This window comes from Chamaea fasciata, unplaced genomic scaffold, assembly GCF_029207755.1.
Source record: "Chamaea fasciata isolate MVZ Bird 193981 ecotype frontalis unplaced genomic scaffold, bChaFas1.0.hap1 SCAF_6, whole genome shotgun sequence".
Classification (NCBI taxonomy): Eukaryota; Metazoa; Chordata; class Aves; order Passeriformes; family Sylviidae; genus Chamaea; species Chamaea fasciata.
In genome coordinates, this window is record NW_027094091.1 from 79,099 (window position 1) to 304,602 (window position 225,504).

A 225,504-nucleotide genomic window follows, 5' to 3' on the forward strand; every position below is an offset into this window, starting at 1 on the left:
AGGCCTTCTGGCATTGTCCTGCATAAGGGCTCCTGCCTGTACCCGCACTCAGGGAAACGGGCATGTCTTTAGGGCTACTCCTTCGGGTCTGGGGTAGGGGTGGGGTCGGGCTGGTACACCTGTACTCTCAATTGGCACATCTTGGACATCCCTATCTCCACACCTGACTCAAAAACCCCTCCTGACAAGTCCTGACCCAGCACTCCACTTTCATCCCCTCTGTGGCTCTGAACCCTCCACTTATCTCTTGGACGTCTGGGGATGAGAATCCACGCCGGGTGCCACAGAATGCCGCCTCGCCCTCTGGGAATTTCCTGCTGTCACCAGGCTGCTGTCTCTTATTCGGCTACAAGAAATAAAACAAACATCGATGTATGATCTCAGCAGATCTGTTGGCCAATCGGTCAGGGCGTAAGACAAGTGGACCACCTAAAACACACAAACAATAACATATGCTGAAGAGTTACACCAGAAACACCACCACACTTAACTGCATAAACATATAAATTTTCAAACAGACAACTCCAAAAAAATTCCAGCAAAAAAAGCCAACTCTTATCACCCCCAGTCAAACTACTGAATATAATAAAAACAACCCCACGTCCAATCCCCTCAATAATACTCCAGAACATATACTCAGAGCCCCCCCAAAGTTAAAGACTTCCCCCTAGCCAAATAAAAAGGAAAAAGCCCATGTCTTGCGACCCATATTAATTCATTAACTTAAAACTTTAAAAATAAACATTAAAGTTTAAACCTTTAGACAACACTAGCACACCATAGACACCAATCCCATCACTACATGCCAAACCAAAACTTATTTCAACCTTTTGTGCTGCTGCTGCTCGGCACAAAGGTTTGTGCCTCAGCACCTCCTGAAGTAATGTTCCACGCCCAAGGCCTCCCCCAGCCCCTGTGAGATGAACTCACCATCCTTCCATGAGCCTCACCTGGGAGCCCAGCATAAACCCCTCTCCTCCCACAGCTCCGTGCCAAACTCAGCTCGGGCTCCCCTCTTAAAGCAGTGCTGGCAGGACCCGCCCCCTCGTTATCCTGTACAGCTTCCACCTGTCCCCTCATCAGTGTGACAGCTCTCACCTGGGGCTGCTCTGTCCCCTCAATCAGCCTGTGACAGCTCTCACCTGCAGCTGCTGCCAGTCCCAGCTGCTCATTTCCTGGACATTGCACTGTGTGCACTGACACGCTGGGGCACCGGGCTTTCCTTGCTGTGAATAAGGATCCCTCTGCTCCTGCACGTGCCCAAGGCTGAAACTGGGATTCCACCTCCTAAATTCCGTTTGTGTGAGGTTCACAATTCCTAAGGAAATTTCCCAGCAATCGTTACCCTTCATTTACATTTTCTCCTTTGGAATCATCACTACCTTGTCTTTCTGTGCAAGGGTTCCAAACGTTCATTGGGAGTTCAGTAGCCGGGTTGGCTTGTTTATAACTTAGCTGACAATCCCAGGCTAAATCCAAACACCCAGAATTACAGGCAAATACGGAGACAGTTTATAGATACTGCCCTCCCCTGGTAGGTAGCTCTTCCTTGCACTTCCCTGGAGCAGATTTACTCCATCCTTTCTTCCCAAAAGCACCTCTCCAGCACAAATCCCACTTTTTGGACACAAACCAAACAGAAATCTACTACAGCGCGGCCTGGGGGGGGGCCGGGGTGGAGCCCAAGGCCACTGTCCAACCAGTGCTGCCTCTGGCTCCTCGTTATTTACACTGAGAGCATATTGTAGGACGCTCTGCAGCCTTTCTTTGCCATTCTGTATTGGAAAGAGGATGGATATTAATGACACACACGTCCACAAACAGTCTTTACGGTTCTTCAAAAAGTTAATAATGCCTGTAATAAAAATGGTAAGTAATATTGTGTCTCAGATTGTTTAAGAAAGTGGAAGTTCGAGCTTTAATGTCCTCCTGAGAGACGCTGAATAAAATCTGTCCCCTGAGTTTGCACACAGAAATAAAATACCGATTTTTTTGATCAAACAAGTTAGGTCTGTATGAAAACAGCTGAGGAGGCTTTCATGGCTCAGTGTGATAATGGCAGAGCACAGAACATTAAAGATGGAATGTTAGTTCCCTGAATTAATGCCCTGATGGAGATAAATTCTTTTGCAAAGAGACACAATAGTTTCCTCTCCTTGTTTCTGAGTTCCCGAGCGATCCTGTAATTCCTAACCTGCACGAGTGCAGACCCATCTGACACGGGTAAGTGACATATCCGGCTCCTGGGCTCCAAGCCACGTGTCCCCGATGTCAACGGAAGTCAGGAACACAAAAACAGCTGTGGAAGAAAGTTGAGAGAAAAATCAGAACATATATTCTTCCCTTTCCACACAGTAATACCAAGCCAAGCTGTTCACCTCCAGGATTATGTTTTTAAATGGCTCCCTAACTACTTTTCCTAGATGGAAAATCTGGAGTGGCTTTGCCCATGCAAAACTAATGATCCTACTCACAAGAAGGAACAAACCAGTTTCCTGTTAAACAAAACAGTTCGAAATCTGACCTGTCAGCTGCTATCATTGACCAGCAATAGCAGTCAGCATCCAGGCCTAAGTGGACATTTTTTTGCAGACTATCTCCCCTCTTGAAATCATTTTGGGGTTTTTTTTTTTTACACCTTTTGTTTCATTTTAGTCCTTGTGTCCCAACACAAAATTTTGTGTCCTAACACGATCAACAACAAATACAGAATTAGCTCAATAAAACCGCACTTTTCTGATGGAAATGTCACCTCTAGAAACTGCAAGGTTTTTATAGGAATACTGTCTCAAGAATTCAGTAACTTCAGGTATTCCATACCACATGATCCTGAGATTGCTTGGGCATCCAGAGTTTATAGTATTGGCTGAACTGGTAGAGCTGAGGATACTTAACAACTTTCAGGGACTTGAGATCTTTATCATAGGGCTGGAACATCAAGCAGAGAGCAAGTGGTTCTCTCTGAGAGGGCAGGAGGTCAGTGAAAACAGCAACAAGGTACTCCACGATGCGTGCTCCTAGAAAAGTAAAAATAAATTAAACTATTAACATGAGCACAGACACTGGGGCAACCCTCATTCCTTTGGGCCTCGGCAGCAGCCCACAAAGCATCACTCAGAAAAGTATTGAATAAGATCAAGAAGTGTTTGTAGTGACCTAGACAAATGTTCCTGACCACTGAGATACCTGAAAAATCCTCCACACATCAGTACTTGCTGAAGTAAATAATCCACCCTCACTGTGTTGTGCTAAACATGCCTGTATTTCAACAGCAAAACACCCCTGCCAAGCCCCACCTCAGCGAAGAGCTGATTTGCACCGGGGGCACGCACCCCAGTGAACGTGTGCAAGTTAAATAGAATTTTCTTTCAGAATTGGGACTTCCAGTCCACCCCCGGTGCTACTCGATCGCCAAATACACCCAGAGAACGCAGTGAGGTGCTGTGGAGTTGGCAAGTCCTGCTCCAAGCCCGCCTGATGCCCCTGGGACTCCAGCGCTTTCTTCAAGGAGGTGGCAGAACTTTGCCACCAGAGCTTCATTTCTGAAATAGTTTTCTTTGGAAAATGCATCCATTTCCTATTTAACAGCGCAGTCCTCTCTCCCTGATCTCGGAAGAGCTGCCTACAGCCATGGAAACCACTTTCCTCTCCTGGTCTCCACACTCTGTCCTTTAAAACACTGTGTTACTGAAGCCAACTACCTCCAGACCCAGACTGTCCATGCAGGGACAGTGTCTCTTCTCTTCAAGGTCAGGGAAAAGTGGCAGAGGCACCTACAGAGCTTCAATGCCTCTCTTGAGCAAGAAACACCGTGGATTTGAATCTCCTTCTGCTTGCAGGGAAGATAATGTCATGTCTTAAGCTAAAAAAACGATAAATGGTAAAAAAATTATTAAAAATGGGTAAAAATGATGCCACTTCTCACTCCACTGGTAGAAATGACACATTAAACCAAAAAATCTGTACCTGTTCCAGTTTCAGACTGAAGCAACAGCATATTCCTGGCTTCTAACGCAGCAGGAACAACAGCACTGAAGGGAAATGTTTGGACATCACATCTTCATTTAAAGAGAGCCCAATTTCTTCATCTAAGCCATCACTGCCCTCGCTCAGGACATCCACCATATAATCAGGACATCTAATAAGTGAAGAAAAAAATCTAAGCAGAGGATCTAGACTAACTGGGAAAACAACAGAGGCAGAACGCAACACTCCAGGAATATAAGGCATTTTTTTTAAATTCAATCCCTCCAAAAAAAAAAAAAAAAAATCAAAGAAAGGATGAAAGCCCCATTTGTCACGCAATACATTGTTAAGTGCAACACAAAAATCACAGCTGAACTTCACTCTGCCTGTCAATGCTGCTGTCCAGCACAGGCTGCCCAGAGAAGCTGTCGCTGCCCCTGGATCCCCGGCAGTGCCCAAAGCCAGGCTGGATGGGGCTTGGAGCACCCTGGGCTACTGAAAGGTCTCCCTGTCCATAGCAGGGGGTGGAACTGACAAGCTTTAAGGGGCCTCCCCATCCAAACCATTCTGGGATTCCACAATTCTATGAACAGCCCCAGGCAGAAGGACTAAATTTCCATTTGAGTTCAAAAATGCTGCTGCAAGAGCATGAATAGAGACTTCAAATACTGTTAAAGTGGCACAACCACATCAGAAATTACTTTTGGGGGTTAAAGTGGTAACTGCAACTCCAACTTCTACTTCTGATACCAAGTTCACATGGAGGGCTGAGTCCTGGAGGTCCTTACTTAACAGGATTTCTATAGTTATCCATCCCCAGTTTGCTTACTGGGGATAGAAAATGTAGCCCCAAGTCGTGAAATTGTGTTTGAGGAGTCACCACATACCAGCAATGTGAGAGACGGGGATGCTGATGTTATCAGAGTCCTGTTTAATTAAACACGGCGACCTGGAGCATGCTGGCTTCCTGAACCAGGTCTGCTGCCTTGTCTGTGCAGGGGCAGGGCTCTGGCACCAGCTTCAGCAGGATCTGTCAGCAAAGGTGGAGAGGAAGGTAAGTGCGCTGGCTGTCAAGCGCAGGGGAAGCATATGCTGCTAAGAAAGACCGTGTGCAAAAAGGTGTTGGAAGATGGGCAGGTTTTAGAAGGACAACTTCCATATCACTTCTGCAGCATTCTGTCTACGGTTCCTTCTCTGCATGGGAGTGGAAAAAAGAAAGGTCCACTGCAATTTGGCATCCAGATTGCTACCACAGACTGAGTCCCTGGGGAGACCGCACTGGAAATGAAGCACTGGGCATTCAACATCCTGAAGAGTAACAGCAAGTGTCAGCTTTCCTTGTAAAAGACCACAATTCACTGAGGTCTGATAATTTTGGCACCTAAAGAGGAGATAAAAGGTACCACACATACGGCTCTCTACACTTATACCAACAATGCTGTAATAAGAACTGATCCTTTTGGATTGCATTTTCCTGCAAATAATTTTCCTGTCCTCCCATTTGAGACAAGAATGATGCCACCTCTGTATAAAGAACCCCAAACAATGCTTTTCTGAGAATCCATTCACTGGTCTTTGACAGGTTTCTCAACAACAGAACAAAATCTCTAGTTCCCACCAACATTATTCTTTGCATTGTTCATCCAGCTAATTTGAACACTGTTACCCTTTCCAAAAACTGAATCACTGCTTCCTTCTGGTCTTCTTTTGCATTATCCAAATGTTCCAGCCAAACTGAAAGTTCCCTTCCATGTGTACTCAAACACGCCACTGTCACGTAAAACCTGTCCAGGAAACAAAGGGGGAGGTGTGTAAATAAACCTCAAAACACCTCAAATACAAAACTCCAAGAGATGCAGATCTTTTTGTACAGTAACTTCATGATTCCTTCTTTTGGGAAAGGAAAGAGGAAGCGCAGGTCGATGAAAAGAAGTACCTGCCACTCTCCTCACCCCCTCAACTCAAGAGGCCTTTTCTTTCCACTCACTAGTGGGACTTGTCAACTGCATAGTGGACAATAAAAACCTTACCTCTATAATTTCTGGAAAGCAGGTTATACTGCTTTCAGAGGGTTGTACATCTTCATGTCATCACAGGCAGAAAAAAAGTGCGCCTTAACAACAGCCTGTAGGACAGTTTAGAAAACTACTGATCTAACAAAGAAAATCATCGCTAAATTAAACCTGAATCCGGTGTCGACCACACAATCATGCAGTAAAGGTATCTGCTGCTTCAAGAACAAATTTTACCATCCTGGCATTTCAGACCCGTGGGATATAGTGAATATCCCAATATTTCAATTCAAATACGTACCCTGAAGATTAATTGTTTGCTGGAAGTTTTCAGATGAGAGTGGGTACTTGTAACAAACATTTTCATCAGTAAATAGAAGACTGATTTTTCACCAGATAGCTTCTCTGTTTCAGAGATGTCCTACAAGAAAAATGTATTAGAATTCCTCTGCTACAGCAACACTGTATAGGACTATGTTGCACTGACAATGATACGCAAGGTAAGCGTGTTACTTTATAGACCTGCCCAAAAGTCCCAAGGCCAGAAACCAGTGGGATCATTTACACTACTTTGCAGTCAATGAGCCAGCATCGTTGCATTCATTTGCAAAATGTTTGCCTGAAAAGCGGAAGAAGACCGTAGTAACAGAAACCCCCAACTATTGAAAGGGCCCGAGACAAAGCAACTTCCCTCATCAATCATACTTCATTCCCTAATCATTCCACGTCTATCCCTGCTACCTCCTCAAAGCCAGGTCCACTCTTTTCTCCTGACGTGACAAGCCAAGTCTTGACAGAGTTCTTATTTGACAAGCCTGCAGTAAAATAGAGCTGGGGCCCTGATGGCTTCCACTAATTATGGAGAGCATTAAAAAATGTTGGAATCCTCCTTGGGAAGGGGTGGGACGGCTCCCATCAGTAGCTCATTTCCCTGGTCTGCAGCTCAGGCTTTCCAGACAAGTGGAATCCAGCACACTCTTTCTTGTGAGGGAACATCTCCAGAGACACAAAGAGCTACAGCAACATCCTCCTCCGTTCATCAGGGAGGCAAAAAATGTTTTCCCTGTAAAAAACCTTCCAGCTCAGAAGGGAGTTTTCACTACTGCTAAGACTGTAATTCCTGCTGCTTTACAAAAGGGTCACCCCTAAAATGTCTGGACTAATTTAAAACAAGGCGATGCCAGAGGAAAACATTTGAGGACAACAGAGCAAGCAAACATAACTTTGCACCAGCCTCTTACCTGTACTCTGAACCAGGCAAACTTGTTGGCAGGAAGTTCCAAAGCCACTTTCAGGATCTGGTGCTGCAGAAGAGGAGGGACCTCCTCCCGCAGGCCCTTTCCAGTGACGATACCTGAGGTGCGAACGCAAGAAACAAACTTCACTTCGGTCCATCTGCCTGAGACTTCAGAACATTCCTGTTTTAGGGTTTAGAACACAACTGTGAGACAAGCTGGCAATTCACAGATCTTCATGTCATGGGATCCCCAGACACACTGCAGCGAAGGCTGGCCAACCCAAGGCGGGAATCCAGCCCTCAGAGGGAGATTTCATCATCTAACCCCAGCACAAAGCACTGGTCGTGCATGGAAATATAAAATCTCTTCTATCAGTCTCAGCAACCTTGAAAAGCTGTGACCTACAGGCAGGACAAAGGACAAACTGGAGAGCAAAATACAGAATTTAACTTAACAAATGCTTATACCACGACAATACTTGCTCCAGACAATGGAACTTCACACTCATGTCTCTCCCTGCATCCCTGCTATCACCAGCTCATGAATAACCTCACTTATTCTTGTGACAGGTCAGGGAGCTCTCGCAGTGCAATCAGAACCTGAGCTGCCCCCATCTGACCTGACATCAGCAGCACAAAGCACTGGTGTCTGAGCCTCTCGGAGCCTGGGTAGGATCTTTGTGGCCCTCATCAGAGAAACAACAACACATTTTAAAAAGTCACCACCCAGGCAATCCAACAGTAAGACCAAACAACAAAAACTTAATAAATAATAAAAACAGAACAGAGAAACTAAAATGGGCTACTTTTAGAAAACAGTTCCTTTATCTCCACAGAAAAGCAAACCTTCCCTTCTGCTGTGGACTTTGTAGACAGCCAGAGAAAACACTGGAGGAAATACAAACCCCCATCACATACCTTTTAGCAGCTTGCTAAAATCAGAGTTGCTCTGTGCTACCAAGTGGGGCACAACCTTCTGATAAAGACATGACCTGAAGCAGTGCAGCTTTCAGAAGCAGCATCTCAGCATCATCTGAACCTAAACAAAATATTTCCATAATTGGCTTCTCCTTCCTTCACAGCAAGAGTGGAGTGTCGCACCTCCATTACCCAGCACAAGCATTACCAACTTTATTTCCAGCACGCTTGCCTAGGAAATGACCTGCCGTCTTCCCAACAGGAATGAGAAAAACACCCACGGAATCCCCAGTTTCCTTCCCCACACCTTCCTGTATGAATACTTTCAAAACTAAATCCACTTATTCGGTGCTTAGATCGAGAGCTGCCGTTTCTAATTTGACTCACAAGTGCTCACACATATAAAGCACAACCTGAGCATCTGAATACTCCCTGTAAGAACCCCACCAGTCCCACTGCTGTTCAGTGCAGGGCTGAACAACAGGAAAAAGCGAAGGAAAGGATATGGTCGTGCTGCCGATTTCTGGGCGCGCTACTTTTAGCTAATGTCAGGTAGGTTTGGCTGGGGAAGTGCATGAGACAGTACACTACAGTTTGTGAAAAATTTATTCTTTCAGTTAAAAATTTCTCTCTTTCCCTTTCCCCTTTCAAAATAAGACTTGTGAGCGTAAGCTTTTGGCAAGAGGCAGACAACAAATACCTGTCTGAGAGAAACAGCAGTAGCACTTAATGCAACTGTTCACTTCCTAGGAAAAGCCATCTCAGGTTTCAGTTGTAACAGGAGGAGGCATAAAAGCTACTTGTTATCCAGCCATTAATGAAAGCAAGCAAAGCACATGGACCAAAACAATCAGCACCTAACTCTTCCCTGTTAACTTCATCTCCCTCAGGGAGCTAGAAAGAACTGGATGAATGCCACAAATAAACTTTGTTTGCCTGAGTCTCAGCTCCCATTAGAAAGGAATTCTCTAGAGGCCACAATGCAAATAAAGCTGTTAAAGGTGAACTGGGAGTAAGTGACAGCATGATGACCACAGAATGCTGAGGAACTACAGCTGCAGTCCTACAGAACCTAGCTGCCCCACTGGTTTCCAAGCCTTGGACTGTCAGTGCTGACATTTTGCTGCCCCATTAGTGCTCTCTACCTGGTTTGCATTTTAATTAGGTCATGTAAATGACCGTGCCTTAGAAAACAAAAACCCAAATGCAATTATGAAGTACCTTTTAATTCCAGCACCTGTGCCAAGACTGCATTGCCACCAGCAATGAGAAAGGAGAGAGCAAACTGAATACAGGCCATGCGGGCATCTGTTCTCCCCTGGAAACATAAAAATGTAAATATAAAATTAAAAAAAAAGCTGTCAGCACACAGGCGGTACCCAACTGCAGAATCAATACTGCAACTGCTGATTACCTGTACCAGTGCCACAAATGGGTAAATGAAACAACTTCTGTAAACATGCTGCATGCAGCCACAGACCCACATTTACATGCAATACATCCACAGTGTATTCAGCTAAAATGCTTCTGGCATGAAGCAGATCACTTTTACCTAAAAAGGAAAATGTGCTAGTTCACGTGCTCTTCAATTCCAGAGATATGAGACCAGGCCACAGATCTAAAGAAAAAGGAAACATTAACAGCAGTTTCATGCCAAACCCTGCGTCACTGAACTTCCTCCCTTGTGCCCTGCTTGGTCAGGTCACAAAAATGCCCATTAAAAGGGGCAAGTATAAAACTACCAACTCAGGCACAGTGGAAGCAGCGACACCCTGACCTGTAACAGCACCACAGGATATGAACAACGGATCACGGAATGGTTCGAGTTGGAAAGGATCCTAAGGATCACCTCATTCACCTCCTGCCATGGGCAGAGATGGCTTCCACTATCCCAGGGTGCTCCAAGCCCTGTCCAACCTGACCTTGGACACTTCCAGGGACAGGGCAGTGACAGCTTCTCTGGGCAACCTGTGCTGGACAGCGTCTCACCACCCTCATGGCCAAGAATCTCCCCCCAATATCCTATGTAAATACACCCTCTTTTAAAAAAAACCTCATCCCTCATCCTATCACTACACTCCCTGACAGAGTCCCCCCATGGTTTACAATTTTTTATAAACCTGCTGTGCAAAATAATCTGCATGTAAAGATGATTCTGTGTATGCAAAAGATAAGGCAGCAGGGACTCATGAAAAGGCTGAAAGAAGAAATATAGAAACAAACAAAATTTTGCTGGAAGCTTTGGGCCTGGTATTTTTGTGTTAAAAACTCACCTCTGATAACCAGCTGTGACACAATTTCATGGAAAGCTGTACAAGAGTAAGACCTTTTGGATGCTTGTTTCCTTGTACCTTACTGGAGCACTTGAGCAGCTTGTGGTCAAAAGACTACACCCAAGCACTCAAAATTAAGGGTGGAGGTACTCCTGCAGACAACTCCTGCAGTGAGGTCAAAACTCGAGGAATCTGACAGTTCCAGAACTATAAAAGGTGGTTCCAGGGCAGCAGCAGCACCGGTGCCACGCACCCCCTGCGACGTGCCCCGGGACAGCCGCCTCAGCCCCGGGACGGCGCGGCCGCCTTTGTCCAGCGCGGCCGCCTCCGCCCGGGACGGCGCGGCCGCCTTTGTCCAGCGCGGCCGCCTCAGGGCGCGCCTCTCCCGCCACGCAGAGCCCCTCACCTTTGGCGGCGGCCGCGGGGTCCCGCAGCAGCGCCGTGAGGCGGGCGCCATCGAACTCCTCGTCCCGCGGGCCGCAGGCGCCCCGCTCCGCTTCCCGGCCATGCCCGGTTCGGAGCCGGCACGGCGGCACCCCGGAATCGCCGCTGCTCCCGCAGGCAGGGGCGGGCGGAGCGGGAGCGGCAGCGGCCCGGAGATATCGCGGCCCGGGCAGGGTGGTGCTCCCGCGGTCCCGCCCCGGCCGAGTTGTCGGGCCTGCCCAGCGACCGGTGCTCAGGTGAGCAAAAAGAGTTAAAAATAGTTACCATGGAACGGCACAGAGTCCCCCTCCGGTTCACAAATTCAGAGTGTGCAGAGCCCGTTTTTATACAGTTTTTGGGCTTGGGCAACCGATTACGTCATGGGTTCTTTGTGTGTATGATTCTTGATTCATATTCATCTAGGGTCTTTTACGGTTGCAAGTCAGGTGAATAGTTTTTTCCGGGGAGACAGAAGCTTTTGTCCGGGTTTGCTGGAACCGGGTATTGAGATGTATGTCCTTGACGACAGTCGGGATGATGGCTGTGGGGCGCTGAGCACTCGGCTGACGGTGGCTGATGGCGGTGCTCAGCTCCATCAGCCAGGGGTCACACCCTCCTTTCTCTCCGCGCTGGGTGATTATCGTCCCTCTCGGCAGAGGAATGTCTTCCAGGAACCCCGCATTCCTTTACGCTTAAGAAAGTGATGTTATCCAGTAAAACACAAACTAACTCTAAAATATCTACTACACAGGCTTATAAAGTATATTATTAAAAAACCCACGAATTAATCTCAAAACATTCACCTCAATCTCGTTCCACCATCCCTTCCCACCCCCTGCCGTGGGCAGGACACCCAGGCGGCTTTACCTCTAGTTCAGTCAGGCCACAGGGATCCGGGACAGCCACAGCTTCTCTGGGCCCTGTGCCAGGGCCTCAGCACCCTCACAGACGAGAATTCCTTCCCAGTATCCCATCTGCAGCGGTCTCTCTCTTTTGTTTCAGCCTTACAGTTTTCTTGAAACTTAAATTTATGCAGGTATCCAAATACATTGGCAATTCCAGAAATCGGTAAGCACATAATATGGAAAGTAAATAACATCCTCAAGAGGGAGTTGCTCTGTTTTTGAGGGGGTGAAAAGAAAGGCTAGTGCTAGCAGAACTAGGGGAAAAAAAAAATTGATTTAACTCTGTTTTAAAAGGCTTAAAGTACCCATACTGAGATCTTCAAGGTAAAAGTCCTAGTTACCAGGCTTACAAGCCTGATAGTTATCATCACACCATATTTCATGGTTCTAGTATTTTAAAAGTACTGCAAAATGCTTCTGAAAATTATTTTTATTTCAACTTGAAGTTCAATTATTCTCTCCCCTCACTGCCTGTGGAGCTGTTAGAGGCTTCCAGGAGGCTGGGGAAGCAGACTACGGGTTTCATTTCCAGCCAGGTCACTTCCATGTTCTGCTGGAGTGGACTTTGAAGCCTGTGTCCTTTTCTTTCTCTATTATATCTGACAACTTTCCTCCCCCGAGTCTGCTTTTTGGCAAGACGCATTTACGGAGGGTCAGTCGAAGACCTCAGGCTCAGAAAAAAATCATCTGTTCTGCTGTGCTTACGTGTGCAACAGATGGGAGCAGCAATGAGTCGAGTAGTAACTTCTGAGCTGCCCGGTTTTTCAGTAAATCAAAATATTCTGTGATTCTTGCCAGATGAACTTATCATCATATCCAAGTTACACACACCCCTCTGGCATTTTCAAGGCTAAAAAGCAATTCCTGGTCCCTTGCATGAACCTCAGCTCCCCCCCTTGTTCAAGGAACAGTTCTAGATACAAGACTAACTGAGCCAAGCGACCCTTTCCTGCCTCAGTTACGTCCTCTGAGGCCTTTACTGTCCTGAACAGAAGGTAAACAGCTAAGCCCCAGCCCCGCAGTCCTGCCCAACTTGCCTTTGCTCCCAAACCTGAACCTTTTTCTTTGCTCTGGGATTCCTTACTCGTGCAATCCTGAAGACAAATATCTGATTTGGCAGATGAGACCATTTCTAACACAAAATCTTCACCGAGGTTTCTCTTCTGATTTCAGCCTTAAGCACTCCCGTCCTTCTCAGGCAGCCCCTATCTCCAGCCGTTAGCCATGGATCCTTGCTGTTCTATAGCTGACATTGCCACCCCTCAAGTCTCTTGATACGCATTTACATCACTCCGTAACCGTGTCCTCCTGACCCTTCCCAAACTCAGCCTGATCTCCAGGCCTACAGCCTCTCCCTGCAGATGAGGGACTATGAGAAGGGCTGCAGACAGACCTTTGCATGACCCCAGCTATACAGCCCATGCTAATCCCAGCCCAAACCTGTCCTGCTGTTGGGATACCCCACTTACAGTTACAGTAACCCCTGTGGTGGTTTCACTTCACTTCATCTGTGAGTTGCAATCTCCCACCCTTCACTCCTTTGGTAAGAAATGCATTAGTGTCTTAAAATAAATGTTTCTTTTTATGTATAAATTAAGTATAGAAAGCATTCAGAGGGAATACATTTAATCCAAAATCGCACCTTAAAACTGTAGCTCTCAGTGTTCGCTCTCAGTTTACACAACTATTACACAGAAAAGTTTCCTTCAGTTTTTCCCCAAATTTCATGTGTGATATAGAGCTCTTTGTCAAATCTTCCTGCTTTCCAGCCTTTGGCACCCTGAGGTATGGGATGACAGAAGGAGAGAGGGTGACCCTGCCCAGGGATGGGCTGACAGGACCACCTCCTCGGCACAGCCTCCCAAGAAGGGAATGCTCCCAACACTATCTCTTCTTTGTCATCACATGTCCAAATGCCCTGTGCCCTGCACCTCCATGATCCTTGCTGGGATCAGCCCAGTGCCAGCTCACACACTTGGACACATTCATTGCAGAGCTTGAATTCCAGGAGTTCGGCATCGAGGAGTCCAGGGTATGTGCAAGGTCCGTGTATGGACCCAGGAGACGAGTGGGCTGGCAAGGCTGAGGTAAAACCACAACTTTTTTTACTCTAGATGCTGTAAAACAAAATCATCTCTCCTCCTCTTCTTCCTCCTCCTTCAATCCTGTAGTTATTTCAGCTGGAGTGCAAGGAGTGCATTTTAAGCCTGACTAATGGCAATTTATCTTCCTCCCACGAGGAATATTAGAGCCTGTCGATATGGGAGGATCTGCCGACCAGGCATTATGAGCATCAGGGGTTTGAGTCAGAGCATGGTGAGACTCTGGAACTGGGCTGCATGCCCAGGTGCTGAAGATGGGTGGAAAGATCAGAAAAAAAGGGAAGAGGACAGAAAAGTGTCAATGAGCAGGCTGTGCATAGCCAGAGGAGGCATTTGCTGAGAGCACCTCTGAGTATCTACTGCGATTCTCGGGTATTTCTGTGTACTGAAATCCTTCCCACCTTATACACATGGAACAATCTTCAAGCATCATCCAGTCTGAGTTTGACAAAGTCACTGAGTCACAGAATTTACCAGGGAGCCCTTACAGTCTTGATGGGAAAAGCAGGCACTTACAAGCACTGCAATATCATTTTAAATTTTTGTTATATGCTTCTAATTTCACTGTGCTCAGGTCGAATTAGCCTGAGGTCTGGATCTCAGAATTATTAACTCTCACTGATTAGATATTGATACGGGCTATTCTTTTCTGAAACACCATCAGTTTTGCATGCCTTTGCATACCTAACTTGAGACATCTGGAAGCCCGATTTTTTCAAGGCTCTTGGAAAAGCCACAGTTTTTTCAGTGTTTTGACATTGATTCTGTGGCTTTGAAAAGCTTCTGTCTTGAATTTCAAGTACGTAGTGATTGGTCATTTTGGAAAATCTTGTCTTAAATACTTACGGAAGGGGAACAGTGTCATGATAACGACCCATCAGAGGCAGGCTCATAAAACCGTAGTAAAGCACTTTGACAAAGAGGGTGATTTCCCTGACCGTGCTCCACCCAGTAACTGTGGCCTAATGTCCTTCCTAACTGAGGGGCAGGACACACAGTCTTTCCTAGTGTGTCTTTGAAACATCATGTCGGGAAGTGACCAGGGACAATTTGGGTGCTTTAACAGGGCAAGAGCAACAAAGCCAGGACTTTTTCCTTGGTGCATTTGTTCTGCCTCCACCTTAGGTCATGTTTTCTCTTGTTTGCAGCAGTAAGCTCTCTGAGATGGGCCATGCCTCTCATTTCATGTCTATACAAGTGCGAGGTGCACTGCTAGAAAAAACAATCTGCGTACAGGAGAAGTGCCAGCAAGACTGGCAGCATTCAGGGGGGTGGGGAGCGGGGACCTTCTGCTGCCTCTCCTGAGGAAATGGAGTGAGGTTTCATTCCAAATGAAACGTGAGGAGACTGGCTTTGCAAACTTCATGGGTCACATCTTCTGTCTCGTGAAGTGGTGGGGGTCTCTATGGTGTTTTGACTAGTTTGGCCAAGGAGCAGCTCATGATCACCAAACTCAGAACTTGCTTAGCTGAATTCGCTCTCTCTGAAGCAAGTCAAAAAATAGCAGAAAACAGCAAATCATTCCCCTCCTTCTAAACCTGCTGGGTGGAGTACTTCACTCAGTATTCATTCCAATTTCTATTTACACACACAAGAATGTTTCCTTACTCTGGCTCACAGAATTGGTCCTCTCCAGTTCAAATTACAGCACACTTGAAGTTCTTGTTAGATCGTATCATCCATAGCGCCTTGTGAGAACTTACAGCATCCAAAACACATTCAGAATTGGAAAAAACTATGGAACAGGCTTCTCTACAACGATTTTCAGTTTGTGTCCATAGAAATAGAGGTTGGATTGGGGAAAATGCGCTCTGTTATTTTAAATAATCAAAATGTAGTGATTACTGTAAAGTATGTGCTTTGTTTTAAGTGGTCTGACACTCATTTCCATAGAAACAGAGAGAGGATAACAGCCCCCTTGTTTGAACTGTCCTGTGGATTCTGTCTGTGTCAGAATGCAGGAATATAAAGCTTTTAAAAATGTGGGAAAGGCCTGGGGTTTTGCTCTTAATGTTTTGTTTTGTTTTGTTTTAATCCTCAAAAGCCAAAAAGAACATTAGGGAACTTCTTGGAAATTTTATTCTGGGCGAATAGAATGAAAATGACAAATACCAGCTCTTAAAAAATTACAGGGGAGAAAGCAGGAAGAAAAAGCAGTAGGATGGGGAGAAGTGTACACACACACAGACGAGTGAGAGTGTGTGTGAGTGTGTGTGTGTGTGTAAAAGTATTTCTGAGATATTTTTCTGACAACTCTTGTTATTCTACATTAAATCTAGTGATTTTTTTTCACTAATAGAAGATTTTAGGCCATCTAACTGAACTATTTTATTTCAAATTACTATTTTCACATTCACTTTCTTTATTTCACATTGTTTCCTTCTTAACTGACACACTAATTTTATCGGAATTTCCATACACTAAGCAATGATATGAGTTTTGAATTGGCAGTTTGGCTGAAATTCAGGGGAAAATGAATATCAAGGAGAAAAAGAAGTGAAGTGCTCAAATTTTGTCTTTGCTTTTTTAAAGCTTCCATGTAACAACACAATTCCTGCATTTCTGGCACAGTAAAATGATTCCAAGTTCAAAAGAGAGAAACTCACTGAAGCAGATGTGATATCTTTCTTGGATTCTAACCTCTGGACTTTCAAGTGATTTTTTTCTTTGGGGAAAAAATGAATCCAATTCCTGTTGCTCGTGAGGGAAGGACAAGGCTGAGATTCTGGAATTCTACATGCTGAACATGTCTGGATTAGTTATATTGTCTTCCAGCAACTGAATATTGCCAGCTTGTAGAAGCAGCTTTCAAGGCTGTAGCAGAGAGGTGCATTCTGCACATCGTGATAAACACTTACTCCCTTCCTGCCTTTGTGTTTTATGCTACTGTCTCCAAGTTTTCTATTCACACACTACCCATCACGGGGGATAGCAGAGATTCGCAAAAATACTTTTTATATTTTAGGGTACATGGTTTTTAGGTTAATGTTGAATAGCAAAGTAGCCCCCATTCAGCGGGAAAAGAAAAAGAAAGTGTATACATATATCTCAGTGCCATTCTACTGAAATCATGTCTTCAGTTCCTGTCAGCCACAGTGTCCGTGAGTTTTCCTTCTCCACAGGAAGGCTTCCCTGGAAGATGTGTACAAGCCGGAGCACCCAGCTGCCTCTTGCGCTGTGCTGTCCTTCAGCCCTCCCCGCTTCACCTCCCTGGAGGTTACCTGCATTTCAAACCTCTCCCAGTTCAGTCATTCCACTTGGAAACTGCCTTTGCCTTCGGGTTATACTTGCACACTGCCAAAAGAATGCCAGGCTCATTCCTGCGCTTTGGGATGGTCTTTTGCTTTCAGCATCACCAGGCTAGAAAAAGTTACGTTATCTCACTGGGAAGATTCACAAATACTCATCAGGCAACAGCCCTGGCAGACCTTCTGATTCAAAGCCTTTCAAGCACAAGAATGGGATACTTCCCAGTGATTTTGGATGCTGTCTATATTCTTCTGCATTGATTGCGCTTCAATGACCCCCAACAAAATTTGTTTGAATTTTAAAACCCCGCTGTGTTAAGAGAATCTTCCCCCACAAAACCGGGGGACAGACAGTAGAAAAGGTTTGACTGCAGCAATTTGCATTAAGTGTCCTTTGCAGGCTTTGACTATTTCCACCCACCCCTGAAAGAGCCTGGGAGACGGGCATTAACGGCCAATCATTAGGCAATGGCTTTTTGAGATAACAATCAGGCTTGCCTAGTATCAATGAGACCTGTTAAAATTAAGTCTTTGCCTTGCAGAGTCACTTTGTGTTGTCATGTGGGATGCTGAGATGTGACACAGCACGTCCTCTTCCCCTAGGCAGGTTTAATCCCATCTTCTCATAATCTCAAAATTCTGTTTGTCCCTGCCATGGCATCCTGGTTATCAAACCAGCTGTGCTAATTAGAGATGTCTTCCTCTCTGTCTTGCGTGTTCCCACACCCCGGCATTCATTTCTGTCTTTGGCGGGACTGACCTGAGACAGCAAGTGCAGGAAGTGTCCAACTGAATGATCACCCTGAAGGCAAGGTCCAGGGGAAAAAGAAGGAGAGTAGGGGGAGACAACCACAAGTCTCCTTCCAGTTCCCCAGGTGGAAGGCAGAGGGTAACTGGCTGAGTTCAAAGGCAAACACTGTCCTTACCTGAGGCAAGGGTTTCACCTGCAGACCTACTGTTTTCTCTGCCCATCTGTGTTTGCAGTTGCAGATGTTTCAGAGTGATTTTATACTGTTATTTGGGAATCTTTGATCCCATTTATCTGAGTTCAGTAACACTTGATTGAACGTCCCTGACCTCAGACAGGTTCATGTGAAACCTGTTTTGCTCTTCTCTGCCCAAGACTAAGGAGGCATAGTCTGATATATGTGATACCCCGTTGTTTTTCTGGGTGTGAAGAGGGACAAGGTGAGGAATAAAAGTGGGTTCAGATTCAAACATGATGACCAAGTTGGTCAAAGTTCAGTGTAACCTCTGAAAAGAAATTTGGAAATTCAAATCTGGATGCATTCCAACTTCAGTTGGAACAGGAGGAGAGGAATAGTTTTAACACAATTAGTTTGGTTCTGTTATAAATCTATATTATAGGGTTGGCTTTCCGCAAAATGTATGTTATATAAGTAATAATGTTGTAGTAAAAATATAAGTTTTTCTTTTATTTCTTCTATTAATAAAGAAAACTAAGCATATTAATATTAGCTAATATAGTATGCTTAAACTGTCTACTTAGCCAAAATAACATCCAATAAACATATAAAAAAGACTCTGCTATTTGCTTAAACTGTCTGTTTGGTCAAGACAACATCCAGTAAACATACAAAAAAACCCCTCTACTATTAATATACCAACTATCAAACATCTACCATCTAAAAAAAGCACAAACCAAAGCCCAAACTAAAAGTAATAACAAAAACACAAACAAAAAACACATACTCTAAAAAAGCAACCCCCCAAAAAAGCCATTCAAAACAATTCCTAAAATATAAAAACTAATTTATAAAAAAATGAATATTCAACAAACTACTGCAATAAAAAAGTATCTAAAGTATAACTTTAATATAGCAAAGTGTAGACTTAGCTGAGTGCCAAGTCACCCAACCAACCCTATTTTGCTTTTTTAATCTCCCTTATAACTTTATTAAATTTATTTTTAAATTTTACATTTTAAATAAATCTCGTTTTTCACAGTTCCATCATCTTTCACCTACTCACTCATGGTTTTTTTTTTTTTTTTTTTTTTTTTTTTTTTTTTTTTTTTCAGGAGAAAGATCAGTGTGAACATGCATGGCAGGATGTAAACAGTTGGATATTCATGTTTACCCACTTTACACCCCAGCACAGCCCCAGGAAGAAAAGATGCTTTCATTCCCCATTTCCAGAGTTGGTTCTAAGCTCTCTTTCCTGAGGACAGCTCTTAGAGGAACTGGGAAATGAGTGTCCTGATTTATTCCCTTGAGTCCCTCATACCTTAAAAGAAGCACCAAATGACATTTGAAGGTAGTTTAGCAGGTAGTAATGACAATTTGTTGGAACTTCTCACCGGTTCACTTTTCTGTATCACAAAAGATTACAGGGAACAACTTGGACTCTCTCAAAGTAACTTCAAGATGTTTCCCCACTTTGCAGAGAAGGTTTTAAGCCAAGCCTACACACTTCAAACTCAAGACCCGCTGGAGTCGGAACGCTGCGGGGATGAGGCAAGGAGGTGCCACCGGTGTGAGGAAAGAGAGAAGGTCCTTTTGCAGCCTGGAAGAGTCAGTGCTGTTTGCCCACTGAAATCCCTCACCCAGAGATCCTGCCAGGCGTAGGTCCCAGCTGGGTCCCCTCAGAGACCCGTGAGCCGAGGTGTAAGGGCTGCAGCGGCAGACTTGGCAGGGTCGGGCACGAGGGCCGAGGGCGCCTGGAGCAGGCAAGGCAGGGAAGTTGGGCTGCGGGGGACGGGGAGTGATGGGGAGCACCTGGCACCTGCCTCGGGAAAAACACAAGCGGGGAAACGCGGTCACGAGTCGCGGTGTGTGCAAGTCCGTGACAGTCCTCCAACCATTGCCAGGCGAGAACGATGGGGGAGACGGTGAGATGGAGCCTCTAGAGCAGAGGGAGGCGCGAACTGCTCGGAGAGGGGTGGGGAGAGCCGGGGAGGGCGGGCGAGGTGCAGCCGGCTCTGAGTCAGCCCGGCCGCGCGATGTGCGCGGAGGGCAGCGCCCGGCACGGCGCCGCCGGGAGCCCGCGTCCCTTCCCGTCCCCTCCCCGCCGCCCCCGCGTCCCGAGCGCCCGCGCCCGCCGGACCCGCTCCCGCCGCGGCCGCTGGCAGGGCTGCTCCGCCCTCGCCCTCCCTCTGCCCCTTCTCCTCCTCCGCCCGCGGGGCAAGGGCAGCCCCGAGGGCGCCAGCCGGGACCGGCCGCACCATGTGAGGCGGCGGGGCTGCCGCCCGCCCCGAGCCGCCCTCTCCCGCACCATGAGGGACGGGGATGCGGGGCAGCGCCCACGCCGCGCACAGGCAGAGCCCGGGCCGGTGCCGATGCTGGGGAACTGGGGCAGAGCCCGGGCCAGGGGAGTGGGGCCGGGCTGAATCCTACAGACCATACGTCAGCCCTAGAATTTCTCTGTCACGCTAAAAGTGATTTGAGCTCGAGCCCTGGAGCATCCCCTTCCCAGGCCCAGTGATTTCAGCTCTTGACCCACAAGCTTTATTTCACGGCCAGCTCGCTTCTTCCAGCTCCACGAGCGCATTTCTCCGACTCTGGCAGCTGAAAATTCTCCACCGTCCACGGGGCAGGGTCTTCATCTTGGCCCCAGCTGAGCAGCCATTGAGCCCTGACCCCACCGTTTCTATGCCCACCCCGCAGTCAACATCCCAGCCGCAGCCCTACAGTGGGTATCCCTGACACGGGCAATATCCCAGCAGCACCAGCATTTCAGGAGCAATCTTACAGCAATCCCTTTTCAGCTCTCCACCCTCTCTCCCATTTCTGGGCTCAGTACCCAGCTACAACATCAGTATCACAGGCCTACAGTCATTTCAGCGCACCAATCTCACAGTCAGTTCGTCAGCCCTAAAGTTCCTATGTTACTCTAAAAGTGATTTGAGCTCGAGCCCTGGAGAGTCCCCTTCCCTGCCCCAGTGATTTCAGCTCTTGACCCACAGGCTTTATTTCACTGCCAGCTCTTGTTTCACTTCTGTCTCCACGTCTTCCCAGCACTGGCACATAACGTTGCTTTTGGTTCTCAGAGTATGGTTGTTGTTTTAGGTCTAACTCTGTGTAGTTTCAGCACAGCTCTTGTACCCACATTCCAGCCCCAACCTACTAATCCTTACTGCAGCAACAGCTCTACCATCCCTATCCCCCCCTTACAGTGATTTCAGCTCCAGTCACGCAGTTCCCGTCCCGGCTCCATACTCCCTAGACCAGCCCCACAGGGGTTTCACCCCAAACCCTACCATCTTTGTGTCTCCTCCAGCTCTGCTGTCTCAGCTCCAGCTCCTCAGCGTCCCACTGCTTGCCGCTAAAAGCCGCTACTGCTTCTCCCTGCAGCCCGGGACTGTTGATAAGGCCACAAGACAGTTATTATCATCGCTTCAATGTCCTTAGGAGCTCTACCACCCACCCTCCTGGGTTCCCAGCCCTGGGAACACTTGGCACCTGAAGCCCAACATCTGTCTTCCCCCTCTCGCTGGGTCTCAGCCCAGCACTTGCCCAAAGGCTCCCCTCACCTCCCCCAGGCAGCACCGGGGGCTGGGAAGAGCCACCGGGCCCCTGCTCCCCCATCCCAAAAAGTGCCCTTGTGTTGGTTCTCGGGCCCTGGTGCCCTCCGAACCCCCACACCCTCAGCCTCTGCTTGGTACCACAGGGCAAGGGCTGGCAACCCCCCAGGCATCTCCTTGCAGGCCCTGAGCTGCAGCTCCATCCCCTTCTCCCGTGGCATTTATCCACTCCAGCCCCAGCATTCCCATTGCTCCTCATTGTTTTGGGCCGGCCTCTAGTGCCAAGATCCTTATTCCACACCCTGGGGGTTTATGTCTCCACTGGTCTCACAACCGGTGTTTCAGCCCTAGCCCTACAACCTTTACTGAAGTAACAACAACTATCTAGCAAAAGAAAACAAAAATAAACCAAAATAATGTAATAAAGCGACGAAATTAATGAAACGGAGTAATAAAGAAAAAAAAATCATAGTTATTTCGAATAAAACAAAATAAAACATTAAAACTGAAAAAAATGCAGCTTTATTTTTGATATCTTAAGCGTTACTTTGTATCCAGAAACCACGGAAGCACTTCTCCCCTGGTAGCCCCAGCCGGTCTCCCCGCGCCGCACCAAGCCCCGCACCAGCCTCCGGCCGTCCGAGTCACGCAGGGCGCGGCGGAAAGAACCGGGCACGGCCGGCAGCGCTGCCCCAGGACACCGCCAGTCCCCACACGCTAGCACAGACAGACGCGGGAGTCGCGTGCGGGCTCACCGACGCTCCCCTGACCGGAAGCCGCAAAGATCCCGTCCTGGCGCAGCCGCGCTCCTCCGGCGGCGCTCCTCCGACCGCCCAGTCCCACCCGTCGCTCTCCGCGCCGCCGCCGAACTAGCGCCGAGATCCCTCAGGGCACGCTATTTATCCCCCAGGGCCGGGCCACCCCAGCCAATCACAACCTGAGGCAGCGGCGGCCGGGCCAGCCCAACCTATCACAGCGCAGTGTCGGCCCGCCAATCCCGGCCCGCCCGTTCCCGCCCCCCTCGGCTCCGCGACCCCCCGCTGTCCCCTCACGCCCCGCTCCCGCCATTCCGCCCGCTCCCCGCCGTCTCCCCGTTTCCCTGGGAGAACTCCCGGCCGGGACCTCAACGGGGAGCTCCCGCCGCCCTTCCCGGGTCCCGGCAGCACCTGCCGAGGCTGCGGCAGCGGAGGCACGGCTCCGCTCGTTCCCAAAGCCGGGGCGGCGGGAGGGACGCCTCAGGCGAACGGGGGACCGGGGCCGGGCTGAGGGGCCGGGCCGCGACTGAGCGGGCTGATCTGGGCGGGACCGCGCCCGGATTGAAAGGGCGGCTGTGATTGGACGGGGCGGAGAAAGGCGGGGCGGCATTGGCGGGGCTTGGCAGCTGAGGCTGCAGCCAATGGGAGCGCGAGCGCTCAGGCGGGCGGAGCCAGGGGCGCTCGGGGGTCCGCGGTCGCCCGGGGTCCCGCTCCCGAGACCCCCGTCCCCTTCTCCCACCCTCCCTGTGCCCCGGTCCCGGCTGAAAGGCCCCTGCAGAGCCCCCACCGGAGCGCCCGTCGGCACTCGGGGCAGGGAGGGGCGTAGCCGGCAGCCCGGCCGGGGGCGGTTCCGAGTCGCCAAGGCGGACTCTGCGGTAGCAGCGCGGGCCAGGGAGCGGCGGCGACGTGGTGGGGAGGGGGGTCGGCGGCGGGGAGCGGGGGGGCGTGCAGAGCCCGCTGCCGGCTGTGGGCGCCTCTTTCCCCGCAGCGGTTCCGCTTCTGCGGGGACTTGGGCCGCCCCGACTGGGTGCTGGCCGAGATCAGCGCTGGGAGGATCAGCACCCTGGCCAAGATACTCAAGTGCCCGCCCCCCGCCTGCTGCGGGCCCGCTGCTCACCGCAGGGGGGGTCAAGCGCTTCAACACTACAATGGCATAATCAGCAACATTATTTAATCTCGTGTTCTTCATGCAAGCCTCAGCGTTAAGAACACTACCGGCCTCTTCTAGTAGTAATAATATGCGTATATTATGCATATGTTATTAATATTTAGGTAAGAATTGTTAGTGTTAACACTGATAGTGAGTGTGTTAGCTGGTGTTTACCGTGGTGCTCTGCTCTCCCACAGTATGACAAGATCCCGAAGCTGCCCTTAGATGCAAAGTTAGGTGAGCACGGCTGTCCTTACCACGATCCCCTGATGGAGCCATGCTCCAGGCATGGGCAGCAGTGTGTCTGGGGATGCCTTTCCAAGGTGACAGAGCTCACCCCCCCTCCCGTCTGCAGAGTCGGGGGATTTGAAGGCGACCATTGCTGTCCTCGGCTTCATCCTCTCCAGCGCGGCCAAGCACTGGGTAGATGGTGAGTCTCTGTCAGGTGACCTGCAGCAGCTGGGGCTGCCCAAAGGTTCCTCAGGCGTGCTGGGATGTTGCTGACAGTTCCCAGCCTTGCCTTCACATCCAGATGGAGGGCAGGCTGGCTGCTGTGCTGTCCTCTGTCACCTCCCTTCTGTCCATCAGTCCCTGGGGGCTCCTTAGGTGCTTTGGTGGAGTTTGGCAGCTTCAGGTCTGGTGTGAGCAGAGGGGTTCTTCTCTTGTCTCCCCTCAAGAGCAGAGCATGCCAGCGCCTTGTGCCATTCCTTTGAGGAGAAGCAGAGCCCCCTCCAGGACTGGCTCAGTGCCTGCAGCCTGAGGTGTGAGCGGGGTGTTGGGTCTTAACAGGAGTGTGGGGATCAGTGTAAATCACCATGCTGGAGTGAACCGGGGTGCTGACACCATCCCACTCCCCACCGTACTGACCCAGCTGGGCTCAGTGTGCTGGCACGTGGATTACACCCTCAGCTCCAGCGACTTGCAGGAGGTCAATGAGCCCGTGGTGCACCTGACCTTCAGTGTGCGGGACAGAGTGTGAGAAAATGACAGCTGTCCCTGCAATGCTCTCGGCCAACAAGTTCCGGGTGCTGCTGGCAGGTGAGGCGCCCAGAGGGGTGGCAGCAGGGAGGATTCTGCTGGGGAAGGTGCTGTGGGAGGCACGCTGGGAAGGGGATGCTGGAAGGGATGCTGCAATACCAGCAGCTCCCCCACATCTCCGTCCTCTCTCTGCAGTTCTGAAACAGCCCTGCCATTCCCTCCATCTGCCCCAGACCGCTCACCATTCATTTGCAGGCTTGGTTTGATAACCAGGATGCCATGGCAGGAACAAACAGAACTTTGAGATTACAGAAGATGGGATTAAACCTGCTTATGGGAAGAGGAGATTCAATCAAGCCCCTACGAAAAAGATGCTGTAAAATGCATGAGCTGTTTGTATGATCTTTTAACCTAATTATTGTAGTAGAAACTATTAACCTTCCTGAAATGGTATACAAGCTTTTGGAAAACCTCAGTGAAACCAAATTCTGATCACTGAATCAGTCTTCCTGTCTCTCCTTCAATCGCCAGTAGCTGAAGGGCCAAGGAAGGGACGTGCTCGTGGGAGGAGGAAAGTGACTGCTGCTCCAGCCTTGCCTGAGGTGCCTCCAAGTGTCAGAAGAAGCTGCTGGACATCTGCTCGCAGGGCCAAAGGTGAGACTGGCAGTCCCTGTGGGGGCTGCGGGGAGCTCTCCCACAGCCCATGGGGCAGAGCCAGATATGCCCTCTGACTCCTCATTTCCCTCTTCCTTCTCCAGGTGCAGCCCCTGCCATGTGAGTGTCACCTGCTGCCACCTCCTGAGGGACATTTAAGGGGCCAAGAGGAGCTCAGGCAGGGCCTGGCCACAGACGGAGCTGCCCTGTACCTGTGCTCACGCTTCTTTGCTACTGTTGCACCCTGCCAGTGTGGGAGGGAGAAGCTGAGCCTGGTGGTGGGGCTTTTTATGGCCGGCCACAGGCATTTCAGGGGAAAAGGGTGAAAACCACATGCTGTGCTGGACTCTGACTCTTTCCTCTCCCTCTTCCCTTTCCGGCTGCTGATCCACTGTTTTTAGTTGACTAATAAAGTATTTTGTGTAGAAATCACCGTGCGTGCCTTTTCATGGGAAGGATAAATCCCTGTGCCCAGTCTCTTCCCCACAGGGGCTGAAGCAGACTTCCGCTCCACCTCATCCCCAAAAAATAAAGGTAAGCTCAGCCTCCCCAGTCCCAGGAGTGAGATGCTGCTCAGAGGCAGACACTAAAAGAGCAACTACAACAAAGCCCCTGGGAGGAGGAAGGTCAGTGCAGTTACCTGGAAACAAGTTAAAAAAACAGGCTCCAGCTTGTTTTTACATAATCCTCTTGATTTTTTTGTGTTTCCTCTTCTGCAAGGGTGGTGCAAGGGACAGGCAGAGGGAGAAGGAAGGGAGTAGAGTGTGTCTCTACACTCACTGCTAGGCAAGATGAAGGCTGCAACACAGGAGTCACTGTGGAATCTGCTGCTCCCCAAACCTCTATGGCTGGAGCAGAACTTGTGCACACCAGCCTTTCTGCACCTTTGTCCACACTTAAAGAACCAGAACTCGCTCAAGACCACCTACCCTGGCTGGGCAGTGGGCAGCTGTCCTCCTTCCCTGAGGAGCGGGGTTGTGCAAGCGCTTCACTGCAACACTTGGGTGCAGGACATGGGGACACTGCTGTTCCCTGGAACTGCTGCCTTGCACAACGCTCGGGATGGGGAACAGCTCAGTCTGTGATTTGAGCTCACAGTGTTGGCCTGGGTGGTTGCAGGAGGACCAGGAGGTCAGAGAGCACACGAAGGCTGCAAAGGAAAGCCTCAGGCCCTGTGGCTCCAGCAGCAGGTGGCCCCACACAGCCAGATGCTCCAGGAGGTCACAGCTGGGGGACAAAGCACAGGGCTGAAGGGACTGATCTCCATCGCCACATGCCCCAGCCCTTCTGCAGGGACTCACAGCATCGCCTCCGTAACGGGGAGGGAGGCCTGGAGCCGGGCGGTGACTGTGCTGCCATGGGCCTCGTACAGCCAAACCACCAGAGCCTCAGCCCTGTCCTCGGCCTTTGGGGCAGCTCAGACAGACGAGACAGGCATCATCTCTCCAACACCAGTTGCTGTGCTCAGCTGAGCCTGGCCACCACTCGGTGTGGGTGAAAGAGCAAGCCCTGCCCAACAACAGCACCTCAGCCCCCTGCCCTCCCCTCGTCCACCCCAGCACCTGCCTGACAGTCTCCAGCACGATGGCGCGTGAGCTGACAGAAAAGGCACTCCAGGATGGGCACTGGGCACAGCTGGCTGGACCACATGGAGGGGGCAATTCAAACTGTGGGCTTGCTGAATCACACCAGCCTCCTGAACGGAACCTGCAGCACAAGAACCTCCCTCCAGTCAGCCTCTGTACACTGATGGGCCGCACGACGGAGAGGGATTACAAAAGAACAGGGACAGCAAACAGGACACAAGGATCCCATGGGAAACAGTGGCACGGGGAGCACCACAAAGCCACAGAGAATAAGCATGAACACGAGGCGTGGAGAAAGATGGAGAAAAAGAGAGAGTGCCAAACACATGGCAAGGACAGAGGGATACAGAGACAAAGAGGGAAACAAGGACCCAGAGAGGAAATGACCACAGCACACCAGTGGGGAAAGACAGGCAAGATGCTTCTCACTCCAGCCACTACACAAGTGCAGCTTCCCTGGAATTTCATGCTCAGCATCTCTTCCAAGCTCAACAGGTGAACAAACAGGTACCGCAAACACCTCCTTTCTTTGGACAAACCCATTGGGAGAACCTGGAATCCAAGGATGGATCTTAACATGGCAGTCCCACTTGCTACTCTCCACCTTTTCTCCAGCTTAGTCCTGGGCTGGAAAACAAAAAACAACAAACACTTAAAAACCAATCTAGAGGTGTCTTGAGGATGCCCAGGCCTGGGAGAAAGAGAGGTCCCACCACCACCCTGTTGGCCTTTTCCCACTCTGAGGAACTGTGGAAATGCCCATACAGTTCCTAGGTGGACAGCCTGGGATGTTTTCTGCACACCAAATGCCACAGCCCTAAGCACCAGAAACCGGAAGATGGTCGGGATTGCAATTCACAGCCTCAGTGAAACCTGTGTGGGACAGCCAAATCATCAGTGTGCAGAGGAATTAAAAGTCACCATTTTTAATAGTTAAAATATCCATGGAAGTTACTGGCTACTTAAAACAGTGTGCTTCATACAGCCTCCCATGCTTATGGATTTATCAAAAGAAGCAGCTTCAGGTTCCTTCCTTTTGGAGCCCAATTCCAAACAGGAAACTTCTCACATCTGCTCCTGAGAGAGACAAATGGAACTTCAGGAGCTCAGGAAAGCGACTCCCTCCCCTGAGTCACGTCTCACCTGTCCGAGCACCCACAGAGCTTTTATACTACCTCTCTCTCAGCTTTCCACGTTCATTTAAATGTAAGAAGCCTGCAAGCTCTGCCCCAGCCGCATCTTCCCTGCGCCCCAGCACTGCCCCACCCGCTCAGGTGCTGCTCCCTTCTGCTGCGCTGCCCCTCGCCACGGGGCCGAGGTGGGAGAAACCGCAGGTTTTGTTTCCCAGGAAAGGCTCCGCCGGCCGGCCCCAGCCGGCCCCGCTGCTCCTCCCCGGCTCCGTGCCCGCGTCGGGACCGCCTTCGCCCCACGCAGCCCCGGCCGCCCGCTCCCGGCCCGGCTCCGCTCGGGGCCGCCCCCCGCGGCTGCCACCGCCGTCCTCGGGGCTTCTCCCGGGACCGGCCGTTCTCCGCTCCGCTTCAACCGCGCTGCGGCAGCTCCCGCCCTCCTCCATTGTCACCACAGCCCTCACGGCCGCCACTGCCGCAGCCGGGACCCGCGCCCGGCGCTTCCGAGCCGCTGCCGGCGGCCCCGCGCAGCCGGGCCGGCCCCGCCGGGTGTTTGTTACCGCTGCCGGCAGCCCCGCCGGGTGTTTGTTACCGCTGCCGCCGGCCCCGCCGGGTGTTTGTTACCGCTGCCGGCAGCCCCGCCGAGTGTTTATTACCGCTGCCGCCGGCCCCGCCGGGTGTTTGTTACCGTTGTCGGCGGCCCCGCGCAGCCGGGCCGGCCCCGCCGGGTGTTTGTTACCGCTGCCGCCGGCCCCGCCGGGTGTTTGTTACCGCAGCCGCCGGCCCCGCCGGGTGTTTGTTACCGCTGCCGCCGGCCCCGCGCAGCCGGGCCGGCCCCACCGGGCGCTCCCCACAGAGCAACAGCACCGCGTATGTGAGAGCAGTGCGCATGCGCAACTGCCCGGCTCCGTCCCGCCCTGACACACCGCCTCAGGTACGTCCATGCGCAGGCGCCGCCTTTTCCCACCACCCTGCGCATGCTCACGGCGTTCCCGTTTCGCCCTTTGCCGGGTGACAGGCTTCCCCGGACAATGCGCATGCGCGCTGTCCCTCCCTCTGCAGTCCCGCCGCTCGCCAGCAGATGCCAGCGGCGAGTGACGGGGAGTGCCGCGGGCCGGGCCCCGCCAGCCCTCGCACGGGGAGCCGGAATGGACATTTGGCTCCAGAGTAAATCATCAACGAGTTGCAAGACTTCTTCCAAGTTTCTCTCCAGCCATTCGTAAATAGAAGTTCACGATTTTCCAGCTTCCTTCTGGAAAAATGAAATTATTCCTCAGCTGTGGGGTGGTCCCAGTCCAGGCCGAGCACTTGAGGAATAAAGATCCGCTCCCTGTTTGCTAGGAAGAGCTTTTCCAGGTGAAAGAACTAAAATATACTTGGCGTAGTGCATTTTTTCCTGGAATAAGAGCACAGGCAGATGCAGCCTGCCAGCACTCGCAGCACTCTCTTCTCCAAACACAATTCTGGGCTCCTTTGCAAACTGCCTCTGCCACGTGGTTTTCTCCAGGAGAAATTAAGGACTTGCTCCTGGCAGCTTGGAGATTATGTTATCACAAATAAAAGAAAGTAAAGAAGAAATATTCCTTGTAAGAGCCTTTGGGACCTTCTGGGCTGCATTGGGAAGGGGACATTCATTCCCTGCAGTGCAAATGCACAACCACCTCCAACACAAAGCACCGACTGTCAAGCGGCGTCTGGCAGCACCACCCTGACAAGTCTCTTTGTCATTCTTCCTCTCAGTGACTTTTGCCATCAAACTCCGAAGCTGACAAGCCCAAAGGGGAGGTGCAAGCTTAATTCTGCTCCCTGCGCTGCCACATCCCGGCAGGGGCGGGGACATAAACTCTTGTGATGCAACAAAATGCAGCATCTGTCACCCCGATCCTATTTAAACTCAGCGTCTGGGGCCAGAGCCCACACCTACAGACAAACACTGACCTCACCTGGATCAGTCTCAAACACAGACAGAATTCTGACCTCCAACACAATCCCAGAGGTTTCCTGCCCAGGGCTGAGGGAAATCTAACATAATGTTAATAAATAAACTTTGCTGAAGCAGTCACCACCCCAGTCCTTCAGGCTTTGCAAGATTCTGTAATGAACAGACCCAAGTCCTCATCTTTAATCTAAATGTCTAACAGGTTTTGCTAGAAAGATACTGGACAGAAAACCAGACAACAGAATTAAAAGTCTGCCCAAGGAGTAACAGAAGGTTTTCCATGAATAACAGAAGTTCTTTTTTTTTCCTCATCACAGTGGGACTGTAGGACCAAATCTTCAGAACCAAGAGACAAGAGAGCTGGCATTAACACTTAAGCCCCTCAAACATTGCTATTTCTCAGCGAACTGGGCCAGCACTGAGCTACTCCCATGCGCCTGCAGTGCTTTGGGGAGGGGTAAGACAATGTGCAACTTTGGTTTGAAAAATTTCAAGATAAGAAAAAGTAATTTCCCTTGTCTCTCTCTGACCCTAAACCAAAGCAGCTGCGTAGAACAACCAGAAGTATTCAAATCCCACCCCAAAATTCCAGCTGGAAACATGCTGCTTCCTCAGCAAGAGCACACAAAACTCATTTAGGCCAGAGAGGAAATGACAAACCAGAGAAAGAGCCAAAAGAAATGCTCTGCTTCAATACACTCTCTGATTGATAATTCCAAAGAAAATTTCCCTCTGATCATAAGCAACCACCAATAATTTTTCCTCTGGAATCATGACTGCCTTGCCTTTCTATGGAAGCATTTCAAACATTCATGGAGGGTTCAGGGGCTCCACTGGATGGTTTATGGCTCATCCTCACAGGCTCAGGTCAAACCCAAGCACCTCCAGCACTGCCGCACCCCCATTTTCAGGGAAATATTGATACAGTTTATAAATACTCCCCTTCCCTGCAACTCAGCCCTTCCCTCACATCCCTGGAGCAGATTTACTCCATCCTTTCTTCCCAAGAGCACCTCTCCAGCACAAATCCCACTTCCCAGACACAAACCAAACAGAAATCTACTACAGGTGTTGACTTTGAAAGTAATATTCCTAGTATATCTGGTTACATGATTAAAACCCACACATACATTAATGGTCACGGAGGGAAAGCTTGTCAGAGGAGAAAACAGCCATTTTGGTAACACACTTTCATACACCTGCAGAAAAAGCAGAATTAGCACAGGCAGGTCCCACAGCTGCCCCAGCTAGAATTGCTCCACATTGAAACAGCCCTGGTCCCTCAGACCCTGCTCTGTTGTGAACTCTGCTACCACAGTACAGACTGCTGGGCACAAGATTCATCCCTGAGAACCATCACACTGAGATCCTTGAACGTTCCAACTTCAATGTGAACATTGTAGGAACCTTCTTCATTCCATTCTGTAGTACAGCAAAAAGACAAATTGCTTACCTATCCTCTGTATTTACAAAAGAGTGAACAAAGTTTAAACAAGCCTTGTGGTTTGAGGTACACTGTCTGTTCCAAAAGTCTAACTTCAGATCCAGATGAAATGAACATCACAAACAGATCAATGAACAAGCGATGCACGGGGCACTGTGAGCTTGGACCTGCAATTAACGCAACCTCTGCTGCTGTATTGACAGAGATATTGGAAAACTTGGGCTTAAAGATCTCATGAGAGAGTGCAAAATCTATCTAATGCTGTTTGTAGAAGGTATCAATGCCATTACTTAAAGGTGTGGCTCAATAAGGAGCAAAATCAATAAAGCCCACAAAATGCTTGGGGTTTCCATGTTGAGTTTTTCTTTTAAAAAACTTTGGCTATGTAAAGTGTATTTCTGTAATTCAGGTGAGTTCAGCCTTGGCTTGAATGGCTTCATTTAGTCTGTGTAAATATTATCAGAAAGTGACCTTTAGCATCCATCAGCATGAGATTAAGTCCCCTGCTGCCCAAAAACTGGTTCCCAGTGCCTCTGAACCATATTTAACTTATGTTTAACTCACCCAGGAAGGAGGGTGAAGGGTTTCACTCTAAAAGAGCAAACTGGAAACTCTGAAATAACTCACAATGAAACATGATTTAATGGAGAGGCAGCTGTGCATCTCCTCCAGGATGGGTTTACGCCACGAAAGGATGAAACTAAAGAGCAGCTTAAGCCCCCATTTCATGACTTTATGGCACTTTCCAGTGCCTAAAGCTGCTCCAAGAGAGCTGGAGAGGGTCTTTGGACAAGGATGTGGAGGGACAAGGGGAAAGGGCTTCACGCTACCAGCAGGTGTAGATTAGCTGTTAGGGAGAAATTCTTCCCTGTAAGGATGGTGAGGCAAAGAAACGGTGGCTGGCCCTGGATCCATGGCAGTGTCCAAGGCCAGGGTGGATGCGGCTTGGGGGACCCTGGGCTAGGGTAAGGTGTCTCTGCCCATGGCAGGGGTTGTAACTGGGTGATCTTTAAGGTCTCTTTCAACACAAATCATTCTGTGATTCTATAATTCTATTTACTGAGGCAGATCAAAGAGTTGAGCTTCCTTGAGACTGAAGATTTAATTAAAGGACATCTTGAAAAAAAATCACAAGTATTTTAAAGGTATCAAACCAAAATATTTTAACATTTTAAGAGTGAGGCCTTTTCATTTTTCATTTTAGAAGGGCTTCTTACTTCAGTCTCTTATGTACTGAAAAAGAAAACAGTCAAAATAGAAACAGAACATTTTGATTGACCAGAAGTCTTGAGGGATTTTCAGTGGTTCTCTCCAGCAGAGGTTGTAATGTTTTCTCTGGCTCAGAACAAGGACCTGCTTTGGAATTGTGGCATTTCTCATGATGCTGTGCCCTCCCTGTAACCCACCAGTGATTAGAGATGATTTACGTACAGGGTGTGAGTGAAACATGGTGAGGAACAACATGCAGTCATTTAAGGCAGGAAATAGGATATTTTCTCTCATTTCTCTGCGACCAGTGACAGGACTTGAGAGAATGAATGGAGCTGTGTTAGGGCAGGTTTAGGTGGATATCAGGGAAAGGTTCTTTCCCCAGAGGGTGGTCAGACACCGAGCAGGCTGCTAGGGAATGGGCATGTCCCCACAGCTGCCAGAGCTCCAGGAGTATTTGGACAACGCTCTCAGACACAGGATGGGGTTTTTTGGGGTGTCCTGTGCAGAGCCAGGGGACTCAGTGATCCTGATGGATTCCTTCCAGCTCAGGACATTCTGTGCTTCTATGATTGATTTCATCTAATCAAGACAATAATAGTCCAGAACATTTGGCTTCTCATCTTCAGCTTTCAGAAACAACGTGGAGATCTGTCAACACTGTCAAGGCCTAGAGTAATTGAGGAATGGTTAGGGTTGGAACAGACCTGAAAGATCATCTCATTACACCCCCTGCCATGGGCAGAGACACCTTCCAGTAGACCAGGTTTCTCCAAGCCCCACTGTCCAGCCTGGCCTGGGACACTTTCAGAGATAGGGCAGCCACAGCTGCTCTGGGCAACCTGTGCCAGGGTCTCACCACCCTCACAGGGAACAATCTCTTCCCAATATTCAATCTAATCTTGCCCTCTCTCACTTTAAACCCAGCTTTAAACTGGAAGTTTAAACTGAGCCCTCAGCTTCAGGCAGAAGCAGTGCAGCCCACAATGTTCCCTAACAAAATGCTGAAGCAATGGACCTCTACAAGCTCAGGGGATACAGTTTAAGAAATTTGGTGTCCCAGACTTGGTTCATGGGGCAACAAATTTCCTCCCTTCTTTGTTCCAGTCACCTGCTTCTCAGGATCTTGGCCATGATGTGGTCCTCATGTATTTTCTTCCTGTTAGACTGAGCAAATAAGAAAAGCAATTCAACCGCCCTGATTTTTGATTTTTTTTTTCTTTCTTTTGAACAGTCTTGATGCTACCTGCATTGCAGTTCTGCAAGTTAATCTCGTGGATGTGTGTTCACACACAGGATCAGTATCATTACAATCTGCACAAGAAAACCAATTCAGTGCAGACAGGAGGGAGGCTCAGGGGGGAAACACAGCCAGAAATTGATTGACTCAAGTCTGTGTATCAAAAGCACTGGAGAGAATCCCATCAATAAGATATAAACCACAGAACACCTTTACCTCCCTCCCTTCTCAAGGATTTGATGTGTGAATATAAAACACATGAAGGTTACAAGAAAGGCAGTTGGTACCTCTGTGTTGCGGTATAAGGAGGAAAAGAGGCAGAGAAAACAGCAGTAGGAGAAGAAAACAGGGAGATCAAAGGAACTTTGGAGAGAATTACAGAATATTTTAGGTTGGAAAAGCCCTCTGAGATCAGCAAGTCCAGTTTCTATCCCAGCATTGCCAAGGCCACCACTAACTCACATCTCGAAGTGCCACGTGCACACAGCTTTTACATCTCTCCAGGGCAGGTGGTGGAGTTTGTGCCGGGGCTGGACAAACCTTTCCAGGAAGAAACTTTCCCTAATAACCAACCCAAACCTTCTCTGGAGCAATTTGATGCTGATTCCTCCAGAGTGGATAAAAGAGATAGCGAAGGATTGTGGCTCACTCTTGCAGGGACAAATACCTACGGATGTGAGAAGGCACCTTCATCACTCCTGCTCCAGCTTTGTGCCTCCTGCTCACCAGGAAAACTGTCTTTCCAAATTGTGGGGTGCCACAAAGAATCCACAAACCTGGGGGATGTGAAGTACAGGAAGGAAGGAAGGGAAAAGCTGAAGGACAGCAAGTGAGCGTTTTTCCAACCTCCTCTTCTTGATCACCCAAGAAAGAAAAGCTGGGTTGAAATCTCTCTGTGGAATTTGCTTATGGAGCTGGTTACAGCCAATGTGAATTAAGATTCACTTACTTTGATGAGCACAGCATTCAGCAGGGGCAGCAAAAAGACATGAGAATCTTTAAGCCTCTTGCCTCTTCATCAGTACTGCCAGGAGGATTCCAGCCATAGACATGACTTGGATTAGGTTTAATGTGGAGGAGAGCCCGTGAATGGCACAAACAATATTCACATCAATGAAGACGGGGATGGGATTGATCTGAGGAGTGACAGGTGGCAAAGAATGAGTGCTGAAAGTTTTGGTTGTGTAAGATGTGAAAGAAATATCAGGTAACAAAGAAACAAATAAACAGATAAGAAAGAAATATCAGATAAACAAAGAAGCAAAAAGCTGATGAACTGGATGCTACATTTGGGTGAAAACCACAGCAATAATCCCCACCCGTCCATCAGACCTTTCTAGGTGAGAAAAACCAGACTGAAAAGGAATCTGAACCAAGTAATTGCATGTTTTATCTCCTCTTTTCATTCTTCTTCATTAAAGAAAAAGGACCAAAAAGCAATAATAACCTCCTTTGTCTTATCCTGCAAAATACTTTGCCTTCCCAAATCCATGAAAATGAAATTCCTTTTTCTCCTAAAGCTCTCTACCAGCTTTTTTGTCTCCAGTGCAAGAGAGGGTTGAGTGCAATAACGTCCAGATGCACCTGATCAGTGCCTAAGCTGAGGACATGGAGCTTTCTCTGGAATAGGCTGCATGGAGCAATTACCACTTCACCAATCTCTAAGACAGTAAAATTTGTCTGGGGCATGAAAAAAGGAGATGGAAAAAAAGAGACTCATGTCTTCAATTCAGCAAAGTGATGGCTCTCAATTAGCATAGAATAAAAGTTTCTTGAGATTTCAGCTTTATCCTCCATATCTCCACAATGCTGAATGAGCAGAACGCAGAAATTCAAGACACATTAGTTGTCCACCTGGGTTTTGCTCCTCTTGGATACTTGGGACTGGGGTATTTTTTAACCCAGGTATTAAAACCTTTATGAATACAGCATATTATCTGTCTGTGCGCCTTCAGGCATTTTCTGTTCCTTTTTTTGCTTTTAAAGCAATTAATCTTGCAACTGCTCATCATTTTCAGAGCCAGTCTTACAACTCTGGAGAATGTGTGAAAATTGGAGAAACTGGAGTGAGGCAGTGGCAGAGGAGCTGAGGATTCACTCTTCCCACCAGTGGGGGTTGGCAGGATGGGACCATCCTCAGTGGGATGTTTTCTGGGGTATTCTATTGGAAATTGCAAGTTCCCGTGCTGGGACTCTCATCCCTCTCTTGGAGAGCTGCTCCTGGCTGTTAGAAAATGCATTTTCCATGTCAGTCTGTTCTTCCTAATATTAATGCCATTATTCTCATCTCTCTCATCTATGCCACCCCTGAATCATTCATTTCTTGCTTGCAGCCCTAGTCTGCGTCCTAAGTGCCAAACAGAAAATTGTGCTGCTTTCTTCTCTCTTGTCAAAATACTCTAAAAATCAAAATCTTAATTTACTTCTAGGCTTGTCAGCAATGTTTCACTTCACATAAAACCACTTGGGCCCCTATAGATCATAAAAAGAGCGCAGGCCTTCGTAGCCTTCCCACTTACATGTCTCCTAGCAGGAGTCATGGAGCAGGGTGCTGCCTTGGAGGCCTGTCCAGGGGGATCCAGACTCACAGACAGAGGCTGGAGATGGGGGAATGCTTTTCTCCGTCTCTCTGCCCACATCAGGGCAATTTTGTGTGAGTAACGAAAGAGAGAAAGAGAAGGGTTCTTCATTTTTTTCTCTGTTCTGAGTGAATGTTCTGTACTATCAGCTCGAGCTGTTCCCAGCGTCACCTGAGTGATTACTGAAGTGCTTCACACTCGGCTGAACAGCTCGATCAGGACACCACAGAGCCCTGAACCATGCCAAGATACCAGCCAGCCTTGTTGCTATGGCAGGGGAGAAGTGGTTCAAGTTTAAGCAGTGATGCATGGATTTTAAGGACTCTCAGACTGTCCCAATGGGCTAAAGCTTGGGCTTGAAGGTATCCTGTGGGTCTGCAGGCACAGGATGGTGAAGCCACTGACATTTCCAGTAAAACAGGGCTTCACCAGTTCCTCCAGCAATCCCTCTGCCCAGATTCTGCAGGATTTTTGCCTGGCAAAAATAATTTGGATTGAATTTGTAAATAGTCTGGGATCTTGATTTCGACAAATTCTCATTGCTGAGAAAGCTTCTCCTGGCTCCAGTACAGCTTGTGGAAGATGGGCTGCTCCAAATACCGTCATGGGGAGTTGCAAAGCCTCCTGAGCAGTGTGGAAGGAGAGCCCGTGGCTCAGATGGGACTTCACACCACAGGGAGGTCGGAGCCAATTCACTTGGAGAGCTGAAGATCTGCTCAGTTGGAAGGTGCTACAGATCCAGCCTGATGAGTGACATACATCCAGCTCTGACAGGAAGCTCAGAAGCGGATAATGTGGAACTGCCAAGAAGGCCAGTGGCCCCTGGGCTGTGCCAGCTCTGGGGTGGCAGCAGGGCCAGGGCAGTGTCCTTGTCCCCTGGGCTGGCCCTGCTGGGACGCCTCCAGTGCTGGGGCAGCTCTGGAGAGCCCTGGAGGGGCTGGAGCGTGTCCAGGGAAGGGAAGGGAGCTGGGAAAGGGCTGGAGGATTCCTGAGGGAGCTGGGAAAGGGGCTGGAGAATTCCTGAGGGAGCTGGGAAAGGGGCTGGAGAATTCCTGAGGGAGCTGGGAAAGGGGCTGGAGAATTCCTGAGGGAGCTGAGAAAAGGCTGGAGAATTCCTGAGGGAGCTGGGAAAGGGCTGGAGAATTCCTGAGGGAGCTGGGAAAAGGCTGGAGAATTCCTGAGGGAGCTGAGAAAAGGCTGGAGAATTCCTGAGGGAGCTGGGAAAGGGGCTGGAGAATTCCTGAGGGAGCTGAGAAAAGGCTGGAGAATTCCTGAGGGAGCTGGGAAAGGGCTGGAGAATTCCTGAGGGAGCTGGGAAAGGGGCTGGAGAATTCCTGAGGGAGCTGAGAAAAGGCTGGAGAATTCCTGAGGGAGCTGGGAAAGGGGCTGGAGAATTCCTGAGGGAGCTGGGAAAGGGGCTGGAGAATTCCTGAGGGAGCTGGGAAAGGGGCTGGAGAATTCCTGAGGGAGCTGGGAAAGGGCTGGAGAATTCCTGAGGGAGCTGGGAAAGGGGCTGAGCCTGGAGAAAAGGAGGCTCGGGGGGGACCTGGTGGCCCTGCACCAGTCCCTGCCAGGAGGGGACAGCCGGGGGGGATTTGGGATCTGCTCCCAGGGAACAGGGACAGGAGGAGAGGGAGCGGCCTCAGGCTGGCCAGGGGGGGTCAGGGTGGATTCTGGGGAAATTAGGGAAAGGGTTGTCCAGCCCTGGCACAGCTGCCCAGGGCAGTCGTCCCCATCCCTGGGGGGGATTTAAAAGCCATGTGCATGTGGCACTTGAGGATATGGCTTAGTGATGGTCCTGGCAGTGCTGGGGTAGCAGCTGGACTCAGTGGTCTTGGAGCGGTTTTCTGACCTGAATGAGTCTGTTGTTTTACTGTTTGTGATAGGAGTACATCCTGGGGAAACCCCTGGCAACTGAGATGTGATTCCACAGCTCTTCAGGAAAAGGACTTGCTGCATGGAGAGGTCTCTGGGAGGGAGCAGAGGTGGTGGTGGTAGCAGTGCGTGCACAGCAGCAGGGTGGTGGCCGCGGGGTTTGCAGAGCAGCCAGGAGATGGAGCCCACATACAAGACACCACAGAATCCAACCTCCTGCCATGGGCAGGGACACCTTCCACTGTCCCAAGGGAGCTCCAAATCCCATCCAACCTGGCCTTGAATACTGCCAGGGATGGGGCAGTCACAGCTTCTCTTGGCAACCTGTGTCAAGGCCTTCCCACCTTTGCAGGGAGGAATTCCTTCCCAGTATCCCGTCTAACCCTGCCCTCTGGCAGTGGGAAGCCAGTCTTCCTTGTCCTGTCCTTCCATCCCTTGTCCAAAGTCCCTCTCCAGCTTTCTTGTAAACCCCCTTTTAGGCCTGCACCCTGATCTCACCCCTGCCAGTCCATCCTCTGCCAACACCCCTGACTGTCACACGCACCCTGTGCTGGTTTTGCATTGATTGGGATTTGGTGAGGAGGGAAGAAACCAGTCACGGAAGAGATTTTTTTTAGAGAAGCTGTTAACAGCTTTTTCCGTGCCTGACAAAACCAATCCGTGACTAGTTTTGAATACTGGCACCTTGTTAAACCTCTAGAAAGCTGAACACGCCTCTGGGAACACACGTTAAAAATCAAACATACCCCAGGAAAGCTCTCTTTTCTTCCGCCTTGGGAACAGGCGACAGAGGCTGCTGAGGGGCCGAGCCCCTTCTCGGGAAACCCACAGGGCCCCATCCCGCCTGGGCCGGGGCCGGGCCCCAGCGCCTGCCGGGCATGGGGAGGGGAGGAGAAACAGCGCTGGCCTGGCCTGGCCTGGCCGGTCCTGTCCTGGCCTGGCCGGTCCTGGCCTGGCCTGGCCGGTCCTGTCCTGGCCTGGCCGGTCCTGGCCTGGCCTGGCCTGTTCTCTCCTGTCCTGTTCTCTCCTGGCCTGTTCTCTCCTGTCCTGTTCTCTCCTGTCCAGTCCAGTCCTGTCCTGTCCTGTCCTGTCCTGTCCTGTTCTGTCCTGTTCTCTCCTGTCCTGTTCTCTCCTGTCCTGTCCTGTCCTGTCCTGTCCTGTCCTGTCCCGCCCTGTCCTGTCCTGCCCGGTCCTGGCCAGGCCCCAGCGGCTGTTAACATCTTGTCACCGGCCGGTTCCCCCGCAGCGTGGCCGGGCCGGCCCCCAGCGCCTGCCGGGCAGAGGAAGGGTGGCCCCAGCCGTGCGGCTGTGATGAGATCGCGGCCGCTTTTCCCCACAGCGCGGCCTGGACCTACCACCGTGACCGCTTCGGCCACCCCCGGCAGAGACCATCATCACCTCTGCGGGCCCGGCCGAGATATTAATTCCTTCGTTGCACAGATGAAACTTGCAAAACATCAATCCTTCTCGAGTGAGAGAAAAGGACGGAGTGAAAACACAGAGAAACAACATGACATTAACGTCAGTGAAGAAGGAGTCAAGTCCCAGATGGGAGGAGAATGAGAAGATGCCTTAGTCTTAAGCTGAAATTCTTCTGCAAGCCCATGGTGATAGACTGTGATATAGAATATCCATTTAATTCGTGGAAGACATGTACGGGGTGATGAAGTGTTCAGAGTTGCGGACATGAGCAAAGGCATTTGTGCTGAATTAAGTAAATGTTGAAGTAGCTGTGATTTCATGAGAAACTTGAACAGAGAGAAGAGAGGTGAGATGAAGATTCTCTGCCCCCAAAGAAAAGGAGAAGGAGATCTCTGTTCCCAGAGATGAAGACGATCTTAGAGATGGATAAAGAAAACCTTTGCTGTTGAAGAGCTCATCCTTAAAATGATGAGTTTGACATGGCCCATAAATGCAGCTGTAGGAAGGCTGTGTGAAATGGGAGGGACTTCAAGAATGCAGATTCCCGGGCGGCTGCTTTTTGTGAGAATTGAAGCCATGAGAGAACGGTTTTCTTGTGGAGAAGTCTCCATGATGTAGCAAAAGAGACTCCTCTCCCTGAGAGAACGGATGAAAGACTATTTTAGAGGTGGTCAACTGACCTGAGTTCCAAGTTTTGTCTCTATACGTTGTCAGTGAGAAGGGAAAGAAGGTTGTGGGGGGTTGGGAAGTGTTTTGAAGGTTTTATTCTGATTCTTTTCCCCCCTCTCTTCTTGTGGATTTGTTTATAAAGTTTTCTTTATACCCTTTAAGTTTTGAGCCTGCTTCGCTCTTCTCCTAATCCTATCTCACAGCAGAAAAAGAGTAAATAATTCTAGTGGGCACTCAACCCACCACATTATTTGGTGCATCGGCCAGGAAACGAAAAATTGGCAAACCAAAACCGCTTCAATCCAATGACACAGATGCAGCCCCCTTGAACAGGGAGCACACGCTGGGTTGTGGGTGGGCTCAGCTCACCCATCTGGCCTGAGTGAAGGGACACATGTGCAGCTCCTGTGACAAACTGGAACGTCCTCTGCTGTGTGGTCACATCCTCCACTTGTGACAAGAGGGCTGGCTTTGGGGCAGACATTGTCACAAAACCAGTGGAAAAAGGAGGAAGAGCACCCTTCCCCATGGCCCACATGTGGTTTGTGGCCTCGGCCTGCAGAGTTTGTGTTTCAGCATGGCTGGAATGTTCCTTGCTGCTGTCACCTCCGTTAAATACACCCAGGGTTGCACTTGCCTGATTTTTCTCTGCTTCTGCTCTGTTTGTAGAAGCATAGTCCTGGCTGTGGCATTCACACAAACCAATTTCCTTCTCCTCCTGAAAGGCTGGCGTGCTCCCACCACAGACAAGGTGATGTGTCCTGCTGTGACAAGCACAGAGGAAGAATTTGGGAGCTTCCATCTCAGTACCTCCTGGCTCAACAAGACACCCCGAGACATGGAAACAGAAAACGATCCCTGACTTTGAGATCACCCTTCCTGAGGAAGGCTGTAGGTACCTCTTGCCGTGGCTGTGTGCTCAGCTGCCTTGTCTCAGCACCTCAAGGCAGGTGGTCCTTTGGCCACAGAACCAACAAAAGGCAGATCCCTCTACAAGAGTGACACCATGCTTATAAGCTTGAGATGAAGCCATCTCTGTTTCATCATCCATAACACACTCATGCCTCCCTCCAGAGAGCACTTTTCCTTGGCTGTTAGGTCTTCCTCATGATGCCAAGTGACCAAAGACAAGGAAAATCCTTTCCAGAACGCAAGAGCCTGACTTGGGCTTGGGGCCTGATCTCTAATATCCCATTAAGCAAAAAGGACTGGATTCCAGCAGTTGTCATTTTATATTTTCACAAGAAAACAGGATTTTCTTGGTCTGGAACATCTGCTGAATGCTATCATCAGACGCTCTGCAGCAGAGCAGCAAGACCAGGATCCAGGACCCAAACTCCTTAACCCCCATTCCAGCCGTAACTACGATGGGCGTCAGTGAAGTTTTTCAAGTCAGATCATCCACATCTCTTGCTCAGCTTCCCGAAGAGCTTTTCTCTTCACTATGAGGATGTTCTGCACAGGAGTGGGAGCAATGGGCCTATGCCCAGCACATGGGAGCCTGGTACACCAGCTCCAGTTCAAAACATCTCCTAGAGATGCCTGCTTCCCACAGCTCCCTCTGGGGAGGATGGCCCCAGCACATCCCGCCCGTGGGCCCCCTGCTCATAATGCCCCTTTATAAGGCTTCACAAAAGCCTTCTTGGTTCATCTCCAGGCCGCTCCGAAAGGTTGCCAAGGGTGTCTTTGCAAACAATAAGGGGCCTGTGTTTGTAAGGCGGCTGCAGTCACAAATGCTTTTTTTGTGACCTGCAAATGAAAATAGCTCCTTCTTTCCCTGCAGATCTTCTGCTCTGTCTTCAAGTCACCTCTGAGGGCTGCAGCAGTGTGGCGGCTGTGGGGCTGCTGGGGGGAGCAAGCTCCCTCCCTTTGCTGACATCCTTCCAGCTGAATCCTGTCATGAGGTTTTTCTTGCTTGTGCAGTCCAAGAGGCTCAAAGAACACTTGGCATCACCTGGAAATGCTCTCCATGATGTAATTTTGTCAAGTAATTCAGCAAGCTGGATGGAAATCCTGCTGAACTCCTTGGGATGTGCGTCTTCCCTAACCATGCCACCAAACCAGGGTCTTAGTGCTGGGAGACATCCCAGTGAAAGGCTCTCGGAGGGTGCTTGAATACATCTCCCAGCTGAGGCCAAAGCTGCACAGGCACATGGCACACTGCATTTCTGCTCCAAAAATCATAAATTCACTGAGCTGTGGAAAATCAGTGCCACCAAAAGAATTTGGGGTGTTCAAGGTTCTGCAGTACTGAGAGGTGTCAAAAGGCCTTGCAAGGAGTTGATTTACTGTGCAAATGAATTTTTGTTATACAAAATAAATGAAATATTAACTATGAAATTCTTCCCTGTGAGGGTGGTAAAGCCCTGGCACAGGCTGCCCAGAGAAGCTGTGGCTGCCCCATCCCTGGAATTGTGCAAGGCCAGGCTGGATGGGGCTTGGGGCACCCTGGGCTAGTGGAAGGTGTCCCTGCCCATGGCAGGGGAATTGGAACTGGATAACCTTTAAATTCCCTTCCAACACAAACCATTCTTGATTCTATGATTTCCTGGGCTCAGCCTCCCAGAGGCCAGAAGAAGAAAGGTCTCATGGAAGTCACATTTCTCCTTCCAACTTAAACAGTTGTATGTGTGGCAGATTTGGAAAGCTCAGCATTTAATTTTTTAAGCCCAAAGACACCTTTGGGGTGGCACAGGAGGGGACTTGGTGTTGAACTAGACTAAAAACCCTCACATCACAGTCAGGCCAGCTTAAGAGCACAGAGAGCCAGGGCAGAGTGTGCCCAGCCTCAGATTCTTCTCTAAACGTGGCCTGTTCAGAGACTTCCTTCTGTCCCAAATCACCGCCCTGTTTTGAAGGTGGCTGTTAAAAAATATTAAAAACCTTCCCAGAGGCAGGTGGCTGAGAACAGTGCTCAAAGCACCCAGGCATGTGTCTCTTGGAAGCGAAGGTCTACATGTGTCCACCAAGGAGGTGATACAAGTGGTCTGGGCAGGAGCAGGCAGAAAAATGAAGGTTACACGGCTCCATCGAGGAGCTGAAGGACATGGGAATAGTTTGTGTGACTCAACATGGTGTCAAGTGTAAGATAACGCCTGTTGAGTTGAACCCATCTCAGGCACCCTCAGGATGGAGGGAGGAGAACATAGAGCAGTCCAGGCAGAGAGTAAGCAGCTCATACACACAAAGCCTGCTCTGGCTTCCTAGACTTCCAGGAGCCCAAGCAAACCCCACAGCCTGAGATGTGGCCACACAGCGGAGAAGTGGGCCAAAATACTCAAAAAGAATTTAAAGAAAAGAGGTGCAAGATGGTTGCTACAGAACAAAACCCCATCAAAGATTGTACAGATGGATAGTTCTTCAGGACAAACCTGGTCCTGTATTGTGCTTCTTTGCAGGATCCGTCTGAGCTCTTCTAGTTACCCAGGATTCCTACATGGCCAGTCCATCAATTCCATATTTTCAGCTCTCCAGATTGTAGGTGGGCTTAGGAAGCTAGGAATATTTAAGAGAATTTGTCAAGAAGTGATTGTAGACAAATAAATTTTACAGTGGTCCTGTAAAACCTTCTACTGTCTTGGCAGTGGGAGGAAGACAGAGAGGACAGACAGGAGAGACAGACTTCCTACAGATTCACAGTGAATGGATAAGGTGCAATTTGCAGGAAAAAGAAATCCAACTGGATATAAGGAAGGAAAAATGCACCGTGAGGGCAACTGAACAGAGGAAGAGGAACAGGTATTTTAGGAATCTGTTGTTTCAAGGCAGGCGTATGAGGGCTTGACCAACCCTCATCAACACCCTGTCTTGAATTGCTATTTGTACTGCATAGGGTGAAGTGTTGGGTTAATGGGTGGACTCAATGATCTTAGAGCTCTTTTCCAACACAAATAATTCTATGATTCTGAACTTGACCGTATTATAACATATCTGATCACCAAAATTTCTTTTAGCAGAAAAAAGCCTGACCAAGAAGCTTTGCAGCTTCTTGAAGCCACCTACAGCTGGAGCAGCACTTTATGTTTATCATCTCTAGATAATTTCCTCCCTGGTTGCAGAGGACCTTCCCATCAGTGCCTCTCCTCCATGCTGCCTTTGCCCCATGGTCCATCAGAGGCCATTCCAGAGGACATCACCACAACCTCTGGTGCATGGGGAAATGCGGAGACATCAGACAGTCCTCCAGCCCTGGCAGATGAGTCATGCTGAGGGAATCCCAGCTCTGCAGCCAGAGTGGGTTTTCCTGGGAAAAAGGGAAGAATTTCACCCTTGGGCTTTGAGGGAACAGTACTGAGGCTGCTCAGACATGGAAGAGGCATTGCCTGGAGCCAGAAAATGTCCAGCTATCTGCATGGACTATCTGCTAGCACATGAACTCATGTGGTGGATTTGTGATCAACAAAGGAAACCAAAACTAAGTTCACCTGCTAAAGCCTGAGAGAGTGGAGAACTCCACTCTGAGGGCAGAGGGATCTGGGGATGTAAAATTCATGAGCACGTGTTGCTGCACGCTCCTCTGACCAACACTTCTCAACCCAGTATGTGTTTTCCCTGTCTTGCTCCCTGAAGAGCAACAGCATCTATTAATGATCCTGAATGGCTGAACACATGCTTGTCTCCTAGTGAATGACAAACAAAACCAGATGACCCATGAATGAAAAATAAGGTGGTGACATGCTCTGAGCAACATTGTTCAATGATAAAGAGATACTGTGGTGGTAGGATGGATTGTCCAACAATAAAAGAATCAGTCCCAGGAGTGATGGACTTGGCTTGCAGACTCAGCTCTTGAGCAACCCTGATATAGACTTAAATAAATCACTGCAAGAAATCATCAGGGCTGAGACTAGACCAGAACCCACAATGGCTGTGTGGTGACCGAGCACTGTTCCCACCATGTGTTTGTTAGCTTGGTGTGTTTAGTGGCCTCCCTAGACTAGACAAGCTACTTCAGCAAAGCTGTTGGGAGTAATTGCCTCCTTCCTTGGTGGTATCAGGAGGATTTGGAGATGGAGACCAAACCCCTCCCTCCCTATAAAGTGCATGGTAGGAAGACTGGGTGTGAGATGAACTGCCTGGACAGAGAATTGTTCTGCTGGCAAGTCATACAGGGCTTAATTTATAGACACTATAAACTCATTTACCTTGGGAATATTCCCTCCTGACTCACAGCAAGGGGTGAGCGGGTTTTGGCACAGAAAAAAGCACTGAGGCACAGCAGCCCCTGGCTCGCTGAGCTCAGATGTGCCATCAATTCATAACCATCTCTCTTGGACCAATCTGGCACAGAGAACTCAGAGAGAAATTGGAAACATTTATCTGCAGATTGTGCTGAATCCATAATTTTACTCCATTACTTTGTTAATTGCAGTACCTGAGGATTGTGGAAGAAAAAGGAGAATCAGTGCATTTACATTCCAGTCCTACTTGCAGGACTTTGTTTTCTCCAAGGTTAATGAGATAGGAATATTTTGCTCAGGATTCAGGATATGCCTTTGATGTACAGTCAGCAGGAGAGGGACTAGGGTGATACGACTCCTGGGCCTAAATTTTGAGCAACCTCAGACCCAAGCTGGGAGGTCACAGCGGATCACGGTGACCCAAAAAGTGCAGCTTGCCTTATCAGCCCCATGGTAGGGATGTCCTCTTCAGAGTGGCATGACCAGTGTGTCCCTTGTGGTTGTAACTTCAGATGCTGCTCCAAGACCAGATAATATTAATAATTGAATGGTTGGAAAGGACCTTAAAGACCATCTCATTCCAACTCATGTCACGGGCAGGAACACTTTCCACTATCTCAGGGTGCTCCAAGCCCCATCCAACCTGGCCTGAGACACTTCCAGGGATGGGGCAGCCACAGCCTCTCCAGGCAGCCTGTGTCAGGCCTCACCAACCTCACAGGGAAGAATTTCTTTCCCATATCCCATCTAACCCTCTGCCACTGTGAAGACATTCCCTTGTCCTAAGTCCCTCTGCAGCTCTCTTGGAGCCACTTTAGGCACTAGAAGGGGTAAAGGGGTAAAGTCTCCTTGAATCCCTCTCTTCTCCAAGCTGAACATCCCCAGCTCTCTCAGCCTGCTAATAATAACTTAGTCATTAGTTATTATAATTACTAATAACTAGTAAGAGAGATCAGGCTGTTCTCACAGAGAGAAATGCTTTCTTCCACAGTAAGTATTCTCCTCTCAGGGAACCTTACAAGCATTTCCTTTCAAGAAATCTCCTCCACCCAACTCTCTAATGGGGAAGGTTTCTATTAACGCCCTGAAAATCTCAGCCCCTGACTCACGAATGATTCTTTGCAGCTGTGTCCTAAATCTGGGCTCATCAAAGCCCTGACAGTCAGTGCAGCCCAGCTGGGAGATAGGATAAATATCCCATCATTTCTATCACATTTCATAGCTCCCACGGCTCAGACTGTGCTATTAGGAGATGCTGCTCAGAGAGGGGAAGCGTGAGGAAAAATTGCTGCCCTAGGGAGATACAGGGAATAATGAGGCAAAAATAGCAGCACAGGGTCCTGCTGGCATTGCCAGCCTGAACACAGGCACAGATAACAGCCCTACGCATGCTGGAGATTAATCCCATCTGTGGCTGCCTGGATGTGAGACTGGACGTAGAACACGGGTGTAAGGACAGGAGCCGGGAATTGTATCCTTTTAGCTCTGCTAGGACATTGGGCTAAGCACAGTGTGCAGGAACATTTCCAGTGAGATGCTATAGGAGGCTTCCCAGCATGTACCAGAAACAGTGTGGCCAGCAGGACTAGGGAAGTCATTCTTCCCCTGTACTCAGCCCTGGTGAGGCCATACCTTGAGTACCGTGCCCAGTTCCTGGCCCCTCAATTTAGGGAGGACCTTGAGATGTGCGAATGCATCCAGAGAAGGGCAACAAGGCTGGTGAAGGGCCTGGAGCACAAGCCCTAAGAAGAGCAGCTGAGGGAGCTGGGGGTATTTAGCCTGGAGAAGAGGAGGCTCAGGGGACACCTCATCACTCTCTGCAGTTGCCTGAAAGGAACCTGGTGAGGGTCAGTCTCTTCTTGCAGGCGACTAGTGACAGGATGAGAAGTCACAGCCTCAAGCTGGGCCAGGGGAAGTTTAGGCTAGGTATTGGATGATAAAAATTCTTCACAGAAAGAGTGGTGTGGCATTGGAATGGGCTGCCCAGGGAGGGGGTGGAGTCACCATCCCTGGAGGTGTTTATAAAAAGACTTGATGAGGCACACTCAGTGCCATGGTTTAGCTGATAAGGTAATGTTAGGTCACAGGTTGGGCTCCATGATTTCAAAGGTTTTTTCCAACCTAGTTTATTCTGTGATTCTACGATAATCCTTGATAACCTCCCTGGAAGTGTTCAAGACCAGGTTGTGCGGGGCTTGGTGCAACCTGGGATAGCGGAAGGTGTTCCTTCCCATGGCAGGGGGCCGGAACGAGATGGTCCCTTCCAACTCAACCCATTCTGTGATTGCCTGATCATTCTATGATTCTGGTGGCCAAGAATGCCAAGGGGGGTGTGGGAGCTGGAGGTGTGGAGAATGATGGATCGCCAGCACTTGCAGACAGTCAGGGCTGGGAGAAACACATCAAGAAGATCTCCAAGAAAAATAAATTAAAAAACCCAAATGCCAAAGTCTTGTATTAATTATAAATATTATAATTCCAAGCCTTGTATTAATCATGCATTGAGCTTCTGAAATTCCTGGCTCCAGGTTAGGAGAGGGTTAAGAGAAAGCTCTGAGCTCTCTGACTGCATGGGATGCTCCCAAGGATGAGGTGAAATCTCCCTGTAAGGCGTCCTACCCTTTTGACCAGACTCAAAACAGAATGTCTCTCATCATTAAGTCAATTCTTCCAGGATGGCAAGGAGGAGCATTTTCATGGCTGATTAGCTCTGCAGAGCTCAGGCTAATTCAGCTGTTATGGGCAGATATATTGTGCTCCTGCCTAGCAGTAGCCAGCCTGTTTGCTGGAGTGGGAAATCGCTCGGAGCAGAAGACACTGCACCAAAAATCCTGCACTGGGGATTGAAGAATGACAAAGCTGCAAAGTCAGATCTCAAAGCCTGACGTTCCTTGTTTGTTGTCCTGACAGTGTTTATGTGTCAGATCACAGAATCATACAATCACAGGATGGTTTGGGTTAGAAGCGACCTTAAAACTCAATCAGTTCCACCCCACTGCCATGGGCAGGGACACGTTCCACTAGCCCAGGATGCTCCAAGCCCCGTCCGACCTGGCCTTGGACACTTCCAGGGATGGGGCCGCCACAGCTTCTCTGGGCACCTGTGCCAGGGCTTTACCACTCTCACAGGAAAGAATCTGTCTGCATTCAACTGGAGCTGAGCTGGCTGAATGCTGGGAGTGGGGCAGGGAAGTGAGGCACTCGGATGCAGAAGTGAGGTACTCAGATGCTCTGCTCTGGAAAGCCAAGTCTGATTTCACTAAGCTTTTCCTTTTAATTCCCTTCTTCTCTTCCGACTATGCCAGAAAGAAACCAAATCCCATCCAATGAATTTTTACCTTGCCTCCCTAAAGCACGTCCCATTCAGAAGCAGCTGAGTGCATTTTGGGGAAGCCAAGGGCTGCCAGAAGCCGTGAGGCTGTGAATGAGGTGGGAGCTGATGCCTTCTCAAGGGCGTTTCCTGGTGGAAAAGGTTTTGTTCACAGTAGTTCATGCACTTGATTTAAATGTTGCACAAAAATCCTGCAAAGAGAAGCTGCTGGAACTTGTCTGTGGCTGGGGTCAGCTGGGGAAGGGTGAGTGCAAGGCACAGAAGGGATGGTGTCCTGTGTGCAGACCTGAGGTGTTGCAAGCTGGAAAGGAAAGAAGGTTGCTGGGGCTGTAGGCAGCTGGTGCTGGCTGGAGTGGACTGCAGTGTGTTCCTGCTAGCACCAGGGAGCTGGGATGTATTAGGGGTAATCGGGAGGAGATGGGAAAGTACAGGGCTTTATCCTGTGTCTACAAGACCTCTGTCATCTGAGAGTTGGACACCAAAAGTAGATTTATAAGATAAGTCATGGGACTGTGATGCATTGTGCCAAGAACTAGTGAGCTGCAACCTTCATAAAATCATGGAATGATCTGGGTTGGAAAGGACTTAAAGACCATCCAGTTCTGCTGCCCTGCCATGGGCAGGAACACCTTCCACTAGAACAGGTTGCTCCAAGCCTTGGACAGTCCCAGGGAGGGGACAGACACAGCTTCTCTAGACAACCTGTGCCAGGGCCTCACCATCTTTATAGTAAAGAACTTCTTCCTAATATTTAACCTGGAAAAGCTACCTGTGGCTTTGATCCAGGCATTTGGAGCAGAAACTAGTGATGCCAGTGGGATGGACAAGTCCTCTGCATAATTACAGAAGACGTGAGGGACAGAAGATGTCTGGGAGCATCTGTGAATTCTGGGTGCTGACAGAGCTCTGGGGATGCTCTCTGTGTATTTGCTCATATGTAGCTCGGTTTACCTCAGCAGTGAAGTAGCTGGAAAGCAGAGGACTTGACAGGCCAGTTTCTGTCCATCTGTAGGTTCTTAGTCCTGATTCTGTCACCCTGTAGTGGAGACAGGCCAAAGCGAGGGTGACCTGAACTGTTTGGGATGAACTATCCCAGCTTGGTGGCCTGTGGCTTAGGGCAGCATACACACGTGTCAGAGCACCCCAGGACTGAGGTTCTCAAGACTCACACACTACAAACAGGTCCTCTGATTTGCAGATCTACTGAGGAACACCACTAGCACCGTGAAGAAATTTTCCAGTTAATATCCTGAGCCTTCCCAACATGGTTTTGCATGGCCCCATCCCTTGAGGTCTTCCAGGGTAGGCTGGATGGGGCCCTGAGTAACCTGATCTATTGAGTGGTATCCCTGCCCACGGGAGGGGGTTAGACCATATATTCTTTAACTCCCTTGCAACACAAACCATCCTGTGAGTCTATGATTCTAAGTGGTTGTCACTTCTGCACCTGGTCATCTCCACTGACACTGGTTCAGTGGTTTCTCCACCCATCTGATGTCAAACTGATGTCAGTTTCCCTCTGGAGACAAGAGGTGGCCAATGATCCATGAAACCTCATGAGGTTTGAATCCCCTGTGAAGTGTCCACCACCATCTTCTAAGTGGAGTTTGAGCTTATGTAACATCTTAATCCTGGCTGACAGAGGCTTGAACAATTTAATTATCCCAATGTCTACAAAGAGAGTTCATTTCCCTGAGAGTGCCTTGCCCCTGAGTCACCCTTATCCACCTGCCTGCCCTGCCTGTTTATTACCCATCAGCACGCCGAGGTAGCCAGGTGACTCTTACAGGATCACCTCCCACAAGGCAAATCCTCTGAAAACAGAGAGTGGAACATTTAATCACCATCTTCACAGCGATTCTCATCCAAACACAAGACCAGTTACCCCCTCTAAGCCTTTTTTAATCTTTTTCCTCTGATAAGAGATACCAGGCTGAGAAGAGTAACAGCAGCAGTCCCAATTCTTGGAGGAGGTGTTCCTCAGAAGTGTCTGCAACTTCTCTAGGCATCAGCCAGGAGTTCGTTATGCTTTGTGAGATTGGGCAGAAGAAGGTGAAGACATTTTCACACCAGGAAAAAGAATATAGAAATGAGAATGATATATTAACATCCCTCACAAAACAGCTTTAGAAGAAATCAAGGGCCCTGAGCAACCTGATCAAGTGAGTGGCATGGCAGGGGTTTGGAACTAGGTGACCTTAAAGGCCCATACCATGATTTTATGAAATAACCCTTCTCCAGGACAGGGGACTTCCTAAAATGGTGTCAGAAAGCACAGATCGCAGCATAGAACCTGTAGGGAAATTAGGCAGCTTGGGGTGTTAAAGTTGTGGCAAATTTTGCAGAAAACAGGTTTCCCTCTGGATATTTGGTGTAAAATACTTCCTCTTCACCTTTATTCTGAGATTTTTATAAGACAATATAAAAGTGTTCATATTCAACAACCCTGTTCTGTTTATTTTAGTAACAACAATTGAGCTTGCAGGCACTTCCTGGAGAAAGCCTTCTGATGAGGAGCTTTCATGTTTTAACTGCTCATTAATCCTCCTGTGAATATCCTGTTTTGACACCATGGATATCGAGGCTGCTACACGATCAGTTGAGACTATAATGTGATCACTTAACGGCAGGTTGTTATTTCTTAGCACTTAATTATGGCAAGGTGCTTGTTGTGTGTCATTAAAATTACTCCAGCATGAAAATTCCCATTATTTACCCCCTGGTTCCCACTCATAATTCCTCTCATCACAAGGTGAATTATTTTTCCCTTGTGCTTCTCACTCTTTACCTTGAGTTCTGTGTGCAGGTGAATCACCTCTTTCTTGCTGTTTTGCCCCAAAGGTAATCCAGTCATTTCTAAGCAAAGGGAGAGTGAAAGAGTAATAAAAGCAAAATGGGACTCATTGTGAAGAAGAGACACTTCACGTGGTCACGAGGTTTCTGTGTGAGCCAAAGGTGGAAAGGTGATCTGAGGAGCTGGGTTATCTATGACACCTCTCTGAGAGCACGTTGGTGCTCCTCCAGTGCTGCGGGGATCATCTTCCCAGCTCACCTCTCAAACTCATTGCTCTTGTGACTCCATCCTTCCCCTGCCTCACAGCCTGAGCCTGCACCAAACAAAGCACCTTCTTTGCAGCTGTCACTCAGTTCTCCATGTAGCTGCAGCCTTTTGCAGCCCCCAGAATCTGACATTTTTGCCTGCTTTTTCTATATGTTGCTCCTCAGTCTTGGCCGTGCACTGCTCCCCAGAGTGCCTGGAAGGTTACCTCATGCTGAAGTCTGCAAAAATCACAACTCTTCAGTTCTATGAGCATCATTCCTCTCACCTTCTTTGCTTGGCTCCTCCATTGGCCAAGTCCTTCCTGCTGCTCAGTTCTGAGGTTCCTGCAGGAAACATCTGTTGCTTTGCCTGACATCCTGCACACCAAACCTCTGATCTGGGCTGAGGCCCTGCAAACACATCTGTTACGTGTATGAGGATGCCTAACACGCATGTTACAGGCTGGAGCCCCTCTACTCTGGAGACAGACTGGGAGAGCTGGGGATGTCCAGCCTGGAAAAGAGAAGGCTCTGGGGAGACCTTTCAGCACGTTTCAGCATCTAAAGGGGCTCCAGGAGAGCTGAAGAGGGACCTTGAACAAGGGTCTGAAGTGACAGGACAAGGGGGAATGGCTTCACACTGACAGAAGGCAGGGTTAGATGGGACACTGGGGAGAAATTGCGAAGAAATTCATCCCTGTGCGGGTGGTGAGGCCCTGGCACAGGTTGCCCAGAGATGGTGTCCACGTGCCCCTGGGTCCCTGGAGGCGTTCAAGACCAGGCTGGATGGGGCTTGGAGCACCCTGGTCTAGTGGAAGGTGTCTCTGCCCATGGCAGGGGATTGGAATGAGATGATTGTGGGATTCTATGAACTGCAGAAATCGAATGATTTTTTTTGAGCTGCTGTACATGGGTACCTGCATTGCAACCCTGTGGTGTGCACTCTGTCCTGGGTCTCTGAAGGCTTTCCAAACACAACAGATAATTGCATCTCACACTCATCTGCAGACCAAAGCGTGGCAGAGTTTTGATTTCCTGTTTCAAAGACAACATTTCCTTTGAAGGTGTGTACCCATCTTTCTTACAGACCCCCTTAGAAGTACTGAAAGGTTGCAATAAGGTCTCCTTGGAACCTCCTCTTCTCCCGGCTGAATAATCCCAAGTCCCTCAGCCTTTCCACATAGGAGAGGTACCCCGGATTTGTGATCAGTTCTCTACTGACTACAGAAGAAAATCTCTGGGACTGCCTCAGAAGAAAACATAATCACAGAATGGTCTGGAGTGAAAGTGCACTTAGAGACAATCTCATTCCAAGCCCCTGCCATGGGCAGGGACACCTTCCACTAGACCAGGTTGCTTCAACCTGGCCTTGAACACTCCACAAATGGGGCAGGCACAGCTTCCCTGGGCGACCGGTACTAGTGCCTTACCTCCCTCACAGGGAAGAATTTCTTACTGAAATCTCATCTAAGCATCTTCCAGTTGCTGCCAGTTGTACAGGCCTACTGAAGTGAGTCCCACCCTTTGGGACAGAGGCAATGCTATCCATAAAGTACCAAGTAACCTGTAGCCCATGCAGCACTTCTGGCCCGGAGCAAGGATGGCATTTGAGGCTCCAGAAAGGCCATCACCACTAACTCATTGCTGTAGCACAGTTCAGCCAAGGAATGCATTTCCTTGGCTCTCCCTGACTGTTCAAGACTTAACCACGACTTCCTAACGCCAATCTCTGCACACTGTGAGCAAACATGGCCAAATCAGCAGCTGAGGCTGTTCCTTCAAGGTGGGTATTATTCCACGTGCTTATTGGCATATTTGTCTGCCAGTACCAAACACTGGCTGACTCACAGATTCCCAGATAATGCTTCTGTCCAATGCTCTTTCTAAAACACACAATCCTGTTACAAAGACACCCCTGGGGTATGTCTTGTTGGGGAAGAGCCCTCTCTGTTTTCAGTCTGCACTCCCAAACACAGCAGCAGCCAGGTTTGTGTGCTCAGGGTAGATCCTTTCAGCAGAGTCTGCACAAGACAGTTTGCTCTTTTTAAACCAGCATTTCTTGTTTTGGCAGATATCTTGTCATCTCCCAATAGCTGTGAACCTGCATTTGCAGTTGTGCTGAATTGGGGGTGGGTTTTTTCCCATTCCTTTGCCTCCCACCTTTCCTCCTTGTCTGTCTTTGCTGAGACTGGACACTCACACGATCATGCTGAGGAGAGCTCAAAGCAGTGGAAGAAATGTCAAAAACTTTTCTATAATTATTTCACAGATCACAACATTTTACATTTAATCCACATTTATTTAAACTGAAAAAAAAATGAAATCCAGCCCCCAGACTTTTCTGGATTATAATGAAAAACTGATTCCTCCCAAGGGGTTCCACAGCAATCTCCCACTTGAGCCAAATGTTCTGCTGCCTTGAACAGCTGCACAGGGCTCAAATTGCAGTAGCCACCACCCCAAAATGTGCCACGGAGCCGAGCTCTTCCAGCACAGCCTGGGAGCCCAGAGATGTGAGACCCTCCGAGACTGTGAATGGGGTAGGAGGACACTCTGCACCCAAGGCAACAGGATGGAACCAAAACACAGGAAGTCAGCCTCCATGAGCTGATGGTCCCTCCTTGCCTCTGACTCCATGAACTGTCATAAATCCTACACAAAACAGTTGTTTGATAGCACCTGTTTCCTACTCTGTTCACTTCTCTCTCCCTTTCCTCACGACCCCTCTGCCCTTGCACCCAGATTCTGCAGTGACTCACCCAGTGGGGCAAAGGCTGCTGCAGGTCTGCTCCCAGCAGTTTATTCCTCCCTTCTGTGCCACCCAAAAACCATGTCCTGGTGGTACTGCTCCTGATGGAGTCACACGGTCTCTACCAAGGGAGGAACAAACATGCTTCCAAGGTTCTTTAACTCCTAAAAGGGGTTTAATCCCCAGTTAAGCCGTGTTAATATGTAGGCATCGGCAGCTGTACTGCAGCTAAGTGGCATGAAACTATTAAACTTGACTTAGTGCTCAGAGGTGCTGATTAATCATGTATCTTCAAGCCCCCAATATTTCTCCAAGGTGGTTTGAGCTGTTTGGTGGAAGGGGGGGGCGGTTAGAAAGGGAGATTTCTTCCAACTTCAATTTTTCTGTGATTCCACAGTTCTGCTTTTTTTATCCATAAGAATTCTCCCTTGTATTTTGTGTGTTCTCTGTATGTCCATTTCCCTCTTTTAGGCATTTCCTACTCTATAGTGCTATTCATGCAACCTCCAGCAAAATACCTGCTTCAACACTGTTATTATCCTGGGCTCTATTATCCCAATTATGCTTTGCCCAACTATTTTGGAGAGGTGTTTGGAGAACAGGTTTCAATGTAAAATCAGTAACTCTTTACTGGTTTGGGCTGTCACAATAGGAGGAAGCAAAATGTGTTAATATAATCCAACCCCCAAGTTCCTTGTGTGCTGTTTCAACAGGCCACAGGCCATGGGGAAGTTCACCTATTCTTCAGCTGCAAGCACCAGTTTAGCTACACATCCATTCCCTCCCACGGAACTCAGCCAGACCACTCATTCTCTCAATGATGAGTCCATGTATAAAAGTTTGGATAAAGTGTAGTTTCATAAACTTTCTTTAATTGTGAGGCTCTGTATCCCAGAGCTTCTATGGCTAAGGAAACTAATTTAGCCCGAGGGGGCTGAACAACAGCGTTTGCATATGTTCTGCCAACAGAGTCCCCAGCTAGTAATTAAGTTGATTTAAACCAGCATAACTTCAGCCAGGGAAGCCAGCAGCCTGCCCGGGTCACTCTTAGCGCTGAATGCTGCTGCTCCAGTACTGATTTTACTTATAGAATCATAGAATCACAGAGTGGTTTGAATTGGAAGGGCCCTCCAAGACCATCTCATTCCATCTCCTGCCATGGGCAGGGACACCTTCCGCTAGACCAGGCTGCTCCAGGCCCCATCCAGCCTGGCCTCAAACACTTCTAGGGATGAGGCAGCGAAAGTTTCTGTGGACAATTTCTTCCTAGTATCCCATCTAGCCTGCTCTATGGCAGTGGGAATCTGTTCCCCTTTTTCTGTCACTCCAGGCCATTTTTTAAAGTCCCACTCCAGCTCTCTTGGAGCTCCTTTATTCACAGAATATTTGGAATTGATCAGGTTGGAAGCGACCACAGTGGGTCACCTGGTCCAACTTCCCTGCTCAAAAAGAGTCATCCTAGAGTACATGGCACAGGATTGCATCCAGATGGTTCTTCAATACCTCCAGGCACTGGAGGTGCCTCAAAGGTCTCCCTGGAGCTTTCTCATCTCCAGGCTGAACAATCCCAACTCTCACAGCCTGTCTCCAGAGCAGAGGTGAAGTACTATACTGTAAAAAAGGAGCAGCTCTCCTATAGCTGATGGTATTCGACTGGTATGAAGCGGGAGCTCCCTTCGGCCAAAGCTCCTCCTGAGCTGAGCAGGCAATGCTCCAGATCCTGGAGCTTTATGGTACTGGTGTGCTGTGCAGTTTGCAAGACACCTCGAGGATGAGACGTATGAAATGCAAGACAACATGATGTAACACATGATTCCCATTCCTCAGCCAGAGATTCAGTGCATTTCTGCTGCAACAATCTCTAATGTAAGTCTGGCTGTGAGCAAGCGAGGTGCAAGAAACTTCAGGGGCATCACCACTGAGGGGTTGTATGAAAGACAGTTAGCTTTGAGAAGCAATGTGCTACTGATAGAGTAGACCCCAAATGCTCCATTCAGGCATTTCTCTACTTGTAAATGTCAGGATGAGGGTATTTGTGCTTTTCACATAAAGAATAACAGAGTCATTAGGATTGGAAAAGTGCTCCAAGACCATTGAGACCAACTGCTACCCCAGCAATGCCAGGGCCACCACTAACCCATGTCCCCAAGTGCCAAATCCACGTCTTTTAAATCCCTCCAGGGATGGACACAACCACTGCCCTGGGCAGCCAATATAGGGCTGGCAACCCTTTCCATGAAGAAATTTTCTCAAATATCCAACCTGAACTTCCCCTGGCACAATCTGAGGTAACTTTTTCTTGTCCTGTCACGTGTTATTTGGGAGAGGAGCCCAAACCCTACCTGGCTGCCCGCTCCTGTCAGGGAGTTGCAGAGAGCGAGAAGGTGCCCCCTGAGCCTCCTTTTGCCCAGGCTGAGCACCCCCAGCTCCCTCAGCTGCTCCACATCAGACATGCTCCAGACCCTTCCCCAGCCCTCTTCCCTTTTCTGGACATGCTTTCAGAGTCTGTAACTTTTTGATGGTTTCTCTTTTCTCCAGCATGAAGTCCTGTTTCCAGTAGCTCCTTGAGAGCAAACAGAGAGCTGGTAGACCAGCAGCACAGCAGAGCACTGAAAGGCCACCAGCCCGAGCTCTGTGGAGCTGGAGATGTGAGGTCCTGAGGCTTTTTTGTCAGGAACACTGAGGAGTCAGCCATAGAAAGGACTTTGCACTGACTGGCTTTTTAACAGCATGTTTTCATGTACAGCCACATCAGGTCTTTGCCAGGGGTGGCTCTCCTGAGACATGCTGTCTTGCTAGCTTCAGCCAAGAGGCAGGTGCCCAAGCAACCTCAGCCAGCCCTGCTTCATCCCCTGGCAAGAAGGAGGCATACATTCCAGCAGAGATTTTTGACAGGGAGTCACCAAAACAGCCCTGGAGCCCAAGGCTGGTGTCTTCTGCCACTGCTGTTTCCCTGGCTGTAGCCAGGGAAGGTGGTTAAGGCTTCAGACAGCTGAGAAAATGGAGCTCAGTATCTTCTCCCAGAGAGTTTATACCATTTTGACATTACTCGCAAGAGCTGGAAAGAAGCAACTTGATATGTGATCCAGAGGGGAGAGAGGGAGAATTGGTAGTGGAATTGCACCCAGCAGAGGTCGGGTGTTGTACAGAGTCTGTCTGTGCTGCAGCTGGAAACAAACCTGCATCCCTGGAGCGGTGCCTGAGCTCCCCATAGTCCCTCTGATGGGGCCATGCCTGTTCCCAGGAAGTAAAAAACGCCATGGGAACGGCGGTACCAGGGGCTGACTGGGGAAGGTGTTTCCACCCCAGATATGTGAGTCAGCTGGTGCTGGGCTGTATGTCAAGGGCAGCAGTCACGTTTCCTTGTAGCTGTGTCGGCGAGGGCTGGGCAGCCCCGCTCAACTCCCAACAGAAAGGGCTGAGGCAAGGAAGCTCTGCGCTTCTGGAGCCCCTGCAAATGAGCTGGGGAACAGGAGAGGATGGGGAGGCACGGATGCAGTAGCATGTCCTTCCCTTCCTCGCCAGTAAATCTCTCTAGGGGAGGTGAGACCTCCTCTAACCTAAGTGGCACCATCTGCCTGCCTGTCTGCATCCTCGGGATGGCGTTAGCAGGGTGAGCCTTGCGCCCATTGTGGGGCTGCCAGGGCTCTTGCTCCACCAAACCACCACGGGCACCAGCTGCTCCCCCAGCCCCGACATCGGAGCGGGGAGTCTCTGAGATCAGACACAGCAGAGATGCTTCTCCGTGAGAAACGCGGAACGTCTAGTGTGGCCCTGAACAATGTGCAGCCTGTCTTTGCTGTTTTGTTTGGGGTTTGGTTTCGAATATACAAAACTGTCTTGCGTCCCTTTTTTCCTCCCAAGAACACCCTGAATAATGCTGGCAGCTCCTCTCTTTTCAGCCCCTTTCCTGAGCTCAATGTGGGGAGGGTCACATCATCCCAGGCCATGGCGGTGACTCTGAATGCCTTTTGTTATCCTCTTGCTGGGCTCCTTGTTGGAAGGAAGGAGGGAGACAGAGCTGTTTATACAGCATCCAGGCTCTCCCCTGACTGCATCTAACTTGCTACTGTTGGTCAACGATCTTTCAATTACTTGCTACACTTGGGACTTTGCTCCCTGCTTGAAAAAAAAGGCTGATGTAGTTAACATGATCCTTCCAAAGAGCAGGCTGGAACTGCCGGATTCGTCTATGCAGAAGAGTTGCTTGCAAACACAGCCTTTATTTTTATAAATATCATGTTTTGAGCATGTAGTTGGCTTTTTCCCTGCAGCAAATTCACTATTCTGTGTTAGTTTTCAGAAAATATCTGTCAGAGATGGCTTGCTGAAATGATTTTTTCTGTTCCCAAGACAGGCAAGTTACTTTCTTTTGGCTTTTTTTTTCCTTTTCCCTCTTTGTTCTTTATACAATACTTTGATTTTCATTGTTAAGGTGCAGGTTATCTCAAAATATGCCAGGACTTTGGATGAGTGGTTTTACAGAGATTATGGCGCACTTCCCAAGTCTGGCCCTAACTTTGGTACCTGGGCTATAGAAATCAACATTTTCCCAAACAGATACCTTGGGTTTGTAGTTACCCAACTCGAGCCCATCAAATGCTGCTTTTCAGAGCCTACACATCTTCCCCTAAAATCAGATGGAGATAAATGGGTCAAATCTTTCCATGAATCTCTTTCAACACATGACCTCAAAATAGAAAATCTGTAAAGAAGAGACAGAGCAGAAGCACTGCAAGTAACTTGGCCACTGAGATACTTTTTGCTGAACCTGGATGGATCCAACAGCCTTCCTGATTCTGCATATGATCTTTAATGTCCCTTCCAACTTGACACATTCTGTGATCCTATGAAATACTGTTTATTTTGAATTACATGGAAAACAAAACCCCAAACTTCTGTAATCACCAGAGTTCTTCCAGGGCCCTGCACATAACCCAAGTCCACACGAGGTTTTCACAGTCTCACTAACCAGGGTGTCCTCAACAGCTTTGGAAGAGTGCACTGTTTTTCATTTTCTCTCCCAATTTCTGTGCTTCAATAAAGTTTTATTAATAGTTTTCCCCTGTCCTAAAAATCTAAATCAACTGTGCAGATGTAGTTATTATTCTGCTATTCATCATTTCTGTGCCTGCGAATCTCTCGGACCTTTGTTCCCGGCAGCACTTGAGTTACTGTATTTCTGCCCTTATTAAGCACTTTTTCAAAGGACCTTTAGCCATCCACGACTAAATAAAGGAAAAAGAGAGATCAAACTAGACCTTTGGCAAACTCTGAATTTATACTTAAATGTGCTTAATAATTGGATTTGTTTTGTCGAACATGCTCATAGCAGGATTTCCAGTTGGGTGGGTAGACAATAGAGTGTTTCTGTGCTTACGCCTGCCGTTCTGACATTTGTGTCAGCTTGGGAACTTGGGTGGAAAAGCTCTTTGGTATGACGGGGACTTGTGCCGGTGTGAGGTCTGGGACAGGATCAAAGGAACCGAAACAAAACAAGGGTGAGTTGTATGCAGGAAATCTGGTAGGAAAAAATAATGAAACAAGTCCTTCAAATGACCCAGTGAATATTTTGAAGGAATAGTTGGGGCCGTTCAGCCTGGAGGAAGCTCCAGGGAGACTTCTGAGCACCTTCCAGTGCCCAAAGGGGTTAGCAGAGAGCTGGAGAGAAACCTTGAACAAGAGCCTGGAATGACAGGACAAGGGGAAATGGCTTTCCACTGCCAGAGGGCAGGTTAGAGTGGATATTGGCAAAAATTCTTCCCTACGGGGGTGGTGAGGCCCTAGTACGTACAGGTTGCCCAGAAGAAGCTGTGACTGCCCCATCCCTGGGAGTGTTCATGGACAGGGCTTGGAGCAACCTGGAGAGTGGCCCCACCATGGCAGAGGGTGGAACAAGATGGTCTTTAAGGTCCCTTTGCAACCTAAGCCATTCTGGGATTTTACAGTAAGACCACTTGGCAGTTTCTATGTGTAGAGGTGCCTCACACACCTCCTCAGGCAGCAAACAAGCATCTTGGGTGAATACGTTCTAGTCTGGGCATGATCGTGCTCGGATTCAGACTTCACTGGTGCTGAGAGGTGAAGCACTCAGAGGTGAAGGAAAGAGGAGTTTTGGGGAAAATGGAAGGACCTTCAACAGAAGAGACTGGGTGCAAGGTGCTGAGGATTTGGGAATGTGGGCAGAGGTTGTAATGGGTGGAAACAGCAGGCTGGGTGAGGAGTAGAAAAACTGGTGATGCTGGGTTACAAGATAATTGGAAAGAGTTGATTCCAGGCCCTTGACTAGGGAGTTATTTCTGAAGTTTGAGACTCCTGTGAGCTCATCTCAACAGCAGATAAAAAGCCTGTACAATGCAGCATTATGCTTATGGTTTCATGTGATTTTTGACCTCTGACATCACCGTGACTTTATCCATTTTGATAAACGTACCACTGAACCAGCCTCCGAGGACAGATCCACTGTTTACATGTCTGTGGTACCCAGCTCAGCCATGACTCAGCCATCAGCAATGATGTTCTGACCTTATTAATATCAATGTAAATCTTCTTAATGCAGACATAATTTCACCCCAGAGGCCAATTCATTAATTAGCATGTCCGGCTATCCTGTCACTGGGCACATGAAGTGGGTAGTAACTTGGCTTATATACAGAGCAAATATGTGCTGAGTAAATATGGATTCAACTGCACACATAACGACAACAGATGGGGCCATAAACGCTTGGCAGCAGCAGTGGACAGAGGTGAGTGTAACTCCTCATTCCAGACCTAATTCAGTGCTGGTGGCACTTGCTTGTTGTACTTGCTTGTTCATGGTTGTCTAAAATCAATGGCCATGGAAACGGTTGTTGAATTGGTTGGTTATTTCACATACGGCATAAAGTTGTGCGAGTCATAGAATCTCATGGAGAGAGTAACCTGAGTGGGAAAGGATCCAGAAGGATCATCAAGTCTGTGGCTCTGCACAGACACCCCAACAATCCTACTCTGTGCCTGAGAGCATTGTCCAAATGCTCCTGGAGCTCTGGCAGCCCTGGGGCCACCACAAACCCTGGGGAGCCTGTTCTGTCTCTGACCACCCTCTGGGGGAACAATCTTTTCCTAATATTCACCTAAATCATCCATGACACAGCTTCAGCTGTTCCCTTTGGTCCTGCCCCTGGTCACCACGGAGCACAGATCAGTCACTGGAGTGTTGTTCTGATGAGATTATGTTTTTAGCTGTGGTACACAGGGCTCTTCCACCCCTCAAGGCAATCCCCTCCCCATGTGCAGTTTGCAAAACCACCATTGTCGTGCTGTGCCTGTTGCCAGGAAAGGGTGTTTTAACCATTCTAGTACACCTATTATGAAATATTTTTGGTTTTTGAAATAAAAATAGCCCAGTCAGAACTCTGGGCTAACCTAACTCCTCTCCTTCCAAATGATATTTCATGTCAGCAAGTTGCCTGTGAATAAAAACAAACAAACAACCCCCAAAACGAAAACAAAAAACCAACCAAACAACCAACAAACACCAAACAAAACCCCCAACCTCCAAAGCAAAAAACAAACCAAAACAAAACCCCAAACATTTTTGAACATTTTTTGCATGTTGAAATGAAACAGATAACAGTTAGTATAACAATAATTATCTCCTGCAGCTAATATGTGATGCAGACAGTGCCAGGGAGGGCAGTGTGATTGCTAACAAGGTTAGGAAAGGATTTCTTTTGTGCAGCACTCACAGATGTTGCTCTTCTCCCAAGCCTTGGAGATTGGCCACAGGCAGCTGATGAACGCTCTGTTAGCTGGGCTGTTGGTTTACTGTGATGTCAGAACTCTCCCTGTTCTCATTCACTGGATGATCCTTCTTAACTCTTTTTTAAAGTGATTTAAAGTTTGCTTGATAAAAAGCAACCTTCAACCACTCCACAGGTCGAATAACTCCAGGTATCTCATAGAAAACCTTTTGATTCCCCAACTGCAAAAACCTTTTGAATTGCTAATTTCCCAGGCTGCCCAGGGAAGTTGTGGCTATCCCTGGAAGCATTCAAGGCAAGGTTGGACAGGACTTGGAGGAATCTGCTCTATGGGATGGTGTCCCTGCCCATGGCAGGGGGGAAAAATGAGAAGAGCTTTGAGGTCCCTTCCAACCCAAACCATTCTGTGATTCTGGGATTCAATGACTTTTAAGGAACTGCTGTTGGGAAAAGGGTGGGGAGAGATCCAAGGATGGATGGCATCTTGTGCTTTGTCTTCCTAGGTAGATAAAAACCCACATAAACTGTTGAGCACAGATTAGTTCGCTAAATCTGACATCAATGAAGAGAAATTCAGTTGGTATCTATGGATAGGAACAATTTCTCCAAGTTTATTTGCACCCTTACCCAATGTTTTTACCTCCTGTCTTCTGTGCAACACTGAGCAATGTTTGGCAAGAAAGGGGGGAGCAAATGTTGTGAAAATGTAAGTGCTGTTATCACTGATAAGTGCAAGTGAACACAAACAGATGTGAGGAGAGACAAAGCAGAGGATGGGGGTAATATTTGGCAGTAGATGCCAAGCCCAGCCCTGAGCTGGCTGTACCTGGCTAATCCATGTGGTGTTGTAGAGCCATGCCAGAAACGCTTCCACTGGCTGGAACCTTATGGCATCATTTGGTGGGAGCAGCTTGTGCTGGCAGCACTTTGTGACTGTGCTGGGTTGGGTGACAAGGCTTTGACACAGGGGTGGCTCCTGTGAGGAAGTGCCAGAGCTTCCCTCCGTGTCTGATGGAGCCATGGAGGCCACGGGGATGCAGAGTCCACCGGCAGCTCCTGGACACCCCATGCCGGAGCATGGGATGCCTGAAAGAGGCTGTGACCCCATGGGAAGCCCACACCTGAGTAGGGGGAGATGTGGGAAGTGCAACCCTTGAGGAGGAAGGAGTGGCAGAGACAATGTGTGATGGGCTGAGCACAGCCCCATTCCCTGTTCCACTGCACCACCTGGAAGGAGCAGGTAGAGGATCATGAGGGAAAGGGAGTCTGAGAAGAAAGGAGGGCTGGGGGAAAAGTGATTTAAGATTTGGGTTTATTTCTCATTGCCCTACTCTGGTTTGATCAGTATTAAATTAAACTGATTTCCTCAATCTCTTTTGCCCGTGACAGTAACTGGTGACTGATCTCTCCCTGCCCTTATCCCAACAATGAGCCTTTCTTTGTATTTTTTTGCCCAGCCGAGCCGAGGAGGGGAGTGAGAGCAGTTTTAGGAGGCACCTGGTGCCCAGCCAGGGTCACCCCACCACAGTGACACTGCAGAGAGCAGTGCCATGCACTGCCTGTACCCTGAGCTGGCCGACTCTCCGAGCCAGACTGGCTTTTCTGGCAGCACCTTGGGCAGTGACTGGGTATCTGAATCCACACATTCAGGGCATGCTGGCAGTGGTCTGTGTCCCAGGAATATAGATGTATGTCGAAGTATCCTCTTTGTGCCTCCACTTCTGAATAGCTTACAAGGGATTTGCAACCTATTTCTCATCACTCGCACCTTTTTGGTTTTATGTTGCCTTTGAATACCAGGTCAGCCCAGCCCAGCAGTTTTAAACTAAACCAAACATTTCATCCTCCTTCTTGAGGCCTCAAGCAGAAAAGGCAAAATCTCTGATCAATGACAGAGCTAGAGATAATTGACTGACAAGGAGAAGACCAACCACTCTTTAGAATGTTTTCTTTCCTATCTACTCAACACCCTTCATTATACCAGTAACTCACGTAGAAATCACTAAGGTTCCCACTGAGAACCTCCCTCTAACAGGTAACTAACGTTTGAATTTCTAAACACGAATGAACTATTTAAATATGGTGAGTTGGCTATTTCCACCCAGTCTGCTCTGTGTCTATGCATTGCTGCACCTAAATCCTGGTCACCCTTTTGGAGAGAAAAATGTGAATAGTATCTTTCCCCCCCCTTTTTTTTTTTTTTTTTTACGTAACAAATTCTCAGCTGCTGACATCTTTCCTACCTCAAAAGGAATTTGTGTAAGTCCACAGTCATATTGCTGGAGACAGACCAGAGGTAACAGTAATCCAAGAACTGCAAACACTGTCAACTTTCACACATCTTTTTCACTCTGCTAAAAATTAGAAGTCTGAAATTTTCACCCTTCTTGCTGCACAGGACATCCTTGCTGTGTGTCCAACGGTTTGCTGCTTTGCCCACAGATTCAGAAGAGGATGACTTTTAACTTCTTTATTCTTCTTTGCACAGGTCTTTGCTTTTACAAATTAGGGCCCAGAAATCCTTGGAGATCATCAGCTTGTCTTCCAGGGTAGGAGAGTATCCTTTCCTTTAGATCCCCCTTTTCTTTTTGCTTACACAATTAGAATCATAAAATCTCAGAGTGGTTTGGGTTGGAAGGGACCTTAAAGCTCATCCCATTCCACCCTGTTCCACAGGCAGGGACCCTCCCAGTGTCCCAGGCTGCTCCCAGCCCTGTCCAGCCCGGCCTCGGGCACTGCCAGGGATCCAGGGGCAGCCACAGCTGCTCTGGGCACCTGTGCCGTGGCCTCACGCCCTCCCAGGGAATAATCTCTTCCCACATTGCTTGCTAGGTTGCTCAGAGTCCCATTGCCTGGAGCAATTCCTTCTCCCCCCCTGAGCCTCGAGGTCTCCGCTCGCCTCAGGCCCGCACTCGCAGCTGTGGGGCGGCTGGGGGCATTCCCGCGGCAGGGGGACGCAGCCCCATCTCGGAGGGGCCTTTCCGGCCTCACCCGGGGCACGGTGACGCTGGGGATGACGGCGGGACACACCCGCAGCCGAGCCCCCTCATCTCACGGCCCCTGAGGGGCGGCGGAGGCAGCGGGGCTGAGCCCTCCCGGGCCGGGCCGGGCCGGTCCCGCTGCCGGCGGCACAGGGCCGGGAGCCCCGACCCGCAATCCGGGACGGACACAGAGGGGCTGCGGCGTGCCCAGGGGAAGGAACGGAGCTGAGGAGGGCTCAGGAGCACCAAGAGCGGCTGAGGGGGCTGAGCCTGGAGAAGAGGAGGCTCGGGGGGGACCTGGTGGCTCTGCACCAGTCCCTGCCAGGAGGGGACAGCCGGGGGGCATTTGGGATCTGCTCCCAGGGAACAGGGACAGGAGGAGAGGGAGCGGCCTCAGGCTGGCCAGGGGAGGCTCAGGGTGGACAGCAGCAGGAATTTCCCCGTGGAAAGGGTGCTCAGGCCTTGGAAGGGGCTGCCCAGGGAGGTTTGGAGTGCCCATCCCTGGAGGCGTCCAGGGAACCCCCGGATGTGGCGCTCAGGGCTCTGGGCTGTTTGACAAGGAGTGGGGGGACACAGGCCGGGCTGGGTGATCCTGGAGGTCTTTTCCAACCCAGTGATTCTGTGATCCTGTCACTCCCATTAGCCTTCTTCCTTTAACTGGGGCAGTGCTCGTGCTGTGTCTGTGCCAGCTGCTGCCTCCTCACCTGTAATATTTAACTAATGGGGAGCTGTAAAGGGGCTTTAATTTTACAGCTCAATTTTAACTTGACTAATTTCCTGGGAAATGCCATTTCATGGTTTGGGAATTGCTGTGTGCCTTAAACCCTGCTTGTTAAACTTGCTGAGATGAGAAACTCACCCCCAGTGAAGAGCTCTGCAGCTGTAGGACCTGACCAGGCATCGCGGGTACTCTTCCCAAACTGAACTGTAATTAATGGGCCGATCCTGTGACTGCCATTCCGTGGCCCGCCCCCTGCCCGCCGCCATGGCCGTGGGGTGACGTCACTGGCCCCGCCCCCGCGGTTCCCCCCCCACTCGCGGCCACCGTAGCGGGCTCGGCGCAGGCCCCGCGCCGGCCGATGGTCCGCGTCGTGCCGCCGCCCCCCGCCCGCCCCGCTCCCACCCGGCAGCGGCCGCAGATGGCGCGGCGGGCACCGGGCAGGCGGGGCGGCAGGTCACCGGCTCCGCCGCCGCCGCCGCTGCTGGCGCTGCTGCTGCTGTTGGTGCTGGGCCCCGCCGCCGCCGCCGGCGAGGAGGTGGCGGTGTCCAAGGAATGCGACAAGCCGTGCGCCAACGGCGGGCGGTGCCAGCCGGGCACCGGGCAGTGCGAGTGCCAGCCCGGCTGGGTGGGTGACCAGTGCCAGCACTGCGGGGGCCGCTTCAGGTGAGACCCGGCGGGGCGGGGGCGGGGACGTGCCCTGGGGCGGCGGACGGGGCGTGGGGACGTGCGGGGTCGGTGCGGGGTCGGTGCGGGTCGGTGCGGGTCGGTGCGGGGTCGGTGCGGGGTCGGTGCGGGGTCGGTGCGGGGTCGGTGCGGGTCCGTGCGGGTCCGTGCGGGGTCCATGCGGGTCCGTGCTGGGTCCGTGTGGACGGGGATTGAGGGGCTGGTTCGGCGTCCGTTCGGGTTTCGGGACTGGCTTGGGGTTCGGGGCTGGTTCCGGACTGACGGGTTAGGTTTGGGGTACGGGGATGAAAGGCTGGTTCAGGGGTGAGGGGCTGCTTTGAGTGAGGAGTTAGCTTGGCCCGTGGGGCTCGGGCTGGTCTGCGGTACGGAGGGGAGCGTGTGGCGGCCACGTCGGGGCTGGGGCTGAGAGACAGGGCAGGGGACAAAGGAAGGGGACACAGCAGTGGCTCGGTGGCCCCGGTCAGGCTGCCCGGAGGAGCACTGGAGGGAAACAGGGAGGTGGCTACGAGAAGCAGGTTTGGGCACTCAGACGGGGTGGGAGGCTGAGGGGGGCCCAGGGATGAGTGAGGGCAGCGAGGGGAAGCGCTGCGTGACACTGGAGGTGAGGGGCGGGTCCAGGTGAGGTTAAAGGTGAGTGGCAGGTGGAAGTGACACGAAAGGTGAGTGACAGGTCAAAGGAATGGTGAGGGACACTCAGGTGATGAGAAAGACGAGAGGCAGGTCCAGGTGATGAGAAAGGCGAGTGGCAGGTCCAGGTGGCTGTAAGAAGGCAGGTGTTAGGGCAGGATTAGGAGCGTTTTGAGGAGACAGTAGGAGCTGGATCTCTGGGCGATGAGGGTGTGAGTGCGGGGCTGATTCAGGGGGATGTGGATGTAAAGGGGTGCGCAGGAGCCGTGCAGGGGGACAAAAGGGATTTGGATGCAGGAGGAGAGGTGGGTCTGCGGAAACAGGCTTGAGGGGCGACAGGAGCGTGGGTGCGATGGAGCGGCAGTGTGCAGGGCTAGCTCTGGAGGCCCACAGAGGAGGTGAGTGACTGCGGCGTCCTGAGGGAGGTCTGGGAGCAGTGGGGTGTGGGTGTTGGGTGCCCCGGTTGGTGAGTACAGGATATTTATAGTGCAGAGAGGCCCCTCTGAGGGGGCTCAATTTTGGTGTTGGTTAGCTGGGGTTGCAGAAGTGTAACTGGCAATCAGTTACGACTTTAAGGGGCTGTGTAAGAGCAGGGATGTGGTTGTGGGGCACTGGATGAGTGGGGGTCTGTGTGTGGTGGATTGCAGAGCCAGGAGAATGTTGGGTTTAAGTTTTAGTGGGTCTGGACAGAAAGTAAGGCTGGAGGGGCATGGGTAGGGGGATATTTCTTGGCAGCAGAGTTAGCTCTGGGGACTGTAGATGGAAGTCTAAGGATGGTGGGTGAATGGGGGTGGCTTTGGGTGTGGCTGGAGTTGGAGGCAGATGGGAGCAGTGGACAGGGGAGGACAGCGTGGGTGTGGGGCCAGGCCCTGGGCGGGGAGAAGGACTAATGCGGAGATGGAACTGGAGCAGACTGGGAGCAGTTTGGTGGGGAAGGGCGTGCAAGTGGGCGTTAGGGCTGGGTGGGGACTGTGGACGTGTTTGGGGGGCAGTAAAGGAAGCTCCTCTTGGCAGATCAGCGGGTGCTGGTTTTGGTTAAAGGGGAGGACAGGTATGTGCACGGGAGAGAAGCAATATCCTTGTGGGGGTAGCTGGCATTTGGGAGGCTTGTCTTCTGGAGCTGTCATGCTGCTAGCTCTTGGCGACGGACAGGGGCAACAGCAGCCCGGTGGAGGAAAGCTCCCAGGCTCCTGGGGAGACGAGACTGGGCAGTGGGAGGGGATTGAACAGGACAGGGGGAGAGTGCTGCTGCTTCAGAGTTGGGTTTTTTTGGGGGAAAAAAAAGGCTAAAGGAGGGCTCTGGGCAGGGGGATGGAATCCCCTGGCTCTGCACTGGTCCAGACCATGTGCAAATGGCTGTGTGTGGGAATGGGGGGTTTATTCACAGGCCAGTGATTTTTGGGCTATATGATGATGGAAAGTGCGTTTTTGTAGTGCTGGGGCCAGTTCTTTTAGTGTTGGGTTACTCAGTTGGGTTGTGTGTCTGAAGTGTATCCCACTGGATGAGAAAATGGAATTCTTCATGGGAAGAGGCATGGGATGCTCCCTGGCTCCTCTGTTGTGGCAGGGGTTTCTGTGAGATGGTTACCTGCCTTGGATTCCTCAGCTGTGGCAGTGAGAGAGCCAGTGTGTGTGTCTGCATGCGTTGGGTGAATTCCCTGTCAGGGCTGATTCCTGGAAAAGAAGGATGGTTATCCTAGGCAGTGACTGCTGTCTTGGGGAGCTGCTGAGAGTACCAAGCACCCTTCGATGATGTTCCGTATGGATTTGGGAGGAGGGTAACTGTCTATATAACCTGGACTCATGGATGAAAAAGAATTTAATTTTTTGTTCATATTTATTGACAGTCTGTAGATGAGTGTGTGTTGCAAACAGTTTGAAAGGGGTTTTGAATGGAAACAATTCCAGGCTAGGCAAGCCCTGGAAGTCCAAATCTGCCTTTTTAATGTCTTTTTGCCGCTGCCATGATTAGCGTTTTCTTTTAATTGGCAAGCTTTAAGGAATAGCCTCATACCTGTTAATTTCTTGGAGAAACTTAGGATATTTGTCATTTTAAGGGGACTGTATTTGAGGGGCTTCTTTTCTGAATAGTAATGCCAAGTAAAAAAAGGAATTGGTATATATTCTCTGCTAATAGAACCTCAGTTTTTTATCCTCTTACCTGTTTTGATAAAACTTATTTTTTCTTTCTTGCTTATAATTCTAGTCTAAAATTTTGCCAGAAAATATAGTGCATGTTTTTATCTGTAGGTGGTTTTGTCTGTTAATTCGTGTATTAAGGAGTTGAAATTTCTGGTCATGTTTTTGAACTTGGAGCTCTGAGAAGTGCAAACAAGCAATGTTCAGAGTTTTGCAGTCATGTGTCATCTTTCACATGCCTTGAGTTTGCTCTGTCTCCTGTCAGAATTGTCTCTGCATGAGGGTTTTTTTGGTTCACAGTTGTGAAGTGTTTGGCTTTAAAGGACTTACAGTGTTATTAGATGCTGTAGGTACAAATGGGGAGTAGAAGAGCAAGTGAAAATTATTTTCCAGGTGCAGCGTATTCCATGTGCTTATCTGTTGGACTGGGAGATGTAATTACATTTGGCATGTTGATCATCCTATCTTATCTGTATGTATATGATGACTATTTGTGGCCTTGACTGTTTTGATTTACATTGTAAAGATACACCTTGTGCTTCACTAACCTAATCTCTCACATCTTCTTGCCTTGGCAATGAAGGATGAACATCGTAGCATTGAGTTGCAGTCTGCTAATACTCCGTTTGCCTTTCTCCTTGGAAATCTCTTTTTCAGACTGCAGTTAGATGTATGAGTAACACAGTCTAGATCAGTGATGCTCTTTAGAGGTAGAAGGCTGATTTAGGAAGGACTTCAGGTGACTTTTAAGGTGTGGAACCAGCCACTGTAGTTGTTCAAAGATAAACATCTTGGTGTTAACGGAAGTTGAAGTAGAAAACACAGAATGTGCCCGATGTGTTTGTGTCTTCTATTTCCGTACAAACCTCCAGAGGCCTCTGGGCTGGCTGGAGGCTGCTGTGGGCTTTGAGCTGCTGTGATTGGGGCAGGAGAGGAGCTTCTGCTGGGAGGGATGAGAAACTCCCCAGTCACGGAGCTGCAGCAGCATCTGGAGATAACATTTGGAGCACTGGGAGCTTGGGAGCTCCAAACTTGAGAGTGAAATCGGCAGCATTGATTATTGTACAATCAAAAAGATGCTGCACACTTGGTTAACAGACTCCTCAAAGCACTATCTGCAGCTCAGTGACACAACCTCTTGTCCTGCCTAAACTGTCAGCCAGCTGCCTAATTAGCAGATGGAATTAAGGTTGGAAAAGCCCTCTAAGATCATCGAGTCCGACTGCTTCCAGCGCTGCCCAGACCGCCACTAAGCACATCCACATGTTTTTGAGCACTTCTGGGATGGGAACTCAGCCGCTTTCCTGGGCAGTCTGTTCCAGTGCCTGACCAGCCTTTCCATGAAGACTTTTCCCCCAGTATCCAGTCTAACCCCCACCACAAGTGCAGCTTGAGGCCATTTTCTCTTGGTGCTGTCCCTTGTTCCTGGGGGTAGAGCCCGACCCCCCTGGCTGCACCCTCCTGTCAGGAGTTTTAGAGAGGGAGTGCGAATGGGCTCCTCTCATTCTAACCACCTGAGTTTTTCCAGGCTGAGCCTCCCCAGCTCCCTCAGCCGCTCCTCACCAGACAAGGCAGGTAAAGCACAGGGCAAGAAATGACCTCTGGTTCACATAGATTTATTGTCCTGAGATTGTAAAGGGTTGGATTAACAAATTCAGGATAATGATTGACTCCTTAAACAGTCATTGTGTGTGGATTGTGTGTGTAGGCTCACTGATGGGCAGTTTGATGGATGATGGTGGCTGAAAATAGTATTTTGACTGTATAATGAAATACCAAATGATTCCAGGAGTATGGATTTTGTGTGTAAAGGCACTGGTGCTCCTTTCATGGTAATACTTTTTTTTTGTGGTGGGAGATGGCAAATGCTAAGCAGGACTTAACCATGAAACCTGCCAGGTGGAGAGTAAAAAAAAGATTAGCGTGTATCCTTTAAACTCCTTTTTATTAATATAGTGGGAGCAGTTACGTGTTGCTGATTAAATGTTATGAAGGACTTGGTGGTAATAGAGTGTCCTTGGCCAAAGAATATTACAGTGAAGAGGAATTTTATCTCTAGGTTTGTGTAAATCACAACCTGAGAGAGTTGTGAGCTGGAAAAGAACTATCACAATTCTCTTTGTTAAATAAATAGGAACTTTTGGTCAAAAGCTGAAATACAAACTATTGTCTTTAAAGAGCTACCTGAGGCAGTTTGTGCATTTAGGAAGGTCAGGAAGCTGCTTAATAGATCCAAGGATGTCGGCAATTTGAATCAAATCAGTTTAAGTGCTCAAATTAGATCTGGGGGCTGCATTTGTGCCTGATCCCCATTCTGTTTCTCCCTTTTCATTAGGATATTATTGTGCATTAAAATGATTTTCTCTTCCATGCTGCCTGATGAAAGCCTTGCTCAAACACTGTTCACTGGTAAAAAAAGAATAAGCTATTCAAGTAGGAAATACTTAAACATCGTCAATTTTAATGAATACACTGAGGAAAAAAAGAACAACTATATGCTTTTATTTAGTTTTTGGAGGTATGTGTGTATATCTTTATGCATGCATTTCTGTACTTCTCTCTATCCATACATGTGTATAATATATACATTTTATATATTTTGTGGCTTGGAGCAACCTGGTCCAGTGGAAGGTGCCCCTGCCCATGGCAGCAGCGTGGGACTAAATGGTCTTCAAGGTCCTTTCCCACCCAAACCATTCCATGGTTCTGTTTAAATGATCTGTTCATTGAGAAACTCATGGCTAATATTTAATCTGAAATCTGTGTTATTGCTCCTCTCACTGTTTTCTTGGACAATCTGATATTTTGCTGGGACTGTTTTAAGAACAGAACTTCACCTGTGAAGTAATTCAGTATTTTGGAAATATCTGAGTTGTTCTGCAGTTTTTGCTGTGCACTAAAGGAGTAGCATAAGTATTTGACTTGCGGGAGGTTTTGTTAATGTTTGCAATAAGCTCACTGCTTGTTTTCAGTCTGCTTTACAGTCAGTGGAAAACTCAGAGCAGTCAGACAAAACAGCTCGTGCTGGATCCTCCCCATCATCTCTCCTTCACACGCATCCAGTGCCTTCCCTATTGGAGCTTTAGTTGTTGGAATTATTGAACACCTGGTGTGTGAGAGAGAGGAGTAAGTTCTGTCCTGTTCCTGTCTTCCTGCTGAGCAGTCTGAGGTGAGACCTCCTGGAGCAGAGCAGATAAAGGATAACATTCTCTGCCTGCCATTTCCAGGGACATATCACAGACTTACAAACACCTCCTTATCTGCAGGCGTCACCATTTCTGTCCCATCTCTCTGTTTCTGTAAGGATCAGGGAACACCTGCCCGAGTTCCTTAGCAGTTGTCTGGCACTGCTCTAGATTTTTCCAGTATTTCAGTCTCAGTTGTTCCTTTTGTTTTGGATGCAGGAGGATCACAGAATGGTTTGGGTTGAAAGGAATCTTAAAGCTCTTCTCATTCTAACCCCCTGCCATGGGCAGGGACACCTTCCACCAGACCAGGTTGCTCCAAACCCTGTCCAACCTGATCCTGAAAACTTCCAGGAATGAGACAGCCACAGTCTCTCTTGGCAGCTAATAAAATAAGCTCGGGTCCAATCAGGTGTTTATTACTACCTTCATCAATTTGCATTTAACATTAATAACTTACATTGAAATACCAAAAAATGACAGATTAGCACTGTTTTCACAGAAAATAGTTGCTTTCTTTAATTAAAAAAATAAAAATCTAGGACCAGCAATCCCTTTATCCTGTGTCCTGATAAATTTAAATAATATTTGGAATGTATGTGATGGATTTGACTTTCCTGGCTTGCTCATCGGAAGCTTTTGTGAGCAATCAGTTTCAAACTCTGAGATTCCTGTGCCTAAAATGTCTATGAAATTCATGCTGAAAATCCTATATTTAGATAACGCTGCCGCTGACCAAGCGGTTCCTGTATTCATTTAGGATACCCTTGGGTCCTCTTTTCTCGAACAGTTTCCTTGAAGAAATTTTTTCTGATTTGAGGTTTTAAGCACAGCACTTGGAGTTACTTTCTTGACCAGGTAGAGCTTTGCTTTTTTTACCCTGCGCTCAAAATATTCCCAGCAAGTAGGAGCTTCTAAATCTCGTCTTCTAAAGCATAGTGAAGAAACAGAGTGGAACAGGCAGAAGGTGGGGTTGAGAATGATGTTATTTTGTAAGTGAAGTAGTTTTGGGGGAGGAGGGAGCTGCTCCAAACTGGAATTCACCGTAAGAAGGACCGCAGCAGTTTCATGCCAGTTCTTTGTTCTTGCACAGCCACGTGCTCACATCTGCCCATTAAACCGCTGCAGCATCTTGGAAGCAGGGCTGGAATATTGGGTAATCAATTTTACGGCAATGAACAGAGATGATAATTTGCTTTTGTGCACGGTTTTGAATGAAATGCTCATTTAATGACCGAAACACTGGAACAGTAATGATGTTTGCTTTTTTTTTTTCCTGCTTTTGTTCCCTTGCTTTGTTTATGGCTGATCCTTGCAGGAGTTCCTTTAGATCTACTTGAGACTGTCACTTTTCCTCTCTTTGCTTAAAATAAATATTTATTTGATGGAGAGGCAGGTTGCTTGCCAAGGTTTTGGTGGATGTGGGCTGCATACAGATGATTCCAGGCACGGTTTGGGTTTGAGGGATGTGAAATGCTTGGGATATTCAGAACTTAAGGGCTCTGTCCTTATGGCAGAGTTGTGACATCATTAGGGTTGTTGAGAGCCCTTAATTGCACACAGAACAAGCTTTATGTAGCAATCTGATAGCCTAAATTTGGGACATTGGCATAGTGGGGGATTCAGAGAATAATTTAAAGAAAATGGACTCTGTGTTTTGGGCTGATAATAGCATCTTAGTGCATCTTGCATGATGAAGAAGAATTGAAATGTTTTACTGATGAACTGTTTTACTGGCGAGTATTTTACTGAGCAATGTTCCTGCTAAAGAGGAGCAGCTGATCTCCAGAACAGATTGTGAGATTTACTTCTTGGACACCCCAGGGTCTGGGTGACATTCCTGGTCCTGGTTGTGGCTTCACTTGGTAAAACAAATTTCCTGCAGTATCGCCAGATTCAGAATTTTCAGTTCCCTGAAAAGGCAGAAGTGGAATTAGGCTGGTTTAGGGGGTATCGTGCTGACAGAGGTGGTCTGGGCATTCCAGCCAAGGTTTTTCCGATGTGTAAACTACCTTTTATTCCCTGCCGTGCCTGCTGGGCTCCCAGCTGCAGGAGCAAAAGCCCTGCTGTACACAAACTCATCTCGGGTGTGCTCGGTGCATGTTGCAAAAATTTAAATTGGGGGTTGTTGCTTCGTGTAGGTACAGGGTGTTAGACATCCTCTTCGGGGTGAAAGTTGCCAGTAATGACCTTTACCATTAGACAGTGCTGCTCAGCTTTACGTAGAGACTTGTGCAGGATGTAAAATACAGCTGTGAAAATCCCAATTCTTCTATTATTTCTGCCTTTGCCCTCAGTTTCCTGATTTTCAGAAACCTACTTTTTTTTTCTTTGCTAGTTTCTGTAAGCTGAAAGGAAACCAAATAAGGAAAGCTGTGCTAGAAAACACTCTTTGGAAGAGTTTCTTATTAGTGTTTGTGTTGACTGAAAATTTAATATCTGTCTCCAAGGTGGTGCTTGTCTACTCAGAGGATAAGAAGCTTGGCGCAGATGAATTAGCGTTTTTTGTAAACTCCTTTTATAAGCTCAAATACAGAAAGTAAGAGCTATTTTTCCATTCAGAAAATGTAGGGTGGGTTTAATATTATTTCATGGTAAAGGGAAGGAATAGCCATGTCTTCAATTACTTTGTGATTAAAAGCTGTTTAATTTTCAGTCATTGCAGTGAAAAAAAACTACTCCTGCTGTGGATTAGCTGTGTATTGAGTGGCTTTCGTGTGTTCTTTTTCTCCCCCCTCAGTTTCTTTGTGCTTGTGTCATTATCTCTTTGCTTCCACAGTTTGGTCATTTTCCATGTGTTGGTGTCATGGCACTGCTCCCAGATATTTTGAATGTAATTGCCCTATCTAGGGAAAACCTATGATTCAGATTTACCCTGAGCACAGCTTTCAGATTTCATTGCTTGTTACCATCAAGAATGTGTTTGAGTTCCTCTAAAATAAACTTTTCAAGGTGGTTTTATGAAGGTTTTTTGCAGCAAGGTGCGGCATGTTTCCTGCCAGAGTTGTGCACCTGCCTGTTTAATGATTAATTTACACAGTCAATCTGCCATTAATCCAGAGTGGAGAGTGTCACTTGAATTTTTTAGTGATTTCAGAGCTTATATCTCTAGTGTCTGCTTGCTACATACTTTGATCTTGTGTGGAATCATCAGAGGTGATGCCGCAAAGATGCCCAGCCTTTGCGAGACTTGAGTAGCAGAGTAGTGTGGAATTGAAGTCCTGACTGGACAGGCCAGTGCTACAAGAAAAAAAAACCAAACAGGGAAAACTCCAGCATTGTTTCCTATTAAGGGTTTTTGTGCTGCTGGAAAAGAGTGTACTACTGTGTCCAAATTGTGAGCATACATTGAAGTTGCTGGCTTGCTGGAAGCAAAGTATTGAATTCCAAATAGTATAGTGTGAAAGAATTAGTTTTGAGGTCACTAGTGATTTTAATTGTAATTTTTTTCAAGGGGAGAACAGGAACAGGCAGAATTGTAGGGTGAGTTGCCTTTAGTTTTGTCAAAAAAGTTGAAATTTATTGTTCAAGATACACTCTATTTGCATCTGCATTCATGTCTGGTTGCCTCCTTGTTTTTGACAGTGTGTTAGTGCACTTTTGTTAAGGGATTGATTTATTACATTGAAACACATAACAGGCAGCTCTGGAAATTTGGGTCAGTCAGTGTCTTTCTCACAAGCGCAGGTTGCAGTGACTCTTTAAAGTTGCTGGTTTTCATTTTGGGAATAGTAATGGGTGTTTAAGTATGCCCTCGTTCAACTTCTGGAGGATGAATCATTTTGAGGAGGTGTTGATGTGGTTCAGAGTCAAAACCGGGACTTGACTTCCCGCCTATGCACATTTTTTCTGAAACATCCATACTAATATTGCTGAAATTTACATCTCCTTGTGGATACTGCTGATAGTCTGTTAGCTTGTTTTATCTGAATTTATGTGATGAGCCCAAAGAAAACTCAGGGCTACTGAAAGCATGGTAAACCAGTAATTTGTGGATCATTTCCAGCTTTTCTCAGTACCTGGGCTGATGAGAATTTCTGGGACAGCAGGCAAATGTCAGTACCAGCAGAATTCCCTTATGTCAATGGTACAATAACAGTTTCTATGCAAGTGTGGTGTTTGAATGCGAGAGGATGAGGATTTGGATTTCTGATAGAAATGTGTGGTCCAGCTGGAAAAGCTGAAATGACTTTATAGCCTTTACTGTTCCCTTGAGAATAGATGGTCACAGACTTCAGGAGTCAGTACAGTTCATCCTCTAATCCCCTTGGCTGAGTTTCCTTATCAATTAATTAGGAGAAATTATTTATATGGTTTATAGATGTTGTGATGATGACGCTATTTACGTAGGAATTTGGAGGTTTGGAAGCGTATTTTAATGACAGTTTTGCATGGCAACTGGTATTCAGTTGTCTATTCTGAGAATAACACTGCCCTACAGAAGAAAAGTGGTTAATGTTACTATAAATATACCTAAACTATCTTTACTGAGGCTGATGAAAAAGGATATTGTGTGTTAAAAGTGATGGAGTTTAAATGTGATCTTAATTTCTCTGTTCAGCACTTATGGAAATCTGTCATGTGATAGGGAAAGACAAGAAATCACAGTGTGAAAATTGTGTTATCAGATCAAAGCTGTTAGAGTCATCAGAGCAGCTTCAGTGCCTGAGCTTTGCTTGCTTGCAGTGCATTGGATAGGACGTGGTGCTGGGGGAGACGTCCTTTGCTGTATTCCCAGTGTCTAAATTCCAGTGATTTTCCTGTATCCCAAGGCAGGTAGGACTGAACCATGAGTGCAGGCACGAAGGTGTGGTGACTCACCCTGTGTAATTCTAGGCCTGGGCTCCTCAAGCAGTGACCTGGGGTGAGACAGGTTCTGCATGAGGCTCACCAGTGCCAGTGAGATCAGGCACTGTGGTTGGGCTGGAGGTTCTCCCGGGGAACATGGAGGGAGCTCTTTCCTGTTTTCTTGTAGGTTGGTGGAACTTCCTTCATCTGGTTCATGGAAACACAGACTGGTTTGGGCTGGAAGGGACCTTGGAGCCCATCCTGTTCCACCCTTTGCCAAGGGCAGAGGCACCTTCCACTGTCCCAGGTTTCTCCAAGCCCCATCCAACCTGGCCTCGGACACTTCCAGGGATGGGGCAGCCACAGCTGCTCTGGGCAGCCTGTGCTGGAGGCTCCTCACCCTCACAGGGAAGAATTTCTTCCCAATATCCCATCTAACCCTGCCACAGTCAGTGGGACAGCATTCCCCCTTGTCCTGTCATTCCATGGCCTTGTCCAAAGTCTCTCTCCAGTTCTCGTGGAGCCCTTTTGGGTACTGCGAGGTGCTGGAATTTCTTCCTGGAGCTTTCTCCAGGCTGAATCAACCCCTGCTCTCACAGCCCGTGTCCATAGGGTTCCTTGCTTTTACCTGTGGATTTGAAGAGGTAACTCTGTAGGAGACAACTATGTGTGTGTCTATTGATTTTTGTTTGCACTTGAATTTTTCATACGTTTCGTATTGATTTAAAGCTCCAAATCTGCAGAAGCCTGAGCCCTTCGTGCCTGGGCTCTGCGGGGCTCTGGGCATCGAGGCTGTCTTGCTTTTCCGTGGTGAGTTCAATAAATAATAAGTCAACTTCTGTCATACGCTGAAGGAAATCCTTTTGTTCAGGTTTCGGGAGATCAACAGGATTCTATAGACACAACTGAAATTGATGTTTCCTTAATGTCGTGTGTCATAAGGATTTTTTGGCTGATGTGACCAGAAGGAGCAAATTCGCACTGAAAATATGAAAGTGGTGGACGAAGGCCACTAGCCATCGATGCTGGAGGACATAAGCCACTCCGGATGATCTCTGTGGTAACTGTCATATCTGAAGAAGAAAAAGCACCCATTTTGAGGTTGGAAAGCATTGTGGAAAGGTTTTACATTCTCCTCACTTAAACATGTGACAAGAGCAGTTAAAAGGTGCCGTTTCTGATGGTCAGACTGAGCATTGAGAGCCCTTTGTCAGGCTGGGCTGTTGATCTGCTGAAGATTAACGGCAGGTCAGGACTGTGACTTGTTGCAAGATGCTTTCCCTTTAATCTTTGATTTTAAAAAGTGTCAGCTATAATTTTAATGGGGTAAAATTTATACACATGCACACGTTTTTCTCTCTGCCATGACTGACTCACATTTCAACAGAGGTTGTCCGCTAATGACTTCATGTCCTTATAAGCTTTTTAAAATAAGTTGTACATGTTCATTATTAGGTCTTTAAAAACAAACTCTGGAAAAGTTTGGCCCCAGTGAGTTGTGTGTTGCTGTAACGTCTGTGAGGAGTGAAAATAGTAGGAATGGTAAGCTTCTAAATTTTCTTTCTGAGTTTTCTTTTGGCAGCTACTTCTGTACGTAGTATGTGTAAAACATTTGTAGTGTAGGTAAAGCTCCACGATTTCTCAGATGTGGAGTCAAAGTAATTATTGTGCGTGTCACTTATGTTCCTTAATTTATGATATTCTGTTTAAGTAATGGAGCTAAGGAGAAAAAAGGACAGGTCAGCAGAGTGAAATAGCTGCAGAAGGTTGTTTTGATCTATGTACTATGGGGTATATTATGTATCATCTCATCCTGATCTTGGTAACAATGGCCTTGCTCATTATGCAGTAAAATATCTTAAAACATTGCTGACGCTGATACTGTGTGAGATGTTCCCTGACATGGAGAGTAAACTGAACCCAAACTTTTCAGGTGTGGGACTTTGAAAATAAACCCCGCTTAGGATCTAAAAATGTAAATAAAATGTTGTTATGAGCTGCCTTTCGAGGAACCCTGTCCATAGACTGCACAGGACATGTCTGTTCTAAATGGGCACTGAGCTAAAGGTGGATGGTGGCAATATGCCACCAGGGCGTCTTCAGAAATATTCCTGCACGGGAGAAGGGCTCACCGTGAGCTGCGGTTCCTCCTGAGGGGTAGCTCTGCTCTCTGGGATGAGGGATAGGACCCAAGGTAATGGCTGGAGCTGTGTGAGGTGGATACCAGGGAAAGGTTCTTCCCCCAGGGGGTGGTCAGACACTGCCCGGGCTCCCCGGGGAAGGGTCATGGTCCCCAGGCTGCCAGAGCTCCAGGAGCGTTTGGGCGATGGGCTCAAACCCAGGGTGGGATTGTTGGGGTGTCCTGTGCAGAGCCAGGAGTTGGACTCCAGGATCCTTGTTGGTCCCTTCCAGCTCAGGATATTCTGTGATTCCATCTGGAAATAAAGCCAAGACGAGTACAGCAATCTTCCCTGCTGTCCTTGCTTCCTGGTGATATCCATAGCAAGCTAGTGGCAGCAAACTCCAACAGGATTGAAAATGGGGCAGGGGAGTTGCTGTGCATCACTTGGTCCGGTTTTTTTGGGGTTTTTTTTTTGGGTTTTGTCTTTTTCCAGTCATGGTTTATACCTCGACTTATTTGCTGTGTTTTCGTTGGAGTTTCAGTTCAGAAGGATTGTAGGACACTTCCCTCTCCAAGTGAGTGAATACTGGATAGAATGACGGGACTGATTCGTGAAGGGGGATAACAGCTGAGATGCTGAATTCATTGGGTACCAGGAGGTGCTTTGCAGCCCCTGCAGACAGAGGCTGGGCACCGTCAGACTGATGCCATCAGAATCTCACCTGCCAATCTGAATGTGCTGTTAGAGAACTGTTTCCACGCCAAGCCTTTGGAGAATGGTGGGTCCTTTCCCAAGGTGACTTTTAAACTGCGGAGCCATCCCGAGCGCTGGAAGTGAGAACCCAGGACACATGTATCCATGTCCTGTTACTTATGTGCACCAAGGGAGTATGTAAGACTCCTGGCCATAACATTTGCATTGTGTTGCCCCTAAAATAGTCCATGTTGTACTTTGTCTGGATTATTTGTATACTGGTGGCATTCACATTCACTGGTTCAAATGAGGTTTTCTTCCTTTTTCATTGCTATTCTTTCAATCTTAATGCTTTGATTAGATTTTCAGAAGTTTTATTGTATCCTCTATATCCTTGCTTTGCTTTTAAAACATTTTCTTCATCTACAAGTATTTGAATTTTGCCCTTGAGCAGATGTATGGATAATCTTTTAAGAGCAGTTTTAAAAATAGGGTGAAGAAGGTGAAGAGCTAGTCATAGAAAGTAATGTTAGTTGAGTCTTTGGTCTGTGAAATAGTGATTAAAAAAATGGAGGGAAAGATGGTCTGTTATCTTCAGACCCATCAGTCTGACCTTGAGATCAAAATTTAAGAATGTGTTCAAGGATAGAATGATACTACACAGACAGAAATGCTAGATAGATTTGCCATTTGTAAGCGATACTGTTTAAAATACAATATATATGTGTGTTGGATGTTTTAGAAGCATCATTTAGGATGAAGACACCTGTAAGAGATAGGTAACTGGAATCTGGGCTTTGAAAGCCTCTTTGATTCAATGGCACCACCCAGAGCTGGACTGCACTGTGTGACCTGTGAAGAACTTTCCACCTCAGGCATAGCAGTCAGGATATCTGGAGAGTTTATCTTCCATTCTGCCATTTCTATTGATACAGAATCAATCAGGCTCCTCCTCATCTGACAGTATGGAAGGGGAGCAGTTGGTGAGGTGTTAAACAGGAGGATATGGGTTAAAAAAAAGGCTGAGGGAGGAGATTCTGCCCCTCTCAGGTGAGACCTCAACTGCAGAGCTACCTGCAGCTCTGGGCCCCCAGCACAGGAAGGACCTGGAGCTGCTGGAGCGAGTCCAGAGGAGGCACCAGGGTGGTCTGAGGGATGGAGCAGCTCTGCTGTGAGGAAAGGCTGAAAGAATTGGAATTGTTCAGTCTGGAGAAGGCAAGGCTCCGGGGTGACCTGATTGTGGCCTTCTAGTAACAGGAAGGAGCTGAGAAGAAAGATGTAGAGAGACTTGGAGAGAGAGGACAAGGGGGTACGGCTTCAAACAGAGACAGTGTTGATTTAGATTAGATGTGAGGAAGAAGCCTTTTGTAATGAGGGTGGTGAGGTGGTACAGATTGCCCAGAGCAGCTGTGGCTGCCCCATCTCTGGAAGTGTCCAAGGTTGGGTTGGATGGAGATTGGAGCAGTCTGGAATAGTGGAAGGTGACCCTGCCCGTGGTGGGGGTTTGGAATGGGATGGGCTTTAAGATCCCTTCTAATCTGAACCATTTCATGATTCTGTTGTGAGAGATAAAATAATGTTGTGTTTCTGCCATGAGAATGTATACTTAGTCCTACAGGCAGAGATGTAGCTAGCACAGGCTGGACCTTGGGAGGCGTGTGGGAGGGAGGAAAAGGGCAATTAACTGATGTTTGTTGGGAGGGAGAGGAAGGGGAGAGCAAAGGAGGTGTTGGTTTGAGTGCAGTAGGTGGTCAGAAAGAATGTAAGTTCCTGAGTACCCAGGCAGTGAGAGAGGGGACAGGGACATCCCCCAGCTGGGGAAGGGCATAAAGGTTTGGACATTTTAGCGGGAGGTGTTCCTCCTCAGTGAGATGTACCTGACCAAGCTGCCGTATTTATATTGATAAATAGTTTTTGCTTCAAGGACTTTGTTCTCTTTCAGCTTTATTGGTGAGTGATCTCACACCGTGAAAGAAAGGGAGAGGGAAGGAAGTTGGAGCTGGAACCTGATCCGGTATTTTCATTCAGGACCTGGGTAAAGGGATGTGCACTTGTTCCATCACTGGTGGTGTCGTTGTGGAGACTGGGTGCAGAGATCACACCATTATCCAGGCAGAGCAGGGGGAATGAAGTGACAGAATGGTGCTGAGGTGGCATGGCACTCATGGGGGTTTACGCAGAAAGCCTGTTAAGATGAAGTTATATAAAAAAAAGACCCAGAAACAGTAATTGGTTCTTTGAATGGTTGTTGCTTGTCAGCATGATGCATTTGGGAAGGCAAAGGAAAAAGGCAGAGAGGAGAAGGAAAAATGATATTGTGGTTCAAAGCCCTGGTAGGAGTATCTGCTGGGTAATACCATCAGTCTCTGATCAGTTGTTTTTCTTTTAATCATGTGTTTGCAAAGAGGATTTTTATGGTTTTGTTTTTAGGAGCTCTGACTGTCATTTCTCTTAAAGTTTTTTATGTCTGTTGATCAGCAAATGCTTTTGGCCTGCAGCTGTTTCTTACCAGTCTGAGAACCTGGTGGTGTTCATTCCACAGTGCTTCGTGGGTGCTCAGCTGAAATTACGACTTCAATTACTGACGGTGATTTTTAAACGGAACAAGTCCTCATGGTCAGTCCAGAGACACTGATGATTCACTCCAGCACCAGTCTGTTCCACGATCCTCTGCATCTCTCCTTCTACAACCCAGTGACATCTGCTTAGATTAGAAACTAGAAGTCAGTAATTGTAGAACATTTTGTCATGCCATCTTCCCTTTAAAAACATATTAAGTTGTTTTAGAAATATTCTTTGTTATTATTTTTGGTTCTACATTGCTCTCCAGCTCACTGGGAGCAGGCAGATACTTTATTTCTTAATTGTCACCATGTCAATTTTTTCTCAAATGGAAAAAATACTTTTATATTAAAATTTAACTAGGTATGTAAAGGCTTGTCACACTCTTAATATAGAACATCAGCCTCAAATGGAATCAATTTGAGCAAAGCAATGTGTGTGTTATCACTTCTCGTGGAGAGCTGCTGACGGCAGAGCAGGCTGGGGGGTCTCCCCCTCTGCTTTCTGTCTGGAGCTGAAGTTCACCCCAAACCCACTGCCTGATGAATCCTGCAATCACGACCCTTTGGGAGTTGCACAAGGCTTCTCAGGTGTTCTTCTATATATAAAATTAACTTGCAGGAAGTAATTTTTTTTTCATTCCTTACAGTGTTGTGATTTTTCGTTTATTGTTTGTTTCTGTTTTTGAAGCACAAGGTTTCATGTTTCCAGCTTTCTGCTGGAAATTCTGTTCTCCCAGTTTTGGTGTCTTGTGTGATGTGCAGTCACTGTTCATGTGATAAAGGTTGTGCCTAGAGGATTGAATCACTAATTTCAATCATTTTATCTTTCAATGATTTCAAAAATTCAGATAAGCACCTCATGTGGGACTTGGATTTTTGGTGTGGAATGGTAGAACACGTGCAAAAGTGATGTTAAAGTTTCATGTAAACTTACAATATGGCATGTTTGCAAATTACTCTTCCCCCCCCCATTTATTTACATAAAATGATTTTTGATTTGTTTTGGGGGTTAAAAAGTGATTGCTTTTAATGCTGTGCTTGAGTGATTCTGCAAGTAACCTTGCAAAAGTTTTGCATTAACATGTAATTTTTATGTAATGCTTCATTACACTGAGTCTTTCATAAAGTCCTCCTCTTGCCAGTGCCCCTGTGTTAAGGGATTGTGGGAATGTGACTGGGATAGGCAGGATGCAAAGCGCTCTGCAAATTAGCGGCTGGGTGAGGTCTGGGAGTCTCCAGGCTTGTCTGGCAGAGCAGCCTGTGCTTATTGACAAGTCACAGCACTGCTCATGTAGAAATAATTTTGTCTCCAGAGAAAAGAGGATGGAAAGCCCTGGGAAAATGTCTGCTTTTTGGCTCAGTATGGAGCAGTGAGGGTCACAGGCAAGAGACAGCTCATAGCAAACTCCTAATAACGGCATCAACCGTGGCTTCTGTCCATGAGGGAATTTCTTATTGATCATTATGGAACCACCATTAGCACCGTGAAATCCTGTGTCTCACTGAGATGGCAAATGTGTCATAGTAACTAAATTTATTTGGGTTCCAAAGCAGCAGCAAATTTAGTGTGAGCTGTGCAAGACTCTCCTGCTTCCCTCTGATGTTAAAGGCGGTGTTGTGAAAGGTCCTGTGGATGAGTTTAATGATTGTCTTTGCCGGTAAAGCCCTGCTGGCTTTCAAGGTTTTTCTGTGTTTGCAGTCCATGAAACACTTTTGGATTCAGCCTTAAAGCTGTTGCCTACGCATAGAAAATGGTGACTGAGTTAAACTTTGAAATTTATGGTCCAGATCTTAAAAATGAGCATTCAATATTTATCAGTTCTTGCCTTTCTGTCTCTGAAATACCAGACAGTTATTTAGGAGAGGGAGAAACAAAAAAAAAAATCCCATAGTTTGTGATGGAGTTGATGGCAAAGGTCCAAATGCTGCTTGTCCACCTTGCTTTGGGGGGTTTGGGTCAGGATTACCTGGGCTGATACCAACAGGTATTAGCTCAGTCTTGGGCCAGTCCTGTTTAATATTTTATCGGTTATCTGGATGAGGGGAGAGAGTGCGCCCTTGGTAGGTTTGCAGGTGACACAGAGCTCTGTGGAAGTGTCGGTCTGCTGGAGGGCAGGAGGGTCTGCAGGGGGCCTGGGCAGCTGCACTGCTGGGCTGCGGCCACCCAGCTGAGGGTCAGCAAGGCCACGTGCTGAGTCCTGCGCTTGACTTGCAGCAACCGCACGGAGCCCCGCGGGTGGCAGAGGGGCTGGGAAAGGCACCGAGGGTGCTGGAGACAGCTGCTGGACAGTCAGCCCAGGCGGGCAGGGGGCCAGTGGCCCCTGGGCTGTGCCAGCTCTGGGGTGGCAGCAGGGCCAGGGCAGTGTCCTTGTCCCCTGGGCTGGCCCTGCTGGGACACCTCCAGTGCTGGGGCAGCTCTGGAGAGCCCTGGAGGGGCTGGAGCGTGTCCAGGGAAGGGAAGGGAGCTGGGAAAGGGCTGGAGGATTCCTGAGGGAGCTGGGAAAGGGCTGGAGAATTCCTGAGGAGCTGGGAAAGGGCTGGAGAATTCCTGAGGGAGCTGGGAAAGGGGCTGGAGAATTCCTGAGGGAGCTGGGAAAGGGCTGGAGAATTCCTGAGGGAGCTGGGAAAGGGCTGGAGAATTCCTGAGTGAGCTGGGAAAGGGCTGGAGAATTCCTGAGGGAGCTGGGAAAGGGGCTGGAGAATTCCTGAGGGAGCTGGGAAAGGGCTGGAGAATTCCTGAGGGAGCTGGGAAAGGGCTGGAGAATTCCTGAGGGAGCTGGGAAAGGGCTGGAGAATTCCTGAGTGAGCTGGGAAAGGGCTGGAGAATTCCTGAGGGAGCTGGGAAAGGGGCTGGAGAATTCCTGAGGGAGCTGGGAAAGGGCTGGAGAATTCCTGAGGGAGCTGGGAAAGGGCTGGAGAATTCCTGAGGGAGCTGGGAAAGGGGCTGAGCCTGGAGAAAAGGAGGCTCGGGGGGACCTGGTGGCTCTGCACCAGTCCCTGCCAGGAGGGGACAGCCGGGGGGCATTTGGGATCTGCTCCCAGGGAACAGGGACAGGAGGAGAGGGAGCGGCCTCAGGCTGGCCAGGGGAGGCTCAGGGTGGACAGCAGCAGGAATTTCCCCGTGGAAAGGGTGCTCAGGCCTTGGAAGGGGCTGCCCAGGGAGGTTTGGAGTGCCCATCCCTGGAGGTGTCCAGGGAACCCCCGGATGTGGCGCTCAGGGCTCTGGGCTGTTTGACAAGGAGTGGGGGGTCACAGGCCGGGCTGGGTGATCCTGGAGGTCTTTTCCAACCCAGTGATTCTGTGATCCTGTCACTCCCATTAGCCTTCTTCCTTTAACTGGGGCAGTGCTCGTGCTGTGTCTGTGCCAGCTGCTGCCTCCTCACCTGTAATATTTAACTAATGGGGAGCTGTAAAGGGGCTTTAATTTTACAGCTCAATTTTAACTTGACTAATTTCCTGGGAAATGCCATTTCATGGTTTGGGAATTGCTGTGTGCCTTAAACCCTGCTTGTTAAACTTGCTGAGATGAGAAACTCACCCCCAGTGAAGAGCTCTGCAGCTGTAGGACCTGACCAGGCATCGCTTGTACTCTTTCTGAACTAGGGATTGTAATTAGTGGAGCCATTTGAGCCAGTTTGAACAGCCTGTCTTAATCTAAATAAAACTCAAATGCTTTGAGCAAGTTTTGCCTCCCTTTTCCCCTATCAGGCTTTAATAAATAAATTAAATAATGAGATGCAAAAAGCTCGAAATAGTACTTCAGAGCTGTTGGCAGGCAGGAAAGCAGCTGTTCCCGCGGGTGGGATGAAGGGGAAAAACAAGTTAGGTCTCCAACCTGTTCTAGCTTTTCCCTGTCGCAGACTGCTGTGACAGCTCACCTTCTTCCCAGGGCTCATCTCAGCCGGTGACTCTTCTGGGAGCTGGGCACCCCTTTCCCTCTGCTTTGGGAATCACCTCTGCGTTTGGAAGTTTCAGCTCTGTGTGTTCGGGTGTAACGGGTTTGATATCACCTGGCCTGTGGGAACCTCCCCTGGTCAAGCACTTGTGGTCCGGATACTTGGGATACTCGGAGGGGCTCTGTAATTGGATGTGGGAGTTTTAAAGTTTCCTAGGAAACGTTGTGCAGACATATTTAAAATTATTTTTGTCATGAAACTATGAATTTTTATTTTTGCATTTGCATGGATAATTTTAGCATAAGAACAAAATGGAAAGCTGTTGTCCAGTGCCTGGTACCTTTGGATTTTTCATATGTCTGAGAGGAGTTTATGTCCGTGATTGCTTCGCTGCTTATTCCTTGTGCTATAAATTACCTCTGACAGATTAATTTAAAGCACTGGAGATGAGAGGAAGTACTGACCTTATGATGCATTGATGCATCTGTGGTTAGTTCTGGGAAACGTTCAGCTGGAATTTCCTCCTTTGACCTGAAGTTTGGTATTTATTGTGTTAAATATCCAGAATGAGGGCTGACACCAAGATTGCCCTTGGTGTTACACACGGCTCAGCTGTGTGCGCTCCTCAGCCCCACAGCAGGGCGGAGAATTGCTCTGGGCCTGGAACGAAAGTGTATCCAAGAGGAAAAGAGCCTGGTAGACACCCAGGTCACATCAACACTTGAAAGGCTTCTGAGCGTGACCAGTGGGGCGGTGTTGGAGCGAGCCGGAGGGAAGCGCTCCGTGGGAAGTGGCTTGTGGGTTCCTGCTCTGGAGGCCTCCACAGGAGTGGTTCTCCTGGTGCTCTGTCATCGGGCACGGTGAAGTATCATTTCTTTGCTTAAGCAGTTTTAAGGCAGGAATGAACTTTTCCTTACAGGCTTAAGAGCGGGGACTGGGGGTGGCCGGTCTTTCTCCTGTAGATAATGTTTTAAGCCATCTTGGTTCTGAATAGAGATAATGAAATGAAAGTATCGGAAGCTAAAGGGGAAAGTGGAAAAAGGCAAAGCCTTTTCCTTTCTTCTTTTTCTTAATAAACTCAGGGAAGCACAGCAGTATTTTGTGCACAATTCCTTGTTAGTGCAAACAGGCTTTTAGAACCATGGAATACTTTGGATTAGAAGGGACCTTAAAGATGGTGTTATTCCATTCCACTGCCATTAGTGGGAACACCTTGCAATATCCAGGCTGCTCCAAGCCCTGTCCGGCCTGATCTTGGGCACTACCAGGGATGGGGCTGCTCTGGGCAGCCCGTGCCAGGGCCTTATCTCTCCTGTAGAGAGTAATTTCTTCCTTATATCTAATCTAAACTGTCCTTCATCTTAGGGCCATTGCCTCTGGACGTTACCAGAGTGAGGAAAGATTGCTGATGACTGAAGCCTAAATAAGAAATTGTGACTTTTTCTAGAGTTCTTTAGGAGAGAGGTGGCCTGTCAGTCATGTTCAGCTTGGTGGCGAAGTGAGGGGTTATTTCAAAACTTTGCATAACTGGTGTTGAGCCGCTGTCTTTGTTTTTGTTGTCACAAATCTGTTGCGAGCAGATGGAATTTCATTTTTTCCCCACTACCATCCCAGAATAGCTCCTTTCAAAGTCATTTTGGAGGCAATAGGAGAGGTTCATGCATATGGCCGAGCTAGTGATGTAAGCAATGATTTTTGCAGCTACGTCTTCCCTCAGGGCTTTAGCTCTTTGCTGGCCACAATTGTGGTATTTTTCTAATTGGTCTGTTTGTCTATTGGAGTTGTTCTTTTGTGTTATTGATCTTTTTGAAGAAAGAGTTTCTTTGTAGTGATTATCAGGGATCTGCATGTTAGACACTGCCTTACTACAAGAAAGGATAAACCTGTCCCACCCCCCGATGCAGGAGCATCTTCCTCTGCAGCTGAGGAATCAGGGGGCTTCAGAGTGACCTTCCCTGCACCCAGAGTGTTTCACAGACAAACACTCCGGAGGAACTTATCCAAGACAGAAATGCTTACAGGTCTTGGATTGTAAAGATGCTGTAGCGAGACTGTTGCTAAGGCAGCATTGACACAAACCACAAATTCTGTGTAGTGTGCCACGAGTGCATTGTTTCTATATTTTCAAAGTTTGTTCCAAAAATAAAATGGTTTCATGTGGTCTTTGCTTGATTAAAGTGTGCTTGAAAAGTCATAGAATCCCAGGATGTTTTAGGTTGGAAGGGACCTTAAAAAAGCCCATCCAGTGCCACCCCTACCATGGCAGGGACACCTCCCACTGTCCCAGGGTGTTCCGAGCCCTGATGTCCCACCTGGCCTTGGACACTCCAGGGATCCAGGGGCAGCCACAGCTGCTCTGGGCACCTGTGCCAGGGTCCCAACCCTCTCAAAGGGAGTAATTTCTTCCCAGTGTCTCATCCATCCCTGCCCTCTGGCACTGGGAAGCCATTCCCTGTGTCCTGTCCCTCCATCCCTTGTCCCAAGTCCCTCTCCATCTCTCCTGGAGCCCCTTCAGGCTCTTGAAGGGGCTCTGAAGTCTCCCTGGAGCCTTCTCATCTCCAGGGGAACATTCCCAGCTCTCCCAGCCTGCTTTTTATTTTGTAGAAAGATTTTCTCTTTCCAGAAACAACATCAAATTTTCTTGCTGCATCTTCTGTCCTGGTAAGGAATCAAGGCTTGGTGTTCTAATAGCCAAGGATTTCTGTTGATGGGTTAGGAAATACTGATCTGGATTGTGAAATTTATTGTGCAGATGCATTTAATAAGGCACAGCAGTCTATAGTGCCTAAACCCACCCCATTCCCTAAGGGATTTAGACTGGTCACAGTGAGGCTGACAAATACACTCTGGAATTTGAAAGTCCCTTCAACTCTTCACCTCCTGGAGTTCGGAGCTGTTGAGTTACTGGATGACTTTCACATTTGGTTTATTTGCACAGGCTCTTAAATAAACACTCTGATGGTTTGAGCGCCGTGGGTTTATTTCATTCTTCCCAGGAGCTGCTGGAAAAGCTTAGGCTGGCTGGTGGAGTAATCCTGTGTGGTTAAAGTCACCTGTGCCAGCAGTAGAAAGTTTTCATTTAGGGGATTAAGATGATTTAATGAAAGCTACATCACGTCTGGTCTTTTCTCCATTTGCTAAGGCAGGATTTTGGCCGTGTGTTTGAGTACAAGGTGCTGCAGGTGACTTCCCGTCCCAGAGTGTGAGTGACAGCACACAGCTGGACCAGTGCTCGGTGTTCACTTTCTTGGTATGTCGAGGTAGTCCTGCCTAAATTCAAGTCGTCTGGATTATTCTTTATTTTTGAGTTTTGTTCTACTTTACAAAGGGGAACTTCTTGAGGAAGCCAACTGTGTACACCTATCTTCATTAGATACTCAAAATGTTTGGTATTTAACTCTTTTTTCCTTTTCTATGTTGTGTGAAATTGCTTTCATTAACATGAGTTGTTTGGGGAAAATGCCACTTGTGCTTTTCTGCAAGGGGTTGCAAATCATTCTTTTTCTTGCTGTGATAACAAATTTAGCACAACAGTCTGTGGGAGGGAGGAACAGCTGGCTTGAACTGGAAAAGGGAAGGGAGAAAAACTGATAATGTTTGTGGAAATGTTTACAATTCTGTACCAATATATATGTGGAAATGAGAAGTTTCTGTAAAACCAAAAATTAGGAGACAGCTTTTTTGTTCCCATCTTTCTTTCTGTGGATATTGGCAAACAGAAGTGTTGCTTTTTTATGTTGTGAAGTTGGGTGCTTATTTCCAATTGTTTCTGCAGGTGCTAAAAGATAGAATCCTAGAATGATTTGGGTTGAAGGGACCTTAAAGACATCTATTTCCAGTAGATGGGCAGGGAGCCCATCCACTATCCCAGGGGGGTCCAAGCCCCGTCATTCTGTCCTTGGACACTTCCAGGGATCCAGGGGCAGCCACAGCTGCTCTGGGCACCTGTGCCAGGGCCTGCTCACCCTCCCAGCCAGGAATTCCTGCCCAATGCCCCATCTGTTCCTGCCCTCTGGCACTGGGAAGCCATTCCCTGTGTCCTGTCCCTCCAGGCCTTGGCCCCAGCCCCTCTCCAGCTCTCCTGGAGCCCCTTTGGGGACTCTGAGCATTCCCTGGAGTTTTCCCTTCTCCAGGGGAACATTCCCAGCTCTCCCAGCCTGGCTCCAGAGCAGAGGGGCTCCAGATCCCTGGGAGCATTTCCATGGCCTCCTCTGGGCTCTGTCCAGCAGCTCCACGTCCTTGTGCTGCTGGCCGCAGGGCTGGGGCAGCTCTGCGGGTGGGGAATCTCCTCGGGGCCCGGGGCAGAGTCCCCTGCCCTGCTGCCCACGCTGGGCTCAGCCCAGGGCTCGGGGGGCTCTGGGCCGGGTCGTGTCCAGCTCTCACCCAGCAGCAGCCCCGGCTCCTTCTCCCCAGGGCTGCTCTCCAGCCGTTCCCTGCCCATGCTGTGTTGGTGCTCTGGCTTGCTCCAGACCGCTGCAGGACCTTGCACTTGGCCGTGTGGAACCTCATGAGGTTCACACAGTCCCATGTCTCCAAGCCTGTCCAGGTCCCCTTGGATGCCATTCCATCCCTCAGGTGTGTCACCCTCAGCCCTCAGCTCGGTGTCGTCAGCTGTCCACGGGAGGGAGCAGAGCTGGAACTCGGCTGGATTCTCGGGCAGCACTGGTGCTGCGCTGGGCTCTGCTCCCTGGGCCAGCCGTCACAGTCCTGCGTGAGTGCCTGTGCAGAACCCTCCAGGTGGGTGTGCTGGGAGAGAGACATCATATGGCTGAAGAGAGTATGGGAGCAGATTCACTGAAATGAGGTAGAAAACAGAATTATCCAAATAGATTTTAGGATATTGTAGTGATGAATTGTTGGTTTATTTTATTATTGGCGCTCTGTGGACTTCTCCTTCTCCCCTCAATGAAATTCTCTGTCCCCTCCTTCAAGACAAATATTTACACACCTTTCATTCTTTACAGTAATACATGTGGTGAGAAGGACATTTTGGGGACAGACAGAATATCCTTGTATCATATGAATGTACAGACTTTTTTTTTCTGGGGGACCACACTCCCTCGTTCTCTCAGATTTAGTATTTGATGCTTAAAAGGCTCCTTTGCTGTTGTATTATTTTTACTACTTGTAGCATCCTTGAGAACATCTTCCTTATTAGTTGACCATGATGTCATTAAATTATGATATTGGCTTAGAATTTGTTTCATTAATGAATACAGTATTTTCATTATCAATTCCCTGATCTTTGTATGTTCTTACGGTGTTGTTTCGGCCAATGCCCTGCTTTAAAAAGTCAAGGATTTGTCATTCTGTAGATTTACAGATGCCACTCTGGATTTTGGGATGTAGTATGACTATTTTAGGGATCTGTATCTGAGGATCTGTGTCAAAATCTGGTTTGGAGGTCTGGACCAAAGAGAAGTTAACAGCAGTCTTTTTCCTGACTACTTTTATCTTTTAAGGGATCAGTTTTCCCAGCAGGTAACACTGTTATGTAGTAGCTTAAAATTTTTGAATGTCAGGAAGAAAATAAAAGGAATTATTTCTATCCCCCTTGGGAAAGTGGGTCAGGCTGTGATGTTTATTTATAGAATGTCTCAATATTTTAATTTTTGTTGCAACACTGACTGATCTTTGGCTTGTGCTTTTCTGTAAATGTGGCTCCCAAATTCTGAGCTCTGCGTTTGGCCTGAAAATCAGCAGTGATGGAGGTGGCAAGTTTGGAGCTAAATCAGAGTCTAAATGGGCTTCTTGAGAGTTCAATGGATTATTCTGGGGTTTAGTGTTCAGGACAGCAGTTTCATATACAGCACTGGAAAGCAGAAGGGATTGCTGCTGCTGCCTTTACGTTTCTCATAGAAAGTTGGTGGGTTTGCATTTGAGAAAGTGCAGCAGGACCACGGTCCTCTGCTCCACGGGGTGGCCTTAAACTCCACTTCTTCTGACTCCTGCTGGCCTGAAGGTTAAGTCAGTTGCCTAACCTCTTTTCATTCACAACAGAGCACATGTTCTGCCAGTGAATGCTTCTCCTGGTCTTAAATGTAGGCCTGACAGCTTGAAAGCTTATCAAAGTGAAGGGCTCTCCAACTGGAGGAGAAGATTGATGTCTGTCGGTTCTGAGCATGTGGGCTTTAAAGACTTTGAATTCTGAGGCTTTATTTACGAGGGCCACAGGTGTGCTGTACTGAAACTTAAATGATTGTACAAGTGCTTGAGATCCATTGAATAATGAAATATTTCTCATTTTGAGAAAGGGATGAAAAATCATCTTAGAGACCTTGTGTGCGTGAGCCTTTGATGTTTCTCTTTGACCATTGCAATAATGTGGTCTCTTTGGCCTTTTGTCTTGCAGGGGGTTAAGTCTGGGGGTAAGACACTTGCAAGGGCTCTTGCCCCGAGGTTTTAGGGGTTCATTGTGTGCCAGGGAAAGAGAGGGATTGATATATTCTCTTAGGTCTGCACTGAGATGATGTATGATCTGTGAGATGCATTTGCTTCCACTGTGCTCTGTTGTCTCCTCCTGCCTGGTGTGAATAAGACAACCCTGTACCATAAACCCCAGGAGCATTTTAGGACCGTCAGCCAAGGATGAGACTCCTGTTTTTCTGGGCATTGCAACCACTTTCAGCTAAATGATCCTTATTTCAGAGAACCAGGCCAAGATCCAGTAAGTGGATTTGGGGACAGATGGGGAAAGCAGAGTGCAGCTGTTGGGTGAGATTAATGGCCAGCTGTTGTGGTGTCCACCATCTGCATGGCTGGTGTCTCAGGGACCAGTGGGCGTGTGGGTGGCCTTCAGGGGGACCTCATGAATTGGCCTCTAGTCATGGGGCCTCAACGTTTCTGCATGAAATACAGGCACTAGTGGTCAAAGAAATAGTGGTGCGAAGATTGGAGTTCCTGCAGTGTGAAAGCAGAGATCAAAGATAATACAGAGACAATAGAACAATGCCACGGAAAAATGTGCTGACGAACAGCACAAAGTGTGCTGCTTGTGTGAAGAACACATCCCTTCAGTGTAATAATAGTAATAATAATAATAATAGTATCTTTTATTTTTTGTTTTTAGCCAGTAAGTTTAAATGGGGGAAAAATCTGTAGGAAGGGATCTCAGTAATGTTGACATTTACAGTGCAGCTTGGCTGGTTGGTTCAGCAGAGATAAAGCTGAGGTTATGCAGTGAATAAATGCTGCTTTGTGGTCTCTGGGATGAGGCTGGGAATAGAGAAATAGGAGAATATGCAAGGACCTGCATCTGGGATGTTTTCAGTTTGAATTAAAAACTTAGAGGCACCAACAAGAGGAGCTCCAGCGCATTTCTGGTGTGGCAAACCAGGCAGGATGGCAAGGCAGTGTCTGTAAACGACGGCTTTGAAGCAGTGGGGAAGTGCTGGTGGCATTTGGGATCCAGCACAGTTCTGGGGTTTTTTTCAATACTTCTGATGTGGAGAAATAGAGTTGGAGGAGGGAAATCAGCTTTTCCTTCATAGTTTTTGTTGTCTTAGTCTTCAGGTTAGGTAATCTTAATTTTCTTTATAATTCAAATTTTTTAAAAAATTATGTATTTTAATTATTAGGATAAAAATCTGTACTGTGAGGAAAAATTTCTTCCCTGTGAGGGTGTGAGGCCATGGCACAGTTGCCCAGAGCAGCTGTGGCTGCCCCTGGGTCCCTGGAATCGTCCAAGGCCAGGCTGGACCCTGGAGCTTGGAGCAGCCTGGGGCAGTGGAAGGGGGGTGGAACGAGATGAACTTTAAGGTCCCTTCCTATTGCAAACATTTGTTTTTCCATGATCATGCTACAGCAGTGACTTCTGCATGAGGTTGCTCACCTTGAAGACTTCTATCTGAGGAGGCTGGGTGTGTGAAAGAGAGAGGAGGAGAGAATTCTCTGGACACCTGGAGTAGTTCTTTGTCTTTGTTTGAGGTGCCGGCTGCTGTGTAGGTAAAATCCCGATCAAAGCGGATTTTGCAGTAATGTCATTACCTTCATCTCTGAGACCTGGCCTGTAATTAATTCCATCTTCCCAGCTTTACCTGTGCCATGAAACCGAGGTGGCAGAAGAAGGGATTTAGATGTTCTGCATTAGAAATTCATGAAATAGCTGTGTGGATTTTTTATCTGCTTCTCTCATCCCCAGTGTGCCTGATCACTGTTCCGTGTTTATAAATGAAAGCAATTGCTTATAGGAAGTGTCCTTTAACCTCAGTGCTTTTAGTGAGAACATGAACAAAGTCAAATTATCAATCAATTTAAGATACAAAGCGTTTGTTCTGGTAAGAGGCTGTATGGCCCTTCTTTTGTTGAAGCCCTTCCTTCAATTCCAAATATACCCAAAACAATGACTTTTAATTATGAAGTGCTTGAGGACTTGAGAAGGAGGTGGAAGAAAGGAAGAAAGCTCACTGCTTGCATCAGTCTCTAGATTTAGCAACTTCAAAATTAGGATGGACAAAGGGCGTTTGGGTTTGCTTGGTGGTTTTGGTTGTTTGTTTTTGCGTGTTTGTTTAGTTTTTGGGTTTGTTTGGTTTGGTTTTGGAGTTGTTTGTTTATTATTATTATTACTATTATTTGTTTGGGGTTTTTTTAGGGAAAAGGCTGTGAAACTTCTCCAGACAAGATGCTGGTAAGCCTTCAAGTGTCACTGCAGTCTAAAGTAATACAGACCTGTTTTCAGATCCAGTGGTGACCACTTAGAGGTTAAATACCATTGTGTTTTATAAACCAAACCAGCCTGCTTACCTTTTCTGGTGAACAATGGAGGAAAGGCAAGCTGCATTTTCTCTTTATTAATCTGGTGAAAAGAAATATATTCAAACCCATGTTCCCAGCAAATAATGTACCTTTAATGTCACAATGCTTCGAAGTTCGTGCTGCAAAGTTATTTAATCCCTAAATTCTGAGGTATGTTTTGTGAGGTTTTTGCACTCACTAGCAAGAGGCTTGCTTTAGTTTTATTAGATGGTAATTAGTCAACAGCTTTGAGGCTTTGCCTTGTTGTGCAGTTCCTGTCCACGGAGGAATTTTCTTAGTGCATACTAATTGGTAGTTGAAAAATATACGCTTCTAGTATTACTCATATTATTAAAAAACCCACGGATTTGCCGGGTGATTTACAATATCAGATTTGGCCGTTTACCCAGAAGATACCATTGATTGCTGCCTGATTTTCTTGTGTTGGTTTTCTGCTTTTCAGGGACTCCTAGCATGATTGGAGGGTAATTAGAGATGCAGAATCTTTTTGCTTGAAATATTTCTCTTTGAAGTTCTTTTTTGTTAAATCTTCGTCCTTGTCATTGCTTCCCTTTTGTCTTTTTCTGTAAGAAAGCTGGAATAGGCGGCGCTCAGGGTTGGAGCTCTTGGAATATGTGGGCTGTGGGTTCATCTCCCTAACTCTCTTCTTTCCCTTTGGTTCTTATATATTGCAGTCCACTTGGAAATCAGTGAAAATTTTAGTGTACACAACACTGTTGTGAGGAGTGAAGTTTGAACAGGCTTTAAGGATTGTGTGTGTATGCATGTATACACGTGTATTTATGCAGTACACTTCCGGGGTTTTTAATCTGAGTTTCATGGATAGATCCTTGCAGTTGTTTCTTCTACCCTGGAGGTTTTAAAGTTGGTGTTGTAGTTTAGAGCCTTGTAAGTATTGTAGTACAGGACCGGACTTACTGTTTTCCTAGGGTGTAGCAGCTGCTCCGTGCAGAGCAGGAGATGTAACACTCAGGTCTACAGAAGCACTTCTTGTGTAGCAGCCAGATGTTTCACCGAGTTAGCCAAGACCAGTGGTGTTTGATGCCTTTCCATGTTTTCTGGTGTCTGATTTCTGCATCTGAGTCATAAAATTGCCATAGAGTCACAGAATCATTTATGTTGGGAAAGCCCTCTGAGACCATCGAGTCCAGCTGTTCCCCAGCACTGCCAGGGTCACCCCTGACCGTGTCCCCAAGAGCCGCATGCGCAGGGCCGTGAAATCCCTCCAGGGAGGGGTGCTCCATCACTGCCCTGGGCAGCTGTGCCAGGGCTGGACAACCCTTTCCCTAATTTCCCCAGAATCCACCCTGACCTCCCCTGGCCAGCCTGAGGCCGTTCCCAGCTCCTCAGGAATTCTCCAGCCCTTTCCCAGCTCCTCAGGAATTCTCCAGCCCCTTTCCCAGCTCCTCAGGAATTCTCCAGCCCCTTTCCCAGCTCCCTCAGGAATTCTCCAGCCCCTTTCCCAGCTCCTCAGGAATTCTCCAGCCCTTTCCCAGCTCCTCAGGAATTCTCCAGCCCTTTCTCAGCTCCTCAGGAATCCTCCAGCCCTTTCCCACCTCCCTTCCCTTCCCTGGACACGCTCCAGCCCCTCCAGGGCTCTCCAGAGCTGCCCCAGCACTGGAGGTGTCCCAGCAGGGCCAGCCCAGGGGACAAGGACACTGCCCTGGCCCTGCTGCCACCCCAGAGCTGGCACAGCCCAGGGGCCACTGGCCCCCTGCCCGCCTGGGCTCACCTGGGCTCACCTGGGCTCACCTGGGCTCACCTGGGCTCCTGCCCGGCCGCTGTCGCATCCCCCCAGGGCCTTTCCCAGCCCCTCTGCCCCAGCCGGGAGCTGCAGGGGTTGCTGTGAGCAGCTGCAGGACCTGGCCCTTGGCCTCGTTGACCCTCACATCACAGATCTGGCCAGGGACCCCTGAGCCCGGTGGTGTTGGTGACAGGCTACGTGGGGTGGGAGCCTTCTGTGTGAGAGTGGCCTGACGTGTGTCAGGAGAACTTTCCGTATCCGAGTCCCTCATCCCTGGAATGTTTTTCCTTCTGGGGTTACTCGTGTGTTGCAGACAAAGCCCGAACGCGGTGTGTGTATGTCGCAGTCATCCCAACCGCAGCCCCGTGTCTGGTGTGGCACAGGCAGCACTGGGCATGGGGAGCAGCGGGCTGTTTGCTTTTTACTGGAGCTTGGAGATCAGTTGAGCTTTCTGTATTGTATGAAAAGATGAAATTCTATTTTCAGTTTGCTTTTGTGCTGAAGATTTATTTCTGTCTGGGAGGATGCTTACACAAGAACATAGATGCTGCTGCTCTGCTCTAGCCAGGCAGTGCAGGCAGTGAGAACTTAATTCCTGTTTATTTTCCTTTCAGAGATGTCAACTCTGATTTATTACAGATTTTTAGTATCTTTCATTTGCCCATAATGGCAGGAAGTTTGGTAAGCAGTCTGAAAAACTTACAGGTATGTTTTTACTAATGGCATATCAAAGAAGTTTGACTTGTATTTTTAAAACTAAATCCAGTGCTGAAACTTCACTGGATTACATTGATGTTGAAATGCTCTTTTTTTTTTTTTTTTTTTTTTTTTTTTTTTTTTTTCCTTCCTGTGATGTGACATGCCTGGGACTACAGTATTAACAGGATTATTTTATTTTATTTTTTATATCACGCTTGGTAGCATTTCTGTGGTGAATGAATTGGTAATTGTTTCCAGAGGAAAGTGTTGCAAGAGTTCTGTGAGTAGAGGCTCCCTGAGAGCTTTGCACATGGCATGAGAGAGTTTTTTAGCTTGAGAGACTTGCTCAGCTTTTCAGAATCTCTGCTCTTGGGTACAGGCAAAGTTTTACCAGTGTTGATACTGTTTGATTCATGGCTTTTCCGTGGATATTATGTTCAAAAGGATGAATTTTTAGACAAAAAGACTAGATGTTACTGCCTCCGACTTGGAAGGTTCATTTGGTTTTGTGAATTCCTGGTTGCTAGGTAAGTGGTTTGAGTTTTAAAAGATGCTGAAGTTTTAAAAGAAGTACAAATCACAGACTCATTGAATGGTTTGGATTGGAAGGGATCTTAAAGCTCATCCAATTCCATCTCCTGCCATGGTCAGGGACACCTTCCACCATTCCAGGTGCTCCGAGCCCCAGTGTCCTGGGATCCAGGGGCAGCCCCAGCTGCTCTGTGCCAGGGCCTCACACCCTGCCAGGGAACAATTCCTGCCCAAGGTCCAGCCTAAATCTATACCTTCTGTGCGTGTATTCTTTTTAAATCTAATCTCTGTTTACACCTACATCTGTGTCTCCATAGAGGCCCAGATGCTTCTTGTGCTTCCAAAAATCTGAGTTTTTTCTGCACTTGCCTGAATGTCCATTTCCTGCAGAACTTCAGTAACTGGCGGTTAAAAATCTTCAGCTCAGTTTCTGAGGTTGAAAAGTATTACAGTAAATTCATTCATAGACGGAGGAAGGTGATTTTTAAAAATCTGTGGGTTTTGCCTTTTTAATTTGAATCAGAGATCAACCTTAAAAATGCTTGATGGAAAAGAGTTTGGAAAAATCATTTTTGACTCAGGCAAAATATTTTAGAAGTGAGACGTTAACATTAACGGATCACTGGGGGAAAGCACAGAGAAGGTTCTAAGATACCAGTTTGGGGAACTTCTGATCTTGCTTTCTTCTCTTTTTGCCCAGTTTAAATTTTGCGTGGTTTTGTTTCAAAGCTGTGTTCTAAGTAGGACAGCTGAATTTTGCCAGAGGGCTGTGATTTGCTCCAGCCGTGTGCCGATGATGGAGTTTATAACTTTTCTGGGAAGGAGTCCTGTTCTGGGTGCCAGTGTGTGCTCTACCAGAACGTGGTGTTTGGGCACCTTCTGGTGCTGCTGCCTTTTGCTGCCATCCTTCCCTGTCATTTATTTTCAGCAGCTTCTGCAGTACTTCAACAATTAGAACTCATCTCGCATATTTTGACTCATTCATGTGAGATAGGAACGTATATCCCGTGGTTTGGCTCTTGCTGGTGTAGAATTTGCACTGCGCGGCGTTTGCAGATGTTGATAACAACACAGAATCACAGAATGATTGGGGTGGAGGGGACCTTAAAGCCCGTGTCATTCTACCCTGTGCCATGGGCAGGGGCACCTTCCCTTAGACCAGGTTGCTCCAAGCCCCATCCAACCTGGCCTTGTTCAGGGCTGGGGCTTGGGGATCAGCGCTCCCTCCAGGGGGCTGTCAGGGAGTTCGTGGACAGTCAAATAATGAGAATGAGCGAGTGGTTGCACCATGGACTTCATCTGAGCTGCATGCAAGAGTGCTACAGTTTATGTAAATAAGTAATTCAGGAATAATTTTAGCTTCTGTTGGGGAATTCCTTTTGCTTGTTAGGTGGTTTATCCATGCATATAGGTTTGGAACCATGACATTAATCTGATAGAGAAACCACTGTTCTTGAAGTGATGTCCTTCAAGACGCCATTCTTAAAGAACAGTCATCTGAAGGGCTGCACAAAGTGTTCAACAGGAGACTCCCAGCTGGGTTTTGTTGTGCTGTAGTTGGTTTCTTTACAGTGGCTCTTAAGTAAGTAATAATCTAATGGTGATATTCAAAATTGAGGGAATCCTTTCTGAATGTTTACAACCACTGGACACTAATGCTTGTCCTTGTGTTTTTGTTTGCAGACTCACTGAGCCTTCTGGGTATGTCACAGATGGGCCTGGAAATTACAAATACAAGACAAAATGCACCTGGCTCATTGAAGGAAGGTGAGTATTGGAAGCAGCTTGGGATTTGTGTTCCTTATTGGGACTTACAGGGTGAGTTTTCTCTGCATTGAATATTTTTAGGTCTCACAATTCTTTCTGGCTATTCCAAAAGCTAGATAGGGCAACACTTAATTGTTCTTGGTAAATAAGTTTTTGTGCAACTGAGTCCTCCAAACTGACTTCTGATTAAGAGGTTTGTGTTGAAACAGCATGTGGTAAGTGAAAATCAGTGCACTTCTGTAAATAATGAAGGATTATGAGTTAACTGATACCATAGTGGGCCAGTCAGATGATGGGATTCGCTACGCATGGGATTTTTCGGTAGCATGAGAAACAAGAGAAATTTTATTCGTGGAGAATCAGTTTCTGTAGTGATGAACTATAGATATTTCTTTACTCACTGAGCCGTGAGGACTTCAGAGGAACCACTGACCTTTATTGCAAAGGTTTTCTAAACTGGGAGAAGTCCCTCAGATCTCTCCCCTCACTTTGCTGCCCTTTCTGTATTTGATCCTTACATTGCTTACAGCAATTTCTTGCACAGGTTTTTAGGAGTAGCATATGTAATTCTGTCCTGTCATCTGTTGGATGGTGCAGGAGTTCAGCGCATCTCACTTGTTGAAATGCATTTTTGATAGTACCAAGCTGGTGCCAGGACTGTAAGATGCATTTGTTTAGTCTCTGAAGCTTTTCCGTGGTCACATACGATGCTGTGTGATACCATCTGTGTGTTCAGTCTTGTTCCGTTTTGTTCCCTGAATCTGCAGGTAGAGAGGTCTGTGAATTGTGTGAGAGTGTGAACTTGTACCGGACACTGCAAACTGAGGCCTCTTGGCATCTTGGAGAGTCAGAATTTCCTACAGTCCCAGAGGACACTTAGCCTTCTCCCTGTTTCTAGCGTATCTGTTGCTGACATGCACAGTGGGATCAAGGCATCCTTAGCAAATTTGCCGACGAGCATCAGGCCGTATGGTGAGGTCAAGATGCTGAAGGAGAGGAATGGCATCAAAAGTGACCTGGACAGGCTTGGAGACATGGGACTGCGTGAACCTCATGAGGTTCCACACGGCCAAGTGCAAGGTCCTGCAGCGGGCTGGAGCAAGCCAGAGCACCAACACAGCATGGGCAGGGAACGGCTGGAGAGCAGCCCTGGGGAGAAGGAGCCGGGGCTGCTGCTGGGTGAGAGCTGGACACGACCCGGCCCAGAGCCCCCCGAGCCCTGGGCTGAGCCCAGCGTGGGCAGCAGGGCAGGGGACTCTGCCCCGGGCCCCGAGGAGATTCCCCACCCGCAGAGCTGCCCCAGCCCTGCGGCCAGCAGCACAAGGACGTGGAGCTGCTGGACAGAGCCCAGAGGAGGCCATGGAAATGCTCCCAGGGATCTGGAGCCCCTCTGCTCTGGAGCCAGGCTGGGAGAGCTGGGAATGTTCCCCTGGAGAAGGGAAAACTCCAGGGAATGCTCAGAGTCCCCAAAGGGGCTCCAGGAGAGCTGGAGAGGGGCTGGGGCCAAGGCCTGGAGGGACAGGACACAGGGAATGGCTTCCCAGTGCCAGAGGACAGGGCTGGATGGGATGTTGGGCAGGAATTCCTGGCTGAGAGGGTGGGGGGACCCTGGCACAGGATGCCCAGAGCAGCTGTGGCTGCCTCTGGATCCCTGGAAGTGTCTAGGGACACACTGATGGGGCTTGGACCAACCTGTCCATGGCAGGGGATGGAATGATTGTGAGGTCCTTTCCAACCCAGACCACTCTGGTTCTTTGTTTGGGAGGTCTGATGACTTAGGAGAAATTATTCATTGCATCTGCTTCAGTCATTTATTTGAGTTGAGGAAGTTTAATTCTTAAGCTCCTAAGGTACTCAAAACTGAGGTCTAAGCTGCTCCATAGAACCATCCAGAACAATGAAATTGAGAGGCAACCACTCACTATGAACTTTATAAGGAGCTAAGTTGTTTGAGCTGGTTAAGAGCACAAGTTGGATGCTCCAAGTGGCTGCAGCTTTTAATTCGTGTAGGTAATAGGAATACAGTTTGCAATTACAAATCATTTCAAAATGTTTCACAAGAGCGTTGTAGCAGAAAAACCAGCCTCAGCAATCCCAGCACAGCCAGCTTAACCCTCTTAACTTCTGTTTTTAAAGGATACTGTGACTCATATTTTTATCAGAAGCGAAGTGCTTCTCATGGATTCTCAATAATGTCACCAAAGGTGCTCCTCCAGCCTATAATTACTGCTACTGAGACGCTTCCTAGGGAGCCGTCACTTCGTGGGGTTTGAAGTGAGATCTTTCTTGCTGGAAGGACAGAAATGCTCCTCCCTATTCCGTAGCCAGGTGTTTACGTTGGAGTCCTTTTCCCCCCCTGTGAGTGTTCATACCCTGCTGTCAGGGCATGGTGATAAACAGAAAAGAGATAATCACGCTGATTAAACCGGCTGAAATATGCAGCTATGTGAAAACAGTCCCAGCTCTCAAAATTCCCAGAGACCTGGACTTGGAAAGCAGCGCCTGCAAAGCTGTTCAGTTCTGAGTGCCCTCACCTCGTTGCTGGCATTCCATTGTGCAGAGGGCTTTGGGGTCAGCAGGGCAGGGTACAATCAGACTGAGCCGCTGAAGACACTGGAGAAATTCAGATACAAAATGAGCCGTGTGTTCCTTAGTATTCTCATTTCCTTTCTGCACCGTTCCCGACTTTTCTTGGCTGGTGTCTGTGCTGTGTTCTCATCCCAGGGGAGTCCTTTTCATTTTTCCCAGGAGTGGAACAAGGCAGATGAGCTCCATGGAGCCTGAGGACCATGTGGTTGTGCAGATGAGGGCTGCTAATGGTTGTTGCCTGTTGCAAAGAGACTCTTCCTTTTTGTTTGTGGTCTGAACCTTTATTGATTGACAGTTTCTCTCTGCTCTGCAGCTGTCAGGCTCGTCAAGCAGAAGCAAATCCCCATGACTCCACAGGCTGCTCAGTTCTGAAGTCATAGGTACTCTTTGTGCCTTTTCTTAAGCAGGACATTATCCTTGAGTTCCACCTGCTGCTCTTTTCCAAAGGACTGTTGTACCTATGAAAAAATAGTCATTTGCAGAATAACTCCCTAAGGACTTCCCCTCCTGTGGGAAGGAAGGACTCTATGGCAAGCTGACATTTTAAAAATCTATTTGATTAAGATGAGCGGAGATTTCATCTGAGTTCTAGGGCAATGCTGTTGGGGTGATCCTAGACACTTGTGTCTGTCCTTTCAACAGCTCCAGCTGTGGGTGGGAACAAGCATTGCTCTAAATTGAATATCTGCTGTGGTTTCTCTGTGATTGTCTTTAGGTGTATCTTTTTATATTAGCCATGAAACAAGTGGTATATTATGTTGAAAACCTGGACCTGCCCCAGCCATGTATGCTGGCTCCCAGAAGTCCCCCCAGTTATGGGCTGGCCCCAGTGGGGACAGCAGGAAACTGTCCCTGTGCCCCGAGGAGATTCCCCACCCGCAGAGCTGCCCCAGCCCTGCGGCCAGCAGCACAAGGACGTGGAGCTGCTGGACAGAGTCCAGAGGAGGTCATGGAAATGCTTCCAGGGATCTGGAGCCCCTCTGCTCTGGAGCCAGGCTGGGAGAGCTGGGAATGTTCCCCTGGAGAAGGGAAAACTCCAGGGAATGCTCAGAGTCCCCGAAGGGGCTCCAGGAGAGCTGGAGAGGGGCTTTTGGCTTGTTTGGGCAGTGGCTGAGGTCGCTTGCTTTGTTCAGCCTGGAAGCGGAAACGGAGGGGAAACCTCATCACAGTCTGCAACTTCCTTGTGAGGCAAAGAGAAGGGGCAGACACTGCTCTCTCTGTGGCCAAGGACAGGACCCAAGGGAGTGGCTCGAAGTTGTGTCAGGGGAGGCTCAGTTTTGGTATCGGGGTGGTCAGACACTGCCCAGGCTCCCCGGGGAAGGGTCACGGTCTCAAGGCAGGCACAGAGTGGGATTGTTGGGGTGTCTGTGCAGAGGCAGGAGTTGGACTCAATGATCCTTGTCGGTCCCTTCCAACTCAGGATATTCTGTGATCTGTTCTGCACAACAGGACAGTTTTCTGACCGTGAAGAAATTTTCACTTTATACCAGGAGAGTTGCACACCAAGAAAACCCCTGAACTACACAGAGCATGTTTAATGCACCTACAGTTACCCCAGGTCACTCAGTTTTGTCTTGTCTAGACGAGAGCGTCACACCAGAGGAGTGCATTGAAGGGTTTTTGCCCTGCGTGCTGAGTGGCTAATTACAAATCTTTTATTAATTTATTTTTTCTTTACAGGCCAAACACAATCCTCAGGCTTCGATTCAATCACTTTGCCACAGAGTGCAGCTGGGACCACTTGTATGTGTATGATGGAGACTCAATTTATGCTCCCTTACTGGCAGCTTTTAGGTAAGTTCCCCTCGGTAAGACTCTTAACTGTAGCCAGTGCTTTTTCCTTAACTTAGAGCCTGACTTAAATGTGGCTTCTGACACTCGAAGTATGATCCAGTAATCCAGATGTATAACACTGCAAGTACAGCCAGGGTCCTTTTGTGCGCTCTTTGTCAGCATAAACAATTAAGGAGTTGTTTTTCACTTCCACAATGAACAAGTCGTGTCACTGCGCTCTAGCATGTAAGTATTACATTTTCATTTCCAAATCCTGATTCTTTGAGAGACAAAAAAATTTTTGTCATCTGTCTGGGCTGGAGATGATTTGGTGTGCAGTTTCCTTTGAGAGGAGAAAACCGCCCCATTGATGGATTTGAATGTGATTTATAAGTTAAACTGGTACTGTGTCAGTGCAGACAGAAGGGAAGACTCCAGCTAATGTTGTAGACATGGAGGTTTCATAGAATGATGTCAGTGATGTACCTTAAACTTCAAATTTTTTAGTTACTTGGAACATGTTCAGGAGCAGCAGTGATGGCTCAGCCTTGTAAAAACGGAGTCACAAGATCGTTTGGGTTGGGAAGGATCTTGCAGCTCATCCAGTGCCACCCCTGCCACAGCAGGGACACTCCCACTGTCCCAGGGACACTCCCACTGCCCCAGGCTGCTTCCAGCCCCAGTGTCCAGCCTGGCCTTGGGCACTGCCAGGGGTCCAGGGGCAGCCACAGCCAATCTGGGCACCCTGTGCCAGGGCCTGCCCACCGTCACAAGGAGGGATTCCTTCTCCACGTCCCATCCCTCTGGCAGTGGGAAGCCATTCCCTGTGTCCTGTCTCTCCATCCCATGTCAAATGTCCCTGTCCAGCTCTTGATGTGTGAAAGTATCCATTCTGCCAGCAGGTTACAGGTATTTGGCTTGTCCACTCTGTGTGGATGCTGAGACCTAAATGTAACTTGTGCTTTTCTGTATTCGAGTCACACGGTGACACCACTACCTTATGCTTTTTATTCTTTAAACTGGAATTAGGAAAATAATCCCAAGTTATCTATGGAAAAAACTAATGGCTCCCTTGACACTCTGCTTGTTCCAAGTGGCTGTATAACTATTTCCAGAATTAATCTTCTGCTAGGCTTCCTCTCATTTGTGAAATGAAAGTCTAAAAATACTTTGTGTTTGTTCTAGAAAATCCTTGTAATGTCTATGAGAGAAGATCAGCTGAGGAACAAAAGTTGGTGAAAATTTAAACCCCCACATGTGGTTGTTTTGGTCTTCAACTGCAAATGTAGAGTTGTTTTGGAGTGAAGGAATGTTTCCTTGTCAAGCTTCAGACTAACATGAGGTCAAAACAGGACACCTCATTTGAAGAGGAAGGAACTTTTCTCTTCTAAGAACCTCCAGAAATGTGGCAATGCCACCTGGAAATGTTCTCCTGGTATCATGCCCTGATTGATGTAAGGAAGAGGAGGAAATGTCATCTTGACCCACTGTCATTTTGTTCTAATCAAGCTGTTTTTTAATACACTGGTGAAAAGGTGAAATGATGACTTGTGCTTGCCCTTTCTTGTGTGTCTTCCAAAAATTAATAGGCTTATAAAATCAAAGTTTTAAGTAGTTCACAGCATTAACAGTTATCGTTCAGACTGGGAAATCTCCTGTAAATCAGGAAGCCTTGGCCTGAGGACACGCAAACGTGGGCTTAGTACAGTAATGTTTTTGAGGTAGGAGGAAGCCCCAGTTGTTCTAATTGCTTCTTTAGATGGCATTTGAACTTAACTCCGTTAAGCAGTGAGCCGTGGTCTTCAGTAATCCAGGTTCAGGAAGTGGCAGATGCTTCTCATTTTGGTGAAGTACCAGAAAGCATCTCTTGAAAAACACTTTTCTCTAATCCAGAATAAAAGCATTGGAGATTTAAAGAGCAGTGTTCACATTTTCTCGATTTACTCGGGTTATATTAAATTTATTATTATAACCATGTTTCCTTGTTCATTATTTTTGCACCATGCCAGGAGATTTGCAAGACTGAGCTTTGTACAGTTGGGCCCTGTAAGCTTTCAGAGTTTGTTGATAAACACTAGAAATTCCTTTCTCTCTGAACTCAGTTTTCGTTCCCTCCCTGGCTCTTTACAGTAGCTCCCTGAACCTTCACTTCCTTCACTGAACTCTTTTTGTTTTCTTGACCTTCTAATGCTCATTTATGTTTGTTCACAAGATTATATTTATCCCGAAATGTATGTATGTGTGTATATATACATATCTTGTATATATAGAAGATTGTCTTGGGAGTCCTTACCGCTGGACTGTAGAGAAGCTTTAAATTAGTTTTATCAATTTTTAACAGCAATAAATAGTTGCTTAATGCCAACATTTGCACAGTTCAAGTGTGTGCATGGACTAAACTCCTTGTAGTCTGAGAGCCCCCAGAGCTGTCTGGTCCTGCGCATGAAGCATTTTTTATTAAACAGTGTTAAAAGTATCTTTGCTGGTTTATATTTGTGACCACGGGTACAATGAGACTGTCTAAATGTGCTGCTTCAGAAATGCAGTAAAAGAGCATGTAAACAGATGCAGCATGTTTGTCAGCGCTGGCGAAGAAACCTGAATTAGATAAACTCCACTCAGGACCTGTGAACTTTGTTGGTTTTATTAACTTTATTCCACATTAAACGTTTATCGGAGCTGGTTTTGCACCTTTATTTTCCTTTTGCTCTGTAGGCAGGGGGTGTTTTCCTCATCAAACTCAGTTGTTCTTCTGCAAGGCTTTTGGCAGTGGCCCGGGAGCTCCTGGTGGTTGCTCGGGTGCCAGGTGGATGGTCGTGTGAGGCTGTATTCCCTCAGGCAGCAGGCTCAGCTCACCATCCTTGTGTTCTTGGCCAGTCACCATGGCACTTGAGCCCCCAGATCTGAGTGTAGGGGTGAGTTGGGTTGGAAGGGTCTGATCTCTCTCTCAAAGCAGGGTGACCATCGGAGCCCTCTGCCCAAGACTTTGTTCAGTCAAGGTGTGAGTTTGTCCTTAGGATGGAGATCTTGTTCATCCTCTGGGTGAGTGGTCCATTAAAATAATGATAAAAAGTTCATCTAATGCTAATGGCTAGCCACGGTCTCTGGCTGCGACCTGTGTGTGTTGCCTCCTGTCGTTTTCTTGTGACCCTCTGGTATTCCCTTCTCTCTAGTCTCTCCTGAGGTAGTTGAGGCCAAGAATTAGTTTTCAGCCTCGCCCTTCAGCAGTCTCTCCTTGAAGTTAAAGAAACCTCACGCCTTCCACCTCCCCTCATACATAGATCATGTGGTTGACCCTCCTCCTTTTGTCCTTCTATTCCCTCTGTTCTTTGTGAGAAATTGTAGCCGACCTTGCTGCCGTGGGAACGTGCATCCAGCTCAGGGGCTTCCAACAGCAGAAGCTCCTCTGGAGCTGCCAGAGCAAGGCCAGAGGAGGCCACAGGGATGCTCCGAGGGCTGGAGCTTCCCACTGAGCCAGGCTGGGAGGGCTGGGAATGTTCCCCTGGAGAAGGGGAAAATCCAGGGAATGCTCAGAGTCCCCGAAGGGGCTCCAGGAGAGCTGGAGAGGGGCTGGGGACAAGGCCTGGAGGGACAGGACACAGGGAATGGCTTCCCACTGCCAGAGGGCAGGGCTGGATGGGATTTGGGCAGAAATTGTTCCCTGGGAGGGTGTGAGGCCCTGGCACAGGTGCCCAGATTGGCTGTGGCTGCCCCTGGATCCCTGGCAGTGCCCGAGGCCAGGCTGCACACGGGGGCTGGGATCCACCTGGCATCCCTTCCATCTTACACTATTCCATGATTCTGTGACAACAGTCGTGTAAGAAGTGAGGAGGTTTTTTGGACAAAGCCCCTGGTCTGGAGGGTTCTGCAGACAGACAAGCTTCCCTGTGGTGGTGCTCCAGCAGCTGGGCCTGCCTGTACTGCAACAAGGGAAGAAGATTCCAAGAAAGATTGTACTTTGAGGTGCTGCCAGCTCTGTAATGAATCTGTCATTTAGTATTTTTTTGGTACGTGTTTCCTTAAAAGTCCATGTTTGGGAGTTACCTTGCTTCATTTAAGACAATAAGATTGAGATGTCTCCTTATATTCTCCTTCCTCCTTTTTTATTTTTCGCTATTGTTTTATTTTTTAGTCTTCTGTAACTTCTGGATTTAGTTTGTTTAGTTTTACTCTTGTAGTTTTGAGTATGAATGAGGTGCATGGACTGGTTTTTAGTAAGAGAGAAATCTTGCCATTTTGTGTACATGTGTCTCCAGATGGATCAAAGTATTTAAAAATCAGGATAATTTGTTTGCATTGGATTTTGATGGATTGCGAAGCTGATTTTTCAGTATCATCTTTATCCTTTTACTCCTCCATGAGCTCGACTCTGTATTTTCACCCTTTCCTTTTCTGACTCCCTATTTTGCCTGTTTTCTGCTCAGCAGAGCTTCTCATGCCTTGATCTCTAACAGGTTGTGTTTCAGGAGGAAATGAGGAATATGCCAGTGCTGTGATACTCACATAGCAACCCCAGGGAAAATAAGAGAGGAGGTGCTCTTTGTTTTAACTTATTCTGATTTTTCAATGGTCTAGGCGAAAGAACAGGGCAGTGTGAGCAGGGCAGTCGAGAAGTTGGGTCTCCTGGACATAATTCCAATACTTGAAGTGGGCCTCCATGATGGGTTGGAGTGAGACCTTGGACAAGAGCAGAGTGGCAGGACGAGGGGGCATGGCGTCTACTGTCAGAGGGTAGATCTGGATGGGATCTTGGGCTGGAATTGTTCCCTGTGAGGTGCTGAGGCCCTGGCACAGGGTGCCCAGAGCAGCTCTGGCTGCCCCTGGATCCCTGGAAATGTCCAAGGCCACTTCATTCCCCAGGGCTTGGAGCGTCCCGGGATAGTGGAAGTTGCCCCTGCCATGGCAGGGGGGTGTCACAAGATGATCTTCTGAAGTTTGTTTCATTGGTTCTCTGACACTGTTTCGCTTTCTGCCGCTGACTTTACCAATCCAGTTTACAGAAAATAGATGGTATTTCAATCAAAAGCAGAGGTTTGCCTTTCCCTGGGTGTCCCTGGGCAGCTGAGCTGAGTAGGAGTGTTTATTTGCTTTGGAGTAGAGATGGTTGCAAAATGTTTTGAAACCTTATGAAAGGCAGTAAAAGCGGTGTGTTGTGAAACATGCTAATCTTGGCCAGAGTTGAGTTGCTCAGAGATTCTGGATCATAATTTAAAGGAAGTTTTGCGTAATCCTTTATAATTTTGATTCTGCCTATTGGATTCTTTTTCATGGCAGATGTAAATTCTGTTTGTGCTTCTGTTTATTCCGCATGGTGCTGGGAGCAGGCTGTATTATTCACTGTCTTTGAGGTTCAACCTTTCAGGGATCTGGTTATTGCCACTGTGTTATGTTCTCTTCGTGACTTTCTCTGAAAGAAATAAAAATGCCCCATCCCTGGAAATGTTCAGGGCCAGGTTGGATGGGGCTTGGAGCAACCTGGACTGGTGGAGGGTGTCTCTGCCCATGGCAGGGGCGTTTGACTAGTTGACTTTAAAGGTCTCTTCCAACCCAGACAATTCTGTGATTAAGTTACCTTAGACTGTTTTAAATCTGTGTAGGTGGGATAACATCCTCTCAGTTATTTACACATGAATCACCAGAAAAAGATGGAAATAAGGAGTAAGTGGGATGCAGGCATTGTTATGGAAGTACCTGTGTTCTTGTCAAACAAATCCCGAATTTGAGATTTCAATGAGACAACAAAGAATTGTCTAGTAATAGTCCTTTTATTAGGAGGGATTATTGTAGGGAATTTTTGTCTTGCCTTCCACTTATTTTGCCCTGTAATATCAGGGATAAGTGCTGAAGAAGAAACTAGGACAAAGCAATTTTTCTCCTGTCCCTGAGCTGCAGTTTGCCTTACGCAAATTATTTTCAAATGTTTGTTTTCCTGTGGTGATGTACTGTCATACAGTGTCCATTTCTGAGGAATAGTATGAACCAAACAAGAAGTTTGTTAGGCTTTTTGTTCTTTGGTTTTGTGGGAGATGATCTTTTGGGAGAGATGAACTTCAGGAGTCTCAAATGTTGAGAATGAAACAAGGCGCCTCTTCCAGAGAGGTGAAAAGGGAATTAATTCTGCTGTTTAATCCCATATCCTTGAGAAGCAAATGAGCAGCGGGGGGAAATTTGGCTTTCACATGAGGAAATACTTCTTGAAATGTGTATCATCAGGTGTGCTGGAGTTGTTTAGCCAAAACATGGCATCAGGTTCCAGTGATTTTGTGGTGTGTTGATAAAATGAAGGATATCTTTTTATCCACTGTAAGACTTGTTGTGCAGGAAGGTCTGTTGAGCAGTTTGCAGTGTGATCCTGCTGTAGGTAGCTCGTTCATCTGCTGATTTCAGTGCAACTACCCCAAAATCTGCAGCAAAAAGGATCACCAGGTGTCTGTTCTGTTCTTGGAGCACACACTGTATTGTATCGTGGGGTCAGAAAAATGCAGGTGGAAAAATCCAGAAAAACTCAGCACCAAAAAGTGCCTTTCAGGTCATATTAATGGATGTTGTGGATATCTGGAGTGATTTCCTTGAGCAGATAAACGCATTTACTCTGTTCTAGGAAACTCTTCAATTGCATTTGCTTCCTATTCTAAACAGCTGTGAAAAGAGAAGTAAGTTCTTCTCGGGGGGAATTCTTTCCAGCATTGCTTTTGAGTTGATGGTGGCCTTGGGTACTTGCGGGTGCCAGGGCACGGGACAAGGCTGGGCTGTTTTCCCGGGGCAGCGCCTGGAGCTGCCTCTGGTTCCCTGCCCGACACTCTGCTCTGCGACCTGAAGTCTCTGCTTGTCACAAAGCTTTGGCTTTGCCTTTGGAAATGGGAGTGAGGTCGGGGAAAGATGGATCTGTTCAGGAAAATAGCGACTGACTGTGAACAGGGGGTGCTAGACAATGTGCTGCACAGGGATAAAGACTTTTAAAAACGTAAATTCAATAGACTTTGAATTTGTGCCCACTCTGACGCTTTTTGTATGAGGGAGGAATCAACTTTCTGTTTTTGTGTCGGACTTCTGTTAAATGAGGAGTAAACATTCCCTCTCAGATACCAAGTATTTAGTGCAATAGGTAAATAGGTAGTAGTTACTTTTTTCAAAACTCATTTTAGTTTGTCAGTTTATTCAAATTATTTTGACAAACCATTATATAAATCTTTAGTGTGTCCGGAATACTGTAGATAGTCTTGCCCACCATCTTTGCTTCTCTCTGCCAGTCCTGGAAAACTAAAAGGCTGGAGGATCTCAGAGAACCTGGAAGGGTGAGAGAAGCAACCGAAGGCATCCAGAGGTGTGAAGCAGAGAATGAGGTGGGAGTTGAGAGTGTGACAGGCTGCTGGGATAGCAAAGACAACAAAGGTGGATGTGATGAGTCAGGTGGAGCTTATAAAAGAAGGGATGATGGGAAGATGTTGAGGTGCCTGGGGGATGAGATGGCATTCAGAGGGACCTGGACAGGCCCAAGGAGTGGCACTGTAGGAACCTCATTGATTCAGCAAAATCAAGTGCAAGGTCCTGCATCAGATTGGAGCAATCCTGAGAATGAGAACAGCCTGGGGGATGGAGGAATTGAGAGCAGCCCTGGGGTGAAGGACTTGGTGATGCTTGTGGGTAAGAAACTGGACATGCCCTGGCCTTGTGAGCTGGGACCCAGCCCAGAGCCCCCCGAGCCCTGGGCTGAGCCCAGCGTGGGCAGCAGGGCAGGGGACTCTGCCCCGGGCCCCGAGGAGATTCCCCACCCGCAGAGCTGCCCCAGCCCTGCGGCCAGCAGCACAAGGACGTGGAGCTGCTGGACAGAGCCCAGAGGAGGCCATGGAAATGCTTCCAGGGGTCTGGAGCCCCTCTGCTCTGGAGCCAGGCTGGGAGAGCTGGGAATGTTCCCCTGGAGAAGGGAAAACTCCAGGGAATGCTCAGAGTCCCCAAAGGGGCTCCAGGAGAGCTGGAGAGGGGCTGGGGCCAAGGCCTGGAGGGACAGGACACAGGGAATGGCTCCCACTGCCAGAAGGCAGGGCTGGATGGGATGTTGGGCAGGAATTCCTGGCTGGGAGGGTGCCCAGGTTTGCTGTGGCTGCCCCTGGATCCCTGGCAGTGCCCAAGGCCAGGCTGGACACTGGGGCTTGGAGCGGCCTGGGGCAGTGGAAATTGTCCCTGCCGTGGCAGGGATGGAATGAGATGAGCTTTAAGTGTCTGGTTTAAGCTGTGAATGCAAACAGGTCTGCCATTCTACGGCTGACTATTTGTGTTTCTCATAGAAGAGGAACCCAAGAGGCAGCAAGTCAAAAATTAGTAAAATAATCCTTTCTCTGCTGTTATGGAGCTAAATTGTTAACCTCACTGCTGCAGATTTTTTCAGGTGAAATGGATATAAATGATTAAGAGAGGAATTGGATAGAAGCATGGGTGAATGGTTTATTTAGCTGTGCTGACTTGGGTGCATTCTCCAGGTCTGAGCCTCTGAACTGGGTGTCTGGAAGGTGGATTACACATCACCAAAACGCTCTGTACTTGCTTGATTTGTCACAGCCTTTCCCAATCATTTTTGTAGCCCACAGTCAAGAGGAGATCTGGGCTCAGCAGAGCTTTAGTTTGACTTCACAAAGCAGATTTTATTATTTTGGGACACAATAATTTCTCTTTCTAAACATGCCACCTTGTTTTATGAATGGGACCTGCTAAATTCATTGCTGAGTATCAAGGGAGGGAAAGGTTTTTGATAAGGATAACTAACATTCTAGATAGCTTCTGGTTTTCTCTGGTTAAATACTTTCAATATACATTTATTTATGATTCCACAAATTTGTTATACTTCAGATAATGCAAATACATTGAGTTTCAATTAATTTATTGAAATTCAGTTATTTTATTGAAAGTACTGGTGCACTTACTCTTGTTGCTTTGCTCCCTTTCATTTCACTTCTGACATTGTTCTTTTACTTTTCCAGTGGTCTTATTGTTCCTGAGAAAGACAGCAATGAAACAGTACCCGAAGTTGTAGCTACTTCTGGATATGCTCTTCTACATTTCTTCAGTGATGCTGCCTATAATCTCACAGGGTTTAACATCACCTATAAGTAAGTGGCACCACTCCACAGTGATGCTACAGACTGAGCAAAAGGAGTTTTCCTCTTTTCTCACTTGTGTCTTGAAACAAGCAGTTGCCGTTGAAGTGTGTAATTATGAGCAGACACATCGAATTAGATTTTTATCCTTATTATACCCTTGCAACAGCTAATAAGTGGCATGTGCTCAGTGTTGCAAGTTGTCGGTTACAAGCGTGGGGAAATGTTTGCTCCAAAAGTTATCTTATTACTCATGTTATTATATCAGTTTGATTATATCTAATCAAATGATATAATGGTATTGTAACAAATGATATGTTCTGTGCACATCTGTGCTCTTGAGTGTTCTGCAGTGATACTTCTGCACAAGCACACGTTTCCATCAGCCACACATTTCACTTGAGACACTGGGCTGTACCTGCTGTTGAGGATCCTCGTCCTTGGCATGTGCTTTCTTATTCAATCCCCAGACTGAATCCCTCAATCTGTCTTCTTTTTATTCTGGGCTGGTTTTATGTTCTTTCGTTCGTATTCTAGACAGGTGGGTGCTTTCTGTTCACTGACGTGTATTTGGTTCTCATTGATGGGCTTTTTAAACGTAATTCTGGTGTGCTCCCTCATTCATCAGCTGCTTTTGTACAGATGTTGTCTCGAGGTAAATGTGTGGACGTACTCACAGAGGTGGAAGGTTTGGCTTTTGCAGGCATCGTGAGCTTTGAATTTTTTTTGCTCCTACAGATGCAAGTAATGTTTATGCCACACTGGGAGATTTAATCTGGGAGTAACTTGCAGAAAGTCTCACTCCTTTCAGAAAAAAACAGCTGGAAAAACTTCAGTCACAACTGATTTCTTGCAAAAATTGAGTTTCTCTTAAAGTGAGGAGCTTAGTTTTTGCGTATCAAGTCTCAGTGCTTTCATCATTAGTAAGAACATAAATATGTGCTTAATAATCCACATAACAGTGAATTCATTAAAAACAGGGGCCATCCAGCACCCTTGAAAGCTCCAGAAGAATATGAGGAGCCTTTGCAAAGTTACTTGAATCAGAGGAGCTGAAGAGGCAGCGTTTTCCAAGTCTGACTGGTTGCAGAAACCAGGACTCCATCTACTGCCAGCTGTTGGATTTGCACCATTGCAATAAAATACTCTCTTCAAGAACAAGATTCTTTCAATTCTTCACTTTCTTCATACTTCAAAACAATTTTCAAGCACTCTGTTCTGTGTTCTGGTTCTTAGGTTTCCTCAAAACTTTTTTGCAGCAAGTAGCTTAAATGGTACATGACAGTCTTCATAGTTACTACTGAGTGTAGGGACTCAACAGACACTTGTGAAATTATGTCTTGGAGCCAGTTAGAGTGAGAACAATGGGTAGAAATTGCCATCTGTGAGTTATTCTGGTTGATACACAAGCAAAAACTGGAGTCTGGAAATTAATATAATCTCAAAGATGGGAACTTTACCAAGGAGGTATCTGGTTTTGCCTCAGCTACATTGCAGATATTGTAAAATCAGAAATTATTTAAACCAGGCACGTCTTTGGCTTGGGTTTCATCTCCAGTTGTTCTCTTGGTAAGCAAATCCCAGAATAGCGCCTAATTGTGAGCAGTTTGAGGATAAATTGCACAGACACCACAGCTGCCTTATACTCTGATTAAAGTCCTCACTGTTGGCTGTTTTAAGGCAAGTCATTTGCCTTCCACATGGCTACAAATCATATTGATAATTTTCTCAAAGGAGCTGAGAGTTCAGCTTGTGAAAGGAAGCAATTTTGTAGGATTAGAGTACAAATCTCTCCAGGTCCGTCACACCAGGTAGCAGGTGACTGTCTCTTGGTTTGTGATGATTTGTGTTCACATCACTCTTGCCTTTGTTAATAATTCCTGGGAATCTGCTTCCTTCCTGACGAGCTGCTCTGTGCTTGTCCCCAGTTTCAATATGTGTCCCAACAACTGCTCTGGGCAAGGGGAGTGCAGGCTCAACAGCAGCACCATGGCCCTGCAGTGTGAGTGCGCCGAGCGCTGGAAGGGAGAGGCCTGTGACATCCCCTACTGCCCGGGGAACTGTGGGGCACCCGAGAGAGGCCACTGCAACCTCAATGGCTCGAAGGCCTGCTCGTGCTCTGCAGGCTGGCAAGGTGAGTCTCCTGGTGGCTATACAGAACTCTGGGCACGCGTTTTCTGTGAATGGAACTGGCAGTTTATTTGGGAGGATGGGGGAATGTCCTGCATGACAAGCACTTTGACTAGGAACAGAGTATCTGCTTTTTGAATTTAAAAGATCACTTCATTTGGAAGGATGGAAATGCTGGAGAGGAGGCCACAGAGGGGCTCCAAGGGCTGGAGCCTCTCAGCTCTGGAGACAGTTTGGGAGAGCTGGGGGTGCTCACGTGGAGAAGAGAAGGCTCCAGGGGGACCTCAGAGCCACTTCCAGTGCCCAAAGGGCTTCCAGGGGAGCTGGAGAAGGACTTTGGACAAGGGCCTGGAGTGCCAGGATGAAGGGGAATGACTTTAAATTGAGACTGGATTGTTTTAGTTTAGATATAAGGAAGAAGTTTTTTACAGTGAGGATGACCCTGGCACAGGGTGCTCAGAGAAGCTGTGGCTGCCCCTGGATCCCTGGAAATGTCCAAGGCCAGGTTGGGCAGGGCTTGGAGCAAACTGGGATAGTGGAAGGTGTCCCTGCCCATGGCAGGGGGGTGGAAAGGGATCTTTCCAACCCATCCCAGTCTATGATTCTGTGTTTTGGTTTTTTTTACAATTCCTTTTAAAAGCAACTTTGTCACCATTCAAAGTGGGACCAACCTGCCGTGTGCAGGCATCCCTTCAAACCTCATTCCTCTGCACCTAAAGCAAATTGGAGCCTGGTTGCCATAGCTGACCTCTTTGAACATGTAAAGTGCCTAGTCCTCGTGTTCAGCTGAGCTGATCAGACACCCCAACTTGGCAGTGATTTGGCCTGAACATAAATTTTTTTCTTTGCGAAGACCCACTGACATGCAAGAATTAGTCTCAGATTAAATGCAACCAGCTGCAGCACTAGCAGGAGATTGACCTCCTGCATTTCCAAATGCAGGCTTTGGAAAAAAACTTCTTAAAACTTTTTAAACCTTCTTTTCCCAGGTCCTGGCTGTTCAATTCCTCTTCCTGCAAACCAGTCGTTTTGGACCCGGGAGGAATACACTCTTCCAAAACTTCCTAGAGCATCTCACAAAACCATCATCCATGACAATAAAATGTGGATTGTTGGAGGCTATGTCTTCAATCATTCTGACTCTCAGAAGGTTTTAGCGTGAGTATAAACCCAGAAAACAAAAACTAAAGAGAGGAACTGAGATCTGAGAGTTATTTTTAGGAAATGCCACCTGACGTGCTTTGCTTTGGTCTATGCATCATCTCCAAGGGAAAACAATCATTAAAAAAACTCAGGCTCACGTTTGAGATGGGGGAAGATCTTGTTAAAGTGTGCTAATTTTGGAAAAGAAAAGCGTAAGGTTCCTGATGTTCAGTGAATTTTTGATTCATCTGTGTCTGACAGCGTTTAACTATTCTCTGCGTATTTCTGGGCCAGCTCCTGAATTATATCTAGCCTCATATTCAAAGAGGATAGTTCTGCTTCAGTGTTTTTAGCCCTTCCCTATGTTGTGTCTGTGTGATTTGAGTTTTTGGCTGCTTAATTAACACATACTGTTTACTCTGGGTGGCTGTCCACAGTGGATGGGATATCAAATGGAGTGGCATTAGGGTAAGGACATTTATGCAATAGTTTGAGGAGATTTAACAGTAACAAAAATACCACGTAATAATCGTGTACTTCATGAAAATACTGCATTAAAAACCCCCAGCTTTTGTAATGTGTTAGGACAGATCTAGGCAAAAGCTGGATTTTTTTCCCAGGGGTATATACCCACATACCTCTCTTTGATGGACCTAACTGAGAACTGTGTATTCTGCACGCACATCCTGAGGTAATGGTTCTTGTAGGGGAAGAGGAGCTGAAAACACACATTTAAATGTAGAACAGTTGCTAGTTGCACCCACAATTTACTCCTCCAAATTCACACCTCGTTTTTTAATAGGATACCCTATGGCTTTGTTGAATGCTTTCTCAGAGATGATTTGATCTCACAAGGCCCTAAGCCTGGCAAATACAGTGCCTTATTTTAAATAAAAAGCCACAAGCCATTTTCAGGGCAGAGGGTTTGTGTTATTTTAAGCATGAATGGCAAAGACATAATTAAAAAGTGCTCTTTAAGCACTGGCAGAGTTTTTTTAATCAAGTAGTTGGAAATTACCTAAGTTTAGTGCAAAGTTTTCCTACTTCTTTGAGGGAGAGGTGGTGTAGGTTGTCACAGCTTAATAGGCAATGCATTAGCTATTGGGTTTATATGGAAAAGGAAACAGGGCAAAGGAAATCAATATGTGGATGTTGAGTAACAGAGCAGGCTCAGCTGGACTTTTTTAACCCATAAGTAGTTTGTGTGAACTTTGTGCAGGCTGAAAGCATGGCAGGATTTATTATTTCAGTCAATAATTATATCTAACATATTATACTGGTAAATAATTTTTCCCAATCTTAGAAAGGACAAGCAATCGTATTCTCAACTTTAATACCTATTCCTTGAAGATAATTGAGCTTTCATTGTACAGGTATGATCTTATTTCTGAAGAGTGGCTGCCACTGAACAACTCTGTGAACTCAGTAGAGATGAGATATGGTCACTCGTTGGCATTGCACAAGGTACGTTCAGTGTTCCAGACTCACTTCCCAGCTGATTTCCACTTCTTCTCTCCTGCTTCCCACTCCTTGTCCCAGATCAGTCTTGCTTTGGCAGAGGCGTTCCTTGTTCAGAGGCTTGTCCATGCTTAGCCCAGGCTGTACACTTGTCCTCCAGGGAATCCCTGCGGGGCGTCCTAGGGAGTCTGTGGTGTCTCTGCCTGTGTGTTTCTTCTTCCCCTTTTTCCAGAGATTCTGAGGGTGGCTGAGGTCAGTGAGTCCGTCATTTCCTTCTTGCTGTCTGTGCTGACCAGACATGCCTGAGGCTGAGTTTGCTGAACCTCAGCTGGTTCCCCAGATGCCTTTTATGTGGATCATGTGAATATTTTTATGAGCTCTGTTGTCCAAGACATCTAAGGGGGGGTTGGGGATTTTTGTTCCTTGCTCTGCAAGTAAACTTGTGAATCTGATCTTCCGCTATCTGACGCAGCAAGTGGATTTGACTGTTTTTACCTCCTTTCTCACCTGTGTGTCTTGCTGTGAGTGCAGGCCATGTGAGAGCAGGATGGCAAAGCCTTTGGAAAGGGAATGAGCTGATCCTTTATTGACCTTTGGGTTTTGGAGTGTTGTTTAGCTCAAACAGTGCAGGCCTGTGCAAAACTTAATTATAAATACTCAAAAAACACCACACAAACAGAGCACTTGAAGAATCCCAAAGCATGGAAGTTCATAATGGAATCACAGAATGGTTTGGGTTGGAAGGGACCTTAAAGATCATCTAGTCCCAATCCCCTGCTGTGGGCAGAGACCTTCCACTATCCCAGCTGGCTCCAAACCCCGTCCAACCCGGCCTTGGGCACTGTCAGGGATCCGGGGGCAGCCACATCTGCTCTGGGCACCTGTGCCGGGGCCTGCCCACTATCACAGGGAAGAATTTCTCTCCAGTATCCGATCCATCCCTGCCCTCTGGCAGTGGGAGCCATTCCCTGTGTCCTGTCCCTCCCTCCCTTGTCCGCGGCCCCTCTCCAGGGGACTTTATTGAGTAACTTCAGACCAGCAGCTTAGTTCCTCCCCACACAGCTGTTTCCTAAGTGCTGAACTCCTTGGCCTTATTTTATGTGACCTCTTTCAGGACAACATCTACATGTACGGCGGCAAGATCGATGCCACGGGGAACGTGAGCAGCCAGCTGTGGGTGTTCCACATCCCGCGGCAGAGCTGGGCGGCGCTGGCCCCGCAGGCCAAGGAGCAGTACGCCGTGGTGGGGCACTCGGCCCACATCGTCACCCTCAGGGACAACAGCACCGTCATGCTGGTGCTCTTCGGGCACTGCCCCCTCTACGGCTACATCAGCAACGTCCAGGAGTACAACCTGGGTGAGTGAGTGAGGGCGCCCTCCTGCCCGTCGCTCCAAGTGTAAGGCTTGGCTTGGAAGTTGTTGAAATTACTCATGTTCAGACAGCAAAACGCAGGCAGGTGTGTTTTCCTCCTCCCGTTTGTATTTACAAGAAGTTGAACCTAAGATATTTGTATAATCCCACGAGCAGGCAGCCCCGTGCCTCCAGCTCTATACGCAGTGTTAGGTCCCAAAGATGTAAAGCTGTAATTGAGAGGTAAAGCAGGGCAACTCTGAGACAATTTAGATTAATTTTCCTCTCTCCCTCTGACAAAAAAAAACGCTTCTGAAATTATTTTTTAATTCTGCAATTACATTAATGGCTGGAACAATTCAGACCAAGTATCTGCTTAATCTGACACCCTTGTCCCCAGCAGCAGATGCTATGGGAAAAAGGTGCTGAATTTCTGGATTCCCATATCCCTGATAGGATCTGACCCCTGTATCCTGGAGTAGTCCAGGCTCTGGTTTTAGGATCCAGAGATTTTTAGTATCACCAGTGGAGAAGCACAGGGAGCTTTCCAGGGAAACTGAACTTCTCCCTAACTCAGAATTGGAGGCACTTGCCTGGCTCCACGGACCGTGTAGAGATCGCAGTTAAGCGCAGGAGCTGCACGACAGGAATGTACTGGTTATTGTCTGGAACAGACGAGAATAGTGGTCCTGTCTGCACTTTGGACCTGTTATCCTTGTCCTCCAGTCATGCTGATCCAGAGGACCTGCTGGAGCCTGATTCTCTGGAGTCCACGTGAGCGAGATGTCTTCCTCTAGGAGAAATCCAGAGAGAACCAGGGTGTGTGGGGCGGGGCAGTGATTTGTTTTTGCCATGTGTGATCTTGCAGACTGCTCAGTTCCTTTGCCTTTTGTCTAGCTGCTCTGGTCTAGAGTGGGGAAGCTTGTACAGAGTTTCATGCAGCACTTGCCTCAGAGATTTGGTGTGTAATGTGGTATTTTTATTTCAGTTGCCATTATAATGTGTCTAAAGTGCTTCAGACCAATGTTATTTTAGTGAGTGAGATACAGGACCATGAATCACATATTAGTTTTTAACTGCAGTGTTCTTCACACCCAGACTTGGCTTTACTGCTGTCTAACTTTATATATATATTTATATATATATAAAAAGTAAAAGTGCTCTTGAGTCCCATTCCAAATCAAGTCACAGTGCTGGCATTTTCATGTCATTGAAATGTAATCTATTACTTGTCTACTTTTTATTTCCTATTTACTTAGCTTGTCTGCAAAATGTAGTAAATGGCTGTGGAAGAGCTATTTCTGCTCTAATTAAAAATACCTGGCAATGTTTCTTGACAACAGACGTCTTGAAGGAGAATATTTTTGGATATGAAGTGAAAGAGACAGTGTCTAGATCTGAGTCAGGGGAATCCCAATTGATTTCACCATGTTGTTGATGCGTTGTTAATGGAGATTGATTAACCATGTTTTGTCACTCATATTTTCAGTGACAAATACCTGGAGCATCTTACAGACGAGTGGAGCTTTGGTGCAAGGCGGATATGGCCACAGCAGTGTCTATGATCCCAATACGAGATCAATCTACATCCACGGGGGATACAAAGCCTTCAGCGCCAACAAGTACAGGCTGGCAGATGATTTGTACAAGTATGAGGTTGATTCCCGTATGTGGTAAGTGGTTCTTCTTTTTCCCGTTCACTACCCTGTCAGTTTGGTTTGCAGTGAACAAGAGGGTGGGTATTTGATAAGGGTTCAGTGGCTTCTATCTACCTGAATTCAGGATAGATGCTGTGCTCTTGGATCTCATGTTTTTATGTTTCCTTATGAGTAGAGAATGATATAATCAATATAATTCAAGTCCGTGAACAAGCTAAGAAATCCATTTTAATCTATTGTTTGATTCAAGCTGAAAAGTATTTGTTGCTTTTTTCTTGCTAGGCATAGAGCCTGTGCATATGAGTGTAGTTACTGCAGTCAAGCGAGTGATAGTCCATTCTGCAGTTAGGACTGTAAAAGAATTTCTATTATAACCCTGTTTTCTTCTGGCTCTGTAACTGCTTGAAATGTTCATTTAAGCTGAAATCTTCTGTGATTTTTTTTCTGCCCAAAGGTGAGTTATATTAAAAAGCTATAGCCACACTTCACAGCCTGGAGCAACAGAGCTGAAATACATTTTCCTTAATTCTTTGTTTTTCTTAACATTGATTCTAAAGTCTCCTGACAAAAAGGAGACTGTCTTTTGGGTTAACACATGTAAATTTGAGTCACATCATCTCTTACTGGATGTTAAAATAGCTTGTGTTTCTGCAACATCTGTTTGTGAGCCTGTACTGATGAGGAAGGTAATGAGTGACTAATTTCCAACCCCCTCCTTCCCACTCGGTTGTACACACAGAAATAACCCGAGTTCCTCTCCGGATTAATTTGATCTTCCACTTCAGCCACAGAGTGGACAAATCTGGCTGAGCAGGCAGAGACTTCACAAATGTGACAATGTTTTTTCGAACACCTGCGGCACCAGTTTTCTTTTGTCACATTTATTTTGTCAGTCTGGCAAGGCCTGTTGAACAAATGGAGAGTGTAGGACTGTCTGTTCATCTCTGTCTCTGCTTTTTTTGAGTCATTTACTCTTTGTTTGATTCTTCAGTGATTTAGGCCCTCTCTTCCTTGTTAAATCTCATGAGCTTCCACTGGGCCCTCTTCTTGAGCTCCTCCAGGTCCCTCTGGAACAAATCCTGTCCCTCAGGCATGTCAACCACACACTCAACTTGATGTCCCTTAGTGGAAGGGACCTTAAAACTCAACCCATCCCACCCCTGCTGTGGGCAGGGACACCTTCCAGGCTGCTCCCGGCCCCAGTGTCCAACCTGGCCTTGGGCACTGCCAGGGATCCAGGGGCAGCCACAGCCAACCTGGGCACCCTGTGCCAGGGCCTCACACCCTGCCAGGGTGGAATTTCTTCCCAAGATCCCATCCATCCCTGCCCTCTGGCTGTGGGAAGCCATTCCCTCTGTCCTGTCCCTCCAGGCCTTGTCCCCAGTCCCTCTCCAGCTCTCCTGGAGCCCCTTTGGGGACTCTGAGCATTCCCTGGAGTTTTCCCTTCTCCAGGGGAACATTCCCAGCTCTCCCAGCCTGGCTCCAGAGCAGAGGGGCTCCAGATCCCTGGAAGCATTTCCATGGCCTCCTCTGGACTCTGTCCAGCAGCTCCACGTCCTTGTGCTGCTGGCCGCAGGGCTGGGGCAGCTCTGCGGGTGGGGAATCTCCTCGGGGCCCACAGGGGCAGAATCCTCTTCTTCAACACAAATCCTCTCAGAAAAGCAGGAAAATCCTTCAAAAGATGGCCCTCTGTGTTCAGTGCCATCAATCCTACTGATTCAGGTTGAGATCAGTGATGAGTTTGATTAGTGCTTCCCATAATTTAGTCTCGGATGAGCCAGCGTGTGGTGCAGGTATTAACCTGCAGGGCTCCATTTGCAGGAGCTGTATAGATTTCCTTAAAATAGAATTTTTAGTTGTGAGCAACAGTGTGAAAGAATTCTTTGGGTTGCTGTGAAAGCAGAGTTACTACAAAATATTGGAGTCTTCCCAGGCTGACGTTGTTCAAAAGACAAGTTAGTGGGAAAACTTGAGAATCCCCAGGGAAAGAGCTGATGATTTGAAGATCCATGGCTTTGGAAAGAGGCCATCATAGGTACATTTCTCCTAGAAACTGGCAAAGCAAATGAAAAGATGAGAATGAAATTAGAGGTGGAATTGAACAGTGTGGAATGTAATTCTTAAGCACCTCATTAGGAAAAGTAGTTAGATACTCTCACCGTCCTCCCTGCACCCTCAAAATGTTCTTGAGCTTGGATTTATGGAGTGTTTTGCCTTTGCCAGGTACTGAGCAGTCTCACTAATACATATATTTTAATTTCTGCAGGACTATTTTGAAAGACAGCCGATTTTTCCGCTACTTGCACACAGCTGTGATAGTGAGTGGGACCATGCTGGTGTTTGGAGGAAACACTCACAACGACACCTCCATGAGCCACGGAGCCAAGTGCTTTTCTTCGGATTTTATGGCCTATGATATTGGTAAGTTCTTGCAGAAAGAATAACAAACCCCAAGTACTTGGCTGTTCCCAGGGAGCTGTGCTCAGTTTGTCTCCAGCGTGCCTGGTTTGAGTGTGGGTGTATTATCCCGAGAGGTGCTGGGCACAGGGCTGTGCCATCAGGAGAGGCTCGTTAGCTTGCAGTGATTTCCGGTTACAGACAGCAGCAGTTCCGTTGTCAACAGTTTATACGCAACCTTGGGCATTAAAAATTAGGTTTTAAACCTCGTGTTATTACAGAGTCATGAAATCGTGGAATCATTGAGGTTGGAAAAAGCCTTTAAGATCACCGAGTCCAACTGACCACCTGGCACCACCACCATTTTCACCACTAAACCGTGTCCTCAAGTGCTACATCCGCACGTGTTTTGACCCCTTCCAGAGATGGTGACTCCATCACTGCTCTCGGCAGCTTGTTCTAGTGTTTTCCTTGTCCAGGGAAAAAAATACATCCTAATATCTAATCTCTGTCTTCCCTGGCCCAACTTGAGGCTGTTTCCCATCCTGCTATCTCAGCCATAAATCTGTTCTGATATTCTGATCAATCTATGCTTGATCAAAAATTCAAGTTCTTAGGATAGTTGCAAGTACTGGACCCTGCTGAAACTCAACCTCTGCAGTGCCCTCTCTTGTTTTAACTGCTTTATTCAATAATAAAGCCAGATTTTCTGGTTGGATTTGCGGAGTTTCAGTGGCCAGGAGAGGGCAGCATTTGTCTGTGGATTTGGATGAAAGAGACTGCGTTTAAGAAGATCAAGGAAAGAAGTGGTGAAATTACATAAAAGAAGGTGCATACACACCCAGCTAATTCACACTGGGGAGAAACACCACTCTCTTCTCTGGCATTCACCTTTTGCTGTCGGAATGCCTTAAATGTGGCTTCCCTGAAATAATCCTGTAAATCTGAAATCTCAACGGGACTGTCTGCCGAGATCTCACTCCTGGTTTCTGAGAGGAAAATGCTAGTGAATACTTGTGTCATCAGGGTTTGGTATCCCCGAGCCCTTTTGCTCTCTGTTACAGCAATCATTCCATTCTGCCTCCTGTGATTTCTAGTCACATCCCTCTGGCATCTTTGTGTGCTCCTAGCTAGCTTTAGTTTGATTTTTTTAAATTGAAGAATTAAAATGAGGTGTTTGACTGGGTTGGAAGGGGCTTGGAGCAGTCTAGTCTAGTGGAAGGTGTTTCTGCCCATGGCTCAGAGCTGAAATGAGATTGTTTTAAGGTGCCATCCAGGCCAGAGTATTTTGTCATTCTGTGGCGGTCGTGAACAGTTTGATTTTTTTAAACTTTGGTAGCAACAGTGGTAGATTTTTCTTTCTGCATTCTGCTATCTGCCCTGACCTACTGAACTCTCTGTTAGGTGTAAAACACAGATTGCATTAATTGGACAAAATACACCAATAATGATGTTCATTTTGATTCACTTTAGGTAACAGGCCGGGTTCACATTCCGTGACATGGGGGACGTAGTCAACATCCCCAGTCTGTACCAGATATACACTGGTGTGTGGGACTTACATTGATTTTACCTCACATGGTGGGTGAGGGGTGTTCTTGAGTCCCCTCATTCCCTAGAGAAGAGACTCTCAGCCTGAAAAGAGCAGCTTTTTTTTTTTTTTCCAGAAATGAGACCACTTCTTCTGTCCTCTCTGTTGCAGGAGCCATTGTGCATGAATTTCCTTACCCCGTGTGACTAGGAATGCATTAGGGTGGAGGCTCAGCATTTGTGTCACAGCAGAAACACCTTTTCAGTGGTTCCTCATGCATGATCTCTGCAGTAATTAATTACCCTGGTCATGCTCATGTTGGTCTCCACGGGAATAAGCCCATATAACCCCCTGTTACCTATCCCTTGATGTTCCCAAGGCACAGGTTACCCAGGAGAAAACCAGGCAAGGTCAGTTGATACTGAGAGCCTTCAGTGGAGAGGCTTAATAATTCTCTTTATTCCCTACTTTTATGATGTGCTGTCTGGCTGGTTTACTCATTTTTTTACATCTTGTTGATTAGTGATCGTGATTGATTAACGATCACAGTGATGGCTGGGAGACTGGAGAGAAGTGAAGTTAAACCCAGTCTGAAACAAATGCCTCAAACCCAGGTCTTCTCCTTCAAACCCAGGTCTTCTCCTTAACCTTTGCCATTAAAACTTGCTTTGGTAGTAACTAATTTTATTTACATCATCAGATTTTTCTGGTTTTCCCTCCTCAAATTTCCAAGCAATCAGAGCACACGCGTTAAGTATTGGGAGGATGCAAAATCCTTTTTCTGTGTGGGGCAATGCTAGCAGCTTGCACTGAGATGTCTCCTGGGGGTGAGCAATAAAAATTTGTGAGTGCTTCTTGTCCTTTATCCTCTACTTGACCAAGCTGGGGCAAAGTCAGTCTGAATTGTCCAGGTACTGCCTAGTTTGGGAAGGTTTCAGGATAACAGTCCAGCTGTGTGCATGTGTTATTCTCGAGCCTCAGGACAAGCCTTTGGATTGTTGACATTTGGGTTGGCTGAGCACTTGGGCAGAGCTGTCTCACAGTATTTTCCCTGTTTTCTGCACACTGAAATGGCCAGTTAGCCCTTCTTGTCCCCAGAATGGTCTCTCTGGCCTTTGTCAAAGTTTCCTGCTCTGCAGCAGCTTTGGGTGGAAAAGCGCCTCACTCAGTCCTCCACCTGTTACTTATGTAAAGGTGCCCTGCCTTGGAACTGATCTTTTCTCCCCTCAGAAGAGAAACTTAAGCTCTTCTATTTATCCCATCCAAATTCTGGCAACAAACACTGGCTGTTTTCATAGTTATGTTCTGTTTGAACAGTACATTCAATAAATCCTGGCAGTGTAAGTTTTTGGTTAAGTCAGGAAGATCTTGGTAGTCTCAGAATTACTCGGTTTTTCCAATACCTGATCTCTGGTAAAAAATGGGAAAGAAGCTTAGAAAGCAAAATATTCCAGGCCTTCTATTAATCTAGAAAAACATGTTTCTTGGCCTCATGTAACACACAACTTGATGGTTAAAAAAATGCAAATTGCTGTCCAATTTTTCTGAAGTCTCCTGTTAAAAATTGGAACTGTCATGCTTGGCTCAGGAGTGATGCTGGGCTAGGTTAAATTCTTTGAAAAAGGAGCAAATGACATGTAACAATAAATTTCAAAATCACTGTTTGTCAAAGTACTAAATCTAACTATGTTTTCTGTCTTTTCTTTATCAGCACTCTAGAACAAAATTGCTCGGCATCTGTTCTTTTAGGCAACAACTTTCCAATTAAATTTAGTAAAAAATTATTATTTTGTTTTGCTTTGCTATTTCAGTTTATCCATGGACTGGTTTGGTTTGTGGGCTGTTTTTTTTTTCCAGAGGGTCAGTCCATGACACAATGGTTTTATCCTGTATTAAAGAATCTTGAGAGTATTTGAGGGCTCTGTAGATCTTTACAGAAGATTGACTTTTCTGTCTTAATTGCATAAATTGCATCCACGTGCCTCTGGGATATTGGCCCCCAAGGTGATCCATTCTCTTAATGAAGTGTAAGGGTTATGAGTTGGACTGACTTTTCCTACTTTTGTTCCTTTGCTCAGTGGGTTAGATGTTTCTTAATTTGTTTTTTCTCTCATGCTGCCCAAAGGAAAAAATTACCTGAGAAACCACGTAAAAAATGAAGCAGAACTTATCAATTTTATGCTAATAGAAAAAGATGGAATAATCTAACATTGTATTAAAGAGAAAAACAGCCCCAAACCCTTGAGCTATGATGAGTGAAAAATATTTTTAAAAACATGGATACCTGCCCTCTAGGAACAGAATGGCAATGGCAACAGTAAAAAAAGATAAGCCTCTGTTCTCAGTGATACTGGTTTGGGGCAAAACCGCAAATAATTAATGTATAAACAGATAAACCCAGATCTTGTTACATGGTGAAAAACCCTACTAGTAAAGGAGGAAAAGCAGCTTCTTCTCACCCGGTTCTCTGGGAGCAGAGCCCGGCTGTCCCCTCCTGGCAGGGACTGGTGCAGAGCCACCAGGTCCCCCGAGCCTCCTTTTCTCCAGGCTCAGCCCCTTGCCCAGCTCCTCAGGAATCCTCCAGCCCTTTCCCAGCTCCCTCAGGAATCCTCCAGCCCTTTCCCAGCTCCCTCGGGAATTCTCCAGCCCTTTCCCAGCTCCCTCAGGAATTCTCCAGCCCTTTCCCAGCTCCCTCAGGAATCCTCCAGCCCCTCTCCCAGCTCCCTCAGGAATCCTCCAGCCCCTCTCCCAGCTCCCTCAGGAATCCTCCAGCCCCTCTCCCAGCTCCCTCAGGAATTCTCCAGCCCTTTCCCAGCTCCCTCAGGAATCCTCCAGCCCCTTTCCCAGCTCCCTCAGGAATTCTCCAGCCCTTTCCCAGCTCCCTCAGGAATCCTCCAGCCCTTTCCCAGCTCCCTCAGGAATTCTCCAGCCCTTTCCCAGCTCCCTCAGGAATTCTCCAGCCCCTTTCCCAGCTCCCTTGGGAATTCTCCAGCCCTTTCCCAGCTCCCTCAGGAATTCTCCAGCCCCTTTCCCAGCTCCCTCAGGAATTCTCCAGCCCTTTCCCAGCTCCCTCAGGAATTCTCCAGCCCCTTTCCCAGCTCCCTCAGGAATTCTCCAGCCCTTTCCCAGCTCCCTCAGGAATTCTCCAGCCCTTTCCCAGCTTCCTCGGGAATCCTCCAGCCCCTCTCCCAGCTCCCTCAGGAATCCTCCAGCCCCTTTCCCAGCTCCCTCGGGAATCCTCCAGCCCTTTCCCAGCTTCCTCGGGAATCCTCCAGCCCTTTCCCAGCTCCCTCAGGAATTCTCCAGCCCTTTCCCAGCTCCCTCAGGAATTCTCCAGCCCTTTCCCAGCTCCCTCAGGAATTCTCCAGCCCTTTCCCAGCTCCCTCAGGAATCCTCCAGCCCCTCTCCCAGCTCCCTTCCCTTCCCCGGCCTCCCTGCGGCCCCCAGGGTTTTGGTCTTTACTGGAAGATGGCAGGTCCGTCCTTCGGGATCTCCGGAGGAGACGTGCTGTGTGGTTTCTGAAAGGGTTTTTCTCACTCCAGCCTGTGATCGATGGTCTGTGCTCCCTCGCCCGGCTCTCCACCACGATGTGAACAGGTTTGGGCACTCGGCTGTGCTGTACAACAGGTAAGGGCAGAGCGTTCCCAGCTCTGGGAATGTGCCCGTGTCCTTTAGGAGCTCTGGAGCCGAGCGCTGAGGGTCTGTCACAGACCTCCTTGTCCCAGGGTTTGGGCTGCCCCACCTCTGGAAGGGCCCGGGCTGGATGGGGTTTGGAGGGACCTGGCGTAGTGCAAGGTGTCCCTGCCCATGGCAGGGGGGGGAATGAGGTGGGATTTAAGGTTCCTTCCCACCCAAACCGTTCCGGGAATCTCTGAAAGTTTTCAGATCTTGACTCTTGTAATGTCTTCAGTATTCACCTGTTCTCATCAGCCCCTCTTCTCTGGGCTAAACTGTCTCAGCTCAATTAGTTTTTTCAATAATTTGATTTTTTTTCATTATTTCATTTTTCTATTTTTTGTTTATTTCATAATTATGCATTTCAGTGTATTCCCATTTATTTCTTAGCTGCACTGACAACATTTATTTCCAAATCTGAATTTCACTCATGCTTTTTAAAATCTATTCATGTTTCACTTTACACACCTTGTCCTGTGGGGCTGCTCGTCCCCATGTCCAGTTTTGGGGTGAAATCTCAGGTGAGAATTTGGCCGTTAGGCCTTTTACACTTTAGTGATATCCCTGCTTCCAGATGAACTGCTCTTACTGAGTCAGTGCTACTGAGTTTGAGAAGTTCATTTCATAGTTCTAAAATTAAATGAAAATCATCATAAAAAGACTTATTATTTAACCAAAACTTCAATTTTCAGTTGCCTTGGCCCTTCTTCACTGTATTTTTGGAGGTGCATTGACAGAGATGCACGGAGAATTTTTGTGTGACATTTTCATGTAACTACTAAAATGTAAGATTTTGCTTTGTGCAGCTGACACTGAAGGAGGTTTCAAATCCCCCACTTGTCCTCCTACAAAATACTATTTGTTTTGGGGGTTGTTTGGGGTTTTTTAGTTGATACAGTGAATTCTGCCTAGTTGTTACCAGCCATGTATAGTTTGCTTTTCTTACCGAGGAGCAGAGAGAGTGGCAGCCCCAACTTGTTTTGTCACAGTTTCTGAACTCTGGTTTAATGCTGTGATACCATCTCCCCGATTTTTAGCCGCCTCCATGTCCTGCCAGTGCAGATTGCAGGAGGATCCCACATTTTTGCAGCATTTAATGTATAATCATGTTGATCAGGTCCCCTCAGAGTTTTGGCTGAAGGGGAAGATTGGTTGATGACCTTGAATAGCTTTGACTCTGTGTTGAGTCTCGCTGGCTTCTCTGAAACAGTGAAATTTGTCTGACCTTTTCTTTAGTGCCTCCCTTAACCAAGAGCTATTTATTTGGATTTATATATGCTGGCATGTAATAAAACACTTTCCTCAGACCTTAAATCCCATTTACCTGGAGCAGTGCTCTGTCCAGGAAAACAGCTGCAAATTTTTCTCTCTTTACTTCCATGTTGTCCAGCACCATGTATGTATTTGGAGGCTTCAACAGCCTCCTCCTGAGTGACATCCTGAAGTTCACACCTGAGAGATGTGAGGCTTTTGACAACGAGACGTCCTGCCTGCAGGCCGGTCCTGGTGTCAGGTGTGTGTGGGCTCCCCGCCCTCCTCGCTGCGTCCCCTGGGAAAACGCAACAGTGGAGCAGCAGCAAAAGGTCTTTGAGGACTGTCCTCCCAAGCCAGGTATGTGTCACATTCTTTCTATTCCCTTTCCTGAAAGGCGTGCAGGCTCTTTTTCTCCTTCCAAATTCTGTCCTGTGTTAATTGTATGCCATTACAAGGTCAGGTTTTAGATGGGGGCTGTGGTTGTTTCCATGTGTCCTGGAGCCCTTCCTCTGACCAGGTGTCATGGAGGTGTTTCTATTTCCTGCTCATGAAGCTGCTTGTTCATGAGATCTTTTTCCTACCCTGCTTCTTGGACTCACTTTTCTATCCCTAACAAGCACGACCAGCCAGGAACCAGGCCTGGACCATCATTCTGTAAATGCTTGCTCCAAGAATTGACCTTGTGCGAGTCAAGAATTTGCTGAAGAGTGCCACGGGGCAAGGAAGGGCATCTGGGTCTGGTGGAGTTATCCTGTACTCTTCAAAAGAGGCAGTGGGAATACTCCTTTAGGAAAAATTACTTTATTTTTTTGGCAGGGGGTTGGTACCAGATGATCTTTAAGGTCCCTTCCCAACCCATTCTGGGATTCTTTGGTTCTCTGTATAGAGGCAGATAAAATGAATTAATGTTTGAAGGTCTGAGTCCTGTATTTCCCCTTAGGGTAATTTTAAACAAATTTATCCTGGTACATTCATTGCTCTGATTTGACTGTACAAACCTTGTTTCTGTAACAGATGTGCTACCTTTAATTATTTAATAGAAACTAATGTAAAGGGTCATTGCCTTGCTGGGCTCTCAATGTACAATAAATTTTCACAAAACACAGGCAATAAATAATTGGAAGGATGAATGAAAAGTTCAAGCTTCACATGAAAATGCTCCGCTTGAGAGCCAGGCTTGCAGAAAGATGGCCTGTGGTGGGAGATGGCCACTGTCCTTAAGGAGTATCCTCTGGCATCATTTCCCTGGGCATTAACGTGTCTTAGTTCATGTGCTTCCGTGTCTTGGTGCATTATTTTCTGGTGGTGTGTTTTAGGGCTCCTTGGGCACTAAAAGTGATTGCTGTTGTAAATAAGAGCAATTTTCTACCAGTTCAAGCACACGAAAGTACCTGATTTGAGTTGCTAACAGAAAATCTACAGGCACTGCTCTCTGGTTGTATCTTTTGCTGTAAATAATCAAGTTCTTAGAGCTCTGTCAGGAAATGCCTGTTTTTGGTCATGCAGGTTTTTTTCTTTAATAGTTGTAGACAATGAAAAATGTGATCAGATTACAGACTGCTACAGCTGCACAGCCAACACAAACAGCTGTCAGTGGTGTTCTGACCAGTGTATCCCAGCACACAGCAACTGCACAGAGGAACAGGTAATGGCTCTTAACTCCTCCTTAGTTTAAATTTACCCTTTGGAGTAGCAAATGTCCACGTTCTCATCTGTCAGTGTTATGATCCCTGTTTTGTTATTCCCAGTGCATGTCCAGCTCAGAAGTGCTGCATGCTTGGATTTTGATCCAAGGGTTTTGCGTGGTAATTTCCAGTGAATTTAGGAGGATGGCTGTGGGCAAAGGGAGAGGTGGAGGTTTCACCATGGTGTGATTATTCATTAATCACATTTTGCATTTGGTACCAGTAGGGCTTTCCCTAGGAAAAACAAAGTAGCCCTCTTGTGCAAGCTTTAGTACGGGAGACACGTCAGGTGGTGTTTTGGGGGAGTATCGTGGATAACCAGTCCAGGCTGTGCCCACTTCCGCAGCTTTTGGGTAGATAAATTGCTTTGCAGAGCTGAACTGTGATATTTAGTGTTGTAATCTTGGCTATTATAAACCCACATGGCTTAGATATCGGAAAAAGCCTCACCTGTGCTATTTATTTTAGGTTCCTGTTACTCTCTATGACAATTGTCCTAAGGATAATCCTGCCTATTACTGTAACAAAAAGACGAGTTGTAAAAGCTGTGCCATGGATCAAAACTGTCAGTGGGAGCCCAGGAATCAGGAGTGCATCGCTTTGCCAGGTAGGTGCTGGGGGCATAACCCAAATTCACCCGCTCCAAAAGTTACTGTGGGGTTTTTTATATTTTTGTTGGTTTTACCCAAATCTGTAAATTTTAGTGTTTAGATGGAGAAAATAGTGTTGCTTAATCATACCAGCTTTGGCATGAAACTTAATTTGTAGTAAATCCAGCAAGTCTGCTGGAATACTTTTCAGTCCCAGTTGTCTGAAGAGGGCTGTGATCACTCGTATAATTATTAGGCTGTATTTCATCTCTCCCTTCTCATTTGATAAAAGCTGTTGATAATAGGCTTCTGCAAGATATTAGATGTAATAATGCATGCTATTTAATTTAGGAATGAAAATTGTGCAAAAGCATAATGGCACATACTGGACAAATGAGGCAAGTAACACCTGAAGTGTTTAAGGAAAATTCTCCTATTAGAGGGTTTCCAGTGGAGCTCACAGGAGATGGTTTTTAGTTCCCTTACAGTACATTTTTTTATCCCACTGACTGGGAGAGGAATACAGGATCTTCAGTGATTAACATTTGTAGGCAATAAAATGTAGAGAAAGGGGAGAAAACCCATTAGACAGGACATTGTAATGCACATGGAAAACCTTCCCCTAGGAACTGGTAGGTCTGGACATGTCCGGGTCTGGTGTTTGCCAGTCTGCAGTGGATTAAAATTGAGGAAACTTTGAAGAAAAGCAGTGAAAGTGGGAACAACATCTATTAATGAGCTACATAAAGAGCTTGATCTGTTTTATTTGGTGTAGAAAGGGGGTTGACCTGATCATATGTGTAAAAAGCTCATCTGAAAAATTGACACTTGAGAGCTTTTCTACCTGTTAAGTCTGAATTCATACTGGAAATGCCCATCAGGGTTTTTTCTGTAAGGGAAATAATTACTCATAAAATGTAAGGAGTTCTTGAGTAGTGGGGCTGTGCTCAAGTTGAAGCAGGGATTAATCCTAGAAGTTTGTGCTGTGGACAGGATTAACAAAACAACCCTCTCCTGCCTAAAGGTCCCCTGACAACTGTGAGTGGATAAGTGGCTTCAAGGCATCAACAAAATACAAATTTGGTTTTTTTCCTCTTTCTCCTACAGTAGTTTTGCTATTCAACATTGTAATAAGTGCTTTGATTCTGTACTGCAGATAACCAAATGTTGATTTTGGACTTCAGCTCCCCTAAACAGATTTCCTTCTCCTCCAGTATTATTATGTATAAACATTTCTGAGCACTCCTATAAGTCCTACTGGTTTGGGACGGGGCTGTAGGTATTTCTTAGTGGAAGGGTTCATAGAATCATTAAGGCTGGAAAATGCCCCCAAGATCATCATCATCATCATCAAGTTCAACCTCTGTCCCAACCTCAGCACGGCACTATGTCACAACACAGCCATGTCTGCTTATTTTCTGAGCACTTCAAGGGGTGGAGGCTCCACCACTGGCCTGGGCAGCCCCTTCAGTGCTTGGCGACACTTTCAGGGAAGAAATGTTCCCGATTCTGCAACCTGAACCTTTCCTGGCACAACTTAAGGGCATTTCCCCTCATTCCCTGGGAGCAGATCCCAAATCCCCCCCGGCTGTCCCCTCCTGGCAGGGACTTGTGCAGAGCCACCAGGTCCCCCCCGAGCCTCCTTTTCTCCAGGCTCAGCCCCTTTCCCAGCTCCCTCAGGAATTCTCCAGCCCCTTTCCCAGCTCCCTCAGGAATTCTCCAGACCTTTCCCAGCTCCCTCAGGAATTCTCCAGCCCCTTTCCCAGCTCCTTCAGGAATCCTCCAGCCCCTTTCCCAGCTCCCTCGGGAATTCTCCAGCCCCTTTCCCAGCTCCTCAGGAATCCTCCAGCCCTTTCCCAGCTCCCTCAGGAATTCTCCAGCCCTTTCCCAGCTCCCTCAGGAATTCTCCAGCCCTTTCCCAGCTCCCTTCCCTTCCCTGGACATGCTCCAGCCCCTCCAGGGCTCTCCAGAGCTGCCCCAGCACTGGAGGTGTCCCAGCAGGGCCAGCCCAGGGGACAAGGACACTGCCCTGGCCCTGCTGCCACCCCAGAGCTGGCACAGCCCAAGGACCTCCAGTGGCCTCTTGCCCACCTGGGCTCATGCTCATGTTTTTTCATGGTTCTTTCACTGCCTTGATTGCTGGGGAAGGTCACCTGCATCTCTGGGTTTACTTTCTTTTCCCCCCTTGTCCCCCAGAAAACATCTGTGGAACAAACTGGCATTTGGTTGGCAACTCCTGCCTGAAGATCACCAGCACCAAGGAGAACTACGATCATGCCAAACTGTCCTGCAGGTCCAACGGTGCTTTACTGGCTTCTCTCACCACCCAGAAGAAGGTGGAATTTGTTCTGAATGAGCTGCAGAAGATTCAGTCTTCGGTGAGTCTCTGGCGTAATAAAGCCGTGCCTGTGGAGGAGTCCTTGCCGGAGTGTTGTGTGTTCTGTACACAATGGAAATGCCTCTTAGCCAAAACCAACTGATTTTCTTTTGAAATTCAGAGTACCCTCTGGGTGCTTCTGAGCTGAAATTGTGCAGAATGTAAATGGGAAAGATAAATACAAACATACACAGTGCCTTAGAGATATCACTTTCTGTCCTGGAGTCACACCTGCATTTCCCCGGTGGAATACAGGACTGCAGCAGGAGCCCTCTGGTGACTTGTGCACAATATTTTATAAATAAAAGTCCCTTAGGGCCACTGGAGGTGTTTAACGTAAAGTATTCAGTTATTTACTCCGCTCAGAAAAGCAGCTGTTTAAAACGTTGCCTTCCCATTCCACAGAGCTGCTTGGCTTATTTGGCGTTATTCGTGTGTGATTTAGTGGCAGGTGCTTTTCTGGCAGGCCAGGGAGAAGTGAATTGGAATTTTTCCCTCTTCATGCATCCATGAAAGAAATACATATTTTTTCCAGTCCCTGGGAGAAAGAAGGGAGATGTTCAGGGCAGGTTGTGTAGGTGGTGCTACAGCCCTGTCAAAGCACGACGCTGTGCATCTCTTCTAAAATCCTGGATTAGCCTGGAAAGCTGCTGTGGCCTGATGGAACATCAGAATAACAATTCCCGGGCCTCAGAGACCACTGTGGGAAGCATTTTCTCTAGGAAAAATGAGGCTGGAGGCTTCAGGATTGCTTTTTTCAGGGGAGAACATGCTTCAGTACTTAAGAGAAATATTCCCCAGTTAAAACAAGAACATTCCCTGCCTTGATTCCCTTTGTAAATGTAAAATGGAATTTCAGCAGTGACAGTCTTTTAGAGGGGAGTCAGTTTAGCCAAGGAAAGGTAGGCTGCAGTTTAAGCATGACTGTTTGTTAAACCTTTTGTAAAACGAGGAAGCCAAGCCTGAGGTGCTGTCAAATGACACGATTCTGACAGCTCCAGGTGTTTCTGGATATTCCAGTATCCTAATGTGGAGTAAATTCCTAAAGACCCATGGTAACCCTTCCCTCAAAGTGTTTAAATCTTGACACTGTGTAAAAAAGAATTTTTAATTTACATGGTTTTTCTCCAGCTACAGAGTCCTTTAAAAATTGAGCCTAAAGAGACTAGGAGCCTGTTTTAATGGGTATTAGTATAGAATGATGGTAAGGTGAGAAACTGTATCCTGGGCTGAGCCCAGCGTGGGCAGCAGGGCAGGGGACTCTGCCCCGGGCCCCGAGGAGATTCCCCACCCGCAGAGCTGCCCCAGCCCTGCGGCCAGCAGCACAAGGACGTGGAGCTGCTGGACAGAGCCCAGAGGAGGCCATGGAAATGCTTCCAGGGATCTGGAGCCCCTCTGCTCTGGAGCCAGGCTGGGAGAGCTGGGAATGTTCCCCTGGAGAAGGGAAAACTCCAGGGAATGCTCAGAGTCCCCGAAGGGGCTCCAGGAGAGCTGGAGAGGGACTGGGGCCAAGGCCTGGAGGGACAGGACACAGGGAATGGTTCCCACTGCAGAGAGCAGTGATGGATGGGACATGGGGAAGAAATTCACCCTGGGAGGGTGTGAGGCCCTGGCACAGGTGCCCAGGTTGGCTGTGGCTGCCCCTGGATCCCTGGCAGTGCCCAAGGCCGGGCTGGCTGGGGCTTGCAGCACTGCTGGCTGTGCTGGGGGAGGCTCTGCTTTGCAGTTGCTCCTTTTTCAAGTAAACTGTATGTAGATGTTTAGTAATAGCAAGGATATATGTTGGTGTTGGCATGATATGCTTTGTAACCCTGTCGCCGTTGGAAGCTGCACCTCTAGTGTATAGAAGTGCCGAAGATCAGTTTGAAGTAGATGATGTTTGCCTATTTTTGCAGTAAAACCGCGTGTTATACCAACAGAGCTCAAATGGTCCTCCCCAGCATGAAAGCGTGCTGAAAAATAAAATGCCAGTAGAAATAGTTGTCTTATAGGATCTTCATATTAAGAAGTTTGTGGCCAGCAACACTAACTTAGATTTGACCTGCTCCTTTTTTTCTAGCCCAAAACTTTGACTCCATGGGTTGGGCTGCGGAAAATCAATGTGTCCTATTGGTGCTGGGAAGACATGTCTCCCTTCACCAACACCCTCCTCCAGTGGCTTCCCAATGAGCCAAGTGATGCTGGGTTTTGTGGATATTTAGCTGAGCCTTCCCAGCAGGGATTGAAGGCAGCAACGTGTATCAACGAGGTCAACGGCACTGTCTGTGAAAGGCCAGGTAAGAACAGCTGTCTGGTTGATTTACATTTCCTAGAGAGTAAAGGGAATGCAGTTCATTTCATTTTAAACCAGCTGCATCGTGACTTTGCCAAGGAAGAGTACTTCTGAACCAGTGTCTTGTGTACTTACTTCATGCAGGAAATAGAAATTTTAAAAATAGCTCAACATTTACGCTGTTAACTGTAAAATATTTGAAGTACATTATTTTAATTATTTTTTTCTCAGTTGCATACCTACATGTGACATTTAGGGTAATTATGGCATGGAGCAATCTCCTGTTTCAAAAAAATAAAAGTAACTTTCAAATTGAATTCCCCTTTTTCCCTTCCCCTGCTATGTAGCCAGAGGAGGATTTTATCAAAGTTTGAAATTAATTGGCCAAGACACTTTGGAGATATGAGAACTTTGAATAAGAGAAGCTATTTGCTTTTGGGAAAAGTCTTCCAGCTTTGTTGAAACTGCATATCTTTTCAGATGGCTTGGTCTGTTAATTCTCCATTGTAGCTGATTATTTCTGAATACCAATTAGTGCCTCTTTACGTGTTAGGGAAGTTGGTTGATTAAATAAAAATTTCAAGTACACTGCACTAGTTGAAATCATTCTCTGTGGAAGTGTGGGAGGAGAATCCTGGGTGTGGAACCTGAACTCGAAATTCCTTATGTTTTCACTTGCAGCACTTGGGTTTAAGCTTACTCTGATTTTTATGGTCCGAGAACAGTCACTTGAAGCAAAACTTAAAGCATTGGCTCATACCACAAACTGCTGAGTTAGTTCTGCTTTCAGTGCTTGTTTGATGTCTGGAACTGATCAAATCACTTAAAACACATCCCTGCGTGCTCACGTAAAGCAGGGCTCTGTTTTACATGAGCCTACACTCGTGAAAACCCTCCGCTCAGCTGGGGAGGGCAGCTAGGGAACACATCAGCAGAACTGCAGAGAGCAGGAGACCGCACTCTCAACCCCACTCCTGGAGGAGCCGAGGCTGCCCCTGGCTCCCCGGCAGTGTCCCAGGCCAGGCTGGGCACTGGGCTGGAGCCGCCCGGGACAGTGGGAGGTGTCCCTGGGACAGTGGGAGGTGTCCGTGCCCGGGCAGGGGTGGAGTGGGACGTCTTTATGGTCCTTTCCGAGGCCAGGCGTCCCGTGTCCGTTGGTGGCGGGTGGCAGAGAACTAAGCGATGGTTGTCCCCCCGCAGCCAACCACAGCGCCAAGCAGTGCCGGCCGCCCTGCGCGCTGCGCGCCGCCTGCGGGGAGTGCACCAGCGGCAGCTCCGAGTGCATGTGGTGCAGCAACATGAAGCAGTGCGTGGACTCCAACGCCTACGTGGCCTCCTTCCCCTACGGGCAGTGCATGGAGTGGTACACCATGAGCAGCTGTCCCCGTGAGTGACCGCCCCGCGCGGGCTGTGCTGGAGATCCCTGCAGGGAAGCGGCGAGGCCGGCTGGAGCGGGTTTGCGCCCTGCTCTACTGGAAGGGCCGTGGCGGGGGTAAAGACGCGGTCCGCTCCCACCCAAGCCATTCTGCGATTGCCTGCTTAGCAAATCCAAATCAGGGCTTACACAAGTGTTTTAGTCTGAAGTACTGTCTACTTACAGACCGTGGTAGCGATTCCTACCTCGTTTTAAATAAACGATTTACTTTTTTGCCCCTTTTAGGCAGATGTGAGCAAGCTGCTAAAGCTTCTTGGCACTTTGGAATAGTGTGTTTTCTTTTCTAACTGTGGTAAAAGAGCCAAAAAGGTTAAAGCAGGTGAAGATGTAGAAATTACTTTATTTAAGTTGAATTCTTTAGGAGTTGGGTGTGAGCAGGGGCATCACAAGTAGCTCAAGAGTGTTGCAAAATCAGAGATGAAGAAAATGAATTTAAGGAGCACAGGAGTATGAACTTCCCATATTGCCAGAGATCAAAAGTTGCAGAATGCATCAGGCAGGAGATGAGTAAGCTAAAATAATGGAAAACAAACGTTTTTTTTTCTTTTTAAAGGCAATTATTGTCTATTTAAACATCAAAATAGAAAATCTGCTCATCTTGCAACACCAAGAATCCAGAAAATATTTTTCAAGATGGTCTGGGGAAAGGAATAGAAAAAGTTTTCTGTTTGTAAAGAGTTTGTCACCCCTAAAATCCAGTCCCATTACAGAAAGGAGGGGCTGAAGGGTGGAGTCTTATTCTTCTATTTGTATTGTCTGCTTTTTGAGTCAGATAAATCCTTGAAATAATAGCATGTGATACTGAAACGTGCTAGGAGGAGGCTCATAGTGACTGAACTGGCTGGTTCTTAGCCTTTGCTTCCAGATGGCTCATTTGATCACCCGATCTGTTTTAAATTAATCAGAGATGTTTTGTAGAGGGAACATTAACCTCTGGTGTTAGAGGGTGGCGTGTAATGGTTCGAAAAAGCTCTGTGTGTTGTGCTGTTTTGTAACTCATTGATTATTGGAACCTTTGTTAATAGTTGTCTTAGATTCTGGAACGAATACACTGATAGGAATGAATCTGTTACTGTGAATATCAGATCGACTATTTCTAGATTTGATCAGATAAATAGTCTGGTGAGAAAAAAATACAGTTATGCAGAATACATTCTGCATTTTTTGTTACCTGTGTTTGAGATAGTGATTTATTCCACAGTTTGGTGTTTTGGTTTGTTTTTTTTTGTAGCTGAGAACTGCTCGGGCTACTGCACGTGTGCTCAGTGCTTGGAGCAGCCGGGCTGTGGGTGGTGCACGGACCCGAGCAACACCGGGAAGGGGAAGTGCATCGAGGGCTCCTACCGGGGTCCTGTCAGGATGCCGACCCCACCCACGCCAGGGAAACACGGCTTGGAGCCTGTCCTCAACGGCAGCATGTGTCCTGTGGAGAGCACCTACAACTGGTCCTTTATTCAGTGCCCAGGTAAGCGAGCGGCGTTTCATTGTCCAACGTTCCCATCGAGTGCAAGGGGAGGGAGTTTTTAGGACTCTGGTGGTGTCTTGGGTTCCCTCCTGTTAGTGGAGGGAGGAGAAGAGTATGGAGGATAAATAGGAATTACACACTTGGAGATAGAAGGAGCTGTGAAGCAGCTGAGCTGCACAGGTTTGCTGCATGTGGACATTGTTTATTACTTCCTTTCCCTACAAACCTGTACTGAGATTATAACTTTTGTTTGTTTATTTATTTTAAGGCTGTTTGAAAGAAAGGCAGATCTTCCTTTGAAGGTTGTTTTAAGTGTTAAAAATGCTTAGGATGATTTTTAACTAATGTTTTTGACACAAAACCTACGCCCCCCTCCCTGTTCCTTATAAATCCATTCCCACCACCAGCTTCCAGTCCAATGTGCACATAAAGTTTTGCAGTTCAGTTTTCCATGCGTTGCTTTAAATTTTAAATTTTTTTGGTGTACACCCGTCTTTGGGTCCATGAATTGCTAGGGAGAGACGAGAACCTCTCGGGAAGGCGCATGAAATGGTTTCATTTGTCCTCTGCACGGCGCAGGCTCCTGAGGGTCTCTGTGAGCTGTATTTGAGCACCAGTCCTCACAGTTTTCCTGTTTCCTTCAGCCTGTCAGTGTAACGGGCACAGCAAGTGTGTGAACGAGAGCATTTGTGAGAAGTGTGAGAACCTGACCACGGGCAAGCACTGTGAGACGTGTATCTCGGGCTACTACGGGGATCCCACCAACGGGGGCACGTGCCAGCGTAAGTGCTGCCTCAGGGCTGCCTGCTCTGAGCTCGCCTGTGGTTTTCACTCTTGGCTCATGCCTCTGCCATCTTAACACACGTAATTCATGTTTTCTTTCCTGCAGGCGAGGCTCAGTTCTTGTTTCTTCAAATCAAAGACACTCAGACTGCTGAGTGAAATTACTTTCATTGCACATAAAGATGATTTTATACCCTCCTTTCTAAACTTGGAATGACCACAGTGAAAAATGTCAGTATTTTAGTGTTTGATGATCCTGTTTTTAAAAGAGAGTGTTGATCCAAATGTCTTGAACAAATTTCTGCTTGTCTAAGTTTCACCTTCTCTTCCATTTGGTTAATGTGTTGTGTGTTTATAGTTAAAATTGTCTGCTTCATAAAGGCTTGCTGTGTTTCACTGAGGACTTGGCTAGATTTCAGTTGACAATTAGGAGAACTCTATTGAAATTGCATTTCAGTTTGGAAGGTGCATTGGGACTCTTTGGCACAAAGAACTGTTTTCAGCTGTGCAAGGTCCAGTTAACAAACTGGGAAAAAGTCTTCCTTGAAAGACCAGTGCATGTAATATTGAGAAATATACATGGAAGACTTGGAGTTTTGACCTGCAGCCTTGTGGCATGGTTTTGAACTGTGAATCTTTCAGCATTGTGGCATGAGGAGACCAATTATAGACCAGAACCCAACTGTGAGAGGTGCAGGTGTGAGGGAAGGTGCTTCCTGCCATTAAGAGATTTAATCATAGAATCATGGAATTGTTTGGGTTGGAAGGGACCTTAAAATTCATCTCATTCCAATTCCATGCCATGGACAGCGACAGCTCCCACTATCCCAGGCTGCCCCAAGCCCCTTCCAACCTGGCCTTGGGCACTGCCGGGGATCCAGGGGCAGCCACAGCTGCTCTGGGCACCTGTGCCAGGGCCTGCTCACCCTCCCAGCCAGGAATTCCTGCCCAATGCCCCATCTGTTCCTGTCCTCTGGCACTGGGAAGCCATTCCCTGTGTCCTGTCCCTCCAGGCCTTGTCCCCAGTCCCTCTCCAGCTCTCCTGGAGCCCCTTTGGGGACTCTGAGCATTCCCTGGAGTTTTCCCTTCTCCAGGGGAACATTCCCAGCTCTCCCAGCCTGGCTCCAGAGCAGAGGGGCTCCAGATCCCTGGAAGCATTTCCATGGCCTCCTCTGGGCTCTGTCCAGCAGCTCCACGTCCTTGTGCTGCTGGCCGCAGGGCTGGGGCAGCTCTGCGGGTGGGGAATCTCCTCGGGGCCCGGGGCAGAGTCCCCTGCCCTGCTGCCCACGCTGGGCTCAGCCCAGGGCTCGGGGGGCTCTGGGCTGGGTCGTGTCCAGCTCTCACCCAGCAGCAGCCCCGGCTCCTTCTCCCCAGGGCTGCTCTCCAGCCGTTCCCTGCCCATGCTGTGTTGGTGCTCTGGCTTGCTCCAGCCCGCTGCAGGACCTTGCACTTGGCCGTGTGGAACCTCATGAGGTTCACACAGTCCCATGTCTCCAAGCCTGTCCAGGTCCCCTTGGATGCTGTCCACGTACTGCTGGAAGCCATCTGGGTCTGTCTGGGTGTCCTCCCTTCCCTCCAGGACGCTGATCTTACCAGTTTGTTGTCACCAGGAAACTTGCTGTGGGTTCCTCAGTCCCACTGCCCCGTCACCAACAGAGATGTTAAACACCACTGGTCCCAGTGGATCATGTTGGTGGAGTACAGTGAGGTGCAATGAGACGACTGGATGCAGTGATGGAAAAGGTGGAATAAAAATAACATTGCTCGGAGTAGCGTCAGCACTTCTGTGAAATGAGTGTGGGTGGTTTGTGGCCAGCCTGGAAAAATGAAGTGGAGGTGATTAATGGGTGGACATTGCAAACTTTTTATTGCTGCTTCCAAGTGTGGAGACAAACAGTAGAAAGTACTTGGGTATTAACTTAGTACATTTCTTGGAAGTAGAGCTGACCTTTTGGATGAACATGAGGATCTGTAGGAGCATGGCTCAAGCACGAGGGAGGTGGTGATGGTTGGGACTACAAAGACCTTCCCGATGGACAGATTTGGTGAAGGGGGTGAAAAACTCACAGGGATACAGCTGCCTCCCTTAGAGCAAAGGGATGTGGAATTCCAGCAGACAACACAGCAGCATGGCTACAGTGGGGAAGGTGCATTCCTGACACTAGATTTCACAGCATTATCTGCCAGATTAAATACTGCTGATATTCATAAACTCACTTCAGGTGAAGATACTTTGACATGCCTTAGAGTTTACTTGAAAGTAATGAATAACTTGAGGCTGAGTTGCCTGAGAAAATACGGAATTCTACCCTGAGCTTTCAGGTTTAATCACTGGATCACAACGTGCCTGTTGTTTGGTGTTGCTTTTTCTGTGCGCGTGGAAATGGAGAGTTAAGTTCCTTTGGACTCTTGTGCATAAGGATTGTCCCAAAATAGTTTGTTGTTGAGATAATGAATGACAGACTGAAATCATCCAGATGCCTGAAAAAGAAATTAGAAAATGTGTTGAGATTGTGGAACAGCATTTGTTCCTTATCTGATGGAACCAGTAGCTCATGTCAGAAGTGCTTTGCTCTCAAGTGCTTTGGGCCCAGGTTTTTAATTTGCTGTGATTTAACACTGTTTGCTGGGAAGGGGAAGAATGAGGGAACAAGGAACCTGGGCAGAAAGACTGAGGTGGATTGGGAAAGGGAAAGCAAGAGCAAATCACCCTATCTGATGCAGCCAGGCTGACTGCTGCCTATTAGTCATTTTTGCTTGGTGAAAACCTTTCCAGAGGGGAGTTCTTCAGATAAGGATTGGCTGACAGTCAGCAGAGCTAGCTCCTATTTTCTTCCCGCTCTGAGCTATGGTCCCTCCATCCTTTCCCATTAATAATGTGCTGATTTCACTCTTTTTGTGCGTTTGTGAGCAATACTTAGTACTGCTCTGTTTTTAGAGCCCACGGTCACAGCCGTGCTGGAGACTGTTGTTTTACACTCCAGCCTGACACGCAGACATCTGTATGTTTGCACACTCACTGCCTAGTGTGAGTCCTGGGATCACGGGGTGGTTTGGGTTGGAAAGGTTCTAATAAACCCTCCTGTTCCATCCCTGCTGTGGCGGGGACACTCCCACTGTCCCAGGCTGCTCCAAGCCCCAGTGTCCAGCCTGGCCTCGGGCACTGCCAGGGATCCAGGGGCAGCCACAGCTGCTCTGGGCACCTCTGCCAGGGCCTGCCCACCCTCACAGGGAAGAATTTCTTCCCCATATCCCATCTAACCCTGCCCTCTTTTATTTCAATGCCTTCAGTCCTACATATCCCTGTAAAAATTCCCAACACAAGATTATATTACTTGTGTTGAAAATATTTTGTCAAACTGCAGTTATTTAGCTGAAAATTTGTTTGTATCACGTCATACACCCTGGTGTTGGCAGAGCTAGGCAGATAATAACTAAATGGCAGGTAAATCACTCCTCAAAGGTTGCTTTTAGGAAGTGTCCAAGTAGAGGAGTATTAATCAGCGAGGGCAGGAAATGCAGCACATCAAATGTAAAAATAGCTGCAAGGTGCTTTCTCTGCATTCAGGATTTTTCTGAATTTTCTGTTTAAAGTTTCCCATGAAAATATGCTGGTGGGAGATAAGGAAGTTATTTGCAAGTGAAGGGAGGGCACTATTATGCCTGAGATCAGATTGCCGCTGTGGCAGCTCTTCTGAGCACATCCACGCAGCCTTTGCTGGTGGCCCATGAGTTGCTGGTGCCGTGGGCCTGCTGTGTGCTTCCCTCTCCCAGGGCTCAGGGCAGCTAAAGCCCGTGGCATGGAAGAGTAGTGGTGGGTGGGCGGGTGGTGGTGTTGCCGTTGGGAAGCTGGACAGTCACAAACGTGGAGAGAGGAATAACAAAGCCCGTGACCGTCTCTGAGTGAGTCCGTGACCTGTGGTTTGTGGAGCAGGGAGAAGGAGACTCATCTGGTGGAAGGTAGTCCATAATGAGGCTGTTACCACAGTTCACAGTCCAAAAGCCATTTCCAGTGGTTTGGGGTTTCTGCTCCATCATCCGACTCCGGTGGGAAATTGCCCTTTGTCAACTGTTTTGAGCTTGTCTAGAACATTCTGTCAATAGTTTGTTTCCAAAGTTTAGAGTTGTCTGAAAAGCCATGAGAAAGTGTCTCTGTGCATATTCCAGTTCTTCAGTGAATGATCTGCAGTTCCAGGCTTACAGGAAAGTGGATAAATGATTAGATTCTGTTATTTCAAGTAGAGATATTTGAGTGTTCAGTCTTCTTGATATGCTAAAGAGCAGAGAGGAAAGAAAAATTAATGTTATAGCTCAAGATGCTGCAGTCTGCCTTTAAACAACCTGAGGTTTAAAAATCAGGAGATATTTCATGTGTGTTCATATTGAATATTGATTCTTCACTTTGCTTCCCTTGTGCAAAGCATAAGGAAAGAAGTACAAGACACTCTCCATAGTACTAAGACTTGTTTTTCTTTAAGTGGAACTAATGAAAAGAGTGTTTCCTTCACTGAATACAATTATTTTGTTGAATTTTCATTCAGTCTCCTTGTTCCCACAATAGGCCTTTTTGCTTCCTCGTATTTTGTTCTGTGCTGCTGCTAGGAAACCACTCATCCACATCTGAGAAGCACAATTAAGCGTCCCTGATACAGTATAGTTTCCATTATGTGCCAGCAGGAAGAAGATACCTAAAAGATTCCTAAAATAAGGTTCAAGGCTGGCAGAGATATTCAGGATGGGGATTTGATGTCTAAGAATCTGCTGGTACATTGATTGGCATGGCTGCTTAGTGAGGAGGAGTATGTCTTCTTAACAAGGAGCTCGGGCCTTCAAAGCGTCTTGTTCCCAGCAAGCTCAGGGACCATAAACAAGGGATCTTGGCTTTGTGTAGCTTTTTCCTTACATTGTATACTGCGATGCACAGCTCCAGTTGGGTGCACCTGCTTTGGCAGAACGACTCCTAAAAGGCCCCTGTGTGCCAGGAGAAGTTGTTCAATCCGTTCTTCCAGTGCTAGTGAACAAGATACCAAAGTCAACTGGCTGTGTGGGCTTTGTTCTTATTCGTTGGTTTGATTTTGGGGTTTTGGTGAATGTTTCTCCTCGACATCTTTATAGCTAAAGGTCTCAAAGTGTGTCAATATCAGCATTTAGCTTAAATCGGGAGCATTTTTTAAAGAAAATCTCCTGTATGTCTCGTCCATGCTACTTTGGGATGGATCTGGAGCAGACTCAGGTGTATGGGCTGGTCTGTTTTGGGCATGCCCCAAGCCTGAAGTAGTTCAGGGCTGTGCAGGTTTGCTTCAACCGCAGCTCGATGACATTCAGTGCAAAGTTCTCCTAAATTACATTGGGGAATGCACCCCATCTAGTCCCAGCATGGACATCATCATCTTAGCACCAGATGTTTTCTGCTGATGCTGTTGATAATGACAGTATTTCCTCAATAGGACTGATGAAACATTATTTTTCCCAAGGCCCATTTATTTATTTCCGGAAAAAGCCCTTGTAGTCCCACAGGCTTTGTTTTGTTTTACAGACTCTTCTCTCAAGAGTTTTGAGTTTGGCTGAAATGTGTTAGCAAGCCCAAAATTATTTCAAATATTGTCTTTTCCTTTAGAGTTATGATATCACCCCTGCTGTCTAACAATAGGAGAGGAAGTTAAGTGCATTTTTGAGGCTAAAAAGCAGAGTGTGATGACGATTTCATACAAAACACCAGTCCTGGGTAGCCTGTGCTTGCCCTGTTTCGACGCACGGTTCTATTTTCGTCTGCCTCCTGTAGCACAAAGCAAGCAAAGAGCACCAAATGGGTTTTCATCTGCACATTAATTGTTGATGTATCTCAGTTTGACAACTAGAGCACTTAATTGCTATCAAATTTGTTTCCCTTCTTCATTCAACGTTGCATCTTCTCCCCCTCTGCTCAACAGCTTGCAAGTGCAATGGCCACGCGTCCGTCTGCAACACAAACACAGGGAAATGTTTCTGCACAACCAAGGGAATCAAAGGAGATGAGTGTCAGCTGTGAGTTCACTGCCCTTTCTTGTTTGAAATCAAGAGATTGTGCACATACCACCTTGGACACCCCTCCCCCCATCTTTTAATGGTTGTGATTATGATGTCTGTGCTCATTTCTTCCCCCTGACAGTTGACTGACTGCACTGAGGGTGCAGCCAGCCGTGCTTCCCCTGCGGAATATCATGAACAGAATGAGATCCTGAATAATTCCGATTTTAAAAACATTTCAACTGGGAATGTCATGCAGAAGAGATGGATGAAAAAAATCCCCATCCCCCAAACTATACAATGAATCACAGAATGGTTTGTGTTGGAAGGGACCTCAGGGATCATCCCATTCCGCCCCTGCCGTGGCAGGGTCACTCCCACTGTCCCAGGGTCACCTCCCAGTGTTCCAGGCTGCTCCCAGCCCAGTGTCCCGCCTGGCCTGGGCACTGCCAGCGATCCAGGGGCAGCCACAGCTGCTCTGGCCACCTCTGTCTGGGCCTGCCCACCCTCATAGAGAACAATTCCTTCCAAGATCCCATCCATCCCTTTCCCAGTGGGAGCCATTCCCTGTGTCCTGTCTCTGCAGCCCTTGTCCCCAGCCCCTCTCCAGCTCTCCTGGAGCCCCTTCAGGCCCTGCCAGAGGCTGGGAGCTCTCCCTGGAGCCTTCCCTTCTCCAGGGGAGCACTCCCAGCTGTCCCAGCCTGGCTCCAGAGCAGAGGGGCTCCAGCCCTGCGGCACCTCTGTGGCCTCTGGACTCCTTCTGCTTTGCTTTATCCCTCATTAGTTTCTTTTTAATTGGTAGATTTCACTGTCTGTGCTCTGTGATGTTGTTCAGTGGGAGTGTAAATATATCCGAAATGAGCCTTTGACATTCAAGCAGTTTAATGGAGCAGTTTTAGAGCAACAAATTTGCTGGAGGTTTCTCTGTAACATAACAGAAATGCTTTTAGTGTAGTGTTAGTGGAAATAATTTAATTCCAAATAATTTCATTGCCAGGTTTATTTTTAAAGCATTGCTCACATGAGTAAACATTTATAGGATAGAACCTGGAATAGCCATAAATGACTAAGCTAATCCAGTTCCATGCATTGTGAAGAGCTAATAAATACCTTCCAAGTGGATGCAAACATTAATATCCAGAATTTTATGTTGCATTTTTACTGCACATGAGTTGGACTTGCAGGGAACATGGAATTTCTTCATCAGCCTGGTCTAGCTCAGACATTCATCTTTGATTGTGTATTGTTATCAGCACAGTGTTTTCTGGTATTTAGTGGCTGGGAATAAATAGAACTGCAAAAAAAATCTTTATTAAAAAATGTATGTTCTTTTTAGGTGTGAAGTTGAAAACAGATATCAGGGAAATCCACTTAAAGGAACGTGTTACTGTGAGTACCCTTGGGATTTTGTTTGGAGATAAAAAATATGCTTGAAGTTTAAAATACCTCATTTAAAACTTGTTTTAGTTGCCTCAGTATGTGTTTAAAATTTGGGGAGATTAAAGAAAGGACTAAAAAATAGCTCTAAAAACCTTCACTCTTCTCCAATACATTGTTTAAAGAGAATGAAAATACTTTTCTTGATAAGGTCCCTGTGATGACTGGATCTTTTGAACAATGTTTTGAATGTTTTTCATGTGACTGAGATGAAATCTGGTCTTTTGGAGAGCACTCTAAGCTATATTCCTAACAGGTAAAAAACCAAAGAACGTCCTTAAAATTTTTATAAATGCAGAATACTGTTCGTTTTAACTTCTGGTCCATGTTAGAGTGGATTTCAAAATTGCAATGTTTCCTCTGAAATGAGCAGTTGGATTCCCTTGCAGTCCCAGAAGATCCTTTGCCAAGATTCAGATTACCTAATGGAAACTTTCCAGCCTCTATTTGCAAATATTAGCGATCAGCAGCCTGGCAGGCGTGGAGAGATGGAATCTTAAATTACCAGAAGTCTCCAGTCGTGGTTTTGTCCAGCACAGAAATGATCAGCTGGCTGGTTTTGGCTTATTTGAATTCTGCTTGTATGGCCAAACAAGGCACTGCTGGCTTCTCATGGCATCTCTGTGTGAGAATGACCAAATTCCTTGCTGAAACGGCAGGGATGGTTAAGTGGGTGAAAAGTGAGGAACAGTAAATCTTTCGGCATGGTTTTGATAGTGTATAGGTAGGAATATTGATTTAGCTCAAGGCTGGAGGCTGTTGCCTGGCAAGTGTAAGCCACCTCTCTTCCCCGTCTAGGCTCAGCTCCCAGAGTTTTTATTCCTTATGTGGGATCATATGGAGGTTTGAATAACTTGCAGCAGTGTCATGACAGTGTCATGTCCTGGCTGTCCAATGACAGTGACATCATGCCTTCCTTTACAGAAGTTATTTCATTCCAGGAGATGGGATAACTGTCTCCCTGCATTCCTTACAGATACTCTTCTCATCGACTATCAGTTCACCTTCAGCCTTTCCCAGGAGGACGATCGCTATTACACAGCAATCAACTTTGTAGCAACACCTGAAGAGGTACACTTCCTGTTTTCCCTTTTAACTTTGTCCTTTGTCTTCTCTTGGCCCTGGAGGCCATGAATTGTTGCAGTTCTGCGTCTTGTGATGTGGGAGGTGTGTCCTGCTCCATGAAGCAACCACAGCGTTTTTACCTTGGCTTGGCTGTGCAGTCCCAAATCATCACAGGAAAATGTCTTAAGGAACCGCAGTTGATTCTTTCCAGTTGTTGGAACAACCTCTGAGCTATTCTAGTGTTGTTTTTTTTTTTTAAATCACAGAACAGTTTGGGTTGGAAGGGACCTTAGAGCTCACCCTGCTCTAAATTCTCCTGCCATGGCAGGGAGCCTCCCACTGCCCCAGGCTGCTCCCAGCCCCAGTGTCCAACCTGGCCTGGGACACTGCCAGGGATCCGGGGGCAGTGTTCCCTGTGCCAGGGCCTGTCCGCCCCCCCAGGGAACAGTTCCTGCCCAAGATCCCGTCCAGCCCTGCCCTCTGGCAGTCAGAACCATTCCCTGTGTCCTGTCCCTCCAGGCCTTGTCCCCAGTCCCTCTGCTGCTCTCTCGGGGCCCCTGTAGGCACTTCTCTTCTGCAGGCTGAGCAATCCCATCTCTCTCAGCCTGTCTGCAGAGCAGAGCTGTTTTGCTTGTTTTCACCCCGTATCTTGTGTCTCCGTTCTTCCTGTGATACTCTGTACATATGACTTCTTTATCCTTTGTTATGTTTTCCTTGAGGAAGAACATACTTCTTTCAGAAAATACAGTATATAGTTTTTAGCTTGATGTATTTTCTTTCTGTAAGTAACAAATTTCAAGATAACTTTTTTGCAATAATTTCCTAGGAAACAATACAGTAAAATTGCTTATCCTACTGGGTTTCTTTTTTGTTCCTTCCTTTAGCAAAACAGAGACCTGGACATGTTCATCAATGCATCTAAAAACTTCAACCTCAACATTACTTGGTCCACAAGTTTTGCAGGTAAATTGAGGATGATCTAAGTAACTCAGGAGCTTCTTTCATTTATCAGTTTCTGAAAAAGGCAAATTTAATTGGGGAAACTTGGGGGGGTTTTAACCTATGTACTTTTTGTATAGTCTTCTTAAATTGTCAGGTTGAGGGGGGAAGTAAAATGTTTTAAAAACCTATGGTGTCAGCTTTATAATGTGTATTTTGTAAACATTAAAAGTGCAAATCTGATTTTTAACAATGCAGCATCTTGGCACACGGTGGTTTTGATAATGCAATGCAGCTTAACGTGGTTGGCTTTGAATGGGTAATTTTTTAAAATTAGAATTTAGGAGGGTTTGCCCTTTTGTTTGTTTTCTTAAATACACACTGAAATATCTTTCCTTGCTACTCTTTACAACAGCTGGCACACAGGCTGGGGAGGAAGTTCCAGTTGTTTCCAGAACCAATGTGAAAGAATACAAGGACAGTTTCTCCAATGAGAAATTTGATTTCCGCAACAACCCGAACATCACGTTCTTTGTTTACGTCAGCAATTTCACCTGGCCCATAAAAATACAGGTAAGAGCTGCTAATACGTGTCAAATTGCTTAAAGGTGCTTTTTTATTTCTCTCAAGAGCTGTGGCAGTTTGCTGTGCTTGGAGTTGTCCAAGCTGAACCAGCCTGGTGTGACGCCAGCGCAGAGAGAGTTTGATGTTCCTGGATCAGAGGAAGGAGGTGTGAGGCATCTTCTGATCTTGCCTCAGCCCAGTGGGTCTGGAGATGTACTGTGACATAAAGAGAGACACTCATTTATTAACAGGGCCATGCTTGACGAGGTGTCTGCCTTCAAATGTGCAGGTATTGGTGTTGTAGAAAAGGACTGATGAGGCTGCTAACGAAGCCTGGAAAGAGCAGACAGAGGAAACGCTTTAGTAGCTCCTGAGTGCCTGGTTCTCAGAAGGCACAGCCCAAGGGCCACCCCTTTCTCCTGCTGCTGCCTCGGGCTGGTGGCACGTGCAGGACAAGCAGCTCATCCTTGCCCTTCATTCAGGGCAGGTGGTTGACAGGCAGTGCCTGGCTGGCTGTGGTGGTGAAGCTGATGCAGGCAGAGCAGTGGATGAAGCGTGGTGGTCATAAAATCAGCCAGAATCACTCTGTGGTTGCAAACACAGATTCTGCAGCTGCTGAGGCAGCTCACAATTCAGAGCAGCCTCGGCCAAGGGCAGCGTCGCCTTAGTGTGTGCTCAGAGGGATGGGGGTGTTTGAAGGACAGAATCCTTTGAGGTCTGCAGCAGGGATCATGGAATGGTTTGGGTTTGAAGGGACTGTAAAGATGATCTCGTTCCACCTGCTGCCATGGGCACGGCCAGCTTTCACTAGCCCAGCTTGCTCCGAGCCCTGTCCAACCTTGGACAGTTACAGGGATGGATGGGGCAGCCACAGATCTCAAATAAAGCTTGGCATATTTGAATTCTGCCTTATTTAAAATTCTTGGTCAAATATGGGAACCCAAATCTTTCCATCTTCACCCTTGTTCATCTGATTGTTTTGTGAAAGCTTCACACTTCACATTAATGTTCTTGGTATTTCAAACGTATTGGTCAGGCAAACACACTCTTTCAACAAAAATAGTGCACAGGATAATACTGAGCAAGAAAATGAGATCCACCTGGGAAAAAAGGTCCTTAAGCTATAGTGTTATTCTTCCTGAATTTTTAAAAAAGTAATAGGAATACTTGTGAAATGTCTTTCCCACCTTCTCCTAAAGACAGTAGTTTTAATTACTTGGGAAACTTTGTCTTGGTGGTTGCTGACTGAAGATTTGGCAGGTTGGCTTTGGGCTCTTTCTAATATCACTTACAGTTTTGGTAATCACTTTGCAGTTGGAGAGTTTTTACTTCACAAACTGGTAAAGTCTTAGTCTATTTTGAGTCCTAAGTTTTAAAAATGGAGGAGTTGATGAGCTGCAATGTAAAATCTTTGTCACTGGATACTCAAGTAACAAGTCCCAAACCTCCTCATTTTCATGTAAATACTACTTGTTGTAGGGAAAGTAGCATCTGTGTACAAAGGTGAGCACTTGCGCCATGATTTATTTAAATACTTGAGCTTCCCTTTCATCAAATTCATAATCACAGAAGTCAGGAAAAAAATTAATTCTTTTTTTTCTAACCTTATGAGTTATTTTGATTGATACTTGATTTTCCGTGATCAGTGTTGGACTGGACCTTAGCCTGATTTATTTCTTTGTTATTTACTGCTGCAGAACTGTGTGTTTGGGATACAGCTGGTTGGTTTTTCTCTTACCTCTCCTTACAGCATCCCCTCTTCCCTTCCCCTCCTGGTTTCCTTTACTTGTGTGGCTGAAACATCTCTTGCTGCTTTGTTTCCATTTGCTGAGCAGTGGCACAGCTTGACTTCTGGCAGTTCTTATTTTATCTCTCTACTTCTTGCTGGCTTTAAAGACATTGCTAATGAATCCTTTCCTCTCCTTAATACAAAATCTCTGTAATTGACCCTCATATCCCTTTCAAGGTTAACTCTGAGGATGCAGCTTTCAAATAGTTTCTCAGCTTTCCCATTCCTGATCTCCTTAGTCCACTTGATTTTACTGTTTGATTTCATTTCTCATAGTTACAGAGTGAACTTTGATTTTCTTACAACACTTGACCTCTCTTTATCCTTAGTTTAATGTGAGTGTGCTTGTATGCGCTCAGTCCAAGTTAATGTTATATCACCACTTCCTCTTAATGTTTTTATTGCTTGCCAAAACAAAGTCTAAAATAGCATCAGCTCTCATCTGTTGAGACACAGTTTTTGTGGGGAAGACTGGCAGTGACCAGCAATGTGTGGTCCATGGAATTTCTGTTTCCTCTTCAGGGCAAAGCTGGAAAGCAGGACTCGCCATGTCCTCTCAGGTCTTGTGCAATCTGCCGTGATGGGCTGGGCTTCCCTCAGTTGCAATCTGTGTTCCTACCTGTCCTTTCCATAGCCCTGTTTTTTGTCATTTTTGTGAAGTCGTGGCTCTCTGTAGTTTGTGTTCAAAGTGATAAAATAGAAGCTAAATCATGTTCCACGTTTTTGGGATGAAGATTTTTTGGACAAATGCCCAGAGAAGCCGTGGCTGCTCCATCGTTGGAAGTGTCTGAGGCCAGGTTGGATGGGCTTGGGAGCATCCTGGTCTAGTGGAAGGTGTCCTTGCCCATGTCAGGGGGGTGGATTGAGATGAGCTTGAAGATCCCATCCAGCCCACCTCCTTCTGTGACACTGTGATTTTAAGGCTTCCTGGGTGTCAGTCCTTGACTCTTCCCATGCTATATTCTTCTCAGGAACAGTTTTATTCAGAGCTTGCCTTCTCTCATTTGGTTTCCCAAGGGTTTCGTCTCTGACTTCACTGCAGAAAAGTTCTGTGCTGTTGGGGTCAGTCCTTCAGGGCAAACTGGCTCGTTAATAAAACTCCATGTTGCAGTATGGGCAGGATGCAAACTCTTCTCTTATCCCCTAGCTTGTCTCCGGCAGTGCTCCTCATTGCACCTCCGCTATTAAACTGTCACACGGCTACAGAGCATGTTCCAATTTCCCTTTGGAAATTACACTGATTTGAACAGAGTATGTCAAAGTCAGGGAAACTGCTCCTGCCAAGCTGCTGGAAATTATTCTGTCCTCATGTGTGTGCATCACCTGGCAGCTCATGCGTGTGTTTGGGCAGTGCAGCGTGTCCAAATCATATTTTTAGGGGTTTATTCTTTGTTTGACTATCTTAGTAAACTGTCATGGTGTAAACACTCGCTTGTCCTAGCTTATTTTCCATTTCAATACAACAGATGTATTTAAACATGAGTGTTTATGTCTATACAAAACCTTGCAACAGAAGACTTTATGAATGTAGTTTTTACTGCAAAGGAAATCTAGAATCTGCCTTTCTTTTTTGTTTTCGAAGTACTGCAAACTTTATCTTGAAGTCCTTGATTGAAATCTGTCTCTTATTCATTCTCTCTCCTTGCCTGTTGAAGTCTGCACTTGGAAGGTGTAAATGCTCCTTTGTTTAAGAGCTGGCTGTGCCCCTGCCAGTGTCTGGCTCTTCTTTCCCTCTTCACCTCTTTTCCAAAACACTTCAGTTCATTTCTTTCTTAAAGCATATTGGTTTAGGATGTCTTTCCCTGCCTGGTTAATGACTTTAAATGATTATTCAGTAAAAGAGCTAAAGCAGCAAAATGCAGAAAGCCTTCAAAATATAGGAATCCTCTTCCTAGTTCCTCCTTTCTGAGCAGTTAGTTCCAAGCATGAAGAAGTTCACTTAAAGCCTCACCTTGCCAAGCTTTCCTGAAAATGCAGCTAAGGTCCCGTCAGCAGTGTCTGGATATTTCATTCTTTCTGCTGTGGGAGCTCCTCTTTGCTGCAGACGTTGGACACGGAATTTTGAAGCATTTAGCAAACCCCAACTGTTCACCTTCTCCTCTTTAGCTTTGCTTTAAATATTCCCTGTCTTCCTCCAAAGTGGGAGTGCACCCTTTAGGAAAGGGCATTAGTGGGCGTTGAAGGGTTGAGGTTTATTTCACCCATGTGAATGTAATAGTAATTTTTTCTCCCCTGTTCTTCCTGTTTGCTTGATCTTCATAGTGAGTTTGCTTTGTTACTCTTTCCAAATTTAGCTCAGAGTAGAAGGGAGACATTGACTATAAATCATCAGCTGTACTATAGCACAATAAGAAGCAAAGGAACTCAGTGCAGGAACTTTCAGAGGAGTTCTCTTCATGGGTTTCAGTCCATGAAAAGTCAGCTCACTCTGAGGTGAAACTGCAGTTCCAGAGCTGACAAGTAGTTAATGGTGAGAATTTGAAACTCTCAGATACCTGTGTAAATGTCAGCGGGTTTTAACACTGTTTAAACTTGTATGTATTTACTTGGGGCAGAGTCCAGTGAGTGAATCCCTCTCCAGGGCGTACAGGAGGATGAGAATTCGATCTCCTAATACAGGAAATTCTTCCCTGGCTGAAAGATTTCTGCTTCATCACAATTTACTGCTGATGGTGTTTGCTACCACTCACTAAATAGAAATTGGTGGTTTAGTCTTGTTTCATACCCAGACTATTGTTTTTATTCACTAACATTCTGTCCCATTTGATATTTGATTTTTTCCTCTCAGACTCCGAGCATCTTGCATTGATGTCTACGTTCTGAGAATGTGTAAGATGTTTAGGAGCTGATTAAGGCAAAACCAGTTTGTAATTGTATCATTAACTGGCAATTGCCTCTTCTCTCTCCTTAGTGTTGGTTGAAGGATTTTGATTTGCACACACTTAAATGTTAATTATGAACCAAATGCTTCAAGAAACAAAAAGAGGTGAAGGCATTTTGCAGCCCCTGCATCCAAGATGTACTATTTGCAAAATCTCATTAGGTATTCACTATGTATCGTTTTGTTGGCAGTTCATTGTCGTGTTGGGCTTCAACAAGTGCCACTGTGACTGTGCAGCATCGCTGCATGTGCAGCGTGGTGGGGGCTGCAGCAGCATTGCATGGCTCCCACTGTTAGAAGAGCATTTGAGAACCGGTGTGAAACGTTCACCTCACTGAGATTGTTGCCTTCCACTCAGATTTCATAGAGGCTGTAATGGAAAAATAGCTACAATTGCCTCTGCTGCCTTCAATTTTAGTTTCTCGAATTTTCTTCTGGTTTCCTCTGCTTGACTTATTTCAGGATGGTCTATCTATGTAGTCTCCTTTATATCTTTATTCCTTTTGCACAGATAGTTGATGGAACAAACAGGATTGGAGGGACCTTAAAGACAATCTGTGGATTGCTTAACTCAGTCACATCATGTGTTATCACAGTTATTGTCTCTCCAAACTTGCCATTTACCCTGATAGGTACTGGTGAACCCACTGAACACTCTCTCAACCAGCACTGCTCTCTGGTTCCTCTGCTGGAGGGGTGAGGTGAACTGAAAGGTGGAAACAATTCATGGCCCTTCAGTGGCTCCCAGCTGGCACAGGAGTGTCAGGGGGTCGAGTGCAGGAACTGTCACTACTGGGAGACCTGGAAATTGAGAACAGGCTCAATTGTGCTGTAATTAAACCAGAATTTGGTCTGTGGTGCTTTCTTTTGGTAATGATCCAGGTGAGTGTCACAGGTGACTGTGTTTGGACTGGCACACAGAATCCTGGAATCACAGATGGGTTTGGATTGGAAGGGACCTTAAAGACCATCTCATTCAAACCCCTGTCATGGGCAGAGACCTTCCACTGTCCCAGGCTGCTCCAAACATTGTCCAGCCTGGCCTGGAACACTTCCAGGGATAGGGCAGCCACAGCTTCTTGGGGCAACCTGTGCCACAGCCTCTCAGGGAAGAATTTCTTCCCAAATCCCATCTGTCCCTACTCTCTGACAGTGAGAAGCCATTCCCTGTGCCCTGGCACTCCAGGCCCTTGTCCAAGGTCCCCCTCCCGCTCTCCTGGAGCCCCTTTGGGCCCTGGAAAGCGCTCTAAGGTCTCTCCAGAGCCTTCTCTTTCCAGGCTGAACACCCCCAGCTCTCCCAGCCTGGCTCCATAGGAGAAATCCAAGTGTCTCAGCTCCAGGTGCTCTGCACAGATCCATTGCGGGTGCCATCCCCAGGATGGAGATGTCAGCTGTTAGTTAATGTGCTCTTTAATGAACCCCTTCCTTTGGGGCCCGCCCTCTCTGGCTTCTGTTGCTTTTCTTAAATTCCCATTGCCAGGGTGACTGCATCCAGCTTCGGAAGGAAAATGCTCATTTTAGTGCTCCAGTGAAGAGCTGCACTGCTGCATGAAGTGAGATTTCTGATCCATGTGTGAATACAACTGCGCTCCCGTTAAACCTTTCGGAACCAGCGCTTTCTTGGAGTCAAGTGCCTTGTGTATTAGACCCGTGACTACTAATTGTTTTAAGACCTTTTCTTCTATCCTGAGTTGTTTTAAGGGAATAGCCAAAGCTCTGTTGTTTTACAGGCATCCGAAGACTTCTCTGCGTCTCTCTGCAGCCCAGGGGTTTCCCAAAGGATTGTTTTACAGTTAATAATTGCCTCCTTTGACCTGGGAACAGTTCCCACTGCTTTCCAGTGATGCACTGAGGCTGCCTGTAGGGATGCAGGAGAGCCAATTCCCTTCACATCTCCTTGGCTCAGCAGAGCTGGCAGTGATGTTGGGAATGGGTCTTTTCCTTGGCCCGGGGGCATTTCCTGTCTTGTGTGTCGGCAGAGTTCAGGTGGAGCCACCTGCTGTCAGCTGCATTTCGAGTCGAGATGAATCATGCTCTGGACTGAGATTCTGCTGAGGAAGGGCTCTGGTGTTTTCTTATGCTGAACGTGGCTATTCGAGCTGGAAATATGAGCCAATATTTTGCAAGCTACCAGGAATTACATCTTTAAGAAGACTTCACAATCCTCAAAGCTCTCACTCTGATCTTTATTGTTCATTTCAATGTTTCATTTCTGTTGTGTCCTCCAGCATGTAAATACTGAAACCTTTTGAAATTCTCATTGCTGAAAGTAAAGCTTCTTCATTAAAGCAGTTTTGATTTGAAATTCTTCTAATGCTCTTCCCCATCACCCTGCTAGTTTTATTGGCAACATTATCCCTAAAACAGGTGGTCTGCATTAGCAAGAATCTTAATACCACTTTAATTAAACTTTAATTTTACTTGCCATTCATGTTTAGTGTAGTTCAGGAAGAATTCGCTTTTTTCCGGAGCTGAATGATGGATGAGACTTTGCTAGAGCCAAGGAAAGCTTTGGGATACCCTTAGCTCCTGCCAGGTGAGGAAGGGCTCAAAACAGAGCTGGAGGAGCAGCAGATCTCACTCATTCCCTTTATTTTAGACTGTCAGCCTCTTTCAGGTGGCATGAGCACTGGCAGCAGTGATGCTCTCCGCGTTTCCCTCTTCAGGGTTTACAGCCTGACTAAAAGGCTTTGATGATACATGGAGAAAGTACGAGTGAAGAAAACATCCACAGTTAAAAAGCAGGGCCTGAACTGTCTCTAATGCCTTGATTCCTCTCTGGAAGAGGCATTAGTTATTTGGTACAGGACATAAAACCCCTGAGGACTGGACATGGCCCGTAGAGGTTTCCAGTCTTTCTCTAAATGGGTGTCATTCTCAAATAAAAGCAACCAGCTCATCAAATGAGAGCTCTCGGTGAGGGCAAAGAAAAAGTGTCTTTGTTGTTGGCCAAAAAGAATAAAACACATTCAGGAAGGTAGGGATTGCTTTGATAAAATAATTATGTAGGCTTGAAATGGCAGTGAGGTTGCTGATCTGGACAGCTTTCCTGCCAGCTCCTCATGTGCTTCATGCATATTTAACAAGGAGCTGATGTTAAGTGCAGACACAAAATCATCCTCAACTCTCTGGGACCCTTTATTCCAAAAATTTTTTTGTTTTCCTGTTGCTTCTGAAAGCATCATAGTGCCAAAGTTGTTTGCTAATGATGTCCCTTGCCTTTCTTTAGCTGTAACTGCAGGTGCTTTTGAGCCTCTCTGCCTGCATCTCTCTCACCATGAGAGGATTTCTTGAAACCCAACAACGAAACGTTAATCAGTTTGTTAATCTGATGAAATTTGCTGTTGAGTGTAATTACTTTTGGAGACATGCAATTACATGCTGATTTTTCAGAACAGGGAAACTGACATCTACTGTGGGATGGAAAGATTTTAAACAGAACAGTTGAATGGTCCTTTAAAACATGAAACAGCTGCTGGTGTTTTATCTGCTCCTTCCACCTTATTTTTGGCATCCACCGATGACATTTTTCTCCTTTTAGAAGTTGTTCCCTTTTCGATTAAGTAATATTTTTGTTAGCACCTTCTTAAATCCTTTAGAAGGAGGATTTTTCTCACAGGCAGTTAACCCTTGGCAGGATGTGGTGCCAGTTCAGTCCTTTTTACAGAAGGCTGTAGCCTCAGCAGCCCTGAAGATTGTTCATGCCAGACGCTTCCCAGGTGCTGTGTTGGGGGCAGATTTTTATCAGATTCTTGGAATGGTTTGGGTTGGAAGGGAGATGCAGGAGCAGCTCATCCCACCCGTGCCATGGCAGGGACACCTCCCACTGTCCCAGGGACACCTCCCACTGTCGAGGGACACCTCCCACTGCCCAGGGACACCTCCCACTGTCCCAGGTGGATCCAGCCTGGCCAGGGGCGCTGCCAGGGGTCAGCCACAGCTGCTCTGGGCACCCTGTGCCAGGGCCTCACACCCTCACAGGGAACAATTCCTGCCCAAGATCCCATCCATCCCTGCCCTCTGGCAGTGGGAAGCCATTCCCTGTGTCCTGTCCCTCCATCCCTTGTCCCCAGCCCCTCTCCAGCTCTCCTGGAGCCCCTTCAGGCCCTGCCAGGGGCAAGCAATAAAGTCTTGGAGTTTTACATCTGCAGCTTGGGATTTCTTGGAATGAACTGTAATGACTCCTATAACTTTTGTGAGCTTTGTTGTAATATCTTTCTACAGCACTGGAAGTCTTTTTTAATGCCTGTTGCAAAACTTCAGCTGCATAAATAAGAAAAGTTACAGGATACCAGAGAGAGACAGTCTGCAATTCAGATTTAATGATACCAGAGCATTTCTTAGGTGGTGTTTTATTGAGATCTGACAGTGACATGTGTACTGTTTGCCTTAATTTTAAGGAAGCTGGTTTTTTTTTTCTTTTTTCAAATGCAGGGCTCAAAAATATGATCCATAAAAAATTGCAGAATTAATTTTCCATGGAAGCTACTAAAGTCCGAATCAGGCATTAATTTCTTTTGGGTGAGGCCAGCGCTGGTTGCTCGAAGTTGCTGCATTTCTGTGATGAATAACTTTTGAAAACATCATAACCCACCACAGAATGTAAATAGAGACCCCAAATTCAAATAGATCTCAGAAAATGAGTGCTGTGAGCCGTTGCTGGGTAGCCGAAAGAGCAAGATACTCCTCTTTAGACCAAGGTTTATTTAAGGAGTCAAGGATGAGTGAGCAGAGTTAATGAGGGAGAGAAGAGTATATTGGCAGTAAAATAGAAGCCTCCACCCACTGCAAAGGGACAGTGGGTTCAGCCTGGCTAAACCACAAGGGAAAGTATATCCAGAGCTAAGAGAGGGTGACAAACCAAAGGCCTGTGGCTGGTTTAGTTTACAAACACAGAGCCAGACAGCAGCATTCCACTGCCAGCTCCCAGCTGACCCTGCAGGGCGGCTTTGGGGAATAAACATCCCTGCTATGTCCTGAAAAATTCTTTTTCTCTCACTTATTCTCCTGACTTTGTATTATTGAGATTCTGACTTTTTTTACTGTATTGGCAAATGTTGCTCACAGCAATGTTGGCAAGCCAGAGCTGATGCTGTGTGGTTTAAAGTAAATTTGGGGGAGTTTAATTACTGCCACTTCAGGTCATGATGTGACACCAGGTTTGGGACAGCTTGTGACTTCAGTGTTGTGTAATAATGTGACAGTGTTGTCGTTCAAAGGTATTTTAATTTGGTTATTTATAGAAATACATATTTAGTTTGGGGCTGGAACTAGATAATCTTTAAGGTCCCTTCCAACCCAACCCATTGTATGATTCTGTATGTCATATGTATAAATATTATTCCGATTTCTACTTATTTTACTACTTTAGTTTATTAAAGATGAGATTCCTGCAGCTGGCATATTACAGGATGTTTTGCTACAGGTTGATAACCATGTTAAATTTCTCATCCAGTATGAGCCTTGGAATTTACAGCCTCTTTGGGGAAGGAGACAGAGCTTGTTTTCCCCATTAATACCACTGCAGCCTTGAACTCTGTCTTCCATTTTCCCCTGTTTTGTCCGGTCAGAAATGATGCAAGACGGAAGGATTTGCCTGTTTCCATCTGTCAACTGTATTGAGGCCTAAAAAAACCCCCCAAACTTGCAAATACTGCTTTGGCTGTTTTATACTTTTTATTCTTGATTCCCTCCTGTGTACTTACATTACCTGCTCTTTAGGAAAACAACTTTTGTTCCTTTTAAGCTCAGTAGACTGTAAAGCTCATTTTTGCCGGAATTTGGGGGTCTGAGTGAGGGTTTGAGCTGTTATGTGCCAAGTTTTAATTTCTTCCATGCTGAAACTCTCCAGCAGGAGTTGCATGCTGCTGAATGTAACGAAGCCTGCACGCAGGGGGTGTCAGAGCTCCGCTCGGCGTGAAGCCAGGGACCAGGATCCTTCCTTCCCAAATGCAGCAGGCTCCTTCCCAAATGCAGCAGGCTCCTTCCCAAATGCAGCAGGCTCCTTCCCAAATGCAGCAGGCTCCTTCCCAAATGCAGCAGGCTCCTTCCCAAATGCAGCAGGCTCCTTCCCAAATGCAGCAGGCTCCTTCCCAAATGCAGCAGGCTCCTTCCCAAATGCAACAGGCTCCTTCCCAAATGCAGCAGGCTCCTTCCCCAATGCAGCAGGCTCCTTCCCAAATGCAGGGGCTCCTTCCCAAATGCAGCGGCTCCTTCCCAAATGCAGCGGCTCCTTCCCAAATGCAGCAGGCTCCTTCCCAAATGCAGGGGCTCCTTCCCAAATGCAGGGGCTCCTTCCCAAATGCAGCGGCTCCTTCCCCAATGCAGCAGGCTCCTTCCCAAATGCAGGGGCTCCTTCCCAAATGCAGGGGCTCCTTCCCAAATGCAGCAGGCTCCTTCCCAAATGCAGCAGGCTCCTTCCCAAATGCAGGGGCTCCTTCCCAAATGCAGGGGCTCCTTCCCAAATGCAGCAGGCTCCTTCCCAAATGCAGCAGGCTCCTTCCCAAATGCAGGGGCTCCTTCCCAAATGCAGGGGCTCCTTCCCAAATGCAGGGGCTCCTTCCCAAATGCAGCAGGCTCCTTCCCCAATGCAGCAGGCTCCTTCCCAAATGCAGGGGCTCCTTCCCAAATGCAGGGGCTCCTTCCCAAATGCAGCAGGCTCCTTCCCAAATGCAGCAGGCTCCTTCCCAAATGCAGCAGGCTCCTTCCCAAATGCAGGGGCTCCTTCCCAAATGCAGCGGCTCCTTCCCAAATGCAGCAGGCTCCTTCCCAAATGCAGGGGCTCCTTCCCAAATGCAGCAGGCTCCTTCCCAAATGCAGCAGGCTCCTTCCCAAATGCAGCAGGCTCCTTCCCAAATGCAGCAGGCTCCTTCCCAAATGCAGGGGCTCCTTCCCAAATGCAGCAGGCTCCTTCCCAAATGCAGGGGCTCCTTCCCAAATGCAGCAGGCTCCTTCCCAAATGCAGCAGGCTCCTTCCCAAATGCAGGGGCTCCTTCCCAAATGCATCCGCAGCGCAGCAGCAGCTGGGACTGGAGGGAGCTGCTTGAGGACCTGGCAGTCAGAGGGTTGGAGTGTTTCCCTGCTGGTGACTTGTCTCCTGTCTCAAGGTTTAGGATCTTTGTTTTTTTTCCAAGTACCTCAGAGCTTCCTTTTCTCCAGAATAATTGTTGTAATTGTAGGATCACAGAATCATTTATGTTGGGAAAGCCCTCTGAGACCATCAAGTCCAGCTGTTCCCCAGCACTGCCAGGGTCACCCCTGACCGTGTCCCCAAGAGCCGCATGCGCAGGGCCGTGAAATCCCTCCAGGGAGGGGTGCTCCATCACTGCCCTGGGCAGCTGTGCCAGGGCTGGACAACCCTTTCCCTAATTTCCCCAGAATCCACCCTGACCTCCCCTGGCCAGCCTGAGGCCGCTCCCTCTCCTCCTGTCCCTGTTCCCTGGGAGCAGATCCCAAATCCCCCCCGGCTGTCCCCTCCTGGCAGGGACTGGTGCAGAGCCACCAGGTCCCCCCCGAGCCTCCTTTTCTCCAGGCTCAGCCCCTTTCCCAGCTCCTTCGGGAATTCTCCAGCCCCTTTCCCAGCTCCTCAGGAATTCTCCAGCCCCTTTCCCAGCTCCCTCAGGAATTCTCCAGCCCTTTCCCAGCTCCCTCAGGAATCCTCCAGCCCTTTCCCAGCTCCCTCAGGAATCCTCCAGCCCTTTCCCAGCTCCCTCAGGAATTCTCCAGCCCCTTTCCCAGCTCCCTCAGGAATTCTCCAGCCCTTTCCCAGCTCCCTCAGGAATTCTCCAGCCCTTTCCCAGCTCCCTTCCCTGGACACGCTCCAGCCTCTCAATGTATTTCTTCTTGTAAGTGTCCTGAGAAAGGAACTGAGAAGTTCAGAGAACTCAGGAGAATTCACTGAGGATTCGGAAGAACTGAGTTTTTCCTGGCCCTGCCTTGGCTTTCCTGGGGCGTGTTTCTGTCCCGTGGAGGTGTGCAGGGTCTGAGCTGAGTTTGCTGTTTCAATTACGGGACTTCCCCGAATTTTATTTCCTAGTGCACTTTAAATTTAGATGGGCATCACAGTTCAACCCCTGGCTGTTTATTGAACGAATGCTTCTCATTTGTCAGATCTGTGTGATAATTTCTGGGATGCATTGAAATTTGGGACCACATCTTAAGCACTCTATTTAATTTAGAGACAGTCATGCCTGTGTTCGCTCCGCACAACACGGGAGAGTTCACATGGGAAGACAAAACACGTATAATTGGCATTTCTGAACCAGCTGCTGGCTGCAGCCAATTAGCTGAGAAGTGAAAATTTGTGACTGCTGCAGGAAGGCAGCACAGTGTTGGAATATAAATCGATTTTCATCTCAAAATAAGTTCAGAAGTGAACCAGGTTTTATATTTGCACAGTAGCGAGTATTTGTGTCGTAAAGCTCAATGGCTCAGTTAATATTGCAGCAGGTGAGGAGTAAGCCATTAATCTTTTTCATCCTTCATGCAGGAGCAGAGTGACTCGGAGTAGTAGGTGTGAAAATCAAATTTGAGTGAGGATTTTATTTTTGCTCGTTATAGAATGCAAATGTGAGCATGGGAACCTCTCGAGCTGCACCGAGTTCTCTCTGATTTGGGGAAAGATGGATCTGATGGGTGAACTGTTCAGTAGAGGAGGAACTGGTCCAGGGGAGGCCTTGGGGTTTTCCAAGTGCTGCAGCCTCTCTGCTCTGGAGCCAGAATGAGAGCTGGGGTGTTCAGCCTGGAGAAGAGAAGGCTCCGGGGAGGGCTCGGAGCCCCTGCCAGCGCTGCTTCTGATGTCCACACGTACAGCATCAGGGGCATTACAAACTCCCTGGGATCCCCCACCTCCAAACCACGCTCCATTTCAACTTGTTCTGTGTCAGAGGTTTTCCAGTTACGCTTAACTCCCGTTGAGATCCTTTCCTCTCTGAAAGCTAAGGTTTAACTTCTCTGAAGCCTAAGGTTTAACTTTCTGTCTAGGGAATCTTTCCCTGTGGATCGGGTTAAATTTTCTGCCTAACCTCCAAATTTGGGTGCAGTTTTGCTATTCATTTAAAACAGAGATTTGTGGTGCTTCTGAAAGAGAATGTCCTTCTGCTTCTGTGGTGTGGCTGGGGTATGGATTCACCCAAAAGCTGTTGGATGGGGCTTGGAGCAGCCTGGTCTAGTGGAAGGTGTCCCTGCCCATGGCAGAGAGCGGAATGAGATGGTCTTTAAGGTCCCTTCCAACCCAGCCCATTCTGGGATTCTGGAGCAGCAGCTGGAGGCCAGGTGAGGTGTCCCAGGGCAGCTGCAATAGATTATACCCCTCTTTGGCAACAAATGGAGCTCCTAGTGCATCCATGAAACCAGGGGCAAGGATGCACCAGGGAAATCTACACGATCTAAATCTAAGGGTCTGCAAATAGATGTCTTTGTGTGCCTCAGTGTTTATGGTTCTGTTACGGAGCTGGTGGGGTAATAATTTTTTTAATTTGTTGTTAGGCACCTCGTTGGTCAGCTGAATCACAGATGAGGTTTGCATGGAGGGTAAAGGGCTGATAGGAATACCCCTGTGAGCCTGGATTTGGATGTCATAAACTGTGTCTGAATCCCACAGATCATCCGCAGAGGTGAACAGAGGCTTCCTTCTGGAAAGTGTCCCTTGAGCTGTCATTGTTGAGATGGTTTGAGAGCCACCTGCCTGGGAAAGGCCCATCTCAGGTTGCTGCTGTGTTTGCTCATCCCTCAGTGAGTAGGGCTGGCTCCAAAATTCCAGCTCCTGAGGGGTGTTTTTGTAAGGCTTTTTGCCCTTCGTTCCCGTGATTAGCTCTCCGCTGCCTTCACGACTTCCGTGGCTCATTGAAGACGTTCGCAGAGCACGGGAAGCAGCAGCACATGGCAGAGCTGTGGCCGTGCTCAGGTGCTGGAGCTGGATTGCTGTGTTGGCACATTCTTTCCTGAAGCCTCCCAGCCAGGGCTCCTGGAATTGGCTCCTCTGGAGTGGAGAGCGCCGAGTCCATGGATCTTGGCCGTGAGTGTCATTAGAGCACGCTGTGTTGGTGTCTGAAGGAGAACCGGAGCAGGGAATGACAGTACTCCCGAGCCGAGGAGTTGTTTTCCCCCCAGCATTATTCTGGAGGGCAGAATGAATGTTTTGATGACTTTGGCATCACTCAAGAATGCTTAAAGCCCCTTTGTTTTACAGCAGGTCCTTTGAGAAAGGCACAGGCACTCAGCATTCAGGCCACGGCGTCCTGTGAGCGTTGTCTGTGTTCGCCAAGGTCAGATCGAATCCTTGCCTCTAACCATAGGAGAAAACAGACGAGGCAGTGGAGGTCTGGGGAAGAAATAGAGGTGCATAGATGTCACCTGCAGCTTATTTGCCTTGTGGCTTTCTCTCACTGGAAGCCTGTGGAACTCCCAGCTTTCCGCTTTTTCCTGCTGCTTTTTGTTCATTAACTTTGGTGCTGGGACTAGATTGAAATAGAAGGCAAAAAGCAGCCCCAAACCCTCCAGATTTCTGTGTGGTCCTGTAGACTTTCAAACCACGAGTGCTGTAGCATTCTCCCACCTGCCAGGTGAGGTTAATGGATGTGGCAGGTGCACCTTTTGATACCTTCTGAATTCACAGCAAGCCCCAAGCTCTGGGAGCCAGCTTCACATTGCGCCGTCTCTGTTGGGCTCCTCTAGTTTCTGAAGTTAATTAGGCTTTTATTTTTCTTTCTTACACAGTTCTGTTTTAGGTGCATGTTCTGTGCAAAATACAGTTTTTAGTTTCTCTTTTTCTCATCCCTGATACGAAACAGGGATGAAAAGGAAGGCACTACTGCTGGGAATTTAGTCACGTTATGTATTTGTGGAGAAAGGTAGAAATATAACGCGTCAATAATCCTGAGTTGTTACCAAGGTAAAAAAAGTTGCGGAAACACTATTTTCTGTGGTGGTTCGTGTTCTCTCAAGTGTTTAGAGACCCAAAATGAAACAAATTGTGGTATGAAATTGCCATACTTGAAACATTCTTCGGTACGTTCACGGGATCCCAGCGTGGTTCGGGTGGGAAATGACCTTAAAGGCCGTCCACGGGCAGGGACAGCTTCCACTGCCCCAGGCTGCTCCTGGCCCCAGTGTCCAACCCGGACACGGGCACTGCCGGGCCTTGTCCCCAGTCCTGCCCCAGCTCTCCTGGAGCCCCTTCAGGCCCTGGAAGGTTCCCCCAGAGCTTTCTGCAACAGCCCCAGCTCCTACATTATCCGTTCCTTAGTTAATTTTAGATTAGGGGTGTCAATATTATGTATAATATTGGAAATCATTTGAGTTTGGAGAAGTCCTTGTCCTAATGTCATTGTGGCGAATAGTTTGGCTTCCTGTAAAATACCAGTAACTTCCAGCACAAGTGGAACGAGTTGTGCTGTGACTTATTACCTGTACATCTGTTTATTACATTTAAATGGGAGAAGTTACTCAAATTTGGTTCTTACTGGATTTAACAAGAAATTTCTACATCTTTTCTTATTTGGTTGTAGACTGATTTTTTCTTAGTGGTATGTGACACTCAATTTTTTTTAAAGAGTTCAGAACACTTGTAGATGGCAATAATAGAGGTTTAAATAATTTTAGGTATGTTGCATGTACAGGTTTAAGGTGAACTTAGGTCTTAGTTGGCCTACTTTAGTACAAAATTATTCTCAATTTTCTCATGAAGAACAAACTCTGGTTCTTATGCAAGCCGAGTCCTGGTTTGTAATTGTTCTAATTGGCTTTTCAAAATTTTTATCAGTCACGGGCTGTAGTTTAGCTCCAGCAATATTTTGAGTTAGAAATACCAACTGTTACTGAAATGTCATTTGGGTTCAAATATGCTTTCCCTTTGCTTGTATTATTTTGTGGCCAAGTCATTTGCATTAACTCCTCTGAAATTCGTGTGTACTGATTTCAAAACCAGTGTAATTTTTAGATTTTGGCTAGTTAGAGGAAGCCAAATTTTCTTCTTGGCTTCACATTTTATGCTAATCAAATGATGAAAGTGTAAAGCTCTTCATTATAAATTTTTGTCAGTCCATGCAGCCAGCTACTTCTGTTTGTCTGGAAAGCAGGTGGAGTTTTTTGTACTTGAAATGATGTGGCAATAGAAAGAGCAGTACAGGTGGTTGTGCTCTCCAGGGTGCCTTTCCAGATCAGATAAACACAACCTTTGTAATATTCTTCGGAATTAACAGAATTAAGTATCTGATCTTAGCTGCCTAGGGGTGCTGTGCTGTTCCTGACCATGTAGAAAACATCCTTGAAAGCCGTGTGTGGCTTGGGAAGGGTCAGGGCTCTGCCCCCTGGAGAAGGACCTGGGTGTGCTGCTGGACGGGGGCCGAAGGTGGCTCCAGGTGTGCCCAGGTAGAGATTGGGGTTGGATATTAGGGAAGATTTCTTCCCGGGAAGGGATGTCCAGGCCTGGCTGCCCAGGGCGGTGCTGGAGTCCCCTGCAGGGATTCCAAAGGGTTCCAAAGCCCTGGGGAGGTGGCACTTGGGGACACGGGGCAGTGCTGGCCTGGGCACTGCTGGGGACGGTTGGACTGGATGGGCTCGGAGCCGAAACCGGAGCAGTTCTGGGATTCTTTGATATGGAACTGGGGGTTTGATTGTGCAGCTGAGCGGAGGTTCTGCCCCGTGCCCGGGGAGGCTTTCCAGGCCCCCAGCACGAGCCCCGCGGGGCTTTCCTGCAGTGAGACTGCTTCCTCCTTTGGTACGAAATTCGGGTTTTCAGAATGGATAAATGAACCTTCCACCATAAGTTAAACTTAATTAAAAATCTGGGCTGCTGGGAAATTGGTGCCATATTTTTTGTGGATCCAGAACGAACAGCCTACTTTCAACAGCTATTTCCAACCAAACTTTCAATGCAACTGAATTAATTAAATCCTGGGAACAGATTATATTAGGGGAAATTAAGCTCTAAGTAAGCAAACCATTAACAATTATAAGACCAAATTGCCTGTGACACAGATTGGTCAGGTTTGATGGCACAAAGTATTTTCAGCTTGTGAGGAATAAATTGTAGAAACAACCTGGGTTTTTTTATTCCATGCATGGGGTGTAGGTTATCAGTTGGGCTTTATAGGAGAAGAACTCCAACAGGCAGAGAAAAGAATCACCACTGGTAAAGCATTTGTAAAGCTTCTGTGTGAAATAAACCTGAATTATTTCTTGGTTTTGTTTTGTTCCCTACAGTTGTTGTCAAAAAATGAGAAGCTCTTTCTCTGGTAACAGTCTCATTAATCTTTCATAGAATCTCTCTTATTTTAAAATTAACAGATTCTTGTTTCTTCTAATGGGAGCAAGTTTTGGTTTCCATCACAGAAACTGATCCTGATGGTCATCCACAGGGGACTGGGCTGTTTGTGATTCCTTTGTGCTTTTCATTTTCCTTTTCTACTAAAGGATTGCTGGTACATAGCAAGGGCTTTAGTTTGAAATGCAGCTCTTACAGTCACTCTGCATCACGGTTATTATAATTAGAAAAGTTATTATTTTTATAATAATAATAAATAATAATAAGAAAAGTTATTCTTTTTATACCGGCTGTGTTACATGTTTGTATTTTGGAATGTGATATTTCAGTAAGGATTATCTCTGCCCTTAAGACATTCCAGAATATTACGTTTATTCCAGAATATCCATTTATGCAAATACTGTACTGCTTTAGTTACTAGGCACTGATTTTTTACACAAAAAGTGAAATCTTCCTTGCTGTCTTCTGATAATCGGAAGACTATTGGGAAGCGCTTCAGAAGCAAAAATCAACAAGAAACTCTGTGTTTTCTTGTCTTTTGTAGGCAGGACTGTTGAGGTTGCAGCATCTGGGGTGCAGGTTTGGAGTTCACTTTCCAGCCACACAGCAGTTGTGCACTGCAAAGGAACTTTCAGCTTCAAAATATTACGGTTTATTTATAAGAAAATGATTTGGGACAGATTCTGTACCAAGTTACAGTGGATATTTAAAGCAAATATGGCCATAGAAAGTGTTCCAGAGCAACAAAAAGCCAAGCCATGACTCACTTTACACATATTCATGAATTTTGGGATGTGGCTATTGCTGGGAGGAGGGATTTGTGTTTCTGCTAATGTTGCCGTAAGTACTGTTTGTTACGGGAGAAAAACAACAAATGACACCAGAAATGGATTTAACATCCATGAAAAGCTTTTGTCAGTGCAGATTTCACTTTAATTCTGAAAGAAATTCTGTTGTTTCGTGAAAGAGTTAAGGTCCTGTTGTGGTGCTGAGAGATTGATAGGCAGAGGAAATAGGAGGTACCTGGAAAGAACTTCTGATTCCTAATATTGCACAAGTTGCTTTTCTCTTGGCTCGCCTCCCCTCCACGTTGTTTTTTTTTTACCCAGGCTCCCTAATCTTCCCTTTTGCCTCTAACCACCTCCCAGTTTCCTGTTCGCCTCTTTCCTCTGGTTTTTGTCCCAAATATTGCGTTGTTTTTCCCTGCTCTCTGCTGTTGGATTGCAGGGCAGTGAGCTGAGATGAATGCCATAGCTGTTTTCACAGTATCTATCATCTTCTGCGTTTCATGCCTCTTTGCAGCTCTTGGTGTAAGTTCCTTTTCCGAGGAGGTTTTGTTGTCTGGATATTGTTTGAAATGTAAATATTGAATTTTGGGTTGCTGCGTAAACAATAATTAAAGATTTTCACTTCTAATTAAAGATTATTTGCAGCTCTGTGAAACCTCTGTTCTGAGTTTTTGAAGTAGTGTTTTCTTCAGTGTGCACTGAAGATTATTCCTTGGAACATGGCTGGGAGACAGAGTTACTTGATCAGCTTCATTTTTGGGATGTATGCTTTCAAAACAATGGGAAGTTATAATTTATATTTCCATTCTTCTTCAAAAACTGTTCAAACAAATGAATTGATCTGAGTAAAGATGCTTTTCATTGTCATTGTTAGTCCTTTTTGCGTATCTTGAAATCTGAATTTTCTTTCCAGTAAGTAACAGAAAGAATTTGCTTTTCTTTTGCAGATTGCATTCTCACAGCACAGCAACTTTATGGACCTGGTGCAGTTCTTTGTGACGTTTTTCAGGTATTTTTCATTTAAGACAACTACATGTTATTTCTTTGGGTATTGGGCTACAGAGTTTGGGTTCTTCTTGTTCTGGGTTTTTAACTTAAACATCCTGCTTTCAGCACAGCCTGGAAAATGGAAATCTTCAGTCTGATTTAAATATTGAATTAGGAATTATGTTAAGAAAATCAATTGTCTGCCATCTTTGCCAGTGCATCATGCCAGTGGATGGCGGGAAGGGGAGGATGGGGCTGGGAGAGGCTTTTGGAAAAGGAGAAGTTCCTTTTGAGATGGTTTAGGAAACACTGACTTCCCACGGATAACGTGTGACTCACTGCACGTTTTCACACCTCCTCGGACACCAGGCATAAACTAGGGGAGTTACTTTGCAAAGAGTTGAGTCTGGAGTAGTTTCCAACTCTTTAGGTACCAGCTTTTGATTTTAAACTGAACTCTGAAAGTGTGTCACGTTAAATACAAGCATTAGTTACAGTGCAATAGAAGCCAAATACTCCTGGTTTTCGTACACAGCCTTAAGTTCATTCCTTAGTGTAACGGGAACTGAGGACTCCCCCGGCGTGGGAAGCAGCAGCAGCCATTTCAATGCTTGTCTCCTCTTCCGTCCTCCAGAAAATACAGCCCTACCAAAGAGGTGAAACACTTCCAAAGCACAGCAGGCCCTCTCTTCCAAGCTTCAAAATCCAGTGTATTGGCCTCTCTTTTAGGGACTGTTCATACTGCAGAAGTAGAAGCCAATACCAGATCGATAGGAAGTCCTACAGGAGGGATATACACGGAATAAACAGTGCTCCAGGGTTTACAGCCTGTTCCAAATTGGGCAATATTATGCCTGGTGTAAAATGAGCACTAGGAATAATATCTTGCTTCAGATTTCATGCTAAATTTAATTAAAGCAAGAAGCTCCAGACAGATCCCTCAGACAAGTGGTTTATATCAATTTTCTTTTTCATGTGGAGCTTTTAGAGAGCAGAATCTGCTGTAGTACAGTCCCTGGTAGGTTTGAGCCACCACCTTCCTGCCGTTGGAGCGGAGCAGGGGGTTACTCCTGGCTCAGGCTTAAGCATTTGTTTTGCTGAATTGATCACAGTCAACATCTTCCCTAAAAATCCTTGTGGCAGGGTAATTGCTTATTAGGAAAATGAAGAGGGAAGCAGTTGGTTCCTTAGTTCTTTTCTAATGGTGTAAGAGAAATCTGGGTGGTGAAACTGGTCCGTCAGTGCTTTACAGACCCAGCTACATCTGCATACGAGGGTTTAAACTCCTCAGTGTGAGGGCTTGCTCCAGATTCTTTATTTGAAGAGATTCCCAGAGCAGCTGTGGCTGCCCCTGGATCCCTGGCAGTGCCCGAGGCCAGGCTGGACACTGGGAGGTGTCCCTGCCCATGGCAGGGCTGTGGAACTGGATGATCTTCAAGGGTTCTTCCAAACCAAATCCTGCCATGGTTCCAGTCCCAGGTTAAAGCGGAAGATGAGCGCATTGTGTATCTCAGTGAGCACATGCAGCTGAACATCCGTGTCCAAAGGCTGCAGGTGCAGCCTTTCCTCCATCACCACCATCATATGGATCTCCTTGAGAGGTAATGGTGCGATATTGTTTAACATCCCAACAAGCCTGAGGAGTAGGAGCATGTGGATTTAAAAGAAGGCAGTTTACTGGTGTTTTCCATTTAAGCATTTATAATATGTTAGAAATTGTTTGATTCTTTCACTACTCCTAAGTACTTGTCTCCAAGTGTTTTATTTTACAGTCACTATAACTCCCTAATTAACCAGTGGATTAGAACAGTGTGATTCATCTCACTGGGTGTAGGGGAGACTATTGAAACATTTGCATTTTTAATGCTCTAGGGCACGTTTTATAATTACTGTTGGATCCAAGGCAGACCATAAATAATATCTGAGAGCCCCCTGTGCTGTTAATAAGTAACAGTTAGCTGAGAATTTGCTCCCTAAAACAGAGGCAAGGAGAACGCTTTGTGAAAACCTAAAACCAGTTGGTAACACTAACACCAAACTCAAAAACTGGGATATGTATCGATTTCTTGAGACCTGAAGAGATGTTGTTCTGGAAAACAGACGTCTAGAGTGGATTTCTGTTGGCACATTTGCAGGGTGCTGCTTCATTTTGCTGTTGTGCAGGAAATGCAGGAGTTGCCCAGAGCAGCTGTGGCTGCCCCATCCCTGCAGGTGCCCAAGGCCAGTTTGGATGGGGCTGGAGCACCCTGGGATGGTGGAAGGTGTCCCTGCCCATGGCAGGGGCGCTGGAACAAGGTGATTTTTAAGATCACTTCCAACCCAAACCATTCTGTGATTCCGTGAATTTGGGAAATTTTTCTGAGCTGGAGATACTGTGGCACATTTCCGTGTTCTGGAAGCCACTTCCCCACCTGGCTGTAAGCTCATCCTGTTTTTTTCTGCTGTGCAGTTGGAGGCATCATCCATGCCTTGAGCTGTGAGTGCACCTGAGAGGGAAACGGGGGATTTTCAGTCTCATTGCTGACGTTTGAGATGACTTAGGTCAGCCCAGTCCTTGCAGTGGGCTGCTGGGTTGCCAAACTCCAGCGCTGCTGAGTTTGTGACACCCCGGGCACTGGCTGGGCTGCCTGTGGGAGGCACAGGGGTATGGAAAAGCAGGAGGCTGGTCATGCATTCAGACAGCACCAGGCAGTGTGCAGCAGGACACAGGACCGGTTTCCATTCCATTTAGGAGCTGGCTACTGCCCTCCCTGGGCTGTGCCTCACGTTTCGAGGGGCTCAGCACCAGGCCAGGCAGGGGGCCGTGTATTACCCTTGATTTGTACCACATGGATGTTTTATTTTAAGCTAAGAAAATGTCAGTGGATAAAGGTTGGGTAGGGTGGGGAAGTTCTGAGCTCGTTAATATTGCATCCTAATCGGAGCCGGAGGAGAAATGATATTCCAGCCATTGCTAACCTTTGCAAAGCTAATGAATTGCAAGTAAACTGGGTTTTCTCTGTCCTCCTCTCTGCTTTTCATAACGCAGCTCTTAAATTTACAGATTGTACAGTTGTCTTTCAGCACACAGTTTGAGCTATTCTGACAATTTCTAGTGAACATTTTGTATTATATCTGTGCTTCCTTTTCTTCCAAAAAATCTGTCTGCCAGCACACCTATCACAGATATTAATCACCAGTGTACCTTTGTGTACACAAGGTGTAAAAATATTTGTGGCCTTGTAAGCACATACTACTGTCCAATAATCCTTCCCTCTTTTTCTTTCCCCCCTTTTTCTTTCCCCCCTTTTTCTTTCCCCCCTTTTTCTTGCCCCCCTTTTTCTTGCCCCCCTTTTTCTTGCCCCCCTTTTTCTTGCCCCCCTTTTTATTTCCCCCCTTTTTATTTCCCCCCTTTTTCTTTCCCCCCTTTTTCTTTCCCCCCTTTTTATTTCCTTCTCTTCCCTTTTTCCATTCTTCCCTTTTCCTTTTCTTCCCTTCAACCTTCAGCCTAGAGAACACTTGAGAGACCTTATTGGGATCTCTAAAAATACGTGCAGGGGGCTTCAGAGGAGGATGGGGATGGACATTTAAGTGGGGCCTGTAGTGATAGAACAAAGGGTGATGATTTTACATTAAAAAAGGTCTATTGAGACTACATTAGGGGAGAAATTTTCTGTGGTGAGGGTGGTGAGACACTGGACTGGGCTTCCCAGAGAGGGGGCGAGTGCCCCATCCTTTGAAACATCCCAGTCCAGGTTGGGCAGGGCTCTGAGCAGTCTGACCTAGTTGAAGGTGCTCCTGCTCGTGGCAGAGGGCTTGGACTAGGTGACCTTTTAAGGTGTCTCCAAGCCAAGCCATTCCATCTCACCCTGAGCTCTGTTACCCTGATTTACCACATACCTCTGGGGTCCTCTCTTCTGGTTCTCACATGCACAGTTCATTTCGCTTCCTGCCTGCTGTTTGTCTTGTCTCCATTACCTGTCCTTGAACACCCTTCTGAGTGGTGCAGTGTCTGCTCCGTCTGGTGGGAGGAGTTGCTGCCCATGGCAGGCTGGTGGAAACTGGATGTAAGGTCCCTCCCAGCCCAAGGCAGAGTGTGATTCCACCATCCAGCACTGACCTGTCCCACCAAAGCCTCTCAGTGATTGCTGGAATAATGGGTGTTATTTCACAAATGGAACAGAAGCTGCCAGTTGAGTGTTTTCGTGGTGGCACATCAAACCTCGTGTGCCCCTATTAGAACGGAGATGGTGTCATTTTAGTTTAATAAAATAATTGGACTTGTTCCTCAGAAAAGCTTGAGCAGGAGCACTGTTTGCTCAGTACAAGACTCTGGCAGACGGTTTTATGTGCTGTATATTGTTTTTCCTGAGTATAAGTTTTTTCCCAGTGTTTCCGTTAACAGGAATGGCCTCCTGCAATAATTCAAATCTGGAGTTATGCTGCAGATATTTTATTTACTCTTGTTGCTTATTAAATAATTTTTTTACTTCTGCACAAATGGCATTGCTAAATATGTGTCTAAAATACAACCTGAGTCCCTTTTTTTTTTTTTTTTTTTTTTAGAAAAAGGAAGAGCTTGGGAATATCTTTATTTCTAACAAAATGAAGCTTTCCCAGCTCCCTCGGGAATTCTCCAGCCCATTCCCAGCTCCCTTGGGAATTCTCCAGCCCATTCCCAGCTCCCTCAGGAATTCTCCAGCCCATTCCATTCCCAGCTCCCTTAGCTGCTCCTCATCAGACTTGTTGTCCTGGTTTTGCCTGGGGTAGAGTTAGTTTCTTCTCAGGAGCTGTTCCAGTGCTGTGTTTTGGGTTCAGAGTGAGAACGATGTTGATAATTCACTGGTGCTCTGGGTTTTGCTCAGTTGTGTTTCTCAGAAGTTTGTTGGTTTTTTTCCTCTTGCTCCGCCAGGGAGGAGTTACTCAGACTTGGAGGGATCGTAGCTGGGACAGGTGACGACTGCAGCTGGCCAAAGGGCAGTTTCACACCTCAGAAGGTCATGCCCAGTGTATGAACTGGGGGGTTGCCTGCAAGGCTCTGATTTGGGCAGGAGCTGGCGTTGCTCCGCAGGTGGTGAGCAGTTATGTCGTGCATCAGTTGTTTGGTTGGGTTTTTAGTTTCTCTTTTCAATACCATTATTAGCTATGTCACTCTATTTTATTTTGTTTTCAGTTATTAAATGTTCTTCTCTCAGCCTGCAAATTTTACTTTTGATTCTCCTCCTCACTCCACCAGGGTGAGGGAGAAGAGAAGGAGGCTGAGTGGCTTTGCAGGGCTTGATTTCCACCCATGCCCCTGTGCTCCAGACCCATCCCTGTCTCCGTTGCCCTCCTCTGCCACGGCCAAGGGCAGCTGTGGCTTGGTGAGCCTTGTGCCATCTCCAGCAGAAAGATGAGGTCAGGAATCTGGCCTGACGGGCTGCAGGCAGCTGCCTGACAAAGCCCAGCCCACCACGTGCATGTTATATACTTGTTCCAATTATTTCAAGGTTTAATGCATCCAGTGCTTTAAAATGTGTCCTGTAACTCGCCAGCGTATTAAAATTTACTTGTAAATAGCACTTAAATAGCTTCTAATTCATCAAAATAATTTGGGCCGTGTTTCTCGTAATCACGGCAGCGCTTTCTGAAATTATTAAGTGACCTGTATATGGTAAAGCACATTAGCAGTGAGGCTGCTGTGCATTTTGGTGTTTAAAGCTGCCATTTTTTACAAGCAGTTCTGATGTGGATAAACATTTCACGAGGGTTTCATAATTGGGCCCTAGTGCACCAGATGGATTTTCTTCTCCCCTCCTGAGAATGCATCACAGTAAAGTGCTGATGGAGTTTTCCAGACATTTAAAAATGAAAGTGGACTTGTTTGAAAAGCTTTAGGGACACTAGGAGTGGAGAGAATGCTCTCTCTGTGGTGAAAAGGAGATTAAAGTCCAGAATAAAACCAGACAGTGTTAAGATTTAAATTCAGATTTTTGTGTCAGTGTGGGAATACCCTGTGTTATTTTGGAAGCTGTTCAGCTGGGGTTTCATGCATGTGTCGAGGCCAGCTGAGGAGAGATTATTTATAACCACGTTGCTCGTTTATTGTATTTAAATAATCTAATGAATAATTAAGAATGAATCAATAAAGCCATTCGCCAAATAGAATATTGTCCATAAAATTTAAATGTATCTCCTCCCTGCGTTGCAATATTTATGCTACGTAAGCACAAGTTTTTATAACTGTATGAGCCAGAGGAAGCTCTACTTGGTGGAACCTGACTGAAATGGTTCAGATTTCCCTGGGAGGAAAACCTCTCCAGGGTGTTAGGTGCCTCTTGATCGTTCTTTTTCTTCCAGTCTGGTTTCACACCTGAGATTGCTGCTTTCCCTTTTTTCTGTTGGAAAAATTTAATTGGTCTCAAACTGGACGTGTCACAGGCTGTAGCGGAATGGAAATCCAACAGCTGATAGAACCGCAGAGTAGTTTGGGTGGAAGGGGACTTGTTTCAGCCCCTTGCCATTGGCAGGGACGCCCTCCACTACCCCAGGGTGCTCCAGGCCCTGTCCAGCCTGGCCCTGGAGACCTTCTGGAATGGGGCCGGCGCAGCTTCTCAGGGCACCCTGTGCCACGGCCTGCCCACCTCCCAGCCAGGAATTCCTGCCCAGTCTCCCATCCAGCCCTGCCCTCTGGCCCTGGGATCCATTCCCTGTGTCCTGTCCCTGCAGGCCTTGTCCCCAGCCCCTCTCCAGCTCTCCTGGAGCCCCTTCAGGCTCTTGAAGGGGCTCTGAGGTCTCTCAGGAGCCATTTGAGATGGGGGACGCTGCAGAGAGAAGGCTTGGGTGAAGAGTGGGTTTCTGGGATGAAGGATGCTCTTGGTAGGCTGTTGTTTTTGGAGGAAAAAGAGAAGCGAGGGCAAAGCAAATCCTGTAGTAAAATGTTGTTTTTACAGTCGTTCGTTGGCAGGTGGATGTTCATGGCTGGCAGAGACGTGTCTGAAGCTGGTGAGGAGAGAGCAGGGCAGGGCTCAGCTGTAACCAGCTCTCTGCCCGCCGTCAGCTCTCACTCCAGACCGTTTCCCAGCACATCTCTCCCTGCCTGCAGCTGCTTCTTTCTGCTGCTTCCACATCTACAAAGTTTCTTTCCCAGAGAAAGTTGGGAAAAAACTCTCCTTTAAAGCTACTGATGCTCACATCAGGTCTTTTAACTTATTTCAGGATGGTTTAGGCTGAGTAAATGCCACAATAGATCTTGACTTTGCTCTACCCCTGGGGCTCTTCTGGCAGGTGATGGAGTGCAGCAGGCTCTGCCTTTTATTTCTCCCGGAGTGCTTCCAGGGGATGTTAGTTCAAGGGAGAAGATCTATTTCCTTAGTGATTTTATAGCTTTTGTGGGTATTTGCTGCCTCCTTGTGACAATACAAAGATGTATGGTGCTCTTCCTTTGAAATACAAGGGTACTGTGGTGAGCATTTTAGGAGAAGTTTTTATTAGTCTTTAATTGTTAATTCCTCCCTGTGTTTTCTCAAGAAAGTCTTGGCTGTGGCACCGAAAATGGGCAGGAAAGAGAAACCAGTGAAAGACTCTGGGACGTGCAGACTTGTGCCGTGTTGCGTTTTGGAAAGGGGGTTTTGTAATAAAGGTCATCCTCCTAGTTCTCCACTCTAGCTTTCTTCTCCAAGGGAGTAAATAATACGCAGGGAGACGTATTTACAGTGCCACTGAAAATGTGACACCTGGGGACATGGTTTAGTGGTGGCCTTGGCAGTGCAGAGATGATGGTTGGACTCAATGATCTTAGAGGTCTTTTCCAAGTAAATGATTCTGTGATTCTATGAAATCAGCCCAAAGTAAGAGGTCCGACAGTCTCCCAATTGCTGAGGTCACTTTTTTCCTAAGCAGGGGCCATCCTTACCGCAGCCACGCGTGTTTTGGTGTGTATCTTCCATTTGCTGTGTGTATTTCTGGAGCTGTCTGACGGATCCGTGTGACTGGAGCCTGTTGTTGTGCAAAGGTGGAGAAGTTGCTGGCTGGGGGTGGCCCAGTGCAGGTTCATCTGTGTCCTACTCCTGGAGAAACTCCTCTGAAACGGGCAGTTTAACAGAGGTGCTTGGGATTAATGGCATTTTTGCCCTTGCTGGCATTTTTCCTCTGCCCTTTGGACTTCCATCTTGTTTCCCCAAATCAAGGTGTAGTGAGGAGGTGAACACGGATCAGCCGCGGCAGCAGCTTGTGTTGCACATAAACTGCAGCTGAAATCGTGCAATTTGGCTTGGGTTGGGAGGGTCCCTAAAGCCCATCCAGTTCCATGGGCAGGGACACCTCCCACTATCCCAGGGTGCTCCAGGCCCCATCCAGCCTGGCCTTGGGCACTTCAGGGATGTGGAAGCCACAGCTGATCTGGGCACCCTGTGCCGGGACCATGCAAGTCAAACAAGTGCGATTTTTTAAAATGTTATATGATAGTAAAGCATATTTCTGTGCCTATCTAAGGCTGAATAATGTAATCCCATCACTGGCTGGCTGCCTTTGGGTGTCTGTGCCCGATCCGTGGAGTTTTCATGTCACGTAGACTGTAGATGTGGTATGGCAATAAGAACAATCTCCAAACCTTTTGCATTTCTCAGGGAATGGTTCCTGCTGTTTATCCTGAGGTTTAATTATGGGCATTTCCAAGTCACAGTACCACAGAAGCATTTGGGTTGGAGAAGCCCTCTGAGGTCGGCAAGTTCAAGCACTGCCACCACTGCCCCATGTCCCCAGGTGCCACATCCCCAGGGCTCTGACATCCCCCCAGGGATGGGGACTCCAGCCCTGCCCTTTCCATGCCGGAATTTCCCCAGTATCCACCCTGACCTCCCCTGGCCCGGCCTGAGGCCGTTCCCTCTCCTCCTGTTCCTGTTCCCTGGGAGCAGATCCCAAATCCCCCCCGGCTGTCCCCTCCTGGCAGGGACAGGTGCAGTATGAGAACATCTCTGCAGCCCTTGGCACGTTCTCTCTTCAAGGGAAAGCCCTGGTGGAGCACCCAGAGCCCAGTGGTTACTGTGACTGCTGCACTGGAGCAAATAAATCACCTGTTCCGATTAATCTTCCTTCTGATGGAAACTTTTCTTCAACCTTTCAATACACGCTGGAACGTGGGAAGAGGTTTGGAGATGTTTTCTGGAAGCCATCAGTGCAGTCCTTGAGGAAAGAGGCTTGCGCTGGGCTTCAGATTTTAATCTTTGCTTGTGTGCCTTGAAGTTGCTCATTAGGTATTCAGTGAGATAAGATCGTAACTGTCAATACAGTGGATTATGATTATTGTTATTACTACTACTACTGGTTTTTGTTCTGTATGCTTCCTTGCGCTTTCCCTAGAAATTGATGTATCCATTCATCCTTTCCCCCCCTCTCTTTTGACTGAAGAAAACCAATATAGATTTGGGGAAATCAAGAAATGCCTGTAGTTCTGCAACAGCCCGCCTGCTCTCACTGTATCTTATTTTTGTAATTTGGAAAGGAAATAATAATCAATTTTTTCTGCTGCTTTCAGAGCTTTTCTTTTTGGGGTTATCCTCTCAAAGTATCAAAGGAGATAGGCAATAGTGGTTTTTTGAATCTGATTAAATCTTTCAGCCTTATTGTCCTTTAAGGAAGCCAGATAGGGAACTTTGGAACAACATTTTTCCCTGAAAATAAGTGTGTCATTCCTCCCATTCCAGCACTGAACTGTGCTGGATTATCTTTCTCCAGTGTATCTCTAATTATTATACAATCTTTTCATTTAACTTTGCATTTCCTAGAGTTTTTCAGCTGCCAGTATGTTATGAACAAGGGCAATAAAATGTTATTTTCTGTTTTTTTTCCCTATCCTTTCCAGTTGTTTCCTGTCATTGCTCCTGGTGGCAGCTGTGGTTTGGAAGATTAAACAAAGTTGCTGGGCGTCACGGCGGAGAGAGGTGAGAGGGATGAAGTGTTGTTCCTTAAATGACTTTTTAATAGTTGTTCTCTCTAGATGTGTATTTATTCACATGTGCATCACATTAACCTTAAATTGAAGGCAAAGCTAATTCAGCCAGTGCTGCTGTTTAGGCCTGTAACATATTTTTGATTACAGTTTCAGTGACAAATTATGTTATTTTAGTATCCTGATGCTGCAGTTTCTGTGAAACCCCAAAAAAATAGGGATGAATATCCTGAATTCCCAGAACTTCTATTTCTAGACAGCATAAGTACAAACCCACATAAATTAGGAGATTCTTTATATCCGTTTCTAAATAGAAAATAGAAACATTAGCTTTTGTGTATTATGTTAAAAAAGCAGTCAAATCCCCATTTTCAGATTAAATCTCATTCAGATATTTTGGGTGGTTGGTTTTTTTTCCCCTGGGAATATTGGGAGCAAAAGAAGGTGGGGAGGCCACCCAGGATGTGGAAGTCTGTAGTTTACTACTTAAAAACGTGAATTTTAGAGCCAAAGTTTTTCCTCTTCACCTGTCCACGGTCCAAATGAGCTTCACAACTTTTTGTGTTTGCATCATGTAAATAACTTTGTGCTTTATGCCCCCAGAATGTGGTTCCTCCTTGTTTATCCCTGATTTATTTTTGTTCACTGCCTTCTTGTCTTGCTTCTCAATGGCACCTGATCTCCTGTTGCAGCCTAAGCACTCGGGGTGACCAAGGTGGTGAGGTGGCCAGTTGTGGCACAAAGAATGTGTCCTTAGTCCTCATTTTCGGCACAAGCGCCCACGTACACGAGTCGTGTTTGTAGGGAAGTCCTGTGTGCCACAAGCACATTCGTCAGGTTTTGGTGGTGTGCTGAGTGCTGAAAGCATGGAATGTGCCTGGGCTGCACCTGGAATTATTGTTAGGAGCTTTGTCTTGTGTTGATCTGTTTATTTCTGTGCAAAATGAGAGAAGGCAGACATGATTCCAGTGAGTCCGTGTGCACTTTCTGTATGTAGTCATCTCTGTGTCGTCACCTGAGGCCAGATCCCCAAGGAATGAGGTGTGTTTCTTCCCTGCTTTGGGATTTGGGATGAGATCTGCCCATTCCTCTAGGTTTTCCTCCCAACTGTCCTGCTGGGGTGAGGCTCTTGGCAGCTGCAGACACCCAGCTGTGTCACTGTTCTGTTCGAGAGTGGTTTGTTCCTACGTTGGAGCTGATCAAGAGGATTTGGGGGATTAATTTTTACGGTGTTGGAATTCTTTGCAGGTCCCTGTTTCCTGCGTATCTTCAGAAATCTGTAGCTGGTTGTACTTTGCAGTGCAGTGGTGTGAATAACATGAATTTATTCCATATGAGGAGCTCCTTTCTGGTAATAAAGCAGGATGATGTCTGATAACTCTTCTCCTCTTCTTCCTCTTTCTGCTTCAGATGTTTCTGCTCTTCCTGGTGAACTCACTGCAGAGTATAATCATTGCTTTTCAAACAGATAACCCTTAATCTTGGAAATAATGGAAGCCTTTGAGGTTTTTCTGTATTCTCTGAAGGTAGATAAATTTTTACTAAGGCAGCTGTTTTTTTCCTGCTCACTTTCTTGGCAAGAAACTAAGCTGGAGTTGGCATAACATCCCTTGTGGCTCCTGGGGTTCAATGTTATCTAGGAATGTATAGGGAATGCAGACCGAGAAGCAAATACTGTGCTTTGGAGCTCAGGTGAAGTATTTGAGTGGTGGCCTAAGTGAGAAATGTCTTTATAAACTAAGTTACAGTCTGATGCATGTTTTAAGGAAAAATAAACTGGAGTACTGGTAACATATTGGCATGTTTCAGTCTAAATTCAGCCTACGTGTGTGGCTGTTTGACAGGCAGTTCATCAGGGTGGTGTTTTCCAGGTGCATTCCTGTCTTTTGCTGTTATTTATCTTGCTCTCTCCTTTTATCTAGTGACTCTATCTTGTAATTCATGGATCTCTGCTGTTCGTTCATCTTCTGTTAGAAATACTTGTAAATCTTGAGGAAACAGTTTAAAATCTTTGTCATGCCATAATTGCATATATTGATACAGACTTTATCCAGAAATAAAAGTCCGCCCAAGGATTTGTTATCGAAGATGATTTTTATAGCTTGAAGGTGGAGTTTTTTGTACTGATTCTCAATAAACCCAAGTGAAGGTCTCTTTAGTACTTAAAACTAATCATCAATGCCCCGTCCCTGGTAGCATCCAAGGGCAGGCTGGACGGGACTTGGAGCACCCTGGGATAGTGGAAGGTGTCCCTGCCCATGGCAGGGGTTGGAGCTACAAGATCTTCAAGGTCCCTTCCATCCCAAACTGTTCCATGATTCTGCAAAATGCTACAGCCCTGAAGGAAGCTCTTTCTCTGGATTGGGCGATGTTTTTAGCAGTAGTCAAGTTACAATCACCTGTTTCTCTTGTACGGTGTAACTCTGTAGTAACCGCCCACGTGTGTAGTAACCCTGCCTGTTCTCAAGTCTTAACCCGGAGGCCAGTAAAACATGAGGCGGTGTGCAGGTAATTCCCAGCCGTCCGTCACTCCTGCTTCCAGCAGGGGCATTGCCGGTGCCCAAGTCCTTGTCACAGTGCAGAGGGAAAAGCTGGTTGCCGAGGCCTGTTCTGAGGTGTGTGTAGGGCAGGAAAGGGAGTGTGCCTGCACACAAACTGCTCGGCCAGGATTGCTTGGGAGGCGTGGTGGGAGAAGGCAGACAGCCTGCTTGGTGTGGCTGGGTCGTGGAACACAGCAGCAGCATTTGGTTGAAACCAAGTTTGCTTTGCTCCTTATGGAGAAGGCAGCATGCTGCAAATCCAAAGTCTCCATCAGGATCTTGTAAAATACACGAGATTCTCCTGACTGCTTTCCTTTTCTGTATTTCAGCTGAACCTCTCTGCCCAGCTGCTTGCACGTGTCCGTGTCAGTGCTTCTCAGCCTCCTGGCTGAAGGGCCTGTGGGCTGTGCAGACTTGGGGTAGCCAGTGTGTACTTGTAGGAAAATGGGTTTGGAACACTGAGCTGAAGTTCAGGCCTTGCAGAGTGTAAAACTTGACCCGAAGTAAAAATGAGAATGATTTGTGTCGTATCAGGCACTCAGGAGATAGAATTGTAAACTGTGTTTGTTCCCTTGCCATTGAGCCCCATGTTTGAGTATCTTCAGGCATATTAAAAACGAAAAATAGAAATAAAAAAGCAGCTTTTATAGCAGGCTTAGAATGAGGTGAACGACATCAGGAAATAGGGATGGGAAGACTTCCTGTCTTGTCTGTGGACAATGACATGTTAAAGGAATCGAGGTGGTAATAGAGAATAATGCACAAAGTATGAGCATGATGTTAGAATTTTAATATACTCATTGGCTGTCAGGAATTTCTGTCCTGTTGTTCTGGTTTTGCATCCAAATTCTCTTCTCTTCCCCCTCAGTCTTTGTTTCCTTCACTGGGAGCGAGGAATAGCTGCTCCCTGCCAGCAAAGGGAGTGTGGCTGCCCCAGCGTGGTGAGGGGCAGCTGGATCACTCCCGGTGCCTCTTCAGAATGGGGTGGGAGTTTCAATAGCAAGCACCGACAGAGATAACTAAATTTGGGTGTCTAGAGCTCCATTTCAGCCATTACAAAATGATCTGTATTTTGCCTCCTTTCTTGCCAAGGCTGTCTAAGACTGAATATTTTTACTCTGCAATTCACCCACATATTCAGGATGGGGTTTGTGTATTGATTTACTGCAGGAATTATCCTTCTCCTTCTCGACCTTGTTGCTGAAACCTTTTTCCCTCCTAAGTGTATTCAGAACTTAGTAGTGCTTCTATTTCCACTGGCACCCTCCACTGTAACATCCATACACACGGAATACCACACGGGCGAGCAGATTCTTGTGGATTTTACAGCAAAGATGTTCCAAGGGATCTGTGCTGTGTTATTTATTGTCCTGCCTTCCTTTTCTTCCCCTTCCTGCTCTTACCTGTTAGTATTTCATTCCTCTTAGGTCTTCTCTCTTAGACTGTGATTAAGGGCATCCTTGGTCGAAGAGAAACTTAAAGCTTTAAATTTAGAATATTTTCAACTAACTAGTTCAGGATCTTCATCATTGTTTAGAGTCCTCAGTGGTGTTTTGGACCAGGATCTGCTCCAAAGGATTTGGTATCAAACTTATGCTTAAAAGGTCTGGCAACAAACTTCTCTAGGTTTGAGCGGTCCCAGGGGCTTTGGAGGGTTTACTGGTGTGTTCTCCAAGCTCCCAGCAGTCATTTGCCGCGTAGCCCTTCTTGTTCCGTAGCACTGACAGCACTGTTTGGTGTCTGTCAGCAAATTTAGCTTAGGTTTGGGGTGGTTTGTAGAGAAAACAAGAATTGGAGGAGCGAGAAATGACAGCCAGCAGGTGACTGAGGAGGTCGAGTCGTGTGGTGATCGCACTGATTTCTCTCATTACAGTGGGAAACATAAACCTGAGTTGTTTTTTTTTAATGCAGTGAAGGTGGGTTTACTTTCCAGAATAGCTGTCACCAGGACAATAGACGGAAGTGATGGTGGCCATGGTGTTTTAAAAGCTGTTTGTAAATTTCTATTTCCTGCATTCATGAGTAGTAAAATAAGAGCTCAGTGTTACTACTGGGTGTAACCAGGTATTGGAGTACTGTATTCACACTACTCTCAGCAATGTTTTGGGTGTTGCAGATGCTGGAGAGCAAGTCTGCAAGATTAATTTGTTGTCTGGAAGATAAGCAAGAGTTAAAGCATCACAAATTCCTCATTTTCTCCAAGGAAGAACATATTGAGGTTTGGTGGTGCGAATCAGTGGCTGTGGAAAGGAGTCACAGAAGATTCATGATGGGATGAGGATGCTCTAAAGGATCAGCCCAAAGTTTAAACAGTATGTCCCTGCCCATGGCAGGGGATTGGAGCTAGATTAACTTCAGGTCCTTTCCGAACCAAACCAGTCTGTAACTCCCAATGTCTGCAGCTGGGGGTAAAAAAGTCAAAAACTGTTCTGTTTTTCTCCTGTTTTCAGTGGTGAGAGTGGCAATGCCAATAATTTATATTTTTAGAAGCGTGGCTCTCAGGAGCAGTGCTTTTGGAAGGACCTTTTGTAGGTCAATCACATGGTGCAATTCAGTGACTCGGATTAGGCGGGAGGTCAGATCAGATAATCGTAACTTTCCGCTCTCCCTCAGTTTAAAATCCATGAATGGGAACCAGCTCATGGTGCCAGGAGGCTTTTTCCGAAGTACAAACGCTGTGTGCTCTGCAGTGATCCATGTGGCCTTGGTCACCAGCTGAGGGAGATTGTAGCAGAAATAAGAGATGCCCTGGAGAGGAAAAATATCCCAAAATATTAGTACTGACAAGAGATTCCTGCTTAGGGGGGGAGTTGATGGTCTGGTTTTGTTTGAACGTGCTCCTGTCACTTGTGCCCAGAGCAGCTCGTCTCGGGGGAACGTGCAGAAGGCCAGTTCCGGCTGACCAGTGGGATCTCCAGTCTCTCTGTAGGACGCCATCAGATGGGGCTGGCAGCCACAGACGTGGTGTTGGCAGACCGCTGAGGCCTTGTCACAGTCTTCGGGGAAGCTGGTGCTAGAGAATTCAGTTGGTTTTATATCCCAGAAAGGAACTGGTGGGAACTTGGGCAAAGGTGAGGCTGGAGTATCAAACTGGATGAAGCTCAAGTATCATACTTGGGATTCCAGCCCATTGGATTGAACCTTCTGTGTGGCAGGGGGTGGAACTGGATGGGCTTTTAGGGCCCTTCCGACCCAAACCTCTCCATGATTCTGTGATTCTGTCAAGCCCAGCTCTGGGGGAGTTCAGCCTTAGTTTAGAAAAGCCCACGACTGGTGTATTGAAGCTGTTCTCCTTTCAGACTCTGAGGTCTTTCTGATGGTAGGCATCTACAGGTATCTAATTTAGTCATTTGGAAAATTCAGGGAGAGATTGTGTAATTATTCCAGAAGAGCTCTACTCAGTCAAAGCTTCACTGTGCCATTGTAATTATCAGGTATTGCTGTATATTTTAGTCTGCATGGACCAGATCCTTCTGGTCTTTTAGAAAGAAATGATCTCATTCTTTTTATTAAAGGTCAGGATTTCTATGCCCTCCTACTAGGCATGATTATGATGAATAACTTGCTTATCTTAATCAGCCCTGAATTAAATATCTTCTGTCATTTCAGCGTGAGGCAACTTCCCAGCAGCTTTACTTTCTGGTTTGTTATAGTTTTGAAGTGTGGAAATGCCTGTTGAGAAGGATTTGAACATTAATTCTCTCCTCCTCTCTCTTTCAACATAGCCTGCAAAGTCAGTTACAAAACTAATTAGCTAACATTAATATGTGCACTGCTCTAGGGGCTTAAAAACTTAATTTTCAGTGATGATGAAAGCATCAGAGAAAATTGTTTGTTTGTTGACTTATATGGTAGCTAGTGTAATTGTAGTTAAATACTTTAAATCACTTAGTTCTGAGACATTTGTGGCTCATCGTCATGGAATATTTATGATTTGTATGTTTATTTTTTGCTGATGCCAATTCTGTTTTGGAAGGTAACTCCCTTTCCCCCAAGGTCGCCAACTTATGATGACATAAAGCAAATGTTCCTACAGCAGGATCTGTATGTTACTTCCAAGTAATGTACAATGATTCTCCTATGGAGCCAGGCTGGGAGAGCTGGGAATGTTCCCCTGGAGAAGGAAATGCTCCAGGGAGAGCTCCCAGCCCCTGGCAGGGCCTGAAGAGACTCCAGGAGAGCTGGAGAGGGGCTGGGGACAAGGGCTGGAGGGACAGGACACAGGGAATGGCTTCCTACTGCCTGAGGACAGGGCTGGATGGGATCTTGGGCAGGAATTGTTCCCTGGGAGGGTGGGGAGACACTAGAGATGTCTCAGAAGAGATAAATCCTCCCCACAAACAAATAGCAAGATGTCAGGGCTCAAACTGTATTGAAATGGGATGGTTTTCAATGGTATGTAGGGTTAGGACAAGGGGGAATGGCTTCCCACTGCCAGAGGCCGTGCTGAGATGGGATACTGGGAATAAATTCCTCCCTGGGAGGTGTGAGGCCCTGGCACAGGTGCCCAGCGCAGCCGTGGCTGCCCCTGGATCCCTGGCAGTGCCCAGTGGGACACTGGGGCTTGGAGCAGCCTGGGATACTGGAAGCTGTCCCTGCCCATGGCAGGGGGTGGAATTAGATGGTCTTTATGGTCTCTTCCGACCTAAAGCAGGCCACGATTCCGTGGGGCCTGAGCCCTGCAGACATGCAGATCCGTCCAGCCGCCGCTGCCACCAGGGCTGGAGCCTTCTCCGTAGGTGCCTGGGCGCCCCGTGAGGGTGCTGGCCCCTGTCCACTCTGACTGTCAGCAGCCTGCCAGCTGCGCTTCTGGGAGGTGTCATTACAGGTGAGTTCTGGGACGTGTCCTCCCAGCTAAGGTAATCATGCCTGAAGACGGGGTGTTGATGGTTTATGTGCATGCGGGAGCAGTTACTTGTGCATAAATGGGACATGCTGCCTGCTGAATTCAAATGGAGCCCTTGAAGCAAAAGGGTTTGCAGGATTAAGCTCAAAATACCACTCTGAACAACCCCAACTAACTCAGCTTTTACTCATAGGCGTTCCATCCCTCTAATCATTTCCATCTTCCTTATCTGTCTCCCGTTGCTGTGACACCGGAGCTGGGACTTCCTGTGGAGTCGCTGTGGTTTGTGAGGGTTTTAGGCCAAAGGGCCAGTCCATGTGTGCCGTACTGACAGGGCTCAGAACACACAGCTGCTTTTAGAGTCTCTGGGTTTTAAAGCTGGCTGTGGGCAGCCTGGAGAGCACAGTGCGTGATTTTCCTTGCTCACGCCAGAGCGGATCCTGATGTTTTCCATGGTGGTACAGACCTCCAGGATCAGAGACCCCGTTCAGCAGGAGTGGGTCATAACTGTAGCTTCGAGGGACCATCTAAAATCCACTGCAGCCTTGGAGGTTATCATAGGAATATTCAAGGATGATTTCTAGTAGTAGTGTCTCGTCAGGGTGTGGGGAAATGGCCTCGAGCCATGCCATGAGAGGTTTAGGGTGAACCTGTATTATAAGGAAAAGTTTTTCACAGAAAGGGCTTTCCACTGCTGGCACAGCTGCCCAGGCCAGTGGTGGGGTCCCCATTCCTGGAGGGATTTAAAAGCCGTGCAGAGGTGACACTTGGGGACGTGGGTTAGTGGTGGCTTTGGCAGTGCTGGGTTAATGGTTGGACTCAATGGTCTTAGAGGGTTTTCCAGCCTTAATGATTCTATCAGAGTAAAGGAATGTGTGGCTTGCTCTGTTGGAATGTCTTCAACAAATGCTCCTCTCAAACCAAATGTATGTGCTCAGAATGCTCAGAGTAGCTGTTCTTCTAAAAGGAGCAACCAGTGGGTCCAGAAATACCTGAATTTCCGAAATACCTTGAAAAATTCGAGCTACCAACTTCCTGGGGCAGAACCCAGTGTTGGTCAGACCATTGCTGTCTTCTGGCTCCCCTTGTGGAAGTTCAGCCCTGTGACCGTGGGCTGGTGTAACGGTACCAGACACACCAGCAGACATCCTCAGGCTGCCTGGCCTGAAAACACCCTGTCTGCTGCAACTTCCTCCCCTTCCTGTGGGATGCTGCTTGCTTTGATTTTCCATTAAAATGAGAGCTCAGCCATGCCCACTGCTCACTTAACACACCCGTGGGTTTACAATCACGGGATGGTTTGGCTTGTAAAAGACCTTAAAGCTCGTTTCATTCCCCCACCTGCCATGGCAGGGACACTCCCGCTGTCCCAGGCTGCTCCCAGCCCTGTCCAGCCCGGCCTCGGGCACTGCCAGGGATCCAGGGGCAGCCACCGCTGCTCTGGGCCCCCTGTGCCAGTCCTTCACCACTGCCCTCCTTGAGTTCCCACTGTTTTCCTTCCTGGTGTGTTTTCCTTCTTCAAAAACAAAGAAACCAAAAAAGAGACAAACTGCTCGTGTCGATACTGGAGTTCCTTCTGACTTCCAGATCGCTGTTTGGATAAGCTTGTTTTTACAGCCATTCTTCTTAGGGAGCAAATAAAATCCAAAACATGTGACTTTCTTCTGGACAAATCTCCATTGTTTCATGGCTGAAAATACCAGAGCCCCATCCCCAAAGCTGCTGGAGGCCTGTGCTCATGGAACAGTCTGTGCAGGGGGCAGTTGCTGAGACGGATGTAAGCAGGGTGGTTATATGGAGCCTCGTGGCTGCTTTATGGTGGGAATAAAATGTCCGGGCTTTTCCTGTCAGGAAACACAGCACAGGTTATATTAGTCAATTAACCTGGTAACCTGAATAGCTGTTTGTCTTCTCTGTGAGAGGCTGCACTCCTGCCTGCCAGGGCTTTCCTCACTTCCTTGAGAGGTTTTTCTCCCATCAGTAACACACTCTTCATTTTAGATTGTCCATTACTCAGTGTGTGGGAATTAAACATATTTCTGGTAGGAATCACTTCATTTGAAGGGTTCCAGGCCGGGTTGGACTGGGCTTGCAGCAACCTGGTCTACTGGAAGGTGGAACAAGATGGTCTTTAAGGTGCCTTCCCACCCAAACCATTCCATAACTGTGCGATATGGAAAAAAAAATCGAACTCAGTGCAAATGAAAGTTGTGCACATTCTCACAGTTTGCAGCTATTGAAATACTAAAGGCCAAAGGTGTATTCCAGGCTTTTTGATGTGATTTCTTTGTAAGGCTGTCAGACACTTCGCTCTTAAAATCCTCTTTGGGCCTAAGTGATTTAAAATATTCCCAGGTTGTCCTATTAATTGTGTCATCTGGAAAACCAGGGTCGGCTTGAAAGAGTGTTGAGGTTCATTATTTGGAATCTCAGAAAGCTCATCGTTAGGAGTGAGGACAGGGCAGGTTCTGGAGTATCCAGATGTTAACAGCTGCTGACTTGTAAAGCCATGCTCAGCCTCTCGACTGGGGAAAAGTCACAGTTTCTCCCTTACAGCATCATAAAGTCTTTTAATTAGAATTTTGACACATCAAACAAATACTGAAGGATAGATATGTGTCTGGCTTAAACAGGCATGGTGCAAGCCTTGGGGGAGAGAGTGACATTCAAGTTATAGAGCATTCATTTCTTAAATTAGTTCTTCATTTTTAAAGGGAACTTTGTAACATGACTCATGCTACGCCAGAAGCTGGTGTTAGGAAGAGGATGTTCCCTTAGGCATTCACTGCTTTGGTTGCATCCTGGACCTTTGATTTTACCTGGTTTGGGCACTTCTATGCTCACGTGATTCCCCAGCGGCAGAGCTGCCCCAGCCCTGCGGCCAGCAGCACAAGGACGTGGAGCTGCTGGACAGAGTCCAGAGGAGGCCATGGAAATGCTTCCAGGGATCTGGAGCCCCTCTGCTCTGGAGCCAGGCTGGGAGAGCTGGGAATGTTCCCCTGGAGAAGGGAAAAATCCAGGGAATGCTCAGAGTCCCTGGGGACAAGGGCTGCAGGGACAGGACACAGGGAATGGCTCCCACTGCCAGAGGCAGGGCTGGATGGGATTTGGGCAGGAATTGTTCCCTGGGAGGGTGTGAGGCCCTGGCACAGGTGCCCAGAGGGGCTGTGGCTGCCCCATTCCTGAAGTCATGCAGGGCCAGGCCGGATGGGGTTTGGAGCAGCCTGGGCCTATTGGAAGGTGCCTCTGTCTGTGGCAGGGGGCGGAACTGGATAATCTTTGGGATCCCTTCCCTTCCAAACCATTCTGTGATTCTACATTCTCACAGCTACTTCTGACTTCAGTAGGAGTCATGTTGCCAAATTGCACATTTTCTTTAGTAAAATAACTTCCTTTGAAGAACTAATAGCTTTTAGTTCGTCAGTCTCTTGGACATCTTCATCAGGACAGCTTGTTCATTGATTTTATAGCCATTAAACAAAGCACTTTGCGATAGCTGAAGGGGACAATTACAGGAACAACAACCCAGCAATCTGTTTCACACTTGCTTTCGTCTGCAATCTGCTGGTGTGCTTTAAATACCCGAACACTCCTCGTGTCCTTTTAGCCAAGTGTGAGTTACACACAACTTTGCTTACGAACACTCCATTTGTGTGGATTTGTTGGGTTTTTGCTTCGTGACAGTATCTACAATCTGCTCAAAATGCCTTTTCTCCCCCCTTTTCTTTTTTTCTTTCGAAAATAAGGGAAAACTTTATCACATGCCTTTTATGGCAGTAAAATTTTACCCTTTTTTTTAGCTAGACTGAGAGCCATAGAAGCTGAAACGCTCCTCAGGCTTATGGGCACTGACCTCATCACTGACCTCGCCTGCACCCCCAAGTTACAGAGACAGTCCTCAGTTTTCTGCAGGGAAAGTCTCAGAATTCCGGGGGATTTGGCAAAGCAAAGAGCACGAAAGGTTCCCAGAGGGCGGTGAGCCGTGGGTCAGGTTGGAGGCCTGGCTCTAGGGCTCTCCCCCAAGGTCCTGTACCGGGCCCGGAGCTGTTTGGCTCGTCGGTGATGGGGGTGAGGGGTCGGCGCCTCCTCAGCCGCTCCCAAGGACACGGAGTGGGAGCAGTGTCCCCAGGGATGTGTGCCAAGGACACGGAGTGGGAGCAGTGTCCCCAGGGATGTGTGCCGAGGACACGGAGTGGGAGCAGTGTCCCCAGGGATGTGTGCCAAGGACACGGAGTGGGAGCAGTGTCCCCAGGGATGTGTGCCGAGGAAACGGAGTGGGAGCAGTGTCCCCAGGGATGTGTGCCGAGGAAACGGAGTGGGAGCAGTGTCCCCAGGGATGTGTGCCGAGGACACGGAGTGGGAGCAGTGTCCCCAGGGATGTGTGCCAAGGACACGGAGTGGGAGCAGTGTCCCCAGGGATGTGTGCCGAGGACACGGAGTGGGAGCAGTGTCCCCAGGGATGTGTGCCAAGGACACGGAGTGGGAGCAGTGTCCCCAGGGATGTGTGCCGAGGACACGGAGTGGGAGCAGTGTCCCCAGCGATGTGTGCCAAGGACACGGAGTGGGAGCAGTGTCCCCAGGGATCCTGTCCCAAGGACACGGAGTGGGAGCAGTGTCCCCAGGGATGTGTGCCAAGGACACGGAGTGGGAGCAGTGTCCCCAGGGATGTGTGCCGAGGAAACGGAGTGGGAGCAGTGTCCCCAGGGATGTGTGCCGAGGACACGGAGTGGGAGCAGTGTCCCCAGGGATGTGTGCCGAGGACACGGAGTGGGAGCAGTGTCCCCAGGGATGTGTGCCAAGGACACGGAGTGGGAGCAGTGTCCCCAGGGATCCTGTCCCAAGGACACGGAGTGGGAGCAGTGTCCCCAGGGATCTGTGCCGAGGACACGGAGTGGGAGCAGTGTCCCCAGGGATCTGTGCCGAGGACACGGAGTGGGAGCAGTGTCCCCAGGGATGTGTGCCAAGGAGACGGAGTGGGAGCAGTGTCCCCAGGGATCCTGTCCCAAGGACACGGAGTGGGAGCAGTGTCCCCAGGGATGTGTGCCAAGGAGACGGAGTGGGAGCAGTGTCCCCAGGGATCCTGTGCCAAGGACACGGAGTGGGAGCAGTGTCCCCAGGGATCTGTGCCGAGGAGACGGAGTGGGAGCAGTGTCCCCAGGGATCCTGTCCCAAGGACACGGAGTGGGAGCAGTGTCCCCAGGGATCTGTGCCGAGGACACGGAGTGGGAGCAGTGTCCCCAGGGATGTGTGCCGAGGACACGGAAAGGGAGCAGTGTCCCCAGGGATGTGTGCCAAGGACACGGAGTGGGAGCAGTGTCCCCAGGGATGTGTGCCGAGGACACGGAAAGGGAGCAGTGTCCCCAGGGATGTGTGCCAAGGACACGGAGTGGGAGCAGTGTCCCCAGGGATGTGTGCCAAGGACACGGAGTGGGAGCAGTGTCCCCAGGGATGTGTGCCAAGGACACGGAGTGGGAGCAGTGTCCCCAGGGATCTGTGCCAAGGACACGGAGTGGGAGCAGTGTCCCCAGGGATGTGTGCCGAGGACACGGAGTGGGAGCAGTGTCCCCAGGGATGTGTGCCAAGGACACGGAGTGGGAGCAGTGTCCCCAGGGATGTGTGCCGAGGACACGGAGTGGGAGCAGTGTCCCCAGGGATCTGTGCCGAGGACACGGAGTGGGAGCAGTGTCCCCAGGGATGTGTGCCGAGGACACGGAGTGGGAGCAGTGTCCCCAGGGATCCTGTGCCAAGGACACAGAGTGGGAGCAGTGTCCCCAGGGATGTGTGCCGAGGACACGGAGTGGGAGCAGTGTCCCCAGGGATGTGTGCCGAGGACACGGAGTGGGAGCAGTGTCCCCAGGGATGTGTGCCGAGGACACGGAGTGGGAGCAGTGTCCCCAGGGATGTGTGCCGAGGACACGGAGTGGGAGCAGTGTCCCCAGGGATGTGTGCCAAGGACACGGAGTGGGAGCAGTGTCCCCAGGGATCTGTGCCAAGGACACGGAGTGGGAGCAGTGTCCCCAGGGATGTGTGCCAAGGACACGGAGTGGGAGCAGTGTCCCCAGGGATGTGTGCCAAGGACACGGAGTGGGAGCAGTGTCCCCAGGGATCCTGTGCCAAGGACACGGAGTGGGAGCAGTGTCCCCAGCGATGTGTCCCAAGGACACGGAGTGGGAGCAGTGTCCCCAGGGATGTGTGCCGAGGACACAGAGTGGGAGCAGTGTCCCCAGGGATGTGTGCCAAGGACACGGAGTGGGAGCAGTGTCCCCAGGGATCCTGTGCCAAGGACACGGAGTGGGAGCAGTGTCCCCAGGGATCCTGTGCCAAGGACACAGAGTGGGAGCAGTGTCCCCAGGGATCTGTCCCAAGGACACGGAGTGGGAGCAGTGTCCCCAGGGATGTGTGCCGAGGACACGGAGTGGGAGCAGTGTCCCCAGGGATGTGTGCCAAGGACACGGAGTGGGAGCAGTGTCCCCAGGGATGTGTGCCAAGGACACGGAGTGGGAGCAGTGTCCCCAGGGATGTGTGCCGAGGACACGGAGTGGGAGCAGTGTCCCCAGGGATGTGTGCCAAGGACACGGAGTGGGAGCAGTGTCCCCAGGGATCTGTGCCGAGGACACAGAGTGGGAGCAGTGTCCCCAGGGATCTGTGCCAAGGACACGGAGTGGGAGCAGTGTCCCCAGGGATCTGTGCCAAGGACACGGAGTGGGAGCAGTGTCCCCAGGGATGTGTGCCAAGGACACGGAGTGGGAGCAGTGTCCCCAGGGATCTGTGCCGAGGACACAGAGTGGGAGCAGTGTCCCCAGGGATGTGTGCCAAGGACACGGAGTGGGAGCAGTGTCCCCAGGGATGTGTGCCGAGGACACGGAGTGGGAGCAGTGTCCCCAGGGATCTGTGCCGAGGACACGGAGTGGGAGCAGTGTCCCCAGGGATCCTGTCCCAAGGACACGGAGTGGGAGCAGTGTCCCCAGGGATCTGTGCCAAGGAGACGGAGTGGGAGCCGTGTCCCCAGGGATCTGTGCTGCCCTGCAGATGGACCTCAAGAGGGGGCAGATGGCAGAGAGGAACCTGCTGAAATTCCCCTGGGACACATGCAGGGGTCCTGCACCTGCAGAGGAGCAACCACCAGGTCCTGGTGGACGCGGAGCTGTCCCCGAGCCCGCAGAGGGCCAGGGGGACAGTGGGGTCCTGGGGGCAGCAGGAGGGGCAGTGCCAGCAGGTCAGGGAGGGTTCCTGCCCCTCTGCTCAGCCCTGGAGCCAGCTCTGTGCCCAGCTCTGGATCCTCAGGGCAGGAGGGAGGACATGGATGTCCTGGAGCGAGGCCAGCAGGGGGGCTGAGGAAGGGCTGGAGCATCTCTGTGCCCGGGAAAGGCTGAGGGAGCTGGGGCTGCTCAGCGTGGACAGGAGCCCCAGTGAGAGTGGCCCTCAGCCCTGGGTGTCCCTGGGTGTCCCTGTGTGCAGGGAGGGCCGAGCAAGCCCAGCCTGTGCTCCAGGCCCAGCAATGACCCCAGAGCCACAGGCAGGGCTGAGCCCAGGAGTGGGGTGGAACGGGATGATCCCTAAGGTCCCTTCCAATCCAAACCATTCTGGGATTCGGTGATTCTGTGAATTCATTCTGCCCAAACAATGTTGCTGGATAACAGCACCTTCCTTTCACCCTCTGCTGTGCGGCATGGGGGATATCTGGGGCACGAAGCATTCTGTGGGGTTTTCTGTAGGGCTTTTTGGGTGCTGTGGATGGTTAGGTTGGGCTTGGACTTCCGATTGGGCTTGGCTTCAGGTTGCCCAGAATTAATGGGAAAATGCAGGTGGCAGCGGTGGAATTCTCGAGAGCATTTGGTGGTGCCTCAGTGCAGCTTAAAAATAGAGGATTACTGGTGTTGCTGTAATAAGTGGCGATGGTGAATGTGTAAAGCTGGGGAGAGCTTTGGGCAGTTTCTGCATTTAAGATTAAGAGCACTGGGTTTTCTCATGCTGCACAAAGCGTTTGCCTCTTCCCTTATTCAACAGAGACACCGGGTCCCTTTGGACCCCTTGCTTGAGGGAATTCTGGCTTCTGCCTGCCCTTACCGGCTGTGTTGTCGCTGTTAGAGATTCGTCACTGGAGCCAAGGAAAAGTGTGTCCACAGCTCCGCTAAAACACAAATGCTGTTTCCAGCCCAGCTGTGTAGAAAGTGTCTGTGTTTTGTGTGTTAAAGAGGGGAAGCTGCATCGTAATGCTTAGAAGTGCTCAAGAGCACAACGAAGAGATGTCTTGTGTCGTGAGGGCTTGTGGGGATTTGCCCAGGAAGAGGTTTTTTATTTTAATAAAACATTTTGCAGTAAGGACACGTTTGCCATTTTCTGTGTTCAGCAAGGAAACAATGAAAACGGGGATTGTTCAATAGAAGCCTGACAACGTTTTGCTGGTGCTGTTATAAAAAATAGCAACTTCATTCTTACCGTGGTTACATACTGCTGCTAGTTTCATTTTAAAATGATTCCCACAAATCCTATGGGGTGGGAATCAGACAGGTCATGACAACCAACAGCTTAAAAGGTAAATAACTGCTTTATGGGGTCTCGCTCAGATCGTTTCCCCAGATGTGTCAGGCTCACATTGTGCATTCAGCTTTACTTCCAATAACTTGTTAAATTGTGGTAATGTGAATATTTACCATTATCTATGTTCTTAAGGCCATTAAAACCCCTGGAGGTTATTTTTTTTGTATTCACTGATGTCCCTTTGTATTGGGCGAAACCTTTTAGATACATTTGTCTTTCGTCTTTGTGTGGGAACTTCGTCTTTGTGTGGGAACAATATGATGATAATATTTTTCTGTTTAATAAATTAGCAACTACTGCGTGAGATGCAACAGATGGCGAGTCGCCCCTTCGCCTCCATCAACGTTGCCTTAGAAACAGATGAGGAGCCACCAGATCTCATCGGGGGAAGCATAAAGGTGAGAGCTGGGCCTTTGGGATGGTCCTCACCAGGGTTAACCAGGCATATTTAACACAATAATCCCAAATCCTCTCGGTTTTTTATACACCTGCAAGAAACTGTGAGTCCAGGAGGTCCAACAGGTGCCATTTTAATTTGCTTTTATCCCTTCAGATATTCACTTATAACTTTTGGGCTGGTTCAGATTAAAGTTATAATGATGCTGTGTTTGAAGTGTTGGGTATGCCTTGTTAGTTTTTATGCTTTGAAATAGAGAAGAATTCAGCTTTACACCAGAGAGCACTGGGCTGGAAATAGGTGTAGGTGCTGCAAATAGAAACCCTTTCCCATGGTATCGTAAGACAAATGTGAATATAATCATGTCTATGTACTGTGATAATGTTAATATATTTCTGATTAAAAATACATATTCCAGTATATCTTGTGATTAGCAAATAGGAGCATGAAGAAATCAATTGTCTTACACTAGGCTGGCACATTCTTACACACAACACGTTGAATTTTTAGTAAAAGCATATTTAACACGTAGTGGATTAATTTTGGTGTGAGCCTTTGCCCAGCACAGATTTTTATACAAAAGGAAAAAATGAAGAACCTGAGAACACTGATTATTTTTCGTTCTTATCTGAGGGAGCTGGATTGTTTTATTTAGACTGAAGTTTTTTGGACGTTTTTCTCATTAGGCCTCAAGGCTAGGAAGGGTAGACGTAGATTTGATGTTGGGAAGAAATTCTTCCCTGTGACGTGCTGAGGCCCTGGCACAGGTGCCCAGAGCAGATGTGGCTGCCCCTGGATCCCTGGCAGTGCCCAAGGCCAGGCTGGACACTGGGGCTGGAGCAGCCTGGGGCAGTGGGAATGTCCCTGGGACAGTGGGAGTGTCCCTGGGACAGTGGGAATGTCCCTGGGGCAGTGGGAATGTCCCTGGGACAGTGGGAGTGTCCCTGGGACAGTGGGAATGTCCCTGGGACAGTGGGAGTGTCCCTGGGACAGTGGGAGTGTCCCTGCCATGGCAGGGGGGGCCCTGGGGGGCTTTCGGGTCCCTTCCAACCCAAACCAGTCTGAGATTCTATGATTGGTCCAGGCGCTAAGTTTCTCACATTGTCTGATTATAACAATACGCGTATTTTAATTCTCGTAAAGCACATGAAAGCGGTCTGACCCCAGACCTGCTGTTTGGTGAGTAACACTTTTGAGTCTTGGCCTAAGTATCAGGAAACGACACCATTAAAGTTGCCTGTTTAGCTTTAGCTCTTCCTTATTTATGTGTAAGTACGGTCTGTCATGGCAAGTTTTAATACTTTTCCATATAATTGTCCTGCACCATTCTGGGTGGACATTGTGTAGAAGCAGCTCTTCAGTATGTTGAATCACAGAGTAGTTAAGTTTGGAAAATCCCTCTAAGAGCACTGGGTCCCACCAGTCCCCCAGCAGTGCCCATGCCCACAGCCACAGGGCTTTGAGATCCCTCCAGGGATGGGGCCTCCAGCCCTGCCCTGGGCAGCTGTGCCAGCACTGGGCAGCCTTTCTGATTTTTTTCTGATTTTTTAATGTTTTCCCTGCTTCTGTCCTGAGTGTGGCACTGGGAGTCATTACCTCCAATAGCTCACCAAAACTTGGGAGTCCACCCTTGCAAAATTGGATTGTCGCTCACCCAGTTAGACTGAACCTTTGTTTCATTGCTCGTCAGAGAGGCTGTGGGATGCAGGTGGATGTGGCATCAGGCTGGAGGCAGGTCTGGGAGGATGTTCCTGGCTGCTGATGGTTTTGGGTTGCAGTCTGTCTGTCTGGGGCCCTTCCCTTCACCTTCTGTTGTCTGGAAGTAAACTAGCTAAAAGCGCCTCTCCTGGGGGATCAGGCCAGAACAAAGCTGGTCTGAACTTTCTGGTCCCTGGCAAGTTGTCTGCACTCAAACTACAGAGAGGATAAACTTTGGATCTCTGCAGTTCTAATGAGTGTGTTATTTCTCCTCCTGTTCTGCTGCCCTCGTCTTGTCTGGCCTCCTTGGGTTCCTCTAGAATGGATGGAGAAGCTGATTTGAAGCATAAAAAGACAGACTGTGGAGAAATATCCTATTTTAGACCCAGTAATCATTAGGAACTGGTAATTGCCTCTGTGCTGATAACTCAGATCCATGTTTCTTAATCAATTTCGGAATGTCTGATTGAGGTGGTCGCATTCATGCATCGACACAAACCCTGTACAGTAATGTGGAGCCGAGCAGATGAGTGTGCACCTGAGATGTTGTGCCAGTGGGCAATTTCATAAAATCATTGACTCAGTGTTTTGGGTTGGGAGGGAACTCAAAGATCATCCCTTTCCAACTACCTGCCACGGGCAGGAGCCCCTGCCGTCATCTGCAGGCGGGTGTGGGTGCAGCACAAGGGTGCCTCTACATGACAAGGAGAGTTACTTGATCTTATGAGGTTTTTATAGTTTTTTTGGCCAGGGAATGAAAGTAGTCATGAAGGGCCGGAGTGTTTCACAGAAGGAGAGGAGGCTTGGGAAGGTTGTGGGTTGGAAGTGGCTTGGGGAATGATGCTTCTGAGGTAGTCTGACCTGTTGGTCCCTGCATGGAAATGAATTTAAACAGAAAAGAAAAACCAGTCTGAGCACCTATGGGATGTTAGCTTAACACTGGCCAGCAGCTTGGGTTTTTCTCCTCGCCCCTTTTGCACCTGCATGGGAAAAAGCTCTTGGCAGGAGGGAGCTGCAGGAAGATGGGCTGGGGCCATACAGAATTGGTCAACTGCGCTTTTCTTTGTGCTTGCCTTGTGGTCTGGCTGTTCCCTAACTCTTAGCCAAGGAAAGAGGGAAATGTTACTGTGGTGCTGGACGTTGTATCCGCCCTCCAGTTCCTCTGCCATCCACTGTGTCAAAATTTGAGCCTTCATTTTAATGTAAGAAAGCCAGACTTGCATGATCATGAATTCAGTGATGGTTTTCTTTCCCCGTGGGAATCAAAGCCATTGATTAATGACAAGTTGATTTGAAGGTTACAAAGGAGAAGTGGAAAATGGAATGTCTTGTCTGCAAAAGATTAATTTCCTATTCCATTGTCCATAGCCAGTTGGCAGCCAGTGTCAAGCTAGTTCCATCCTAAGCTAATGTTTTCCAGCTGGACAGTATTAGAACTGTGTTTTCAATTAGTAGTTTTCCTGGGGTACTTAGGAGTAATAGAAAGTGATTTACCTGCAGGGAAGCAATTCCTATTAGAGGCTGCAGCTAGGCAACACATAGCTAGCTGCTTGTGGTTTATTTGCCACTCAACAAATACCCACTGAATCACAAATCCACCACTAAATTTGCTTAGTTATTACAAAATCTGTTGGCTTCTCTCTGCAGCTCTTTGTGCGTTCAGAGGTGCTGAATATTGCAATTTTTTTTCTAAGAGTATTTAACTTCCTTGGGTGCCTGGGACTCATCCAAGTGTCTGAGCTGGTATTGCTGTAGCTCAGGCTTTTGCAGGGCTTGTTATCGGATTAATCTAAGTCTTGTAATCCTCTGCAGCCATTTTTAGAAGCTTTCCCGAAGGAATTTGGGAAGTTTATAATTTTGACATTGATTTCCATGTATCTTAGGTTGCTAAAGGCAAGAAGTTACCTTGGAAAAAACATGCACAGCCTAGCAAGCAAGTGCTGAGGTTGAGCAAAGCACTTAGAGGGTCAACAAAAAAAATTGTTGCACTGGGAAAAAATTATCCTCAAGCTGGAAAAACATTATTTTGGAATCTTTTAGAGCAGAGCTGGAGCAATCTTTGCTGTGCTGCGTTCAGGGATCCAGCACATGAAGCCAGTGCTAAGTGTTGATTATGTTTGCATTCATGATCCTTAGTTTCCTAAAGGGAAAGGGAGAAGCTTTTGGTGAGCAGAATCCATGCCAGGTTCAGGTAGCGTGTTCTGTACCATCGTACCAATGCGCCTTTAATTCTGCTGTTTGAGGGCTTCACTGCAAAGCCTGGATCAGACAGCGAGCTGATTCCTTAAAAATGGCAGATAAATAGATGGGAAACAGCATCTTACTCTAGTAATTAGTTTGCTTTGTTATGGGAGAAAGTGCTTTTGAGTGGTTTAAAGGCTGCCAGAAGATCCCATCTGTTCAAAAAGTGCAGAGCTAAAGTGATGAGCTGATTTGGGAGTGGGTAGGGGGTACCACAGATTAATTAATGTATTTTCAGTCTATTTGTATTTTGCATCCGAGTGATGCCCTTGTTAAATTCCTTTTATATTGCAGGAAAGTTGCATCCAGCAGTAAAGGAGCAGAGAAGTGAGTAGTAAGTCCTGTGCCACAGGGTGCAGGGTTTGGGGAAGCTGCAGGGTGAGGGATGATTTGAAATGAAGCATCTGCCAGCTCCAGCACTTCTACAGGGTGAATTCATCTTAATTTTGACATGTAGCTTGATTTTGGGCTGTTTCATGCAGCTGGAGTTCAGTGAAGAACTAAAGGCCGAGGAACTGACGGTTTTTACAGCTTTTATCCTGTTGTGGTTGTCACTCTTGGTGACTCACTTTCCCCTTCACTTCACACGTTGCTGACCTGCTTTTGGTCCATCGAATTTGCTGATGGTCCAGCTTTTGTGACCTGTCCCACCCTGCCCACCAGCAGTGAGCTGTGTTGGTGTAGGCATGGCAAGGACGGCTCCAGCGAGCTGGGACTGGGGGTCCTGTGCAAGAGGCAGGTCTGGAAGGAGGACAGGCGTGAGGTGGGATGTACAAAAGCCACGCTGAGCAGAAATGACCAGGCTGTGTCAAATCATAGAACTGGTAAGGCTGGAAAAGGCCTTTAAATCGCCACGTGCACTCCTGAGCACAGCACCACCACCGTCTTCACCATTAAACTCTCTTCAAGTACCACATCCACAACGTTTGTGAACATTTCCAGGGATGGTGATGCCCATTCCCTGGGGCAGCCTGTGCCAATGCTTTACAACTCTTTCCATGAAGGAATTTTCCCTAATATCCAGTCTAAACCTCCTGAGGCACAACTTGATCCTTTTTTTTGTCCGATCAAGATGTGTTAGAGGGGGACAGAGCAGCTTAGGGTTTTTCAAGGATGGTGTAAATAGGCTGAAAGTCATTCCTATCCTCAGAAGGATAATAGTTGCAGGAAGAGGATGAAATTGAGGGATGGGGGAAATAAAGTGACTAATCCTGATCTGCCGTGGCAGTTGCTGGGGCTGGATTCCGTGCAGCCTTTGAGTCCAGAAAGGCCGGTGTGGTTCTGCCTGACCTCCCTCAGGTAGGCTCTAGGTTTCTCACCTTGCCTTTGGAAAGGCAGTTTAATTTCTGAAGTCTTATTTCTGGGCTTTCTGGCATCTGCTGGTTCTAGGAACTTTTCCATATGTTAGCACTGAGGAATTCCAAGGCTGTCCGTGTGTAGCTGTCTCCTTGTCTTTAGCAAAACCACTTCTGCTCTTCAGACCCCCTCCTGGAGCACTGAGGTGACAGAGGGACGCACGAGGAGGACACCTCAGCTTGTACTTTGTGTTTGGTGTTTATTCCTCTTTTGCTGGCCCACTTTTAGGGCACGGAGAAGTGTGGGATTCCCTCTGAAGGAATGCCAGTGGCAGGAAGGGAGTGTTCCTGGGCAGCTGAAGTGTGTGAAGCACATGAGCTGTGCTAGAGCTCCGTACAGGCTGGCTGTGATCCCTCCTACCAAAATATCAACAAAAATACCCCACAAAACCTTCGCCTAATGAGTTACTTCCAGTGAACAACTGCCCAGTATCTTGTTTTGATTTTTTTGCGAAATTAGGGGGAAAATGAGGGAAAACTTTGCTACTCCCACAATATAATATCAAATACAGATATTTGGAAGGGAGCTGTCATGAGATCAGCAGCCATATCTGTTAAGCCTGCCTTGTATTTAGGGAATATTTGGCTGATAAGTGATTTTAACTAGTTTTAGATTTGAAGACTGTAAACATTTCCGCAGGTTGGACTGTGATTTTAGCTGATAAAGAGGAATTTGCTGGAAGGAGTGGAAGGAGCATGAAGCTTCCCACAGGAGAAGGATTTTCTGAGTTGATTTTTCCCTCTAACGAGCATCTCTCTGATTGAAGTACTAATAACACCAGCAGCTTCTCAACAGCATTATCAAGGACTTATTTGCATTCATTTATGCCAAGTAGTTGTTTTGTGCGTTGTGTTTGCAATCTTCATCCAACTGTCCCATTTCGTCGGGGTTTTCTACTTCGCTGTTCTCCTGTGCAAAAACCAGGCGAGCCTTGTAAACGCCCTGCCTCCTCACCCGTCCAAAATCAATTAAGTGCCCACCACATGTATGCACACATATCTCCCAGATTTGCTGCCTCATCCATCCCCTCCCTGCGGCACGGCGGGGATTGAAGGAGGAGTGTTGGCATCCGTGAGTGGCCAAGCTCAGACTGTGACAGGAGGTTTGGTCACTTCAGGGCAGCTGCCTCGGGGACCCCAGCTCACCTGACAGAACCCTCCCCTGCACCCCGGGCTGGGGCTGCTGCTGCTGGACTGACAGCAGCACGTGGAGATAAGAGCAGGGGTTAAATAAGGGGGGAGCAGACCTGGGGCCCCGTGGGGCTGCTGGCATGTGGGCTCCAGGTGTGGGGTGCTCAGATCTGTGTTTTCCATTTCAGGCTGGTAACATCCATCTGAGGGCTTGGATATGGTTTGGGTTCAGTTTCTCTCAGGCAGCGACCCAGTTTTGGGACCAAGTCAGTTCGTTCTGAACTAACTAACGCCCCTCTAAAATTCCAAGGTAGATATCAGGGACAAGGTAAATGTAAATTTTTAATCCAAACTCATTTACTGTGAATTATTGCTGGAAGTTCATTCATCTCTATCTTGCAGGACACACGTGTTACCCTGAGAATATGATTTTTAAAGCTTAATAATCTATTTTTGATAGGAAATTGCTTGTAACTTGTTTTGCAAATGTTCACTCAGCTTTTAATGGCACAATTTAAAAACCTGCAAATGGAATTTGACCCTTTTTCTACAGAGTGAAATCACCTGAACAAGTGGAATCAAATAATAAAACTGAACTGTTTGAGTAATGTTCCTTTTCTCATCCACCACCGTAAGATTTTTCCTTTATTTTAATTTCCTTCCTGGAAATTGAAAACCATGTAAGACTTATTTGATCAAACCACAGAAACATTTTTTCTTGTTAAGAAAAAAAAAATTCTCTGTGGTATTTTTTTAATACATCTTGAAACGCAATATGCTGGCAGTGTAACACAGAACCTAAATAACACTGATGCTGTGTTTGTGAAATTATACAGAATATTTATTGTTCTAGCCATTAGTTTTGTGTGACACATTATTAACTTTTTGAATTTGTCAAGTAAAAGCAGCGTAAATAGAAATAATGAGATGAAATAAAAATGTTTAGGTTGAGCATCACGCGATTCAGCCTACTTGGGGAAAGTATTTGGCTGGGAAATTGACTCCCAAGGGAGCTGGTGGTGTATTCCACACCTGGGTCACTGAGAAATAGCCCGGATAAAGTCCTGGGAAATGCCCCGTTCATGGGGAGAATCCTGCTGGAGAAGCTGGAAGTCTAAACCCTAAATCACCCAATGCATCTCTTATTGCTTTTAATGTCTATAATGACTTATGCTTTCTGCATGCTAAATACACACCAAAACTCAGAAACAACTGGAATTACTCGGCTTTTTAGTGCTTGTTTGGGCCGCTGGAATCCTCTGTGGAAAACAGCTGACAGCAGCCGTGTGGCCTCTGGGAACAAGGAGCTTGTGTCAGCACTTAGCAAAGTGACACCATAAACTGCCCATTTCCACCCGGAAAAGGATGGTCGTGGTTTCTGGGCAAAAAACCTCGAGTGCCTTTTTGCTCTTTATTTGACATTTGTACCTTTCTAACTCTTGGAGTTCCTGGGGTTTTCCCATCATTTCCACTGGTCGTTGCTTTGCTGCTGTGGAGGAGCGTGGCACAGGTTTCCTTTGCAGGGCAGGGGGACTCTGCCCCGGGCCCCGAGGAGATTCCCCACCCGCAGAGCTGCCCCAGCCCTGCGGCCAGCAGCACAAGGACGTGGAGCTGCTGGACAGAGCCCAGAGGAGGCCATGGAAATGCTTCCAGGGATCTGGAGCCCCTCTGCTCTGGAGCCAGGCTGGGAGAGCTGGGAATGTTCCCCTGGAGAAGGGAAAACTCCAGGGAATGCTCAGAGTCCCCGAAGGGGCTCCAGGAGAGCTGGAGAGGGACTGGGGACAAGGCCTGGAGGGACAGGACACAGGGAATGGCTTCCCAGTGCCAGGGGGAAGGGCTGGATGGGATGTTGGGCAGGAATTCCTGGCTGGCAGGGTGTGAGGCCCTGGCACAGGTGCCCAGAGCAGCTGTGGCTGCCCCTGGATCCCTGGAAGTGCCCATGTCCAGGCTGGGGCTTGGAGCAGCCTGGGGCAGTGGGAACTGTCCCTGCGGTGGCTTTAAGATGAGTTTTAAGTTCCTCTCCAACTCAAACCATTCTGTGATTCTGTGATCAGCTCTGTGAGTTGGTCTCTCCAGTGTGCTGGAGGCAGTTTTCCATATTTCTTTGAGGACAGGAGGTCCCTCAGGGCAGGGCCTGTGGACTCAGCCAGCTGCACTTGTCTGCCCATGGCCAGTGGCCGTGGTCTTTGTCCCCCAGTCCAGCGCCAGGGTTTTGTTCTCGCCTCTGCATCCACTCCCGAGGTGGGACTCTGCTGCTCTGCCCCTCTCAGAGCAGTCCTCTTGTGCTGAGTGTCTGAGAGATGCACCTTATTTGAAAAGATTTGAAGAATGTCTACTTTATTGTGCCATTAAGCCTTCAGGAAAAAAGAATCACTTCTATAATTCAACAGTGGGTTTATCAAAACCTCTGAATGGAAGTTGCTGGCAAGAGGCAGGTTTTAAACATCTGATGGAGGTTATTACAAAGTTTGGAAATACACCGAATTAATGTATTTTTTAAGGTTTACCCTTAAGAGCCATCTCTCACATCTGGTCTCTGCTTTCCAAGTCCACTCAAAATCTTTTTGCAGGAGAACAGCTTGGATCTGCAACAGAAGAGGACACGGAGCTGGGCCAGGGTGGGGCCAGGCTGGAGATCAGGAAAGGTTCTTCTCCAGAGGGTGCTGGCACTGCCCAGGCTCCCCAGGGAATGGGCACGGCCCCGGAGCTCCAGGAGCCTTTGGACAGCGCTCCAGGGGTGCCCAGGGTGGGATTGTTGGGGGTCTGTGCAGGGCCAGGGGTTGGACTGGGTGATCCTTGAGGATCCCGTTCAACTCGGGATTTTTTAATTCTGTGATAAGAGCACTCAGAGACCACTGGAGTGGGCAAAGAAAGGAGAGCTGAGCTCCTCTGAGGTCTCCCCACAGAACTCCACGTGATGAAGGCAGCCAGCTCCTCCTTAGCCCCCCTGTGCCCTGGTGGCACCTGCCTGGGTCACATCAGGGCAGGGCGGGCGGAGGTGAGATCCCCAGGGCAGGCGGCAGTGAGGCTGCAGTGAGCTGAAATCTCCTGTGCTGCTGCCTGTGTGCAGTCTGCCTCCAGCCCCGGGTCTGTACCCTGCCCGGGGCACAGTGTCCTTCACTCCTGTGCACAGTCTGGCTCCAGCCCTGCCCAGGGCACAGTGTCCTTCACTGCTGTGTGCACAGTCTGGCTCCAGCCCTGCCCAGGGCACAGTGTCCTTCACTGCTGTGCACAGTCTGGCTCCAGCCCTGCCCGGGGCACAGTGTCCTTCACTCCTGTGCACAGTCTGGCTCCAGCCCTGCCCAGGGCACAGTGTCCTTCACTGCTGTGCACAGTCTGGCTCCAGCCCTGCCCAGGGCACAGTGTCCTTCACTGCTGTGCACAGTCTGGCTCCAGCCCTGCCCAGGGCACAGTGTCCTTCACTCCTGTGCACAGTCTGGCTCCAGCCCTGCCCGGGGCACAGTGTCCTTCACTGCTGTGTGCACAGTCTGGCTCCAGCCCTGCCCGGGGCACAGTGTCCTTCACTGCTGTGCACAGTCTGGCTCCAGCCCTGCCCAGGGCACAGTGTCCTTCACTCCTGTGTGCACAGTCTGGCTCCAGCCCTGCCCGGGGCACAGTGTCCTTCACTGCTGTGTGCACAGTCTGGCTCCAGCCCTGCCCGGGGCACAGTGTCCTTCACTGCTGTGCACAGTCTGGCTCCAGCCCTGCCCAGGGCACAGTGTCCTTCACTGCTGTGTGCACAGTCTGGCTCCAGCCCTGCCCAGGGCACAGTGTCCTTCACTGCTGTGTGCACAGTCTGGCTCCAGCCCTGCCCGGGGCACAGTGTCCTTCACTGCTGTGCACAGTCTGGCTCCAGCCCTGCCCGGGGCACAGTGTCCTTCACTGCTGTGCACAGTCTGGCTCCAGCCCTGCCCAGGGCACAGTGTCCTTCACTCCTGTGTGCACAGTCTGGCTCCAGCCCTGCCCAGGGCACAGTGTCCTTCACTCCTGTGTGCACAGTCTGGCTCCAGCCCTGCCCAGGGCACAGTGTCCTTCACTGCTGTACAGAGTCCGGCTCCAGCCCTGCCCAGGGCACAGTGTCCTTCACTGCTGTACAGAGTCCGGCTCCAGCCCTGCCCAGGGCACAGTGTCCTTCACTGCTGTACAGAGTCCGGCTCCAGCCCTGCCCAGGGCACAGTGTCCTTCACTGCTGTACAGAGTCCGGCTCCAGCCCTGCCCAGGGCACAGTGTCCTTCACTCCTGTGTGCACAGTCTGGCTCCAGCCCTGCCCAGGGCACAGTGTCCTTCACTCCTGTGTGCACAGTCTGGCTCCAGCCCTGCCCAGGGCACAGTGTCCTTCACTCCTGTGTGCACAGTCTGGCTCCAGCCCTGCCCAGGGCACAGTGTCCTTCACTGCTGTACAGAGTCCGGCTCCAGCCCTGCCCAGGGCACAGTGTCCTTCACTCCTGTGTGCACAGTCTGGCTCCAGCCCTGCCCAGGGCACAGTGTCCTTCACTCCTGTGTGCACAGTCTGGCTCCAGCCCTGCCCAGGGCACAGTGTCCTTCACTGCTGTACAGAGTCCGGCTCCAGCCCTGCCCAGGGCACAGTGTCCTTCACTGCTGTGCACAGTCTGGCTCCAGCCCTGCCCAGGGCACAGTGTCCTTCACTGCTGTGTGCACAGTCCGGCTCCAGCCCTGCCCAGGGCACAGTGTCCTTCACTTCTGTGTGCACAGTCTGGCTCCAGCCCTGCCCGGGGCACAGTGTCCTTCACTCCTGTGCACAGTCTGGCTCCAGCCCTGCCCAGGGCACAGTGTCCTTCACTCCTGTGTGCACAGTCTGGCTCCAGCCCTGCCCAGGGCACAGTGTCCTTCACTCCTGTGTGCACAGTCTGGCTCCAGCCCTGCCCGGGGCACAGTGTCCTTCACTCCTGTGTGCACAGTCTGGCTCCAGCCCTGCCCAGGGCACAGTGTCCTTCACTCCTGTGTGCACAGTCTGGCTCCAGCCCTGCCCAGGGCACAGTGTCCTTCACTCCTGTGTGCACAGTCTGGCTCCAGCCCTGCCCGGGGCACAGTGTCCTTCACTCCTGTGTGCACAGTCCGGCTCCAGCCCTGCCCGGGGCACAGTGTCCTTCACTGCTGTGCACAGTCTGGCTCCAGCCCTGCCCAGGGCACAGTGTCCTTCACTGCTGTGCACAGTCTGGCTCCAGCCCTGCCCGGGGCACAGTGTCCTTCACTGCTGTGCACAGTCTGGCTCCAGCCCTGCCCAGGGCACAGTGTCCTTCACTGCTGTGCACAGTCTGGCTCCAGCCCTGCCCAGGGCACAGTGTCCTTCACTCCTGTGCGCACAGTCTGGCTCCAGCCCTGCCCAGGGCACAGTGTCCTTCACTCCTGTGCACAGTCTGGCTCCAGCCCTGCCCAGGGCACAGTGTCCTTCACTCCTGTGCAGTCTGGCTCCAGCAGTGGTTCTGTGCCCTGCCGAGGGCACAGTGTCCTTCACTCCGGGCTGGCCCCCGCAGCCAGTCCCTCATTCCCTCACTCTGACTCATTCCCTCCTTCCTGCGCTTTGTCTCCTGGCCCGGCGAGCAGAGACGATGCACAATGAGTCACAGTTCACAAAGCAGGTGCCTCGACTGGGGCTGTCAGAAATAAATGTGCAGGACTTGATTCTTTAGGCGAGTTATTGTTGTTATTAACTGCAGCTTGTCTCAGGAAAAGCTGGATTTGATGGACAGCTGGCCATTTTTTCCCCTTTTAGTTTTAAGATGGAGCTTAGCTGCAGCAAGGTGATGTTGTGCTTAATTCTTTCTAAATTAGTTTGCAAGTGCCTGACAGATTTTGGGTGCATTGTTATCCTTGCTGTGCACGGTCGAGAGAAACAAAATTCCCCACGTGGGGACATATTAACTGTATTTTACTAACCCTCATCTTTTTTGGGGTTGTTCAGCCTGGAAGATAAAAGGTTTTGGGTTGACATAATTGTAGCCTTTCAGTACCTGAAGGGCCCATCAGGAAAGATGGAGAGAGATTTTACCAGGGCCTGGAGTGCCAGGACACAGGGAATGGCTTCCCAGTGCCAGAGGACAGGGCTGGATGGGATTTGGGCAGGAATTGTTCCCTGGCAGGGTGGACAGGCCCTGGCACAGGTGCCCAGAGCAGCTGTGGCTGCCCCTGGATCCCTGGCAGTGCCCAGGGCCAGGTTGGACAGGGCTTGGAGACACCTGGGACAGTGGGAGGTGTCCTTGTTCACTGCAGGGCATGAGATGAACTTCAAGGTCCCTTCCAACCCCAGACATCCGTGATTCTCATTCTTTTCTGAGCAGGTTGACAAGGGCAGGAAGGAGGCGCAGGGCTACATCCTATCCCCAGCTATCTGTGCTGTGGAACCAGGAGAGCAGAGAGGAGGAAGATGTGTGGCCTTGAGGACCAAAATAAAAATTCCACGGAAAGGGAAGATTGTGCCCACAGGGACTCATAATGAGAGTTTCTGCCGCGCACTCCGGATTCATTAGTTGGAAAGGGCAGAGGAGGAGAGAGGGTCTTGCCTGGGGCTGAGAGATGAGCTAAATTCCTCTCCAAGTGCCTTCAGCTCTGTGACTGAGAGCTACATAATGAACAATTTCTGTTTCTTTCTGTTTTGTGATGTGCAGGAGACTCAGTGTGATTGTGATCCCACAACAGAGGCACTGAGATGCCTCTCAGGTCGCTGGTGGTCGAGAACGAGGTGCAGAGGGGAGCTCTTGGAGAGCTGGGGGGGACAGTGCTTGTGTTCAGAGAAGGAGTTCAGAGCATGGCTCTTTCAGCTGATCCAAAAGAAAACTGAGATGTACAGCAGGGGAGAGCCCAGGGAGAGGGTTAAGGCACAGAAGAGCATCAGATGAATAAATTGAATTGTGAAAGTATTGAGGGTAAAAGAAAGTTTCTGGTGGCAGAGTGGTGAGATCCAGACCAGAGAGCCTCTGGAAAGGTCTCACGGGGATGATGGCACAGGCTGAAAGTGAACTACTCTTGAAGCAGAGATCTGTGCTTTTGTGCCATTGTCTGGGTGAGCGGAGGGCTGGATCTGGTGAGCCCGAGATGGATTTTCCAGCCTCCTGTTTCTGCAGTTGGCTGGGGGATGGTGAGTGTGCTGCTGAGCATTCTCATGGCTTGGGAGGGACTCTAAAGGTCATCTTTCCATGGTCTGCCATGGGCAGGGACACCTCCCACTGTCCCAGGCTGCTCCAAGCCTGGCCTTGGGCACTGCCAGGGATCAGCCACAGCTGCTCTGGGCGCCCTGTGCCAGGACCTACCCACCCTGCCAGGGAGCAATTCCTGCCCAAGATCCCGCCCAGCCCTGCCCTCTGGCAGTGGCATCCATTCCCTGTGTCCTGTCCCTCCAGCCCTTGTCCCCAGCCCCTCTCCAGCTCTCCTGGAGCCCCTTCAGGCCCTGCCAGGGGCTGGGAGCTCTCCCTGGAGCCTTCCCTTCTCCAGGGGAACATTCCCAGCTCTCCCAGCCTGGCTCCAGAGCAGAGGGGCTCCAGCCCTGGGAGCATCTCCATTAATCCATTAAAAACAAATACGTTAAAGGGCATTAAAAACCGTAATCTGTTCTTATTCGGTTGCTCCTTCATTCTCTTCCCTCCATCACTTCCCTGAGTGCTCTTTGCTGCCCGTTCTGCTCAGTGCTGAGGGTGGGCACAAGACCTCTCCATAACCCAAGGAGCATCCTCCAAACTCTGGAGTTCAGCAGAACTGTTTTATTAACAGTGGAAGAAGTGAGGTAGTTGAGTCTCTCCGAAAGAAAATCACCTTTGTGCTGGGTCCTTGCTCCCACCCATACGGCGAAGTCCACGTGGCTTCTATCCCTGCAGTTGCCTTCTCCGTGCTCTGTCCATTCCCTCTGGCAGTTGAGTCGCTGTGGGATGCAGCACCAGGCTGTGCTTGTTTGCTTCTGGGAAAAGCTTTCCTCTGAGTGTGATCCCTTCCTTGGGGGCGGGGAGATGCAGAAATCTGCTGTCATAAACCAGGCAGGCGGCAGCTTCCATCATCCAGCCTGTGCAGCACGTCTTTATCTGCCTTGCACAGGCCAGCAAATCCTGCTGCAATCACTGCAGTCAATGTGAGATATGGAAAGTTTCAAGTTTCATTTTGCTTGCTGTTGTCTCCTTTTGTCTTTTTTATTGAGCAGCAGTAATTTACCAGCATGTTTGACTCCCGTTCGAGCTTTTCCATGGCTTACATTGCATTGAGTTTCTGTCGGACATTTGAGTGCTGTGGTGTAGTTTGAGACCTGATGGAAAAAGCACTAATTATTTCATTAACACCAGAGTGCAATTTGTCCATACTGAACAAGAAGACAGGAGGCTCTGAGTGTATTGGGTAAAAGAGCGTTTTTCAGTTTTTTAGCTGATGTAGAACGAAAGAAGAGACTCCCCTGAACCTGTACCCCTTGGTGAGCACTTGCATCCTCGTCTGACTGTCGTTGCATCCCACAGTAGCAGTGATCCTGTGTAACTGTGTGTGGGGTTGAGGCCAGGCCCAGGTGAGAACAGACTTTAGTTTCTGGGCTGGGCCGTTGCATTTTGGCTTTGTAATGACATACTGAGGTTGGCTGTTGGTCATTCAGGTAAAATCTTCCTGTGAGTGCAGTGGGAGGGAGATGGTCACAGGCACTGAGGGTCAGCAAGGGATCCAGTCCCCCGCTCCTCCAGGGTGGGAGAAAGCTGACTGCCCTTTCTGTATTAGAATCACAGATTGAGAGGGCCCTTAAGGCCCGTCTCATTCCACCCCCTACCATGGGCAGGGACACCTTCCACTAGAGCAGGTTGCTCCAAGCCCTGTCCAACCTGGCCTTGAAAGCTTCTTTTTGTTCTTGGAAAAATGTTCTTTACTGTGTAATGCATAGAGTGCTGTTCAGGTGGCACATGGACTTCAATTCTGGAAATAGAATTCGGAGTACGGACTCGCTGTGGTCGTGTGTGCTGATACCAGGGACATGCTGCTGATGGGGTCGATGGAACAAAACCCTCAGTCCTGTTGATTACATAAGCTGCTCCTTTGTTATTGAATTCAGGGAGAAATACAGGCCTCGTGTAGTGCTTGACTTTTTAATAGCCTGATTTCTATTAAGTGAGTGTGTTTTCTCGTGATGACTCGTGTTTTGATTGTTGCTGACAGTGGTTTTAGCTGTGCTGGCTGTGCGCTGGAAATTCGCCCAGCACAGCAGTGTGGTTCCTGGTGGTTCATGCCCTGGGGCTTGTACGAGCTGAGGAGGCGATGCTGGGGGAGGAGGGAGGGTGAACCACGCTGTGTAACATTTGTTTTCTCCCTGCAGACTGTACCAAAGCCGATCGCGCTGGAGCCCTGCTTTGGGAACAAAGCAGCTGTTCTCTCGGTGTTCGTGAGGTTGCCTCGAGGCCTTGGGGGTATTCCACCACCAGGACAGTCAGGTGAGGATTATTGTTGTCTCTGACGGCTGGGATTTAACTCCGTACTCCTTCCCCAGCCTACAGAGTCACCTTGCCTGGTCCCACAGAAGCTGCTGTGGCCACAGGTCAGCTTGGGATGTGCTCGAGGTATTTTAGGCTCCCTGGTTTGGGCCCTGTTGGCTTCCAGCATGAGCTGTGAGTTAATTACTAAGGTAATCCAACTTCATTCCCAGCTCCATTTGCGGGGGAACATCACATCACAGAATCATGGAAAGGTTTGAGTTTGAAGGGACCTTGAGGACCATCCAATTCCACCCCCTGCCGCGGACAAGGACACCTTCCAGTAGACCAGGTTGCTGCAAGCCCTGTCTAACCTGGCCTTGGACGCTTCCAGTGATGAGGGAGTCACAGAAGGAGTTGTGCCAGGGCCTCCCCGCCCCCACAGGGAAGAATATCCCATCTAACCCTGCCCATTGTCAGTCCGAAGCCATTCCCCCTTATCCTGTCACTGCAAGTCCTTTCAGAGCATCTCTGCCCTCTGAGGAGCTCTGGACAAAGGTTTTCCCCATCCAGTTAAAGGTGTCCGTGTTCTCAACCCCTTCTCACCTAAGCCTGATGTCAGGGCACTGAGGTGTCACCTCCTGGGCCGTGTGGGGTTTAACTGGGGCTCCCCAGTGAAACAGGCTCTGGAGAGAGCAGAGGGTTTGAATTGGATGGTTTGGTGTTGAGCTGGCATGAGCTGTGCCAGATGTGGTTTGTCTGTGATTAGAGCAGGCCCTGGCACTGGGCGCCCGGAGCAGCTGTGGCTGCCCCATCTCTAGAGGGTTCCAGGCCAGGCTGGACGGGCCTTGGAGCAACCTGGGGTGGTGGAAGGAGCCCCTGCCCGTGGCAGGGCGTGGAGCTGGGTGGTCTTTAGGGCGCCTTTCATCCCAAACCATTCCATGACTCCCTGGTCTGCCACGAGGAGGTTGCAGAGCTGATGTATCCACGGGAAGCGCAGTGAAACCTCCGTGCACATTTGCTTTCAGGTTTATTGTAGTCCATCTACTGATGCAGAGAAAGGCACCTTCAGTGTTAAGGGTTCAGGCTTCAATATTTAGAGTTTGACATCCAGTAATGCCCACCCTTATTGCATCTTTCCTCCTGCTGTTGGTCCCAATTAAACATACAGTATTTCAGCTCCTTTCGGAATATTGGCTGGAGTTTAATTCTTAAGCCAAAACACTCTTCTAGTTTTTTTAAAAAATTGTACACCTTTTGTGGCCCGGAGGGGTTTTCCCAGCTGTTTCTGAAGGGCTTGTTGCTGTGGCTCTTCTGCTCCCTGACTGTTTGTTCGCTGCCCCAGGTCTCGCCGTGGCCAGTGCTCTGGTGGACATTTCACAACAGATGCCAATTGCCTACAAAGAGAAATCGGGCGCCGTACGAAATCGGAAGCAGCAGCCCCCTGCACAGCCAGGAACCTGTATTTGATGCATGGACATCAGAAACTGTCTAGGGTTTTAAACAAAATGGAAAAGTAATACCGAGGAGGAGGAGAAAGATTTCCAAGTTGTGTCCCAAGAGACTAGAAGCACCCGGAAAAAAACCACAACTTCCTTGAACCCAGTTTTTTTCTCTCATCTACGTGCTAGTTGGCTTTATTTGACAACTGCTCCACTTAAGTTTTACTGACACACGGCTTCAGATTGCTCCTTTGTTTTCTTCAAGTTTAAAGCAAAATAATTTTATTGCAGGTGTGGTAAGGCCCGATGTCACCATTCCTGGTCAGTGTAAATACAACAGTAGTCCAATATGAATGACACTCAGGTTTCTACATGGAAAGTGCTTTGTAGTTCATGTATTTATCAAACTGTACAAAAAGAAAAAGATCCGGTGTTTACAGGTGTCAGCTCTCAACACATAAACACTACTATTAATCTTCAAAGCATCTTCATCCTTTGTTTTCATTTAATACTTAATTGTTCCCTCATTATTTCAGTGGAACTCTCTTCCAGGCGCAGCCTTTTTGTAGTCATCATGGTCCACGAATGCAAAAGCTGGGATGGTTTACAGGTTGATGTTGCTCAGACCACATGAAATAACTGGAAAGTTGGATGTTGCTTTGGAAAGACTCAGTGTTTACATAGTCTTAACCTGCTTGGAGTACACCACACACAAGTGCCTAGACGTGAACAGATCTAGGGAGTGAGGAGTCTGCTACACACGCTGCTTTTCAACATGATTAAATTCCTTTGAAGGTATGTATGCTCACATCTAGAGTCACCCAAGGCACTCTGTGTCCTCTGTCCCGTGCAGCCGGAGGAAAATCCTATTTTCCTGACCAACCAATTACTCACCCAGATGGAAATATCTGGAAGACACGCAGAGTTTCAGTATCTCATAAGAAAACTCCCGGGTTCACCAGCATTTTCACAGAAGCAGTCTGTGTCCCAGGTCGGATACATCACATTTTCCTGATTTTGGCCTCTTTCCTCCCCTTCCCTCCCGCCATCCTTCTGGATGAGAGCTGAGCCTGGAGGCATTGCTCCTCAGAGGGTAGGATCTGCTCCATCTCCTTACAGGCTGTAAAAAGCAACACCCCGGGTGCCCGATCGCTTGGGGGTGGAGTAAAAAAGAACTCTAAATAAAAATCAAGCAGAGCAGCTTCGTTTTGGCACAGGTTTGAGTTCTACACGATCAGGTCCTGGTGTCTCCTGTTGGGCTTGAGCTCTGTTGGATGTTGAAGAAGTGGCTGGTTGGTGAAAGGATGAGACTTGCAAACAGCAGAGAGAAGGTTTGGCCTTTGGGGGGTGCAGCAAACCGTCCGAGCCACTCTGGCAAGCTGGGATTGTGTTTGGAGGCTCAAGGCTGGACTGAGCCCACCATCTGTGTGTGCTGGGGCCAGGGTCTCCCACGTGGGGCTGGAGCTGGTGGGAAGGTGTTGGCGAAGATGCCAATCAAGGCGTGTAATTAAGGCTTCATCACGGTCACTGTGCATCCATCCAGGGCACGGAGTGGGTGGCTCTGCTGAGGACTTCTGATATTTGATAAATGGAGAAGTAGCACGTGGAAGGGAAGCGCTCTTGGGTCTGGCCAGGTAGCACCTTTCCAAACTGAAACCCAAATAGCTGCTCCTGTTTTTGTGTGTTCTGGTGATCAGTCACATGTCAGCCACTCATTTCTGGGGTGTTTTTTTCCAGCCATGTGTTTTGAAGAGGCTCTTTGGGGCTTGGCAGCATCTCAATGAAGAGGTGAATTGCTGTGTGTGTCTGGACAGCGGTGATGGGAACCGCCTGATGGTTTGAGGACTGTTGTGGATGATAATTCTGGTCTGATGTGTCATTTAACAAGTGCAATGGGACTGCAAAGAATATTGGCACTAGGAAATTATTGGGAGAAAATGCATTTTATATAAAAAAATATATAAATGCATCTGTTTCTAAACTAAGAGTTTCGGTGCTCTCGGGGAAGAAGGAATTCTGAGGGGAAAAGCGTTGAGCTTTGTCTTAGAATGAAGGGATTTAGGCAATTTAATTTCACCCGATGCATGGATTACCTCAGACAGATTCATCTCCTGATAATATTTTCTGACTTGCTCAGTGATAGGGTTAATCTGAACTGGAGAAACAAGACTGGACTAAAATCCCTCCCCTGTTACTGCACGTTTTCAGCCGTGATGCACATCCTCGTGTTTGCAGGTTCGCTCTTGCTGGTTTTGGGAGAACTGCCAGCCCAGATGGTGAAAGCCCCTGTACCTGAGTTTCCCTCCTCAGGACAGCACTTGAGCAGGTGCTTAAAGCTGTTGGGTTTTCCTGATCACAAAGAGCTTCCAGAAGTGTAGGCCTGGAGGGGTGATAGATTTTTACATTAATAAGAAGACATTAATACAGAGTTTGGGATGTTTTCTCACTCCTGGAGAGCTGGGCTGTCTGGTCTGCAAAGGCTCCAGGGTGCCAAAGTGAGGTGTCAGTTACTGGAAAAATGAGCAAAAATGATCAAAGTCAAGGTTTATCAGAACCAAAAGATGTAAACAGAGTGACACGAGTGACTTACATAGACAACAGGAACCAGCTCCTTTGGGATGTAGCTCTGCCCTGGATCTGATCCCCATCCTGCTGAGGGAGAGGAGAACTCTCGTACGTAGCTCTGCTGCAGTTCCATCCCAGCCTAGAGGCAAACAGGGAGACCAGGGGGAAAGGACAGGGAAAAGAAGAATTGCTGGCAGTTTATCATCAGGCCAGAATCAAAAGTGAGGCATTTTTGGGTTTATTTCACTTGGAGGTGAGGTGAGGGAGAAAGAACAACCTTATTTCATGGGAGAAGCTGTAGATAAATGACAAATGACGCTCAGATTTTGCACTTGTACATAAAATCTACAGTAACGTGCAGAACATGGAGAGATTTAAAGTGTATATAAACCAGAAAAAATACTGAATGTATTTTTGATGCATTTTACATGATGTGTGAGTTTTGTCCTACTAACTCCTTCATCTGATCAGTATTAGATAACTTTCCCGAGCTTTAAACACCAGATTATGTCGTGACATCTTGCAAAGCAGGGAGGCATAACTTGACTTTTGTGTGTTCAAATGCATTTCACTTCAACGTAGAAACCAAGTAAAATAGTGGCTTTTCCATTTGAAAGGGGGAAAAGCAACATCTGGAGACAAGTAATAAACGTCCTTATAGTGGTCACTACGTGGAGGATTAAATCAGTAGTTTCAGGCCTCTGTTACTAAAACTGTGGCCGTGTTTCCATTCAAAGTCACTATTTTCAGGTGTTTATAACTGGCTGAAATTCAGCATTCAGTGTCTCAACCCTCAGGAGATTTTCATTCTCTGAGAGGAGCCTTTATAAAAATTAGTGATAAGATTTCAGAACTGTTGGGGCCCTTTTACTCTCGAAAACAATGGTGCCAGTGGATCTCTAAATAACACCTTTTTTTTTTTTTTTTCTTAATTCACCATTTTCCGTGGTCTTTAGCCCAGAATTTTCTCTGGGCTGTTGTAGCATGACCTTCCCACACTAAGGCTCAGTATTTTGGATCCAAGGAGATTTATGAGACACAACTTTTCAGTTGTTATTACCACTTTCCCTGGGCTTTAAACGCCTTGTAGTGAAATTCCCGAAATAAAGCAGTCTATGGCGGGGTAGTGCCTGTGGCCGCCATCACGCCGTGGTGTCTCGTCCCAAACCTCAGGGGTGCGGTGGCACGGGCGTGGCAGGCTCTGCTGGCGGTCCACGCTCAGGCAGGTCCTGTGCCAGGGACGGCTCAGAAGGAATTTCTCTGCAGGAAACGCGCCAAGGTCCCCGGGCCCTGGGTTCGGGGGATGCTTGTCCGGGGCAGCTCCGCTTGCTTGGCCCTGAATGGGCTGAGAGGAGGTTTGAGGCTGAAACCAAACTTCGGGCCTTTCCCACAACCCGGCTGGGCTGTCCCTCTGTCCTGCGCTGCTCCCGGTGTTCCCAGCCGCCTTTCCTTCTCCGTGAGCCCCGAGTTAGGGACGGGCACCGGCTGCGTCTCGGCAGCCTGAACCCCTTTCCCCTGGAAACGGGGATTTGCTGCGCTGGGAGAGAGCACCGGGCTGACCCTGCGAGCCCAGGGCAACTTCCCACCTGCCCTGCCCAGCGCCAGAGCGGGGCGGCTGCTGCTGTGCCCTCCCGGGAACCTGGGGGCTCTTCCCTGCCCTCGGGAACCCTTCCCTGCCCTCGGGAACCCTTCCCTGCCCTCGGGAACCCTTCCCTGCCCTCGGGAACCCTTCCCGCCCTCGGGAACCCTTCCCTGCCCCCGGGAACCCTTCCCTGCCCCCGGGAACCCTTCCCTGCCCTCCGGGAACCCTTCCCTGCCCTCGGGAACCCTTCCCTGCCCCCGGGAACCCTTCCCTGCCCCCGGGAGCTCTTCCCTGCCCCCGGGCACCCTTCCCTGCCCCCGGGAACCCTTCCCTACCCCCGGGAACCCTTCCCTGCCCCCGGGAACCCTTCCCTGCCCCCGGGAACCCTTCCCTGCCCCCGGGAGCTCTTCCCTGCCCCCGGGAACCCTTCCCTGCCCCCGGGAGCTCTTCCCTGCCCTCGGGAACCCTTCCCTGCCCTCGGGAACCATTCCCTGCCCTCGGGAACCCTTCCCTGCCCTCGGGAACCCTTCCCTGCCCCCGGGAACCCTTCCCTGCCCCCGGGAACCCTTCCCTGCCCTCGGGAACCCTTCCCTGCCCCCGGGAACCCTTCCCTGCCCTCGGGAACCCTTCCCTGCCCCCGGGAACCCTTCCCTGCCCTCGGGAACCCTTCCCCGCCCTCGGGAACCCTTCCCTGCCCTCGGGAACCCTTCCCCGCCCTCGGGAACCCTTCCCGCCCTCGGGGGCTGCCCTAGCGCGGCCTCGGGGCTGAGCTGCAGCAGCAGGTGGGAGAGCAGCCGGGTGGGCTTTAGTGGGAAGGTGCTCGCCAGGTGTTGGGGCTGTGGAAGGAGGGGAAGGGATGGCTCGGGGTGTGCTCCTCGTTCTTGGACGTGTTCTCTCCAATTTTAGTCAAATTCCTCCTTTTTCTGTTGGTCGCTGCTGAAGTGAGCTGAGTTTCCATGCCAGGACTACTACAGAATGTGTATAAGCTGATTTTTTCTGCATCAGGGCAGGTTTTGTTCAGTCTGTTTCTTTGTTCTGACACTACACACAGACTATTTGCGTGCGTCTTCCAGGTACTAGAATTCTTTAGACGTTTCCTCTCCATTTAGTATTGATTCCACAAACCTCACCGGTAGAAAGAAAGAAAAAAATAACAATTGTCGCAGAGTGTATCTTATGTCAGTCCATTTTGTAAAAAAAAAGGAAAAAAAAAGAGTTTTATATTACTCTGAAATTTGTGCACAATAAATGTTCTTTAAACTAAGATCCTTGAATTAATTGTACTCTGGAATTTTTTTTCCTCTTTATTCTGTAATTATTTATGATTCTTATCTGTGTTCAAACTTGAGCTTAGTTTGTTAATATGTATAATTTAGCATTTATTGCATTCATATGTAAATAGGAGCAAGTATTGTAAACTATTTCATTGCTGGGGTTGTGGGTGTTATACATACACACATTTAGGATTGCAGTTTTTTGGTATAATTTTTTGTATTGTAAAATAACAGCTAATTTAAAGCCGGAACGAGAAAATTCTTGGGAGGTCTGTGCATTTTAAATACAAATGTGAAGAACATGTATATAAATAAAAGTAAATAATGCAAATCTTTCCTCTGAAATAAAAAGTAGATGATCTGGTTAAATTTTTCCTCTTGTTTTTTCTTAAAATGGGGGAAAAAAATAATTCAGGGTGGTTTTGAGGGCTCCTGGCTGAGGTGGGTGGTGGTGGTGGGTATCAGCGGGCTCCTGGCAGGTACTGAGTTTGGGGGGGGGAAGGAGGGACTTGTCCTCTGCCCGAGGATGAGGGATGCATCGATGTAATCCAGGGAGTTAAATCTGTAGATTTCAAAGGTAGGGATGATGAATTGGTGAATTTAAAAAGTCATTCAATAGTTTCCATTTCTACCCTCGGGTTCACTTTCCCCCAGGAGCCTCAGGGCAACTCGTGGTCCCTGAGCTCCTTGGCTGTCCCTGAAGGGCGGGAGAAGGGAGGAGAATCCCAACAAGGGGTCAAAGTTTCCATATTTTAAGGGTCTTTGTCACCCTAAACAACTCTATGATTGTGTAGAGAACTGTCCCCCGTGCAGGTCGTTTGGGATGGTCAGGGCTGAGGGAGGAATTGATTTGCTCGACCCCTCAGCTCTGGTGTCGTGATACAACTGATCCTTCAGCGGCTTGCCTCGATGGTCTTAAAGATCTTTTCCCACTCAGATGATTCAGTTCCACAGTCCCAAAACTCAGAGCTTCTGCATTCGGGGCTTAAATAGAATCACAGAACATCCCAAGCTGGAAGGCACCCACAAGGATCGAGTCCAGCCCCTGTCCCTGCACAGACCCCCAACATCCCACCCTGGGCACCCCTGGAGCACTGTCCAAAGGCTCCTGGAGCTCTGGGGCCGTGCCCGTTCCCTGGGGAGCCTGGGCAGGGCCAGAACCCTCTGGGTGAGGAGCCTTTCCCTGAAATCCAACCTGAACCTGCCCTGGCGCAGCTCCAGCCCTGCTCTGGGCCTGTCCCTGTCAGTGCTCTGAGCTGTCCCTCTGCTGCCCCTCATGACATAACCCCAGCAGAACTAAAATCCCAGCCCCTTCCCTTTCTTACTCTCCCTAATAATTTTTTTCCGGTAAATTTCTTTGTTTAAATCCAAAGAGGAAAAGCTGCCCTCCGTGGAAGCTGCGTCACCAGTTTTGCTGCTGATTTATCCACCTCCAGCAGCAGCACCGGCGGCTGTTCCGGGTTCACGCAAAAGCTGGAGGGACGCGGCAGAGGTGCCCGCGCCTCTCCCACCTCCTGCGCAGCAGCCGCGGGGCGGCAGGACATCTCCCCGCCTGCCCCACGGTCATTCCGGCACTGAGGACAGGGAAAGTGGCACCGCTTGCCGACAATAAACATCACGCTGTGGAAGAAAGATTGTGGAAAGATCAGCTGGAACCTTTTGCTGATAGACACTCCGCTTGACAAATGATAAAAACTACACCAAACTTCCACAAGGCAAAAGTCTTCTGCACATTCCCTGGGAATCTGTGGGGCTTTTCCCCGAAGCTGGGGCACCAGTTTCGTGGTTGCTCTCTGGAGGGCTGAGCAGAGGGACCCTGTGTACTCTGCTGGCAGCTCGGTGGTAATTTCCACTGACTCCTGTTCTCTGCCGTGTCTTTGCTGGTTTTAATACGGGAACCTTAACACCGTGCGCTGTTTTATGTGATCTCCCAGGAGCTCTCTTGTTTTGTTCTGTGTAGTAAGTAACTGTTCAAGGCCTTTTGTCTGTTACCTCCTGTCTGTTCAATAAATAACACATTTTATAATAGCCCTAATCAGCCAGCCTTAAAACCTTGTGAGCCACGGGGATTGAGGTGCAGGTCACCTAAGCAGAGCTGCTGCCAAAAATCCGAGCCTCAGGCAGGGTTTGTCTAAAGCTGTCACTTGATCCAGAACACCCCGGCGTCCACAGCTCCAGTCCCGCCGGGATGCAATCCGTTGTTCTCCATTTATTTTTATGTCACTCTCCAACTTTGAAATTAAGCACTGCTGGGATGAAGCAGAGTCGAACCTGACATTTATGAGCCATGAAGGTTTCAGCCACCATCGCCTCTGAGGACTGTTGTGCTGCTTCATTCCATGGCATTAGGCTGGGATGCAGGAGCACAATTCCCGGCAATTGCTGCCGAGCTGAGCAGGGGATGCCAGGCTGACAGCACAGCGTGCGGTGTCCAGACTTGAAATGAAGTGGGCAGGGGGTAGTGGTTTTAAAGCTGCTTTCAGTTTATTTTGGACAGCAGGAAAAACCACAGAGGGCTGGAGCCATTTTTCATCCCTGCTCTGATTTCTCTTGTGTTGTAGCAAAGAAAAGAGAGTGGAAGGGGAGGAAGGGAAGGGAGCATGGAGGGGTTTTTGTGTACATCCATCGTGAAGATCTTTGTCATCAGCTGCCATCAGTGAATTGTTCTGGGTAGGGAGCCAGAGAGGAATTTGAGGTCCAGCTTTTCTTCCCACAAACCTTAAATACCAACCACCTACAGAAAGAAGGGACTGTAAGTCTTCTTAAAAACCGATTTAACTCCCCCAGAAATCCTGGGCTGGAGGCTGGGTGGTGTTTCTTCCACCCAGGAGAAGGTGGGGTTTGGGGCAGCCCTTGGGCTGCCACATTGTTGGTTGGTGGTAAATGATCTACAATGGGGCAGCAGCACCAACGTTTCCCTTTGCCCCATGGATGGGAAGAGAGGAGGAGGAGAGGTGTACAAAGCAGCCAGGGCTCCATCGCCAGTGCACTGCTGTTTGGGAAAAAAGAATCAGCAGGTTCTTGAGTTTCTCCCTGGGATTTTTGGTTCCTGAACCAATCTAGCAGCAGAACAGGGATTGCAGGGACAGAGTGGAAGCCCTGGTGCCAAAGGCATGAGGTGGGGGGAGGTTCCCCAATGAGGTGACGGCACCTGCTGAGGAGGTTCCTGCCCGGCAATGAGGCTGCAGGGCCCAGGGTCAGCACCGCGGGGGGATGATGGGCTGAGCTGCTCCCGCTCCCCACTGCAGGGGGCTGGAACAGCAACACCTCCCCACACCGAGCCAGAGTCCCAACACCCGCGGCCACAGGATTTTGGGGCACCATCATCACCCTGTGGAAGCTCTGGGAGAAGGTTCATGGTGTCCCAGAGTCACCTCTTCTCCTTGGTGACTCCAGAGACTCAGTGACAGACTTGGGGTTTGGGATCTGCACCGGAGATGTCTCAGAAGAGAGAAATCCTCCCCACAAACAAATAGCAAGATCTCAGGGCTCAAACTGTATTGAAATGGGATGGTTTCACTGGAATGTAGGGTTAGGACAAGGGGGAATGGCTTCCCTTTGCCAGAGGCCGTGCTGAGATGGGATACTGGGAATAAATTCCTCCCTGGGAGGTGTGAGGCCCTGGCACAGGTGCCCAGCGCAGCCGTGGCTGCCCCTGGATCCCTGGCAGTGCCCAAGGCCGGGCTGGACACTGGGGCTGGAGCAGCTGGGACAGTGGGAGGTGTCCCTGGGGCAGTGGGAGTGTCCCTGCCATGGCAGGGGTGGACAAAGATGGTTTTTACAGCCCCTTCCAGCTCAAACCATTCCATGATTCTGTGATCAGCTGCAGGACCAGGCCCCTCCTTCCCTCTCCTCTCTGTGTTCTGGGCCCTCACTCAGGCCACGTGCATCCCTCAGAAAACACATCTGCAGAGTATTTAGCCAAAAAAACCAGATTGGGCCGCTCTGGCTCTACCAAGAGGGATGGAATCTTCTCTTCTTTATTTCCCTGCGGCTGACAAGAAGCCCGGGGCAGCTCTGTGAGCCCACAGCCTGCAGGGAGGGGCTGTTCCTGATCTCCCCATCCACGGTGGCCAGCAGTGCCACGGGAGGATGGGTTTAATCTCTCCTGGTCCTCACGCTGATCCCTGGGTTCAGTTTGGAAGCAGAACTTTGGTGGGTAGGTCTGGATGTGGTGGCTGATTGCGAAGCGCTGTCTGGACGGGGAATTAGAGCACAGACATATCTGGGGTCTCCATCCCTCCCACCTGCAGCTCACTGGCTGTTCTGTCAGCTCTGCCTTCCAGGCCGCAGCCACAATGTGCCTCCAACAGAGTGACTGGCAGCGTTTCCATTCTCGTGTTCCCTGGGATCCTTGCTCCCCCCAGAAATCATTCCCACTTCCCCTTAGCACAAAAAAAACCCCACAAAACGACTTGAGCATTTTTCATGTCAGAGCTAATTCTGCAGCTTTCCCCCTTGGCAAACATCCACTATTTCTGCAGAAATTCAGTATTTTAATAACCGAGGCAAGATGTCTCCGTCCCTATCAGCATTTCAGCACCGTCTGCATGGAGATAACGTGTGGTGGATGGTTGTCTCTGATTCCAGCATCCCCCGGCAGCAGTTGAACATCGGCTGCAGGATTTTACCCGTGCTGTGCCTGCAGTCGGGGTGATGGGGGCTTTGGTCTCTCCCCCAAACCCCCCGGGCTGCCCCCGGCTCTGGTCTCCCATGGGAACATGGAATGGTTGGGGCTGGAAGGGACTAGAAACACCAGCTAGCCCAAGCCCTGCCATGGGCAGGGACACCTTCCCCCATCCCAGGGCGCTCCAAGCCCCGTCCAGCCCGTCCTGGGGGCTGCACAGGTTGTAAGACCTTTTCTCTGGCAATGTGGAAAAATCACTTCCCGTGCTCCCTCCTCCGTGTCTGCTGTCGGCGGCTGCAGGAGGGCACGGCGCTCAGTTATGGCTCAGCCAGCACCCCTAAAACCAGGCCCAGAGATGGGGTAGGAGTGAGGGTCAGCCAAAGCTTCTTCCACCTCTGGGTGCTTCCCCTGCTCCAGAATCTCCTCACCCGAAATTTAGGACGATTCCCAGGCTTCCTTGGAGCCAGTTGTTACACCCCAGGGCTGGGCTGCTGCAGCCGGCCCCGTGCTCTGCCCTGAGCCCCGTGCTCTGCCCTGTGCCCCGTGTGCTGTCCCTGAGCCCCGTGTGCTGTCCCTGAGCCCCGGGCGCTGTCCCTGAGCCCTGTGTGCTGTCCCTGAGCCCCGTGTGCTGTCCCTGTGCCCCGTGTGCTGTCCCTGAGCCCCGTGTGCTGTCCCTGTGCCCCGTGCTCTGCCCTGTGCCCCGTGTGCTGTCCCTGAGCCCCGTGCTCTGCCCTGTGCCCCGTGCTCTGCCCTGTGCCCCGTGTGATATCCCTGTGCCCCGGGCGCTGTCCCTGAGCCCCGTGTGATGTCCCTGAGCCCCGTGTGCTGTCCCTGAGCCCCGTGTGCTGTCCCTGAGCCCCGTGTGCTGTCCCTGAGCCCCGTGTGATGTCCCTGAGCCCCGTGTGATGTCCCTGTGCCCCGTGTGATGTCCCTGAGCCCCGGGCGCTGTCCCTGTGCCCCGTGTGCTGTCCCTGTGCCCCGGGTGCTGTCCCTGAGCCCCGGGCGCTGTCCCTGAGCCCCGTGTGATGTCCCTGAGCCCCGTGTGCTGTCCCTGAGCCCCGGGCGCTGTCCCTGAGCCCCGTGTGATGTCCCTGAGCCCCGTGTGCTGTCCCTGAGCCCCGGGCGCTGTCCCTGAGCCCCGTGTGCTGTCCCTGTGCCCCGGGTGCTGTCCCTGAGCCCCGTGTGCTGTCCCTGAGCCCCGTGCTCTGCCCTGAGCCCCGTCTGCTGTCCCTGAGCCCCGTGCGCTGTCCCTGAGCCCCGGGCGCTGTCCCTGAGCCCCGTGTGATGTCCCTGAGCCCGGGGCGCTGTCCCTGAGCCCCGTGTGATGTCCCTGAGCCCGGGGCGCTGTCCCTGAGCCCCGTGTGATGTCCCTGAGTCACGGGCGCTGTCCCTGTGTCCCGGGTGCTGTCCCTGAGCCCCGTGCTCTGCCCTCAGTCCCGTGTGCTGTCCCTGAGCCCCG

General features: G+C 48.1%; 1 protein-coding gene and 2 long non-coding RNA genes across 3 annotated transcripts; 2 read left to right on the forward strand and 1 right to left on the reverse strand.

Moving 5' to 3' along the window:
* Positions 1–23,473: 23,473 nt before the first annotated feature.
* Positions 23,474–28,686, reverse strand: LOC136290795 (uncharacterized). Its single transcript, XR_010721384.1, has 2 exons — positions 26,671–28,686; positions 23,474–24,777 (listed from the first exon to the last, which is right to left on the reverse strand). It is a non-coding gene; the product is annotated as an uncharacterized lncRNA (long non-coding RNA).
* On the forward strand, positions 24,760–25,510 carry LOC136290794 (uncharacterized). The gene is made up of 3 exons (XR_010721383.1): positions 24,760–24,846; positions 24,982–25,104; positions 25,209–25,510. It is a non-coding gene; the product is annotated as an uncharacterized lncRNA (long non-coding RNA).
* Positions 28,687–66,283: 37,597 nt separating the features above from the next.
* Positions 66,284–214,592, forward strand: ATRN (attractin). Its single transcript, XM_066185099.1, has 29 exons — positions 66,284–66,603; positions 100,051–100,134; positions 104,404–104,517; positions 113,472–113,600; positions 115,517–115,722; positions 116,708–116,876; positions 118,235–118,325; positions 119,434–119,677; positions 121,161–121,344; positions 123,596–123,750; positions 128,800–128,884; positions 130,323–130,543; positions 131,710–131,831; positions 132,340–132,478; positions 134,658–134,839; positions 136,898–137,114; positions 138,311–138,496; positions 139,777–140,010; positions 140,655–140,792; positions 146,724–146,817; positions 148,136–148,188; positions 149,213–149,307; positions 150,186–150,264; positions 150,656–150,813; positions 170,474–170,535; positions 180,334–180,412; positions 196,638–196,745; positions 212,462–212,576; positions 213,901–214,592. The coding sequence occupies exons 1-29, from the start codon at positions 66,299–66,301 to the stop codon at positions 214,023–214,025; spliced, it is 4,173 nt and encodes a 1,390-aa protein (XP_066041196.1). The 5' UTR covers positions 66,284–66,298; the 3' UTR covers positions 214,026–214,592.
* Positions 214,593–225,504: the final 10,912 nt, after the last annotated feature.

Coding starts and splice junctions, on each gene's coding strand:
- ATRN (XM_066185099.1), top strand. CDS start 66,299: ATGGTCCGCGTCGTGCCGCCGCCCCCCGCCCGCCCCGCTCCCACCCGG. Junction 116,877..118,234: donor GACTCTCAGAAGGTTTTAGC/GTGAGTATAAAC, acceptor TTCATTGTACAG/GTATGATCTTATTTCTGAAG. Junction 123,751..128,799: donor TTTTATGGCCTATGATATTG/GTAAGTTCTTGC, acceptor TTCTCACTCCAG/CCTGTGATCGATGGTCTGTG.